The sequence below is a fragment of the Hyperolius riggenbachi genome, chromosome 4 (genome assembly GCF_040937935.1).
Source record: "Hyperolius riggenbachi isolate aHypRig1 chromosome 4, aHypRig1.pri, whole genome shotgun sequence".
Classification (NCBI taxonomy): Eukaryota; Metazoa; Chordata; class Amphibia; order Anura; family Hyperoliidae; genus Hyperolius; species Hyperolius riggenbachi.
Window position 1 is genome coordinate 25270291 of NC_090649.1, and position 288358 is coordinate 25558648.

Here is a 288358-nt window from a genome sequence, read left to right on the forward strand (position 1 = left end):
GGCAGGCAAAGGTCATAACAGATAATCACAATCAAACTAGTACTTTAACTATCAACAGAATCTAGCTAAGTGTAGGATTACAGCTCCAGCTGGTCCCGGCACACTTAAGGATCTGACTACGGATCTGGGTGCTCCCACATATGTGATCGCAACGCCAGACAAAGAGCAAGTGAACAGCCAGCAGTATATATACACAAGGACCTTTCCAGGACCTCCCTAATTGCTGGACCAATGAGAGTTGTGGAAAATGTCAGCTGACCCGCCTGGTCAGCTGACTCACCTCTGGCTGTTATTTAAACTCAGCCTCTGTGCGCGCGCGAGTCACTCTGAATCTTGGTGGACTATCAGTCCCAGCCACACCAGTACTGTCTTGCAATGTATCTTTTGAACCGCGTGCGGGAGCCGCCTCCAATGCGGATTCCGCCGCTCTCAATGCGGATTCCGCCGTTCCCAATGCGGATTCCGCCAATCTGCCTAAGCGGCATGTGGCGGTTTTTCCGCGTTGTGACGTTCTGCTGGACGCGGAAACAGCCGCCTCACCTTGAGAGACGGCGGCTTTTCCGCGTTTCCTCACAGGGCGCTTACAATTTAGAAACCACCCAAAATGCCAGGACAGTAAACACACTCCACAAATGACCCCATTTTGGAAAGTAGACCCTTCAAGGTATTCAGAGAGGAGCATAGTGAGTCCGTGGCAGATTTCATTTTTTTTGGTTGCAAGTTAGAAGAAATGGAAACTTTTTTTTTTGTCACAAAGTGTCATTTTCCGCTAACTTGTGACAAAAAATAAAATCTTCTATGAACTCACCATGCCTCTCAGTGAATACTTTGTGATGTCTTCTTTCCAAAATGGGGTCATTTGGGGGGTATTTATAGTATCCTGGAATTTTAGCACCTCATGAAACATGACAGGTGGTCAGAAAAGTCAGTGATGCTTCAAAATGGGAAAATTCACTTTTGGCACCATAGTTTGTAAACGCTATAACCTTTACCCAATCCAATAAATATACACTGAATATTTTTTTTTATCAAAGACATGTAGCAGAATAACTTTCGCGCTCAAATGTATAGGAAATTTTACTTTATTTGAAAAATGTCAGTTAAAAAAGTCATTTTTTTGACAAAATTCATGTCTTTTTTGATGAATATAATAAAAACTAAAACTCGCAGCAGCAATCAAATAGCACCAAAAGAAAGCTGTATTAGGGACAAGAAAAGGAGGTAAAATTCAGTTAGGTGGTAGGTTGTATGACTGAGCAATAAACCGTGAAAGCTGCACTGGTCTGAATGGAGAAAAAGGCTCTGGTCCTTAACCAGTTCACCCCCAAGGGTTTTTATCCTAACGGACCAGAGCAATTTTCAGTTGTCAGCGCTCCTCCCTTTTATTCCCTAATAACTTTATTACTACTTATCACAAGAAAATGATCTATACCTCGTTTTTTTCGCCACCAATTAGGCTTTCTGTGGATAGTACATTTTGCTAAGAATTTTTTTATTCTAAATGCATTTTAATGAGAAAAACAGAAAAAAAAAGAAAAAAAATCATTATTTCTCAGTGTTCAGCCTTTATAGTTTTAAAATTAAACATTCTCCTGTGGATAAAACAAACACGTTTTATTTGCCCAGTGGTCCCGATAATTAAACCGTTTAGATTATGTCCCTACCACAATGTATGGCGACAGTATATTATTTTGAAATATAAGTGGTTATTTTTCTGTTTGTTCTGGCCATAATTACAAGCCCCTATGTAATAAATTAAAATTAATTTTCCCCCATAAAATATAGAATAAAAAAAGCTGAGTCCCTAAGGCAACTATTTATTTATTTTTTTAAGCTGATTTTTTTTTTTTTACAAGTGTTTTTTTTGGGGGGGGAGGGTTGGAAGTGTAATTTTATTAATGATGTGTATATACTTGAAAATGTGTGTGTTTTGTAGGTGTAATATACTTTTTGGCCACAAGATGGCGCTGGTGAACACTCATAGGACGTGTTCACTTTTTTTTTTTTTTTTTTACACACTTTATTAAACTGTTACATTTCCTGTTTATGTGAATGGACGTAGCCGCTGTTCGCGGTCACGTCCATTCACTCCAGGCACTGCGATTGGGTAGAGGACTGTTCAGTCCTCTTCCCCAATCGCCCAGCACGGGATCCCGACGGTAATGGCGGCGGTAGCGGCGGACACACGGCGGTAGCAGCGGCGGAAATGCGCGACGTATTAAAACGTCATGTTGCTGTTAATAGCGGTAAGCATGACGTTTTAATACGTTAGGATGGCGGTAAATGGTTAAAGGGACTCCGAGCAGTGCAGAAACTATGGAAAGATGCATATCATTTTAAATTTTCTCCTCTTTCCAATGATATATAAACCACCGCCCTACGCCTTTTAGTTTTTGCTATTTTCGCGATTGAAATTGCCGCGGCAGCGATTTCAATCGCGAAAATAGAGAAAACTAAAAGGCGTAGGGCGACGATTTAGGTGTCGCCAGAAAGAGGAGAAAGAGAGCTTTAAAATGATATCCATCTTTCCATAGTTACTTGTATTACACAGGACGACACTTTTCCCAGTGTCAGCAGCTCCATTCAGCAGAAAAAGTCGCCCTGTATAATACAATGTAACTATGGAAAGTTGGATATCATTTTAAAGCTCTCTTTCTCCTCTTTCTGGCGACACCTAAATCGTCGTCCTACGCCTTTTAGCTTTCTCTATTTTCGCGATTGAAATCGCTGCCGCGGCAATTTCAATCACGAAAATAGCGAAAACTAAAAGGCGTAGGGCAGTGGTTTATATATCATTGGAAAGAGGAGAAAGAGAGCTTTAAAATGATATGCATCTTTCCATAGTTTCTGCACTGCTCGGAGTCCCTTTAAGGGGTAGAAAGACTGTGGTCCTCAAGTGGTTAAATACTAGTAGGCAGACAGTACTAGTAGTAGTCTACAGTAGTCGATAACTAACTCGTGTGACCGACAGTGGCAATCAAAGTCTGTCATACACGGACGCAATCAATAGGGTCAGGCAGAGATGACAGGCTGTCACAGATCACAACAGATGCTGGCCTCTGTAAAGTAAATAACACAGTACTGAAGCTAATTGTAATGATCCGCTCAACTGTCTGCACGGGCAGACAGCTGCCTGTCCATTCTTTAGGTCTGACTGCTGCAGGTCTCTGTAGAAGAGACCTGTCTTCATCTTGCAAGTTTCAGAGTTGCTTTGCTGAGGAATTTGCATACACTTGTCATGCAAATTGCCTAGCTGCCTCCTTTGATGGCTGGCAGTATAAAAGCCTTTTGCTCCCAGAATGCCTTGCTGGTCATAGAGGTTTGTTCCTGCTAAACTCACCTGGAGTGTCAGCCATTGCTATCTTAGTGTAGTTAATTCTTGGGGAGTGCTCCTTGCACTCCTATTTAGTGCAGTCAGTTTGATTATAATTTGTACTGCCTATTCTGTCTTGTCTTGTCTGGGCGATTGCACGGTCGTCAGCGGTTGGCGATAGTGAATCGTTCTGTCTTAGATCGCATTTGCCCTATCGTTAGAGGCGGTGGATCTTTCTGGTCCGTATCTGGAAGTATAACCTCGGCTGCGGTTGCTACTGGTTACTTCTTCTGTCTTGTGATTGTCTTGTCGCCAGCGGCGGTCAACAGGAGATCGTTCTGTCTGTTGGGATCGCACTCGCCCTAGCGTTAGAGGCGGTGGTTCCTTCTGTACTCTGTCTGGGAGTGTAGGCCAGAGCTGCGGTTGCTACTGGCTACTCCTTCTGTCTTGTCTGATACGAACGCTTGCTGTAGGCTCAGTGAGGTAACCATTTAGCAAGCTTTCGCTATTCCGTGTAGTGTTACATTGGTTAGTTAGGGTGGCACGCTTATCACTGGGCGCCTAACGCGCGGTGATCATGTCTTAATCGCGTTCGCTGTTGCGAATGAGTGCGGTGCTCTCGTTTAGCTAGCGTTTGTTATTTTCCTTTTCGTTCTAATCATTGTTTATTGCTGTGTCTTTCTTGCTACACTTGTGCTCTGTCTTTATTCGGTCTTGTGTCACTATTGGCAATCGCCACTCTTGCGATTGCGTTCCCACTTCCGTTGTAGTGTGTTCACCATCGCCGGGTGGCGACTAGATTGGTGGACACACATACATTCTGTCTTCGTGCTCACTCTCTCTCTCTGAGGGTTATCTTGCCCTGCATTGTTGCAATTCGTACAATTCCCATCTGGCATCTGTGGCAGCACAGTGGGTTTATTCCTCTGCACTCCACAGCTCCATCTGCCGGTGGAAATTCCCCTCTACTAGTGCTTTGCACCAAAGCCGGGTTCTGTCCTTTATACGCTTGTGGAGGACTTCCGCAGTGTCAGCGCACATCTTGTGCGCTGACCACGGAGATAATTCCGCAATCGTTACACTAATAAACTCAACGACTAACAACAGTAGAAATTAAGTAAAATAGTACGTAGGTAAATAACAACTAACTATAATCCCTAGTAGTAGTAGTAGTAGTGTAGTAGTCGATAAGTAACTCGTGTGACCGAAAATGACAATCAAAGTCTGTCACACATGGACGCAATCAATAGGGTCAGGCAGAGATGACAGGCAGTCACAGATCACAACAGATGCTGGCCTCTGTAAAGTAACCAACACAGTACTGAAGCTAATAAACTCAACGACTAACAACAGTAGAAATTAAGTAAAGTAGTACGTAGGTAAATAACTAACTATAATCCCTAGTAGTAGTAGTGTAGTAGACTAGTAGTCGATAACTAACGCATGTGACCAACAGTGGCAATCAAAGTCTGTCACACACGGACGCAATCAATAGGGTCAGGCAGAGATGTGACAGGCAGTCACAGATCACAACAGATGCTGGCGTGTACAGTAACTAACACAGTACTGAAGCTAATAAACTCACAGACTAACAGTAGAAATTAAGTAAAATAGTACTAACTAACTATAATCCCTAACCTACCTAAGCTAGTAGTAGGCTAAGGCTACCTAGGCTAGCAGGCCTAGCCTGCACACAGACCTAACACTAGCCTAGCACAGTATACATGTAATGATCAGTAAAGGTAGCCATACACTGGTCGATTTGCCATCAGATCGACCAACAGACAGATCCCTCTCTGATCGAATCTGATCAGATAGGGATCGTATGGCTGCCTTTACTGCAAACAGATTGTGAATCGATTTCAGCCTGAAACCGATTCACAATCTGCTGAGCTGCTGCTGCCGCCGCTCCCCCCGCCCGGCATACATTACCTGAGGCTGGCTCCCGGGCGTGATGTCCCCGTCATGTGGCACCTCCGGCTCCGGCATCTGCATAGAACTTACGCTATCACACCAGTGACAGCGGAAGTTCAAATAGAGCGCCCTCTAGTTGTACTTCCGCTGTCACTGGCATGACAGCGGAAGTTATACGAGGATGCCGGAGGTGCCATGACGGGAGCAGTGACGGATGGGATGCCCGGGAGCCAGCCTCAGGTAATGTATACCTGCTTCAAAATGTCCCAAATCGTACACCGCAAGCGACGCGCTCCCTACCCGCGGGCGATCGACGGTAATTTCCCGCACGGCGCGATCGACGGACCGATCCGATTTCGGGAGGAAATCGGATCGGCAGGTGCGTGTTGCGCAAACGATTGGCAGCAGATTCGATCCCAGTGATCGAATCTGCTGTCGAAACGGCCGCAAATCGGGCCAGTGTATGGCCAGCTTAATGAATATTATGATCAGTAGTAGCTCTATCAGCACAATAGTACTTTATTCAAATGAAAAGACACTCGTGATTGGGCGCACAGTAACATTCAGGACACAGGAGAGTGACTGCCCTCAGGGTCAGAGCCTCACTAATAGGAGAGTGGTCATACAGATATGACAGAGGTACAGAATCACTAGGCAGAATCAGAGTGAGTGTTCAGGGGGGGTGGTTTGGAGAGGAAGTCACATGCACAGCAGGTTTTAATAAAGAAAACGTGAAAGGATTTTACACCCCTCATAGTAGCTGGAAGAGCCACTCTATAAGCCACCTCATTAATCTTTTCAGTAATAGGATATGGACCAATATATTTAGATCCCAGCTTCGCTGAAGGTTTGTACTGAATAGCGGAGATGCCGCCGCATGGGCAAGCGGCATGGCGGCTATCTCCGCGTCCCAGCCAGCGGCTGATGCCGCGCAGCAGCGTGATACTGCTTTGCCTGGTCCTTCTAGTGCACACAGATGGAGAGCTACGCGCGCGCACCAGGACCTTTATGCTGCTAGAAGGGGAGTCAGCTGGTCATGCCAATCAGCTGACTCCAGCTATGCTCTGGTTTGGCTGAGTGACTGGGGCGGCGCTGCGGAGCACTGTTAGTACATATAGAGCTTGCCTGTCACTTGCAAGTTGTCTGCTGTTGCGAACAGTTACGTGTGAGCGCTCAGACCTGAGTCAGATCCCACGGTGTGTTAGAACCATCCGGAGCTGGGAATTCACACTGAGTCAGATTCCATCGATAGCTTAAAGTACTACTGCTTGCTACTGTTTATGTGTTAGACTAGTTCCCAGGTGTTGAGACTAAGGTCCTCACACCTAAGTCTAGGACTGTGACACATTATTTGTTACCTGCTATGACCTTTGGCTTTCCTGACTACTCTCCTGTCCTAGGTTTCGGTACTTCCGCCCATCTGATTATCTGTTGCCAACGTTGCCTGTACCTGGATACCGGATCAGTCTTCCGCTTCTGTACTTTGTCTGTTGAGCTGCTGCTGCCGCCGCTCCCCCCGCCCGGCATACATTACCTGAGGCTGGCTCCCGGGCGTGATGTCCCCGTCATGTGGCACCTCCGGCTCCGGCATCTGCATAGAACTTACGCTATCACACCAGTGACAGCGGAAGTTCAAATAGAGCGCCCTCTAGTTGTACTTCCGCTGTCACTGGCATGACAGCGGAAGTTATACGAGGATGCCGGAGGTGCCATGACGGGAGCAGTGACGGATGGGATGCCCGGGAGCCAGCCTCAGGTAATGTATACCTGCTTCGAAATGTCCCAAATCGTACACCGCAAGCGACGCGCTCCCTACCCGCGGGCGATCGACGGTAATTTCCCGCACGGCGCGATCGACGGACCGATCCGATTTCGGGAGGAAATCGGATCGGCAGGTGCGTGTTGCGTGAACGATTGGCAGCAGATTCGATCCCAGTGATCGAATCTGCTGTCGAAACGGCCGCAAATCGGGCCAGTGTATGGCCAGCTTAATGAATATTATGATCAGTAGTAGCTCTATCAGCACAATAGTACTTTATTCAAATGAAAAGACACTCGTGATTGGGCGCACAGTAACATTCAGGACACAGGAGAGTGACTGCCCTCAGGGTCAGAGCCTCACTAATAGGAGAGTGGTCATACAGATATGACAGAGGTACAGAATCACTAGGCAGAATCAGAGTGAGTGTTCAGGGGGGGTGGTTTGGAGAGGAAGTCACATGCACAGCAGGTTTTAATAAAGAAAACGTGAAAGGATTTTACACCCCTCATAGTAGCTGGAAGAGCCACTCTATAAGCCACCTCATTAATCTTTTCAGTAATAGGATATGGACCAATATATTTAGATCCCAGCTTCGCTGAAGGTTTGTACTGAATAGCGGAGATGCCGCCGCATGGGCAAGCGGCATGGTGGCTATCTCCGCGTCCCAGCCAGCGGCTGATGCCGCGCAGCAGCGTGATACTGCTTTGCCTGGTCCTTCTAGTGCACACAGATGGAGAGCTACGCGCGCGCACCAGGACCTTTATGCTGCTAGAAGGGGAGTCAGCTGGTCATGCCAATCAGCTGACTCCAGCTATGCTCTGGTTTGGCTGAGTGACTGGGGCGGCGCTGCGGAGCACTGTTAGTACATATAGAGCTTGCCTGTCACTTGCAAGTTGTCTGCTGTTGCGAACAGTTACGTGTGAGCGCTCAGACCTGAGTCAGATCCCACGGTGTGTTAGAACCATCCGGAGCTGGGAATTCACACTGAGTCAGATTCCATCGATAGCTTAAAGTACTATTGCTTGCTACTGTTTATGTGTTAGACTAGTTCCCAGGTGTTGAGACTAAGGTCCTCACACCTAAGTCTAGGACTGTGACACATTATTTGTTACCTGCTATGACCTTTGGCTTTCCTGACTACTCTCCTGTCCTATGTTTCGGTACTTCCGCCCATCTGATTATCTGTTGCCAACGTTGCCTGTACCTGAATACCGGATCAGTCTTCCGCTTCTGTACTTTGTCTGTCCGTGTGTTGCCGACCTGGCTTGTCTGACCTTTCTGGCTGTCACCTAGCTCTGGGGTGATCAGCCTTACTATACACCTGTGACACCTGCTCTTCAGGTGGTTACTAGCTGCTATTTCTGGCCTATGCTCACCAGCTCCTCTGGAGGCCATCGTGCAGCACAGTCAGTGGGTCTCGACCTCTTTAGGTCCACTGGCTGCAGTACAGTCTGATCCCCTGCCTCTCAGGGAATCCTTGGCTGCAGTACAGTCTGATTCCTTGCTCCTCAAAGAATCTCTAGCTGCAGACCAATCCTCATCATATCCCTCCAATCAGTGGTCCCTGCCCCTCAGGTATCCACTGGCTGCAGTACAGTCCGATTCCCTGTCCCTCAGGGAATCCTTGGCTGCAGTAGTGTCTGTATCTCCCGCCTCTCGGGAGATAACTGTAACGATCGGTGAAGCCCAGAGAGGTCTGATTACCGGTGATCTGCAGTATCACGGGAAATACAGACGTATACCAGATTATATGTGATCTGCAGTATCACCGATAATCCAATATACTAGCTAACCTCTGTTCACCTGAGTAGAGTGTAGTGATTGGTGCAACAGTAACTCAGAGGACAAGCCTCTTGTGCAGCAAGGAGTACTGCACAGGTTCCTTCCGCAGATCTGAGCTCTCCAAGACGGGAGGAGTCAGACTGACAGTAGGAAGGGAAGTCCGAGAGTAACACTCAGGAGGAAGTGTCACTAACAGGACGAGGAACCGCCTCCAATCGTGAGGTCGGTTCTCGAGGTCGGACAAGCCAGGTCGTATACAGACGGACAGATAAAGTACAATATCAGTAGGCAAAGGCGGAGTCCAAGTACAGGCAGGGTTCAGCAACGGGGCATCAGATATATCGGGGTACAAAATCAGGAGGCAGAGGCGGAGTCAAAGTACAGGCAGGGTTCGGCAACGGGGTATCAGAGATATCGGGGTACAGAATCAGGGGGCAGAAGCAGAGTCAAAGAACGAGCCGGGGTTCGGCAGCAGAGTATCAGAACTAACGAGGTACAAGGTCAGAGTTCAGGAGGATAGTCAAGGCAGGCAAAAGTCATAACAGATAATCACAATCAAATTAGTACTTTAGCTATCAAAATCTAGCTAAGTGTAGGATTACAGCTCCAGCTGGTCCCGGCACACTTGCGGATCTGACTACGGATCTGGGTGCTCCCACATATGTGATCGCAACGCCAGACAAGGAGAAAGTGAACAGCCAGCAGTATATATAGCCAGGTGTCCCCCCAGCACCACCCTAAGTGCTGGACCAATGGGAATTGGAGCTAGAGTCAGCTGACCAGCCAGGTCAGCTGACTCCCTCCTGAGTGACATAAAACTTTTGCCTGAGTGCGCGCGCGCGCGTCACTCTACTCTCAGAGGGACTACGAGTCCCAGCCACAGCAGCCCCGCTCTGCGGTGTCTCCGCAGCGGGGGTATGCGGACCAACCTGAAAATGTGAAAATCCTGAGGAAGTATTCTTCAGATTATTATGGGCAAATTCCGCAAAGGGGAGGAATTTTACCCATTCATGTTGTGAATCGGCCACGTACCAGCGGAGAAATTGTTCAAGAGACTGGTTGATCCTTTCTGTTTGACCGTTAGTCTGACGGTGATATCCTGAAGAGAAAGATAAGGTCAAACCCAACTGCTTACAGAAAGCTCGCCAAAATTTAGAAACAAATTGAACTCCCCTATCTGACACTATATTCTCTGGTGTTCCATGTAAGCGGAAAATGTGAGTGACAAAGAGATCTGCCAATTCCTGAGCAGAAGGGAGTTTGTTCAAAGGTACAAAATGAACCATCTTACTAAAACGGTCCACTACCGCCCATATCACAGTGTTCCCTTCAGAACTAGGGAGTTCCCCCACAAAGTCCATGGAAATGTGAGTCCATGGCTCAGTGGGTACAGGCAATGACTGCAGTGTCCCTGCTGGAACCTGCTGAGAAGGCTTGCTTCTGGCACAAACTGTACAGGACATTACAAATTCCTTGCAATTATTCCTAAGGGAAGGCCACCACGCACAACAAGACAACAATTAAAAGGTTCTGGTCATACCAGGATGCCCCATGTTCTTGTGACCGTGAAACAGTTGCATAATTTGGCGGCATAGATGCAGGGGGACAAAGAGAAGACCATCTGGTTTCCCTTCTGGGGTATTGTAACGATTGGTGTCAGCAAGAACAGATATTTCTGATTATTGGTGATCTGCAGTATCACCAATAATACAGATGCTATACCTGATTATGTGGTGATCTGCAGAATCACCAATAATGAGAGTATAGCTAGACACAGGACAACCAGATGTAAAGATAGGTGTTTGGTGCAACAGTAATACAGATAGGAATACCCACTTTCCCAGAGGAGCTGGTAGTGGGAGATATCTCTATTGAACACAGGAATCAGCACTCCAGCACACTGGAGATGCAGACGAGCTAGCAAACAGTTCACCCAAGAAGCGGGTGGTGCACAGTAAGACAAAGGGTACGGATCACCCGTGGAGCGGGTGATTCAGACTGCACTGCAGCAAGTGATCACCTGAGGGGCAGGTGATAGGTGATTAGGAGCTACAGCTCAAACTATGAGGAGCAGGCAATGAGGACAGTACTGTATAACTAGTCACCTGAGAAGCAGGTGATTAAGACTGTACTGCAGCTACTAGTCACCTGAGGAGCAGGTGATTAAGACTGTACTGCAGCTACAGGTCACCTGAGGAGCAGGTGATCAAACTGTACTGAGAATCCCTCACCAGTGATTAGGCTCACTGGCAACAGACGGATAGGTGCGGTACAAAGACAGAAGGCTAAATCAGAGTAGTATTCTGCTGAGTCGGCAACAGGATCAGATAGGCAGAAGTACAGAATCAGTAAGCAGAAGAGTAGTCAGGGCTAGCAGAAGGTCATAACAAATAATACAATGCAATTAGTACTTTAAGCTATCAACAAAGTCTGACTAAGTGCGGATCCCCAGCTCCTGTTGGTTCTAGCACACTTTGGGATCTGACTAAGGTCTGAGTGCTAACACGTAGCATTTGCAACAGCAGACGCCGAGCAACTGACAGGCAGGTCCTATATATACTGAGAGCGCTCCACAGCGCCGCCCCAGTCACTCAGCCAATCAGGAGCACTGCTGGAGTCAGCTGACCGGCCGATCAGCTAACTCCCCTTCTATTCGCATAAAGGTCCTGTCGCCTGGCGCGCGCGCGTAGCCCTCAGTCTATGTGCAACTGAAGGACCAGGCAAAACTCCAACATGTAACTGTGCGGCGGAGGCTGCCGGCTGAGACGCGGAGACAGCCACCATGCTGCTCACCGCTGCGGCGGTATCTCCACTATCTATTACAGGTATCTTGTTGATAAGGGCCCAGAGTGGTTGCCAGATCCTCCATGGGTTCCGTGGCTACCACCACTGTGTTCTGGCAGAATACTGACAGGGGATGAGGGCTGAACTGTCTCTGGTTCAAAGCAATGGGACAGTGCATCTGCTTTAATATTTTTATTACCAGGTTTGTAAGTGTAAGAGAACGCGGAAAAGCCGCCGCGTGTACTGGTGGCAAGGCGGCTGATTCCGCGTCCAGTGCGGCGGTTTGTCCGCAGCAGCATGCGTCCAGCACGGCAGTTTGTCCGCGGCAGCATGCGTCTAGTGTGGCTGGGTCTGTTAGTTCACATAGACTTAGGAATATGCGCGCGCGCGCTGAGAGGCAGAGCCTTTATGACAAACGGAGAGGGGTCAGCTGACCAGGTCGGTCAGCTGACCTCAGGGCAGGTGACTATTGGTTGATCGCATAGGGGTGGCGCCAGAGGGCGCTGCTCTATATATAGTCACTGCCGGTCATTTTCAGGTTGTCTGCCGTTGCGAACACTTACGTGGAAGCACCCAGACCTTAGTCAGATCCAACAGTGTGTTAGAACCAGGAGGACCTGGGAATTCACACTGAGCCAGATTACGTCTGTGTATTATCATTCTGTTATACTCCAGACTAGTTCCAGGGTGTTGAGACCATGGACCTCACACCCAGACTAGGGAACTTGTGTTATCATTCTGTTATACTTCAGACTAGTTCCAGGGTGTTGAGACCAAGGACCTCACACCCAAGACTAGGCAATTGTGATATCTGTTATGACCTGTTTACGTCCTGATCTTCCGTCTGTTTTCTGATTCGGTACCTCGCATATCTGATTACCTGTTGCCAAACCTTGCACGCCTTGGATACCGAATCAGTCTCCTGTCTTTGTACTTTATCTGTCTGTGTGTTGCCGACTTGGCTTGCCCGACCTCGAGAGCTATCTCCTTGTTTATGAGATAGTCTCGAGACCTGGTAGTGACATCCATCTTCAGGTGTCACTCATCCACAGGTCACGCCTACCCTTACCCTGGGACTCCACCCCTTTGGAGTTCACAGGCTACTGGAAGGCCTCTGTACTTTCCTCAGGCCAGTATTGCCCGTACTGCCAAAGACCACCTGCTCCTCAGGTGGTCTTACTCAAAGTGATTACTGTTGCACCAAACACTCACACTTTACAGGTGTCCAGAGGTTAGTTATACTTGGATTATCGGTGATTCTGCAGATCATCAATAATCAGGTATAATCTGTATTCTTGGTGATACTGCAGATCGCCATTAATCAGATTCTCTCTGTGTGCTGACACCGATCGTTACAGTAAGCTATTATAAACTTGAATCTGGAGAAAAAGAGTGCCCAACGAGCTTGTCGTGGATTGAGTCTCTTAGCCCCTTCTATATACTCCAAATTCTTATGATCTGTGTACACCGTGATCACATGTTCAGCCCCCTCCAACCAATGACGCCACTCCTCGAAAGCCATTTTGATGGCCAACAACTCCCTGTTACCTATGTCATAATTCTTTTCTGCTGAGGAGAATTTGCGAGAAAAGAATGCGCATGGATGAAACCATCCCTGAATGTATCGATTGTGGAATTATCTCCGTGGTCAGCGCACAAGATGTGCGCTGACATGGCGGAAGTCCTCCACAAGCGTATAAAAAGGAGAGAACCCAGCTTTGGTGCAAAGCACCAGTAGAGGAATGGAAGCGAAGCCGGCACCATCAGATATGTATTTGCTCTTTTAATCAGATAAAAACATGCAGACAGCAAATATGCGACGTTTCGAGGACACAACCTCTTTTTCAAGCTGAGCTGTGCATGACAAAAACATAAGTAACCAAACAATCCTATATATACACAACACGGACATATGGCAGCCTATCAGCATTAAGCTACATCATTAACCAATGAAATCAGGTCCTACCTAGTGGACCTGATAGAAAACCACAGAGCTGCCTGTCTGATCGGATCTTTTGAAGTGGAGACGTCCCACCCTCCCATCCACGTCAGTCCCAGGTGGGGGCAAACGGCTACTCGTTGCTGGGCAGAATCATGCGGACATCCGTCTCCATCCGGCCACACCCATCGGCGGACCTGAGAGGGGACACTCCGCACTACGTAGGGGAGAGGGCGGCAACCAGCCGTCCACTCCCCTTCTGCCCAGCAACGCGTGACGTATGCGGAAGAAAATCCGCTTATACGCCATGCAGATGTAAACAGAGAGCCTAAGTGCCCGCCCCCACTCGGGAAAGAGAGCGTGTGTCTGTTGCCAAGCAACGCATGCAGTGTGTCATATGAACACAATGCTATGTCTCTAAATGCTACTAATAGTCGTTCCTAAAAGGCAGCAGCCAATTAGATGTTAGTATATAAAACTATAACGGGGGAGGAGCGGAGACAAAGGAGCAAGGGGACGGGTAAGAGAGGTAAAGGGGGGGGGGGGTTGGGGGGGGGAGGGGGGGAGGGGGGGGAAAGGGGGCATGGAAGGAGGAGGGAACAAGGAGGTAATAGGGGTTGGGGAATTGGAGGGGAGGCAGCCACTTGGGGACCCACTGGAAAGAAAAAACTGAACAATATTAGGCAAATCAAAAGAACAGACAAAGAACATCTCAGTGAGGCTGCACAACATGGAGCAGCGAGTAATCAAACAAACGGCGTAAGATCAAGCTCTCTATTTAGACCTCTCGGCTCCATGGTGTCCAGCCTCTTGATCCAGTGGGCCTCCCTCCACAGCAACCTCCTCTCCCTGTCCCCACCCCTTCTTAAGGGGCGCACCTGCTCTATAATTTGAAACCTGAGTTGGCTAACATGGTGATTAGCTGCCACAAAGTGATATGGGACAGCCTGGTCTACTAATTTCTCCCTGATAGCATGTTTATGTGAGGATAATCTTTTTTTAAATTTCTGTGTGGTCTGTCCCACATATAACAGCCCACATGGGCATTTTAGCACATATACTACGTAGGCTGTATCACATGTGTAGTGGCCATAAATTCTGAATTTTTTTCCAGTATGTGGATGACTGATGTATTCACCCTTAGTCACAGAGGCACAGTGTACACAGTTGAGGCATGGAAAAGTGCCCTTATGTTTAGTATCTACTATACCCATGTCACTGCCACCCATATCTGCATGTACCAACCGGTCTCTCAGATTAGGCGCTCTTTTATAAGACACCAATGGGTAGCGTTGAAAATGGGGTATCTCTGGAAAGCTATCTGCCAATAGGTACCAGTGCTTCCTGATGATCTTGCTGATCTCCTCACTCTGTGTACTGTATCTCGTGACAAAGGGAACACGATCTGCTGTATTTGTCCTGGTGCGTCTCTGTCTTCCCTCCAGTCCCCTTTGTAATCTGTCATGTGCTGATTCTAACACTCCAGTTGGGTAGCCTCGTTGGAAGAATTTATGTGTCATCTGTGTCATCCTCCGCTGCCTAGTCGCCCCGTCATCAACTATCGTCTGTACCCTACGTAACTGTCCAATAGGTATAGCTCTCCTAGTCATTTCGGAGTGGAAACTCCCGTAATGTAGGAGTGAATTGACATCAGTCGGTTTAACGAAAATGTCTGTCATTAGCTTGTCACCCTGTCTCTGGACAAGTGTGTCAAGGAAATTAATTTGTTGCTCAGAATGATGGATAGTTAGGCGTATATCAGTACACCTCGTCATGAGCTCAGAGACAAAGGCCTCTAGGGTCGAGTGCGGCCCCGCCCACACGCAGAAAACATCATCAATATAGCGATACCATACTTTGGCATGTTTCTGAAAAAGATCATTAGTGTATACATACATATCCTCATAGACTTCCATGAAGATGTTAGCGTAGGGCGGAGCCACATTCGACCCCATCGCCGTGCCTTTCCTCTGTAAGTAGAACCTATTGTCAAAACGAAAATAATTAAATGTTAACACAATTTCAAGTAGTTTACAAACAAAATCGACCTGCTGTCGAGAAAAATCAGATGAGGTCTCCAACACAAAACGGACAGCCTCTATACCACCATCATGAGGGATGGAGGTATAGAGGCTCTCCACATCAAGCGTAACGAGCAGACATGATCCCTCTAGAGGGGGAAAATTGCGTATAATATTGAGAAACATCTGAGTATCTCTCAAATAGGACTTAAGAGCCACGACAAAGGGACTCAATATTCTCTCCAAATATTTTGCTATCGGTGAAAAGACAGAGCCTATGCCAGCCACTATGGGTCTCCCAGGGGGATTGATTAAACTTTTATGTATTTTGGGGCATACGTAAAGAACGGGAGTAATGGGAAAGTCCTGTATCAGGTATCTGCCCAGCAACGAGTAGCCGTTTGCCCCCACCTGGGACTGACGTGGATGGGAGGGTGGGACGTCTCCACTTCAAAAGATCCGATCAGACAGGCAGCTCTGTGGTTTTCTATCAGGTCCACTAGGTAGGACCTGATTTCATTGGTTAATGATGTAGCTTAATGCTGATAGGCTGCCATATGTCCGTGTTGTGTATATATAGGATTGTTTGGTTACTTATGTTTTTGTCATGCACAGCTCAGCTTGAAAAAGAGGTTGTGTCCTCGAAACGTCGCATATTTGCTGTCTGCATGTTTTTATCTGATTAAAAGAGCAAATACATATCTGATGGTGCCGGCTTCGCTTCCATTTGCTGTAAAGATTCTGGAGTGTTGCCAGAATAGCCGAGGCACATCGCTGTTTGAACTGAGGGGAGTGCTCCACTACGCTTTCTACAAGCACCAGTAGAGGGAAATTCCCACCGTCAGATGGAGCTGTGGAGTGCAGAGGAATAAACCCTCTGCACTGCCACAGATGCCAGATGGGAATTGTCCAAATTGCAACAATACAGGGCAAGATAGCCCTCAGAGAGAGAGAGTGAGCAGAGAGACAGAATGTATGTGTGTCCACCAATCTAGTCGCCACCCGGCGACGGTGAGCACACTACAATGGAAACGAAGTGGGACCGCAATCGCAAGAGTGGCGATTGCCAATAGTGACACAAGACCGGATTAAGACAGAGCATAAGTGAAGCAAGAAAGACACAGCAATAAACAATGATCAGAACAATAAGGAAAATAACAAACGCTAACTAAATGCGAACACCGAACTCATTCGCAACAGCGAACGCGTTTTAGACACGATCTCCGCGCGTTAGGCGCCCAGAGATAAGCGTCCCACCCTAACTAACCAATGTAACACAAACACGAAGTAGAGAACGCGAACGCTTGCTAAACGGTTACCTCACCGAGCCTACAGCAAGCGTTCGTACCAGACAAGACAGACAGAAGGAGTAGCCAGTAGCAACTGCAGCTCTGGCCTACACTCTCAGACGGAGTACAGAAAGAACCACCGCTACTAACGCTAGAGCGGATGCGATCCAGACAGACAGAACGATTTCTTGTCGACCGCCGCTGGCGACAAGACAATCGCAAGACAGAAGGAGTGACCAGTAGCAACCCCTGCTCTGGCCTACACTCCCAGACAGAGTACAGAAGGAATCCACCGCCACTACCGCAAGGGCGAGTGCGATCCCAACAGACAGAACGATTTCCTGTTGACCGCCGCTGGCGACAAGACAATCGTAAGACAGATAGACAAGACAGAATAGGTAGTACAAATATACACTAGCTGACTGCGCTACATAGGAATGCAAGGAGCACTCCTCACGAATTAACTATACTAAGATAGCAATGGCTGACACTCCAGGAGAGTTTAGCAGGAACAAACCTCTATGACCAGCAAGGCATTCTGGGAGCAAAAGGCTTTTATACTGCCAGCCATCAAAGGAGGCAGCTAGGCAATTTGCATGACAAGTGTATGCAAATTACTCAAAGCAACTCTGAAACTTGCAAGATGAAGACAGGTCTCTTTTCCAGAGACCTGCAGCAGTCAGACCTAAAGAATGGACAGGCAGCTGTCTGCCCGTGCAGACAGCTGAGCGGATCATTACACTGAAGGCCTGAATGTTGAGACAGAACAGCCCCCACCCCAATCTCTCAGGCATCCACCTCTACGATAAAAGGCAAAGTCACATCCACATGTCGGAGAATGGGAGCAGAGCAAAAAAGTGTTTTCAATTGAGAAAACGCAGCACGGGCTTCTTCAGACCAATTGCAGGTATCTGCCCCTTTTTTGGTCAGATTAGTGAGGGGGGCAACCACTGAGGAGAAACCCTTAATAAATGTCCTATAATAGTTTGCTAACCCAAGGAATCTTTGGAGTGCCTTCAAACCGGAGGGTTGAGGCCATTCCAATACAGCTGAGACTTTCTTAGGGTCCATAGATAGACCAGTGGTAGAGATGATGTACCCTAAAAAGGAAAACTTCAAATAAACATATTTTAAGTTTTGCATATAAACAATTCTGTTGTAATTGTTTCAACACAAACTGTACATGTTCCCTGTGTTCCCTTAGGTTCTTGGAAAAAAATCAATATATCGTCCAAATAGAAGACAACGAATTGACCCAGTACTTCCCTAAAAATCTCATTAACCAACTCCTGGAACACAGCAGGAGCATTGCATAACCCGAAAGGCATGACCAAATATTCATAATGGCCGTCAGGTGTATTGAATGTCGTTTTCCACTCGTCCCCTTGTCTAATACGTATCAAATTGTATGCCCCTCTGAGGTCTAGTTTAGAGAAAATTCGGGCACCAGACACTTGGGAAAACAAGACATCAATTAACAGCAACGGGTAACGATTTTGAATGGTAATTTTGTTCAGAGCTCTGTAGTCAATACAGGGACAGAGTCCACTGTTTTTTCTGAACAAAAAAAATCCTGCCCCTGCCGGCGATTTCGAGGGACGAATAAAGCCTTTCTCAAGGTTTTCTTTAAAGAGGAGCTGTTAGGTATAAGGTCTCAGAGACAAAAAACACATATATCAGTAGCTAAATACTGGCTGTACTTACATTACATATGCATTTCACTGTCCACATTTGGATTTCACAGAATTTTTATATAGTATATGCAGAGATTGATGCTCCTGACATTTCATGGCAACTTCCATCTTTGACTGTCTTGTCTGAAGCCAATTGTGATGTAATATCCTCACTTACCCTGCTTCCTGATTAATTATTCATTAGCCCTCCCAAGTCCCAGCCCTCAGACACTTCTACCAGTCTCTGGTCTTATGCTTGGTACACAAGATGCGTTTTCCCGCTCAATCCGCGGGTCGATCGGGATCGATTCGATTATTTCCAACATGCCCGATTCAGATTTCGATCGTTCCTGCCATCGATTTGCATGTTAATTATGCCAAATCGACGGCAGAAATGATCGAAATCCGAATCGAGCATGTTGGAAATAATCTAATCAATCCCGATTGACCCGCGGATCGAGCGGGAAAGCGCATCGTGTGTATTAGGCATAACGGGGGCATATTGTCTGTCACTCAGCGGGGAGCGACCATGTCTGGGGGGGGATTGCGCGCGATCTCGCTGTCAGTTGGGGTGGGGGAGCCGTGCGAGCGATTGCGTTGTCAGTCGGGGGGTGCGTTTGATTGCGATGTCATTCAATTTGCGGGCGGTTGCGATGTCGGTCGTTTTGCGATGATTGCAAAGTCAGTCGTTTTGCGGCCGAGATTGCGATGTCGGTCATTTTGCTTGCGATTGCGATGTCGGTCGTTTTGCGGCCTATTGCGATGTCGGTTGTTTTGCGGCCGATTGCGAAGTCAGTCGTTTTGCTTGCGATTGCGATGTCGGTCTTTTTGTGGGCGATTGCGATGTCGGTCTTTTTGTGGGCGATTGAGATGTCAGTCGTTTTGCTTGCGATTGCGATGTCGGTCGTTTTGCTTGCGATGCCGGTCGTTTTGCGGCCGATTGCGAAGTCAGTCGTTTTGCTTGCGATTGCGATGTCGGTCGTTTTGCTTGCGATTGTGATGTTGGTCGTTTTGCGGCCGATTGTGATGTCAGTCTGTCAGTCGTTTTGCTTGCGATTGCGATGTCGGTCGTTTTGCTTGCGATGCCGGTCATTTTGCGGCCGATTGCGAAGTCAGTTGTTTTGCTTGCGATTGCGATGTCTGTCGTTTTGCGGGTAATTGCGATCAGAATCAACTTTATTCGCCAAGTACGGCAGGCGCCGCACCCGGAATTATTTGTGGACACATGGCAATGGCAATGTACAATAGTGCAATAGTGACAAACATGAAAAACAATAATAGCAATGCAACAATAACAACTCTAGTGCGGTTAGGCAAGACCATTTATCAAGACAGACATGGTACGGTAGCATGTGGAGCAGTGCAACCAGCCGCAGACAGCTCGGGGGCTGCATACTCTCGTCCGCTGAGGCAGCTTAGGGAAATTAGCGGGTGTCAGTTTAGAGAGAGCTTGAGTTGAGTAGGAGGACCGCTTGGGGGAAGAACGTGTTTCAATGCCTGGTTGTTTTGGTGAGAATGGACCTGAAGCGGCGGCCTAAGGGAAGGGGGTCGAAGAAACGACTGCCAGGATGGGAGGGGTCTCGCATAATCCTGTTGGCCCTGGAGGTCATTCTGGATGTATGGAGGAGGTCCAGGGAGGGCAGGAGAGGCCCGATGATCCTCTCGGCTGCACTGATTACTCTCTGGAGTTTGTGCTTGTCTTTTTCATTTGCCCCGGAATACCAGACAATGATGGAGGAGCAGAGGACAGACTCAACGGTGGCGGTGTAGAAGTTAGTCATTAGTTCCCGCGGCATTCCGAACTTCCTCAGCTGCCTGAGGAAGAACAACCTCTGCTGCGCTTTCTTTTGCGTTACGGAGGTGTTCACGTCCCACTTTAAGTTGTCAGTGATGGTAGTACCAAGGAACCGAGCGCTGTGTACCCTGGAGACCTCAGAGCCATCAATGAAGACCGGGCTGTGAGGCAGAGCATTCCTTCTAAAGTCCACAATCAGTTCCACAGTTTTTGCCGTATTTAGTATGAGTTTGTTTTCCTTGCACCACCTGTGGATCTGCTCAATCACCGTACGGTATTCATTCTCCCCTTTTTCGTCAATGAGCCCTAGTATGGTGGTGTCATCCGCAAACTTGATGACTTTGACAGAGTTGGCAGTTGAGGTACAGCTGTTTGTGTACAGGGAAAATAGAATCGGTGAGAGCACACACCCTTGTGGGGCACCTGTGTTGTGATTCTGCCACTGGAGGAGCATCCGCCCATCCTCACTCGCTGAGATCTGTTGGTTAAGAAGTCCTTGATCCAGTTGCACAGAGTGAGGTCAACACCGAGTCGTACCAGGTTGTCATGCAGCATGGTCGGACAGATGGTGTTGAAGGCGGAACTGAAGTCCAGGAGCAGGATCCTGGCGTAGGTGTTGGATTTATCCAGGTGTTCTGTGATATGCGCTAGGCTGATATTAATAGCGTCCTCTACGGACCGGTTGGCCCTGTACGCAAATTGCAGGGGATCCATTGAAGTGGTGGTGTGCCCCTTCATATACAAGAGGACCAGTTTTTCAAAAGTTTTCATGATGATTGGGGTTAAGGCGACAGGTCTGTAGTTGTTTAGGTCTGTGACTCCTGGCTTCTTGGGGACTGGGATTATGTTGGCTTTTTTGAAGCTTGAGGGAACTTTGCCCAGCGTCAGGGATTAGCTGAAGATGGAGGTGAGGATCGGGGCTAGCTGGCTAGCACAGTTTTTTAGGCAGGATGGGGATATGCCATCTGGGCCTGGAGCCTTCCTGGTGTTGAGTTTCCAGAGGTGCCGTAGTATGTCAGCTTCCCGCACTATTTCCATTGCAAGGGGGGCAGTGACAGCGTGGGGAGAAGCTCCCTGGGTGAGGTCGTGGGTGCTGGGTCTGCAGAGTGGGTGGATTGGTGCTCAAACCTGCAATAGAATTTGTTGAGTTCTTCTGCTAGTGCGATGTTAGGAACTGTGTATTGAGGAGGGGGCTTGAAACTGGTGACTGCCCTGAGGCTTTTCCAGACCTCCCGCATGTTCTTGGACTGGAGGTTCAGACTCACTTTGTTTGAGTAGTCTCTCTTTGCAACCTTCAGCTCTCGGTTCAAGGTGTTCCTGGCCTCTCTGAACTCCTCTGGAGTGCCGGATTTGTGAGCTTTCTCCTTGATCCTCCGTAGTCGGCGTAGCCTTCCATTGAACCAGGGTTTGTTGTTTGGGAAGACTTTAACGGTTTTCGTTGGAATGCATGTCTCTTCGCAAAAATGGATGTAGGAGGTGACATTCTCCGTCCATTCGTCCAGGCAGGGAGCCTCCAGGGCTGACCAGTCAGTGCTATCGAAGCAGGCTTGTAGTTGACCTTTAGCCTCCTCTGTCCACTTTTCCACGGTCATTACAGTCGGCTTGGAGGTTTCTAGGTGCCTTCTGTAGGTGGGGATCAGGTGGATTAGGCAGTGGTCAGAGTTGCCTAGAGCAGCCCGACGAGTAGCCTTGTACGCGTTTTTAGGACAGTGTAGCAATGATCCAGGGTGTTTTGACTCCTGGTGGGGCAGGTGATGGGTTGTTTATATCGAGGCAGTTCCTGGCGGAGGTTTGCCCTATTGAAATCACCTACGATTATGAAGAGGGAGTCTGGAAGGGATGTCTCCCACAGAGATATGGTGTTGCCGAGTGTACGCAGGGCATTCTTGATGTCCGCATCCGGGGGGATGTAGACACCTGCGAGGACATAGGATGTGAACTCCCTAGGCGAGTACTGAGGCCTGCAGTTGATAAGTAGTAGCTCGGCGTCTAGAGAGCAGTATTTGTGCAGGATGGTTGTGTTGGAGCACCAGGTGGTGTTGATATAGAAGCATATTCCGCCCCCTTTGCTTTTCCCTGAGAGGGATTGGTCACGGTCTGCGCGGAAAAGATTGAAGCCCGGTAGGTTGAGAGAATTATCCGGGATGTTATCGCTTAGCCAGGTCTCAGTGAAGCAGATTACTGAGGAGTTGCCTTCGAGCGAGGGTTTGCTCCCAAGTAGTAGATGCAGCTCATCTAGCTTATTCGGGAGGGAGCGCACATTCGCTAGTAGAATGGCTGGAATGGGTGACCGCAGACTCTTCCTTTTAAGTCTAACTTGAGCGTCAGCCCTCCTTCCCCTAGGCCAGAATCTACTGGTGCAGGTCCATTTGTCAATGTGGGTCCATACTGTGTCCCAGAGTGACAGAACCTGGGCCTGGGACTCCCATTTCAGGAGCTCTGCCCTGGTGTAGGAGATGGTGCTTCGGGAGGGTGGGGGTTTAGAGCAGGGCATCAGGAATAGTGGGCACGATGGAGCAGGGCAAAGCAGGTTCAATTATTTACACAGTGCATAATAACATATCACAGTAGTGAAGGGGGAGCACCTGTAGCACGCATAAAACAGGCATATAACTAGTGTGGAACAGTCCCTGTTAGAAGCAGAAGCAGCAGCAGCAGTTCATAGTGTCTAAGTTTACAAGTAGGGAGCATCAGCATTGCTCACCCAGCAACAGCAGTTACTCATACAGATCATGAGAAGCACACAGCATCAGTATTACTCATACAGTTCATGAGAAAAAGCACACAGATCTGGGGGAAGCATCAGCATTACTCACGTTGATTCTGGCTTCTAGCAGGATTGCGGAGAGGCAGGACAGATGGGTGTCAGTTGCTGGTCTATGCTAAGCGGCAGCGTTGATGGAGGTCCTTACTGCTCTGCACCTATGGGCCCGGCTGCTTGGGTGAGTGTGGGGGGCTGGGGCTTAGGCCGCAGCGAGCCACGTGGGAGGATGTGCCAGAGAGACTCGGGCAGCCACGCTGGGATAGGTGGAGTTGTCAGGGGAACAAGAAGGCTGGGGAAGCTGGGCAGGTTCCCAGGAGGCCCAAGTTCCTGTCCTCGGGCAGCAGCTGGTCACTGCGGGCAGTGGAGAACCGAGAGCAGACTGTGGGTGGTCCTTTGGCAACGGCTGGATCCGCTCCGCATGGCTCTAGTGTTGGCAGCAGGCGGCAGCTCCAGGTGGTGTTTGCAGCTGGGACATTCCTTCGCTGGAGCGAGACGGCCCCTGTGTCGGTGGAGCTGAAGCTTGCGGGTGCGGAGGACACAAAGCGGGAGGGCTGGCAGCGGGTGTTAATGCAGTAGATGCAGCTCATCCAGGGCTCATGCTGTTCCCGTACTCCAGGGCTCGGGCTGTTCCCGAACGTCTTCATTGCTGGCGGGATGCTGCAGAAGTGGGCTGATCAGAGCAGGCAGCGGGAGTCAGCTGAGGATGAGATCGTTCTGGGCCCGTGGTCTCGATTTCTGCTGGAGGTCCTGTGGTCCTCTAGGGTAACCGGAGCGTGGTTGGCGGGCTAGGAGCCAGAAATCTAGGCTAAACTAGGACAAAAGACTAAAAACTAAAACAAAAAAAACTAAAAAACTAAAACAAGGAACTAAACTAAGACCTAGAACTGAAAGTTGCCGGGAGCCGATGTGTCCGTGGCTGCCTCTCACGGCGCCATCTTATGCCTCCTTTAAGTTGCAGCATAGAGCCATGTCGGTCGTTTTGCTTGAGATTGCAAAGTCAGTCGTTTTGCGGGCGATTGTGATGTTGGTCGTTTTGTGGGCGATTGCAAAGTCAGTCGTTTTGCTTGCGATTGCAAAGTCAGTCGTTTTGCTTGCGATTGCAAAGTCAGTCGTTTTGCTTGCGATTGCGAAGTCAGTCGTTTTGCTTGCGATTGCGAAGTCAGTCGTTTTGCTTGCGATTGCGAAGTCAGTCATTTTGCTTGCGATTGCGACAGCCTCGATCGGCAGCAGAAAGCACCCCCCCGCGATTGACAGCGGGGGGGGGGGGATTGACCTGTTTCTTGCTAAGGGGGCGGAGCCACGCCTGGATTGCTTCCACTTTATTTACTTAGGGTTTTACCAACCCTCTTCCGACAATGTACCCTAAGTACTTCGCCTCCTCCATACCCAGGGCACATTTCTCAGGGTTCACCGTGAAACCCTCTTTTTTCAACGAATCCAGGACTGCTTGCACCTTTGGGAGATGGGATTCCCAGTCTGAGCTAAAAATTACAATGTCGTCTAAATAGACCGATGCAAAGCTCTGGTGTGGACGAAGTAACTTGTCCATAACCCTTTGAAAAGTGGCAGGGGCAGTTTGCAAACCAAACGGCATCCACTTGTATTGAAAGTGCCCCTCGGGCATGGAAAATGCTGTCTTTTCCCGGGCTTCCTTGGCCAAGGGTATTTGCCAATACCCCTTGGTCACGTCTAAAGTGGTGATGTATCGGGCGGGGCCTAATCTTTCAATCAACTCGTCTACCCGGGGCATCGGGTAGCCGTCGAATTTGGAAATTTCGTTCAATTTCCGGAAGTCATTGCAGAATCGCAAAGTTCCATTGGGCTTTGGTACCAACACAATCGGACTTGAACATTCACTTTGCAATTCTTCAATGACATCCAACTCCAACATCCGTTTTACCTCTTTTGATACGGCCTTCCTGCGGGCCTCCGGAATGTGATAGGGTTTGATGAACACTTTCGCTCTGGGTTCAGTAATTACATTATGTTCAATCATATTTGTGAGACCAGGCAGATCAGAAAAAATCCCCTTGTTTCTTTGGAGAAACTCCTTTACTTGTTGGACCTGTGACTTGGAAAGAGAAGGCCCTATTTTCACATACTCTTCACACTGACCTGGGGAACCACACTCACACCCACCATAACCGGAACGGTCTCTCTCTCTTTCCAGGGTTTCAACAAATTCACATGATATAGTTGATAAGGTTTCCGTTTCCCAGGCTGATGAACCTTGTAGTTCACATCCCCTACTTTCTCGACAACCTCAAATGGCCCTTGCCACCTGGCCAAAAATTTACTCCCTACTGTAGGTATTAACACTGCTACTCTGTCACCTATCTGAAACTGTCTGACCCTTGCTGAGCGGTTGTACACCCGACTCTGCGCTTCTTGGGCGGCCAGTAGGTGTTCCTTGACCAGGGGCATTACCTTGGCAATGCATTCTTGTAACTGGGAAACGTGTTCCACCACGCTTTTATGGGGACTGGACGCACTTTCCCAGGTTTCTTTGACCAAGTCAAACAATCCTCTAGGCCTGCGCCCATATACCAATTCGAATGGGGAGAAACCTGTGGAGGCCTGAGGTACTTTCCGAACCGCAAATATTACAGCAGGTAATAAACAGTCCCAATCTTTTCCATCCTTTTGTACCACTTTTTTCAGCGTCTTGTTGAACCGCTCAACCAACCCATCTGTCTGGGAATAATATACAGAGGTTCTCATCTGCTCAATTTGGAAAAGTTTGCATACATCAGCCATAGCCTTTGACATAAACAGAGTCCCCTGATCCATGAGGATTTCCCTGGGAAACCCCGTCCGAGTGAACATGTTTAACAATTCACGGGCGATCGCTTTGGACGTTGGTTTCCTCAAAGGAAAGGCTTCAGGACAACGAGTGGTGTAATCAAGTATTACCAGGATATATTGATGTCCCCTGGCAGACTTTACCAGGGGCCCCACTATATCCATGGCAATACGCTCAAACGGCACTTCTATAATTGGTAAGGGCACCAGAGGACTTCAAAAATGGGACACTGGGGCGGATAAATGACAGGTTGGGCAGGAAGCGCAAAAAATCTTTACTTCGGCCTTTAAACCAGGCCAATAAAACCTGTCAGCTATCCGCGCCTCCGTTTTCTCGGCCACCAGGTGACCTCCCAATGCCTCGTTGTGCGCTAAATCTAGCACCATTCTCCGGAAAGGTTGATGTACCAACAACTGTTCTACGACTTCATCTCGTACCTTTGTAACTCGATACAAAAGATCACCATTGACTGCAAAATGGGGGAATCTCTCCTCAGCCCCAGGTTCCTGGGCCACTCCGTTCACCACAGTTACCTGTTCTCTAGCGTGGGATAGCGGTGTATCCCGCATCTGCGCAGTAATGAAAGAACCTTTTGACACATCCAGGTCAGGGAGCATAGATTGGGGGGGGGGGGGGGATTCCTCATCATCCTTGCCCAACATAACCTGTAATGGGGAATCATCCCCCCCCCCCCCTCAGTAACCTGCTCAGGGTCCCGACAAGGATGGTCAGTCACATTTTCATCCATTCGCAACAATACATCATCATTTTGCAATAATACATCATCATTTTGCAATACATTTTCTGCGACATCTTTTTTGTTCAGACTTGGTGCATCAAGTTCTCTTGTAGAGGGAGTAGGGGCTAAGCTATTATCAGTAACCTTAAATAACTTCCCTTTTACATCCTCCCATAGTTCCCAAAACAGTGGAAAGTCTCGACCCAATATTACTTGACACATTAGGTTTCTTACCACTCCGACGGCGTGAGTAATTGTCCCACAGTCAGTTGTAATCGACGCTGGCACCACAGGATAAGTCTTTGTGTCTCCATGAATACACACCACCATAAGCGGCTTTAGCACAGTGTCAATTGTTCCTATCAGATCAGCGTGCACCATGGTTACCATACTGCCTGAGTCCAGCAAGGCTTTAGCAGGTACCTGGTTCACACTAACAGTGCACACAAAGCTTTCCTGGCACTCTGCCAGGCATACCTCCTGGGCAAAAAAGGAAACCCTTTGTAGGACATCACATTGCATGGGTTCCTCCTGCAACGGACAATGGGCCCTGGTGTGGCCCCAGGCAGAACATCTCCAACACTGGATCGCACCTCCCTTCCGAGGTGTAGCAAAAACAAGTGGTCCGTACGGGGATACATCCCCCTCTCTGGTGGTGCTGGTTCCGGGGTTCCGTGAAGCACTCTTTCCAGAGTAAGGGAACCTCGCAACACGGGATGAGGTGGGGCCCGTCTGACCCTTTGGAGAGAGTAGCTCCTCCACTGCGGTGTATCTCTCCACCATCTCCACCAGCTGCTCCGCTGTTTTGGGGTCGGCATGACTGACCCACCGCTGTAGTTCCACTGGCAGGGCACGCAGATAACGGTCCAGCACGAATCGCTCCACCATCTCAGGTCCAGTGAGTACCTCGGGTTGCAGTCACTTTGTCACCAGCTGGATGAGGTCATGCATCTGCGATCTGGCCAGACGATCAGTCAGGTATTGCCAGCTGTATACCCTTTGTGCCCGAACCGCTGTGGTCACACCTAGCCGGGCCAGGATCTCCGCCTTTAGCCGATCATAATTGAGGGCATCTGCAGGGGGAAGGTCGTAGTAAGCTTTCTGGGGTTCTCCAGTCAGGAATGGTGCAAGTAGACCAGCCCAATTGTCTTTTAAACATCCTTCCCGCTCTGCAGTCCTTTCAAATGTTTTCAGAAAGGCTTCCACATCATCTGTGGGCGTCAGCTTTTGCAAAAAATGACTAGCTCTCACCATCGCTTGGTTGCTAGGGGCGCTCCTACTGTCTCTCTCCCCTGGGCCAGCTTCTGCACCGCCTCTAGCAGCATTTTGGCTTGCGCTTCTGAGGCCTCTCACAGGGCTTCTGTGGCTTGATGTTGCGTCACCATGCTCGCCTGCTGAGTTACCATGCTCTGCTGCAACTGCACAGTTGCTACAGCCAACTGCTTCACCAATTCCAAACATCATGCAGACAAGGAGACTGGCCCTTTAAATGTCACTTTTTTAAAGGACTTACGAGGCCAAAACCTGTAAAAAAGTAAAGTACCTGCATGTTCTTTAAATGCACGGAGGACGCCATCCGCACTCTCTGTGCTGTTCCGCCGGGTCCCCTTAGTGACATCGCCCCCCCGTGCGCTCGCGACCCCACAGGCCGGGTCGGGCTCTCCAGCCACTCCTAATATGGCCGCCGGAGCTGGCCGCGGCTGCGCAGTCCATATTGCCGCGAGTGCGGCTGCGCAGCTCTAGAGCTAACCCCTCCGAACCATGCACTATCGCGTGGATCGGGGGGTTGGCCCTAGAGCTGCGCAGCCGCAGTTGCGGCAGTGCGGACTGCGCAGCCGCGCCCAGCTCCGGCGGCCATATTAGGAGTGGCTGGAGAGCCCGACGTGGCCTGTGAAGGTCGCGAGCACACGGGGGGGGTGCAGCCGCCACGGTGACATCAGACGTGGAAGCGGCGGGCGCGCTGCTTTCCGCCGCTGAGGTAATTCCGCTATACCTAACAATACACTACACTAGCTGACTGAACTATAACAATCAAATCACTAGCTATTGTGAAGTTTAGAGGGGTCGCAGCCAGCACGCAGTACACAGAAGTATAGAACAAAGGCCGTTTATTTGGCAGCAGAACATAAACAGCTTTACTTCAGCAGAAATGAAGAAAACAAACAGTAGCTTACGTCAGCTTTGGTAATGAAAAGTCCAGTTTGTTCAAAGTAAGGATAATTTCCCATAGGCCAAAGCCCCACTCACAGCAGTCCACAGTGTGGTTTGGCTTCCAGTAAGTCCAATTATTCCTCCTTCACAGGATATCCAGTAGCCAGCATGCTACCACATCAACACTCTCCTCACAGACTGCCTGTGAGGCTGCTCATATACATCATTAACATAACATTTGCATATTATTCATGAGGCTCTCAGCCCTACTGACAAACCAGGTGTGTGCCTAGGTGGGATGGGAAGGCCCGCCCTTCCTTCCCTCCCATCCCAGGAGTCCGGCCCTGACAAGGAAAAAAAAACAGACAAACAGTAATTGCTTGCTGCTTCAAAATCCGGACTCCCTTCCTAGGACCACACAGGGTTTTAAAGGGACCACAACCCAAATATCGGGGAAGCATACCTCCCATCCAGCACCCATCCCCGATGACCTCTACACTATCTATAAAACAATATAATCAATGTGTAGAGAATGTGTATAGGAGGTAAAACGCTCTGTTTTCACAGATGCAAAGCACTTGCTAGACACGCAGCAGCACTGGAGATACTCTCAGTACCGCTCAGTCACATGCAAGGACAGGCTCCGCAACATGGTCGCCGCCTTATATAGAGGAGGGCCAGGCTCCCCTCCTCTGATGGTTGCTAGTGCCTCGGCTGGGAGCCTTCTGATTGGCCCAATGACGTCATCACCTGGATACCAAAGCCGAATTCGTGATCACGGATTAAAACCCATGATCACGGCTGAATTAGAAAGACACTATTCGGATAAATCCGACTTCGAATTTGGGAGCAGGATCGGTATTCGAATTTGAATTCAGCAAGCATAAAAATCTACCCGTGATCATGGGGTGAATTTGAATTCGCAAATTTGGAGAGCAACCCTGCTTTTTACAGATTGTATCACACCTTTCTAAAATTCCTACTTGTTGTTGACCCCTTGCTCAACACTCTGTGAAGACAAAAGAAATGTTGTAAAATACACAGTCTTCCATTCCAATGAAACTATGTGACGTTCATCGTTAACTCTGACATCGCAGTCCCGCTCATCTGCCCGCATCTCTTGAGCAGTGGTGTGTAGATGGGGGATTAGCTCAAATGGTAGAACGCTCGCTTAGCATGTGAGAGGTAGCGGGATCGATGCCTGCATCCTCCACACACATGCTTTTCCATCTTGAACCCCAGAGACAAACACTCATTTTCGGCTTGAAGGAACTTTTACGTCACGTTGATAACACACCGTCTTTCTCGCTGACCCTTTCCCGCTTGCACCCCATGATACAACAGCGTCTTCCTTACTCCACCGCTTTAGTGGAAAACGGCCCACATCTCTGGCAAACAATTTTTCAGCTTCTATCTACCAGACTTGCATGCAGGAAGGCAACAGGTGATAATTGATGCAAGTATAACACAGTTCCTTTGAGTCTGCATGCAACATTATGAGAACAGATAATAGAAGTGCCAGATGATATATGACAAGTTATGTGAGACTATAAAGCACTATGGCACTTAGAGATCGGATCTCCGCAGTGGATGGAGGTATGTGTTCCTGCCCGCCGCCTGCTGCCAGTAATTGATGCTGGAGGGGAGTGCTAAGGGAAGAGACCGAGGTGAGGGAGGGGGGGACTGTCCCCCCTCCCTGCCGATGTGTGGTCATGCCCTCTCCTCATGCTGCGACCCCTCCTGTCCCCAAAACGGCCCTGAGTGGACCGGGAAAGGGGGGCATCCAAATTTTTGCAGGTGGGGGCCCGGTGGTTTCTAGTTATGCCCCTGCACTACAGTATCATCCAGGCTGCACAGAAATGTGGACAGAGGAGCACACTACCAGCATTGTACCTGCATTTACTGGTAATATCTATGCTTCCTGTGCAAACTGATGCATGATTATTGCAAGTAAAGTCCTGCATATAGAGCACTGTGCATTTTTGATCTAGCCTAGACACCGAGGGCCCGATCCAATTCAAGTTTTCTCCTAGGTGAATTTTCACATCTTCTCAATAAAATGCCTTTTAAAGAGACACTGAAGCGAAAAAAAATTATGATATAATGAATTGGTTGTGTAGTACGGATAATTACTAGAACATTAGTAGCAAAGAAAATATTCTCATATTTTTATTTTCAGTCATTTAGTGTTTTTTATAACATTGCATCATTCTCTAATATTTGCAGTCTACACAATACTCATCATTCTAAGTGATTTTACAGAGCTGTCTGTGAACTTTTGAACCCCTCTGCCCAGAAAAAGAAAATTCTTTGACAGACACTTCAGATAACAAGCTTCAGAAGACAGAGCTCTCTGGGACTTTGAAAGTCGTGGAGCTCAATGGCAATTTGCATAGATAACAACTGGAGTTTCTTAACTCTTCCTGTACTGGAAACAATATTAGACTCATGTCTCTGCTCCTAATGTTTTATTTCTTAGCTGTACAACACATACAAATCATATCATTTTTTTTTTTCACTTCAGTGTCTCTTTAAGCGACCAGCCAGCAAGAATATACTGAAAAATGAGCTGCTAGGAGAAAGCTTTGGAGAAATGGTGAATTTGGATAGGGCCCATCTGTGCTTGTTTGCTAAAGCATTGAAAAGAAAACATGACTTCCAACTATTGACTCCATTAACCTCCTTAGCGTTACGCCGCTCAGGAGGTTTTGCACTATTAGTCCCACCCACCCGCGCTAATTTATTAGTTTAATTGTAACTATTAGATGCTAGCTAGCACTAGGCTAGCTAGTATTGTCTGCCAACACCTCCGGACCCCCCCCCCCCCCCCAATTGCCTGCTGGATACATTACCCTGCCTGGATCCCGCGATAGGTGCAGCTTCCCCCCTCAGCTCCAGTCTTCACTATGGGGAGGATCGCACATGACGTCATGGGCAGTCCCGATCCTCCCCATAGTGAGGACCATAGCTGAGCTGGAGGCTGCTCATCGCTGGATCCCGGCGTGGTAATGTATCCAGAAGGCAATCGGGGGGGATTGCGGGCAATCAGGGGGTGATGGCAGACAATACTAACTAGCGTAGTGCTAGCTCGCATCTAAAGGTTACAATTAAAGACCGCCTAACGCCGATAGGCGGCGGCTGGTCGTTAGTGGTTTTACATGGAAGCGGCCTTTCCATGTCAGTTCATGGAGGGTGTCTCCGTGAACAGCCTGCGAGCCTCCGATCACGGCTCGTAGGCTAAATGTAAACACGCGGGGTAGAAATCACTGCTGCTTACATCATACGGCGCTGCTGCGCAGCAGCGCCGTAAAGGAGATCGGCGATCCCCTGCCTCTGATTGGCCAGGGATCGCCGGCATCTGATAGGCTGAAGCCTATCAGAGGCGGCGCAGGACGCATTGCCATCCTGTGCTGCCCAGGGGAAAGAGGGAAAGAGAGCGAGGCCCGATATCGCTGCGGAGGGGGGCTTTAATGAGCCCTCCCCCCGCGCAACACAAAGATAGCCGGCGGCGATCAGACCCCCCCAGCAGGATATCCCCCTAGTGGGGAAAAAAGGGGGGAAGTCTGGTCGCCCTGGCTCAAACATGATCTGTGCTGTGGGCTGGAGAGCCCATTCAGCACAGATCGCAGCAAATGAGCCCGGTCCTTAAGTGGACAAAAAAATGAATTCCGGTGAGTCCCGATCGGCCAGAAAACCTCTGCAGCGGCATGTCCGACACAGTGTCGGGCACACCTCTAAAGAGGTTAAAGAGGTCTGTAGAATTAAAAACATCACCTGGGGGTAATTACCTCGGGAGGGGGAAGCCTCTGGATCCTAACGAGGCTTCCCCGTCCTCTGTGCCTTGGTTCCAGCATTGGCACCCTCCAGCATTGGCACCTATCACGATTCAGCGCAGGCGCAGTAGTGGCTTTCCAACAGTTTTACAGTTATTCTCTTCTGTGCATTCATTTCATACTTTTGAAGTTGTTAAAGGAAACCTGAGATGGGGAAAACAATTGTACATTTCTGGGGCTTCCTCCAGCTCCCTCGCCGTCTCCCTGGGTCACGCCAATCTCCCGGTGGACGGCCCAGTACATCGTTGAAGTCAACCTATGGTGCGCATGTGCAGTCCGGCCGCGCTGTGTGTGCGCCGACCGGCAAATTTACTGGGCCGCCCAGTGGAGGATCAAGGTGGCCCAGCAGGACGGCCAGGGAGATATCAGCCTGAAGGGGGCTGGAGTAAACCCCAGGTATGTATAATTTTTTTTCTTCCCCATCTCAAGCACACTGGATTGACAAAAACAGTCCCTGCGGAGTACTTACCTTGCGAGGGGGAAGTCTCTTGATCCTAACGAGGCTTCCCTGTCCCCTTCCTTCCCTCCGCTGCAACACTTGAAGCCCCCAAACACCAGGGAGGTTAATATTTACCTACCATGTTCCAGCGCAGGCGCGGCTTTTCATTAGCACAGACTCGATCGGACTCTGCTATTTCCTCCGGAGCGAATCGGAAAGCCTCTACTGTGCCTGCACTGGATCCCTGAAGGTAAGTATTACCACCTCTGCGCATTTTTTGGGGAAACCAGCGCTGGATCCCGGAGGTTTCAGACGGGAGCAGCCTCATTAGGATCCTGAGGCTTTCCCCTTGAGATACACAAGTGACACGAATGGCGTATGTATGTATGTTTAGTGTTCATTCATATGTCTTTGCTTCTGGTTACTGGAGTTTAGTACCTGGGTATTACCTGAGTTCAATTCCAGATGTCCTGGATGCTATTTGGGTTCAGTGAAGAATGTTGATGCATTCCTGAATCCTGCTACAGCCAGTTTGAGCGGGTAGTCGTGGGATAATGGTGCATGAGATATGCAGGCGTACAATGTAAGTGTGAGGAAACGCGGAAAAGCTGCAGCGTGTGCCAAGAGACAGGTGGCTGACTCCGCGTCCTACGCGTCTGGTTGTATGGTGGAACGCGGGAAAGCCGCCGCATGTCCTGACAGCAAAGCGGCTGTTTGCATGCAGCAGCATGTGCTTGGTGTGGCTGGGTCTGTTAGTGCATCTAGGCAGATGGAGAGCTATGCTCGCGCGGGCCTGAATTCAGGACCTTTATACCTGCAGAGGAAGTGTCAGCTGATCAGGAAGGTCAGCTGATTCCTGCAGGACTCATGATTGGCTGAGTGGTTCGGGCGGGGCGGAAGAGTCCAGCAACTATATATTCTGCTGCTTGGTCAGTTGCTGGTTGCCTGTCGTTGCATCACTACGTGGTAGCACGCAGACCCTTAGTCAGATCCGAAAGTGTGCCCGGACCAGCTGGAGCTGTAATCCTACACTTAGCTAGATTCTGTTGATAGTATAAAGTACTAGTTTGATTGTGATTATCTGTTATGACTTTCTGCCTGTCTGACTACACTGCCTCTGTCTTCTGATCCTGGACTTTGTTTGTCTGTGAGTTGCCGACTTGGCCTTCCCAACCCTGAGAACTATCTCTATCGCTAGGAGATAGTTCATGCTATGTATTTGCTGGGCACCTGCTCCTCAGGGCCAGCACTGTATGTGCTGGGCACCTGCTCCACAGGGCCAGCTCTGTATTTACTGGGCACCTGCTCCATAGGGCCAGCTCTGTATCTGCTGGGCACCTGCTCTCAGGGCCAGCTCTGTATTGGCTGGGCACCTGCTCCCCAGGGCCAGCGCTGTATTTGCTGGGCACCTGCTCCACAGGGCCAGCTCTGTATTTACTGGGCACCTGCTCCATAGGGCCAGCTCTGTATTTGCTGGGCACCTGCTCCCCAGGGCCAGCGCTGTATTTGCTGGGCACCTGCTCCTCAGGGCCAGCACTGTATTTACTGGGCACCTGCTCCATAGGGCCAGCGCTGTATTTGCTGGGCACCTGCTCCACAGGGCCAGCTCTGTATTTACTGCCCCAGGGCCCATCCTGTATTCATTGGGAACCTGCTCCTCAGGTTCCCCAAGCTTGTTACTATTCTTCTGTATTCTGATCTTGTCATTCTGATACCCTGTTGCCGAACCTCGGCTTGCTCTTAGACTCTGCATCTGACTCCTGATTCTGTACCCCGATATTTCTGATACCCTATTGCCGAACCCTGCTTGTTTATTAGTCTCCGCCTCTGCGTTCTGTATCTGTACTGTATTTGTCCGTGTGTTACGACCTGGCTTGCCTGATTTCGAGAACTGACCTTACTGTTAGAGGCAGTTCCCAGATCTGTTAGTGACACGCTCTCCTAGGTGTCACTCACGTTCTGTCCTTCCTACGCTCCGCCTGACTCCTCCCCCGGGAGAGTCCAGGCCTTCGTAAGGAATCTGTATTGCTGCAGTACTTCATACTGTACGGCACTTGTTTCTGAGGCTTAGTCCTCAAGGTATTACTGTTGCACCAAGCACTTACACTACTCAGGTGTTCAGAGGTTAGCGTTATATCGGATTATCGGTGATACTGCAGATCATCGATAATCGGGTATATTCTGCATTCTCGGTGATACTGCAGTAATCAGACCCTCTCTGCTACACCGATCGTGACAGTAAGCCATTGTTTTCCCATTCAGTGAGCACGAGGTGTCCACACTCGGCTGTGTTGTATTGCGCAAAAGTGGACATCATAGATTTGTACTGGGATCACGCGCCTACGACAGCGACTGAAATTGGGCTTGCGTGTGTTATAGTTTAGTGAGTATAATTGGGTTGGGAAAATGCCTGGACTCCGGGACTTTGCTGAGACCAACAGACGTCATGGATTGTGTCGTCAGGTGTTTCCCCTACGGAGGATTGACGGAGTCCCCTCTTCCTTGGGTGATGTTGCTACAACACTTGGTAAAGAAATGTTGATGCATGCTTACTAATAACTAACACTTAAACTATGATTCTGCAAACCTAGATAATTATTATAGCAAGATTGTAGCTCAATAAATATTATTATTGAACCTTTCCTCATGTTTTGCTACAATTCATTTTACCCACTACGGTGGTGAGCGACGTTGGAGGGTTTAAAAACCCTTCCCGTGAGGCAAAACACCCCTCCTGAGTTAAGTAGGGGCACTTTTTTTTGTTACAAATGCACTTTAAATTCTGTAAGCACAAGTGTTTAGTGTAAGTAGAAGTACTACTTTTTACAGCTGCGCTTGTCTGAAGCCGTACATTAGCCGATACAAGCCCCCTGCCTGCAATGTTTGAGCTCCTGGTTAGTATGTGAGGCCTTGAAATCCCACTTCCTTGAAGCATCAACACAGTGACTGACCCAAGTTCCTGCCCATCTCTTGTTCATAAAACTAAATATGAGTGAGGTGGGGGGTGAAATGGACAAATGAAGCAGGAAATTATGGCACATGGCCTGTTTGAGAAGACTCGGTACCCACAAAGTCCACCATGTAAATTGCAGCTATGGCAGGGCCTACTCAGTAATTTTGGAGTTGGGAATCAGCAATTATAAACCTAAACTCTGGCTTAGTGGGCAGGAGCAGTGGCAGGGGTGATATGAGCCATGGGGATCAGCTAATATCCAAATTCTGGACAGGAGTAGGAAGGAGGAAATTAGTGTTAAGTGTGGGTACTGTTCGTTGTAGGTAGATGGGAGATTAGTGTTAGGCGTAGGCAGTGTTAGGTGTAGGTAGGCAGAAATTGGTGTTAGTCATAGATAAACACTTTCTACATGTAGGTAGGGGGAAGGTTAGAGTCAGGTGTAGTTAGTATAAGGTGTAGCTAGGGGAGATTAGTGTTAGGCATATGAAATGTTAGGTGTAGGTAGAGGGAGGTTAGTGTTAGGTGTAGGTAGTGTTAGGTGAAGGGAGAGATTAGTGTTAGTCGTAGGTAGTGTTAGGTGTAGGCAGAGGCAGGTTAGTGTTAGGCATAGATAGTTTTAGGTGTAGGCAGAGGGGAGGTTAGAGTTAGGTGTAGGTAGTGTTAGGTGTAGGTAGAGGGAGATTAGTGTTAGGAATATGTAGTGTTAAGAGAGGTTGGGGGATATTAGTGCTAGGCATAGGTGGGGTAGTTAGTGTTAGGTGTAGGGAGATTAGTGTAAGGATACAATACAATACAATAACATTTCTATAGTGCTTTTCTCCCATAGGACTCAAAGCGCTTAGGCTCTCTCAGATTCAATAATTGGTAGTAGGATGAAGTATTCACACAACAAAAGTTATATTTCTGCAAATGCCAAACTGAACAGGTGGGTTTTCAGTCTGGATTTAAACACGTCCAGGGATGGAGCTGTCCTGATTTGTTGAGGTAAGGAGTTCCAAAACGTAGGGGCAGCATGACAGAAGGCTCTGGGATCAAAAGTTTCCAAGTGGACTCTGGGTATGCCTAGATTATTAGAACCTGTGGATCTGAGAATGCGGGTATTGCTACGCAGCTGCAACATTTCTTTCATGTATCCAGGGCCCAGATTATTCAGTGATTTAAATGTCAGTAGGCCGATCTTGAATAGGACCCTCCATTCTATAGGTAGCCAGTGAAGGGAGTGCAGGACTGGCGTTATGTGGCAGTGACAGGGTTGGTTGGTTAGCAGTCTGGCAGCAGTATTCTGTATCAGCTGTAGGCAGTACAAGTCCTTTTTTGCAAGGCCAGTTTAGAGAGCATTGCAGTAGTCCAGTCGGCCAGTTTAGAGAGCATTGCAGTAGTCCAGTCGGGAGTTAATAAAGGCATGAACTAAAGTTGGTAGATCTTCTGGGGGGATAAAGTGCTTGATTTTTGCGATGTTCTTAAGGTGAAAATAGGATGATTTCACCACAGCAGAGATGTGAGTTCTGAAGTTTAAATCCCCATCAATTAGAACTCCCAGGCTACGCACATGATCAGAGCTGTGTAGATCTGTTCCTCCTATTCCCAGCAGGTGAAGTTCTTTTGTTGTCATGCGCTGCCCTCCGATCAGAAGGACTTCAGTTTTATCTGCGTTTAGTCTCAACCAGTTGTCATTCATCCATTGCTGTAGTTCACGTAATCAGGCGTTTATAGTTAGAGTTGGGTCTGTAACACCAGGCTTGAAGGAAAGATATAGTTGGGTGTCGCCTGCATAGCAGTGGTATGTCAGGCCATGTTTTTGGATTAGTTTTCCAAGCGGTAACATGTAAATTGTGAAAAGCAGGGGAGAGAGGATTGAGCCCTGGGGCACCCCATACTTAAAGCGGAATATAACCCTGCATTTCAACTTTGCTCTAAAACATTATTTACAGCATATTATATGCAACCAGCATTTTTTTTTACTAGACCAGCATTGGAAGGGTTAAACACAGACGTTTCAAGTTCCGTGGAGAGAACTGCAGAAGTTCAGATTGTTACATTGTATTTAGTTAGATGTATCTATTGATAAACAGTTACACACTCTTTGGCGGTCCTCCAAGCTCCTTCTCAGTGAGAGAGATGAGTCACATTCAACACTTAGATACATGTATGTAAACAAAATGTATCTATTTCAGCCTCGGATGCGTATGCAGAAATCTCAAGGAACTTTAAAGCCCTGTGTAACCCTTCCAATGCTGGTCTAGTAAAAAAAAAATGCTGGTTGCATATAATATACTGTAAATACTGTTTTAGAGCAAAGTTGAAATGCAGGGTTATATTCCGCTTTAAGTGGTACAGGGGTGGACAGGAAGGGCCCCATAGACACTTTTTGGGTTCTGCCACTCAAGAAGGATTGGAACCACTGAAGAACTATGCCATCAATGCCGCAGTATTCCTGTAGCCTGTTTATCAAGATGTCATGGTCAACTGTATCAAAGGCTGCAGAAAGGTCTAGCAGTATGAGCATGGACCACTCTCCTCTGTCTCTTGCCATGAGCAGCTGGTTGCATATTTGGATGAGGGCAGTTTCAGTGCTGTGATGTTTTCTGGAGCCAGACTGGAATGGGTCATAACGGTTTTGTAGGATTTTGGCTTCTAGCTGGAGGTATACAGCTTTTTCAATTAGCTTACCCAGAAAGGGATTCCTCCTGTAGCGTATTCAGTCCATTGCAGTGGAGCTGCAAACGGACAGTTCTGGCTGATCCACTTGCATTTGGTTGTGCATTTGCATTGGGTCTCATTGTCATTTGCAATCGCTCTGCAGTTCTGGGCAGCTCATGATGCTGTCATCATTCCACCAATGGCTTACTACAGCTGAGCTGCAGCCAGATAGCCCTGGATTTCCTGCAGGCATGTTGTTGCATAGTACTGCATGCATTTGTCATGATAGTCTTTCAGCTAGAAAATGGTAATCAAGCCAGCTCAGGATTGAATGATTACCATTCAGCTGTGTGGAGATTTGCATGCTTGTATCCATTGGCTGATGCCAGCATAAGTCTGCCTCCCCTTTCAGACCTCGCCTGTTATAGTTTCAGCTCTGTCTAAGCTGTTACTGGGTCCTTTGATACTATGAATAATATTTACTTGTCTTGCTACCTTCTAGCACAGTTATCTTGTGGAGCTACGATTATATATTTCCCACGGGGACATATATACGCACTCCTTTCTAGTGCAGAGATTTTGTAGTGTTTGTATTGCCTAGCTTAGTTCGCTGTATTGCTCCAGATCTAGCTAGTCTCCCTTGCATATGTTATATATTGGTTCATCGCCAATATATATGCATATTCTAGTCAGCGTTTGTTATTTTCCTTGTATTCGTGCTACGGTGATATATCAGTGCCGCTGATATATACCTACTCAAACTTATATCTTGTGTTTAGCTAGTCAGTGTTTTAGCACGTTTCGGTAGGTTGCGCTTATCGTGATCACCCGTGCTTAGCTAACATAGTTGTGTTGCTATTACGTTCTTTCCTGTAGTCTTGCCTGTGTGGATGCTTGCTGGTGACTTTTGTTAGCCTGCTTGCTCTACTTCTGTGGATGTGACTGTGAGCTGCGGTTGCTACTAGTTACGCTCCAATCTATAGTCCTGTCTTGTACCTGTCTGAATGCTTGCTATCGCAAGAGCAGCGCAACATCGCACTGCACTGCCATTGCGTCTTATTTGTAGCGATATCGTAAGCCCAGAGCTGCAGTTGCTCTGGGCAGCCTGTGTAGCCTCTTCCATTATCCAGCTCTTAGCTTTGTTACGCTGGGTGGTCAGAAAGTATGACCCCCCAGCATCACAATTAGTGTTAGGAGTAGGTATTGTTAGGTCTAGGTAGGGGGAGATTAGTGTTAGGTGTAGGTAGGTTAGTTTTAGGCATAGATAGTTTTAGGTGTAGGCAGAGGGGAGGTTAGAGTTAGGTGTAGGTAGAGGGAGATTAGTGGTAGACATAGGTGGAGGAGTTAGTGTTAGGTATAGGTAGTGTTAGGTGTAGATAGAGGGAGATTAGTGTTAGGAGTAGGTAGTGTTAAGGGTAGGTAGGGGGAGATTAGTGTAAGGAGTAGGTAGTGTTAGGTCTAGGTAGGGGGAGATTAGTGTTAGGTGTAGTTGGGTGGGTTAGGCGCAGGTGGGGTCAGGTTAGTGTAAGGCATGGGTACGGGAGGGTGAGAGATGTTAGTAAAGCCATTAGTTGAATCTCGGTAAGATTACTGATATTCAAAGTATCAGCAATACTTAAATGTTTAATCTGGCGTCATAATCACCTGGGCTCCATTATGTCATTGTGAGGAATCGTGGGGAAGCAGCCGCCTCTTCTCAGCGTGAGGCGGCTGCTTCCGTGAAGGGCATGGCAGAGCGCGGAAGAGCAGCCGCCTCTACTCAGCGTGAGGCGGCTGCTTCCGTGAAGGGCATGGCGGAGCACGGAGAAACCGCCGCGTCTGACGTGGCGGTTAGCGCGCATGGCCCTGTTGCGGATACACCGCAGAGCGGTGCTAGCATGGCTGGGACTCATAGTCCTCCTAGGTTCAGAATGACGCGCGTCCGCGCGGAGAGGCAGAACCTATATGGCAGCCAGAAAAGGGTCAGATGACCAAGGTGGTCAGCTGACAATTCTGCCTCTTTTCATTGGTCCAGCACTTAGGGAGGTGCTGGAGAGTGTATCTGTATATATACTGCTGGTAGTTCAGTTGTTCCTTGTCTGGCGTTGCGATCACAACATGGTAGCACTCAGACCTGAGTCAGATCCGAAAGTGTGCCGGGACCAGCTGGAGCTGTAATCCTACACTTAGTTAGATTCTATTGATAGTCTAAAGTACTAGTTTGATTGTGATTATCTGTTATGACCTTTTGCTTGCCTCTGATCCTGTACCTTGCCATTCTGATACTCTGCTGCCGAACCCCGGCTCATCTTTGGACTCTGCATTTGCCTCCTGATTTTGTACCTCGATATATCTGATACCCTGTTGCCGAACCCTGCCTGTACTTTAGACTCTGTCTCTGCCTTCTGAATCTGTACTTTATCTGTCCGTGTGTTTACGACCTGGCTTGTCCGACCTTGAGAACCGACCTTACTGTTAGAGGCGGTTCCCAGTCCTGGTAGTGACACTCCCTCTTGAGTGTCACTCTCGTTCTGTCGTTCCTTCTCTCAGCCTGACTCCTCCTCCCGGGAGAGTCCAGAAGGAATGGTGCAATACTCCTTACTGCTCTGAGGCCCAGTCCTCTGAATATTACTGTTTGCACCAACCACTCTTACTATACTCAGGTGTCCAGAGGTTAGCTTATGTATCTGATTATCGGTGATACTGCAGATCATCTATAATCTGGTATATATCTGTATTCCCTGTGATACTGCAGATCACCGGTAATCAGATCCTCTCTCTGTGTTACACCGATCGTTACAGAACGCCAGACCAAAAACGTGATGGACGCACACACTGATCCTCTGTGTGTACTTGCCACTTCGGTGGACAATATCAATAAAGTACTTGGCACCCACAGAACTCTTATTAATGCTCTATCGGGGTCCGTGCAAACCCTCCAGACATCAGTGGATCATGTGCGAGCCCCTTCTAGTTCTGACATATGTATGCCGGTACCTGAAAGGTTTTCTGGCCACAGATCTGGCTTCCAAAATTTTAGAAGTAGAGTGTTGTCCTATTTTGAATTGAGACCCCAGTCTTCAGGAACTGAGACCCAGAGGGTCACATTTATCAAGACCCTATTGTCAGACGATTCTAAAGACATGGGCGTACAGTTTGCCCACTGAGGACACAGCCCTTACCTCCGTAGAGGAATTTTTTAAAGCCATGGCAGTAATTTACGACGACCCGGACCTTGCCGCGACCTCTGAGCGGAAGCTCAAGCTTTTGCGGCAAGGCAAAAGTTCGGTCGAAGATTATGCGGCTGAATTTAGAAGGTGGTCAGTTACGGCCAGGTGGGACACCTATGCCCTGGTGGATTGCTTTCTGTCTGGTTTGTCGGATGAGGTCTCCGACTTGATGTTGAGTCAGCCCGAGCCCAAAACAGTCGATGAGGCCATCTCATCGGCCATTCGAATCGACCGCAGGCTACGCCATCAGAGACAGACTAGGGGCAGTCATCGTGTCAGGTTGACATCTTACGCGGCACCTCCCGCTACACCCCTAGTAACTCCATCTCCTTCTGTCTCATTTTCTCCGGTCTTGCCTCCACCCGAGCCGATGCAGTTCGGTCGGTCAAAACTGACCCAGGTGGAGCGAAGACGGAGAATGACGGAACAATTATGTCTGTATTGCGCTGAAGGGGGGCATAGGGTGCGAAACTGCCCTAATCAGCCGGGAAACGCTACCGCCTAGGAGTTGTAGGGGGTAACACCCTAGGCGCCCAACTCATATCCCTAGAAGAAAAACGGTTGCTTTTTCCCTGTACTGTTACATGGGAAGATAAGACCGAGGCCACGGAAGCCTTTATTGATTCAGGCTCCGCGGCTAATTTTATGAACATTGAGTTTGCTAAAAAATTGGGTATTCCGCTCACTGCGGTGGAACCACCCATTCAGGTTATGGCAGTGGATGATTCTCTCTGCAGAGGAATCATCCGCAGTCTCAGACACCAGAGGTAGGAATCACTGTGGGGGTTTTGCTTTGGGAAACATTACAGTTTTTTGTGCTACATATGTCTACGTCCACCATTATACTTGGTATGCCATGGCTACGCCTTCATTCTCTGCATATTGATTGGGCCACCGGCCAATTAATTTCCTGGTCAGATCATTGTTTCCAACAATGTTTAGGGAAGGTGACTTTGGGCCAAACCAGGATTCAGGGGTTCCTGAGCAGTATTCAGAGTATTCTGACGTATTTTGTCCCAAGGCAGCAGACAAGCTACCCCCACATCGCCCTTTCGACTGTCCCATCGATCTCCGTTCAAGGTTGTATGCCCCCCCGGGGCCATTTGTACAATTTATCTGGGCCTGAAAAAATGGCCATGCAGGAATACATCTGTGAAAATTTGGCCAAGGGTTTCATTCGCCCGTCCCGGTCGCCTGCTGGGGCAGGTTTCTTTTTTGTTAAGAAAAAAGACGGAGGCCTACGGCCCTGCATTGATTACCGGGGCCTAAATAAGATTACGGTGAAGAATCGCTATCCGCTGCCCCTGATAGACGACTTATTCACACAGGTCACCAACGCTAAGGTCTTTTCGAAATTAGACTTACGGGGTGCGTACAACCTGATACGGATAAGAAAGGGCGATGAGTGGAAAACGGCTTTTAATACACCGGACGGGCATTACGAATATTTGGTGATGCCCTTCGGGTTATGTAATGTACCAGCCGTTTTCCAAGAACTCATCAATGAGGTCTTCAGGGAGGTGTTGGGGAAGTTCGTTCTAGTATATCTAGATGATATACTTATTTTTTCCAACAACCTCTCTGAGCATAGGTGTCATGTAAAATTTGTATTGGGAAAACTGAGGCGGAACTCACTGTACGCCAAACTGGAGAAATGTATCTTCGAAGTAACCTCTGTCACCTTTCTGGGATACATTATCTCCACCACAGGCCTGTCCATGGACCCTGCCAAGGTTTCCGCGGTTCTGGAATGGCCTCAGCCGGTCGGGTTGAAGTCGCTTCTGCGATTTTTAGGCTTCGCAAATTACTACAGAAGGTTCATTAAAGGGTACTCCACTGTCATTGCACCCCTCACCAGCCTCACCAAAAAAGGGGCAGATACCACTCATTGGTCTCCAGAAGCTTTTCAGGCATTCTCCACACTGAAGGATCTCTTTTGTTCTGCACCGATCCTTAGACATGTGGACACCTCATTCCCTTTCATTGTTGAGGTAGACGCCTCAGAGGTCGGGGTGGGGGCTGTGCTGTCTCAGCGGTCAGGTTTGCAGGGTCGAATGCACCCATGTGCCTACTTCTCTCGTAGGTTCTCCCCAGCAGAGAGAAACTACGATATTGGCAACAGGGAGCTCCTGGCCATTAAGTTGGCTTTTGAAGAATGGCGACATTGGTTAGAGGGAGCAGAACAAATGATCACGGTTTACACTGATCACAAGAACCTGGAATACATCGAGGGGGCTAAGAGGTTGAGCCCCCGTCAGGCTCGATGGTCTTTATTTTTTTCTCGATTCAGGTTTATTATTACGTATACTCCAGGGAGCAAGAATGTTAAGGCAGATGCTTTGTCCCGATGCTTTGAGCCAGAGACAGCACAGCCCTCCGTCCCTGAGACTATTGTTCCGCAGAAATTGATGCTGGCGGCAACTGATACTTGGGAAGACTGGAAAGAGACTTTAAGTCCCTTTCAGCAGGACATCCCGGAAGGGAAGCCTGAAGGGGTTATGTTCATTCCTCTGCCCTTCCGTCTCTTAGAGATGTTCCATGCGCACAAGAACGCTGGACATCCCGGAGCAGCCAGAACACAAGATCTTGTGGCCAGGTGTGCCTGGTGGCCTTCCCTGTCAGCAGATTGCAAGGAGTTTGTTAGGGAGTGTGCAATTTGTGCAAAAAGTAAACCCTCCCGGCTGGCACCTGTCGGTACCTTGCAGCCTTTGCCCGCCCCGAGTGAGCCATGGACCCACTTGTCCATGGATTTTGTGGGTGAGCTCCCCAGGTCTGAAGGCATGTCGGTCATTTGGGTGGTAGTCGACCGCTTCAGCAAGATGGCCCATTTCGTGCCCTTGAAAGGACTCTCCTCGGCCCAGGAATTGGCAGACCTATTCTCCGGCTACATGGCATTCCGGAAAACATAGTGTCATATCGGGGAGTCCAATTCGTCTCTAGATTCTGGAGGGCATTTTGCCACCAAATGGGCATGAAGCTGTCTTTCTCGTCAGGTTACCACCCACAGACCAATGGGCAGACTGAACGTATTAATCAGTCATTGGAGCAGTTCTTAAGATGTTACGTTGCGGAGGCACAGAATGACTGGGTAAAATTTCTGCCCTTCACAGAATTCGCACAAAATAATTTGAAGAGTTCTTCTTCTGGTTATTCTCCGTTCCAGATTGTGACAGGGAGATCGCCCAAATTCTCCCCTTTGCCAGTAGCCTCTACTCCGTTTCCTACTCTGGAGGCTTGGCAGAGGGCATTTAAAGATATTTGGTGGACGGTGAAGAGTAATTTGGAAAGGGCATTTCAGAGTCAAAAGGCTCAAGCTGACAAGAGACGTTCGTTAGAGTGGAGGTTCCAGCCAGGAGACTTGGTTTGGGTGTCCACATGTCACTTGACCCTGAGACAACCCTCAGACAAGCTTGGTCCCAGGTTTGTGGGTTCATTCCTGGTAACCAAAAAGATCAATAACGTTACTTATGCCATTGATCTTCCCGCCAGCATGCGTGGGGTAAGGTCTTTCCACGTGTCCCTACTCAAACCTGCAGTCCATGTGGGTCCTTCTCCTCCTCCTCCTGTGATGGTGGATAGTCAACCGGAGTATGAAGTAGAGAAAATTTTGGACTCACGTATAGTGCAGAACTCAGTACAATATCTAGTGCACTGGAAGGGGTTTGGTATTGAGGAAAGAATGTGGGTACCTGAGGGCCGCATGCATGCTGATGATTTGAAGAGGGAGTTTCACACGTTACATCCGGAAAAACATAAAAGGAGCTGTCCGGAGTCCACTCCTCGGGGGGGGGGGGGAGGGGGGGGTACTGTGAGGAATCGTGGGGAAGCAGCCGCCTCTTCTCAGCGTGAGGCGGCTGCTTCCGTGAAGGGCATGGCAGAGCGCGGAAGAGCAGCCGCCACTACTCAGCGTGAGGCGGCTGCTTCCGTGAAGGGCATGGCGGAGCGCGGAGAAACCGCCGCGTCTGACGCGGCGGTTAGCGTGCATGGCCCTGTTGCGGATACACCGCAGAGCGGTGCTGGCATGGCTGGGACTCATAGTCCTCCTAGGTTCAGAATGACGCGCGTCCGTGCGGAGAGGCAGAACCTATTTGGCAGCCAGAAAAGGGTCAGCTGACCAAGGTGGTCAGCTGACAATTCTGCCTCTTTTCATTGGTCCAGCACTTAGGGAGGTGCTGGAGAGTGTATCTGTATATATACTGCTGGTTGTTCAGTTGTTCCTTGTCTGGCGTTGCGATCACAACGTGGTAGCACTCAGACCTGAGTCAGATCCAAAAGTGTGCCGGGACCAGCTGGAGCTGTAATCCTACACTTAGTTAGATTCTATTGATAGTCTAAAGTACTAGTTTGATTGTGATTATCTGTTATGACCTTTTGCTTGCCTGACTATTCTTCTGAGCTCTGATCCTGTACCTTGCCATTCTGATACTCTGCTGCCGAACCCCGGCTCGTCTTTGGACTCTGCATTTGCCTCCTGATTTTGTACCTCGATATATCTGATACCCTGTTGCCGAACCCTGCCTGTACTTTAGACTCCGTCTCTGCCTTCTGAATCTGTACTTTATCTGTCCGTGTGTTTACGACCTGGCTTGTCCGACCTTGAGAACCGACCTTACTGTTAGAGGCGGTTCCCAGTCCTGGTAGTGACACTCCCTCTTGAGTGTCACTCTCGTTCTGTCGTTCCTTCTCTCAGCCTGACTCCTCCTCCCGGGAGAGTCCAGAAGGAATGGTGCAATACTCCTTACTGCTCTGAGGCCCAGTCCTCTGAATATTACTGTTTGCACCAACCACTCTTACTATACTCAGGTGTCCAGAGGTTAGCTTATATATCTGATTATCGGTGATACTGCAGATCATCTATAATCTGGTATATATCTGTATTCCCTGTGATACTGCAGATCACCGGTAATCAGATCCTCTCTCTGTGTTACACCGATCGTTACAGTCATGTACACAGAAAAACATTTTACATGTAACTTCATGCATATAGTAACAGTCTGCATTATTCTTAATTGCTTTTTGTAACACAGATTTATTCATAACTTATACATAAATGGAATGGCCACTCCAAATTAAGGCTGGGGGAAAAAATATATTTTTCTTGCAAGCCTCCCTCGTTCTCTTCTTGTCGATAACCAGAAAGAGAAACAGAAGAATGAACTAGACTTACTGAGACATGGCAGATCTCCATGCAAGAAGAAAACCAATCACAGGGGCTATCAGAGTTATGCCAGAGACATAACACACTAACTAGCCATTAGTGGTGGTCACGTCTAGGAGAACTCATGGAGGAGCATGTGATTTTTTTTAGATCAGCTGACAGATTTGCAAAGCTCTGATTGGCCGTGATCATACCCTGCTTTAGCGCATGATCATGAATAGCCAATCAGAGGCTTACTTATCCATCCCCTGACCACATGCTTCTCCATGAGTTCTCTTAGACATGACCATCACTAACAGCCATCACTGAATGGCTCCTGTAAGGAAGGTAGGGGTCTAAGTCTACTCCATGGAGATTGAAATCTCATTGTTAGCACAAGTCTCCCAAATGAAGCCAACGTAGTAATGTAGGAACAACGCAAAGCCCTACGGCAAAACATTTTGGATTTTTTTTTGTTTTTTCATGTACTGAAATCGGCAAATGTAAACCATGTATTACAATAATAAATCCAGTGTGGTCTTCCAGGAAATAAAGGACATCTGGCACGTCAGTCTGAGCCTGGAAGCTCTTCAAGCACATCCAGTTTTATTTCTTTCCATCAGAACCATCCTTAGTCGCAATCCACACTGGCAACACAAATGGCTAATTTACAACAAATAAAATCAAAAAAATAAATAAGCCTTTTCCCATCTCTTTTCTGACACAGAGAAATTGGACATCTGAAGATGAGGTGGAATCTTTAAAGAAAAAGTAAAAGTTAGATACATATCTCAGTAGAAGATTATCCAGAGGCTTCCTGCTACATCCTAAAATCTATTTTTTTTAATTACTGGTTTGTTTTAAAGAACCCATGAGAAAAGGTGCCTAACAGTATACAATGCTATTATTGCATGCTTAAAACTAATATATCCCTTCAGTTCGTTTATGAACGTTAAATTGGTCATCTCTGAGTGGATAACAAACTCCGTCACTTCCTGCATGGTCAATGTGATCCAATTTCACCTTCCAACTGATGGTTTTGGTTGTGTGGCAGTAGACAAAACGAGCCAGTGTAGACCATGTACTCCTAAAAGATCAAGATATTATCAAAAACTACATTGGAGATATTATTCCTCCACTGTGGTCTGAGGCTTTTTCTGCTTGGATAAGTAAAGGATACCCAATGAAAGTCTAAACTTGTGGTCCTCTACTATGAGACATTTCACTATATGATTGCTGGACTCATATTTTTATTAAACATTGAATGGTTAAATTAGTCCTAGCCTAATAGATTACCTTTGTAGCCCATAGACGTTGCTATAAGCAGCCTAGTGGGCTTGGTGTTCCTCTCTGTTCACGATGTCCTGCTAGGAGCAAAAAAGAGATTATCACAGCTTCCCTGGTAGTATGTTGATGTTATTATTAAAATAATTAAAATACTACAGAGATGGAAGTATCTACTGCTGGAGGTGCAGTCTTGGCCTGTTTCCCTACCCTACAGCCTTAAGGCCCTACACACGCTAATTCATAGCTGGCTGAGGCGGTTGATAACGTCCACCTCGGCCGATAATGTATATAGCAGCTGTCAGTCCTTGGCCCCCCACCCACATTGCAATAGGACATATAGTGGGCCTACAGGTTAACTACGCATCTGTACAGCCTCAGCACAGCAATGTTGCCCGAGGAATCTGGTTGGCAAATTCTGTGTATTTCCATTTTCTGATGAAGAGGAGAGAATCCCTGCGAAACGTGTTCCCATTTAATAAACAATAGATTAAGACCTAGTCAATTGTCACTGTGTGTCTGCATGCACATACGCAAGCCTTGCATATCCATGAACGCGAGTGCAGTGGGAGCGCTATTCGGGACAACCAACCTCGGCATGCAAAGGACATGTCTGCCTGCTGCTGGACTGCCAGAACCTGTTCCCCGGCGACTAAGAGGGACACATACGTATAACGGCTGTTCCGAGCCCACCAATCCATGTGAGACCTGTCCACTCGGGCAGCCCCTTTAAACTGCCACAAAATGTGAGCACTTTTCTTTTATTGTTGGGGTAGTTTCAAGACACTTATGCCAAAATGCAGAAGAACCGAGCAGGTCTTCACTGCCCAAAACTGCCAAAAAGTTTCACATATTTCATTTGAGGTTTGTTGAAGATTTTTGCTGTTTTTTGACAAATTCACATTTAGCTCAGGAGAAACCACCAGAACCCCTATAAAATACATGAAAATAAATAACCTTCTTTGTCAGTCATCCATTATCCAGCTATCAGAAAGCGAAAGAACAGATATACATATCGCATCAAAATGGGCAACCCCTAACCTCATCTTCACAGTTCATTTCATTTGTGTTGAGAAAATATGTTGGGGAAAAAAAGTGCATGAAAAACTCTATTAAAAATATACATATCTGAACTCCTAAAGTGGACCACCCCACTGCCACAGCTGTTACCAGCCAAGAAGCAGCAACTGAATATAATACAACAGAACCTGTGGAACCTCCGAAGAGGAGATAAAACAGTGGACAGCACAAGACAATCTGGGATGTAGACTAACGAGAAGAGCATGAAAGAACAGAAATAGCGCATTTATAGTGGATTTCACGAGCTTGCAGAAAGTTTTGAGCAATGAAATTTCACAGCACGCTGATCTAAAGGATCTCCATGCAACTAGAAAATAACTGTTTTTGGATATCCACTCAACACGGAAGAGCTTATTGTTGCCCAAGATGAAAAGGAAACAGCTGTGTGAGGTCTGAAACCCACAACATAACCAGCTGAGCTACTCCAAGAACTTAAAGTGCCTCTGAATCATAGAAGATCTGGATAAAGTCCATGCATCCCCCCACCTCACTAGAGTGGATCTAGCACTGGGACCCCCCGAAGATCCAGTAGCAGCTTCCTGATGGGCTCTGGCAGAAACAGAAGAGCCCAACCAGGTCTGCTCTACTGCGCAGACATGAGCCGTGTGCGCAGTAGAGCAGACTCGACTGGGCAGAGTTATTTCCACTGAAGCCCGATCAGTAAACCACAACTGTGCCTCCATGCCGGCCTCCGGAGTTGTTTTTGTTTATCTTTTTTTTGGGGGGGGGGGGGGTAAGTCAGAACTAAATCGGGGATGCTGAGGAGGACACAGAAGCCTAATTAGGATCTAGAGGCTTCCCCCTCCCGAAGTACGTTTCTGATTTTTTTGTTTTTTCATTTAAAGTCACAGGTGTACTTTACTTTAAGGTATGTTCAGCTGAAAAGACTATGGTGAGTGACCCAACTTATGTTGTTATTCTGGATAAAAGCAGAAGAAAGAGTGGGAAGTTCAATATTAAGAAGGCAGGCAAGCAAGCTGGTGACGAATAAGGTAATTTGAGCGCTGCGCCTTGTAATATGGGCACTGCCACAGACCGCAGTGTTAATCGTGGCTATAGCGGCACCCAGTGTGTTATTTGGGCAGACCCTGCCGGCAAAAGCCACAGTTTGAATTGTGTGCAGTATGAAGAAACGTAGACACTGGCATCAGTGTCTGACTGACAGTGGAGGAGCTTGGGTGCTAGGTGCTGTGCCGCCAGCCTGTAGAGGTTCAATTGTATTCCAAAAAGCAGAGCAAAGAAAACTGGGCACCAGCTCACATTCAGTCACCTTGTTATTGCTCCTCCAGCCCAGGCTTTTCTTTTCTTGTACTGTATGTATGTGGAAGGTTGGAGGAGCAATAAAAAGGTGACTGTTTGAATGCAAGCTGGTGCCCGGATTTCTTCGCTTTGCTTTTTGGAATACAAAAGTCTGAATTACTGCAAGAAGGGATGGGTTGTATTAGCGTAGAGTTTACAGTAGGGGCTAGATTCGGAATTGGCTTTGGGTAGAATAAGTATAGGTAAAAGTCTTAGTAGAATATCGTCAGTATTGTCAATGTTCTGCTAGTGGCCTCACCCGGCACCCAATTTACCAAGTGCCTTTATCCTACGTACACAGCTGGTGGGCGCTTTTCAAACGTAAAGGAAAAAGAGGCTTTTAAATTTCACACATGCTGGATTTACAAACAAAGCCATTGTAGCTCCGTTTAGAGTGGTGGAAGATTCTAACCCTATCTTGCCTTTATTATTGTTTGAGCAGCCATCCCGGAGAGGTCTTCCAACTTCCAGAAAATCTGACTATCCCAGGCCGAGGCAGCTTAGAGACAAACTTTTATGGAGAATTAGAAAGTCAGGGGGTTGTTTCTGTTCTTTTCCCTATAAGAGATTAACCCACAGCAGCTCGAGCAGGAGATTTGGGTGCACACTGAGTAACTTCAGTGCCGTCAGAGGACAGAGCAGAATTTACATTTTAAAACACTATAACTCGGCCGCCAGCAATAGCTGTAAGCCGAATTATATCATTCCCCACTATCCACGTGGACCTAGAGGGGGAATAGAAATTTACGCCGCCGGGACTTGTGCAGCAGCAGGATAAGCCATACATGTGTACGCCAGCAGCTAGCTCTGGAAGTCACCCCCAGGAAAGGAGTGGAATATTGCCAAACAGGGACACAAACAACAAAAACAGCAGGAAAAACATTTTAACGATTTCCCCACTGCATCCAAAGCCCAAACCATTTGCTTAGTCATCTTGGGTGTTTATAGACTTTAAGCCCGTTATAATAAAGTCGTGTTAGTAAAAGCATCCCAGTCGTGCAGCCCATTGTAAATACACTATTTCACAATAAAAACAAGGGATGGAAATAAAATAAAAGGAGATGAAATGATCATATAACAGGAAGACAGGTCTAGAAGTATAAAAACACAACAAGCAAAAGCCCATAAGGGCCATCCAACCAGAGCTCGAGTTAAAAAGGGAAGTACAAGGGAACAAAGACGAATGGCATCAGCTATAAGTCCCCCGCTGTGGGGTCCGATAATGATCTCCCAATAAATTAATGAAGCGCAATGTTCAGCAAAAGCAAAAAAGTCCATGCCCTAGGAGACGTCACTTCCACACCGCCACTGCAAAGTTCACGCTTTGTGGGTCTGTGGCCCGCACGGAGGACGAGGGAGGGGAGATGCCCAGAAGATCACGGTGACGGATGACAGAGTAGGAGCTGATGTGCTGATCCCAACCTAAGATGTTCATACTGCAAAATGGCTGATGCGTGACGGGCAACAAGGAACATCGCTGGATGATGCAGCAGGGCACCGGTGACCAGGAGGTGGAAGAGCAAAGGATTATGGTTAGTATTCATCCTGATCCTCTGGCTGAAGCTCTTCGTTTTCCTCATCTTCCGGGGGAGCGAATCCTTCCTGCAGGGAAACAGATGGAGTGAATTACAAGTGGTACAAGGTAACTGGCCAGGCCGAGGGGAACCAGACCCATTATGATATTTTCTAGTGAGCCTACCTAAATAATTTTCATTTTCAGAGTGCCTCTGGTTCACTTTAATTACTTCAGCCCGCAGGTGCTTTCACCTTCAGGACGTAAGCAATTTTCCCCCGTCAGCGCTCCTCCCATTCATTCGCCAATATCTTTATTACTACTCATCACATGTAAAAAAATCTATATCTTGGGGGGTTTGCCACAAATTACATTTTTTGTGAGCGATACTTGTTTTCAGTACTTTATTTTCTATGCATTTTTTAAGCAAATACACAAAAAACAAACAAAAATGTTTCTCAATTCCACCCTCTATAGTTTTAAAATAAGCAATGCTACTATAAATAAAACCCAACCTGTAAAGGATAGCGGAATAGCCACCGCGTGCTCTGACGACGTGGCGGCTGTTTGCGCGTCTAGTCCGGCAGGTTACGCGCGGCGACATGTGTCTGATGTGGTACAGCCTTCTTGTGCACATAGGCTGAGGAATACACGCGCGCGTGCGGAAAGGCAAAAGCTTTATGGGAAGCAGAGACGGATTAGCTGACTCCCTTGGTCAGCTGATCCTAGGATGTATGCGGATTGGCTGGAAGGGACTGGGCGGCGCTGATCAGCGCAGCACTATATAATCACTCGTCCCTCAGTCTCACGTTGTCTGCCGTTGCAAATGCTTAATGTGTTAGCACACAGACCTCAGTCAGATCCTACAGTGTGTTAAAACCGGGAGGACCTGGGAATTCACACTGAGCTAGATTTCTCTCGCTTGTCATGCTATGTTATGCTATAGACTAGTTCCAGGGTGTTGTGACTACGGACCTCACACCCAAGCTTAGGAAACTGTCTCAATGCTATGTTATGCTATTGTCATGATCGCTGCTGCAGCAGGTATTGCTGGAAGTAGTAGTGCTGCAGCTCAGGTAGTTCTGATCTCTTTCCATGCAAGCTGCATAGCTTTGTCTGCCTTTCCCTGCTGTCAGCTTGTGACTGATTATCATTCACCTGTGTGGGAATCTGCATGTCTGCTCCCATTGGATGACCTCAGTATAAAGATCTGCTTCCTGCAGGGTTTCCTTGAGCTATCATAGTTTCAGTGTAAGCTAGTCTTGCTGTCGCTTCAGCCCCCAATCGTGTTTCTTGTTCTAAAAGATACTTTGCTGGTCTTTGCATCATATATTGGTTCATTGCCAATATATATGCATACCAGCACGTTTATTATTTTCCTTGTATTCGTGTTACGTTGATACATCAGTGTCGCTGATGTATACGTACACGAACTGTTTATATCCTGTGTGCAGTTAGTCTGCTTTCCAGCACGATTTGGTAGGTTGCGCGTACCGTGATCACCCGTGCTGAGGTAGTTACCCTGCTCCTGGTTCTGTTTGTGGATTGCGTTCATCTCTGCGAAGAGATAACGAATCCTTCTGAATCCTGTTCTGTTACCATTTGTGGATTGCGTTCATCTCTGCAAAGAGATAACGAATCCTTCTGAATCCTGTTCTGTTACCATTTGTGGATTGCGTTCATCTCTGCGAAGAGATAGCGAATCCTTCTGAGTCCTGTTCCCTGTATTACTCCTGTCCTAGTCAGAGTTCCTGCTTATGTCATATATCGGTTCATTGCCGATATATACATATGTTAGTCAGACGTTACAAATAGTTTCATTGATAGCTGTAATTGTAATACGCTAGGAAAACATACTTATTGTATATTTATCTGTGTTACGTTCATCTATCTCGATCCTGCTATTTCCTGACTATCCTGTCCTGTCTTTGTGAGGCACACCATCGCTGCAACGCATTGGCTGCCTCATTCCAGTCTGTCTTGTTGTGGACGCTTGCTGTCACTAAGTAGCGGCTAGCTAGCAAGCGTTCATTCTGTCTACCTGTCCTGATCTCCTCAGTTCTGGTTTATGCGTTCAGCGCTACCTTGCGCTGAGACGTTATCGCAAAAGTATTGTTTGTGGCTGTCGGATCTGCACCGGCTCTGTGCGCCACAATCTCCTTTTGGAGTCAGTCCTCCCCTCCACTATACTAGGGATAGCCTGTTTCCTTGTGCTAGTGTGTGTACCTCCTCCACGTCAGCTCATGCGTTGCATGCTGACTGTGGAGAATACACCACCAAGCCTCACAGCTATAGACTAGTTCCAAGGTGTTGTGACTACGGACCTCACACCCAAGCTTAGGAAACTGTCTCAATGCTATGTTATGCTATAGACTAGTTCCAGGGTGTTGTGACTACGGACCTCACACCCAAGCTTAGGACACTGTCTCAATGCTATGTTATGCTTTAGACTACTTCCAGGGTGTTGTGACTACGGACCTCACACCCAAGCTTAGGAAACTGTCTCTATGTTATGTCATGTATGCTAGTTCTAGGGTGCTGTAACTACTTTCATCACACCCAAGACTAGCACTGTGTTTCTTTATTACTTTAGCCCGCCACTAGGGTGTAGAGAGCCAGGATCTCTCATCCAGTAGGGCAAGTTGGTTCATTTAGCAGCAGGGCTTCCTGCAACCTAGCCCAGGCCCCTTTCCTAGGGAGCCTTGGCCTATAGGGATTCACCCACAGTCCGGGGTGAATTCCCTTCATCTTCCTACCTCCAGTTCCTCTGGTGGTTCTCACTCAAAGTGTTACTGTTACACCAAACACTCACATATCTATAGGTGTCCAGATGTTAGCAATATCTGATTGTCGGTGATACTGCAGATCATCAATAATCGGGTATATATCTGCCATCTTGGTGATACTGCAGATCACCAATAATCAGATTCTCTCTGCGTGCCGACACCGTTCATTACACAACCATTTTATTTGCCTGCTAGTCCCAGCTATCACATTTAAATTATGTTCCTAATACAATGTATGGCAACAATATATTATTTGGAAATAAAGGTGTATTTTTTATGTGTTTTTTTGTTGTTGTTGTATCCCATCAGTTGTAATCCCTTATATACCAAAGGTACCAAACTGATGCTTGCAAAATGGACAAGGATACTCATCCAGTTTGCCTTTAGCTGCGCTTATCTGGACGAGAATACTCATCCACATAGGCATAAGTGATTAAAGGAAACTTTGAAGGACACCTAAAGAGAGAAAGATATGGAGGCTGTCTTATTTATTTCCTGTTAAACAATACCAGTTGCCTGGAAACCTCCATATCCCTTTCATGTCAGGTGCCCTTTAAAGTAGAACTTAATTTGTTTACTTAATTTCCTATGAGAGCAAAATTTAATGACTTACACGAAAATCAGTAATGTTTAGGTGTAAAAATGTATTTTTATCTTTAACAAAAACAACCCCCCCAATTTACAGCTTTGGCCACCAAAGAAGCCTGTTATATTCTGTTGCAATGATAAGAGATATGGTGAGAACAAACAAACACTAAAACTTGTGAGCAACCAGCGCCACCTTATGGAAAGCTGGAAACAGAACATATGCTAACACAGATGTAACTGAAGAATGATTTTGTTGCTATAATAAATGTGGGTTCAAAGCCACTTTAAAGTGAACTAGAGACGAAGCACCCTCATGTATTTCACCATATATATATATATATCAGTGGGAACATTAAAGAAAACACCTACCCTGCTATCTGTTTCATTCTTCACTGCTCAGCCTGCTTGTTATCAGCCTTGATAAAATCCCCGACTGAGCATTCAGTCTGGCTTTGCTCAGGAATCATTATAGCTGAGTCTGTCTTCTCTGATGTCTTTTCAAGCCCAAGCCTGGCCCCTTCTGGCTCTGCTATAATAACTCAGCTATAATGATTACTGAGCAAAGCCAGATTGAATGCTCAGTGGGGGATTTTATCAGGGCTGCTAACAAGCAGGCTGAGCAGTGAAGAATGAAACAGAGAGCAGGGTAGGTGTTTTCTCTAATGTTCCCACTGATATATATGGTAAAATACATGAGGGTGCTTCGTCTTTGGTTCCCTTTAAGCATTGTGTTGCTGTTTTTAGGCTGACTTTGATTACACCCAGGCCTTAATGCACAAGGTATAGCGTAAGGCGGTGGCACCACCAGTTCCCACAAAGCAATGATACAGGCAGTAACCGTAGTTAAACAGTTCCAAGTCATACACAGATATCAGATGGCTGTCAATCACAATCACAATCGTAAGCAATCTCAGAGTCAGCTAGCTAAAGGTCCTACACATAAGATCAGATGGACACAGGGATGAGACGAGAGAGTGGTCAGGCAGGCAAGTCGGTTTAGGAAGCCGAAAACAGAATGGTCAATACAGACAAAGGTTCAGACAAGCAACTAGAAAGCTCAGCAAGGAATGCCCAGCACATACGGTAGCTCTAGCATCTGTACGCTATCACAGGCTAAGAGCTAGCAGCCTTAAATCCTCCAGGCCTCCAATCAAAAGGCCTCAGTGCAGTAGCCGGCCAATGAACACCAGACTCGCCTGCAGTGCCTGACCCAGGATAGTCAGTCCCTTCCTGGTTTGTGCATGGTACCGGGGAGCGAACGCCGATCATCCCTGTTGCCAGGCAACAACTGCGGAGATCTGAGCCTGTGGGAGAGATGCCGCTCACACGCCGTGAGACGCTCATCTGTCTGCAATGCCTGACTCGCCACTGGAACCAGGGTGAGGTGAGATTGTGACAGGCAAGATGTATAACTGCTGACTTCATCCCCACCCCCAACACTGAGCAGAGAAATCAGTTGATCTCCCAAAGTGCTCTGGGGAAGAAGGGCAAGTTGCATCATTGCCATGGCAGAACATCACTAAGGGGGCGTGGCTACATATTCAGAGGGACGCCTGGTGAAAGACATATGGAGGCTGCCATATTTATTTCCTTTTAAACAATACCAATTGACTGGCTGTCCTGCTGATCTATTTGGCTGCAGCAGTGTCTTAATGACACATCTGAAACAAGCATGCAGCTAATCTTGTCAGATTTTTTTTTTTTTAGAAACACCTGATCTGCTGCATGCTTCTTCAGGGGCTATGGCTAAAAGTATTACAAGCAGGTCAGCCAGGCAATGTGCATTGTTTAAAAGAAAATAAATGTGTCAGTCTCTGTGTGTTTCTCACCTTGGGTTCCCTTTAATATCCTGCTATATGTAGATATAAGAAGCGTTTCTGCCGCTGAGGCCAGGATAACCCAGGTAAAAATGATTGATTTAGTGCAATTTGCAATGAGTCATCAGCGTTCCTTCAGGCTGGGGTCACATGACATAGCGTGAAAAGATTACGTTTTATGTCAAGTTTTATGTTAATGTTGTGTGCGTTTTACTGCGTTTTTGGTGCGTTTGCATTTTTCATGCGTTTGCGTGCATTTTAATGCGTTTGCGGTTCGCATATACAAAACGCATATGCGTTTTGTATGCGTTTTCCATGCGTTTTCATATTTCCATTTATGCAAATGCATAAATGCCAACATGAAGAGAAAATACTGCAAAAAAAATCTTTTTGGGAAAAAACGCATGGAAAACGCATGAAAACGCTATTCATCTGCATAAAAAAAAACTGTTTTTTTTAAAAACGCAGGTTTGAAAATGCATAGAAAATGCATATGCGTTTTTATATGCGTTTTTTCCTGCGGCCCATACACTTCCATTAGCGGCAAAAATGCAGCATTTTCCACAACGCTAGCGTTTCTGCTATGTGTGCACCCAGCCTTAAAGGATACCCGAACTGACATGTGACATGATGAGATAGACATGGGTATGTACAGTGCCTAGCACACAAATAACTATGTGTGTTCCTTTTTTTCCTTCTCTGCCTGAAAGAGTTAAATATCAGGTAGGCAAATGGCTGACTCAGTCCTGACTCAGACAGGAAGTGACTACAATGTGACCCTCACTGATAAGAAATTCCCGTTTTTATCTCTTTCTTGCTCTCAGAAGCCATTTTCTGCTAGGAAAGTGTTTTATAGTTGGAATTTCTTATCAGGGAGGGTCACACTGTAGTCACTTCCTGTCTGAGTCAGGACTGAGTCAGCCACCTACATACCTGATATTTAACTCTTTCAGGCAGAGAAAGAAAAAAAGGGACACAGCATAGTTATTGGTGTGCTAGGCACTATACATACACGTCTATCTCATCATGTCACGTCACTTCCGGTATCCTTTAAAGGGAACATAAAGTGAGAGGGCCATGGAGGCTGCCATACTTATTTTCTGGTAAACAATACCAGTTGCCTGGCTGTCCTGCTAATCTCTTTGGCTGCAGTAGTGTCTGAATCACACACCATAAACAAGCATGCTAATCTAGTCGGACTTAAGTCAGAAACATCTGCTGCATGCTTGTTCAGAGTCTATGGCTAAATGCATAGGAGGCAGAGGATCAGCAGGAAAGCCAGGTAACTGGTAATTTTTTTTTAAATAAAACAAATATCTTAGCTTCCATGTCCCTCTCAGTTCAGGTTCTCTTTAATGCTAGTGAGAGTTCCAAAATTAACCATTAGTATGTTGCCATGGAGGCACCAGGGAAATGTCTGTTCACTGGGAAGAGGAAGCCCAATTATGCAGTTATGATGAATGCACAATGACACAGAACAGCACTCTCTTGACATATATGTTACGGCCAGAACCCAAAGTCTGGCCACTTCGAGATCTTGCCGGCCAATTTGCGAAGTAGCTGGCTGCTACGGCCAATACTCCCAGAACTTCTAAGTAACTGACATCATCGGACATGCAGCTCCTGTGTTGCCAGTATCCACTACCGTACTCAAATGTTTTCATATGGCAGCGAATAACGAATTTATGACAAAGCCAAAGAGGCCACACACAGGCGTGCTGATGGGAGGGCTGCCCTGCTTCTTTCCCTCCCGTCAGGGTGAGAGGATACGGAGGATGGACAGAGGTGCAGCAAGGAGAGGATTCTGGGGCAAAATGGGGCAGGCTGAGGAGCCTGGGAGTTACAGATACCACTCCCGTTAAACTATGCTGTTTTTCCCTTTCTTCAGGGCTTGCTGGTCAGAACTCGTTCTGGCCAGCCAAAGTCCAAAAGCAGCAAGTTCTTTGCCTATTGGCCACATCAATCACCCACTTCGCGTTCTGGACCGGCCACCTCCCAAAATGCCCAACTTCAGGATCTGGCCATAACATTTACACTGCTGCTGGATCTGCACAGACCGGATGTTTGACCTGGTAAGTCCCCCTCTCGTGTCGGTGATGAGGATGGAGCACCCACCTCTGTGGCATACAGGATATCGATGATTTTGGACAGGACGCCGTTGCTCTCGCTCTCATGCTCCTGGCATATCAGCTCAATGTCTCGCAGCTTGCTGAAGTAGAAATCTCGCTCTTTCTCCAGACCGTCCACAGTCAGTTTGAGTTCCATTAACTAAAAATAAAAGAGAGCAGGAGAATGTTAGCTATGGTAAAAAGGACAGGACAATCTATCCTATTGTGTCTCTGAGTGCTCAGCTCTCAGACTGGTGTAGTTCAGCAGTTTGGACACTAGATGGAGCGCGAGTGAGAGGCGCTCAGTGCTACACCAGCAGTCTAAGGCCCGGTTCACACTTGCGGTGGCCCTCCGGAATCGCCGTGCTGGAGCCGCACCGCCTGCAGAACGGACGGAACGGACGCACGGCATAGCAATTAAAGCCTATGCGTCCGTTCACATGGGTCCGTTCTGCAGAACCGGAGCCGGACCGGATCCGGGCCGGATCCGGCCTCCGGCCTCCGTTCCAACATGCGCTATTTTTTCATCCGGCCCCTCCGGCAGCCGTATCCGGGGCGGAGCCGGACTGCACCATCCGGCCAATACAAACAAATGGGAACCGGAGGCCGCACAACACACTGGCTGAGAAATCCGGATGTTCTACCCCACTTCCTATGCGGATTTTTGCGGCGATATTGGCTGGGGACACCTGGGCAAGCATTTTGGAGTGGAGCAGCACGAGCTGGAGGTGTTGGCAGGATGTTGGCAGCATGTCGGAGGTGGAGGTGAGTGCTAAACAGCAGAGGGCCTGATTCCACAGGTCCCCCTTCTGCTGACCTCCCAGACCCCAGCATTTTTTTTTTTTTTTACGTTAACTTTGCCAAACGGATCCGGATCGCATCCTGATTACCACCTGATGCAACCTGACCGGATCCGGATGGGATCCGGATCAGAACCGTACGGTTCCGATCCGGATCCGGTCCGGATCCGGTCAGGTCATCCGGTCCGTTTGGCAAACAACCGCTAATGTGAACCGGGCCTAATAAAACAGCCAGGAAATAGGATAAAAGCACCACAAACAATGTGTTTTGTGGACCAACCATGCTTCATCAGGTATCCCAGGTAATGAGCCTTAGAATAATGAGCATCACAAATGGGGGGTGGCTATGTGAATGTGACCAGTTGTTTAATTTCTCCCTGTCACCTGGCTACCCCTAACCACTCCCCTTTAGGAAAAAATCACTTCCCTGATGCCTAACCCTGGCGTCCTCACTTAATGTTACCCCCTTCCTGATGCCCTCTCCGCCAAACCTTAAAGTGAACCTTAAGTCAGAAAAAAAATGAGTTTTACTCACCTGGGGCTTCTACCAGCCCCCTGCAGCAGTCCTGTGCCCTCGCAGCCACTCACTAATCTTCTGCTCCCCCGCTGCCAGCTAGTTTTGTTTTTGCAGACAGGCCTGTCAGGACTGGCCACGCGTAGCTTTTTCCGCATTCCCGACTGTAATTAGCGGTATTGCGGGCCACAACGCATACAAAAATACGTGTTGCTGCATATCTATGCTTTCGTAATGTGGCAACGCATATTTTTGTATGCGTTGCGGCCCGCAATAGCGCTAATTACAGTCGGGAATGCGGAGAAAGCTACGTGTGGCCAGTCCTGATGGGCCTGTCTGCAAAAATGAAACTAGCTGGCAGCGGGGGACCAGAGGATTAGTGAGTGGCTGCGAGGGCACAGGACTGCTGCAGGGGGCTGGTAGAAGCAGAACTAGCTGGCAGCGGGGGACCAGAGGATTAGTGAGTGGCTGCGAGGGCACAGGACTGCTGCAGGGGGCTGGTAGAAGCAGAACTAGCTGGCAGCGGGGGACCAGAGGATTAGTGAGTGGCTGCGAGGGCACAGGACTGCTGCAGGGGGCTGGTAGAAGCAGAACTAGCTGGCAGCGGGGACCAGAGGATTAGTGAGAGGCTGCGAGGGCACAGGACTGCTGCAGGGGGCTGGTAGAAGCCCCAGGTGAGTAAAACTCATTTTTTTTTCTGGCTTAAGTGTCTCTTTAAAGAGAGCCTGAGGTGGGCTCAAAGATTAAAAAAAAAAAAAAAAGTAGGCTACTTGATCCGGGAGGGGGGCACTTGATCCGAGGGGCTGAGCAGATCAGGTAGCCGCAAAAAACGCCGCTCCCCGCCGCTCCTGTGGGCCACGCTGGCCCACTTACACTTTCGTGACCTCTGGGTCATGACATTGCAAGGAGAGATTGATTCTCTCATCCAGCGTGTAGGGAGGCAGGGATAGACAGTGGGCGCGGCCAGGGAGAGAGAACTGCCCAATGGCAGCACTAGAAACCCTGCTGGAATGCCCCTGGTGGGCATTTTAAGAAGGGAATCCCTTTCCCCTTTGTTTACCTCCAAAATAGCTACAAATATTGTTGCTAATTTCAGGGGCCTATAGCGTTGCAGTGGTGGGTGGGGGAGGGGGCGGCAGAGAGCGGCCGTGTGGGGACACAGAGGCATGTCATGAGGCAGAGAACATGCCTTCTCTGTGTCCCATCCGCCCCCCACGAACCGCCTCGGGTTCTCTTTAACCGATAGATCAAACTTTCCCTAACTCTATCTCTAAATCTTCCTTATCAACATCTAACCACAGATGTTACTAAAGGCTGGTTCACCCCATGCAATTTTCTGTCAGATCTGACTGGTCCGATCAGCTCCCCGATCGATAACCGGATCAGTTTTGGGAACTAGTGACCAGAAAATTGATCCCATTATCGATCAGGAGCTGATTGGGCTGGTTGGAAATGATAAATTCAGCCTGTCGATCTGACAGGAAATTGCATGGTGGGTACCATACTTCAGTCTCCACCCCAAGTGCTGAATCTAACCAGACGGTCAAACTCTTCATCCGCGGCATTTCTGCTGTGTATTAGTCAATGCACACGCATGGGACCCAGAGAAGCGCGCACACTGCAGGCAGAATAACAGGACGCATAGAAACATCCTATCTGCAGGCAAGAGACAAATAGCACATTTATAGGGAGAGGGATGTGGAGGCTGCCATATTTATTTCCTTTTAAACTATACCAGTTGCCTGGCAGTCCTGCTGATCTCTTTGGCTGCAGAAGTGTCTGAATCACACACCTGAAACAAGCATGCAGCTAATCCAATCAGACTTCAGTCAGAAACACCTGATCTGCTGCATGCTTGTTCAGGGGCTATGGCTAAAATTATTACAGGCAGAGGATCAGCAGGGCTGCCAGGCAACTGGTATTGTTTAAAGAGAACCCGAGGCAGGGTTCTCACAATGCAATCCACATACAGAGCCTGGGTCTGCCTATACAGCCCAGCCTCTGTTGCTATTTCAATCCCCCCTAACTTCCCCCTGCTCTCTGTAATCAGCCATTAATCACAGCCGCGCTGTGCGGGCTGTGTTTACATCTGTCCTGTCAGTCTGCCGCTCCCCCCGCCTCCTGCAGAGCTCTGGTCCCCGCCCGCGTCCCTTCCCTCCAATCAGCGGCGAGGGAAGGAACGCGGGCAGGGACCGGAGTTCTGCAGGAGGCGGGGGGAGCGGCAGACTGACAGGACAGATGTAAACACAGCCCGCTCTGACACGCTGTGTGTCAGCAGCGCGGCTGTTATTTATGGCTGATTACAGAGTGCAGGGGGAAGTTAGGGGGGATTGAAATAGCAACAGAGGCTGGGCTGTATAGGCAGACCCAGCCTCTGTATGTGGATTGCATTGTTAGAAGCCCGCCTCGGGTTCTCTTTAAATGGAAATAAATATGGCAGCCTCCACATTCCTCTCACTTGAGGCGTCCTTTAAATGCCCTCATTCCACGTAAGCAGCCTGTAGTGAAGCTATACGGTTAGATAATTCTTTTTTCCCGTCCCGTTTTTAGTCCTCTACATCCCGCCACTGTTGGATCTTCTCCTGTGTGAGGAGGTGGATCTTGGCTTCAGTACTGTAATATTGCTCCCTTCCTCACCTGCTGGTTGAGTTCCATTATCTGTGAGTCCAGCTCGCTGCCCCCGTTTCGGGTGATGGGTGGGTTTTTTCGTATGGGGTGGGTGGTGGTCTGCACCCGTGCCGGGGGTTGCATCATCTTGGGGCCTGTAGGGGACGTTCTCTGGGGAACTGTGGGACAAATGGAGAGAGACCTTGTTACAGAACAGACGATCAATAGCCCCAATCACATGACCTACGCACAATACAATACAATACAATACAATAACATTTCTATAGCGCTTTTCTCCCATAGGACTCAAAGCACTTAGGCTCTCTCAGATTCAGTAATTAGTAGGATGAAGTATTCACACAACAAAAGTTATATTTCTGCAAATGCCAAACTGAACGGGTGGGTTTTCAGTCTAGATTTAAACACATCCAGGGATGGGGCTGTCCTGATCTGTTGAGGTAAGGAGTTCCAAAACATAGGGGCAGCATGACAGAAGGCTCTGGGACCAAAAGTTTCCAAGTGGACTCTGGGTATGACTAGATTATTAGAACCTGTGGATCTGAGAATGCGGGGATTGCTACGCAGCTGTAACATATCTTTCAAGTATCCAGGGCCTAGATTATTCAGGGATTTAAATGTCAGTAGGCCGATCTTGAATAGGACCCTCCATTCTATAGGTAGCCAGTGAAGGGAGTGCAGGACTGGCGTTATGTGGCAGTGACGGGGTTGGTTGGTTAGCAGTCTGGCAGCAGTATTCTGTATCAGCTGTAGTCGGTACAAGTCCCTTTTTGGAAGGCCAGTGTAGAGAGCATTGCAGTAGTCCAGTCGGGATGTGATGAAGGCGTGGACTAAGGTTGGCAGATCTTCTGGGGGTATGAGGTGCTTGATTTTTGCAATGTTCTTCAGGTGAAAATAGGATGATTTCACCACCGCAGAGATTTGAGTTCTGAAGTTTAAATCCCCATCAATTAGAACTCCCAGGCTAAGCACATAATCAGAGCTGCGTAGATCCGTGCCTCCTATTCCCAGTGGTGAAGACTGCAAGTTAAGTTGTTTTGTTATCATGCTCTGCCCTCCAATCAGAAGGACTTCAGTTTTGTCTGCATTTAGTTTCAGCCAATGCTGAACGTTGCTGCCGTGAAGCTGGGGGAGTCCTCCAACGTTTTGTGGCCAATGCAGGTCCCCTTGGCAAGGTATTGGTAACCATTCTGTTGAATACCTTGGCAAAGGAGACCCGCTGTGGCCCCGAAACGTTCATTGTTTGATAGAATGGACATTTGGCACGTTATGTGAATAAAGAACAACTGTTCATCCCAGGGGCGGACTGACCATTGGGGCACTCGGGCACGGGCCAAGGGCCCGTGGTCAGGGGGGGGGGGGAGCCCGCCAGAGAACTCTGAGCAGGAGGGGAGGCAGCCAGTGAAAGAGGGCGATGGGCATATCAGCGGAGAAGGGGGGTAAGTCTCCACCCCTTCCCTCACCTTGGGGTCCCCCTTCCTGGCTCTCCCCTCCGGAATGTGTAAGTGTCGTACAGCAGCTGGCTGCGGGCGGAGACTTACCGCTGTTACAGCCACTAGAGGAGGCACTGATCTGTGTGCAGCTAGTCTGGTCTTAAGTAGACCAGACTAGCGGCACACAGATCAGTGCCTCCTCTAGTGGCTGTAACAGCGGTAAGTCCCCGCCCGCTGTCAGCCACTGTGCGACACTTACACATTCCGGAGGAGAGAGCCAGGAAGGGGGACCCCAAGGTGAGGGAAGGGGGGGAGACTTCCCCCCCTTCTCCGCCACTGCCCATCGCCCTCTTTCACTGGCTGCCTCCCCTCCTGGGGACACCTATAGACCTAGCTACATATACTGGGGGCACTTATAGACCTAGCTACATATACTGGGGGCACTTATCGACCTAGCTACATATACTGGGGGCACTTATAGACCTAGCTACATATACTGGGGGCACTTATAGACCTAGCTACATATACTGAGGGCATCTATAGACCTGGCTATACTGGGGACACCTATACACCTGGCTGCATATACTGGGAACACCTATACAGCTGGATACATATACTGAGGACACCTATAGACCTGGCTACATATATTGGAGATACCTATCCACCTGGCTACATATACTGGGGACACCTATAGACCTGGCTACATATACTGGGAACACCTATACAGCTGGATACATATACTGAGGACACCTATAGACCTGGCTACATATATTGGGGACACCTATCCACCTGGCTATATATACTGTGGACACCTATAGACCTGGCTATACTGGGAACACCTATACACCTGGCTACATATACTGGGGACACCTAAAGACCCGGCTATCTATACAGGAGACACCTATAGACCTGGCTATCTGTACTGGGGACACCTGTAGGCCTGGCTACCTATTCTGGAGACACCTGGAGACCTGGCTACCTATACTGGGGACACCCATAGACCTGGCTACCTATTCTGGGGACACCTATAGACCTGGCTATCTTAACTGGGGACATCTATAGACCTGGCTATCTGTACTGGGGACACCTATAGACCTGGCTATTTATACTGGGGACACCTATAGACCTGGATACCTGCACTGGGAAAACCTATAGACCTGGTAACTTCCAATGGGGATACCTTTTGACCTGGTTACCTAAATTGGGGGAACCCATTTTGGGGGAACTGCTGCCAGATTAACTATTTTTTCGGGAACTGCTGCTGCCAGATTAAGTGTATTTTGTGAAACAGCTGCCAGATTATGTGTATTTTTGGGGAACCAAAAGGTCTAAAAGCTTGTAAAAAAAATTGCACAGCAATCATAACGCCAGGATGGTAAAAACATCATGGGCCCCAGCAAAGACAATAGAACTGCTGTATGCTTTCTTCACCTTCACAACATGATGCTTGAAGAAGACTACTGTCAGCCACTAGATGGCAGCAGATCACAAGATGTCAGTATCATATGGCATGGAAATGGTTCTACAACTTCATCATGTAGCTTCTCCTACTAGAACCATATATAATATTGTTAACAATACACTGAGTGAGGAAACTCAGCTTAGATACTTACCTAAGCAGAGGGACGGCTCTGGACACCATAGAGTCTTCCATGTCTTCTCTCCGTCCCATCGTTCTTGCGACACCCCCGGTTGTACCGATATGTGCCGTGACAGCTGCGTCATCTCCAGCCCCACCCATCAATCTGTCAATGTGATCCACCACATGCCAAACCCGAGCTCCCCGGAGACAAGCTACTGTACAGCATGTGCAGTCCCTGCAACAGATTACCCAGTCTGCCCGCCTGAGAATAGAGTCCCCTACCACCAGCAAGTCAGTGACATGACTATGTACTCTGTACAGTGCTGCAGGAGATGTCAGTACTATATAAATACATAATAATAATATGGTAGGACATTAGACTATGACTATGGTAGGATTAGAGTGTGAGCTCCTCTGAGGACAGTCAGTGACATGACTATGTACTCTGTAATGTGCTGCAGAAGATGTCAGTGCTATATAAATACATAATAATAATATGGTAGGACATTAGACTATGACTGTGGTAGGATTAGATTGTGAGCTCCTGTGAGGACAGTCAGTGACATGACTATGTACTCTGTAATGTGCTGCAGAAGATGTCAGTGCTATATAAATACATAATAATAATATGGTAGGACATTACACTATGACTATGGTAGGATTAGAGTGTGAGCTCCTCTGAGGACAGTCAGTGACATGACTATGTACTTTGTAAAGTGCTGCAGAAGATGTCAGTGCTATATAAATACATAATAATAATATGGTAGGACATTAGCCTATGACTATGGTAGGATTAGAGTGTAAGCTCCTCTGAGGACAGTCAGTGACATGACTATGTACTCTGTAATGTGCTGCAGAAGATGTCAGTGCTATATAAATACATAATAATAATATGGTAGGACATTAGACTATGACTGTGGTAGGATTAGATTGTGAGCTCCTGTGAGGACAGTCATTGACATGACTATGTACTCTGTAATGTGCTGCAGAAGATGTCAGTGCTATATAAATACATAATAATAATATGGTAGGACATTACACTATGACTATGGTAGGATTAGAGTGTGAGCTCCTCTGAGGACAGTCAGTGACATGACTATGTACTTTGTAAAGTGCTGCAGAAGATGTCAGTGCTATATAAATACATAATAATAATATGGTAGGACATTAGCCTATGACTATGGTAGGATTAGAGTGTAAGCTCCTCTGAGGACAGTCAGTGACATGACTATGTACTCTGTAATGTGCTGCAGAAGATGTCAGTGCTATATAAATACATAATAATAATATGGTAGGACATTAGACTATGTCTATGGTAGGATTAGATTGTGAGCTCCTCTGAGGACAGTCAGTGACATGACTATGTACTCTGTAATGTGCTGCAGAAGATGTCAGTGCTATATAAATACATAATAATAATATGGTAGGACATTATGCATAAAGGCAACACATATTAGTCTACCTGCTGTGCCAATGGGTTTCTTGGGTGGCTTATTGAAGACTTGGTCTCCAGGGTTGGGTGGTGGCGCCATGTCTTGCCCTTGCCTGGCCAGCATGGGGTCGTACTCCTTGCCATCGTAGTTTGCATCAAAGAATTTCTTGAACCACTGAACAAATTCAAAGTTGTCTTGAAACTTTCCTTTCACCAGTTTCTCTACTGGAATAATCTGCAGAGAAATTATTATTATATATAATTTACTTACAAATAAGGCTGTTAATATCCAGTGAGCCACTTCCTGGTCACTGGGGAACGGTGGAAGATGATGTCAGAGGGGTGTGATTATGGCGGCTGCTATTTATCGGGCACCATAATTACTGTTCATTAGGGCAAATCGCTGCTTTTACTATTGAAGCCTACGGCGGCACCATTTTTAACGACGCTTGCACTGCGCAATTTTTACCTGTTCCGTTATAGGGGGCCACAGACACTCACACTCCCTGTACATACGTACACACCCCTGCCACACCCACAAGATGCACACACCCTGCACATACGTACACCCCCCCCCCCCCTGCCACACACACAAGACGCGCACACCACCTGTACATGTGCCGCGTACGTTAAAAAAGGGCGCCGGGAAAAAAGGGCGCAGGGTTTTAAAAGATAATCATGAATAACGTTTAAAAAAAATTTGTGTTATATTTCGTTTAAAAATAATGTTTTATAAAGTTATAAATCATTAAATAATGTGTATAAAATCGGCAATTCTAAAAACGTTAATCTTCCCTGTTTAAAAATTGAAATTTATAATAACGTTTTATAAAACATTAATACGAATTTTCCTAAAGCTATACCTAACCCTACTCTCACACAGAACCCTCCCTGTACCTATCCCTAACCCCTAGACCCCCCTGTTGGTGCCTAAACCTAAGACCCCCCTGGTGGTGCCTAACCCTAAGACCCCCCTGTTGGTGCCTAAACCTAAGACCCCCCTGGTGGTGCCTAACCCTAAGACCCCCCTGTTGGTGCCTAAACCTAAGACCCCCCTGTTGGTGCCTAAACCTAAGACCCCCCTGGTGGTGCCTAAACCTAAGACCCCCCTGTGATAAGCATTAATAACGTTTTAAAAAAATATGGTGCGGTTTTTCGTTTAAAAATGTAAAAAAAAAAAAATTGTACGGTTTTTCGTTTAAAAGTAATGTTTTAAAAAAATATTGTACTGTTTTTCGTTTAAAAATAATGTTTAAAAAATTATAAATCATTAAATAATGTGTAATCATGAGAAACAGTTATAAAACATTAAAAGTCTCCGGGCGCCGCTTTTAAAACGTTATTTTTCTCCAGCGCCCTTTTTTCCTGTTGTGCGCCGATTAAACGATATTTATTATGGGAGTGAATGGCGGCGCCCTTTTTGTCCACCTGCCTCATGCGCCCAAATTTCCTGCTTCCCCTGTACATACCCCTGCCACACACACACACACAAGATGCGCACACCCAATGTACACACATACACACCCCTGCCACACCCACAAGATGCACACACCCTGCACATACATACACCCCCCTGCCACACACACAAGACGCGCACACCCCCTGTACATACCCCTGCCACACACACACACAAGACGCGCACACCCAATGTACACACATACACTCCCCTGCCACACCCACAAGATGCACACCCCCTGTACATACGTACACACTCCTGCCACACACACAAGACGCGCACACCCCCTGTACACACCACTGCCACACACAAGACGCGCACACCCAATGTACACACATACACACCCCTGCCACACTTACAAGATGCACACAACCCTGTACACATCCCTACCATACCCACAAGATGTGCACACTCCCTGTACATACGTACACACCCCTGCCACACCCACAAGATGCACACACCCTGCACATACGTACACCCCCCTGCCACACACACAAGACGCGCACACCCCCTGTACACACCCCTGCCACACACAAGACGCGCACACCCAATGTACACACACACACCCAATGTACACACATACACACCCCTGCCACACCCACAAGATGCACACAACCCTGTACACATCCCTACCACACCCACAAGACGCGCACACCCCCTGTACATACGTACACTCCCCTGCCACACCCACAAGACGCGCACACCCCCTGTACATACGTAGACACCTCTGCCACACCCACAAGACACGCACGCCCCCTGTACATACATACACACCCCTGCCACACCCACAAGACATGCACACCCCCTATGCACACATACACACCCCTGCCACACCCACAAGATGCACACAACCCTGTACATACGTACACTCCCCTGCCACACTCATAAGATGCACACACACCCTGTACACACCCCTGCCACACCCACAAGATGCGCACACCTCCTGTACACACGTACACTCCCCTGCCACACTCACAAGACATGCACACCCCCTATGCACACATACACACCCCTCTCACACACACAAGACGCGCACACCCCCTGTACACACCCCTGCCACACCCACAAGACACACACAACCCCCAAGCACACATACACATCTCTGCCACACCCAGATGTGAAAACCCCCAGTACATAAGTACACACCCCTGCCACACCCACACGATGCACACACACCCTGTACACACCCCTGTCACACTCACAAGACATGCACACCCCCTATGCACACATACACACCCCTCTCACACACACACAAGACGCGCACACCCCCTGTACACACCCCTGCCACACCCACAAGACACACACAACCCCCAAGCACACATACACATCTCTGCCACACCCAGAAGATGTGAAAACCCCCAGTACATAAGTACACACCCCTGCCACACCCACACGATACACACACCCCCTGTACACACCCCTGCCACACCCACAAGACATGCACACCCCCTATGCACACATACACACCCCTCTCACACACACAAGACGCGCACACCCCCTGTACACACCCCTGCCACACCCACAAGACACACACAACCCCCAAGCACACATACACATCTCTGCCACACCCAGATGATGTGAAAACCCCCAGTACATAAGTACACACCCCTGCCACACCCACACGATGCACACACACCCTGTACACACCCCTGTCACACTCACAAGACATGCACACCCCCTATGCACACATACACACCCCTCTCACACACACACAAGACGCGCACACCCCCTGTACACACCCCTGCCACACCCACAAGACACACACAACCCCCAAGCACACATACACATCTCTGCCACACCCAGAAGATGTGAAAAACCCCAGTACATAAGTACACACCCCTGCCACACCCACACGATACACACACCCCCTGTACACACCCCTGCCACACCCACAAGACATGCACACCCCCTATGCACACATACACACCCCTCTCACACACACAAGACGCGCACACCCCCTGTACACACCCCTGCCACACCCACAAGACACACACAACCCCCAAGCACACATACACATCTCTGCCACACCCAGATGATGTGAAAACCCCCAGTACATAAGTACACACCCCTGCCACACCCACACGATGCACACACACCCTGTACACACCCCTGTCACACTCACAAGACGCTCACACCCCCTGTACACACATACACCCCTAAGTGCAGAGGCATTAGATTGTAATGGCTGTCTTGTAGGGTATTTTATCCATTACACAAGGCTATTACACACAGCACACACAGGCACGGCGCACTTACTTTGTCCACGCCCATCTTCTTGAAGGCCGCCTGTAAGACTTTGAAGTTGTGGATGTATTCATGCTCCAGTTTGGCCTGAAATTTCACCTTCTTCAGTAAGATACATCCGGGGAAAAGCATGTCCATAAACTGACAGTATGCCGCACCTGGAGGGGAGAGACAACAGCTGCTGCAGAACCTCTACAATGCTCTTATGTACGGGAATCTTTTATACTTATAACATTATACTTGTGGTCAACAGGAACCTGAATGAAACATGTATATTCTCAAATGTAAACCAAAGTATACATATATATATTGACCTGAAGTTACATTAAAGCACGCCTACATTGGGAGTTAAATACTCGCCTCAGTAGTAGGAGGCCTCTGGGCAGTCCTGAGGCTGTATTGGGAGTTAAATACTCGCCTCAGTAGTAGGAGGCCTCTGGGCAGTCCTGAGGCTGTATTGGGAGTTAAATACTCGCCTCAGTAGTAGGAGGCCTCTGGGCAGTCCTGAGGCTGTATTGGGAGTTAAATACTCGCCGCAGTAGTAGGAGGCCTCTGGGCAGTCCTGAGGCTGTATTGGGAGTTAAATACTCACCTCAGTAGTAGGAGGCCTCTGGGCAGTCCTGAGGCTGTAGTTGGAGTTAAATACTCGCCTCAGTAGTAGGAGGCCTCTGGGCAGTCCTGAGGCTGTATTGGGAGTTAAATACTCGCCTCAGTAGTAGGAGGCCTCTGGGCAGTCCTGAGGCTGTAGTTGGAGTTAAATACTCGCCTCAGTAGTAGGAGGCCTCTGGGCAGTCCTGAGGCTGTATTGGGAGTTAAATACTCGCCTCAGTAGTAGGAGGCCTCTGGGCAGTCCTGAGGCTGTATTGGGAGTTAAATACTCGCCTCAGTAGTAGGAGGCCTCTGGGCAGTCCTGAGGCTGTATTGGGAGTTAAATACTCACCTCAGTAGTAGGAGGCCTCTGGGCAGTCCTGAGGCTGTATTGGGAGTTAAATACTCACCTCAGTAGTAGGAGGCCTCTGGGCAGTCCTGAGGCTGTATTGGGAGTTAAATACTCACCTCAGTAGTAGGAGGCCTCTGGGCAGTCCTGAGGCTGTATTGGGAGTTAAATACTCACCTCAGTAGTAGGAGGCCTCTGGGCAGTCCTGAGGCTGTATTGGGAGTTAAATACTCGCCGCAGTAGTAGGAGGCCTCTGGGCAGTCCTGAGGCTGTATTGGGAGTTAAATACTCGCCTCAGTAGTAGGAGGCCTCTGGGCAGTCCTGAGGCTGTATTGGGAGTTAAATACTCGCCTCAGTAGTAGGAGGCCTCTGGGCAGTCCTGAGGCTGTATTGGGAGTTAAATACTCGCCGCAGTAGTAGGAGGCCTCTGGGCAGTCCTGAGGCTGTATTGGGAGTTAAATACTCGCCTCAGTAGTAGGAGGCCTCTGGGCAGTCCTGAGGCTGTATTGGGAGTTAAATACTCGCCGCAGTAGTAGGAGGCCTCTGGGCAGTCCTGAGGCTGTATTGGGAGTTAAATACTCGCCTCAGTAGTAGGAGGCCTCTGGGCAGTCCTGAGGCTGTATTGGGAGTTAAATACTCGCCTCAGTAGTAGGAGGCCTCTGGGCAGTCCTGAGGCTGTATTGGGAGTTAAATACTCGCCTCAGTAGTAGGAGGCCTCTGGGCAGTCCTGAGGCTGTATTGGGAGTTAAATACTCGCCGCAGTAGTAGGAGGCCTCTGGGCAGTCCTGAGGCTGTATTGGGAGTTAAATACTCACCTCAGTAGTAGGAGGCCTCTGGGCAGTCCTGAGGCTGTAGTTGGAGTTAAATACTCGCCTCAGTAGTAGGAGGCCTCTGGGCAGTCCTGAGGCTGTATTGGGAGTTAAATACTCGCCTCAGTAGTAGGAGGCCTCTGGGCAGTCCTGAGGCTGTATTGGGAGTTAAATACTCACCTCAGTAGTAGGAGGCCTCTGGGCAGTCCTGAGGCTGTAGTTGGAGTTAAATACTCGCCTCAGTAGTAGGAGGCCTCTGGGCAGTCCTGAGGCTGTAGTTGGAGTTAAATACTCACCTCAGTAGTAGGAGGCCTCTGGGCAGTCCTGAGGCTGTATTGGGAGTTAAATACTCGCCGCAGTAGTAGGAGGCCTCTGGGCAGTCCTGAGGCTGTATTGGGAGTTAAATACTCGCCTCAGTAGTAGGAGGCCTCTGGGCAGTCCTGAGGCTGTATTGGGAGTTAAATACTCGCCTCAGTAGTAGGAGGCCTCTGGGCAGTCCTGAGGCTGTATTGGGAGTTAAATACTCGCCTCAGTAGTAGGAGGCCTCTGGGCAGTCCTGAGGCTGTATTGGGAGTTAAATACTCGCCTCAGTAGTAGGAGGCCTCTGGGCAGTCCTGAGGCTGTATTGGGAGTTAAATACTCGCCTCAGTAGTAGGAGGCCTCTGGGCAGTCCTGAGGCTGTATTGGGAGTTAAATACTCGCCTCAGTAGTAGGAGGCCTCTGGGCAGTCCTGAGGCTGTATTGGGAGTTAAATACTCGCCTCAGTAGTAGGAGGCCTCTGGGCAGTCCTGAGGCTGTATTGAGAGTTAAATACTCACCTCAGTAGTAGGAGGCCTCTGGGCAGTCCTGAGGCTGTATTGGGAGTTAAATACTCGCCTCAGTAGTAGGAGGCCTCTGGGCAGTCCTGAGGCTGTAGTTGGAGTTAAATACTCGCCTCAGTAGTAGGAGGCCTCTGGGCAGTCCTGAGGCTGTATTGGGAGTTAAATACTCGCCTCAGTAGTAGGAGGCCTCTGGGCAGTCCTGAGGCTGTAGTTGGAGTTAAATACTCGCCGCAGTAGTAGGAGGCCTCTGGGCAGTCCTGAGGCTGTATTGGGAGTTAAATACTCGCCTCAGTAGTAGGAGGCCTCTGGGCAGTCCTGAGGCTGTATTGGGAGTTAAATACTCGCCTCAGTAGTAGGAGGCCTCTGGGCAGTCCTGAGGCTGTATTGGGAGTTAAATACTCGCCGCAGTAGTAGGAGGCCTCTGGGCAGTCCTGAGGCTGTAGTTGGAGTTAAATACTCGCCGCAGTAGTAGGAGGCCTCTGGGCAGTCCTGAGGCTGTAGTTGGAGTTAAATACTCGCCGCAGTAGTAGGAGGCCTCTGGGCAGTCCTGAGGCTCCTCTGTTATGAAGCAGGGTTTCTATTCATCTGCCATACTCATGGGTGTGGACAGGGGCATGAAGATGGCACCGCAAGGGCTGCACAGGCCCAATAGAGAGAAGCCGCTCATGCAGAGCTTCTTCCCTCACTCTGGTGGGCATGCATGGACCTTACTTATGCATGCCCACTCTGGATGCATCCCCCCCAACCTGGGACAGTCCTGCAGAATTCGGGACGGTTGGGGGGACTGCTATTCCACTCACAAGTATAGACTCCCTAACAGTGCTACTGCCTATAGAGCAGCCCCTAGTGGCTGCAGCTCTGGTGCTTTGAGTCCGCCAGGAGAAAAGCACAATATAAATATTATGTTTAGCTGAAGCTGGATTTCTGCTGAAACTTTCAAAATTAAGCTTTCCGTAATAGGAGTTGATTACTATCCAATCAAATTCTAATGGAATAGCAATTGATCAGCTAGGCACGTGTCGCCTTAATTGACCAGTGTATGGCTAATTGTGGTGATTGAGCGTAATTGACAAGCTGGGGCCTCCCTATACTGGGGTGGGGTGGGGGGGGATGTCGATACACCTTTGGTTATGCTGAGTGCTACTTACTGTATACTGGGAGACAACTATGGGGGGCTACCTCTTGCTATTTAATACTGGGGGCACCTCTAGCTACACAGTACTGGGGGCACATCTTTTAATATTGATGGGCACATTCACACCTGTCTTCCCATTACTTTTGGGGGTATATCTAACTACCCTAACAACCTAATTATTATTATTTTATTTATTTTTTGGGGGGCAAGCTGCGTGATAGTGATTACAGTAGAGTCCCCATTATCTGGAACTCAGGTATCTGGCAGTCTCAAGCAAGCGGCATGCCTGGATGAGAGAATGGAGGAGTTCCTTTTCCGTGTTGCAGAGCGGTGCTCAGCGGAAGCAACTCACGAATTCCCCGGGTGCCGTTCCTCTCCACTCCTGTATCTCCCAGCTGCTCTGCTGCATCCTCATACAGATCCCAGCATGTCACCTGACCCACATCAGGTCACAGGAGCCATGCAGAGCAGATGCAGCAGAGCAGCTGGAAGCCGCAGGAGTGGAGAGCAGCAGCACCCGGAGGATTTGTGAGTTGCTTCCGCTGCACACCGCTCTGCATTTCACCAAGCAACCAACAAACACACATACCTGGCATCAGGCTGGAAATGGGGATTAGGGGAAAATGATTCAGCCCAGTTATGTTTGCGGGGGATAGGCTGTGCTAATCTAATAAACACAGTGCACATTTAATTTTTTGCATAATTTTACCGGTTCCAGGCTACTTCTTGATGCCGCCTGGCTGGAAAACGTTTCTGAGGAGAACACTGAGCTATATTATTGCCCTCAGAGGCAAATCAGATTCCAGATCTCATTGTCAACACTCAGCTTTGGAAGTGAAGCGAGGAAACTGATTGGTTGACATGAAAAGGGAGCACATTACACAGAGAGCTCCGCCCACTCCAGCTTGTCCGCCACCTACCTGAGCACAGCTGCTCGATCTTGGTGTAGTTGAGCTGTATGGAGTCGTTGACCCATGCCAGCATGTCATGTCGACTCAGATTATCGCTGGTCACAGAGGTGGAATAAACATTGACCGCCATCCCCCAGCTGCAAGACACAAGAGGAATCATCACTGATGAGATCTGCCAAGCTGTCCATATTTTTGAGTGCATAGAAAAATGCAAAAACATTACGTGGATGAACACAAAAAATCCTGGTTCTTAAAGAGGAAATCCAGTGAAAATAATGTAATAAAAAAAGTGCTTAATTACAATAATGATGTATAAATGATTTAGTCAGCATTTGCCCAGTGTAAAATCTTTCCTCTCCCTGATTGACATTCTGACATTTATCACATGGTGACATTTTTACTCCTGGCAGGTGATGTTACTGGAAGGAGATGATGCTTGCTGTTTTGGCAGTTGGAAACCGCTGTTATTTCCCACAATGCAACAAGGCTCCCACAGTGTGATGTCAGAGCTGTGAGGTGCTCAGCACAAAGTCAGCTATACAAAGCCCCTTGATGATCTGTTTGAGAAAAGGAATAGATTTCTCATGGGAAAGGGGGTATCAGCTACTGATTGGCATGAAGTTCAATTCAAGGTTACGGTTTCTTTTTCAACGGCCTACTGATGCGGAAAAATGCATGCAATAGGGGCAAGTGCGTTCCCTGTCTGTGGACACAGAGTAACAGCTCATACTGAAACTGCTACAAAGGCTGAGCCAAAATGCTACATACAGCATCAGCACCATGATAAGTGCCGTTATGGATGTAGTGACATACTGCAATCATATGATAGAAAGTCATCCATGTCGGACCTCAATCATGATGCAAAATTATGTCAACGTCATTGGGGAAAAGATGCTTAAAGACAATGAAAAACCTATAAGGACACCCTGAACCCCCATCTTTTCCCCAATAAAGTTTACACAATTCTGCATCATAGTTTGGTATCAGGCTTTGTTTGTAGATGACTGTGGTCTGACATGGATGCCTTTCTCTTATATGATTGTAACAGCTCATACTGTACATCGGGGGTTCCAAAGCCAGTGAAAATAATGTCTGGTCTCCCAGAATTCTCTGAGAAAGAATTCAGCATTTCTAAACAGTCTAGGCTGTGACATCACTAGGAGGGCGGGGATACATACCAATATACAACAATAAGTATAGATATAGGAAGTGTTTCTGATGCTGAAGCCAGGAAAATTACAGTAAAAGTGGCTATCCTGAATAATTCTTTGCATTCTGCTCTCTGTCACTGCAGGGCCTCTGTAAGCCTGTAGTGTGCTAACATGTCCCCAGCAGCAGCAGCACGGGAGCTCCTGTAAATGAGATCTGGGAACCGGCGCTCACACCATCTGCTGCCTTATAAAATATGTTTATACAATCTTCCTCCTCCCAGACAGGCTGGCAGAGACGGGCGCACATACCAGCAGATGCTTCCTGCCAGGAATGCCAACCACAGCGGCTGTCCAGCATTCCTCGCGGTGATGCTCCCAACACATACCTCCCAACTTTTTGAGATGAGTAAGAGGGAAACTTAAGCCATGCCCCTGCCACACCCCTGATCATGCCCTCGCCACACCCCTAGTCAGCATACCATAAAGATTTCATAAGAAAAATATGTTGTTTTATAATTCAAACCACACTGGTCCTTTCTATCCTGGTTCATTTTCCTTCATGTTAACATTTTAATATTAGTAATATATCAATTTTAAGGATGGGAATGAAGTTTAGAGTCAAACACATTTTCAGTAGAGAAATATATACAGTATATTTACATAGAAAGATGGACAAATGAAAGAGGGACAAAGTGACAGGGCTCCCAAAGAGGGACAGTTGGGAGCTATAGTGTACATCACTCTGCCAACTACACAGCCTGGCTCTACCCAGATCCACAGGACATCACCAGCCCAGCACCAGAGGCGGGCATACCTGTGCTATCTCACAGCCTGGCTCTACCCAGATCCACAGGACATCACCAGCCCAGCACCAGAGGCGGGCATACCTGTGCCACCTACACAGCCTGGCTCTACCCAGATCTACAGAACATCACTAGCCCAGCACCAGAGGCGGGCATACCTGTGCCACCTACACAGCCTGGCTCTACCCAGATCCACAGGACGTCACCAGCTCAGCACCAGAGACGGGCATACCTGTGCTACCTACACAGCCTGGCTATACCCAGATCCACAGAATATCACCATCCCAGCACCAGAGGCGGGCAATACCTGTGCCACGTACACAGCCTGGCTCTACCCAGATCCACAGGACATCACCAACCCAGCACCAGAGGCGGGCATACCTGTGCCACCTACACAGCCTGGCTCTACCCAGATCCACAGAACATCACCATCCCAGCACCAGAGGCGGGCATACCTGTGCCAACTACACAGCCTGGCTCTACCCAGATCCACAGGACGTCACCAGCCCAGCACCAGAGGCGGGCATACCTGTGCCACCTACACAGCCTGGCTCTACCCAGATCCACAGAACATCACCATCCCAGCACCAGAGGCGGGCATACCTGTGCCACCTACACAGCCTGGCTCTACCCAGATCTACAGAACATCACTAGCCCAGCACCAGAGATGGGCATACCTGTGCCACCTACACAGCCTGGCTCTACCCAGATCCACAGAACATCACCATCCCAGCACCAGAGGCGGGCATACCTGTGCCACCTACACAGCCTGGCTCTACCCAGATCTACAGAACATCACTAGCCCAGCACCAGAGGCGGGCATACCTGTGCCACCTACACAGCCTGGCTCTACCCAGATCTACAGAACATCACTAGCCCAGCACCAGAGGCGGGCATACCTGTGCCACCTACACAGCCTGGCTCTACCCAGATCCACAGAACATCACCATCCCAGCACCAGAGGCGGGCATACCTGTGCCACGTACACAGCCTGGCTATACCCAGATCCACAGAATGTCACCAGCCCAGCACCAGAGGCGGGCATACCTGTGACACCTACACAGCCTGGCTCTACCCAGATCCACAGGACATCACCAGCCCAGCACCAGAGGAGGGCATACCTGTGCCACCTACACAGCCTGGCTCTACCCAGATCCACAGAACATCACCAGCCCAGCACCAGAGGCGGGCATACCTGTGCCACCTACACAGCCTGGCTCTACCCAGATCCACAGAACATCACTAGCCCAGCACCAGAGACGGGCATACCTGTGCTATCTCACAGCCTGGCTCTACCCAGATCCACAGGACATCACCAGCCCAGCACCAGAGGCGGGCATACCTGTGCCACCTACACAGCCTGGCTCTACCCAGATCTACAGAACATCACTAGCCCAGCACCAGAGGCGGGCATACCTGTGCCACCTACACAGCCTGGCTCTACCCAGATCCACAGGACGTCACCAGCTCAGCACCAGAGACGGGCATACCTGTGCTACCTACACAGCCTGGCTATACCCAGATCCACAGAATATCACCATCCCAGCACCAGAGGCGGGCAATACCTGTGCCACGTACACAGCCTGGCTCTACCCAGATCCACAGGACATCACCAACCCAGCACCAGAGGCGGGCATACCTGTGCCACCTACACAGCCTGGCTCTACCCAGATCCACAGAACATCACCATCCCAGCACCAGAGGCGGGCATACCTGTGCCAACTACACAGCCTGGCTCTACCCAGATCCACAGGACGTCACCAGCCCAGCACCAGAGGCGGGCATACCTGTGCCACCTACACAGCCTGGCTCTACCCAGATCCACAGAACATCACCATCCCAGCACCAGAGGCGGGCATACCTGTGCCACCTACACAGCCTGGCTCTACCCAGATCTACAGAACATCACTAGCCCAGCACCAGAGATGGGCATACCTGTGCCACCTACACAGCCTGGCTCTACCCAGATCCACAGAACATCACCATCCCAGCACCAGAGGCGGGCATACCTGTGCCACCTACACAGCCTGGCTCTACCCAGATCTACAGAACATCACTAGCCCAGCACCAGAGGCGGGCATACCTGTGCCACCTACACAGCCTGGCTCTACCCAGATCTACAGAACATCACTAGCCCAGCACCAGAGGCGGGCATACCTGTGCCACCTACACAGCCTGGCTCTACCCAGATCCACAGAACATCACCATCCCAGCACCAGAGGCGGGCATACCTGTGCCACGTACACAGCCTGGCTATACCCAGATCCACAGAATGTCACCAGCCCAGCACCAGAGGCGGGCATACCTGTGACACCTACACAGCCTGGCTCTACCCAGATCCACAGGACATCACCAGCCCAGCACCAGAGGAGGGCATACCTGTGCCACCTACACAGCCTGGCTCTACCCAGATCCACAGAACATCACCAGCCCAGCACCAGAGGCGGGCATACCTGTGCCACCTACACAGCCTGGCTCTACCCAGATCCACAGAACATCACTAGCCCAGCACCAGAGACGGGCATACCTGTGCTATCTCACAGCCTGGCTCTACCCAGATCCACAGAACATCACTAGCCCAGCACCAGAGGCGGGCATACCTGTGCCACCTACACAGCCTGGCTCTACCCAGATCCACAGAACATCACTAGCCCAGCACCAGAGACGGGCATACCTGTGCCACCTACACAGCCTGGCTCTACCCAGATCCACAGAACGTCACCAGCCCAGCACCAGAGACGGGCATACCTGTGCCACCTACACAGCCTGGCTCTACCCAGATCCACAGAACATCACTAGCCCAGCACCAGAGGCGGGCATACCTGTGCCACCTACACAGCCTGGCTCTACCCAGATCCACAGAACATCACTAGCCCAGCACCAGAGACGGGCATACCTGTGCTATCTCACAGCCTGGCTCTACCCAGATCCACAGAATATCACTAGCCCAGCACCAGAGGCGGGCATACCTGTGCCACCTACACAGCCTGGCTCTGCCCAGATCCACAGAACGTCACCAGCCCAGCACCAGAGACAGGCATACTTGTGCCACCTACACAGCTGGGCTCTACCCAGATCCACAGGACGTCACCAGCCCAGCACCAGAGACGGACGGGCATACCTGTGCCACCTACACAGCCTGGCTCTACCCAGATCCACAGAACATCACCAGCCCAGCACCAGAGGCGGGCATACCTGTGCCACCTACACAGCCTGGTTCTGCCCAGATCCACAGGACGTCACCAGCCCAGCACCAGAGACGGGCATACCTGTGCCACCTACACAGCCTGGTTCTGCCCAGATCCACAGGACGTCACCAGCCCAGCACCAGAGACGGGCATACCTGTGACACCTACACAGCCTGGCTCTACCCAGATCTACAGAATATCACCAGCCCAGCACCAGAGACAGGCATACTTGTGCCACCTACACAGCCGGGCTCTACCCAGATCCACAGGACATCACTAGCCCAGCACTCGAGGCGGGCATACCTGTGCCAACTACACAGCCTGGCTCTACCCAGATACACAGAACGTCACCAGCCCAGCACCAGAGGCGGGCATACCTGTGCCACCTACACAGCCTGGCTCTACCCAGATCCACAGGATGTCACCAGCCCAGCACCAGAGACGGGCATACCTGTGCCACCTACACAGCCTGGCTCTACCCAGACCCACAGGGCCTAACCAGCCCAGCACCAGAGACGGGCATACCTGTGACACCTACACAGCCTGGCTCTACCCAGATCTACAGAATATCACCAGCCCAGCACCAGAGGCGGGCATAACTGTGCCACCTACACAGCCTGGCTCTACCCAGATCTACAGAATATCACCAGCCCAGCACCAGAGACAGGCATACTTGTGCCACCTACACAGCCGGGCTCTACCCAGATCCACAGGACATCACTAGCCCAGCACTAGAGGCGGGCATACCTGTGCCACCTACACAGCCTGGCTATACCCAGATCCACAGAACATCACCAGCATGGCTAGAGGTGGGCAGGGCAGTGACTAGGGGTGTGTGGGGATGTGACTAGAGGTGGGCAGGGCAGTGACTAGGGGTGTGTGGGGATGTGACTAGAGGTGGGCAGGGCAGTGACTAGGGGTGTGGTGTGAATGACTAGAGGTGGGCAGGGCAGTGACTAGGGGTGTGTGGGGATGTGACTAGAGGTGGGCAGGGCAGTGACTAGGGGTGTGGTGTGCATGGCTAGAGGTGGGCAGGGCAGTGACTAGGGGTGTGTCGGGATGTGACTAGATGTGGGCAGGGCAGTGACTAGGGGTGTGGTGTGCATGACTAGAGGTGGGCAGGGCAGTGACTAGGGGTGTGTGGGGTGTGACTAAAGGTGGGCAGGGCAGTGACTAGGGGTGTGGTGTGCATGACTAGAGGTGGGAAGGGCAGTGACTAGGGGTGTTTGGGGTGTGACTAAAGGTGGGCAGGGCAGTGACTAGGGATGTGGAGTGCATGGCTAGAGGTGGGCAGGCCAGTGACTAGGGATTTGGGGGTGTGACTAGAGGTGGGCAGGCCAGTGACTAGGGGTGTGGTGTGCATGACTGGAGGTGAGCAAGGTGGTGACTAGAGGTGTAGTGGGGGTGTGACGAGAGGTGGGCAGGGCGGTGACCAGGAGTGTGGTGGGGGTGTGACAAGAGGTGGGCAGGACGGTGACTAGGAGTGTGGTTGGGGCGTCACTAGAGTTGGTTTGGCCGGTGAGTAGGGTATGATGGGGCGTGACTGGAGGTGTGGCAGGGGATGTCTTAAAGGTGTCCCTCTCTTTTATGCCAAAAAGTTGGGAGCTATAAGCATGCTCCACATAATACAACTTTGTGGGACCGCAGAGTAGCGTGATCCGTGGGACGTATGGCTGCTAACTAAAATATGCAAAGACATTGCTATTTCCATTCATTGTAGTGAATGTAATCACTACTGCATTGCCGAAAATCGCATCGGAATGGAAGTGCTGTGCGTTGCGTCAACATTTTCCTTCAGGTCAGGAAAAGGCCTAATAAAATGTAATAGAATGCACGAAACAGACATATGTACAAAATATACATTTACTGGTTATTATTACATAATTTTACATCACTGTATAAACTGTAATAAGTAGTTTAAAACCAAAAATCATAGTTTATATATGTCCAAATCCATTCCAGAATAGTCTGAAAGTAAATTATTTACCTATGTCTCACCATGTTTGACATAGGACTCAACTTACAAACAAATTCAGCTTAAAGGACAGGTCCGAATAAAAAAACAAACAAAAAAAACATTCTCCTGGTGAGGTCGGCCTCTGCACCAGAGGGGCCACCGGCGGAGAGCGGAGGCCCGGCGAGGGCACAGGACAGCTGCCGTGGGTTGGAGGAAGCCCCGGGTAAGAAGATGTTTTTGTTTTTTTAAGAGCTTGGACATTCCCTTTAAGGTGTCCATACACTTCTAGATGGCCACCAGATCTACCATTAAATAGATCCCTCTCTGATTAAATCTGATAACAAAGGAATCTATCGGCTGCCTGCCAACAAATTATAGATTTTAATTCAATTCAGCATGAAATAGATTCAAAATCGGTGAAGCTTACACCCCCGGCCTTGCTGCCCTCAGACCTCCCCCATCTGTGCTCCCTTGGCCGGCAGCAGAGCTCTCACCTGTCCTGCTGGCACTTGTCCTACCGAATGCGGTGGTTTAACTTCACATGGCCAGTCTCCTCCTCCTGTCCCTCCTCTCTTCCTGGTCATGTGACACAAGTTGAAGTTCAAACACTAGAGCTCCGGCGTGTATGCTGCCAGACCTCTAGTGCTTGAACTTCAGCTTGTGTCACATGACGAGGAAGAGAAGAGGGACACAGGAAGGAGGAGACCCGCCACATGAAATTAAACCGCCAGACCCCTAAGGACACGTGCCAGCAGGACAGGTGAGAGCACTGCCACTATTTTGTGTTGGCTGTCACTGAATTGAACGCTGACAGTATCGTGCTCCTGATCAAGCAAAATGTTCTGTCCTTCCAAATCCATCGATTTCAGAGGGAAATTATTTGAGTTACTGATTTCAAGCACATTCAATCACTAGTGTATGGCCAGTTTAGCTAAAAATCTCCCAGAGTGGAACCTGTTTGCAAGTACGGGACAACCTGTACAAACAATAACGTAATACATGAAAATTATTAAAGTGGACCCAAGGTGAGAGTTTTATGGAGGCTGCCACATATATTTCCTTTTAAGCAATACCAGTTGCCAGGCAATCCTGCTGATCCTCTGCCTCTAATACTTTCAGTCATAGCCCTTGAACAAGCATGCAGCAGATCAGGTGTTTCTGACATTATTGTCAGATCTGACAAGATTAGCTGCATGCTTGTTTCTGGTGTAATTCAGACACTACTGCAGCCAAATAGATCAGCAGGGCTGCCAGGCAACTGGTGTTGTTTAAAAGGAAACTTATATGGCAGCCTCCATATCACTTTCACCTCGGGTCCACTTTAAGTTACATACAGCAAAACAACAAAGTGATTTAGGGTACAACACATATGTATAGTTTTAGTTTTTGTACCAATTAGCAAAACGAGCAATTTTATATTTGCTTGGATTGGCAATTTATAAAGAATCTCACGTATTTCATCTTGTGGGATCTGTGAAGGCCGTAACATCGATTTCTCTGAAAATGCTGTGATGGGCATTTGTGCAGATTTGGAGGAGTGTATGAAAGCACTTACATCTTCTAAATCTATAAATCCAGGTTTAAATAAAAAACAGTAATATATGGGCTCGAGGGGAGGATGGGTTTGGGGGAGGATCCTGTTATGTGTGTAGTTTTTGCCTTATTCACCCCAATGAGGAGAGACGTAGATGATTGGCATTGAAGGGGTTATTATGGCGCATTAGTGCGGCCATTAGGGGGCGTAGATGGTGGGCAGTGAAGGGGTTATTATGACGCATGAGTTAGGCCATTAGGGGGCGTAGATGGTGGGCAGTGAAGGGGTTATTATGGTGCATTAGTTAGGCCATTAGAGGCGGAGGTCGTTGGCAGTGAAGGGGTTATTATGGTGCATTAGTGCGGCCATTAGGGGGCGTAGATGGTGGGCAGTGAAGGGGTTATTATGACGCATGAGTTAGGCCATTAGGGGGCGTAGATGGTGGGCAGTGAAGGGGTTATTATGGTGCATTAGTTAGGCCATTAGTGGCGGAGGTCGTTGGCAGCGAAGGGGTTATTATGGCGCAATAGTGCGGCCATTAGGGGGCGTAGATGGTGGGCAGTAAAGGGGTTATTATGGCGCATTAGCGAGGCCATTAGTGAAATCCTTGGGGCTGGTGTCCGGGTGATGTAGTGACAATCAGGGGGGATTCTCATCCACGTAGCACTGAACATCTGTCCATTCACATAAGTAATCCTGATCACAATTTCATGTTTTCATTTTCTGCTGGATAAATCCCTCGACAGCTGCGCCAACCTGAGCTTTTCCTGACCCACATCCCTGCGGGCAGCAGAAATACCTCCTAACGTGTCACAGCTCCTAAATGCCCCCTATAAGGGTGACAGTCATTACATGGAATCTCCCTGTCTGTTGTTAAATGTTCCCGACCTCATTCTTCTAAACAAAAATAATGAGTAAATTCCGCTCACAAAGACAATTCCACACACACCTCGTGCTGATTCCCTGCCAGCCTCGGCACATCAGTAAGCCTTAGTTGCTGGGATTCTGTCACAGGTTCACTGGTTGTCCTTCCTTGGACCACGTTTGGAAGGTACTGCTGTATACTGAGAACATCCCCCCAGGACCTGACATGTCGGAGATCTGGGACACAATCGTCTAGCCATTACCAAAGTCACTTAGATCAGATCCTTTAGGTGACTCTATATCAGTGGTGTCAAACTCAAATACAAAGTGGGCCAAAATTGTACACTGGGACCTACTCGCGGGCCATCATCAATATCTACTGGCCGCCTTCCTCCCTTATAAAGTTCTCTAGTGTCTAGAGGTCCTCCCTCCCCTATACAGTTCCCTGGTGTCTAGAGTCCCCCAGCCTCTCCTATACAGTTCCCTAGTTTTTAGTGTTTTCTCCCTACCTCCCCATATGGCCTCCCTGGTGTTCTAGAACTTCACCTCCTATATAGCTTCCCTGGTGGTCTAGAGTGGGCCAAACATAATGCTAAGTGGGGAAACCACTTGAGGGCCAAATTTATTGGCTCTGAGGGCCAAATTTGGCCCGCAGGCCGGAGTTTGACATGTATGCTCTATATGTATCTATTGTTAAATGTATTGGAGGCAGATGATCAGCAGGACAGCCAGGCAATCTGCATTGATTAAAAGGAAATAAATATGGCAGCCTCCATATCTCTCTCACTTGCCTGTCCCACTGATGTGTTGGCTCTGGTAGTGTCAGAATACAAGGCCAGGAACATGTATGTGGCCACTGCATGTGACACTTTGGTCTGGGCACCTGATCTGCATACTGGTTCTGTACTGATGGCAGAGATTCAACAGAAGGGCATTGTTTTAAAGGAAATAAATATGGTAGCGTCCGTATCCCTCTCACTGCAGGCTCACTTTAAGATTTTCCTGCTTTCAGCAGTTCCTAGAGTTGGCTGTGCTTGTTGCCTAGGCTACTTACAGTTGTGAATAACATTTATTTCAAAGAAGGTTTTAACTCACAGCAGCAGTATACAAACGTCTGGGCAGTGGCTTCTTAGCTGCAGCATCCAGCATTTAAACCAACACAGCTGCTGCCCAGTCAATGCAAATATGTGTGCTCTTAATAAGAGCTCAGGCACACAGGCAATAGAATGTCACATATGGTCCCTCTGCCCCTCCATAGCTACAGACACATCGCTAGTTTTCAGACTAGTAACGTGTCTGTTCAGCCTCAGCCCTGTACCGATCCTTGCTGGGCCACAGGCCTTGAAGGTGTGTACAAGGCTTAAAGTGTACACATAGAGGCTTCCCATCACCTCCTCCGCTGCCATGCATGGACTCTCTGATCATAGCCTGCAAGCTTGGCGGATATGTACCTGTGGCCACACTCTATGCCATGTACAAGCGTTGCCATACTGCTCCTGCGTGAGTACAGCTGCACCTGCGCAGTAAGCCATAGACTTGCGCAGAAGCCCAACGGTACACCACAGGCACAGCTGCACTCGTGCAGGCGCAGTACGGTCACGCTCATGCAGGAAAAAGAGCGTGGCCTCAAACTTTCAGAAGGTCCCAGGATCGTGGTGGTCTGGAGGAGAATGTGGGAAGCCTCGCAGGATGTCCAACTCCAGTCCTCCAGCCTCCAGGGCCGAGGTCCTCACACACAGCTCAAATTAATTACTGGAACTCAGTGTTCTCCCCAGAATTTTTTTTACAGCCGGGTGGCATGAAAAAGTAGCTGGGTGGGGCGCAACAAGGGGAATGCAGCATAGGAGTAATATGAGGAGGGTGGAGCACCCGGCTAAAAGAGCCTGGGGAGAACAGTGGAACTGAATTAGAAAGGTGTGGTTCATCAAGTAAAACACATTTCTCCATTTCTCTGTCCATCCTAAACACTGGCTGGATCGGTCCTCCAGGCCTGGAGATCCACACCTGTGCATGGGATCCAGAAGCTCCCTTTTTCTTAAAGGACACCTGAAGGGAGAGGGATATGGAGGCTGCCATATTTATTTCCTGTTAAAAAATACCAGTTGCCTGGCTCTCCTGCTGATCTATTTGGCTGCAGTAGTGTCTGAATCACACCAGAAACAAGCATGCAGCTAATCTTGTCAGATCTGACAATAATGGCAGAAACGCCTGATCTGCTGCATGCTTGTTCAGGGTCTATGGCTAAAAGTATTAGCGGCTGAGGATCAGCAGGACAGCCAGGCAACTGGTATTGCTTAAATATGGCAGCCTCCGTAACCCTCTCACTACAGTTGTCCTTTAAGTACCTAACTTTTCTTTTTTGTTCGTGCCTCAGGCTTGCTTTAGGGCCCGTGGCGCGCACGCTGGCACTGGCTCTAAATGAGAAGGCATACAAATCCCTCAGCTGTGCCATGCTTGGCAAATTGGGAGGCAGCCTATTCATTTCTATAGGCTACACGTCCCAGTCCAAATTGCGGGGAAATGCTGCAAATCACCCCTAGTGGAAATCAGCTGTAAGGAACTTGGACCAAGGATTGCACTTCATCCCAATAAGTAGCTGATACCCCCTTTCCTATGAGAAATCTTTACCTTTAATTGAATAGATAATTCAGAACTTTTGCTGATATTGTGGTGACACCCCTCCCACAGAGTGATGTCATGACCATGCTCCTGAAACCTCATTGCATTGTGGGAAATAACGGCTTTTTCCAATGGCCAAGCAATCAGTATCTCCCTCTGTGCATAGAGCTCTCAGTAACGAACATTCCGTACAGATCACCTGGCAGATCTAAAGATGTCCAGTTTCGTATATAGTTGGGAGTATAATCTTTTTACACAAAAGGGAAAAAGAGAAAACCTTTAATCCTTTTTAGGGTGATCCACTCTACCCTATCAATACTTCACATATGTAGAAAGGACCATAAAGAATTCTTTATGGTCCTTTCTACATATGTGAAAGATCTAAAGATGTCACCACCAGTCATACATTTCACGATGTAAATCCGAGAGAGGAATGATTTTATAATTGACAAACACCGAGTAATCTTTAAATGGATATTGTAAACAATAAGCCATTTTATTCATGATGTTATTTTCACTACAGTTCCCTTTAAGTGCACTGAACACACAGTGCTGCCTATACACCTATGTTCTGTACATACTGAGCTGTATAGCTGAAATCCGCCCAGCTGCCCACCAGTGTGCCCAGGCCCAGAGAAAGCTGGCATCCAGGGCTGGTTCTAGACTTTGTGCTGCCTGAGGCAAACTTGTCAGGTTGTCGTCCGCCCGCCCCCCCCTCTCAGCTGACTTGTAATGATCACACAGCACCCAATAATTTACTCTGCTTCAGTTAATATATTAACATGACATTCTGCAACTCAACACAATATTACACTGGCAGGCTGTGCATCTGTGACAAACAGCCTGCTCACCCTCAGCCACTCCATTCCTCCTCAGTCAGGACAGCAGTGCCACCTCCTCCCTTCTCCTGTGCAAGTCAAACACTGCTGCTCTCCTTCCTCCCCCTCCTGACTGTCAGACTCTTCACACAGCACAACAAGCTGCTTTTCCCCAATGATGACCTCTTCACCTCGCTCTCCTCTCGCTTCTCTTCCTACTCTGACTGCATGCTGTTAGTGTAAACACAGTTCAAACATGCTGCCCCTGTAATCTCTGAGCCTGATGCAAATGTTTCACCTTGCTTCATGAGAGAACCGGCCCTGCTGGCATCCATCCGATGAAAGGAGATATTGCTGATGTTTTAGTGGAGCGGAGTTCACCTTTAAATGCTGATACTGCAGAGAACAGCTGCTATAAAAAGCATTCCAGTCTCACTTTATCTCACGATACGGGTTACATAAGAGATGCTCATTACATAACTGCACTCTGGCAGCCGCGGCTCTCCGGGGACTGCCGTTCCTGATAAATCCGCTGAATTACTCTCGCCTAGATGCAGAGATTTCCTGCCTGTAAATGGCGGCACCATCGCCTCTCTTAGAAGTGTTCCCAAACTCGGGAAATCTACAGGTACATTTCTCTCACAAGGACAATTCCACACATCTCTGGCAATTCCAATTTGTGGCAAAGGATGGAAATTTGGGTGCACAGCGGCACCCAAATTTACTTTTTTTTCGCCACAAGTTCTGACTTTTATAATGTCTGCGATATGTGGCACGAAAGGTACATTTTGGCCGCTATGCAAAATGCAATGCTGCAAAATTTACTTTCACTGCCGAAAGTCTGGAAACTCGGGTGCCGAAATTAACCTTACTTGCCGCATATTGCGGCAAGTAAGGGGATTATAGGGTTAGGCATCACCAGGGGGTCTTAGGGTTAGGCATTGGGAGAGGGAGGGCTCTGTGTGAGAGTAGGGTTAGGCTTACCCTTAGTAAAATATTGATAAGCATTACTGATATTTTACTATCAGATTCCATGTGAGAAAACGCGAAAGAGCCGCCGCCATGAGCCAGCGGCAGGCGGCTCCTTCCGCGCATACGGGCCCCACACACGGAGAGGCAGCCGCCTCCTCTCAGTATGAGGCGGCTGTCTCCATGCAGGGATCTACGGAGCGCGGAGAAACAGCCGCGTCAGATGCGGCGGTTAGCACGCATGCCCCCGCCGCGGAGGTACCACAGAGCGGGGCTGGTGTGGCTGGGACACGTAGTCCCTCTAGAGTTCGAGTGACGCGCGCGCGCGCGCACTCAGGCAAGGTTTTTTGGGCTAGCCAGGGGTAGTCAGCTGACCAGGCTGGTCAGCTGACTCTGGCTCCTCTCCTCATTGGTCCAGCACTTAGGGAGGCTGACTCTGGCTCCTCTCCTCATTGGTCCAGCACTTAGGGAGGTGCTGGAGAGGCAAGTGTGTATATATACTGCTGGTTGTTCACTTGCTCTTTGTCTGGCGTGCGATCACATATGTGGGAGCACCCAGATCCGTAGTCAGATCCGCAAGTGTGCCGGGACCAGCTGGAGCTGTAATCCTACACTTAGCTAGATTCTGTTGATAGCTAAAGTACTAGTTTGATTGTGATTATCTGTTATGACCCTTTTGCCTGCCTGACTCTCCTCTTGAACTTTGATCTTGTACCTCGATATTTCTGCTACTCTGTTACCGAACCCCAGCTTGTTCTTAGACTCTGTTCCTGCCTCCTGACTCTGTACCTCGATATATCTGATACCCTGTTGCCGACCCCTGCCTGTACTTAGACTCCGCCTTTGCCTCCTGTTCCTGTACTTTATCTGTCCGTGTGTGTACGACCTGGCTTGTCCGACCTTGAGAACCGACCTTATTGTTAGAGGCGGTTCCCCGTCCTGTTAGTGACACTTCCTCCAGAGTGTCACTTTTAGACAAACCTTTTCAGCCTGACTCCTCCCGCCTTGGAGAGCTCAGGTTTGCGGAAGGAATCTGTGCAGTACTCCTTGCTGCACTGAGGCCTAGTCCTCTAAGTGTTACTGTTACACCTAACACTACACTCTACTCAGGTGAACAGAGGTTAGTTTGTATATCGGATTATCGGTGATACTGCAGATCGCTTATAATCTGGTATATTTCTGTATTCCCAGTGATACTGCAGATCACCGGTAATCAGATCCTCTCTGTGCTTCACCGATCGTTATATTCCAGCAGTAGAATGTTGCTAATTGAAGCGATATTCTGCTAGTGGCAATCCCTGCGCCCTTTTTTCCAGCAGCCTTTTTTCATGTATGCCCGTGGAGGGAAGGGGAGTGGGGCTGGCAAGCAGTAGCTGTAATAGAAAATAACAATGGAGGCCAGACATGTTTTTTCAGAATGGTGACATGTCTGTGGACATCGGGAGACACCTATGCACTCTTTGGATAGAAACCCAAAACAATCGTGAATCAACGTTTTAGACAACTGAAGTCTAAAGGTGCCCATGAATGATACAATGTTGCTCTTACAATCTTGCCAAATCCATGTAGTAGAGGGAGAAACCGAGTAAATATTCAATGAATAGAGACTTTAGGTAGTCCCAGAAGCAGCTAATTTGTACAATCGAGAGTGTATCATTAGTAGGCACCATTAAGGTGAGTAGGAGCCCTACATAAGTACCTGTTACTGTACATACAGAAAGCAGCAGTGCATGAGGCTGAGAAAATCAGCTCATTTGCATCCTTTATTTCTTTTACAGATTGTACCAGAATTGACTAATGTGTGAGATGGAAAAGATTGAGGCTTGCAGAGTGATAAAGTTCCTGCATTTGAAGGGTAATGGTGCCCGATGAAAAAATCCTCTTCATCCTGTTCCAACTGTCTAGAAAGATCACGCCATGTTTGTTTCTGGGAAGGGGTTAGCAAACGTGGCACCCTTAGACATGTGCGGTTCATCATGAATCATTTTCCACACACTACCGTAACTGAGGCCAGCCTCATTCATGGTCATTTAGACTAGTTGTAATGCTGGGCATACACGGCTCGATTCTCCCGCTCGATTCTCCTGCTCGATTGATTCCCCGCTCGGTTCCGCAGGCGAATCTCTTATCTTCTGCTCATTTTTCTTATCTTTTTCCATTGTGTTCAATGAGGAATCGGGCGGGAAATCGGACATGTCGGACATTATCTATCGAGCCATCTAAATGGCTCAGAATCGAGCCGTGTATTCCCAGCATTAGTCTGTCTTCCAGGATTAAACACTCCCCTTTCTTCACTGTGGCTGCATTGTCCCTCAATGATGGTCTTTGGGGTCTTGGCTGGTCTGTGAGGGACATGTGAGCACATTCTTCACTGTGGCTGCATCGTGCCTCAATGATGGTCTTCCAGGTCTTGGATGGTCTGTGAGGCACATGTGACCACATTGTTCACTGTGGCTGCATCCTCCCTCAATGATGGTCTTCGAGGTCTTGAATGGTCTGTGAGGGACATGTGACCACTTTCTTCACTGTGGCTGCATCCTCCCTCAATGATGGTCTTTGAGGTCTTGGCTGGTCTGTGAGGAACATGTGACCACTTTCTTCACTGTGGCTGCATCATCCCTCAATGATGGTCTTCGAGGTCTTGGATGGTCTGTGAGGGACATGTGACCACATTCTTCACTGTGGCTGCATCATCCCTCAATGATGGTCTTCGAGATCTTGGATGGTCTGTGAGGGACATGTGACCACATTCTTCACTGTGGCCACATGGTCCACCAGTAATGGTCTTCCAGGTCTTGGCTCCTCTGTGAGGAACATGTGACCACTTAGTGTCAGAAGATGGGCAATCTTTCCATAAACCGCTATAATCTCACCATGAATACGCCTGGACACTATTACCCTCCAACAAATGCAAGACCTCTTATCACACAGTGAGCCTCAAGCTTTTCCATCTCACACTTTAATCACTTCTGGAACCATCTGTAAAAGAAATAAACTAAACAATGAGCTGATCAATGTTGATACTGAAAAAATGTGATCAATATACCATAATAACTGCCCGGTAATAATTAAAGCTTTATAACCCCCCCCTCATATATAGATATATTGGATGTATGGCAAATATTCAAATATATGACTTCACTGGGACCAACCGTGTAAAATTATTTAAATAAACACATGGTGTAGCTGCAAATAAATTTTACACACTTACCTTGTCATCAGTTCCTCTCAGAAGCTCACCATTTTGTTCTAACAATGATTCCTTTCAGTTCTGACAAGATTGTGGCAGAACTGAAATATATCAGTTGGTGTCAGTTATATATCAGTTGCTGTCAGTTATAACTGAAAAGACAACTGATGATCAAGGTAATGTCCATGTTCCACTATGGCTCAAGTGGGCGATATTACAGTTTAACAGTGTGTTGACCAGGAAGCTGTTATGGGGGTAATGGCAATTTTACAAATGGAGCAATGAGAATTTCATTGATCACAGGGGACAGAAAGGATGCAGGAGAGGCGAGAGAGATTAATGAGTAAACTACACAGGAGGTAAGTATGAAGTGTGTTTGGTTACTTTGATTTTAATTTCTCAGTTCAGGATTGCTTTAAAGAAAACTTGTAACAAAAAACAAAAAAAAAACCCTCTGGGGGGATACTTACCTCGGGAGGGGGAAGCTCTGGATCCTAACAAGGCTTCCCCCGTCCTCCGGTGTCCTGGCAATCCAGCGCTGGGACCCCCTGAACAGAGGTGAGGTACATATTTACCTACCGCGATCCTGCGCAGGTGCACTAGCAGCTCTTCAATCGGGCTAAGGTGGGGTAAGTCAATCCTGATCATATCCGCTCTACTGCGCAGGCGAGAGTCCTTTGCATCTGCGCAGTAGAGAGAATCGGTCAGGCTCTGCTATTTCCACCTAGCCTGAAAAAAGAGCCGCTTATGCGCCTGCGCTGGATCCCGGCAGGTAAATATTGCGGCGCCTGCGTAGTACTTGTCAGGCTTTGTGGAGGAGGTTTTAGGGGAGCCAGCGCCGGATTCTCCCAGGCTACAGAGGACGGGGATGACTTCGCTAGGATCCCAAGGTAAGTGTCTCCCAGGACATTTTTTTGTTACAGGTTCTCTTTAAAGTGATCTTTGCGTAGCTGTATAACAGGCCTTGGAGTGAGAAGGTTTCTCTGTGAGGCTGGAAAGCAATCTTGTGCCGAGAATTAGGTTACTCCTGGTTTATTTATGCCATGGAACGGGTGAGCGAGGAGCCGGGCAGCAATAAGGATTATGTAACACATGATCACTGTAGCGTGTAACACGGATGCTGAGAGCTGCTCCCATCCACACTGCTGTACACACCCCTGATTACAGAACTATCTCCCTACATGATCACTGTAGCGTGTAACACGGATGCTGAGCGCTGCTCCCATCCACACTGCTGTACACACACCTGATTACAGAACTATCTCCCTACATGATCACTGTAGCGTGTAATACGGATGCTGAGAGCTGCTCCCATCCACACTGCTGTACACTCACCTGATTACAGAACTATCTCCCTACATGATCACTGTAGCGTGTAACCCGGATGCTGAGAGCTGCTCCCATCCACACTGCTGTACACACACCTGATTACAGAACTATCTCCCTACATGATCACTGTAGCGTGTAACACGGATGCTGAGAGCTGCTCCCATCCACACTGCTGTACACACACCTGATTACAGAACTATCTCCCTACATGATCACTGTAGCGTGTAACACGGATGCTGAGAGCAGCTCCCATCCACACTGCTGTACACACACCTGATTACAGAACTATCTCCCTACATGATCACTGTAGCGTGTAACACGGATGCTGAGCGCTGCTCCCATCCACACTGCTGTACACACACCTGATTACAGAACTATCTCCCTACATGATCACTGTAGCGTGTAATACGGATGCTGAGAGCTGCTCCCATCCACACTGCTGTACACTCACCTGATTACAGAACTATCTCCCTACATGATCACTGTAGCGTGTAACCCGGATGCTGAGAGCTGCTCCCATCCACACTGCTGTACACACACCTGATTACAGAACTATCTCCCTACATGATCACTGTAGCGTGTAACACGGATGCTGAGAGCTGCTCCCATCCACACTGCTGTACACACACCTGATTACAGAACTATCTCCCTACATGATCACTGTAGCGTGTAACACGGATGCTGAGAGCAGCTCCCATCCACACTGCTGTACACACACCTGATTACAGAACTATCTCCCTACATGATCACTGTAGCGTGTAACACGGATGCTGAGAGCTGCTCCCATCCACACTGCTGTACACACACCTGATTACAGAACTATCTCCCTACATGATCACTGTAGCGTGTAACACGGATGCTGAGAGCTGCTCCCATCCACACTGCTGTACACACACCTGATTACAGAACTATCTCCCTACATGATCACTGTAGCGTGTAACACGGATGCTGAGAGCTGCTCCCATCCACACTGCTGTACACTCACCTGATTACAGAGCTATCTCCCTACATGATCACTGTAGCATGTAACACGGATGCTGAGCGCTGCCCCCATCCACACTGCTGTACACTCACCTGATTACAGAACTATCTCCCTACATGATCACTGTAGCGTGTAACACGGATGCTGAGAGCTGCCCCCATCCACACTGCTGTACACTCACCTGATTACAGAACTATCTCCCTACATGATCACTGTAGCGTGTAACACAGATGCTGAGCGCTGCTCCCATCCACACTGCTGTACACTCACCTGATTACAGAACTATCTCCCTACATGATTACTGCAGCGTGTAACACGGATGCTGAGAGCTGCTCCCATCCACACTGCTGTACACACACCTGATTACAGAACTATCTCCCTACATGATCACTGTAGCGTGTAACACGGATGCTGAGAGCTGCTCCCCTCCACACTGCTGTACACTCACCTGATTACAGAACTATCTCCCTACATGATCACTGTAGCGTGTAACACGGATGCTGAGAGCTGCTCCCATCCACACTGCTGTACACACACCTGATTACAGAACTATCTCCCTACATGATCACTGTAGCGTGTAACACGGATGCTGAGAGCAGCTCCCATCCACACTGCTGTACACTCACCTGATTACAGAACTATCTCCCTACATGATCACTGTAGTGTGTAACACGGATGCTGAGCGCAGCTCCCATCCACACTGCTGTACACTCACCTGATTACAGAGCTATCTCCCTACATGATCACTGTAGCGTGTAACACGGATGCTGAGAGCAGCTCCCATCCACACTGCTGTACACTCACCTGATTACAGAACTATCTCCCTACATGATCACTGTAGTGTGTAACACGGATGCTGAGCGCTGCTCCCATCCACACTGCTGTACACACACCTGATTACAGAACTATCTCCCTACATGATCACTGTAGCGTGTAACACGGATGCTGAGAGCAGCTCCCATCCACACTGCTGTACACTCACCTGATTACAGAACTATCTCCCTACATGATCACTGTAGCGTGTAACACGGATGCTGAGCGCAGCTCCCATCCACACTGCTGTACACTCACCTGATTACAGAGCTATCTCCCTACATGATCACTGTAGCGTGTAACACGGATGCTTAGCGCAGCTCCCATCCACACTGCTGTACACTCACCTGATTACAGAACTATCTCCCTACATGATCACTGTAGCGTGTAACACGGATGCTGAGCGCAGCTCCCATCCACACTGCTGTACACTCACCTGATTACAGAACTATCTCCCTACATGATCACTGTAGCGTGTAACACGGATGCTGAGCGCTGCTCCCATCCACACTGCTGTACACACACCTGATTACAGAACTATCTCCCTACATGATCACTGTAGCGTGTAACACGGATGCTGAGCGCTGCTCCCATCCACACTGCTGTACACTCACCTGATTACAGAACTATCTCCCTACATGATCACTGTAGTGTGTAACACGGATGCTGAGCGCTGCTCCCATCCACACTGCTGTACACACACCTGATTACAGAACTATCTCCCTACATGATCACTGTAGCGTGTAACACGGATGCTGAGCGCTGCTCCCATCCACACTGCTGTACACACACCTGATTACAGAACTATCTCCCTACATGATCACTGTAGCGTGTAACACGGATGCTGAGAGCTGCTCCCATCCACACTGCTGTACACACACCTGATTACAGAACTATCTCCCTACATGATCACTGTAGCGTGTAACACGGATGCTGAGAGCAGCTCCCATCCACACTGCTGTACACTCACCTGATTACAGAACTATCTCCCTACATGATCACTGTAGTGTGTAACACGGATGCTGAGCGCAGCTCCCATCCACACTGCTGTACACTCACCTGATTACAGAGCTATCTCCCTACATGATCACTGCAGCGTGTAACACGGATGCTGAGAGCAGCTCCCATCCACACTGCTGTACACTCACCTGATTACAGAACTATCTCCCTACATGATCACTGTAGTGTGTAACACGGATGCTGAGCGCTGCTCCCATCCACACTGCTGTACACACACCTGATTACAGAACTATCTCCCTACATGATCACTGTAGCGTGTAACACGGATGCTGAGAGCAGCTCCCATCCACACTGCTGTACACTCACCTGATTACAGAACTATCTCCCTACATGATCACTGTAGTGTGTAACACGGATGCTGAGCGCTGCTCCCATCCACACTGCTGTACACACACCTGATTACAGAACTATCTCCCTACATGATCACTGTAGCGTGTAACACGGATGCTGAGCGCTGCTCCCATCCACACTGCTGTACACTCACCTGATTACAGAACTATCTCCCTACATGATCACTGTAGCGTGTAACACAGATGCTGAGAGCTGCTCCCATTCACACTGCTGTACACTCACCTGATTACAGAACTATCTCCCTACATGATCACTGTAGCGTGTAACACGGATGCTGAGAGCTGCTCCCATCCACACTGCTGTACACTCACCTGATTACAGAACTATCTCCCTACATGATCACTGTAGCGTGTAACACGGATGCTGAGAGCTGCTCCCATCCACACTGCTGTACACTCACCTGATTACAGAACTATCTCCCTACATGATCACTGTAGCGTGTAACACGGATGCTGAGAGCTGCTCCCATCCACACTGCTGTACACTCACCTGATTACAGAACTATCTCCCTACATGATCACTGTAGCGTGTAACACGGATGCTAAGCGCTGCTCCCATCCACACTGCTGTACACACACCTGATTACAGAACTATCTCCCTACATGATCACTGTAGCGTGTAACACAGATGCTGAGAGCTGCTCCCATCCACACTGCTGTACACTCACCTGATTACAGAACTATCTCCCTACATGATTACTGTAGCGTGTAACACGGATGCTGAGAACTGCTCCCATCCACACTGCTGTACACTCACCTGATTACAGAACTATCTCCCTACATGATCACTGTAGCGTGTAACACGGATGCTGAGAGCTGCTCCCATCCACACTGCTGTACACATCTGATTACAGAACTATTTTCCTACATGATCACTGTAGCGTGTAACACGGATGCTGAGAGCTGCTCCCATCCACACTGCTGTACACTCACCTGATTACAGAGCTATCTCCCTACATGATCACTGTAGCATGTAACACGGATGCTGAGCACTGCCCCCATCCACACTGCTGTACACTCACCTGATTACAGAACTATCTCCCTACATGATTACTGCAGCGTGTAACACGGATGCTGAGAGCTGCTCCCATTCACACTGCTGTACACAGACCTGATTACAGTAACTATCTCCCTACATGATCACTGTAGCGTGTAACACGGATGCTGAGAGCTGCTCCCCTCCACACTGCTGTACACTCACCTGATTACAGAACTATCTCCCTACATGATCACTGTAGCGTGTAACACGGATGCTGAGAGCTGCTCCCATCCACACTGCTGTACACACACCTGATTACAGAACTATCTCCCTACATGATCACTGTAGCGTGTAACACGGATGCTGAGAGCTGCTCCCATCCACACTGCTGTACACTCACCTGACTACAGAACTATCTCCCTACATGATCACTGTAGCATGTAACACGGATGCTGAGCACTGCCCCCATCCACACTGCTGTACACTCACCTGATTACAGAACTATCTCCCTACATGATTACTGCAGCGTGTAACACGGATGCTGAGAGCTGCTCCCATTCACACTGCTGTACACACACCTGATTACAGAACTATCTCCCTACATGATCACTGTAGCGTGTAACACGGATGCTGAGAGCTGCTCCCATCCACACTGCTGTACACACACCTGATTACAGAACTATCTCCCTACATGATCACTGTAGCGTGTAACACGGGTGCTGAGAGCTGCTCCCATCCACACTGCTGTACACACACCTGATTACAGAACTATCTCCCTACATGATCACTGTAGCGTGTAACACGGGTGCTGAGAGCTGCTCCCATCCACACTGCTGTACACACACCTGATTACAGAACTATCTCCCTACATGATTACTGCAGCGTGTAACACGGATGCTGAGAGCTGCTCCCATCCACACTGCTGTACACACACCTGATTACAGAACTATCTCCCTACATGATCACTGTAGCGTGTAACACGGATGCTGAGAGCAGCTCCCATCCACACTGCTGTACACTCACCTGATTACAGAACTATCTCCCTACATGATCACTGTAGTGTGTAACACGGATGCTGAGCGCTGCTCCCATCCACACTGCTGTACACACACCTGATTACAGAACTATCTCCCTACATGATCACTGTAGCGTGTAACACGGATGCTGAGCGCTGCTCCCATCCACACTGCTGTACACTCACCTGATTACAGAACTATCTCCCTACATGATCACTGTAGCGTGTAACACGGATGCTGAGAGCTGCTCCCATTCACACTGCTGTACACTCACCTGATTACAGAACTATCTCCCTACATGATCACTGTAGCGTGTAACACGGATGCTGAGAGCTGATCCCATCCACACTGCTGTACACTCACCTGATTACAGAACTATCTCCCTACATGATCACTGTAGCGTGTAACACGGATGCTGAGAGCTGCTCCCATCCACACTGCTGTTCACTCACCTGATTACAGAACTATCTCCCTACATGATCACTGTAGCGTGTAACACGGATGCTGAGAGCTGCTCCCATCCACACTGCTGTACACTCACCTGATTACAGAACTATCCCCCTACATGATCACTGTAGTGTGTAACACGGATGCTGAGCGCTGCTCCCATCCACACTGCTGTACACCCACCTGATTACAGAACTATCTCCCTACATGATCACTGTAGCGTGTAACACGGATGCTGAGAGCTGCTCCCATCCACACTGCTGTACACTCACCTGATTACAGAACTATCCCCCTACATGATCACTGTAGTGTGTAACACGGATGCTGAGACTCGAGCGCTGCTCCCATCCACACAGCTGTACACTCACCTGATTACAGAGCTATCTCCCTACATGATCACTGTAGCGTGTAACACGGATGCTAAGAGCTGCTCCCATCCACACTGCTGTACACACACCTGATTACAGAACTATCTCCCTACATGATCACTGTAGCGTGTAACACGGATGCTGAGCGCAGCTCCCATCCACACTGCTGTACACTCACCTGATTACAGAGCTATCTCCCTACATGATCACTGTAGCGTGTAACACGGATGCTAAGAGCTGCTCCCATCCACACTGCTGTACACACACCTGATTACAGAACTATCTCCCTACATGATCACTGTAGCGTGTAACACGGATGCTGAGAGCAGCTCCCATCCACACTGCTGTACACTCACCTGATTACAGAACTATCTCCCTACATGATCACTGTAGTGTGTAACACGGATGCTGAGCGCTGCTCCCATCCACACTGCTGTACACACACCTGATTACAGAACTATCTCCCTACATGATCACTGTAGCGTGTAACACGGATGCTGAGAGCAGCTCCCATCCACACTGCTGTACACTCACCTGATTACAGAACTATCTCCCTACATGATCACTGTAGTGTGTAACACGGATGCTGAGCGCTGCTCCCATCCACACTGCTGTACACACACCTGATTACAGAACTATCTCCCTACATGATCACTGTAGCGTGTAACACGGATGCTGAGCGCTGCTCCCATCCACACTGCTGTACACTCACCTGATTACAGAACTATCTCCCTACATGATCACTGTAGCGTGTAACACGGATGCTGAGAGCTGCTCCCATTCACACTGCTGTACACTCACCTGATTACAGAACTATCTCCCGACATGATCACTGTAGCGTGTAACACGGATGCTGAGAGCTGCTCCCATCCACACTGCTGTACACTCACCTGATTACAGAACTATCTCCCTACATGATCACTGTAGCGTGTAACACGGATGCTGAGAGCTGCTCCCATCCACACTGCTGTACACTCACCTGATTACAGAACTATCTCCCTACATGATCACTGTAGCGTGTAACACGGATGCTGAGAGCTGCTCCCATCCACACTGCTGTACACTCACCTGATTACAGAACTATCTCCCTACATGATCACTGTAGCGTGTAACACGGATGCTGAGAGCTGCTCCCATCCACACTGCTGTACACTCACCTGATTACAGAACTATCTCCCTACATGATCACTGTAGCGTGTAACACGGATGCTGAGAACTGCTCCCATCCACACTGCTGTACACTCACCTGATTACAGAACTATCTCCCTACATGATCACTGTAGCGTGTAACACGGATGCTGAGAGCTGCTCCCATCCACACTGCTGTACACATCTGATTACAGAACTATTTTCCTACATGATCACTGTAGCGTGTAACACGGATGCTGAGAGCTGCTCCCATCCACACTGCTGTACACTCACCTGATTACAGAGCTATCTCCCTACATGATCACTGTAGCATGTAACACGGATGCTGAGCACTGCCCCCATCCACACTGCTGTACACTCACCTGATTACAGAACTATCTCCCTACATGATTACTGCAGCGTGTAACACGGATGCTGAGAGCTGCTCCCATCCACACTGCTGTACACACACCTGATTACAGAACTATCTCCCTACATGATCACTGTAGCGTGTAACACGGGTGCTGAGAGCTGCTCCCATCCACACTGCTGTACACACACCTGATTACAGAACTATCTCCCTACATGATCACTGTAGCGTGTAACACGGGTGCTGAGAGCTGCTCCCATCCACACTGCTGTACACACACCTGATTACAGAACTATCTCCCTACATGATTACTGCAGCGTGTAACACGGATGCTGAGAGCTGCTCCCATCCACACTGCTGTACACACACCTGATTACAGAACTATCTCCCTACATGATCACTGTAGCGTGTAACACGGGTGCTGAGAGCAGCTCCCATCCACACTGCTGTACACTCACCTGATTACAGAACTATCTACCTACATGATCACTGTAGCGTGTAACACGGGTGCTGAGAGCTGCTCCCATCCACACTGCTGTACACACACCTGATTACAGAACTATCTCCCTACATGATTACTGTAGCGTGTAACACGGGTGCTGAGAGCTGCTCCCATCCACACTGCTGTACACACACCTGATTACAGAACTATCTCCCTACATGATCACTGTAGCGTGTAACACGGATGCTGGGAGCTGCCCTCATCCACACTGCTGCACACTCACCTGATTACAGAGCTATCTCCCTACATAATCACTGTAGCGTGTAACACGGATGCTGAGAGCTGCTCCCATCCACACTGCTGTACACTCACCTGACTACAGAACTATCTCCCTACATGATCACTGTAGCGTGTAACACGGATGCTGAGCGCTGCTCCCATCCACACTGCTGTACACTCACCTGATTACAGAACTATCTCCCTACATGATCACTGTAGCGTGTAACATGGATGCTGAGCGCTGCTCCCATCTACACTGCTGTACACTCACTGATTACAGAACTATCTCCCTACATGATCACTGTAGCGTGTAACACGGATGCTGAGACCCGAGCGCTGCTCCCATCGACACTGCTGTACACACACCTGATTACAGAACTATCTCCCTACATGATCACTGTAGCGTGTAACACGGATGCTGAGAGCAGCTCCCATCCACACTGCTGTACACTCACCTGATTACAGAACTATCCCCCTACATGATCACTGTAGCGTGTAACACGGATGCTGAGACTCGAGCGCTGCTCCCATCCACACTGCTGTACACTCACCTGATTACAGAACTATCTCCCTACATGATCACTGTAGCGTGTAACACGGATGCTGAGACTCGAGCGCTGCTCCCATCCACACTGCTGTAAACTCACCTGATTACAGAACTATCTCCCTACATGATCACTGTAGCGTGTAACACGGATGCAGAGAGCTGCCCCCATCCACACTGCTGTACACTCACCTGATTACAGAACTATCTCCCTACATGATCACTGTAGCGTGTAAAACGGATGCTGAGAGCTGCTAGCATCCACACTGCTGTACACTCACCTGATTACAGAACTATCTCCCTACATGATCACTGTAGCGTGTAACACGGATGCTGAGAGCTGCTAGCATCCACACTGCTGTACACTCACCTGATTACAGAACTATCTCCCTACATGATCACTGTAGCGTGTAACACGGATGCTGAGCGCTGCTCCCATCCACACTGCTGTACACACACCTGATTACAGAACTATCTCCCTACATGATCACTGTAGCGTGTAACACGGATGCTGAGACCCGAGCGCTGCTCCCATCCACACTGCTGTACACACACCTGATTACAGAACTATCTCCCTACATGATCACTGTAGCGTGTAACACGGATGCTGAGCGCTGCTCCCATCCACACTGCTGTACACACACCTGATTACAGAACTATCTCCCTACATGATCACTGTAGCGTGTAACACAGATGCTGAGCGCTGCTCCCATCCACACTGCTGTACACTCACCTGATTACAGAACTATCTCCCTACATGATCACTGTAGCGTGTAACACGGATGCTGAGAGCAGCTCCCATCCACACTGCTGTACACTCACCTGATTACAGAACTATCCCCCTACATGATCACTGTGGCGTGTAACACGGATGCTGAGAGCTGCTCCCATCCACACTGCTGTACACTCACTGATTACAGAACTATCTCCCTACATGATCACTGTAGCGTGTAACACGGATGCTGAGCGCTGCTCCCATCCACACTGCTGTACACACACCTGATTACAGAACTATCTCCCTACATGATCACTGTAGCGTGTAACACGGATGCTGAGAGCTGCTCCCATCCACACTGCTGTACACCCACCTGATTACAGAACTATCTCCCTACATGATCACTGTAGCGTGTAACACGGATGCTGAGAGCTGCTCCCATCCACACTGCTGTACACACACCTGATTACAGAACTATCTCCCTACATGATCACTGTAGCGTGTAACACGGATGCTGAGACTCGAGCGCTGCTCCCATCCACACTGCTGTACACTCACCTGATTACAGAACTATCTCCCTACATGATCACTGTAGCGTGTAACACGGATGCTGAGAGCTGCTCCCATCCACACTGCTGTACACACACCTGATTACAGAACTATCTCCCTACATGATCACTGTAGCGTGTAACACGGATGCTGAGAGCTGCTCCCATCTACACTGCTGTACACACACCTGATTACAGAACTATCTCCCTACATGATCACTGTAGCGTGTAACATGGATGCTGAGCGCTGCTCCCATCTACACTGCTGTACACTCACTGATTACAGAACTATCTCCCTACATGATCACTGTAGCGTGTAACACGGAAGCTGAGAGCTGCTCCCATCCACACTGCTGTACACAGACCTGATTACAGAACTATCTCCCTACATGATCACTGTAGCGTGTAACACGGATGCTGAGCGCTGCTCCCATCCACACAGCTGTACACTCACCTGATTACAGAACTATCTCCCTACATGATCACTGTAGCGTGTAACACGGATGCTGAGCGCTGCCCCCATCCACACTGCTGTACACTCACCTGATTACAGAACTATCTCCCTACATGATCACTGTAGCGTGTAACACGGATGCTGAGCGCTGCCCCCATCCACACTGCTGTACACTCACCTGATTACAGAACTATCTCCCTACATGATCACTGTAGCGTGTAACACGGATGCTGAGAGCTGCTCCCATCCACACTGCTGTACACTCACCTGATTACAGAACTATCTCCCTACATGATCACTGTAGCGTGTAACACGGATGCTGAGAGCTGCTCCCATCCACACTGCTGTACACACACCTGATTACAGAACTATCTCCCTACATGATCACTGTAGCGTGTAACACGGATGCTGAGAGCTGCCCCCATCCACACTGCTGTACACTCACCTGATTACAGAACTATCTCCCTACATGATCACTGTAGCGTGTAACACGGATGCTGAGCGCTGCTCCCATCCACACTGCTGTTCACTCACCTGATTACAGAGCTATCTCCCTACATGATCACTGTAGCGTGTAACACGGATGCTGAGAGCTGCTCCCATCCACACTGCTGTACACTCACTGATTACAGAACTATCTCCCTACATGATCACTGTAGCGTGTAACACGGATGCTGAGCGCTGCTCCCATCCACACTGCTGTACACACACCTGATTACAGAACTATCTCCCTACATGATCACTGTAGCGTGTAACACGGATGCTGAGAGCTGCTCCCATCCACACTGCTGTACACCCACCTGATTACAGAACTATCTCCCTACATGATCACTGTAGCGTGTAACACGGATGCTGAGAGCTGCTCCCATCCACACTGCTGTACACACACCTGATTACAGAACTATCTCCCTACATGATCACTGTAGCGTGTAACACGGATGCTGAGACTCGAGCGCTGCTCCCATCCACACTGCTGTACACTCACCTGATTACAGAACTATCTCCCTACATGATCACTGTAGCGTGTAACACGGATGCTGAGAGCTGCTCCCATCCACACTGCTGTACACACACCTGATTACAGAACTATCTCCCTACATGATCACTGTAGCGTGTAACACGGATGCTGAGAGCTGCTCCCATCTACACTGCTGTACACACACCTGATTACAGAACTATCTCCCTACATGATCACTGTAGCGTGTAACATGGATGCTGAGCGCTGCTCCCATCTACACTGCTGTACACTCACTGATTACAGAACTATCTCCCTACATGATCACTGTAGCGTGTAACACGGAAGCTGAGAGCTGCTCCCATCCACACTGCTGTACACAGACCTGATTACAGAACTATCTCCCTACATGATCACTGTAGCGTGTAACACGGATGCTGAGCGCTGCTCCCATCCACACAGCTGTACACTCACCTGATTACAGAACTATCTCCCTACATGATCACTGTAGCGTGTAACACGGATGCTGAGCGCTGCCCCCATCCACACTGCTGTACACTCACCTGATTACAGAACTATCTCCCTACATGATCACTGTAGCGTGTAACACGGATGCTGAGCGCTGCCCCCATCCACACTGCTGTACACTCACCTGATTACAGAACTATCTCCCTACATGATCACTGTAGCGTGTAACACGGATGCTGAGAGCTGCTCCCATCCACACTGCTGTACACTCACCTGATTACAGAACTATCTCCCTACATGATCACTGTAGCGTGTAACACGGATGCTGAGAGCTGCTCCCATCCACACTGCTGTACACACACCTGATTACAGAACTATCTCCCTACATGATCACTGTAGCGTGTAACACGGATGCTGAGCGCTGCTCCCATCCACACTGCTGTACACACACCTGATTACAGAACTATCTCCCTACATGATCACTGTAGCGTGTAACACGGATGCTGAGAGCTGCTCCCATCCACACTGCTGTACACACACCTGATTACAGAACTATCTCCCTACATGATCACTGTAGCGTGTAACACGGATGCTGAGAGCTGCCCCCATCCACACTGCTGTACACTCACCTGATTACAGAACTATCTCCCTACATGATCACTGTAGCGTGTAACACGGATGCTGAGAGCTGCCCCCATCCACACTGCTGTACACTCACCTGATTACAGAACTATCTCCCTACATGATCACTGTAGCGTGTAACACGGATGCTGAGAGCTGCTAGCATCCACACTGCTGTACACTCACCTGATTACAGAACTATCTCCCTACATGATCACTGTAGCGTGTAACACGGATGCTGAGAGCTGCTAGCATCCACACTGCTGTACACTCACCTGATTACAGAACTATCTCCCTACATGATCACTGTAGCGTGTAACACGGATGCTGAGAGCTGCTCCCATCCACACTGCTGTACACACACCTGATTACAGAACTATCTCCCTACATGATCACTGTAGCGTGTAACACGGATGCTGAGAGCTGCCCCCATCCACACTGCTGTACACTCACCTGATTACAGAACTATCTCCCTACATGATCACTGTAGCGTGTAACACGGATGCTGAGAGCTGCTCCCATCCACACTGCTGTACACTCACCTGATTACAGAACTATCTCCCTACATGATCACTGTAGCGTGTAACACGGATGCTGAGAGCTGCTCCCATCCACACTGCTGTACACACACCTGATTACAGAACTATCTCCCTACATGATCACTGTAGCGTGTAACACGGATGCTGAGAGCTGCTCCCATCCACACTGCTGTACACACACCTGATTACAGAACTATCTCCCTACATGATCACTGTAGCGTGTAACACGGATGCTGAGAGCAGCTCCCATCCACACTGCTGTACACACACCTGATTACAGAACTATCTCCCTACATGATCACTGTAGCGTGTAACACGGATGCTGAGCGCTGCTCCCATCCACACTGCTGTACACACACCTGATTACAGAACTATCTCCCTACATGATCACTGTAGCGTGTAACACGGATGCTGAGAGCTGCCCCCATCCACACTGCTGTACACTCACCTGATTACAGAACTATCTCCCTACATGATCACTGTAGCGTGTAACACGGATGCTGAGAGCTGCCCCCATCCACACTGCTGTACACTCACCTGATTACAGAACTATCTCCCTACATGATCACTGTAGCGTGTAACACGGATGCTGAGAGCTGCTAGCATCCACACTGCTGTACACTCACCTGATTACAGAACTATCTCCCTACATGATCACTGTAGCGTGTAACACGGATGCTGAGAGCTGCTAGCATCCACACTGCTGTACACTCACCTGATTACAGAACTATCTCCCTACATGATCACTGTAGCGTGTAACACGGATGCTGAGAGCTGCTCCCATCCACACTGCTGTACACACACCTGATTACAGAACTATCTCCCTACATGATCACTGTAGCGTGTAACACGGATGCTGAGAGCTGCCCCCATCCACACTGCTGTACACTCACCTGATTACAGAACTATCTCCCTACATGATCACTGTAGCGTGTAACACGGATGCTGAGAGCTGCTCCCATCCACACTGCTGTACACTCACCTGATTACAGAACTATCTCCCTACATGATCACTGTAGCGTGTAACACGGATGCTGAGAGCTGCTCCCATCCACACTGCTGTACACACACCTGATTACAGAACTATCTCCCTACATGATCACTGTAGCGTGTAACACGGATGCTGAGAGCTGCTCCCATCCACACTGCTGTACACACACCTGATTACAGAACTATCTCCCTACATGATCACTGTAGCGTGTAACACGGATGCTGAGAGCAGCTCCCATCCACACTGCTGTACACACACCTGATTACAGAACTATCTCCCTACATGATCACTGTAGCGTGTAACACGGATGCTGAGCGCTGCTCCCATCCACACTGCTGTACACTCACCTGATTACAGAACTATCTCCCTACATGATCACTGTAGCGTGTAACACGGATGCTGAGAGCTGCTCCCATCCACACTGCTGTACACACACCTGATTACAGAACTATCTCCCTACATGATCACTGTAGCGTGTAACACGGATGCTGAGAGCAGCTCCCATCCACACTGCTGTACACACACCTGATTACAGAACTATCTCCCTACATGATCACTGTAGCGTGTAACACGGATGCTGAGCGCTGCTCCCATCCACACTGCTGTACACACACCTGATTACAGAACTATCTCCCTACATGATCACTGTAGCGTGTAACACGGATGCTGAGAGCTGCTCCCATCCACACTGCTGTACACTCACCTGATTACAGAACTATCTCCCTACATGATCACTGTAGCGTGTAACACGGATGCTGAGAGCTGCTAGCATCCACACTGCTGTACACTCACCTGATTACAGAGCTATCTCCCTACATGATCACTGTAGCATGTAACACGGATGCTGAGCGCTGCCCCCATCCACACTGCTGTACACTCACCTGATTACAGAACTATCTCCCTACATGATCACTGTAGCGTGTAACACGGATGCTGAGAGCTGCCCCCATCCACACTGCTGTACACAGACCTGATCTCACGTCGCTGGAGGAGAGTGTGTGCTATCCTGCAGAAATGTTTTGCTCTCACCAGAGCTCTGCATACAGTGATGGAATCTGACAAGGAGCGTCTCATAGTGTATGGGAACGGTATGTTGGGGGATAGTAGATTTCCCAACGTGCCTTCCAATTCCAATCGTGATTGTGACCCTTGGCTATCACAAATCACTGACGCTACAGATTGGATAAGAACTTTATTTGCTGGTTGATAGATGGTGTGGTGGTATCTACCATGTTTTCCCAAAAATAAGACTTAAAAAATCTTTGCACAAGAATGTGCTAGGGCTTATTTTCAGGGGATGTCTTATATTTCTATGAACACACAAGTTCTATGCTGTTTGTCCTCCTGCCTTCCCCACTGTGCCGCCTTTTCCTCTGCTGGATCATCCTCTTGTGTCCCCCATGTACCGTTAGTGTCCTTCTAGTGTCCCCCTATCTACCCATGTCCTCCTCCATCACCTGTCCTCCTGTGTCCCGTGTCCCCCTATGTCCTCTGCTGCTCCCAATGTCCTCTGCTGTCCCCCATGTCCTCTGCTGTCCCCCATGTCCTCCTGGTGTCTCTCATGTCCTCCAATGTTCCTCTGCATCCTCCTCTTTCCCCAGCTCCATGCCTCTCTGCCCCAAGCTTCAGCCTATGGGAAGAAGTACAGCAGCTTGTGTTTCAACTAAAGCCAATGGCTCCATTATTGCGCCAATGAATGCATTCGCTGAGTAGCAGCAAGTGCAGTGATTGGCCCAATGACAGAGCCATGGCCCCGCCTGCGAGACTATCGGCTCCTATAATAACACAAGTCGCCATACTTTTTTTCCCCAATTGCAGCTAGGGCTTACTTTTGGGGTAGGGCTCATATTTTGAGCATGCTGGAAATTCCTGCTAGTGCTTACTTTTGGAGGAAGTCTTCAATCCAGGGAAACCGGTTTTGTGTGTGCCATAGAGTCGGTGTTGCTTCCCTGCTGTGAAAGCTTCTCCCTGCATTGCTCCCATGCAGAGTAGTAGCGCAGCGAAGCACTCTGAGCCTCACCTCTCCAGCCGGTGTGCTCCTTCCTCTGTGCTGCCATCATCTACCGGTGGCCGTAGTGACCTGCCGGCAGCATGTATACACTCACGCACGGTTCATGCGGTCCCTACGACAGCAGCACAGAGGAAGAAGCAAAGCCTGCTGGAGAGGTGAGGGTCAGAGTGATTCACTGGGCTAATACTCATTACCAACCCCTCTATAGCTATACATAAAACATGCATCACCTGTCCTGCCTCCTGCCAGCTGGGTACAGTGCGCAACCTACGCCAATCCTCCCAGGGCATCTGTGGAAGAGCCAGCAGCTGGGGCGCAGGGTGATGACATCACTACATACTTCCTGCAGAGCTCCCAACAGTCCCTCTTTGGGAGCCCTGTCCCTCTAGTCCCCCTTTCTTCCTCATGTGTCCCTCTTTCAGGACTGATGTACAGATCTGTATAAATATATGGGGTTTTTGTACTGAAAATGTGTTTAACGGACTCCTTTCATTGAAATTGACATATTTCTTATTTTCAAATGTTAAAATAAAGAAAAACTAGGGATGATAGAGAGGACCGGTGTGGTCTGAATGATAAAACGACACGAGAAGGGGTGTGGTGAGGCATGATTAGGGGAGTGGCAGGGGTGTGTCTTAAAGTGTATCTTTTTTTACTCAAAAAGTCGGGAGGTATGCCACCTGTGCAGATACAGCCCCAGGAAGAGCAGCACATTCCAATGGCCAGCCTCAGGGTAGCCTGGGCACTACATGTTACTAGTGTGTCTGTAGGCTGGTGACATATGCTGTCTTTTACAGATATATTATGGAGGGCTGGTGTCAGGGGCGTAACTAGAAATCACTGGGTTCCCCTGCGAAACTTTGATTGGGGCCCCCCTCAGCTGTTGTTGCTGGAGGGGGGAGCACTGATGGTAGAGCGAGGTGGGGGGGAGGAGTTGGGCCCTCTTTCACACTGCTTTTTGTGCCTGCTGCTTCCTTTTCTTGCACTGCGCCCCCTCCTGCTCCTAAAAATGTCCCTGCAGGGCCCCAGAAGTAGCCCCCCCCCTCCCCCCTCAGGCTTCTCCCCCTAAGGGCCCCCCTGTAGCTGCATCCCTTGCAGTGGCTATTGTTACGCCCCTGGCTGGTGCCCAGTAATTCTCACCAAAGGGTGAAATGTAACGATATGTCAGCGAGAGTTCTGGAATTCCTCATTGACTGTCTGTCACTGATTAATACCAGCTGGGATCGCTCTTGGTGTCACTCGTGGTGTCACCTCTGAGGTGACTTCTCCTTTATGGGGTAACTTCCTGTTACATCTCTATGACAGGAAATTAAGAAAAGAAAAAAAAGACCACCACCGGCAAGTATAGAAATAGCAGTAAAAATGTGGAAGAGAACCTAACCCCTCACTACCCTAGCCACTAACCTAGCCCCTCACTACCCTAGCCACTAAGAACACCAAGTTCCACTTTATAAGGCAAACCTGCACTAAATTTCCCTTCACTTGAAAGGAATCTAAAGTGAGAGTGATATGGAGGCTGCTATATGAATTGCCTTTAACAATACCAGTTGCCTGACAGCCATGTTGATCTTTCAGTCATCAGTAGTGCCTGAAAAGTGCCCAGCCAGGCATCCTAGAGAGATAACAGTGCCAGATATACTAGAGAGATAACAGTGCCAGGTATACTAGAGAGATAGCAGTGCCAGGTATACTAGAGAGATAGCAGTGCCAGGCATCCTAGAGAGATAACAGTGCCAGGTATACTAGAGAGATAACAGTGCACAGGTATACAAGAGCGATAACAGTGCCCAGGTATACTAGAGAGATAACAGTGCACAGGTATACAAGAGAGATAACAGTGCCAGGTATACTAGAGAGATAGCAGTGCCAGGTATACTAGAGAGACAGCAGTGCCAGATATACTAGAGAGATAGCAGTGCCAGGTATACTAGAGAGACAGCAGTGCCAGGTATACTAGAGAGACAGCAGTGCCAGATATACTAGAGAGATAGCAGTGCCAGGTATACTAGAGAGACAGCAGTGCCAGGTATACTAGAGAGATAGCAGTGCCAGATATACTAGAGAGATAGCAGTGCCAGGTATACTAGAGAGACAGCAGTGCCAGGTATACTAGAGAGACAGCAGTGCCAGATATACTAGAGAGATAGCAGTGCCAGGTATACTAGAGAGATAGCAGTGCCAGGTATACTAGAGAGATAACAGTGCCAGGTATACTACAGAGATAACAGTGCCAGGTATACTAGAAAGATAACAGTGCCAGGCATCCTAGAGAGATAGCAGTGTCAGGTATACTAGAGAGATAGCAGTGCCAGGTATACTAGAGAGATAGCAGTGTCAGGTATACTAGAGAGATAACAGTGCCAGGTATACTAGAGAGATAGCAGTGCCAGGTATACTAGAGCGATAACAGTGCCCAGGTATACTAGAGAGATAACAGTGCCAGGTATACAAGAGAGATAACAGTGCCAGGTATACTAGAGAGATAACAGTGCCAGGTATACTAGAGAGATAGCAGTGCCAGGTATACTAGAGAGATAGCAGTGCCAGGTATACTAGAGAGATAACAGTGCCAGGTATACTAGAGGGATAACAGTACCCAGGCATACTAGAGAGACAGCAATGCCAGGTATACTAGAGAGATAGCAGTGCCAGGTATACTAGAGAGATAACAGTGCCAGGTATACTAGAGAGATAGCAGTGCCAGGTATACTAGAGAGATAGCAGTGCCAGGTATACTAGAGAGATAGCAGTGCCAGGTATACTAGAGAGATAACAGTGCCAGGTATACTAGAGGGATAACAGTACCCAGGCATACTAGAGAGACAGCAATGCCAGGTATACTAGAGCGATAACAGTGCCCAGGTATACTAGAGAGATAACACTGCCAGGTATACTAGAGGGATAACAGTACCCAGGCATACTAGAGAGACAGCAATGCCAGGTATACTAGAGAGATAGCAGTGCCAGGTATAGTAGAGAGATAACAGTGCCAGGTATACTAGAGAGATAACAGTGCCAGGCATACTAGAGAGATAACAGTGCCAGGTATACTAAAGGGATAACAGTACCCAGGCATACTAGAGAGACAGCAATGCCAGGTATACTAGAGAGATAGCAGTGCCAGGTATAGTAGAGAGATAACAGAGCCAGGTATACTAGAGAGATAACAGTGCCAGGTATACTAGAGAGATAACAGTGCCAGGTATACTAGAGGGATAACAGTACCCAGGCATACTAGAGAGACAGCAATGCCAGGTATACTAGAGAGATAACAGTGCCAGGTATACTAGAGAGATAGCAGTGCCAGGTATACTGGAGAGATAACAGTGCCAGGTATACTAGAGAGATAACAGTGCCAGGTATACTAGAGAGATAATAGTGCCAGGTATACTAGAGAGATAGCAGTGCCAGGTATACTAGAGAGATAACATTGTCCAGGTATACTAGAGAGATAACATTGTCCAGGTATACTAGAGGGATAACAGTACCCAGGCATACTAGAGAGACAGCAATGCCAGGTATACTAGAGAGATAGCAGTGCCAGGTATAGTAGAGAGATAACAGTGCCAGGTATACTAGAGAGATAACAGTGCCAGGCATACTAGAGAGATAGCAGTGCCAGGTATACTAGAGAGATAGCAGTGTCAGGTATACTAGAGAGATAACAGTGCCAGGTATACTAGAGAGATAGCAGTGCCAGGTATACTAGAGCGATAACAGTGCCCAGGTATACTAGAGAGATAACAGTGCCAGGCATCCTAGAGAGATAGCAGTGCCAGGTATACTAGAGAGATAGCAGTGCCAGGTATACTAGAGAGATAGCAGTGTCAGGTATACTAGAGCGATAACATTGTCCAGGTATACTAGAGATAACATTGTCCAGGTATACTAGAGCGATAACAGTGCCAGGTATACTAGAGAGATAGCAGTGCCAGGTATACTAGAGAGATAACAGTGCCCAGGTATACTAGAGAGATAACAGTGCCAGGCATCCTAGAGAGATAGCAGTGCCAGGTATACTAGAGAGATAGCAGTGCCAGGTATACTAGAGAGATAGCAGTGCCAGGTATACTAGAGAGATAGCAGTGCCAGGTATACTAGAGAGATAGCAGTGCCAGGGATACTAGAGAGATAACAGTGCCCAGGTATACTAGAGAGATAACAGTGCCAGGCATCCTAGAGAGATAGCAGTGCCAGGTATACTAGAGAGATAGCAGTGCCAGGTATACTAGAGAGATAGCAGTGCCAGGTATACTAGAGAGATAGCAGTGTCAGGTATACTAGAGCGATAACATTGTCCAGGTATACTAGAGAGATAACATTGTCCAGGTATACTAGAGGGATAACAGTACCCAGGCATACTAGAGAGACAGCAGTGCCAGATATACTAGAGAGATAGCAGTGCCAGGTATACTAGAGCAGTGTTTCTCAACATTTTATTGGCATGTACCCCTTTTAAAACCCTGTACTCTCCAAGTACCCCCTAGCATCGTAAACATTATCTCAAGTACCCCTTGACAAATATATATTTAATCGTAGTACATGATAATTGGTTTGAAACAATTTCCAAGCACTTACTATTGCTTTTAATTAACTAAAATACTTATTTGGTGTTGTTTAAATAAGATTTATCATTTTCTAAAACTCTAAATTGGTTATTCTTGGTTAAGTATATCAAGCCTGAGTACCCCCTGGAACCTTCAGAAGTACCCCCTGGGGTACGTGTACCACACGTTGAGAACCTCTGCACTAGAGAGATAGCAGTGCCAGGTATACTAGAGAGATAGCAGTGTCAGGTATACTAGAGAGATAGCAGTGCCAGGTATACTAGAGAGATAGCAGTGTCAGGTATACTAGAGAGATAACAGTGCCAGGTATACTAGAGAGATAGCAGTGCCAGGTATACTAGAGCGATAACAGTGCCCAGGTATACTAGAGAGATAACAGTGCCAGGCATCCTAGAGAGATAGCAGTGCCAGGTATACTAGAGAGATAGCAGTGCCAGGTATACTAGAGAGATAGCAGTGTCAGGTATACTAGAGAGATAACAGTGCCAGGTATACTAGAGAGATAGCAGTGCCAGGTATACTAGAGAGATAACAGTGCCCAGGTATACTAGAGCGATAACATTGTCCAGGTATACTAGAGAGACAGCAATGCCAGGTATACTAGAGAGATAGCAGTGCCAGGTATACTAGAGAGATAACATTGTCCAGGTATACTAGAGAGATAACAGTGCCAGGTATACTAGAGGGATAACAGTACCCAGGCATACTAGAGAGACAGCAATGCCAGGTATACTAGAGAGATAGCAGTGCCAGGTATAGTAGAGAGATAACAGTGCCAGGTATACTAGAGAGATAACAGTGCCAGGCATACTAGAGAGATAACAGTGCCAGGTATACTAGAGAGATAACAGTGCCAGGTATACTAGAGAGATAGCAGTACCAGGTATACTAGAGAGATAACAGTGCCAGGTATACTAGAGGGATAACAGTACCCAGGCATACTAGAGAGACAGCAATGCCAGGTATACTAGAGAGATAACAGTGCCAGGTATACTAGAGAGATAGCAGTGCCAGGTATAGTAGAGAGATAACAGAGCCAGGTATACTAGAGAGATAACAGTGCCAGGTATACTAGAGAGATAACATTGCCCAGGTATACTAGAGAGATAACAGTGCCAGGTATACTAGAGAGATAACAGAGCCAGGTATACTAGAGAGATAACAGTGCCAGGCATACTAGAGAGATAACAGTGCCAGGCATACTAGAGAGATAGCAGTGCCAGGTATACTAGAGAGATAACAGTGCCAGGTATACTAGAGAGATGACAGTGCCAGGTATACTAGAGAGATAACAGTGCCAGGTATACTAGAGGGATAACAGTACCCAGGCATACTAGAGAGATAGCAGTGCCAGGTATACTAGAGAGATAACAGTGCCAGGTATACTAGAGAGATAGCAGTGCCAGGTATAGTAGAGAGATAGCAGTGCCAGGTATACTAGAGAGATAACAGTGCCAGGTATACTAGAGGGATAGCAGTGCCAGGTATAGTAGAGAGATAACAGTGCCAGGTATACTAGAGAGATGACAGTGCCAGGTATACTAGAGAGATAACAGTGCCAGGTATACTAGAGATACAGCAATGCCAGGTATACTAGAGAGATAACAGTGCCAGATATACTAGAGAGATAACAGTGCCAGGTATACTAGAGAGATAGCAGTGCCAGGTATACTAGAGAGATAACAGTGCCAGGTATACTAGAGAGATAACAGTGCCAGGTATACTAAAGAGATAGCAGTGCCAGGTATACTAGAGAGATAGCAGTGTCAGATATATCCTAGAGCGATAACAGTGCCAGGTATACTAGAGAGATAACAGTGCCAGGTATACTAGAGAGATAACAGTGCCAGGTATAGTACATACATAGCAGCCCAGATACAGTGTACAGAAAACACAGCCCAGGTACAGCAGAGAATGGAATCCCCCATGCACAGTACAGAGTTCCCAGGCTCCTACCTGTACCATCGCTCCTCTCTGACGGCGTGCTTCCTGAAGGGGATGATGCGGTGGTCGGAGGAGCAGCGGCGTTGGATGGGCAGCAGCAGTGGGGAGGGCATCGGGTGTAGTTAGACGGCTCAGCTGCTGCAGAGTGCAGAGAAGGGAGCTGCACAGAGGTCTGTCTGCCTTCACTGCACACCCAGACTGACAGAGAAGACAGCAGCCTAAGGGAGGAGCCCTGCCACACTGTGCCACACTGCAGGTCCTCCCAGATGTCTGCTGTCACTCTGCACTGTGCCACACTGACAGCTGCACACTGCAGGTCCCCCCATATGTCTCCTATCACTCTGCACTGTGCCACACTGACAGCTGCACACTGCAGGTCCCCCCAGATGTCTGCTGTCACTCTGCACTGTGCCACACTGACAGCTGCACACTGCAGGTCCCCACAGATGTCTCCCATCACTCTGCACTGTGCCACACGGACAGCTGCACACTGCAGGTCCTTCCAGCTGTCTCCCATCACATTGCACTGTGCCACACTGACAGCTGCACACTGCAGGTCCTCCCAGATGTCTCCCATCACTCTGCACTGTGCCACACTGACAGCTGCACACTGCAGGTCCCCACAGATGTCTCCCATCACTCTGCACTGTGCCACACTGACAGCTGCACACTGCAGGTCCCACCAGATTTCTCCCATCACTCTGCACTGTGCCACACTGACAGCTGCACACTGCAGGTCCTCCCAGATGTCTGCCATCACTCTGCACTGTGACACACTGACATTTGCACACTGCAGGTCCCCCCAGATGTCTCCCATCACTCTGCACTGTGCCACACTGACAGCTGCACCCTGCAGGTCCCCCCAGATGTCTGCTGTCACTCTGCACTGTGCCACACTGACAGCTGCACCCTGCAGGTCCCCCCAGATGTCTGCTGTCACTCTGCACTGTGCCACACAGACAGCTGCACACTGCAGGTCCCCCCAGATGTCTCCCATCACTCTGCACTGTGCCACACTGACAGCTGCACCCTGCAGGTCCCCCCAGATGTCTGCTGTCACTCTGCACTGTGCCACACAGACAGCTGCACACTGCAGGTCCCCCCAGATGTCTCCCATCACTCTGCACTGTGCCACACTGACAGCTGCACACTGCAGGTCCTTCCAGCTGTCTCCCATCACATTGCACTGTGCCACACTGACAGCTGCACACTGCAGGTCCTCCCAGATGTCTCCCATCACTCTGCACTGTGCCACACTGACAGCTGCACACTGCAGGTCCTCCCAGATGTCTGCTGTCACTCTGCACTGTGCCACACAGACAGCTGCACACTGCAGGTCCCCCCAGATGTCTCCCATCACTCTGCACTGTGCCACACTGACAGCTGCACACTGCAGGTCCTTCCAGCTGTCTCCCATCACATTGCACTGTGCCACACTGACAGCTGCACACTGCAGGTCCCCCCAGATGTCTCCCATCACTCTGCACTGTGCCACACTGACAGCTGCACACTGCAGGTCCTCCCAGATGTCTGCTGTCACTCTGCACTGTGCCACACAGACAGCTGCACACTGCAGGTCCCCCCAGATGTCTCCCATCACTCTGCACTGTGCCACACTGACAGCTGCACCCTGCAGGTCCCCCCAGATGTCTCCCATCATCCTGCACTGTGCCACACTGACAGCTGCACACTGCGCTGCCTAGACACAGAGGAGTGAATGCACTAAACTAAGCAGATTAATGTGTGTAAAGTCTAACCTACGAGGAGTAGAGCATAATGCAATACATTCCATAGAATTACAGGTGTAAACATAAATGTGACCAGCAGATGGAACTATTGCAGCCACATGATAGCGGATTGTAGTTATCAGGTGCTGCTGTATTTTAGCAGCATGAAATAGAATCTGCAATTGTAAAAGCCACCACTAGAAGGAGCCATTGTCAGTGTCGGTTAGAGATGAGTAAAACAAGGTGCATGATAACCTAGTCCTAGAAAAAGCCAAAACTGAATGATGTCTGCATGGAGCACTTTACAGAGCTGTATTTTGGGAAACATGTTAATGAGTGTCACGGACGGTTGCGGGGCCGCAGGCGCGTCCTGGAACCGCCCGTGAAGAAAAAGCAATCGCACTCGATTCCCTGCATCGATTGCGCTTCAAATCGGTACAATCTGGGTTGAGTGTGTAGGGACAGCTGAAGTCCTTTTCTTAGCAAAGAGAGCACCATCCTAAAGGCTGGATGACTCTTTTGATATGCTAATGAGCATGAGCCTAATCTGCCCCAGAGAGTCCCTGGCTTCAAGCTGTGCTGATGGCCCATCCATCAGGTATAAGGTGACAAGCACCATGGCAGAAGCAATCTAGTTGGGCTAAAAGCCAGACCCACTGGCTCATTCCCAGCAGGGGAGGCGACACCTCGCTGGCTGCTCCAAACTTCAAAGAGCCTTTGCCTGGGAATAACCTGAGTCTCATAGCAAATCCATAACTTCCCAGATCTGTCATATTTCTGGGGTTCCTGAGATGGCAGCTTCGCCAAACGTGGGGGAAGTGTAGCATGAGCCCCGGTGCTGGTTCTGAGGAAGTTTCAGAACATTCTGAGGTAAGGACTGCCAGTTAGGCAGTTTGAAAGTGCCTGATGATACCACAGGGGTCCCACCCCTCATGTCTGGTATCAGGGCGCTGGGTAAATCAAGACAGACCTGAAAATGTTAATAAATCTGCCCTGACCTGTACGGTTCTGTGAGATAGAGCCCATATATGGGTAGATATGATTTCTAGCCCCAGGATAAGGGGAGGGCTCATCTCATCTTCTAAGGGGGTGTATGGCTCCCCGCCCTCACTCCCTCCTATTGAAGCAGGGGCATAAGAATGGCAGAGGACCCAAACTCAGTGTCCTCCACACTGAAACATCTTGCACTCATCAGATGCCAGCTTGAGGATATGCTGGCATCCACCTGGTCTGAACTCTGAACTCAAATTGAAACCCAGAACTCTGTTTTCCCACAAAAAAGGACATCTTTCCAGGAACTAAGTATTTTTCTCCCTTCTTTTATTTTTTATACTGGCTATTACTGTTTTAATAATTGTTGATTTTAATAATTGTCTGTATATATTAATTATTTATATTGCGTGAATAAACGACTTTCTCCAAGTCATTCACTGTCTGCTACCCTGCTTATCAGCACACACAGAACTGATCCCGGGTCTCTGAAGATACGCTACTGTTTGTTTGTTGTTGGCTAGACAGAATACCGTGTGGTTAACCGTTTTATTCGCAGGATTAGTCAGTTAATGGGCTCCACGGTCCCATGGTAACCGCGGTGGTGGCAGTTTACTCTGAACCAGTAGGTGACGTTGTAATTACCCGTGTCTCACAGGCTCTCTTCTGAGTTGTCTGCGGCTAATTCTTAACGGTTCCTGCGCATTGACTGCGACCAGAGTTCGCACGATCTGTGCGCTGGCACCGTTTAGAAGGCTAAGGGCGGTCAGCCACTAGGGCTCCTGTGACAGTGTTAGGCAGCAGTTGGGACCTGTGTTGTGCTGAAAGTATCTGCGATAGCGCTAGCGCTATCGAGAAACGAACTAATTCGTTGATGTAGCTGGAAGGCAATATATTTTTTATATATACAGAGAGACTGTGTAGCCAGTACCCCTCCCCAAAAGTTTTATTTTATTTGGCGTGGAAATGTCCGGGAACTACAAGAAAATGTGCCTGGCGGACCTGCAAAATCTTTGCCAAGAGAGAGGCATTGATGTCGGCCGCAAGAAACAAGGGGACCTGGTAACGGAATTGTTTCAATGGGATACCCAGCAACTGCAGGAGCTGGATGTGTCTGCTGAGGTAGACGCTGACCCATCTGACTCAAGGCAAGGGGAACCAGAGACTGAGACTCCTGACCGTACAGAGGTTGTGCATCCTGAGGGCCCTGCATCAACAGTTACGCAGGAGAATGTCAGTGTGGACCCCAATCCCAGAGTTTCTGAAAGTACTCGCCTGGAACCGGCCAGTACTGGACTGTCCGTTTGTACTGATCCGCTAATGCAGCAGGCATTACAAAAGCTGATGGACACTGACCTGGACAAGTACCTGCAGTACATGCGTGAGGAGCGCCAATCTGCAGAAGCGCGGACAGAGCGGCAAATGCGGGAGGAACGGGAGCGGCAAGCCGCTGCTGCTGCAGCCGCAGAACGCCACGCAGAGAGGGATGCCGCTGAGCGAGAACGGGAGCGCCAATCTGCAGAGGCGTGGGAGAGACGACAGCATGAGCTCAACATGGCAAAGGTTCAACAGGCCAGCCGGAGTTCACCGCCCAGCCTCCCTGCTGAAGGAGCTGCACCACCCGTAAGTGCAAAATTTAAATTTGCTAATATTGAAAAAGACACAGACATTGACTTGTTTTTGCGGTCTTTTGAAAAAGCATGCCGTCAGTATCGTCTGTCCCAAGACCAGTGGGCCAGACATCTGACACCTTTGCTGCGCTACAAAGCGCTTGATGCCTTCGCAGAATTGCCTGCGGAGAAGGATAATGATTATGCTGCTATAAAAGACGCTATCATTACTAAGTACCAGCTGACGCCAGAAGCCTATCGGAAAAAGTTCAGGGCCTGGCAGAAAAAGCCTTCTGATTCGTACCGAGATGTGGCCAGCAGCTTGCTCACCACACTCCGCCAATGGACACTAGGCCTCACCAAAGGGTCTTATGATGTCCTGGAGGACTTGATAGTCCTGGAACAATTTCTGAACATTTGCCCTGCTGATGTACGCCAGTTTGTGCTAGAACGCAGGCCGGCTTCAGCAACTGTCGCTGCAGACCTTGCTGAGACTTTTGCAACTACCCGGGTGGCTGATACCCGCAGAACTGTCCCATCCAGCTGGAGAGGAGGTCAGCCCAATACCTCGGCAGACCCTCCTGCCCCTGTGAGCCGTCCGCCACAGAGGCCACCCAGCGCAGCTGCTGCACCCAGGCCTGCAGCGCCTGGAGAGGTCACCTGTCACTACTGCCGCCAGCCCGGACACATGAAGTTCGACTGCCCGGAGCGGAGACAGACACCACCAGCACCTGGATCATCTGCATCACCTGCACCTCACCCACAGCAGAGGCAACCCGCCAGCGAACCACAGCCTGGATCATCAGATTTTATCCTGTTTGCCCGCGGAAAGGAAATCCGCGACCGAACCGACCAGCAGCAACTTGTTAGAGTGAATGGCAAAGTTGTCACCGGATTCCGAGACACCGGAGCTGACATCACGTTAGTTCACTCACACCTTGTACCAAAGGAGAGCATCAGCTCCAGCCGATCCCTTGCCCTTACTGGAGTAGAGGGCACCCTTTTCCACATAGCCCACGCGAGAGTGAAGCTGGATTGGGTAGGAGGGGTCCACGAAAGGGTTGTTGGGGTTATGAAGGATCTCCCAGTCCCTGTGTTGCTGGGGACTGATTTGGGCAAGCTTGTGTCCTACTATGAACCTGCCACGACCGCCTTGTCGCTCACGGAAGGAGACGGACTCTCCACCCACCACCAGGTACTTTATACACTTGGGGGAGCACCAGGGGGAGGTGGGTTGAATGTGCCCAGTTCAAGGGTACCAGGTTCAATAGTGCCTGCTTCAAAGGCACCTGAGTTTGATGTACAGACTGTCTGTTGTGATGATGCTGTAGCTGTACCTGAGTTTACTGTACAACCTGTCTGTAATGAAAAAATGTCTATACCTGTCAATGTCATTACTGCATGCAATGATGATTTGAGTAATGTCCGTCTGTGCCATTCTGACAGTGTACCTGTGCTAGCAGTACCGCGCAGCTGCACTGCTCAGAACCCGAGCTCAGAACAGGTGGAGGGGGTTCCGGCCTCCTCCCCCTCCTCTGACCACAGGGATGAGACCTTTCAACCGCTGGCCTCGTGTGACATGAGCCAGTTGGCTGAAACTGACAGCGCCGTATTCTCAGCCGCACTACAATGTGACCCAAGCCTGAGGGTGCTCAGGCAGCAAGCCGCTGAGCCCCTCGCAGACGGGGCCGCTTTCAAGGTGTACTGGGAAGGTGGGAGACTGTACAGTGAGTCTGTACAGCCCCCTACAGGTAGATCCCACGCGAATACCAAATGGCTTGTGGTCCCGAGTGCGTTCAGGGGACATGTGCTGAAATCCGCACATGGTAATCCTCTGACAGGGCACTCAGGGGTCCGCAAGACACTTGCCGGTATTCGGAAACAGTTTTATTGGCCCCGGATGAACAGGGATGTAGCAAACTACTGCAGAGCATGTGCCGTCTGTCAGGAGCTGGGAAGGTCCAGGGATCCCCGCGGGGTTTCCTTAGGTCCACAGCCACTTAGCAGGGGAACCCCGCGTGGGCTGGCTGTTGACCTAACCAACCCACTGCCCGTTGTCAGCAGTCCCGGCAGACACCACGTCCGACTGCAGTGGCGCAAACGCCCTGTCCAGAACGGTCCATGTCGGGTCAACCCTGAGGGTAGCAGACCGCGCCCGGTCCAGGGAAACCGAGCCACAGGCTCCAATAGGTTTTCCCGCCGCACCGGCAACCCGAGACCCGTCAGCCAGGTTGGCCGACACGCAGCGGGCAGCCGACCCCAGAACGCCAACGGGGAACTAGATCAGATCTCGCAGGTTAGCGGCAACGACACACATCTTGCTGATGAATGTCTATCTGCCTTCTCCCCAGGGAGGGCTGTCACGGACGGTTGCGGGGCCGCAGGCGCGTCCTGGAACCGCCCGTGAAGAAAAAGCAATCGCACTCGATTCCCTGCATCGATTGCGCTTCAAATCGGTACAATCTGGGTTGAGTGTGTAGGGACAGCTGAAGTCCTTTTCTTAGCAAAGAGAGCACCATCCTAAAGGCTGGATGACTCTTTTGATATGCTAATGAGCATGAGCCTAATCTGCCCCAGAGAGTCCCTGGCTTCAAGCTGTGCTGATGGCCCATCCATCAGGTATAAGGTGACAAGCACCATGGCAGAAGCAATCTAGTTGGGCTAAAAGCCAGACCCACTGGCTCATTCCCAGCAGGGGAGGCGACACCTCGCTGGCTGCTCCAAACTTCAAAGAGCCTTTGCCTGGGAATAACCTGAGTCTCAAAGCAAATCCATAACTTCCCAGATCTGTCATATTTCTGGGGTTCCTGAGATGGCAGCTTCGCCAAACGTGGGGGAAGTGTAGCATGAGCCCCGGTGCTGGTTCTGAGGAAGTTTCAGAACATTCTGAGGTAAGGACTGCCAGTTAGGCAGTTTGAAAGTGCCTGATGATACCACAGGGGTCCCACCCCTCAAGTCTGGTATCAGGGCGCTGGGTAAATCAAGACAGACCTGAAAATGTTAATAAATCTGCCCTGACCTGTACGGTTCTGTGAGATAGAGCCCATATATGGGTAGATATGATTTCTAGCCCCAGGATAAGGGGAGGGCTCATCTCATCTTCTAAGGGGGTGTATGGCTCCCCGCCCTCACTCCCTCCTATTGAAGCAGGGGCATAAGAATGGCAGAGGACCCAAACTCAGTGTCCTCCACACTGAAACATCTTGCACTCATCAGATGCCAGCTTGAGGATATGCTGGCATCCACCTGGTCTGAACTCTGAACTCAAATTGAAACCCAGAACTCTGTTTTCCCACAAAAAAGGACATCTTTCCAGGAACTAAGTATTTTTCTCCCTTCTTTTATTTTTTATACTGGCTATTACTGTTTTAATAATTGTTGATTTTAATAATTGTCTGTATATATTAATTATTTATATTGCGTGAATAAACGACTTTCTCCAAGTCATTCACTGTCTGCTACCCTGCTTATCAGCACACACAGAACTGATCCCGGGTCTCTGAAGATACGCTACTGTTTGTTTGTTGTTGGCTAGACAGAATACCGTGTGGTTAACCGTTTTATTCGCAGGATTAGTCAGTTAATGGGCTCCACGGTCCCATGGTAACCGCGGTGGTGGCAGCTTACTCTGAACCAGTAGGTGACGTTGTAATTACCCGTGTCTCACAGGCTCCCTTCTGAGTTGTCTGCGGCTAATTCTTAACGGTTCCTGCGCATTGACTGCGACCAGAGTTCGCACGATCTGTGCACTGGCACCGTTTAGAAGGCTAAGGGCGGTCAGCCACTAGGGCTCCTGTGACAATGAGTTTGTGCCACTATGATGAAACGCGGAAAAGCAGCCGCCTCTGCTCAGCGTGAGGCGGCTGCTTCTTTGAAGGGCAGGGCAGAACGCGGAAAAACCGCCGCGTCTGACGCGGCGGTTAGCTCGCATGGCTCCATTACTGACACCCTGTCCCTGCGCGGGGAGGCCGCCGCATGTGCTGTGAGCGGTGCGACCAACCCCGCGCATAGGACCACAGAGACATTGCTAGACAGTACTGGTGTGGCTGGGACTGATAGTCCACCAAGATTCAGAATGAAGCGCGTGCGCGCAGAGAGGCAGAGCTTATATGGCAGCCAGAAGAAGGTCAGCTGACCAAGCTGGTCAGCTGACAATTCTGTGTCCTCCCATTGGTCCAGCACTTAGGGAGGTGCTGGAGAGTGTCTGTGAATATATACTGCTGGCTGTTCAGTTGTTGGTTGTCTGGCGTTGCGAACACAACGTGGTAGCACTCAGACCTGTCTGTATCTGTGCTCTAGCATAGTTTCCAAAGGTGTTGACGGCCACGGATCTCACACCTTAGCGTTAGGAAATTATATTGTATTATCTGTTATGACCTTCTGCTTGCCTGACTATTCTGCTGAACTCTTATCCTGTACCTTGCTATTCTGATACTCTGTTGCCGAACCCCGGCTCGCTCTAAGACTCTGCATCTGCCTCCTGATTCTGTACCTCGATGTTTCTGATACCCTGTTGCCGAACCCTGCTTGTTTATTAGACCCCGCCTCTGCCTTCTGAATCTGTACTGTATCTGTCTGTGTGGTTACGACCTGGCTTGTCCGACCTCGAGAACCGACCTTACTGTCAGAGGCGGTTCCCAATCCTGGTAGTGACACTCCCTCCTGAGTGTCACTATAGGTGTTCCTTCCTACTCTCAGCCTGACTCCTCCCCCCGGGAGAGTTCAGGTCTCCGGAAGGAATTTGTGCAGTACTCCTTACTGCCCTGAGGCTTTGTCATCTAAGTATTACTGTTGCACCAAACACTACTACTCTACTCAGGTGTCCAGAGGTTAGCCTATATATCTGATTATCGGTGATACTGCAGATCATCAATAATCTGGTATATATCTGTATTCCCAGTGATACTGCAGATCACCGGTAATCAGATTCTCTCTGTGCTACACCGATCGTTACAGCCACATTCTAAGGCTCTTGAAGGATTATTAATTCACTTCCCAGTTTTGTGAGATAAAAAAGAGAGAGACAGGCTGTGAGCCGACACTGTCAGTTGTAGCTGCACAAGAACGACGTGCATGCACCATGCTTCTCCTACGAACACGCAGGCACGTCTCCAGGCTCCTCACTGCACACCGCTGGAGAACAGACGCCATTCTGCAAACCTGGACTGCTGACAACTGTGTCTTACATGGCAGAAGCTTGAAATTCTTATACTTAATAGTGAAGGATGCTGACATGTTAGTAAATAAGTGGTCATGTGATGGCGGTCATCTGCATGCAGCCACAGCAGCAACCCCACACTATGGTCTGATGTGATCCAAGTGACAGTAGCAAACTTTTGCCCTCCCATATCTCAATGCTCAGTCCAGGTTTTCAGGCTAGCGAGTCCTCTCCAGCCAGTTGAGGTCTTGGCGATTGAGGCCCATTGTCTCGGCACACAGATGATTTTAAGGGATACACACAACGTTGTCATTTTACAGTCAACATACATTAAAATGAAAATGCCACTGCAAGACGGCAGCAAAGCAGCCAACGCATAGCAATCTGCAGCCTGCAATGTAGACATCTGCTCTATGTACAGAGGCGGCTGCAGGACAGTGACGGACAAGCACAGAATAGGACGCAGGACAACTCCATGGATGACATGGGAACAGTACAAAGCACACAGGTGGTCCAAGCAAACAGGTGTGACGGGGCAGGACACACACACACATCAGATTCCAGACGACGAGAGCTACCAGGAGATCTGAGAAGCAAAGGACTCACCAAAGGTATAAGACAACTCTACAGTCCAGTAAAGTTACTCAACCAGCCTGATCTACCTAACCGAACAAGACAATCCAGAAGTTCATAAATAGGAAGACACACATCAAATTCCAGATGAGGAGAGCTACCAGCAGATCGGAGAAGCAAAGGACTCACCAAAGGCTTAAGACAGCCCTACCATCCAGGAGAGTCCATACGTTACTCAACCAGCTTAATCTACCTAACCAAACAAGACATTCCAAGAGTTCCTAAACGGGAAGACACAGGTGAGGTTCCAGATGAGGAGAGCTACCAGAAGATCTGAGAAGCAAAGGCCTCACCAAAGGCTTAAGACAACCCTACTATCCAGTAGAGTACGTACGTACGTTACTCAACCAGCCTGCTCTACCTAACTGAACAAGACAATCCAAGAGTTCCTAAACAGAACCAATACATGTCATAAACAAGTCCATACAGGTGTTTTCTGCTAAAATAATCATCCTGATGACCCAGAACAGACTGAGGGCTCCATCCATGTTTCTAAACAAATACAGTAATATGAAGTTCTAGGTGTGCCAGGACAGGTATCTATGGTACACAACATCCCTTAGATCGGAAGGTGGGATGCACTCTAACACAAATATACTAAGATGCCCCACCAGATCTCCAATCACACCTCCCATCTAACAAACCATGAAAAATGAATCTGTAAAGATAAAATTTCATTTTTCATATCAAGCTGGTTATTTTGACTACAACTTCTCTATTTTCTCAGTAGTATCTTGACATAAGCAAGGCAATGACATAGAAACTGAGCATACAATTTAGCTTAATGTCACCACTTAATCGCAGGTAAGTACATGTATTGATACAGATTTGTATAACAGGGAAAAATGGGACATTAGATGAGGAAAGTAGGACAGGAGGACTTGCTTCTGAGACAAAAGCTGTCCCATATTTGTGGCAGTCCCGGCACTACTGAACAGGGACAATACAACTCCTCAGTCGTCCGTCTGGTCGTTCCTGATGAGGCCAAATCCAGCTTGCTGATCAAGTCAGACTAGCTGTTGCAGGAGAGGAACAGTACATGTATCTGAACAGTCTGGGTGCTTTACAGCAAGTACAACACAGAGTTCCCCCATCAAAGGAATCTACAGAGACTCACAGAACGCACAATGCAGCTATATGGGGAAAATAGTCCAGGTGTTCCTCTACAGGCATGAAGCACCCTGAATATTTCAAAATTACAAAACTGGACTGACTTAGTAATCGGGTACAACACAACTCTTTGCCAAGCTCGTCTAAACACTCAGATAATAACTAGGTTCCCGCCCCTTTCACACTTGGCGTTGTGGTAAGCAATTTTACCGCAAGATGCTGCTTCAGCTCTCCTGAGACCAGGGCAATCCATGTTCTCCTCAACACAAAGACAATACAAGGGACTTGAACGAGCTACAGTATGCTCTCCTGAACTCACTGATAATACAAGAGACCAGTACAACCGATGTTCTCCTGAACACAGATAATACAATAGACCATAGGTTCTCAACGTGTGGTACGCGTACCCCAGGGGGTACTTCTGAGGGTTCTAGGGGGTACTCGGGCTTGATATACTTAACCAAAAATAACAAATTTAGAGTTTTAGAAAAATGATAAATCTTATTTAAACAGCACCAAATTAGTATTTTAGCTAATTAAAAGCAATAGTAAATGATTGGAAATGGTTTAGAACCAATTATAATGTACTACGATTAAATATATATTTGTCAAGGGGTACGTGTGATAATGTTTACTATGCTAGGGGGTACTTGGTGAGTACAGGGTTTTAAAAGGGGTACATACCAATAAAATGTTGAGAAACACTGCAATAGACCAATAACAACTAAGCTTTTCTAATACACAGGTGATACAAGAGAGCAGTACAACTTGTGTTCTCCTGACACACGGGTAATACAGGAATCTGACACAAATCGGCCAGCTGTAGCTAAACATGACTATGTAGCACAGGGTCATGCAGGGCAGCTGGTAGCAGACACAGTGCACCTGGCTGGCGGTCCCGGAGAATTCCTCCACTTTTGGAAGGTATGGCCAGGGGAAGATGATGAATGGGTGCTCATGATGACACCTGACCGGAGAAGTAGAGTTCTGGCGCCACCCAGGGGACTCTAAGGAGGTAAAAAGACAACGATGACCTACAGAACTCAATGTTTTCTGCGTATCACCTGAATCCATCTACTGACCTATCATTTGTGACCATTTATGGTCTTTGTATGACCCCTCCAGAGATTCTGTGATTATATTTTGGAACTACAGCATGCAATTTCTTTCATACAACTTCTGCAGGAACCATGGCTATCCAGGAACCAACAGGACAGAGCTGGTTCCTGCATGACTTGTTAGAAAGAGTTTTATGAGAATGCATGCGAGTGTGCAGAGGGTTGATTGACTTTGCTGTATTATTTGCTATTCCCCCTCCAGCGCCTATTTAAATATTTAAATGTCCTAGCTAGAGATGAGAAGCCTGGCTCCTGTGTATTTTCTTGTACATTATTTGATCCTTGTGGCAGGGATTTTATCCAGTTCCCTCTCTCTTTCCCCTGTCAGTGACCATAGACACAGCCTACACTGGTGTGTGTATGGTACATATGGATGTATTCTGGTAGCTCTCTTGGCGGATTAGTCTGATGCACTATCTGTCCCAGGAGAGGACGTCAGGATATGGGCTCCTAATCCCTAGATAGGCTTGATGCACTGAATGCTTGCATGTTTGTACTATGCATGTTACAGGGCCAGAGAACACTTAGTAGCACAGGGGAGCTCTATGTGGTGTATGTGACCGTGCAAGAGACTTTACTCTGGTAACGAAGACTATAGCGCTGGTTACTGCATGAGTTCTGTGAAAGAATTTGCATTGCGTGTGGAGGGTTAACTGACTTTGCTGTTTTATTTGCCACACCCCCTCCAGCAAATATTTAAATGTCCTAGCTTGAGGCGACTGGATTCTGTTTTTCCCCCCTCCATATAACAAGTGTCACCATTATCCCCTATACATAACAAGTGTCACCACTATCCTCTGCATATAACAAGTGTCACTATTGTCCCCTACATATAACAAATGCTACCATTATCCCCTCTATAAAACAATAAGTGTAACCATTATCCCTTCCATATAACAAGTGTCACCATTATCCCCTCCATATAACAAGTGTCACCATCATCCCCTCCATATAACAAGTGTCACCATTATCCCCTCCATATAACAAGTGTCACCATTATCCCCTCCATATAACAAGTGTCACCATTATCCCCTCCATATAACAAGTGTCACCATTATCCCCTCTATATAACAAGTGTCACCATTATCCCCTCCATATAACAAATGCTACCATTATCCCCTCCATATAACAAGTGTCACCATTATCCCCTCCATATAACAAATGTCACTATTATCCCCTCCATAAAACAAGTGTCACCATTATCCCCTCCATATAACAAGTGTCACCATTATCCCCTCCATATAACAAATGCTACCATTATCCCCTCCATATAACAAGTGTCACCATTATCCCCTCCATATAACAAATGTCACTATTATCCCCTCCATATAACAAGTGTCACCATTATCCCCTCCATATAACAAGTGTCACCACTATCCCCTCCATATAACAAGTGTCACCATTATCCCCTCCATATAACAAGTGTCACCACTATCCCCTCCATAATACAAGTGCTTCTATTCTCCCCTCCATATAACAAGTGTTACCATTATTATCCCCTCCATATAACAAGTGTCACCATTATACCCTCCATATAACAAGTGTCACCACTATCCTCTCCATATAACAAGTGTCACCATTATCCCCTCCATATAACAAGTGTCACCATTATCCCCTATACATAACAAGTGTCACCACTATCCTCTGCATATAACAAGTGTCACCATTATCCCCTCCATATAACAAGTGTCACCATTATCCCCTATACATAACAAGTGTCACCACTATCCTCTGCATATAACAAGTGTCACTATTGTCCCCTACATATAACAATTGTCACTACTGTCCCCTACATATAACACATGCTACCATTATCCCCTCTATAGAACAATAAGTGTAACCATTATCCCTTCCATATAACAAGTGTCACCATTATCCCCTCCATATAACAAGTGTCACCATTATCCCCTCCATATAACAAGTGTTACCATTATCCCCTCCATATAACAAGTGTCACCATTATCCCCTCCATATAACAAGTGTCACCATTATCCCCTCTATATAACAAGTGTCACCATTATCCCCTCTATAGAACAAGTGTCACCATTATCCCCTCCATATAACAAGTGTCACCATTATCCCCTCCATATAACAAGTGTCACCATTATCCCCTCCATAATACAAGTGCTTCTATTCTCCCCTCCATATAACAAGTGTCACCATTATCCCCTCCATATAACAAGTGTCACCATTATCCCCTCCATATAACAAGTGTTACCATTATCCCCTCCATATAACAAGTGTCACCATTATCCCCTCCATATAACAAGTGTCACCATTATCCCCTCCATATAACAAGTGTCACCATTATCCCCTCCATATAACAAGTGTCACCATTATCCCCTCCATATAACAAGTGTCACCATTATCCCCTCCATATAACAAGTGTCACCATTATCCTCTCCATATAACAAGTGTCACCATTATCCCCTCCATATAACAAGTGTCACCATTATCCCCTCCATATAACAAGTGTCACCATTATCCCCTCCGTATAACAAATGTCACTATTGTCCCCTACATATAACAAATGCTACCGTTATCCCCTCTATATAACAATAAGTGCAACCATTATCCCCTCCATATAACAAGTGCAACCATTATCCCCTCCATATAACAAGTGTCACCATTATCCTCTCCGTATAACAAATGTCACTATTGTCCCCTACATATAATAAGTGCTACTATTCTTCCCTCCATATAACAAATGCTACCATTATCCCCTCTATATAACGATAAGTGTCACCATTATCCCCTCCATATAACAAGTGTCACCATTATCCCCTCTATATAACAAGTGTCACCATTATCCCCTCTATAGAACAAGTGTCACCATTATCCCCTCCATATAACAAGTGTCACCATTATCCCCTCCATATAACAAGTGTCACCATTATCCCCTTCATAATACAAGTGCTTCTATTCTCCCCTCCATATAACAAGTGTCACCATTATCCCCTCCATATAACAAGTGTCACCATTATCCCCTCCATATAACAAGTGTCACCATTATCCTCTCCATATAACAAGTGTCACCATTATCCCCTCCATATAACAAGTGTCACCATTATCCCCTCCATATAACAAGTGTCACCATTATCCCCTCCATAATACAAGTGCTTCTATTCTCCCCTCCATATAACAAGTGTCACCATTATCCCCTATAAATAACAAGTGTCACCATTATCCCCTCCGTATAACAAATGTCACTATTGTCCCCTACATATAACAAATGCTACCGTTATCCCCTCTATATAACAATAAGTGCAACCATTATCCCCTCCATATAACAAGTGCAACCATTATTCCCTCCATATAACAAGTGTCACCATTATCCTCTCCGTATAACAAATGTCACTATTGTCCCCTACATATAATAAGTGCTACTATTCTCCCCTCCATATAACAAATGCTACCATTATCCCCTCTATATAACGATAAGTGTCACCATTATCCCCTCCATATAACAAGTGCCATTATCATGCTCTCCTTATGTATTACCATCTAAAGTGCCAACATATCTGTGGTGCTGTACAGAGTAAGACACAAACATCTCATTATGACAGCCGGACGTGCTCAGAGGTGCAGATATACTGTGTGTCTCACCATTGTGTGATTTCTTATGCAGAAACTGGAGGATTCTCAGATCCAAAAATAGAACGAAAACAAAGCAGTTACTTTATATATCAGGAGATAATATCCAACAATCGGTGTCTTTGATGAGTCATCGTATACAGCTATATATGAAGGCGTCATGTGACCTGCGACAGCCAGTGCTGCGTATCCGTGGTAACTCCATAAATGGCTCTGATATCATCACCCTCTACCTGACTGACTACAGATGTCTACAAAACAACGCTGCTACCACAATAACAAAACAAATCATTCTACAGATATTTCCGTCACTGAGATTTCGGCACAATATAGTTCGTGACAGTGTAATAAAATAAAGTGTATTTTTTCCTTCCTGTACTGATCAGTAAACTCCTACCTAACTAATTAACCCCTTGCGTCACCTATACTTGTGCTTAAGATTTGTGGAAACCTGTAGTGGGTGTCACCCATAGCGATCGGATGCAATCACTAGGGTGATGGCTAGGGGACCCAATGCTGTACAGATGCACCGCTGTGCTGTTGCCTAGCAATGTATCTGTACGGCACTGGGGTCTGTAAACTATGCGCCATATTGATCCCATGCAGTCGCTACAGATGCACAGGCTGGCGATAATGGTACTCTACATGCCCAACTACTGATGAAATATTTCTGGCGTCCATACTTGTGAACATATTTTAAAGGCACTTGTATTGACCTGAAAAAGCGGGCTGAGACACGTGAAACGCGTTGTGTGTGTGTGTGTGTGTGTGTACTGTGTGTGTGTGTGTACTGTGTGTGTGGTGTGTGTGTGTGTTTACTGCGTGTGTGTGTGTGTGTGTGTGTGTGTGTGTGTGTATAGTGTGTGTGTGTATAGTGTGTGTGTGTGTGGTGTGTGTGTGTTGTGTGTGTGTGTACTGTGTGTGTGTGTGTGTACTGTGTGTGTGTGTGTACTGTGTGTGTGTGTGTGTGTGTATACTGTGTGTATGTGTATAGTGTGTGTGTGTGTGTATAGTGTGTGTGTGTGTGTATAGTGTGTGTGTGTGTTTTTTGTGTGTGTGTGTGTATATAATGTGTGTGTAGTGTGTGTGTGTGTGTGTGTTTTGTGTGTGTGTATACTCTGTGTGTGGTGTGTGTTTTGTGTGTGTGTGTGGTGTGTGTGTGTGTACTGTGTGTGTGTGGTGTGCGTTGTGTGGTGTGTGTACTGTGTGTGTGTGGTGTGTGTGTTGTGTGGTGTGTGTACTGTGTGTGTGTGTGGTGTGTGTGTGTGTGTACTGTGTGTGTGTGTACTGTGTGTGTGTGTGGTGTGTGTTGTGTGGTGTGTGTACTGTGTGTGTGTGCTGTGTGTGTACTGTGTGTGTGTGTGGTGTTTGTGTGGTGTGTGTGTGTGGTGTGTGTGGAGTGTGTGTGGTGTGTGTGTGTGGTGTGTGTGTGGTGTGCGTGTGTGTTGTGTGTGCGTGTGTGTTTACTGTGTGTGTGTGTGTGTGTGTGTATAGTGTGTGTGTGTAGTGTGTGTGTGGTGTGTGTGTTGTGTGTGCGTGCGTGTGTGTGTACTGTGTGTGTGTGTGTACTGTGTGTGTGTGTGTGTGTGTGTACTGTGTGTGTGTATAGTGTGTGTGTATAGTGTGTGTGTGTGTGTGTGTATAGTGTGTGTGTGTGTGTGTGTGTATAGTGTGTGTGTGTGTGTAGTGTGTATAGTGTGTGTGTGTGTGTATAGTGTGTGTGTGTGTGTATAGTGTGTGTGTGTGTGTGTGTGTGTAGTGTGTGTGTGTGTATAGTGTGTGTGTGTGTGTAGTGTGTGTGTGTGTGTGTGTGTGTGTGTGTGTGTGTGTGTGTGTATATATAGTGTGTGTATAGTGTGTGTGTGTGATATGTCCCACAATGCATCACTGCTGAATACGCAAATGATCCCTTGTTGTTCCTGTCAGCTAGCCACACCTCCAGATCCGCTGGAATGCAATGATGTGTCAGGGTGTTAATTGTACAGAGCCGCAATAATCCAACATGCATACAGACTGTTTTGGATTGTTTGATCCTCATCAGTGCATGGCATGGCGTAATGTGGCTCTATGGAGTAGGACTTGAAACACCCAGAAGTACATATTGCTCAGCAAGCTCGTGGTGACCCAGAACTCCCAGGAGTGTGTGGGGGGCTACGATGGACCGAAAAGCCCTCTCACTAAAACGCTATGGAAAGCAGACTGTTGCCTCCTTAAAGGGAACCCGAGGTGGGTTTGTGAAATCATATTAGGACACAGAGGCATGTTCTGTATACAATCACCAGCCTCTGTGTCCTTGCATTGTGCCCCTCCATTAAAAAAAGCGCCAGGCTAGCGACACACAGATTGTCGCTAGCCTGCTATTTACCTTAGCCTGTCAGTCACCGCCACTCCCCCGCCTCCTGTATAGCGTGGCTCCCCAACTGTGTCCCTTCCCGCCTCCTGTATAGCGTGGCTCCCCGCCTCCTCTATAGCGCAGCTCCCCGCCTGTGTCCCGCCCCTCCCCGCCTCCATAAGCCGATTCCCATTCATTGATCTAGGGGCTAACGATCGGCGGCAGTAACGAGCGGGAACACGCGGCGGGGAGGGGCATAGTAGCTACGCCCCTGCAAGCAATTATGGCATTTTGCAGGGACGTAGTTACTCGTCCTGGGGGAGGGGAAGTGGTACAAAGTTATTGCTGTATCAATAGCAACACATCTGAAATGCCAGAATAGTCAAGGATAAAAAACCCTGGAACCTGGAGAGGTTAATCAACTCATTATAATTGCTTATTCTTTCAAATATGATTTAAAATATTAGTGATCAAACGTGCTTTATCATATGCAGGGGCGTAACAATAGACCCTGCAAGGGATGCAGCTGCAGGGGGGCCCAGAAGCCATAGGGGGCCCCATCTTGAGAGACTGACAACTAGGGGCACGGAGAAAAAAAATGTTCTGCTCTCTGCACAATTGTTCTAATGAGTGCATCTGCTCAGCCACTGATAAGGAATCATACAAAGTTTTGCAGACAAAGATTTGTAGACAGTCCCTATTCACTGTTCAGCAGGGTCTTGTGTACATCATCCTGCACCCTTTGTAGGAGGGGGCCCCATCCAATGTTTCGCAGGGGGGCCCAGTGATTTCTAGTTACACCCCTGAATATGTGTTGTTTTTTTTTTAACTGGTTTAAAAACAATGACATAAAAATAATAAAAATAGCCAAACTGAATTTCCCGATGGTGGCAGCTCCAATATTCCCCCGCATGTAATATGAGTAATATAGGCTGCGTCTTACCTTTCTGCATATAGACGCCTCTAGTCACCGAACAGCTCAGCAAAGCAGGGATACCTGGAGAAGAAACACAACATGTCACTTATCGGCACACAAATAAGCCCACCTTGAATTTCATAGACATTTTCCCCAGATCGCTATACTTCTGTTTCCCTCACCCAGTGCATAAAACACACACAGAATATCCGAGATCTACCTGGCACCCTGAAATCACAATCACAGTCATTAGAAAAATGTCTGTGTGGGAGTGTCCCCTATCTCCGACTCCATCTCTCACATGATTGCAGCTCTTTGTAGCATCAAATGAAACGAGGAAACAAGAGGCAGTGAGACAACAGTGAAACTAGCAGTACATTGCTCTGACCTGGTGTTTTCTAAAGGGTCAAAGGCAAAAACTGGCGTCAGGCAGGAGAGAGGATATATCCATACAGCAATCCCAGGGACATTTCCAGGTTATAATGAAAATAAAGTCTAATGATAACAGTTTATTGTCTTTCACCCTGGCCTTCTAGAAAGAAGTAATATGCTATTTCTGTGGCCGGAGATGCCTAATGTGTATTTACACAGCGGGGTAGGATAAAGGCGCACACAGCTGTTGTCTGATTTAAAATTGCAGAAAAAAAACATGAACTTGAAACATGAACAAATACAAACAATGTGCAATGTCTCTTTAAAGGACCACTGTTGCGAAAAAATGTAAATCTATAATACATTTGTACAGATACATTTAAGAAGTGCATCTCTCCCTGAGAAAAATGAACTATGAGTCATATTTCTGCTTATGTTTCTATCATGTAGAAAAGATAGTAAAAGTCTATCAGAACTGACAGGTTTCGGACTTGTCCATGTCCTCAAACATACATTAGTTATTTGGGTTGAAAAAAGACATACGTCCATCGAGTTCAACCAAAGAACAAAGTACAACACCAGCCTGCTCCCTCACATATCCCTGCTGATCCAGAGGAAGGCACAACACCAGCCTGCTCCCTCACATATCCCTGCTGATCCAGAGGAAGGCACAACACCAGCCTGCTCCCTCACATATCCCTGCTGATCCAGAGGAAGGCACAACACCAGCCTGCTCCCTCACATATCCCTGCTGATCCAGAGGAAGGCACAACACCAGCCTGCACCCTCACATATCCCTGCTGATCCAGAGGAAGGCACACCACCAGCCTGCACCCTCACATATCTCTGCTGATCCAGAGGAAGGCACAGCACCACTCTGCACCCTCACATATCACTGCTGATCCAGAGGAAGGTACAACACCAACCTGCTCCCTCACATATCCCTGCTGATCCAGAGGAAGGCACACCACCAGCCTGCACCCTCACATATCTCTGCTGATCCAGAGGAAGGCACAACACCAGCCTGCTCCCTCACATATCCCTGCTGATCCAGAGGAAGGTACAACACCAACCTGCTCCCTCACATATCCCTGCTGATCCAGAGGAAGGCACAACACCAGCCCGCTCCCTCACATATCCCTGCTGATCCAGAGGAAGGCACAACACCAGCCTGCTCCCTCACATATCCCTGCTGATCCAGAGGAAGGCACAACACCAGCCTTCTCCCTCACATATCCCTGCTGATCCAGAGGAAGGTACAACACCAGCCTGCTCCCTCACATATCCCTGCTGATCCAGAGTAAGGCACAACACCAGCCTGCACCCTCACATATCCCTGCTGATCCAGAGGAAGGCACAACACCAGCCCGCTCCCTCACATATCCCTGCTGATCCAGAGGAAGGCACACCACCAGCCTGCACCCTCACATATCTCTGCTGATCCAGAGGAAGGCACAGCACCACTCTGCACCCTCACATATCCCTGCTGATCCAGAGGAAGGTACAACACCAACCTGCTCCCTCACATATCCGTGCTGATCCAGAGGAAGGCACAACACCAGCCTGCTCCCTCACATATCCCTGCTGATCCAGAGGAAGGCACAACACCAGCCTGCTCCCTCACATATCCCTGCTGATCCAGAGGAAGGCACAACACCAGCCTGCTTCTTCACATATCCCTGCTGATCCAGAGGAAGGTACAACACCAGCCTGCTCCCTCACATATCCCTGCTGATCCAGAGGAAGGCACAACACCAGCCTGCTCCCTCGCATATCCCTGCTGATCCAGGGGAAGGCACAACACCAGCCTGCACCCTCACATATCCCTGCTGATCCAGAGGAAGGCACAACACCAGCCTGCACCCTCACATATCCCTGCTGATCCAGAGGAAGGCACAACACCAGCCTGCTCCCTCACATATCCCTGCTGCTCCAGAGGAAGACACAACGCCAGCCTGCACCCTCACATATCCCTGCTGATCCAGAGGAAGGCACAACACCAGCCTGCACCCACACATATCCCAGCTGATCCAGAGGAAGGTACAACACCAGCCTGCACTCTCACATATCCCTGCTGATCCAGAGGAAGGCACAACACCAGCCTGCTCCCTCACATATCCCTGCTGATCCAGAGGAAAGTACAACACCAGCCTGTTCCCTCACATATCCCTGCTGATCCAGAGGAAGGCACAACACCAGCCTGCTCCCTCACATATCCCTGCTGATCCAGAGGAAGGTACAACACCAGCCTGCTCCCTCACATATCCCTGCTGATCCAGAGGAAGGCACAACACCAGCCTGCACCCTCACATATCCCTGCTGATCCAGAGGAAGGTACAACACCAGCCTGCTCCCTCACATATCCCTGCTGATCCAGAGGAAGGCACAACACCAGCCTGCTCCCTCACATATCCCTGCTGATCCAGAGGAAGGTACAACACCAGCCTGCTCCCTCACATATCCCTGCTGATCCAGAGAAAGGCACAACACCAGCCTGCACCCTCACATATCCCTGCTGATCCAGAGGAAGGCACAACACCAGCATGCACCCTCACATATCCCTGCTGATCCAGAGGAAGGCACAACACCAGCCTGCTCCCTCACATATCCCTGCTGATCCAGAGGAAGGCACAACACCAGCCTGCTCCCTCACATATCCCTGCTGATCCAGAGGAAGGCACAACACCAGCCTGCACCCTCACATATCCCTGCTGATGCAGAGGAAGGCACAACACCAGCCTGCTCCCTCACATATCCCTGCTGATCCAGAGGAAGGCACAACACCAGCCTTCTCCCTCACATATCCCTGCTGATCCAGAGAAAGGTACAACACCATCCTGCTCCCTCACATATCCCTGCTGATCCAGAGGAAGGCACAACACCAGCCTGCACCCTCACATATCCCTGCTGATCCAGAGGAAGGCACAACACCAGCCTGCTCCCTCACATATCCCTGCTGCTCCAGAGGAAGACACAACGCCAGCCTGCACCCTCACATATCCCTGCTGATCCAGAGGAAGGCACAACACCAGCCTGCACCCACACATATCCCTGCTGATCCAGAGGAAGGCACAACACCAGCCTGCTCCCTCACATATCCCAGCTGATCCAGAGGAAGGTACAACACCAGCCTGCACTCTCACATATCCCTGCTGATCCAGAGGAAGGCACAACACCAGCCTGCTCCCTCACATATCCCTGCTGATCCAGAGGAAGGTACAACACCAGCCTGCTCCCTCACATATCCCTGCTGATCCAGAGGAAGGCACAACACCAGCCTGCTCCCTCACATATCCCTGCTGATCCAGAGGAAGGTACAACACCAGCCTGCTCCCTCACATATCCCTGCTGATCCAGAGGAAGGCACAACACCAGCCTGCACCCTCACATATCCCTGCTGATCCAGAGGAAGGTACAACACCAGCCTGCTCCCTCACATATCCCTGCTGATCCAGAGGAAGGCACAACACCAGCCTGCTCCCTCACATATCCCTGCTGATCCAGAGGAAGGTACAACACCAGCCTGCTCCCTCACATATCCCTGCTGATCCAGAGAAAGGCACAACACCAGCCTGCACCCTCACATATCCCTGCTGATCCAGAGGAAGGCACAACACCAGCATGCACCCTCACATATCCCTGCTGATCCAGAGGGAGGCACAACACCAGCCTGCTCCCTCACATATCCCTGCTGATCCAGAGGAAGGCACAACACCAGCCTGCTCCCTCACATATCCCTGCTGATCCAGAGGAAGGCACAACACCAGCCTGCTCCCTCACATATCCCTGCTGATCCAGAGGAAGGCACAACACCAGCCTTCTCCCTCACATATCCCTGCTGATCCAGAGGAAGGTACAACACCAGCCTGCTCCCTCACATATCCCTGCTGATCCAGAGGAAGGCCAAAAAACCCTTACAAGGCACGGTCCAAGGGGTCATATGGGATTCTCAGTATTTCCTTCACTCTTTACTCTCCCTGAATATAATCTATGCAAAGATATCAGCTGGCCTCCCTACCCCCTTGCACATTATTTTGGCAGTTGGACGGAGCACCTGCTACTCATTAAGTGCTCTTGAAAATAAAGAAAATCCAGATAATCCCCCATGAGGAGATGGACTGGTACAAAACCTGTCAGTTATGTCATATTTTTACTATGTACTGTAATTGACAGCAACATAGGAAAACAAGAATGTATAACTCATTTTACTCTTGGAGAAATGTACATTTTATACATATGTATAAATAGGAATGTAAGATTTGACAGTGTTTTGCGACAGTGGTCCTAAGGGTGGCAGAAAGGTCACAAAGCCTCCTGCCTGGTCATGTGCTCCATCCAAACATAATAGGAGACACTTTCAGCACTACTAAACATAAAATGTCATTTTATACAAAGGTATAAAATCTTAAGACTTATATCAGGGTTTGCTGCCTTTACAAAAACACTAAGGCCTCGTTGTCATCATGACGCGCAGATGGCGTGCGATCGGAACGCAACGCGTACGATCGCACGCCATCTGCATTTGCATGCCTTGTGTGGCTGATCCTATTCACTGGAGTGAATGGGCCAGCCGTGCGTTTTGCCCAAAAATGCCTACAGCAGTGCGTTCGTGCGCCGCACTAGTACACAGCGCAGTAATGTGAACATCAGACAGTGCGGTCTATGCTTTCTGATGTAATGCGTTTTATTCCTCCTGCACGCGTTGCCGAAGTACAGCCGGCGTCGCGTCTAATGTGAACAGGGCCTAAATATATTATACAAGGGAGGGAGTGTTTATAATAAAGAGGTGAACATGATTAGACAGAAATCCAGAATAGGAACACAATGGGATAATGTAAATACTGAAACATTAACAAGCTGCCCCCTCTGGGATAACACTGAAACACGACAGTGAATAGTGACAGTGAATACAGCCAATCACAAAGACACACACTTCCAGCAGAGCCCCGGAGGCATTGGACTTGCTGTATGATGACATCAGATGATATCAGAGCTCATAAAACATCTAACACTGCAAGTAATCGTTTCCTGTAAAGCCCCTCCGCATAATGACAGAATACACTGACTATATTATCAGCAGCACCATTTGTAAAGCCTTTTCCTCTCGCGGGACTCAGAACAGAACACAGTGCAAAATCTTTGGCGGGGTGGTGGATCTTGTACCTGTCGCTGCTGCTATCCTTGCTGGTGACTAGAATTGCTGGAGACCACGCGCTCATCAGGTCTGCCTCTGTTCCTTCCCATCTCCTATGCCTGGGGTTGGGACTGGAATTCTTCCAGCAGGGTTACCCCACATCATGTTTATTGATCGTTTTCAGCACCTTGGACAGCCTCCGCTCTGCAATAACTGAGCTGGCGCGTGTACCTACTGGATCAAGGCCTGGTTTACACAATACATATTTTATCAACGCATATTGCGATTGATTCACTAAGACAAATAGCATGCCTTATCAAAGTTAACATGCCTTATCAGAGTAGCATATCGAGCACTACGAACCCACAGGGGCTCAGAGCAGGACAAATGGAGGTCGCTTCATTGAAGTGAGAGGGATCACCAATGCAAGGTACGGCAAAGCAGATGGCGTGTGTTGTGTTCCACAGCTATCTGCGTTAGTTAATGTGAAGGAGGCCTTCGGAGCGGTAACCACTCATACTTTGTGTGCTGTACACAGCGGCCTTACTGAACCTTCCATTGGCACCTATAAAACATAAAATGGATAAATAAAAAATTATAGTTACCCTAACATAGCCTTGCGTCTCCCAAAATCATCCCCATTCTAGTCCCGTTACACTGTCCTAGCAGCAGGGAGATTGAGATGCAAAATTAATGCAAATTGTATGGAGCTTGGTTGTGTTGCAAGGGAATTCAACCTATCTCAAGCAAATGCTCCCGGCAAGATAAGTCACAGATAAAAGCCATCTCATGCACACACAAAAAATAAGCACCTCATTGACCGTCCCTCAATGTTCACTTATCCCTTAGCTCCTTCTGCTCAGAGTGTCCGTGTTCATAAGGGCAGGACAGAAACGATGATGCTACACAGATGATACCACCAACCTTAGCCTATAGAATATGCAAATGGTGCAAGGACAACACGCTTGTCCTCAACAAAAAAACTGTGGAGCTAACAGGGACCTTCAAACTGTAGAGCTAACTGTGACCTTCAAAAGGCGCTCACTTCTGTATCTAGACCCATTGAGTTATACTCCTGTTTGCCTGATGAAGCAGGACCACACCTGCGAAACGCGTTGCACTAAGTGGAGTTCAATAAAATATTTTTTTATTGATATATTGTGACTCAATTGAGTTTTATATTTTCGAGGGAGGTAAGTCCACCTGAACATCCCCCTCTTTTAGACGGTTTTTAAACGTTTTTATTCTACTCTGGCGCCTCTGTACACCAAGCCTTGCTGAAATCTTGAGTCCACCCTCGGTGGAGGGGTGCTACCCCGTTTCCTATCTACAGAGAGCGACATCTTAAAAACCTGAGTGGGGTCAGGTTCTAATACTCCCCACCTGCACTTGAAGTGGTTGCCTATGGGTAACCCATGTTTGTGAGTATATCTAAATATTTTGCTTTTAACCACAACCAACTTAACAATACTACACCATATTGGGCTCTCGATTTCTCTTTGTTCTTCCAAGCAAAGAACAAAATTGTTTATTGTTTACATTACAATATTCATTTATAGATTTAGTCAGTATGTGCCCAGTATATTGTAAATCTTTAGCTCTACACAAGCTATCACCTCCATACATTTCCTCTTTAATCTCCAGATACCTCCCCGCCCGGACCCTCCGTTCCTCACAGGAGACCCTTTTGTCCTCCAGCCTAGTCACCTCCTCTCACTCTCGCATCCAAGACTTCTCACGGGCTGTCCCTCTCCTTTGGAAATCTCTCCCTCAGCCGGTTCGTCATGCCACGAGTCTGGAAACCTTCAAACGTACTCTGAAAACACCACTGTTCAGACAAGCCTATAATCTGCTATAGGCAGCTCTGAAGGCACACTGGCTCACCCACTAATCCTTGTGTTTCCTTCCCTTTTGTTTCCTCCCCACTACCCTCTAGATTGTAAGCCCGCAAGGGCAGGGACCTCCTCCTAGTGTTTCTCATACCGCGGTAATTTTAACATGTACCAACTATACGACGTATGATTCTGATACACATCAACTATGTATGTATTTGTATTTATTCTATTCAATGCCATGACTGTACAGTGTCTTTTACTTCTCATGTATATTTATTCCCCATTATTTGTTTGTACTATGTACAGCGCTACGGAAGTTGGCGTTATATAAATAATAAAAAAAATAATAATAATAATAATGATCTTTCCTCTCCCTGATTTACATACTGAAATTTATCACTGGTGGTGTCATCTTTAGTCCTGCCAGGTGATCTGTCAGGAATGCTGGTTACTATGAGTTCTATGCACATAGGGTGATTGTGGTTGGCAGTTGTTGGAAATAGCCATTATTTCCCACAATGCAATGAGGCTCACAGACAGCAAACTGTTAGGACCACGGCCATGACATCACACTGTGGGAGGGGGCTCACCCCAATATCAGCCATACACTATCCCTTAATGATCTATTCGAGAAAAGGTGAACATTTCTCATGGGAAAGGGGGCATCAGCTGCTGTTTGGGATGACGTTCAATCCTGGGTTAAATTTTCTCTTTAAATTGCAGTACTTTCACCTGCCTGCGTGTACCAAAAACAATTCTGGGTGCAGCCCCCGTCGTACTTGGTGAATACTGCTGATTCTGATGAAGGGGGGTCTGCGGGTCCAGCTGGGATTAGAAGACATTTATTGCTTTCAGCAGGCCCGACTCCCGGCATCTTAACCCTCTGGACTCTGGAGGTTATCAATGGATGTCCAGGCAAGAGCTCTGCACATGGCTAGGGAACCTTGCAGAGGGGGAAGGGTGATAATATCCGGCACAAGCAGACAGCCTCATAATAACACTTTCATGTCAGCAGATATTAGCATAAAGAATCCCATGGGGGACAATTACAGGGAGCGTTCCCAGTCACCGGCTTCTGACACAACAAAGGGAGACAGAGCTGGCTTTCATGAGGAGGTCCAGCTGGGGCCTCCATCTCCATCAGCTCAGAGGTAGGAGGCCACGCCCGGGGGACACAGGATGGTGGACCAGGTGAGGCAATACCAGCAAAGACCTCTCAGGGGCGCCAGTATACAGCTGCCCAACTAAACCTGAGGCTAATTCTCCAGGAAATCATGCTGAGAACTACCGAGAACGACAAACCTACCGAGCGGCTGAGCTCTCCTGCAGCCCCCCCATCTCCATCAGCCCCGAGGTAGGAGGCCACGCCCAGGGGACACAGAATGGGGGACCAGGTGGGGCAATACCAGCGGAGACCTCTCAGGGGCGCCAGTATACAGCCATTCAACTAAACCTGAGGCTAATTCTCCAACAATCATGCTGAGAACTACAAACCTACTGAGCTGATAAACTCTCCTAGAGCCCCCAATCTCCATCAGCTCAGAGGTAGGGGGCCACGCCCAGGGAGACACAGAATAGTGGACCAGGTGAGGCAATACCAGCAAAGACCTCTCAGGGGCGCCAGTATACAGCTGCCCAACTAAACCCAAGACAAATTCTCCAACAATCATGCTGAGAACTATGGAGAACTTCTCTGATTCACAAACCTACTGCGTGGCTGAGCTCTCCTGCAGCTGTACACCTCCCCGTACAGACATAATTTTCTTGACTGATTGCATTGGTTGAAAAAAAATTTGAAAATTAATCAATCAATTTTTCTAGATTGAAAACAAAAAAGCACTCAATTTTGCAATCATTTTTATTGAAAGAAAAAAAAATTGAAAATCAATTCTTTTGGTTGGATGGTGTATGATTACCATGCTTACAGCTGCCCATCATCTCCTTGTGATGCCTTGCCTCTTTATGCAGGCACATGATTTCTAGTGTAATGCAGGGATGCAGGGAAATGTAGTCTGATATCTGAATTGTTTTTCTAACTTGGGCTGTCACATGGTCACACCTGTCTGACCCGCCCAGAGAGGAGAGGAAGCAGGCTGTACTGACACAGATCTTCTGCCCAGCACTTTGCTTCTATGCACACTGTTTATATCTATGTAATGTGTATATCCTCTTATCATTCTAATGTCTGTTACAGTTTACTTTGTTCATTTTGGGGTTTAGCTGAACTGTAAAGTGACCCTGAAATAAACCCTAACAAACCCTAATGGTGATAATCAGATTGCCTTCAGGTAAAAGCATATGGCCAAATTATAGTTTGCTCTAGTGATATGTCATGTAATCTAGAATAGCTGGTATCAAAAGCAACTGGTACCAGGAGCTGGTATCAGCAAGTTCCTCAGTATCAGGAGTGACTCCCCAGTGTCAGGAGAAAGTTCCTCACTGTCAGGAATAAGCCCCCTCAGTGTCAGGAGACAGTTTTGATGTGTGCAGAGTAAGCCATCTCCCAGGAGGATGTTTCCTCAGTGACAGCAGTAGCCCCTCCCCCGTGTCATGGGGAAGTTCCTCATTGTCAGGAGGAGGTTACTCTGTGTCAGGAGTAACCTCCAGCATCAGGAGAAATTTCCCCACCATCAAGAGTAAGCCCCCTTCAACGTCAAGAGAAAGTTTCTCAGTGTCCCCGGGGTAAGCCCCCATCCCACAAGAGGAAGGTCCCCAAAGACAGGCGTAGACCCCCACCCAGTGTCAGAGGTACCCCCTCCCATGCCATAAGTAAGTTCTTCAATGTCAGGAGTTATCTTCCCTGTTGTCAGGAGAAAGTAAATCAGTGCACACAGAGGTGTAAGCAAAGGCTAAACATTCATATGCAGGCATTTGGTATTGCTTAAAATGAAATAAATATTGCAGCCACAATATCCCCCTCACATCAGGTGTCCTTTAAAGGGGCACTATGGCAAAAAATTGTAAAATGTAAAATCTGTGCAAACATAGACAAATAAGAAGTACGTTTTTCCAGAGTAAAATGAGCCATAAATGACTTTTCTCCTATAATGCTGTCACTTACAGTAGGCAGTAGAAATCTGACAGAACCAACAGGTTTTGGACTAGTCCATCTCTTCATAGGGGATTCTCAGCAAGGCTTTTATTCTTTATAAAGATATTCCCTAAAAGGATGTAAACAATGATGCTGGCCAGCTTCCCTGCTTGCTGAACAGTTTTTTGGCAGTTGGTCAGAGCAACTGACATTCACTAGTGCTTTTGAAAATAAATAAATCCCTGAGAATCCCCCATGAAGAGATGGACTATTCCAAAACCAGTCGCTTCTGTCAGCTTTCTACTGCCTACTGTAAGTGACAGCAACATAGGAGAAAAGTAATTTATGGCTCATTTTACTCTGGAAAAAACATACTTCTTATTTGTATATGTTTGCACATATTTTCAATTTTACAATTTTTTTGTCCTAATGCTCCTTTAAAGGGAAGGTTCAGGGACTATCTGAAAAAAATAAAAATCCCCATCCACTTACCTGGGGCTTCCTCCAGCCCGTGGCAGGTAGGAGGTGCCCTCGGCGCCGCTCCGCAGGCTCCCGGTGGTCTCCGGTGGTGCGCCCGACCTGGCCAGGCCGGCGGCCAGGTCGGGCTCTTCTGCGCTCCAAGGCCCGGCACTTCTGCGTCCCACGCCGGCGCTCTGACGTCATCGGACGTCCGCCGGGCTGTACTGCGCAGGCGCAGTAGTTCTGCGCCTGCGCAGTAGAGCCCGGAGGACGTCCGATGACGTCAGAGCGCCGGCGTGGGACGCAGAAGTGCCGGGCCTTGGAGCGCAGAAGAGCCCGACCTGGCCGCCGGCCTGGCCAGGTCGGGCGCACCACCGGAGACCACCGGGAGCCTGCGGAGCGGCGCCGAGGGCACCTCCTGCCTGCCACGGGCTGGAGGAAGCCCCAGGTAAGTGGATGGGGATTTTTATTTTTTTCAGAAAGTCCCTGAACCTTCCCTTTAAGTGTGAAAGGGGCCTTACCCTGTTCTGTCCTTCCCTTCACTCTCTACATGCATGATCAGCTGAGCTTCCCACATACATGCAGACAGAGGGCGGTCTGACAGGCCTCTGCCTCCTCCCAATCTGTCTGCATTCCCTGGCTGTGTGGCAGAGTTACTGACCCCCCTCTCCCTGCAGTGTCCTCCTCTATAGTGTCTTCCTGTGTGACTCTGGTGACAGGTGACACTATAGCAGGCCTGGCACTGTGCCCTGAATATAACATAGCACATACCTGGAGCGCCAGCGATCCCAGCCTCACATTCCTCTGTGTAATGAGTAACCTAGGTGAATGTGTCACTGCTCTATAGGACAAGGGGAAGGTGTAACTATGTAACATAGCTCACATTCCAACACAGGGACACGTCTCCAGGAGGCCGACATGCTGCCACTCACTGCTACAATCCACATTATGTCATGTGCAATGCTGCCTTTCTACAACTGAGGAGAGTGACAATCCAGCTTCACAGGAGCAAGAAGTCACTCCCATGATGCATCACTTCCGGACAGCCAGCGGATATGCAAATCATTCCTGTGCACCGCGGAAAAGTAGGCATGAAATCAGTCGCCAGTTCACTGCACACCTATAGCTCAATAATTGCGTACGAAATCCAGAGTACAGACAACAAAAGTGTACGCCTGGGGGGTACTTACCTCAGGAGGAGGAAGCAAGCCTCTGGATCTTACAGAGGCTCCCCCCATCCTCCTCAGCAGAGGCTCTCCCCATCCTCTTCAGCAGAGGCTCCGCCCATCCTCCTCAGCAGAGGCCCCCGCCCATCCTCCTCAGCAGAGACCCCGCCCATCCTCCTCAGCAGAGACTCTGCCCATCCTCCTAAGCAGAGGCCATACCACGCGCTCTCAAGCAAAGCATCAGCAGCCAGCCCAGCCAAGGCCACCAACACAGGCTGACAAAAGCCCAAATAAAACAGACTATAGAAAGCTGCAAGGAACGATACATAGAGGAATGGAGAAGTGACATAAAGAATTCCAAGAAACTCGCTGTCTATCAATCACTACAGAGGGAGTACACAATGGCTCCATATCTGGGGAGGCTACATCACCACAAAGACAGACAGGTCTTGAGTTTGTACCGTCTGAGTGCCCACAGCCTGGAGATAGAGACAGGGCGGCACAGACAGACATGGAAGCCCCGGGAGGAGAGACTGTGCAGACAATGCGACCAGGAGGTCTTGGAGGATGAGGCCCACTTCCTGCTACACTGCAGCAAATACGCACCTGTGAGGACCGCCCACTTCCAGAGACTCTCCGCCCACATCCAGGATTTTACCTCCACAGATGAGGAGCGGAAACTCTACATCCTACTGGGGAAGGAGGAAACAACCGTGCAAATAGCTGCCCGATATGTCACAGCCTGCCACCAACTGAGAGGAACATGATACCACATGGACTGTATTCCCCCCCAATACTCCCCTATGGACTATATATCCCAGTCCCCCATGCTGCCCCTTACATCATCCACACACCTATGGACTATATACCCCAACTCCCTATATCCTTCCCTATTCCCACAACCCCCCCCCCCCCCCCCCCCCATGTTAATGTTTTGTCTTGTTTTGCTTTGGCAATGCTAAATGTATTTGGTCCTGCCAATAAAGCTTTTTTGGATTTGGATTTGGATTTGGCTCTACCCATCCTCCTCAGCAGAGGCTCCCCCCATCCTCCTCAGCAGAGGCTCCCCCCATCCTCCTCAACAGACGCTCCCCCCATCCTCCTCAGCAGAAGCTCCGCCCATCCTCCTCAGCAAAGGCTCCCCCTCATCCTCCTCAGCAGAGGCTCTCCCCATCCTCTTCAGCAGAGGCTCCGCCCATCCTCCTCAGCAGAGGCCCCGCCCATCCTCCTCAGCAGAGACCCCGCCCATCCTCCTCAGCAGAGACTCTGCCCATCCTCCTCAGCAGAGGCTCTACTCATCCTCCTCAGCAGAGGCTCCCCCCATCCTCCTCAGCAGAGGCTCCCCCCATCCTCCTCAACAGACGCTCCCCCCATCCTCCTCAGCAGAAGCTCCGCCCATCCTCCTCAGCAAAGGCTCCCACTCATCCTCTCTGTCGGCACTTGTCGGCATGTGGGCGTGTGCACTAGCGGCTCTCATTCGAGCTCTGGCGGAAATAGCCGTTCCCAATCGGGCCTGCTCTACTGCACAAACAGGCAAAGGTAAATATTACAGTGCCTGCTTGTGCGGGGGCCCAGCGCTGGAACGAGCGGCCTGAGCAGGATGGGCGAAGCTTCGTTAGGATCCAGAGGTATACCCCTTCCAAGGTGAGTATCCCCTAGAGGGACACTTTTTTCCTTACAGGTTTTCTTTAAAGTGAACTTGAGGTGAGAGGGATATGGAGGCAGCCATATTTATTTCCTTTTAAGCAATAACGGTTGCCTGGCTGTCCTGCTGATCCTCTGGGGTATCGCCACAATCCACATGTGAAGCCCTTCTGCAATCATATCAATCACCTATATGTGCACTCCAAGTGCAAAAAAAACAAACAGAAAAAGGATCTTCTCAGTGGCTCTCCAAAACACATCAAACTTTATTCCAGAGAAAACCAAATAAAAAGTGACGTAGGGCTGGTGCACACTAAGGTCTGGTGCACACCAAAAACCGCTAGCAGATCCGCAAAATGCTAGCAGATTTTGAAATGCTTTTTCTTATTTTTCTGCAGCGTTTCAGCTAGCGTTTTGCGGTTTTGTGAAGCGTTTTTGGTGTAGTAGATTTCATGTATTGTTACAGTGAAGCTGTTACTGAACAGCTACTGTAACAAAAAACGCCTGGCAAACCGCTCTGAGGTGCCGTTTTTCAGAGTGGTTTGCGTTTTTCCTATACTTAACATTGAGGCAGAAACGCCTCAGCAATCCAAAATCTGCAGCAGCCCGGGAGTATGCGTTTCTGCAAAACGCCTCCCGCTCTGGTGTGCACCAGCCCATTGAAATACATTACCCAAGCATATCCGCACCCGAAAGCAGATCGCAAACCGCAGCGGAAACGCTCCAGTGTGCACTAGGCCTAAGAGCGCTTCTGAGCACTTTTTAAAATGCTTCGCCTCAAAAAGCGCTTGGCTAGCGTATTCGAATGGGATGGTGCACACCAGAGCGATGTGTTTTTTTTCCCCAAACGCGGGTCCTGCAGCATCTCTGCTGATTTCTGAGGCGATTCAGCTTCAATCTTAATATTGGAAAGTGGAAAATCGCTCTGAAAAGTGCTAGATCAGAGCGATTCTCCAATCGTTTTTGTTACAGAAGCTGTTCAGTTCCAGCTCTACGGTAACAAAAAAAAAACCTTCTACACCAAAATGCCTCAAGAATCGCTAGACATGATTAGAAAATCGCTACGCACCTGCCTAGAATCGCCTAGAAAAATCACTTCAAAAAACACTGAGCGTTTGTGATTACGCTAGTGCTTTTTGGCATGCACTGGCCCTTAATCTTTTAGAGTGCTTTTCCACTTGCTGCGGTCCGCTCAAAAAAGCAGAACGCAGCTATTTTGCTGATTACAAGAGCACCGCAATTATGTGTTAATACATCAAATACATTAACCAAGCGCTTTTCAAAGCGCAAGCGTTTTAAAAAGCACTCAGAAGAGCTCTTGGTGCGCACCAGCCCTATTTCAGCATTGTTCAATGAGATGCTATTTATTCTAAGTGGATGCAAATATCATGCTAATTCTATGCAAATTTAGGCAGCTTGGAATCAGATCTATATTTGTACTATTGATATTATTATTTCAACAAGACAAATGTGATCACAAACAATATAAATGTTCAAAACACAAAGAAAAAAATATGCTGAAAATAAAACTCTATCATCAATTCAATCAACCGATATCTGTCAATAAATGTTTCATCTATAACAACGATAACTAAAAATAAATGGGTAAAATAAATAATAATTTCGAGTTATAATTTTGTCAAATCAAAAAGTAAATCAAATTAAACACACTTCGCACCGATACTGTCCATCCCAATAGTTCTCTACCAAAATCCAGAGTCACTACTGACCACTAGGAAGGCTCACTAATCACTGCTTGCATGTTAACCACTTAACGACCGCCTAACACCCATAGGCGTCGGCGGGTCGTTAGTGGTATAGCATGGAAACCTTTCCATGCTAGTTCACGGAGACTGTCTCCGTGAACAGCGTGCGAGCCGCCGAACGCGGCTCGCACGCATAATGTAAACATGCGAGGAAGAAATCCCCGCTGTTTACATCACACAGCGCTGCTGCAATCAGAGGCCGGGGATCACCGGCATCTGATAGGCAGAAGCCTATCCTATCAGGCGCAGGATGGATATCCGTCCTGCGCCGCTCACAGGGTAAGGGAGAGGGAGGGAAAGCCGGGGAGGGCGGAAAGCGCTGCGGAGGGGGGCTTTGAAGAGCCTCCCCCGGAAAGTGCGGGTAGCCGGCGGCGATCAGACCACCCCCAGCAGGACATCCCCCTAGTGGGGAAAAAAGGGGGGAAGTCTGATCGCCCTGGCTATTTCCTGATCGGTGCTGCGGGCTGGAGAGTCCACGCAGCACCGATCAGCAGAAAATCCCGTGGTCCTTAAGTGGTTAATTAAATGCAAATTGTACACTTCTTGCCAGTCTCGACTGCCCCAATGCCAGCAGCATATAAACTGCTTTCAGTGATTAGCATCCTACTGGCCATCCATGCTGATGATCTGAGTCTTGGAAAATACAGTTCATCTACAAGTCAGGCTTCCCTGCTGCTCCCCCACCCCGAGGGGACTTCTCAAGAGCCGCGCACGGAAGATTGGAGGAAAAGGGAAGCAATCGCCCAGAAGAACCAATCAAGTATCAGCAGGTAAATGAAACAAGGATTTTGATTGGCAGATTTGGGCAACAGCTCCAAGTTTGCTCCAGATGCCCTGATGTTCATCAATCTGCCCCAAGCTGGACCAGGAGGATGGGAAAGATGGAAAAGGGCCCCAGTGACAGGTGCAGCCCTCCTGAGCTCCCCTTGCAGCCCCCCACCCCAGGATCACACACACCTACGCTGGTAGAGGAGGAGGCCGTGGAGAGCAGTGAGTCCCGGTGTGGAGATCAGGCTGACTGCTGAGGGAAGAGACCCCAGTGACAGGTGCAGCCCTCCTGAGCTTCCCCTGCAGCCCCCCCCCCCTTTCCCCAGCATCACACACACCTGCGCTGGTAGAGGAGGCGGCCGTGGAGAGTCTTGGTGTGTTGATCAGGCCGGGTGCTGAGGGAAGAGGCCCGAGTGGCAGGTGCAGCCCCCCAAGCATCACACACACCTGCGCTGGTAGAGGAGGAGGCCGGGGAGAGTCGCGGAGTGGAGATCAGGCTGGCTGCTGAGGGAAGAGGCCCCAGTGACAGGTGCAGCCCTCCCTGCAGCCACCCCCCCCCCCCCAAGCATCACACACACCTGCGCTGGTAGAGGAGGAGGCCGTGGAGAGTGGAGAGTCGCAGTGTGGAGATCAGGCCGGGTGCTGAGGGAAGAGGCCCCAGTGGCAGGTGCAGCCTTCCCTGCAGCCCCCCAAGCATCACACACACCTGCGCTGGTAGAGGAGGAGGCCGGGGAGAGTCGCGGAGTGGAGATCAGGCTGGCTGCTGAGGGAAGAGGCCCCAGTGACAGGTGCAGCCCTCCCTGCAGCCCCCCCCCTCCCCCCCCCAAGCATCACACACACCTGCACTGGTAGAGGAGGAGGCCGTGGAGAGTCGCAGTGTGGAGATCAGGCTAACTGCTGAGGGAAGAGGCCCCAGTGACAGGTGCAGCCCTCCCTGCAGCCCCCCCCCCCCCCCCCCCAGCATCACACACACCTGCGCTGGTAGAGGAGGAGGCCGTGGAGAGTCTTGGTGTGGAGATCAGGCCGGGTGTTGAGGGAAGAGGCCCCAGTGGCAGGTGCAGCCTTCCCTGCAGCCCCTGAAGCATCACACACACCTGCGCTGGTAGAGGAGGAGGCCGGGGAGAGTCGCGGAGTGGAGATCAGGCTGGCTGCTGAGGGAAGAGGCCCCAGTGACAGGTGCAGCCCTCCCTGCAGCCCCCCCTCCCCCCCCAAGCATCACACACACCTGCACTGGTAGAGGAGGAGGCCGTGGAGAGTCGCAGTGTGGAGATCAGGCTAACTGCTGAGGGAAGAGGCCCCAGTGACAGGTGCAGCCCTCCCTGCAGCCCCCCCCCCCCAGCATCACACACACCTGCGCTGGTAGAGGAGGAGGCCGTGGAGAGTCTTGGTGTGGAGATCAGGCCGGGTGTTGAGGGAAGAGGCCCCAGTGGCAGGTGCAGCCTTCCCTGCAGCCCCTGAAGCATCACACACACCTACGCTGGTAGAGGAGGAGGCCATGGAGAGTCTTGGTGTGGAGATCAGGCCGGGTGCTGAGGGAAGAGGCCCCAGTGGCAGGTGCAGCCCCCCAAGCATCACACACACCTGCGCTGGTAGAGGAGGAGGCCGGGGAGAGTCGCGGAGTGGAGATCAGGCTGGCTGCTGAGGGAAGAGGCCCCAGTGACAGGTGCAGCCCTCCCTGCAGCCCCCCCTCCCCCCCCCCCAAGCATCACACACACCTGCGCTGGTAGAGGAGGAGGCCGTGGAGAGTCGCAGTGTGGAGATCAGGTTAACTGCTGAGGGAAGAGGCCCCAGTGACAGGTGCAGCCCTCCCTGCAGCCCCCCCTCCCCCCCCCAAGCATCACACACACCTGCGCTGGTAGAGGAGGAGGCCGTGGAGAGTCTTGGTGTGGAGATCAGGCCGGGTGCTGAGGATAGAGTCTTGTTGTCACTCTTCTGCACTGTAGTATGTCACAGAGGAGCAGGGAGATGCTGGAGGAAATCAGCCTGTTTACACAATGCCATCCCTGGTAACAGTGTGTCTAATCTCTGGAGGACACGGCAGGCAAAGCACAGGCCGCCACATATTTATAGACGCAGGGAAGGAAGGATGCTCTTACTGTAGGTGCTCTATCCTTTTTAAAGGAACACTCCAGCCACAACTAACTAATACTGCTGTTCTGTAGGCAATGGTAAATGTAATTTTGCCTTCTTAAAACAGAAGGTATTTGTGATAATTCAGCTTTAAGTGAGCAACTGTGGTTTCCCATGAAGCATCACTCCCAAATATGCAAATGATCTCTTTGTGCCCTAGAAGCCAGGTTCACATCTAGAACCGCTGGTGTATAGCAAGCCTATAGCTTTATATTTTACAGAGTCACACCAATCCTACATGTAGACAGCCTGTTCCTGACTTCTTGGTACTCATCAGTACATGACATGGATTGATATGGGTCTATGGGATAGGCCTTGGACCAGCTTTAATAAGGTAAAATTACATTTAGCGTTGCTTTTAATAGAGGACATTGGTGTAAGCAAGGAAGGGGACAGCTGCAGTGTCATAGAGGTGTAAGCAGGGGAGGGGACAGCTGCAGTGTCAGAGAGGTGTAAGCAGGGGAGGGGACAGTCACAGTGTCATAGAGGTGTAAGCAGGGGAGGGGACAGCTGCAGTGTCAGAGAGGTGTAAGCAGGGGAGGGGACAGTCACAGTGTCAGAGAGGTGTAAGCAGGGGAGGGGACAGCTGCAGTGTCAGAGAGGTGTAAGCAAGGGAGGGGACAGCTGTAGTGTCAGAGAGATGTAAGCAAGGGAGGGGACCGCCACAGTGTCAGAGAGGTGTAAGCAGGGGAGGGGACAGCTGCAGTGTCAGAAAGATGTAAGCAGGGGTGGGGACAACTGCAGTGTCAGAGAGGTGTAAGCAGGGGAGGAAACAGCTGCAGTGTCAGAGAGGTGTAAGCAGGGGAGGGGGCAGCTGCAGTGTCAGAGAGATGTACGCAGGGGAGGGGACATCTGCAGTGTCAGAGAGGTGTAAGCAGGGGAGGGGGCAGCTGCAGTGTCAGAGAGGTGTAAGCAGGGAAGGGGACAGCCGCAGTGTCAGAGGTGTAAGCAGGGTAGGGGACAGCTGCAGTGTCAGAGAGGTGTAAGCAGGGGAGGGGACAGCTGCAGTGTTAGAGAGGTGTAAGCAGGGGAGGGGACAGCCGCAGTGTCAGAGGTGTAAGCAGGGTAGGGGACAGCTGCTGTGTTAGAGAGGTGTAAGCAGGGGAGGGGACATCTGCAGTGTCAGAGAGGTGTATGCAGGGGAGGGGGCAGCTGCAGTTTCAGAGAGGTGTAAGCAGGGAAGGGGACAGCTGCAGTGTCAGAGAGGTGTAAGCAGGGTAGGGGACAGCTGCAGTGTTAGAGAGGTGTAAGCAGGGGAGGGGACAGCCCCAGTGTCAGGTGTAAGCAGGGGAGGGAACAGCTGCAACTAGGTAATGCAGAGATTTCGGGCTTGATTCACAAAACAGTGATAACTGAGTTATCACGCCTAAAAGCTTTGCACGTGCAAACGTGCTTGCAAGCCATTTTGCGCGCGTGTTGCGCTTGCAAAGTTTTACCGCTCATGTGTTAACTTTTATTGTGCATACAGCGTTACGCCGTACACGCGATAAGTCCGCTTTGCATGTGAAAAGTACGGTGCTTCGCGTGCTAACCTATTAGAGTGTAAGCTTAGCACGCTCGTGCTAAGCTGGTTTGCACGCGATGTAATGCGCGGAAAACTTTTCGCGCACAAACTATTGACTTCACGCGAAGTCATTAGTTTGCACGCGTAAAGCTTTACGCGCATGATATTGTGTGCAAAGCAGCTTAGCACGAAAGTGCTAAGTGATAGCACTCTTTTGTGAATCAAGCCCATATGGAGGTAGAGGAAGCAGCCTATAGGTGGTCATGCAGAGGCCTGTCAGACTCTCTCCCACATGTATGTAGGAAGCTCACCTGATCATGCATGTAGAGAGGGGAGGCAAGTAAAAGACAGGGGAAGGCTTTCTGTCACACTTACAGGGAACCTGAAGTGAGAGGGATATGGAGGCTGACATATTTATTTGCAGTTAAACAATGCCAGTTGCCTGGCATCATGCTGATATTTCATGCATCAGTAGTGTCTGAATCACACACCTGAAACAAGCATGCAGCTAATCCAGGCACACTTCAGTCAGAGCACCTGATTTGCTGCATGCTTGTTCAGGGACTATGGTTAAAAGTATTAGCGCAGAGGATCAGCAGGACAGTTTGTATTGTTGGAAAAGCAATAAATATGGCAGCCTCTGTACCCCTCTAACATCAGGCGTGCTTTACATAATATAATTGCAAAAAGTATTGATGTGCAACATACACAAGGTTGTGCATTGCTAGTCAAGGCACATTTAATATCACATGCATTGAAAACCAGGAGGCCAAGCTAGGCTTTTAAATAACGTGTGCTGCTGACAAGGACTGGGGAGGACACGGCTGACTCTGCAGTCTGAGAATTCTGCCTCTTCCCAGCATCTCTGGGGACCCCCGGCCTGGACACAGAGATCTGTGATTACTATGCACAGAGGACACAGCTCTCCCCATGGCTGCGTCACTACAAACAAGACAAGCTGCGTTACACAATGTTTACACACCCGGGAGCCACCGTACCTAACCACACACAACACACAGTGCGGCATGGCAACTGCCAGGCCTGGCCAACACATCTCCATGCAAGACACAAGAGAGGTCCTTCCTGTCCACACATCCTCTGCCATCTCCAGCTCTTCCTCCCCCCTCAGATTCACTACACACTCGGGAGCCACCGTACCTAACCACACACAACACACAGTGCGGCATGGCAACTGGCAGCAGGCCTGGCCAGCACATCTCCATGCAAGGCACAAGAGAGGACCTTCCTCTCCACACACATCCTCAGACTCTCGGTGTGCTGCCATATCCAGCTCTGCCTCCCCCCTCATATCACTACAACACACAGTGCGGCATGGCAACTGGCAGCAGGCCTGGCCAGCACATATCCATGCAAGACACAAGAGAGGACCTTCCTGTCCATACATCCTCTGCCATGTCCAGCTCTTCCTCCCCCCTCGTATCACTACACACCCGGGAGCCACCGTACCTAACCACACACAACACACAGTGCGGCATGGCAACTGGCAGGCCTGGCCAGCACATCTCCATGCAAGACACAAGAGAGGACCTTCCTGTCCACACATCCTCTGGCATTTCAAGCTCTGCCTCCCCCCTCAGGTACATACACACCCGAGAGCCACCGTACATAACCACACAATCGCCCAGCGTGTCCCACAACACACAGTGCGGCATGACAACTGGCAACAGGCCTCACCAATATATCTCCAGACGCAAGAGAAGACCTTCCTGTCCACACATCCTCTGCCATCTCCAGCTCTTCCTCCCCCCTCAGATTCATACAGACCTGGGAGCTACCGTACCTAACCACACAATCACCCAGCGTGTCGCACAACACACAGTGCTCACCAACTGGCAGCGCTCACCAATACATCTCCAGACACAAGAGAGGACCTTCATCTCCACACACATCCTCAGACTCTCGGTGTGCTGCCATATCCAGCTCTGCCTCCCCCCTCATATCACTACAACACACAGTGCGGCATGGCAACTGGCAGCAGGCCTGGCCAGCACATATCCATGCAAGACACAAGAGAGGACCTTCCTGTCCATACATCCTCTGCCATGTCCAGCTCTTCCTCCCCCCTCGTATCACTACACACCCGGGAGCCACCGTACCTAACCACACACAACACACAGTGCGGCATGGCAACTGGCAGGCCTGGCCAGCACATCTCCATGCAAGACACAAGAGAGGACCTTCCTGTCCACACATCCTCTGGCATTTCAAGCTCTGCCTCCCCCCTCAGGTACATACACACCCGAGAGCCACCGTACATAACCACACAATCGCCCAGCGTGTCCCACAACACACAGTGCGGCATGACAACTGGCAACAGGCCTCACCAATATATCTCCAGACGCAAGAGAAGACCTTCCTGTCCACACATCCTCTGCCATCTCCAGCTCTTCCTCCCCCCTCAGATTCATACAGACCTGGGAGCTACCGTACCTAACCACACAATCACCCAGCGTGTCGCACAACACACAGTGCTCACCAACTGGCAGCGCTCACCAATACATCTCCAGACACAAGAGAGGACCTTCATCTCCACACACATCCTCAGACTCTCGGTGTGCTGCCATGTCCAGCTCTGCTCCCCCCCCCCCCCCTCGTATCACTACACATCTGGGAGCCACCATACCTTACCACACACAACACACCCTGCGGCATGGCAACTGGCAGGCCTGGCCAGCACATCTCCATGCAAGACACAAGAGAGGACCTTCCTGTCCACACATCCTCTGCCTCTCAGTGTGCTGCCATGTCCAGCTCTGCCTCCCCCCTCATATCACTACACACCCGGGAGCCACCGTACCTAACCACACTATCGCCCAGTGTGTCCCACAACACACAGTGTGGCATGGCAACTGGCAGCAGGCCTTAGCTAACACATCTCCAGACACAAGAGAGGACTTTCCTGTCCACACAGCTCTGCCTCCCCCCTCGTATCACTACATAAGAGATCAATCAGGAAAAATACTGGCAAAATAACACCCCCCTTCCTCCAAAACACAGCCTGCCTTTGCTGTTCTTAACAGAAGCTATAAAGTCCATCTAAATGTAAAATCTAAAATGAGGCAGCAGGGCACGTGCAGAGTGTAAACTGCTTTTCTGCCTGTCTCATCTCTCCACTCGATCATTTTCAAGGGCATTAAAGCATGCAGGGCAATGCTGACTGGTCAGTGGGGCATTGAAGACTAACATTATTTAAACCATTAGCAGCTTCAATAGAGTTATCTCATTTGAAATAAGTGCATTGCTGTAAATATCTTGGAATGCTTTGATCTCTCCCTGCTGTCAGAAAATACAGAAACTGAAAGCAGAAGTCCTCTGTTATTGTCTCACACCGCCCCCTAGTGACAAGTGACCATAAAGACACATTACAGCGGTACTAATTAGAAGTAGGGAAATGTAACAAAGAAAAAAAAGAAAAAAATGTGCTGAAATAAATTGGCCTGGAGCACTTGCAAGCCTCTAAATAAATTGGTTGCTAAAGGGTTACATTTGTTTGCTTCCTTCCTATGTGCATACAAAGCACAGCCATTCCGCAGTGTTTCTACCAGAAAACATTCGGTAACTGTCTGCAAACTGAAATGGAGAGGTCAATTTTAATTACCAGGGCTGTGGAGTCGGAGCAATTCTGGGTACCTGGAGTCAGAGTTGGAGTCAGTCCTTTCATAAACTGAGGAGTCGGAGCCATTTTGGGTACCTGGAGTCGGAGTCGGTGGAGTCATAAACTGAGGAGTCGGAGTCAGAGTTGGATGATTTTTGTACCGACTGTACAGCCCTATTAATTACAGAGACAAATGCAGAAGTTGCCGATCTGTGCTCATGGTAATTGTATAGCGAGAGGTGGCATTCTCAGTAATTATCAAAATCAATTTAAAGCTTCTATCCAAAAATAAGATTTACTAAAAAATCCCAGATCCCTTTAAAACTGCATCCTGTGCCACAACTGTGCCTGATCCACGTCAGCTGGGACAGAACTGAGGTGAGGGCATCAGGAGTGTGAACCATGTCATACTGGCCACGTTTTAGGATCAAACGCAATCACACATGGTTTGCCGACTGCATATGCACTGTGTAATTGCGGTTCACTTTTTTTTGACCAATGTACTTACGTTTTTGGCTAAAGGCTAACACGCTGCATCTTTTCTTTGTTTGTGGCTGGCCTAGCATTAGCTTTTTAACCCATGTTGAAAAGCGTGGTAGAAACCATGCTCGGCGTAAATAGTAAAATCGCAATTACGTGCGTATCAAATGCTGATCACAAATTTTGGAGTAAAACTGGGTGTAAAATTCCCCGAAAAAATTGTAACACATCTGTGGACAAAGACAGGCAACCAAATTATAATGAGTGGAAATCACAAAAGCATTGGGGAGAATGGCGCAGGAACGCAGGTGCTGCACTTGCCGTAGTGTGAATGTGCGGAGGAAGTCTCAGTCATGTGGTTAAGAATCCCCCTTTTGGTTACGAAGCTGGGGTTACAGGTCAGAGGGGATTCCTCCCGACACTATCATTTGTATGGATTTCTCCTGGGTGCAGCTTTTGTCATGCAGACTGTAAGTTCCCTCTGTATCCTATCACCATACGTTTCATCCCCCAGTCAGAGCCTCAGTGACCGCAACTTTGTCCTCTAATTCTTAGCACTGGTAACATCCGGCTTCTGGCAAAGTTGTTGCCCCCCCCCATGAGACAATTCTCCTAGTACCTTAACACAAACCTGAACTGAAAATCAAAAGTCAAAATAAACATACACATGACATACTTACCTGCCATGTAGTTTACTCATCAATCTTATTTTCTTCTCCTATGTCCTGTTTGTCCACTAAGCACATATTTTCCTGAAGGCTTTGCGATTTAGAAATTGTATGTGATTTTAAAAACGCAGTGCAAGTGCAGCAGTGTGTACAGGCCCTTAAACTGTAATATCGCCCACCTGAGCCATACAGAAACATAGACATTACCTTGCACATCAGTTGCCCTTTCAGTAATAACTGACAGCAACTGATATATAACTGACAGCAACTGATATATTTCAGTTCTGAAAAAAATTGTTAGAAGGAAATGGTGAGCTTCTGAGAGGAACGGACAGCAAGATAAGTATGTAATATTAATTTGCAGGTGTTTATTTTAAATAATTTTACTTGGTTCAGGTTCCCTTTAAGGGTCAGGGCTTGGCTTCAAGTCGGGAAAGTCCTGCAGCTTAGCCCCGCCTCCTACTAGGCCTCGCTATGGTGCAGAGATGCTACCAGTCACAGATATGGCGCGCTAATGAGTGACCGGAGGGGGTGGAGCCAGGCTCAACTGTGATGGGGACAATCAGGACCCGCTTGCTCGACCATTCTGGGGTTTTGTTTTTCTTTGTTTGTTTTTTTTATTGGGGGGGGGGGGGGGAATGCCCAGACCCCACATACCCCCCTGGTATGGGAAACACTTCTGATATGGAACCACACAGGCCAGTATACTGTATGTAAGCCCCACTCTCACACTCACCAGGAGACAATGCAAGGCCTGTCACAGCTCACCACAGCCTTCTGAGTGGCCATAGTTACATCACCATAGCAACCAGCTGACCCATCAGCATCAGCTACGGCATCTGACACAGGCCAAAACTGGCCACATTCAGGCTTGTGCCACAACAGACTGCCCAGAGCAACAGGAATGTGCAAGCCACTGGTAACCCCTAGCAACCATCCCCTTCATATTTCACAGGGAGGGGGAGTTGGGTGATAGCTGGAGTATGAGGGGTTATGGGGTGGGGGGTATGTTGCGAATTGGATTGCTGGGGAATAGTAGTTTTACATGAAGAAATAGTAATAGTAATTTACATGAAGAAATATCAGGGGGGCCTGGAGACAAGAGACGTAACAGCATATAATATGTGGGAGGGGGGAGGGGGAGAGGATATTGGAAGGGGGGATGGGCAATGGGATACAAATAACTTAGAGTTGATGCAGGAATATGCAGATTCTGTATGCAAATGTGTGCAGCTTGAAAATGTGCCAAAACAGATCCCAACACAGTGCAATTCGATTGGGTCCATTTTCTTTCTTTTCCAAACATTTTTAAGGTACAATGAAACATCTTCTTTATGGAGTACTCAACGACAGCAGCCACAAACTAACAGAGGACTGCTGATAAAGCGGACCTGAACTCAGAACTTCCTCTCTGTTCTAAAAGATAAGCAACAGCATAATAACCTTTACAGAAAAACATTTCTTTGTTACAGCTGATACAAATCCTGCAATAAATCTGCAGTGTGTCTACTTCCTGCTTTCATGGAAGCAGCCATAGGGTTAACATCCTGTGCTTTCAAATGAGCTTGTCTGCCTTAGCTGCTGTGACACAGGGGACATATCAAATTACAACTTGTGATTAGTCATAGATGAGGAGGGATTAGACAGGCTAAACTCTCTAAATACATACAGGGTGCATTTCTCTCTGTTTTCCTTCTGTCCTGTGCAAGAGTTCAGGTCCACTTTAAAGGACACCTGAAGTGAGAAGAATATAGAGGCGGCCATATGTATTTCATGTTAAACAATACCAGATGCCCGGCAGCCCTGTTGGTCTATTTGGCTACAGTAGTGTCTGAATCACACCAGAAACATGCATGCAGCTAGTCTTGTCAGATCTGACAATACTGTCAGAAACCCCTGATCTGCTGCATGCTTGTTCAGGGGCTATGGCTGAAAGTATTAGAGGCAGAGGCTTTATACTAGTAAAAGGATATATATAGCAAAAAACTGAAGAAACTTAAAGAATTTATATGCAAAAATACAACATTTTTTATTGAAGACAACACTTGTGCAAAAATATTTATAAAAAGTATCCGTCAGGAAACATTTTCCATAGCAAAGAATGGCAAAAATGCATCCGTTGTTAACATCAAGATTAGTGCAGTTGTGCACATTGAGGTGACAACGTCAACTTGTTTCGGGATAGACCCTTCATCACTCAGGCCTCCACAAATAGAGACAGATCTGTACAGTTACCACATGTTCTTAATAAACATCTGGACAACATGAAGCCAGGTATAACCACTCATCCAATCTGAGTAGACTGGCTGGATGACATGGGTCTGGGGTGTGTCTTACATTCCTTTTAGTGTACCCCTGGTTATGCTCATTGCTAATTGTGCATCATCTTGGATTTCGTGAGCCACCCCTGGAGATGGGCTCAATTGGCAGAAGTCTGTACTACCCTTGAGCCCCTCCCTTATTTCCCCACCCCCGAGAAAGTTGCACTATGACTGTAATTGCTTATAACTGCTATCATTAGAGGGGCACCACAGCGAAATGTAGGCTACTAGGATTTCCCTAGTAGCATGTTTCTGTTAGAAAGAGCAACACATATTAGATAGGGCTGTTGTTTACAAAGGTCGTCTGGATAGGATTTACAGCTCATACAGATACTGGCCCCGTTCTTTTAATGCTGTGATAGGTGTTAGGTAAATAAACAGGCAGCCTGTATATTTATCTAAGACATTCCACAGCAAGGTGCTTATTGCTGCTGAATAAACTTGCATTAGGAGAATGGGGCTTTGAACTGACAGAGAGGAGAAAGATATTGGCTGTTATCACACAGCCTAGCTTCCTTTGCCTTGGCATGGCAGGATCTGTATTGAGCTATAAATTATCCAGATGTAAACAAAAAACTAAAAAGCACCCTCTAATATGTGTTGCTCTTACTAACTGAAACACGCTACTAGGGAAATCCCAGTAGCCCAACTTTCGCTGTAGTGCCCCTTTAACAGTTCATTTTGTATCCCCTGCTTGGGAATACATCTTTCCACTGATGTGTCTCTTAAAGTGAACCTCCAGACCAAAAATTGACTCAGCAGCACTGGGAAGGCTTGGTGTTTCTTTAACTGTTTCACAGCATCAGAACTTTTTTTCTCTTATACAAGCCTCATTTTTAGCTGCACAGAAAAAAACTGCCCGGGCTTTTTTCCCCTGATGCTGTGCAAAGCATGATGGGATTTCTGATGTTGTTGTTCTCGTTCTGCTGTTTTGGTGCATTTTTTTTTTTTTTTTTTACATTTTGAATTTGACATTTGAAGCCTAGCGTGTGCAGCTTGGAGGGGTTATCAGGACACAGGACAGTTGGAACTGTGTCTCCTGTTCCTTGTCACCTCCTTCCAACCAAAAAGATGGCTGCCCCCATGACAAAGATGGCAGCCCCCATGAATCACAAACATTTGCCTGTTCTTTTAAAATGGGGTGGGTAAGAGATTATATTACCTATCTATTCTAATTAACATAACTAATGTAACTTAATGACAGTATGTTTGTTTAGGCTGAAGTTCCCCTTTAATGCATATCTGTGCAATAAACAAAAACTACCAGTGTGTTAAAGAGACTCTGAAGCGAGAATAAAACTCGCTTCAGAGCTTATATTCAGCAGGGGCATGTGTGCCCCTGCTAAAACGCCGCTATCCCGCAGCTGAACGGGGGTCCCTTACCCCCTAAATCCCCCCTTGCAAAAACTACGACCGACTTGGTCGTAGATTTTGCTGCTGCTGGAGGCAGGGCTAACGGACGCAGCCCTGCCTCTCAGCGCGTCTATCAGCGGCGCATCGTCGCCTCTCCCCCGCCCCTCTCAGCGAAGGAAGACTGAGAGGGGCGGGGGAGAGGCGGAGAAACGCGCTGACAGACGCGTGTGGGGCAGGGCTGCGGCCATTAGCCCTGTCTCACCATGAAGAGATCCCCGCAAAGAACGGAGGGGATTTGGGAGGTAAGGCACACATGCCCCTGCTGAATATAAGAGCTGAAGCAAGTTTTATTCTCGCTTCAGACTCTCTTTAACCGTCGGGCCCGTACACACGCAATCAGTCAGGGAATAACACGAAACACAATTCGTAGTCTTTGGTTTGCCACAAATGCCCTCTGCTGTCCACATGTGTATGGCCCGGGCCACAGAGGTATCTTCTGCCCTAATCTGCGAAGGAGAGGCCATGGGAAGAACTGAACGCCTGGCTAAGATAATTCATAGCCCTGATGCTCTTGCCTTCCAATGGCTGGAGAACCTCTATGTGCAGTTTTGAAAATGTCATCTGGACCCTTGGGAAGCCCTCAGTACACTGTATGGAGCCAAACATAGGGCTTTAACCAACATTTAGGCCTGGTGCACACCAAAACCCGCTAGCAGATCCGCAAAATGCTAGCAGATTTTGAAACGCTTTTTCTTATTTTTGTGTAGCGTTTCAGCTAGCGTTTTGCGCTTTTGTGAAGCGTTTTTGGTGTAGTAGATTTCATATATTGTTACAGTAAAGCTGTTACTGAACAACTTCTGTAACAAAAACGCCTGGCAAACCGCTCTGAAGTGCCGTTTTTCAGAGCGGTTTGCGTTTTTCCTATACTTAACATTGAGGCAGAAACGCATCCGCAATCCAAAATCTGCAGCAGCCCGGGAGTATGCGTTTCTGCAAAACGCCTCCCGCTCTGGTGTGCACCAGCCCATTGAGATACATTGACCAAGCGTATCCGCAGCCGCAAGTGGCTGCAGAAACGCTGAAAAAGCTGCTCGGTGTGCACCAGCCCATAGTCCTCCCACATCACCAGGTATACTGCTGTGGGCCTAAAGGAGCTCAGTAGATAAAACATTTAACATAAGTCAACTTTTAAAGCGTTCCTATCACGCTGGGGCGAGAACAGGTACAGGTATACTAGACACAACAAAATAGAGTACAAAGAGAATACTGACCAAACCTCTAATAATGTCTCTGGACAAAATACACATGATCAAAAACAACAAGAAAAAGCGTCTATGACACTAAGAATCACTGAATAGCCGACTCCATTATGATCATATGAAATACTTCACTAAGGGTTACAAAATAAAATCAAGTAAAATCAACAGGCAGTTAGTCTATGTATGTGGGGTTCTCAAAATAATATCCTGTGCCAAAATAATGAATAAAATCTATCCACAATAATACTTAATGCACAGGAAACTGATCAGCATCACTGGGTAAGTAACCAAATGGCAGCAATATATTATAACTGGAGTACATATATATTGTGCGTCTACACAATATATCAATGTAGCTCAGAGTAGCTAGCTAGGCCAAGAACCAGCAAACTGATTAGTATCAAGGCCAGTGAGCGACTGCAAGCTCTGGCCTTAAAGTGAATGGGAACCGCATTAAAAAAAATGAGACAGATACTTACCCAAGGAGAGGGAAGGCTCTGGGTCCTATAGAGCCTCCCGGCTCCTCTCCTGGTCCCCTCGTTCCAGTGCTGGCTCGCCCGGTAGCAGTATTTGACTAAATTAGTCAAATACTGTTTTACCCAGCCGTAGGAGGCTTAAGAAGTCTTCAGGGAGCCCGAGTGCTCCTGAAGAAGGGCGGCCCTGTTCTGCGACTGCGCAAGCACGCTCTCTTGCACGCTCACACCTGTGCAGTATGGAGCCGCACGTCTTTGGGAGGACACGGCTCCCGGAGACTTCCAAATACCCTTTCGGTGGGGGATTGAAACGGGGGGGGGGGGGGGGGGGGGGAGCACAGCACAGGATAGAGAGCACCGAGAGAGGAGACAGAAGGCTCTATATGACCCAGAGCCTTCCCTCTCCTTAGGTAAGTGTTTGCGTCATTTTTTTTAAAAATGTGGTTCCCATTCACTTTAAATACCATTCCCAATTCCCCAGGAACCACCCCCTAGTGACCTCAGCTAGATCCTCCTCCTAAGCCTATAAGGCTTACCGTCGGCCGCGCGCGTTTGGTCGCACGCACGCCTGAACTCACCGCCGGAGGGATGCTGGGGATGTCACCAGAGGACATGGGCTCGCCCGGACCACGCCGGAGATGCCGCGGGACCTGCCGCTGGAAGGTAAGGATGTTACAGTTCCATTACGTTGCCGGTTCCTAAAAACATACTGATAATTGATTACCTCCAAAACTGGCCTAATATAGTGATAGGGGCATTAGGAAACGACTATAGGAAGCCCAACAACAGGGGTGAGATATGTGTCTCTTGGACGTTTAACACTAACCTCTACTTCTGCCAATGCCTAAATTTAACTTTCCCATCTCCGTCCCCTAACTCCCCCCCCTCCCCCCCCTTCCTGATTACAAGTTTCCTTACTGGTCCGAGCATGCACCAATCGTGAGAGTTTACACTGCGCAGGCGCCAATCATTATACATTACACTGCACATACGTGGCAGCACATATTAATGAACAGCACTGGTTGCCATTGCACCAGCAGTGTGGATCTCTCAATGTCGGGGAGGGTTGAGGGCCACTGGCTCTCGCCCGAGACACATCTACCCTGGGAACATGGCTTTTGTCTGTGGTCATTAGTTTCCCTTCTTAGGAGCCTTCGTTGTATCACAAACCATGGGCAATGGGGCCTCCAGCCTCAGCCACTAACAGCCAGTTTGACAGGTCCCCTTTAATGACTGTGTTTTGTGAAGATCACCTGCTGCCTGATCAATAGAAATCCATTCAAATCAGCAGTGTGGCAGGGGTGGGCGATGCTACACTGGAAAGAGCCGCTGAGTGCAGCTTACAGGAATTAATTACTGTCTCCTCATCAATAATGCAGGTAACAGGCAAATAACAAATCACATCACTGCTACTCCCAAGTCCTCTGCAGCTCCCCTCACAGCGTGTCTCTGCTGCACACGTCCAGGACTTTCCTCCTGTAACTCCCCCTACAGAACCTGGAACTACCGATGGTCGTGTCTAGGAGAACTCATGGAGAAGCATGTGATTTGGTTGATCAGCTGATCGATTTGAAAAGCCCTGATTTGCTGTGATCACTTCCTGTTTTAGCACATGGTCAGGACTAGCCAATCAGAGACTTACACATCTATCACCTGACTGAATTGATCACATGCTTCTCCATGTGTTTTCCTAGACATGACCATGCGGAGGACCAAAATGGATGGCGGCTGAGGACCCGAACGGACAGCGGCAGCAGCAGAGGAAGGCCCGAATGGACGGCGGCAGCAGCAGAGGAGGGCCCGAATGGACGGCGGCGGCAGCAGAGGACCTGAATGGACGGCGGCAGCAGCAGAGGAGGGCCCGAATGGACGGCGGCAGCAGCAGAGGAAGGCCCGAATGGACGGCGGCAGCAGCAGAGGAGGGCCCGAATGGACGGCGGCAGCAGCAGAGGACCCGAATGGACGGCGGCAGCAGCAGAGGAGGGCCCGAATGGACGGCGGCAGCAGCAGAGGAGGACCCGAATGGACGGCGGCAGCAGCAGAGGACCCGAATGGACGGCGGCAGCAGCAGAGGAGGACCCGAATGGACGGCGGCAGCAGCAGAGGACCCGAATGGACGGCGGCAGCAGCAGAGGAGGGCCCGAATGGACGGCGGCAGCAGCAGAGGAGGGGCCCGAATGGACGGCGGCAGCAGCAGAGGAAGGCCCGAATGGACGGCGGCAGCAGCAGAGGAAGGCCCGAATGGACGGCGGCAGCAGCAGAGGAGGGCCCGAATGGACGGCGGCAGCAGCAGAGGACGCGAATGGACGGCGGCAGCAGCAGAGGACCCGAACGGACGGCGGCAGCAGCAGAGGAGGGCCCGAATGGACGGCGGCAGCAGCAGAGGACCCGAATGGACGGCGGCAGCAGCAGAGGACCCGAACGGACGGCGGCAGCAGCAGAGGAGGGCCCGAATGGACGGCGGCAGCAGCAGAGGAGGGCCCGAGTGGTGGTACATGAGCATTTTGTGAATCAAAATCAGCAGTGAGCAGCCTAGTGGGAGTGGACCTTGTCTGTTCTTATAGGCTAGCATTGATTCCATCTCCCTCTGTCGCCATCCGGTTTGTCCGGCCCATACAGAATAATCATGCAGGACCCAAACTTGCATTCCACTTGTCCGAATAGACCAAACGGATCTGTTATTATTATTATTATTGATTTATAAAGCGCCAACATATTCCGTGGCGCTGTACAAAGTAAGAAACAAACATGGGGTACATAATAATACAGACAATGGTGTACACTGATATACAAGATACATAATTAGTGACAAAATACAAAGAATGATACAAAATACAAATTATAGAATTGGTAATGACAGTGATAAAATTAACATGATGAATGAAATGTATAATGATTTCCAAGACACAAAAGGGGGAGAGAGCCCTGCCCTTGCAAGCTTACAATCTAAAGGGAATGGGGGGGGGGGGTACAGGAAGAGGGGTAGTATGCAGCAAATATATAGAAGCTATGGCTATCATTCATGAACAGACTGTCGGTAAGGGGAACCCGTGCGGGAGAATACCGCCGTCGGTAGTTTATCCTTCTGGGTGGTCATTCATAAACTTTGTGCCTGGGGCGGTAGCAGTGCGGAGGTTTTCTGGAGAATGGTGTCGTTAGGCAGGCGGTAGGCATGCGGAAACAGAAAAGCTGGCCGAGTCCCTCCATGCGGTGCTCTCTCTGTGCTGATGTGTGGGAGGTCCGTCCCATTCACTTACATGTACTCCGCAAGCTTCCCGCTACATCCAGGGGATCGGTAATCCCCTTCCGCATACCGCTACGCGGAAATGTTTATGAATGAACATTTTGATACTTTTTCTGGATAACTGCGTATCCACACCGCACAAGGCGGTACGTTGTCACTCTGCACGGGAATGTCAGCTCCGCATACGGAAAGAGGCTTTATGAATACAACACTTGATCAGTGCTCGGTAAAGTCAGCGGTATTACGCATTTCCGCATGCGGGAATGCTTTATGAATGATAGCCTTTGTGTTTTAGGATACCTAGTAGGAGTGCAGTTTGGTCTTAGTACAAAGGGAAGTGGCCTAAGGTAGCGCATATGCTTGTCGGAACAAATGTGTTTTTAGAGAGCGTTTAAAGGTAACAAAGGTTGGCGAGTGACGGATGTGTTGTGGGAGGGCATTCCAGAGGAGCGGTGAAGCGTGTGCGAAGTCTTGTAAACGTGAATGTGAGGAGTTGATTCTAGAGGAGGACAACAGAAGATCATGTGCCGATCTGAGATTGCGATTGGGTTTGTATCTGGAGATTAGTGAGGATATGTACAAGGGAGAGGGATTGTGGAGAGCTTTGTAGGTTAGGGTTAGGAGTTTGAACTGAATCCTCTGGTTAATTTGCAGCCAGTGAAGAGCTTGACAGAGAGGGTCGGCAGAGGAAGATCGAGAAGAAAGATGAATGAGACGAGCAGCTGAGTTCAGTACCGACTGGAGCGGGGCCAGTTTGTTAGAAGGTAGTCCACAAAGTAGTATGTTGCAGTAGTCCAGACGAGAAATTATGAGAGCATGTATAAACATTTTAGTTGTGTCTTGAGTGAGAAAGGGACGGATGCGAGATATGTTTTTGAGTTGGAGATGGCAGGAGCTGGTTATGGAGTGAACATGAGGAATAAAAGAGAGAGATGAGTCGAATATTACCCCCAAGCACTGAGCTTTGGGAACTGAAGTTATGGGAGTGTTATTAACATTTATTGTTACTTCAGGCAGGGAGGTGGACAGAGCAGGTGAACACTCAGCACAGTGGCGTGTGTGGTTAGCGCTCTTGCCTTGTAATGCTGGGTCTCCAGTTTGAATCCCAGCCAGGTCATCAGGTCATGTTCTCCCCGTGTCTGCGTGGGTTTCCTCTGGGTACTCTGGTTTCCTCCCACATTCCAAAAACATACAGATAAGTTAATTGGCTTCCCCTAAAATTGGCCCTAGACTATGACATAGGCATATGGCAGGGATTAGATTGTGAGCCCCTCAGAGGGACAGTTAAGTGACAAGACAGTATAGTTTGTACAGCGCTGTGGAAGATGTCAGTGCTGTATAAATACTAAATAATAATAACACTCTGATGTGAACTAATCCTATGGCTTTACATAGCATCCATTTGATTCCGTTCCGATAAACTGGCAGAGTAAAGGGAGTAAATGCGTTTATTGTGTGCGTAAGGAAACTGATGGCGCATTGCTTTTCGCAGGCACATAGGAGAGTGTGCACACGGAAACATGTGACCTCTACCCTATATTACCTGTGTAACCAATCAGCGTTTAGTCGTGTGACCCCTGATAAAGCTGATATCCGTGCATTATCTGTGAATATAGTTTTACAGACTGAGGTTTAAAAAAAAATTTTTTTTTCTTCTGACGTCTTTGAATTTGTGCATTGTTTATGTCTTCTATACTGCCCCCCCCCCCCCCCCCCCCCGCCAGTCACAGCACAACAAAAATGCAGCAACACAGGCAGAGAGGACCTCCGTACTGTCCCCCCATCTGCCACTGCCAGTCAAGCACAGAGGAGCTCAGTGCCCGGTTGTCACATTCCTGCCATGCACGAACCGTGACAGGAAACCTGCAATCATTAATTACGCCAAAAATAATGAGGCCCACAGATAACCCTCGGCGGACAGACCAGCCTGACCCCGTTCCCATCAGCACAGGATGCCCCCGCTTCCTTCCGTGTGACCTCTCTGAATACATAATGCAGGGACCGGAGCCAAGAGCTCGCTGTGTGCGACGTCTCACCAAATATTCAACGTAATGCAGCAGAGAAGTGAAGGCCGATGCTGGGCACAGATGTCAATGCAACGGATCTGATAGCTCACTGAGCAGAGCCCAAAAGTGGGGCCTTCACGTGTCCAGCGAGGCTCCTGTACAAAACAGTGGTCATTTCTGGCAGCTGAAGGAGATCAGTACGGAGTAACAGCTTATACTTCATAGCCAAAGTCCACCTGTATACCTTTGGTCACAGAGCCTTCTGTCATGCTGCTCCTACATTATGGAATTCCTTACCTCAGCAGACCAGGACAGCTCCATCCCTGGATGTGTTTAAATCCAAACTGAAAATTCACCTTTTGCAGAAATATAATTTTTGTTGTGTTAATACTTCATCCTACCAGGGCTTTGGAGTCGGTACAAAAATCATCCGACTTCGACTCCTCAGTTTATAAAAACCACCGACTCAGACTCCAGGTATCCAAAACTGCTCTGACTCTGACTCCCCAGCCCTGCATCCTACTACGGTACCAAGTACTGAATTTGGGAGAGCCTAAGCGCGAGTACTATGGGAGAAAAGCGCAATCAAAATGTTATTGTTACTGATACTGGTGGTAGCAGGGATCAGCACCCACTGCAGCTAGTTTACTATCAGTACAGGCACAGGGAACATACTGAAGGTAGCAGGGATCAGCACCCTCTGCAGCTAATTTACTATCAGTACAGGCACAGAGTAACAGCGTATACTGTACATACTGGTGGTAGCAGGGATCAGCACCCACTGCAGCTAGTTTACTATCAGTACAGGCACAGGGAACATACTGAAGGTAGCAGGGATCAGCACCCACTGCAGCTAGTTTACTATCAGTACAGGCACAGGGAACATACTGAAGGTAGCAGTGATCAGCACCCTCTGCAGCTAATTTACTATCAGTACAGGCACAGAGTAACAGCTTATACTGTACATGCTGGAAGTAACAGAGATCAGCACACACTGCAGCTAGTTTACTCTCAGTACAGGCACAGAGTAACAGCTTATACTGTACATACTGGAAGTAGCAGAGGTTAGCACACACTACAGCTAGTTTACTATCAGTACAGGCACAGAGTACAGCTTATACTGTACATACTGGAGGCAGCAGAGATCAGCACACACTGAAGCTAATTTACTATCAGTACAGGCACAGAGTAACAGCTTATGCTGTACATACTGGAGGTAGCAGAGATCAGCACACGCTGCAGCTAGTTTACTATGAGTACAGGCACAGAGTAACAGCTTATACTGTACATACTGGAGGTAGCAGGGATCAGCACACAATGCATCTAGTTTACTATCAGTACATGCACAGAGTAACAGCTTATACTGTACATACTGGGGGCAGCAGAGATCAGCACCGGCTGCAGCTAGTTTACTATTAGTACAGGCACGGAGTAAAAACTTATACTGTACATACTGGGGGCAGCAGAGATCAGCACACACTGAAGCTAGTTTACTATCAGTACAGGCACAGAGTAACAGTTTATACTGTACATACTGGAGGTAGCAGAGATCAGCACCCAATGCATCTAGTTTACTATCAGTACAGGCACAGAGTAACCGCTCATACTGTACATACTGGGGGCAGCAGAGATCAGCATGCGCTGCAGCTAGTTTACTATCAGTACAGGCACAGAGTAACATGCTTATACTGTACATACTGGAGGTAGCAGAGATCAGCACACACTACATCTAGTTTACTATCAGTACAGGCACAGAGTAACAGCTTAAACTGTACATATTGGGGGTAGCAGAGATTAGTACACACTGCATCTAGTTTACTATCAGTACAGGCACAGAGTAACAGCTTATACTGTACATACTGGGGCAGCAGATATCAGCACGCGCTGCAGCTAGTTTACTATCAGTACAGGCACAGAGTAACACCTTATACTGTACATACTGGAGGCAGCAGAGATCAGTACACTATGCAGCCAGTTTACTACCATTACAGGCACAGAGTAACGGCTTATACTGTACATGATGAAGGTAGCAGAGATCAGCACACACTGAAGCTAGCTTACTATCAGTATAGGCGCAAAGTAACAGCTTATACTGTACATACTGGGGGCAGCAGAGGTCAGCATAGACTGCAGCTAGTTTACTATCAATACTGGCCCAGTGTAACAGCTTATACTGTATATGCTGGAGGTAACAGATATCAGCACATGCTGCAGCTAGTTTACTATCAGTACAGTTAGTTTAGCCCTAGGGCCCCCTGCAAGGAGTGAGTGAGATTGCATTTGAAGTTTGTGTAGCTTTTTTGCAGGGTTCTCTGGTTTGATTCAGGTGATACAAATAAGCTTGTTAAAGGGGAACTGAAGAGAGAGGTATATGGAGGCTGTCATGTTTATTTCCTTTTAATCAATACCAGTTGCCTGGCAGCCCTGCTGGTCTATTTCTCTGCAGTAGTATCTGATTAAACCCAGAAACAAGCATGCAGCTAGTCTTGTCAGATCAGACTTATAAGTCTGAACCACTGAAATACCTGATCTGCTGCATGCTTGTTCAGGGGCTATGGCTAATAGTATTAGAGGCAGAGGATCAGCAGGGCTGCCAGGCAACTGGTATTGCTTAAAAGGAAATAAACATGACAGCCTCCATATACCTCTCTCTTCAGTTCCCCTTTAAGGTAATTAGCAGTGCTTTGTATGGTGATCCTTGTTAGCTGCTTAGTGTTTATTCTTTTTCTTGTACAACGATTGTGATTTTGCGGCAATCTATACTTTGTATTGAAGTGCAAATAATAAAAATGCTGCAGGACCTGTGATTGCAGCCCCTCCTGTGGGGTCCCCTCCATTAACTGTAATTAGCCTAACGCTGGCAGTTCTGAAATAGCTCCTGTGGGCTTCCTGGTCCGGCCGCACTACGGCACATTCAGCTCATCCGCAGCTTTTTATATCTTCTCTAAATAATTCCTCACTTACTGAAGCTTATCAAACACTTCCAGTTGTGTCAGTAGCAACATCACATCCGGCCTACAGGAAATAGCAAATAACACCCCCATTGCCTCAATTGCTATCAGGGACTCCTGCTTGTCACAGATAGGATGTTTCTGCTGCTGAGGGTATGTGAGGAAACATTACACACAGTCACTTATATCTGGAATAGGAGACAGAGGCTGGACTAGGATCAGTAGGAGCAGAACACTGGACTAGGAGTAGAGAGTAGTAGATTGGTGGCAGAGCACTGGACTAGGAGTAGAGAGTAGTAGATTGGTGGCAGAGCACTGGACTAGGAGTAGAGAGTAGTAGATTGGGGACGGGGTACTGGACTAGGAGTAGAGAGTACTAGATTAGAAACAGAGTACTGGACCAGAAGTAGAGAGTACTATATTGGGGACAGAGTACTGGGCTAGGTGTAGAGAGTACTAGGTTGGGGACAGAGCACTGGACTAGGAGTAGAGAGTAGTAGATTGGGGACAGAGCACTGGACTAGGAGTAGAGAGTAGTAGATTGGGGACAGAGTACTGGACTAGGAGTAGAGAGTACTAGATTGGGGACAGAGCACTGGACTAGGAGTAGAGAGTACTAGATCAGGGACAGAGTGCTGGACTAGTAGTAGAGAGTAGTAGATTGGGGACAGAGTGCTGGACTAGGAGTAGAGAGTAGTAGATTGGGAACAGAGCAGTGGACTAGGAGTAGAGATTACTAGATGTGAGATACAGTACTGAACTATGAGTGGAGAGTACTATATTGGGGACAGAGTACTGGACTAGGAGTAGAGAGTACTAGATTGGGGACAGAGTACTGGACTTGGAGTAGAGAATACTAGATTAGGGACAGAGCACTGGACTAGGAGTAGAGAGTACTAGATTGGGGACAGAGTACTGGACTAGGAGTAGAGAGTAGTAGATTGGGGGCAGAGTACTGGACTAGGAGGAGAGAGTACTAGATTGAGGACAGAGCAGTGGACTAAGAGTAGAGAGTACTAGATTGAGGACAGAGCAGTGGACTAAGAGTAGAGAGTACTAGATCGGGGACAGAGCAGTGGACTAAGAGTAGAGAGTAGTAGATTGGGGACAGAGCACTGGACTAGGAGTAGAGAGTAGTAGATTGGGGACAGGGTACTGGACTAGGTGTAGAGAGTAGTATGAATGAAGAATAGTGGAATTGGAACAGAGTACTGGAACATGGGTAGGTTGTACTAGGAGTGGAGAGTACTGGAATTGGAGCAAAGTCAGCATACTAGAATAGAGGTAGAGAGTACTAGGAGTGGAGAGTACTGGAATTGGAGCAGAGTCAGGGTACTGGAATAGGGGTAGAGAGTACTAGTACAATCCACAGCATTAATATGACTGCAGCTCGCAGTGGAGCAGAATTCAAATCCAAGCTTTATTGTCCCCTCCCAGTAAAAGGCTCCCAGGCACCGGGCAGCAGGTCTCCATGTGTTGATGGACTACACGTTCCATCATGCACTGCCATGAGCAGGTTTGTGTTGTGTGTCAGTCACCTGCCTGCATTGTCCCTGCGGTATCTGCTCTGTCATCAGCACCAGTGATCTCTGTATAATCCCCGCACAGCGCGCCCCGGGAGGACACAATGCCGGGATTTGGTGTCTATAGAGCCGGAATCCTCACAGAAGCTGCTGGAAATGTACTCTCGCACTGTCACCCTGCCGCTAGTGTAATCTATGACACCAATCGACTGTCAGCTCTTGGGACAAGCATAAAATGCACCCAGAAGTAGCATTTCTCTGCAAGCCTGTGCTAACTTTACATCTCACCCCTACTCTGTAATCACCACAGCTCAGCGCCATCGCCTCTCGCCGGCCAGAGCTGCAAGATGTGCGATCTCCGATTACAGCTGTAATAACTAGCAAAGACAGAAGTACAATCATCCTAGCACTTTCCAAACGTCTTCTTAAAGGACACCTGAAGAGAGAGGTATATGAAGGCTGCCATATTTATTTCCTTTTAAGCAATACTAGTTGCCTGGCATCCCTTCTGATCCTCTGCCTCTAATACTCTTATCCACAGCCCCTGAACAAGCATGCAGCAGATCAGGTGTTTCTGCCATTCTTGTCAGATCTGACAAGATTAGCTGCATGCTTGTTTCTGGTGTTATTCAGACACTACTGCAGCCAAATAGATCAGCAGGACTCCCAGGCAACCGGTATTGTTTACAAGGAAATAAATATGGCAGCCTCCATATACCTCTTACTACAGTTGTTTTTTTAAAGCAGAACATACAGTTAATAACACTGCCTCCAAAGTCCTTGCTGTCCATAGTTATGGTACATGCCTTTGGCCCAAAGTGATTACATTTTTGTATAAATCTTACTTCCCCCACCCCCACCCAACACGGTACCCGTTATGTCACGCAATGAAAATCCAGCATCTGTATGTAGCTATGACTCTTTACATACTACTCACTTTTGAAAAGGAAGGAAGGCAAGTAAATAAAATATATATCATTTATTGTAAATCACCATATAAAAAATATAAATTTTAAATTTCGTTAAAAACCAGAGCCCTATCTCCTAGCAACCAAGGGGGTAGAAACCTGACCAATGCAAACTATATGGCTACACTATATGGCTACACTGGGATATGTAGGCAGGTGTATATGTCCCCAGTATATGTAGGCAGGGGTATATGTCCCCAGTATATGTAGTAAGGTGTATATGTAGCCAGTATATGTAGGCAGGGGTATATGTCCCAGTATAGGTAGGCAGGTGTATATGTCCCCAGTATATGTAGGCAGGTGTATATGTCCCCAGTATATGTAGGCAGGTGCATATGTCCCAGTATATGTAGGCAGGTGTATATGTCCCAGTATATGTAGGCAGGTGTATATGTCCCAGTATATGTAGCCAGGGGTATATGTCCCCAGTATATGTAGTAAGGTGTATATGTCCCCAGTATATGTAGGCAGGGGTATATGTCCCAGTATAGGTAGGCAGGTGTATATGTCTCCAGTATATGTAGGCAGGTGTATATGTCCCCAGTATATGTAGACAGGTGCATATGTCCCAGTATATGTAGGCAGGTGTATATGTCCCAGTATATGTAGCCAGGGGTATATGTCCCCAGTATAAGTAGCCAGGGGTATATGTCCCCAGTATATGTAGCCAGGGGTATATGTCCCCAGTATATGTAGGCAGGGGTATATGTTCCAGTATATGTAGGCAGGTGTATATGTCCCAGTATATGTAGCCAGGGGTATATGTCCCAGTATATGTAGCCAGGGGTATATGTCCCCAGTATATGTAGCCAGGGGTATATGTCCCAGTATATGTAGCCAGGGGTATATGTCCCCAGTATATGTAGCCAGGGGGTATACGTCCCCAGTATATGTAGCCAGGGGGTATATTTCCCCAGTATATGTAGCCAGGGGGTATATGTCCCCAGTATATGTAGCCAGGGGGTATATGTCCCCAGTATATGTAGCCAGGGGGTATATGTCCCCAGTATATGTAGCCAGGGGGTATATGTCCCCAGTATATGTAGGCAGGGGTATATGTCCCAGTATATGTAGGCAGGTGTATATGTCCCCAGTATATGTAGCCAGGGGGTATATGTCCCCAGTATATGTAGCCAGGGGGTATATGTCCCCAGTACATGTAGCCAGGGGGTATATGTCCCCAGTATATGTAGGCAGGTGCATATGTCCCAGTATATGTAGCCAGGGGTATATGTCCCCAGTATAAGTAGCCAGGGGTATATGTCCCCAGTATATGTAGCCAGGGGTATATGTCCCCAGTATATGTAGGCAGGGGTATATGTTCCAGTATATGTAGGCAGGTGTATATGTCCCAGTATATGTAGCCAGGGGTATATGTCCCAGTATATGTAGCCAGGGGTATATGTCCCCAGTATATGTAGCCAGGGGTATATGTCCCAGTATATGTAGCCAGGGGTATATGTCCCCAGTATATGTAGCCAGGGGGTATATGTCCCCAGTATATGTAGCCAGGGGGTATATGTCCCCAGTATATGTAGCCAGGGGGTATATGTCCCCAGTATATGTAGGCAGGGGTATATGTCCCAGTATATGTAGGCAGGTGTATATGTCTCCAGTATATGTAGGCAGGTGTATATGTCCCCAGTATATGTAGACAGGTGCATATGTCCCAGTATATGTAGGCAGGTGTATATGTCCCAGTATATGTAGCCAGGGGTATATGTCCCCAGTATAAGTAGCCAGGGGTATATGTCCCCAGTATATGTAGCCAGGGGTATATGTCCCCAGTATATGTAGGCAGGGGTATATGTTCCAGTATATGTAGGCAGGTGTATATGTCCCAGTATATGTAGCCAGGGGTATATGTCCCAGTATATGTAGCCAGGGGTATATGTCCCCAGTATATGTAGCCAGGGGTATATGTCCCAGTATATGTAGCCAGGGGTATATGTCCCCAGTATATGTAGCCAGGGGGTATACGTCCCCAGTATATGTAGCCAGGGGGTATATTTCCCCAGTATATGTAGCCAGGGGGTATATGTCCCCAGTATATGTAGCCAGGGGGTATATGTCCCCAGTATATGTAGCCAGGGGGTATATGTCCCCAGTATATGTAGCCAGGGGGTATATGTCCCCAGTATATGTAGGCAGGGGTATATGTCCCAGTATATGTAGGCAGGTGTATATGTCCCCAGTATATGTAGCCAGGGGGTATATGTCCCCAGTATATGTAGCCAGGGGGTATATGTCCCCAGTACATGTAGCCAGGGGGTATATGTCCCCAGTATATGTAGGCAGGTGCATATGTCCCAGTATATGTAGCCAGGGGTATATGTCCCCAGTATAAGTAGCCAGGGGTATATGTCCCCAGTATATGTAGCCAGGGGTATATGTCCCCAGTATATGTAGGCAGGGGTATATGTTCCAGTATATGTAGGCAGGTGTATATGTCCCAGTATATGTAGCCAGGGGTATATGTCCCAGTATATGTAGCCAGGGGTATATGTCCCCAGTATATGTAGCCAGGGGTATATGTCCCAGTATATGTAGCCAGGGGTATATGTCCCCAGTATATGTAGCCAGGGGGTATATGTCCCCAGTATATGTAGCCAGGGGGTATATGTCCCCAGTATATGTAGCCAGGGGGTATATGTCCCCAGTATATGTAGGCAGGGGTATATGTCCCAGTATATGTAGGCAGGTGTATATGTCCCCAGTATATGTAGCCAGGGGGTATATGTCCCCAGTATATGTAACCAGGGGGTATATGTCCCCAGTATATGTAGCCAGGGGGTATATGTCCCCAGTATATGTAGCCAGGGGGTATATGTCCCCAGTATATGTAGCCGGGGGGTATATGTCCAAAGTATATGTTGCCAGGGGTATATGTCCCAGTATATGTAGGCAGGGGTATTTGTGCCAGTATATGTAGGCAGGGGTATATGTCCCAGTATATGTAGGCAGGGGTATATGTCCCAGTATAAGTAGGCAGGTGTATATGTCCCCAGTATATGTAGGCAGGTGTATATGTGCCCAGTATATGTAGCCAGGGGTATATGTCCCCAGTATATGTAGCCAGAGGTATATGTCCCCAGTATATGTAGCCAGGGGTATATGTCCCCAGTATATGTAGCCAGGGGTATATGTCCCCAGTATATGTAGCCAGGGGTATATGTCCCAGTATATGTAGGCAGGGGTATATGTCCCAGTATATGTAGGCAGGGGTATATGTCCCAGTATAGGTAGGCAGGTGTATATGTCCCCAGTATATGTAGGCAGGGGTATATGTCCCAGTATATGTAGGCACGCAGGTGTATATGTCCCAGTATATGTAGGCAGGTGTATATGTCTTGTCCCAGTATATGTAGGCACTAGGCAGGTGTATATGTCCCAAGAATAGGTAGCCAGGTGTGCCCCAGCAGGAGGGGAGCAGCGCAGAGAAGAGAGAGAGCTATGGGCATAGTGGGGAAGGGCGGACGTCTCCCCTCCCTTCCCTCACCTTAGGGGGCTCTACCTCCCTCGCTCGCTCTCCCTTCCGGAGTCCGGAACGAAGTGTGCAGCGGCTGGGCAGCGGGCAGAACTTGCCTCCTCTCGTCGCAGGCGCCGGATGGATTAGCCGCTACTCTGGTCTGGTCCAGATCAGAGTGCGGCACCAGAACTTCCGGCGCAGGAGCGAGACGAGGTAAATTCCGCCCGCTGCCCAGCCGCTGCACACTTCGTTCCGGACTCCGGAAGGGAGAGCGAGCGAGGGAGGTAGAGTCCCCTAAGGTGAGGGAAGGGGGGGGGAGACGTCCGCCCTTCCCCACTATGCCCATAGCTCTCCCTCTTCTCTGCGCTGCTCCCCTCCTGCTAGCCGCATGGGCACGCGGCCAGGGGGGGGGGCAGCGGGTGTCCAGGGTCGGGCAGATGCCCCAATTTGCCATACGTGCGGACGCCCATGTTAATCATGCATGTGCAGCCTGGCCAGGTGAGCTCCCCTGCTGGGTTCCGTCCCTGGGAGCATTCTGCGTCTACGCAGTAATACTACACAAGCGGGAGATGGGGGAGTGCACCTGGCCGGACATGCGCAATGAAGCGTGACTCAGGCTTTTGGGCTGAATTGCGCGGCACAGGAGCCACCCGGGGAGATGGCGACAGACAAGCGGTTTCAGGGGGGCTTAAAGAGAAACCATGACTAAGAATTGAACTTCATCCCAATAAGTAGCTGATACCCCCTTTTACATGAGAAATCTATTCCTTTTCTCAAACAGACCATCAGGGGGCGCTGTATGGCTGATATTGTGGTGAAACCCCTCCCACAATGTGATGTCAGGACCATGGACCTGACAGTTTCCTGTCTCTGAACCCCATTGTATTGTAAATAACAGCTGTTTACAGCTGGGTCTAACTGCCAAAAAAGCAAGCAGCATGTCCTTCCACTGACATCACCTACTAGCAGTAAAAATGTCACCATGTGATAAATGTCAGAATGTAAATCAGGGAGAGGATAGATTTTACAATGGGCAAACACTCACTGACTAAATCATTTATACATCATTATTGTAAAAATGAAGCACTTTTTTATTACATGATTTTCAGTGGAGTTCCTCTTTAAGGAAGCCCCAGGTAAGTATGGAGCCTGAGACGCTTTGCATCTCAGGTACACTTTAAGAGAGTCGGTGGAGCACTCCTCTGTAGTATAGGTGGGACAAGGCAAGGTGGAGCACTCCTCTGTAGTATAGGTGGGACAAGGCAAGGTGGAGCACTCCTCTGTAGTATAGGTGGGACGTGGCAAGGTGGAGCACTCCTCTGTAGTATAGGTGGGACGTGGCAAGGTGGAGCACTCCTTTGTAGTATAGGTGGGACGTGGCAAGGTGGAGCACTCCTCTGTAGTATAGGTGGGACGTGCCAAGGTGGATCTGGCAGCACACCACATCAATGCCAAGACCGGCGCCACCCAGGTGAGTATAATGCTCTTTTATTTCAGATGAACATTACAGCTCAATTACAAAAGCGACGCTACAAAGCAAACGTTTCTTTATCAAGCTCTGCCGTGTATAACGTTCATCTGAAACAAAAGAGCATTATACTCACCTAGATGGTGCCGTCAACTCTTTTTCATGCCGTGATGTACTGAAACCTAATGAGGCCCTGTAGTGACATAGAGTACAATGCAGTAAATGATTCAGGGTACAGATTCAGGGTACAGAAACACTTCCTGTATCTATATATTGCTGTATATGGGTATGAAGCCCCGCCCTCCCAGTGATGTCACAGCCTAGGCCGTTTAGCTATGCGGAATTCTCCTCCCAGAGAATTCTGGGAAACTGATGGGACGAAAGGTGGCCATTAACGATTCAATATCTAGCGAAAAATTGTTGAGCGATCAGAAATTCTGATCGGATTGGTTGTAAACAATCTCCGTTGATGGGCACAATCCATTACGGATGATTCTAAAAACAATTATTGGACTTTCAATGAACCAAAATTTGGATTTTCTAGATGATTGAGATAGATATTAAAAATCAATTAACCCTTCACACACTCACATGCAAATGTTCAAACAAATGCATTCACAGATTCACTCATCCAGGCACAACTGTTATCCCTACAGCTAAATTAAAAGCCGGGGTCTTAGTTCACAGAAGAATGCATTCTTATGCTTAGTCACCTATACTGCGCAGAAGTACCCAGGTAAACATAGGTGTCCTAACTCTGGCCCTGTAACATGCATAGTGCAGACATGCAAACACATTCATTGCATCAAACCTATCAATGGATTAGGAGCACACATCCTGACGTCCTCTCCTGGGACAGACAGTGCATCTTACCAATCGCACAAGGGAGCTAACGTTATGTGTCCATGTGCACCATGCGCATACACCAGCATAAGCTGTCTGCATGCTGACAAACATACAGGGGAAGGGGGGAGTGCACCGAATTGGACCCTAGCCACAGGGGTCAATGATAAGAATAAACATACATGTATCCAGGCACATCACCTCTAGTTAGGACATTAAATAAATTTTTAGGGAAAGGGAGGTGCTGAAGGGGGTGTGGCTAGAAACAGCAAAAATCAATTAACCCTTCGCACACTCACATGCAAATGTTCAAACAAATACATTCACAGATTTACTCATCCAGGCACAACTGTTATCCCTACAGCTAAATTAAAAGCCAGGGTTTTAGTTCACAGAAGAATGCATTCTTATGCTTAGTCACCTATACTGCGCAGAAGTACCCAGGTAAACATAGATGTCCTAACTCTGGCCCTGTAACATGCATAGTGCAGACATGCAAACACATTCATTGCATCAAACCTATCAATGGATTAGGAGCACACATCCTAACTTCCTCTCCTGGGAAAGACAGTGCATCTTACCAATCGCACAAGGGAGCTAACTTTATGTGTCCATGTGCACCATGCGCATACACCAGCATAAGCTGTCTGCATGCTGACAAACATACAGGGGAAGGGGGGAGTGCACCGAATTGGACCCTAGCCACAGGGGTCAATGATAAGAATAAACATACATGTATCCAGGCACATCACCTCTAGTTAGGACATTCAATAAATTATTAGGGAAAGGGAGGTGCTGAAGGGGGTGTGGCTAGAAACAGCAAAAATCAATTAACCCTTTGCACACTCACATGCAAATGTCCAAACAAATGCATTCACAGATTTACTCATCCAGGCACAACTGTTATCCCTACAGCTAAATTAAAAGCAAGGGTTTTAGTTCACAGAAGAAGAGATAGATATTAGATAAGAAGCAAAGATTGGTTTGTTGATGGTGTAGTGAACGATTTCACTTCCGCTCAGAATTATCTGATTGCTCAAATGATTTTTCGCTAGAAATTGGTTTGTTAGTGGCCACCTTAACCACATTGCGACCGCCTAATGCAATTGGCGGCCCCAGAGTTGCTCCCTCAGGACTGCCTAACGCCAATTGGCGTCAAGTCCTGGGGGCGGAGATTAGCGGGGAATGCGCGCGCGGACGCTCCACTCCGATAGCAGCCTTCTAGCCAGCGATTGCGGCTGGCAGGCTGTTAGAGTTTTAAAAAAAGTTTGCCTTGGTTGTACAGCACTGCAATCTAGCGCAGCACTGTACAGGGGACAGCTTAGTGACAAAGCTGTCCACTCGAGTGTGACCCCCCTCTTTTATAGGCTGGAGGAGGGAGGTAAATACAATAAAAATAACTAAATTAATTTTTTTTTAAAAAATCATTTTTAATTAACAAAATAAAAAAAAAATGACAATGCAGCCGCAATCAGATGCCACCAACAGAAAGCTCTGTTGGTGGCAAGATTCATTTGTGTGCTAAGTTGATTGGCAGATGCCGCAGAGCACTAAATTGTAAAAAATTGCCTGGTCACTAGGGGGGTGTAAGCCTGCGGTCCTCAAGCGATTAAAGATAAGCTACCTGTGATAAATGTCAGAATGTAAATCAGGGAGAGGAAAGATCTTACAGCAGCACTGACTGAATCATTTATAAATGAATAGTATTAAAAAGGCAATTTTATTAAGTTATGTTCACCACAATGCGACTTTAACATTGATGCCACACAGCCACACTGACACATAATAACAGCTCACAAGGGCCCGGCCCTGGCAACAAGGGCATCTGCCAGGGGCTTACATACTGTAGTTGCCGAGTTTCTCCAGCCTTGAGGGAAGCTTCCTGATGTCTGTCCCCGAAAAGTGTCCGTTTATTTATACTTCATGGCCGGCTACCCTTCACTCCCTCCTTCCCTGTCAAGCACTACAGAGCTAAAGCGGGCCTCTCCATCTTCTGACCCTTGACGTTCCAGCAATGACATCACAGCTGGAAGGAACTGACCTCCAGGTCCCAGTGATGCAGCCTGCCCTTCCGAGAGCTGTCTCCAATCTCCGGCTTCAACTTCTGGACAGCGGACGGGTCTCTTAGCAACCATGTGGCACCCCTGTGTACGCACACCCCCGGTTACCTTGGACAGGCGCGTCCCTCCATGTGCCCTTCCTATTCCCTCCTGCTTCTGCATTAGCAGCAGGAGGGTAACTGATTAGCGTGGAATAACCAATGGGTAGCTCTTTAGCTGTAACAGCCTATGGGCTGCCGGGGCTGTTGTCCCACCCGCTTTGTACCGGGCAATAAAGTCTTGTCCCTGTCAGTGTGCTCCCGCCTGTGATAGTGTACTGGCTGAGTGCTCCGCCTTTGACATGGGAGACCAGGGTTTGAATCCTGGCTAGGGTCAGTACCTATTCAGTAAGAAGTCCTTGGGCAAGACTCCCTAACACTGCAGGGTGGCCTCTTGAGTGCTTCCCAGTGGCTGCAGTTTTTGAGCCGTTTGAGTCCAACAGGAGAAAAGTGCTATACAAATGTGAGGATTATTACTTGCGCTATACCGTTGGGTGTGTTTTTGACTGCTATTTGTTACGACCCTTTGCTTGACCTCTGACCTATGTTTTGGATTGCCGCCTGTCTTGACCTCTGCTATTACGTCCCTGCCTGACCCCTGGATTATCCGTCTGGCAGTTGGATTTACCGTATATCAAGCAAACGTAAAGAGACTCAGAGACGAAGTAAAGTAAAGCTGTGGTACTTACCAGGGGCCCCATAAACGCGTATAAGTCCCACGCCGTCCTCCCACGGTCTGCCGTTCAGCCGCAGCGAGCCCCGGTAACAGGCTCAGTGACGTCAGTCCGGGTCTTCTGAGCATGTGCGGACCTCCCATGCATGTGCAGTAGACCCTGACTGGCATCGACTGAGCCTGTTAACGGGGAGGGACTCGCACATGTTTATGGGGCGGGAGGAAGCCCTGGGTAGGTATCAGAGCTTTCGTTTACTTTGTCTCTTTAAGTTTGCTTGACCCCTGAACTGACAGTCATCTGGTCGTAATCGGCCGCCTCAGCCGACTTTAGTCAAGCATGTGTACAAGCCAGGGGTGTCAAACTCAATCATGTGAGGGCCAAAATCTACAACATAGTCAAAGTCGCGGGCCAAATTGTTTATTAAGACTTACCATTAATTGAACAATCTCAAACAAAGCAAGCCACGGTCACTTCCCCACCCTCCCCATCTCACACCATCTCCGCACATAGCAGAGTAGCACAGAAGAGCAGTGTAACGTTTGCTTGCTCCAGTGATATGTTGCTACATCTGTTCTTCCTGGGAGTCGCATGCTCTGTGCTTACATATCTCCTCCTCCCGATCACATGACATACCTCAGGAGAAAGAGGTATGCTGCATAGAGCGTGTGGCTGTTTGAAAGACCAGAGGAGACTCGAAGCAGCGCTGGGGCAGGTAAATATTACACTGCTCCACTGCGCTACTCTGCAGAAAGGGGAGGGGCAAGCAAGCCACGGTCACTATAGTCAATAGTGACCGTGGCTTGCTTGCCCCTCCCCTTTCTGCAGAGTAGCGCAGTGGAGCAGTGTAATATTTACCTGCCCCAGCGCTGCTTCGAGTCTCCTCTGGTCTTTCAAACAGCCACACGCTCTATGCAGCATACCTCTTTCTCCTGAGGTATGTCATGTGATCGGGAGGAGGAGATATGTAAGCACAGAGCATGCGACTCCCAGGAAGAACAGATGTAGCAACATATCACTGGAGCAAGCAAACGTTACACTGCTCTTCTGTGCTACTCTGCTATGTGCGGAGATGGTGTGAGGTGGGGAGGGTGGGGAAGTCTCCAATGTCCCACTGACCAGTTCAGCATTGCCCTGCATGCATTACCACCCTTGAAAAAGATCGATTGCAGAATACCAGTTTACACTCTGCACGTGCCCTGCTGTCTCATTTTAGATTTTACATGGGCTTTATTATTATGTATTTATATAGCACTGACATCTTCTGCAGCACATTACAGAGTACATAGTCATGCCACTGACTGTCCTCAGAGGAGCTCACACTCTAATCCTACCATAGTCATAGTCTAATGTCCTACCATATTATTATTATGTATTTATATAGCACTGACATCTCCTGCAGCACATTACAGAGTACATAGTCATGTCACTGACTGTCCTCAGAGGAGCTCACAATCTAATCCTACCATAGTCATAGTCTAATGTCCTACCATATTATTATTATTATTATATATTTATATAGCACTGACATCTTCTGCAGCACATTACAGAGTACGTAGCCATGTCACTGACTGTCCTCAGAGACCACAATCTAATCATACCATAGTTACAGTCTAATGTCCTACCATATTATTATATTATTATTATGCATTTATATAGCACTGGCATCTTCTGCAGCATATTACAGAGTACATAGTCATGTCACTGACTGTCCTCAGAGGAGCTCACAATCTAATCCTACCATAGTCATAGTCTAATGTCCTACCATATTATTAATATGTATTTATATAGCACTGACATCTCCTGCAGCACATTACAGAGTACATAGTCATGTCTCTGACTGTCCTCAGAGGAGATCACTATATAATCCTACCATAGTCATAGTCTAATGTCCTACCATATTATTATTGTTATGCATTTATATAGCACTGACACCTTCTGCAGCAGTGTACAGAGTACATAATCATGTCACTGATTGTCCTCAGAGACCACAATCTAATCATACCATAGTTACAGTCTAATGTCCTACCATATTATTATTATGATTATGCATTTATATAGCACTGACATCTTCTGCAGCACATTACAGAGTACATGGTCATGTCACTGACTGTCCTCAGAGGAGCTCACAATCTAATCCTACCATAGTCATAGTCTAATGTCCTACCATATTATTATTATGTATTTATATAGCACTGACACCTTCTGCAGCACATTACAGAGTACATAGTCATGTCACTGACTGTCCTCAGAGGAGCTCACAATCTAATCCTACCATAGTCATAGTCTAATGTCCTACCATATTATTATTATGTATTTATATAGCACTGACATCTTCTGCAGCACATTACAGAGTACATAGTCATGTCACTGACTGTCCTCAGAGGAGCTCACAATCTAATCCTACCATAGTCACAGTGTAATGTCCTACCATATTATTATTATGTATTTATATAGCACTGACATCTTCTGCAGCACATTACAGAGTACATAGTCATGTCACTGACTGTCCTCAGAGGAGCTCACAGTCTAATCCTACCATAGTCACAGTATAATGTCTTACCATAATATTATTATGTATTTATATAGCACTGACATCTTCTGCAGCACATTACAGAGTACATAGTCATGTCACTGACTGTCCTCAGAGGAGCTCACAATCTAATCCTACCATAGTCACAGTATAATGTCCTACCATATTATTATTATGTATTTATATAGCACTGACATCTTCTGCAGCACATTACAGAGTACATAGTCATGTCACTGACTGTCCTCAGAGGAGCTCACAATCTAATCCTACCATAGTCACAGTGTAATGTCCTACCATATTATTATTATGTATTTATATAGCACTGACATCTTCTGCAGCACATTACAGAGTACATAGTCATGTCACTGACTGTCCTCAGAGGAGCTCACAATCTAATCCTACCATAGTCACAGTGTAATGTCCTACCATATTATTATTATGTATTTATATAGCACTGACATCTTCTGCAGCACATTACAGAGTACATAGTCATGTCACTGACTGTCCTCAGAGGAGCTCACAGTCTAATCCTACCATAGTCACAGTATAATGTCCTACCATATTATTATTATGTATTTATATAGCACTGACATCTTCTGCAGCACATTACAGAGTACATAGTCATGTCACTGACTGTCCTCAGAGGAGCTCACAATCTAATCCTACCATAGTCACAGTATAATGTCCTACCATATTATTATTATGTATTTATATAGCACTGACATCTTCTGCAGCACATTACAGAGTACATAGTCATGTCACTGACTGTCCTCAGAGGAGCTCACAATCTAATCCTACCATAGTCACAGTATAATGTCCTACCATATTATTATTATGTATTTATATAGCACTGACATCTTCTGCAGCACATTACAGAGTACATAGTCATGTCACTGACTGTCCTCAGAGGAGCTCACAATCTAATCCTACCATAGTCACAGTGTAATGTCCTACCATATTATTATTATGTATTTATATAGCACTGACATCTTCTGCAGCACATTACAGAGTACATAGTCATGTCACTGACTGTCCTCAGAGGAGCTCACAGTCTAATCCTACCATAGTCACAGTATAATGTCCTACCATATTATTATTATGTATTTATATAGCACTGACATCTTCTGCAGCACATTACAGAGTACATAGTCATGTCACTGACTGTCCTCAGAGGAGCTCACAATCTAATCCTACCATAGTCACAGTATAATGTCCTACCATATTATTATTATGTATTTATATAGCACTGACATCTTCTGCAGCACATTACAGAGTACATAGTCATGTCACTGACTGTCCTCAGAGGAGCTCACAATCTAATCCTACCATAGTCACAGTGTAATGTCCTACCATATTATTATTGTGTATTTATATAGCACTGACATCTTCTGCAGCACATTACAGAGTACATAGTCATGTCATTCACTGTCCTCAGAGGAGCTCACACTCTCATCCTACCATAGTCATATGTCCTACCATATTATTATTATTATTATTATTATTATTATTATTATGTATTTATATAGCACTGACATCTCCTGCAGCACATTACAGAGTACATAGTCATGTCACTGACTGTCCTCAGAGGAGCTCACAATCTAATCCTACCATAGTCATAGTCTAATGTCCTACCATATTATTATTATGTATTTATATAGCACTGACATCTTCTGCAGCACATTACAGAGTACATAGTCATGTCACTGACTGTCCTCAGAGGAGCTCACACTCTAATCCTACCATAGTCATAATCTAATGTCCTACCATATTATTATTATGTATTTATATAGCACTGACATCTTCTGCAGCCCATTACAGAGTACATAGCCATGTCACTGACTGTCCTCAGAGGAGCTCACAATCTAATCCTACCATAGTCATAGTCTAATGTCCTACCATATTATTAATATGTATTTATATAGAACTGACATCTTCTGCAGCATGTTACAGAGTACATAGTCATGTCACTGACTCCTCACAGGAGCTCACAATCTAATCCTGCCATAGTCATAGTCTAATGTCCTACCATATTATTATTATGTATTTATATAGCACTGACATCTCCTGCAGCACATTACAGAGTACATAGTCATGTCACTGATCGTCTTTAGAGGAGCTCACAATCCAAACCCTACCATACACACAGCACAAAATACCCAACAATCCCATCCACCATATACACGGAGGGCTGATTTACTTGCAGGAGTTTAGAAGTCAAATGGAAACTGGAGATTTTTAAAGTTTCTACTATTAGTTGGCAAAAGGTTGCAAACTTCACCTGGATCATATCAGAGATTCAGAATATAGCGAGGTTTATCATCATGTGCTGTTACATGGTCAGGTGTTGTATGGTGACAGTACTTATACTGAATTAGTATAAGATACTGAGGAATAAACACAAAGACAACAGAAGCCCAAATAGTGCAGTACGGCACAGGTAAATGAATATGTGAGAGGGTGTTTGACAAATGAATACTCACAAAGGTGGGTTGCACAAAGGGGCAACCGAGCACTTCAGGCAGGTGGAGTGTCTTAAACCTGATTCCACTCAGGTGTACCAGCGGCCATGGAGGCGGTCTCTCTAGAAAAAACTCAAGCACTCCAACCTTTGTGAGGTAGTGGAATTCCACCTCAGGTTTGGTGTATGAGACTCCCCTCTCTATAGAGCGGGGGGAGTATAGGCAGCAAGAAGGGTGAAGAGGCGCCCAGTGGATATATATACAACACTCTAAAAACACTACAAATGAAAAGGATGAGGTGGCTAACCTCACAGACGACAACTCGCTACGATAAAATAATTTATTAGAGATAATAAGCACAGGCAACGCGTTTCGTGGGATCTAGACCACTTCCTTAGGCCAAATAATGTGCCGCTGTATATGAAAAGCCGCCTCTTTATCTCTAATAAATTATTTTATCATAAGCGAGTTGTCGTCTGTGAGGTAAGCCACCTCATCCTTTTCATTTTTAGTGTTTTTACAGTGTTTTATATATCCACTGGACGCCTCTTTACCCTTCTTACTTACACTGAATGGTCATGGCACAGAGAGATCCCCTATGCTTGCTAGTTTTGCTCTCTGACCAGGAAATGACCAGTCTATAATTGTAATGGTGGGTTTATTGCAGCTGCGAGAGAAAGAATAACAACAACCCTCACAACCCAGCGCCCCAAAGTCAGAGCTTGATGTGCATTGTAATGATGGAAATAAGTATTTGTTGCCCCATCAAAAGATGAAGAATTCAGGCTCCCAGGTGTCTTCACTTTATGCAGGTAACGGGCTGAGATTTGGAGTCTATGGAAGGGAAAAGTCTGAATCCCAGCTTACGGCAGGACCTCTCTAAAAGATCCGCAAACAAATTCCAAACTAGCCAGCATGGCCAAGACAGAAAAGCAATCCAAGGTTGTCAAGACTGTGGGCTGCACAAGGCTGGACTGGCTACAAGACTATCGCCAAGCAGCTTAGTGAGAAGGTGACAACATCTGGCATTTTTAAGTTGCAAATACAAGAAACACATAATAACTGTGAACCTCCTTCAGGCCCGGTTCACACTTGCGGCAGAGCAGCAAACGGATCCATGAAAACTGATCTGATCGACGGTCGATCCATTTTTTACTCCACTTTCGTTCCGCTGCTTCCGTTCCGTTTTCCCCCATCCCCCCACGCCCAAAGTGGATTTTTCTATTTAGAACGCTCTGTCTCTTCACTAGTGTGAAGAAACGTTCTGTTTTCTCATTGCCCCCAATGCAGCATTCAGCTTCCGTTTCCGTACCGCTGGGCTTAGCGGTCCAGAAAAATTGCTGCAGGAGGAAACTTGCGGTCTGATCATCGGATCGTGCGGAACGGATCCTTTTGAATAGACGGATGTGAACGGATCCATGGGTTAACATTGGATTCATTTGCATCCGTTCTGATCTGTTCCCTTCCGATCCGGGAACGGACCGTTTTTTACCGATAATGTGAACCAGACCTCAGTCTGGGGCTCCATGCAAGGTCTCACCTCGTAGACTTCCAATGATCACGAGAACAGTGATGAAGCAGCCCAGAGATACACAGGGGAACTTGTCAATGATCTCAAGGCAGCTGGGACCATAGTCACCAAAAAACCTATTGGCAGCACATTGTAATGTGAAGGACTCAAATCCTGCAAAGCCAGCAAGGTCCCCCTGCTCAAGACTGCACATATAATGGCCCGTCTGCTGCCAATACACATCTGAATGATCCAGAGCAGAACTGGGCGAAAGTGTTGAGGTCAGATGAGACCAAAATTGAGCTCTTTAGCATCAACTCCCCATGTTTGGAGGAGGAAGAAGGCTGCCTGAAGTATTATGCTATCGGGGTGTTTTTCTGCTAAGGGGACCGGACACCTTCACTGCATCGAAGAGACAATGGATGCGACCATGTGCCATCAAATCTTGGGTAAGCACCTCATTCCCTCAGCCAGGGCATTAAAAATGGGCCATTAACGGTTATTCCAGCATAACAATCACCCCAAACACTTCAGCCAAAGCAACAAAGAAGCCCACAAAGGTAATGGAATGGCCTAGCCAGCCTCCAGACTTAAATACAATAGAAAATCTGAGGAGGGAGCTGAACGTTCACGTCGCCAAACATCAGCATTGAAACCTTAAAGAGACTCTGTAACAAAAATGTCATGCTTTGTTCTACCATCCTACAAGTTCCTAAACCTATTCTAATGTGCTCTGGCTTACTGCAGGACTTTCTACTAGCACTGTCTCTGTAATAAATCAATGTATCTTTCCCCTGTCTGAGTTGTCGTCCTGTGTCTGGAAGGCTGCCAACTCTTCCCTGCTGATCTGTTATGCACAACCCTCTCCAGGCCCCTCTATGCACACTCCAGTGTGTGTGTTATTTACATAAGCCAGCAGTGTCTCTGCTTATCAGTGAAAGAGAGCTGGATAAAAATCCTCCTCTGTTAGGGCTCGTTCACACTATGAGAGCTTTTCTGAGCTCTTGTGATTTTAAAAGCTCTTGCTAATGTTATCTTACGTGAGTGTTCACACTGGAGCAATGTGATTTTGTAAAAATCCCCCATAGCATAGCATTAGCAAGAGTTTTTAAAATCTCTAGCGTTTAAAAAGCTCTTGTAGTGTGAATGGGTCCTTAGGCTGTGAAAGGAGCTGGCTGACACATACTGAGGAATTACAAACACAGGCACAGGCAGAGCTGTCTGCAGGAAGCCTGTCACTATTCAGTGGATGAGAGCTGCAGGGGGACAGAAGGTAAACACACAAATGATCTCTTGAGATTCAAAAGGAAGGCTGTATACAGCCTGCTTGTGTATGGTTGTATTTTCTATGTGTGGACATACTGTACATCAACCTACTTCCTGTTTTGGTGGCCATTTTGTTTATAAACAAACTTTTGAAAACTGTTTTTGACTACTTTTAATGCGGCGGGGAGCTGCGAAATTGTGTCAGAGGGGAATAGGAGATGTCCCCAACGCACTGGTATGTTTACTTTTGTGCGATTTTAACAATACAGATTCTCTTTAATGACTTGGAGAGCATCTGCAAAGAGGAGTGGCTAAAATCCCTCCTGAGATGTCTGCAAACATGGTGACCAACTACAAGAAACGTCAGACCTCTGTGATTGCCAACAAGAGTTATGTCATCAAGTACTAAGTCATCTTTTGCTAGGGGAACAAATACTACATGGTCATGTAGTGTCACACAGCCAGGTGATGCAGATAACTTGTGGAAAGGTGGGGACATCATCACGCCCCGGCCAAAAACCATACCTCCCAACTTTTTGAGATAAGGAAGACACTTAAGCCTTGCCCCTGCTACACCCCTGATCACGCCCCCTAGTCATGCATACCATAAAGATTTCATAAGAAAAGTATGCTGTTTTATAATTCAAACCACACTTTCTATCCTGGTTCATTTTCCTTCATAGTAACATTTTAAAATTAGTAATATATCAATATAAAGGATGGGAATAAAGTTTAGAGACAATCAAACACATTTTTAGTAGAGAAACATATATATTTACATAGAAAGAGTAACAAAGTTCCGAAACAGGGACAAATGTGGAGGAAAGAGGGACAGAGGGACAGGGCCCCCAAACATCAGTGGGTATACTACATCATCATACCCAGGTGGCAGAACTGGGGGTGACAGTCACATGGAATTATGATGTAGTGTCACACAGGCAGGTGACAGGATTAGAGGTGACAGTTGTATTGTGATGTAGTGTCACACAGGCAGGTGACAGAATTGGGGGTGACTGTTGTATTGTGATGTAGTGTGACACAGCCAGGTGACAGAATTGGAAGTGACAGTGTGATGTAGTGTCACACAGGCAGGTGACAGAATTGGGAGTGACAGTAACAGTGTGATGTAGTGTCACACAGGCAGGTGACAGAATTGGAAGTGACAGTGTGATGTAGTGTCACACAGGCAGGTGACAGAATTGGGAGTGACAGTAACAGTGTGATGTAGTGTCACACAGGCAGGTGACAGAATTGGAAGTGACAGTGTGATGTAGTGTCACACAGGTAGGTGACAGAATTGGGGAAGACAGTTGTAGTGTGATGTAGTGTCACACAGGCAGGTGACAGAATTGGGAGTGACAGTGACAGTGTGATGTAGTGTCACACAGGCAGGTGACAGAATTGGAGGAGTGACAGTGTGATGTAGTGTCACACAGGCAGGTGACAGAATCGGGGGTTACAGTTGTATTGTGATGTAGTGTGACACGGGCAGGTGACAGAATCGGGGGTGACAGTTGTATTGTGATGTAGTGTGACACGGGCAGGTGACAGAATCGGGGGTGACAGTTGTATTGTGATGTAGTGTCACACAGGCAGGTGACAGAATTAGGGTGACAGTTGTATTGTGATATAGTTTCACACAGGCAGGCGACAGAATTGGGGGTGACTGTTGTATTGTGATGTAGTGTCACACAGGCAGGTGACAGAATTGGGGCAGACAGTTGTAGTGTGATGTAGTGTCACACGGGCAGGTGACAGAATCGGGGGTGACAGTTGTATTGTGATGTAGTGTCACACAGGAAGGTGACAGAATTGGGGCAGACAGTTGTAGTGTGATGTAGTGTCACACGGGCAGGTGACAGAATCGGGGGTGACTGTTGTATTGTGATGTAGTGTCACACAGGAAGGTGACAAAATTGGGGGTGACTGTTGTATTGTGATGTAGTGTCACACAGGCAGGTGACAGAATGAGGGTGACAGTTGTATTGTGATATAGTTTCACACAGGCAGGCGACAGAATTGGAGGTGACAGTTGTATTGTGATGTAATGTCACACAGGCAGGTGACAGAATTGGAGGAGTGATAGTTGTATTGTGATGTAGTGTCACACAGGTAGGTGACAGAATTGGAGGAGTGACAGTTGTATTGTGATGAAATGTCACACAGGCAGGTGACAGAATTGGGGGTGACAGTTGTATTGTGATGTAGTGTCACACAGGCAGGTGACAGAATTGGGGGTGACTGTTGTATTGTGATGTAGTGTCACACAGCAGGCAGGTGACAGAATTGGGGGTGACTGTTGTAGTGTAATGTAGTGTCACACAGGCAGGTGACAGAATTTGGGTGACAGTTATATTGTGATGTAGTGTCACACAGGCAGGTGACAGAATTGGGGGTGACTGTTGTATTGTGATGTAGTGTCACACAAGCAGGTGACAGAATTGGAGGAGTGACAGTGACAGTGTGATGTAGTGTCACATGGGCAGGTGACAGAATTGGGGGTGACAGTTGTATTGTGATGTAGTGTCGCACAAGCAGGTGACAGAATTGGAGGAGTGACAGTTGTATTGTGATGTAGTGTCACACAGGTAGGTGACAGAATTGGAGGAGTGACAGTGACAGTGTGATGTAGTGTCACATGGGCAGGTGACAGAATTGGGGGTGACAGTTGTATTGTGATGTAGTGTTACTGTTACACAGGCAGGTGACAGAATTGGAGGAGTGACAGTGACAGTGTGATGTAGTGTCACACGGGCAGGTGACAGAATTGGAGTGACAGTGTGATGCAGGTGACAGAGGGTGAAAGTCACATTGTGATGCAGGTGACAGCTGCATTGTGGTGCAGGTGACAGTAGGTGACAGTGACAGTGTGACAGGGGGTGTCTGCACAGGCACACGGGAGGGCCGCTGGTGGGCACGGTGCTCCTTGCTGTGTCATGCTGCTGGGTACAGCGGGCATTGCTGGGTGTTGCAGTGCAGCGGGGGGCGGGCAGGCAGTGCGGGGCTCCGGTACTCACCGTGCAGAGTGTGGCAGCGTCCTCCATACACCGATCTCCTCCGTACACCCGATCACCCCACAGATCAGGCCGCCGCACCAAGCGGCTCCAGCAGCAGCACTGACCCCGCACTGCGCATGCGCCGCTCTTTCCCCACCACTGACAGGCAGAGAGGAGGGGAGACGCTGGGGAGATCTGTACAGAGTGACATGGGGGGGATAGAGGGATGACATGGGGAGGATAGAGGGATGGAGGACAGGGGGTGACATGGGGGGATAGAGGGATGGAGGACTGTGGGTGACATGGGGGGGATAGAGGGATGGAGGATAGAGGTTGACATGGGAGGGATGGAGGATAGGGGGGTGGAGGATAGGGGGGGGAGATAGAGGGATAGGGGGGTGACTTGGGGGGGATGGAGGATAGGGGGGGGGGAGGATAGGTGGTGATATGGGGGGTATAGAGGGATGGAGGATAGGGGCTGATGTGGGGGGGGGGGGGTAGAGGCAGGAGAATGGAGGAAAGGTGAGATACAGGAGGCTGGGGATGGTGGAGAGAGAATCAGAGGGATGGGGGGGGGGGGGGGGTGATAGTGGAGAGAGAATAATGGATGTGAGCAGGAGAATTGGGGAAAGGTGGGATACGGGAGGCTGGTGATGGGCAGAGAGAGAATCAGAGGTAAGGGGGGGTGATGGTGGAGATAGAATCAGATGGTTGGAGGATAGGTGGGTGATGGAGGAGAGAGAATGGAGGATGGAGGAAAGGGGAAGTACAGGAGGCTGGAGATGGTGGAGAGAGAATCAGAGGGATGGAGGATGGGGGGGGGGGGTGATAGTGGAGAGAGAATAGGGGATGGAGGCAGGAGAATTAAATTGGGGAAAGGTGAGATACAGGAGGCTGGTGATGGGCAGAGAGAGAATCAGAGGGAAGGGGGGGGGGGGGGGTGATGGTGGAAAGAGAATCAGATGGTTGGAGAATAGGTGGGTGATGGAGGAGAGATAATAGGTGATGGAGGCAGGAGGATGGAGGAAAGGTGAGATACAGGAGGCTGGTGAGGGGTGGAGAGAGAATCGGAGAGATGGAGGATGATGGTGGAGGAGGGAGAATAGGGGATGAAGGCAGGAGAATGTATGAAAGGTGAGTGACAGGAGGCTGGTGAGGGGCAGAGGGAGAATCAGAGGGATGGAGGGAGGGATTGGAGGAGAGAGAGAGACTAGGGGATAGAGGCACTGACAGTAATAGGCTATGCAGTTAAAAGGCGTTTGGGGTTTATTCTGTGCAGAGAACAGCTGCAATGCTGTGCAGTGCTTTTACATACTTTATTATTATCTTCACTGGCTGCCAGTGGTGCTCATCAGGATTCCGGATATCCGGGTAACCCGGATATCCAAACTTTTTTCCGCTATCGGATTCCCGATTTTTTTAAAAATCCGGATAGCTATCTACGGATATTTGGGCGCATAACGCGGATATCCGGATCCGAAATACTGTAACTAAGGAGATGACGTCCTGGAGCCAATCAGAGGGCTCCCAGCAGAAGCCCTAGCAACCAATCACAGAGGGGAACCCTGGCCAGCCCCACCTGACCTCATTGAGCCAATCAGAGGCCTCCCAGCCTAAGCCCTGGCACCCAATCACAGAAAGGAACACCGGCCAGCCCCCCCTGTATAATAAGGAGGGCTGCCATGATGAGACATATCGTATTAGCTTGCTGAATGCTCACTGAGAGACATGCTCCAGTGCTGGTGCCCTACAAAGGTCTGTACACAGTTATAAACCTAAAGCTGTTCAGTGATTAACCCCTTCACTACTATCACTACACTGTTGTTAAATCGTTAATTAGCTTGATTGATGTCATTGTATGACAGTCAGAGTGTGTGCTTGTAACGATCGGTGTCAGCAACCAGAGAGAGAATCTGATCCTTGGCGATCCGCAGTATCCCCAAGAATACAGATATACCCGATTATTGAGGATCTGCGGAATCGTCAATAATCAGATATGTCTAACCTCTAGACACCTGAGAGAGTGTAAGTGTTTGGTGCAACAGTAACAACTCTGAGTTAAGACCACCAGGAGAGCTGGCGGCCTCACTCCTGAGGAATTCACCCCTGACTGTGGGTGATGTTCCTGTAGCCTGTGGACCCCTGGGCGAGGGACCGAGGCTGGGGTTGCAGGAAGGCCTGCTGCTAATATAAGGTCTTGCCCTGAACTGGGCGAACGTAATACAGCACAATCCTAGTCTTGGGTGTGAGGTCCGTATTCACAACCCCCCCTGAACTAGTCTGGAGCATAACATAAATGATAATACAATTCCCTAGTCTTGGGTGTGAGGGCCTTGATCTCAACACCCTGGAACTAGTATAACAAATAATACAATTCAATAGTACTTTAAGCTATCAACAGAATCTGGCTAAGTGTGGATCCCCGACTCCGGCCGGTTCTAGCACACTTTGGGATCTGACTATGGTCTGAGTGCCTTCACGTAAGTGTTAGCAATGGCAGACAACCAGCAACTGACAAGCAGCAGAATATATAGTTGCTGGACTCTGCCGCCCCGCCCGAGCCATTCAGCCAATCATGAGTCCTGCAGGAATCAGCTGATCTTCCTGATCAGCTGACACTTCCCCTGCTGGTATAAAGGTCCTGAGTTCAGGCCCGCGCGCGCGTAGCTCTCCATCTGCCTATGTGCACTAACAGACCCAGCCACACCAAGCGCACGCTGCTGCATGCAAACCGCTGCGTTGGACGCGGAAACAGCCGCTTCGCTGTCAGGACATGCAGCGGCTTTTCCGCATTCCACCATACTACCAGACGCGTGTCTATGCGTGCAAACCGCCGCGTTGGACGCGGAGTCAGCCACCTTGCTCTTGCCACATGCGGCGACTTTTCCGCGTTTTCTCACAGTGCTCCAGTGCTACTGGCCTAGCAAGGGCTGTACACATTGATAAACCAAAAGCTGTTCAGTGACTAACTCCTTTACTATCACTACACTATTGTTAAATCATTAATTAGCTTGATGTCATTTGTGTGACAGTCAGAGTGTGTGCTGCAGGCAGCTGCTATGTGTGTGTGTGCTGTGCACAGACCACGCCAGCTGCTGCCTGCTGGCCAGCTATTGGCCTTAGGTATAGGTTAGGGATTAGGGGATAGGATTACTGTGTTATTGTGTATTTAGTACTGTAGTACTGCAGTCAGCGCTAGTAGTTGTTAGAGTAGTAGTACTACTGTGTTAGCTTTCTACAGAACTGCTGTGCTGTGAGCAGTGCCAGTGTGACAGTTAGTGTGCACTAGTGTCTTGTCCTCTGCTGTCTGACTGTCACTTGGCACTTGCCACAGTTCACGTGGCAAGTGACATGTGGCAAGTGCCACGTGACGTGACACGTGCTAAGTGCCAATTGCCACGTCCGGCAGGCTCCTGGCATACGTTACACCTGCTGCTGCTGCATTGCCCTGCTCCTGCTGCCTGTACAGCTCCCACCGCCAGGGTGCCACAGGCCACTGATACCACCTATATTTAACCCAAAACACAATTGCTGCATCATTTTTTGGAGGTGTCTTGACTGAAAACCGTCATGTCCCCGTTGTGCGGTTGGACTTTGGACACAATGTGGGCTGCACGACCGCTGTCTGGAACCTAGGCCTAATGTTAATTAACAGCCATTTTTTTTTTGTGATTTTAAGTCCCCACATCATCAATTAGTGTTCCCCTTTACAAAATAATGATGCTACATGCCTCCTATACCGTAAAAAACGTTTTTAAAGCAATTTAAAGGCCACTTCCGGTTTTTCTATCCGGATATCCAATTTGGATCGGAAAATTTTGAAATCGGATAACCGACCCAGATCGGTTATCTGGGTATCCGAATCGGATCCGGATTATGAAAAGGGGTATCCGAGCACGCCTGCTGGCTGCCAATTAGCCAGAGGATCCAGTTCAAACTCTTGACCCTAATCTATAAAGTCTCTCTCCCCTGTGCATCTCTTCACTGGTTTCCAGATACCAACCCAATCGCTGTCTCTGATCTGCACATGATCTTCTGTTGTCCTCCTCTAGAATGACCTCTTCACATTCACGTTTGCAAGATTTTGCACGCGCTTCACCCCTCCACTGGAATGCCCTCCCCCAACACATCCATCACTCGCCAAGGGGCTCTCTCCCTTTTTGTGTCCCGGAAATCATTATACATTTTATTTATCATGTTACCTTTATCACTGTCATTACCAATTCTGTATCTTGTATTCTGAATTTTGTATTGTTTTTGTATTTTGTCACCAATTATGTATCTTGTATATTGGTTTATACCATTGTCAGTATTATTATGTACCCCATGTGCGTTTCTTACTTTGTACAGCGCCACGGAATATGTTGGCGCTTTATAAATCAATAATAATAATAATTATCTGTTACAAGCCTTGAATGTTATTGAAAGCAGAACACAATGCAGTTAAGTAGTCAGGGCTGTTTGACACTTCGACATCCCTGATCAATGGCTGCTTCTTAAAATGCTGAATTTGTAATTAATAATCTGGTACAAACCCCATTTACTGATGCCAGAAATCAATGATGAGGATTGCTTATGAACGCAGGTCTTCACTAAAGTACTTGTCTGTATTAAATTCTGATATCCTACACATGCTATACTATGCCAGCCAGAAATCATTTTATCAGAGTTAGTTTGTAGAAATTGTGTTCTGAGAATTAAAACAAACCTGGAATAAATCGGACTATGCTTTGCACAGTAAAGTAACATTACTTTTTAAAATTAAATATATTTTTTATTATCATTATTATAAACATTTATTTAAAGGGACCCTTCACACAAAAAATACATGGAATCTGGACTTACCTGGGGCTTCCTCCAGCCCCCCTCCCCCCCCCCCCCGGTATCCCGCAATGTCCGTCGGCGTCCTCTGGGTCCCGCAATTAACACGGCGACTTCAGTAGAAGTCGCACATACGCGGCCCCTCCGCACACCCGACTCGATCACGCCCCCGTCGGCGTAAGGGTCCTGTATAAGTGCGGTCCCTGAAAGACTTGTATATGTGCGGTCCCTGAAAGACTGACTCCACATGCGTAGGACCCTTAGGGCGTTGGGCACGTATATTAATAAATTGACAATCTAACACACACCATACAATCTTTAGAAAGATTGAAGAAAAATATCTGGCATTCCGGACCGATAAAAATCGAAGAAAACGGGAAATCCAATCAGATTTTTCAGTCGAATGAAAAAAAAGCTTTCCTTTTTTCGGGCGATACAATCATTTTTATCGAATTGCTGTAAAATCGGAATCATTTTATTGTATCGTGTGTGGCCACCTTTAGTGTTGCGTATAATGCAGTGGTAACTGTTGCTCGTTGCAGGCTGCAGCAATAATCATTGTCACTTTAGACATTTCAGGTGGCCATACATCTGGCGACTTGACAGCCGATCGACCATCCAATTTGATTATTATAATCCAACTGGATGAAAATCGGTGCCGCCAAGTGCATGCTCCAACAACAATGTGACCAATTCCGGTATGAAAATTGGTCGCATTCTCGATCGCGCATGCTGCAAGATGTAGCTCGATCGGGTACATGGCGGTAACGGCGTGCAAATTCCTGACGATCGACGAGCATGACGAAACCCCCGACGCTGTCCTCCGGGTAAAGGTATACATTACCTCTCCGCAGCCTCCGCTTATCCCCCACTGGCTTCCGAGATTCCATCTCTGCATAGACGCACACCCCACGTGGTTTCCTAGTAATAGTGCGCATGTGACACGCGCGCCCTTACTAGGAAACCACGTGGGACGTGCGTATATGCAGAGGAGGAATCCCAGAAGCCAGCGGGGGACAAGCAGAGGCTGCGGAGAGGTAATGTATATATTTGCGGGCACGGGGACAGTTACATTAGGGAGGCACAAGGCCGATTCTGGATTGATTTCAGCATGAAACTGATTGGAAATCGACCTGTGGTGTATGGGCAGCTGACAGATCTGTCTCTTTTTAGATTCAATAAGAGAGAGATTGGTCTCACTAGATGTATGGGCACCTTTAGATTGGCTTTGGAGACATATGTTCCCATTCATTAATCCGTGCACTACCGCGGGAGCGCGCATGTGCGCCAGGCATAAACAGTGAGTGACGAGTATCTACGCCCCTGGGAGCTCAAGTGAGTTTTTCAGGGATGTAGATACTGATCCCACAGGAGGGCAAGTGGTTTAAGGGTAACTATTGCTAACAACTGTGAAATTTAAAATAGATTCATGTAAAATGTACATTTCTCCCAGAGTAAAATGCCCTATAAACTACCTTTTCTCATGTTGCTGTCACAGTAGGTAGTAAAAGCTGACAGATTTTGGAGTAGGCCATCTCCTAATGAGGGATTCTCTGTATTACCTTTATTCTTTACAAAACCACTCTCTGAAAGATCTATACAAAACTGCAGCCCAACCTTTCAACTTGCTTGCAAGCTATTTTGGCAGTTGGACTGAGCTACTGCAGTTCAGTAAGGGCCCGTTTCCACTAGAGCGAATCCGCATGCGTTGTCTGCATGCGGATTCGCATAACCAATACAAGTGGATGAGACTGTTTCCACTTGTCAGTTTTTTTGTGCGTTTTTCTGTGCAGGATTTTTCTGCACGGTAGGGCCTGCAGAATTCGCCTGCGTGTGGAATGCAGGCGATTCGCAGGCAATGTATTTAATAGGGGAAATCGCACATGCGTTTTTTGCCGCGATTTCGCGTGCGAATTCGCACTAAAACTAATGTACATTGAGCCAGGCAGTGACATGGTTAAAATCGCTGATAGCCTGCCTATGCGAAATCGCATGCGAAATCGCGGCAAAAATCGCATGTGGAATCGCATCCGCATGCGATTTTGTCAGCGGTGGAATCCCAGCGATTCGCACCCCACTAGTGGAAACGGGCCCCCTCAGTGCTTTTGTAAATAAATTAAAAAATACCCGAGAATCCCCCATGAGTAGAGGTGTACCGAACGGTTTGCCGGCGAACGGTTCCAGGTGAACATTGGGGGTTTGCGTTCGCCTGCGCCAGGCGAACTTTTCCGGAAGTTCGATTCGCCCCATAATGCACTATGAGGGTCAACTTTGACCCTCTGCATCACAGTCAGCAGGCACATTGTAGCCATTCAGGCTACAGTAAGCCCTGGAGCCCCACCCCCCCTTATATAAGGCAGCCTCCGGCGGCCATTACAGTCACTCGTGTGCCTGCTAGAGAGAGGAAAGGGACAGCTGCTGCAGACTTTTTCTCTTAGGGACAGATTAGTTAGGTTCTAGGCTGCTTTGCTTGTTCCTGACTGATTAATATTGCTTTTAAAGCACCCAGCAACAGCTCTTTTCAGAGCTCAACCTGTACATTTTTTTTTTCTGACACTTTTGTTGCATGCACAGCCTTGCTAATTGATAGTGTGTGTGCCACTGCCAGCAGCCCAGCACATTCAGTGACTGACTGCCTGTGTGTGTGACAGGGAGCTGCACATTGTACTACCCAGTACTGCATATACCCCAGTACCTGTTGTGTTTACTTAACCCACCTCATCACTGCATATACCTAGCTTTGTGTTGAGTGAACCCAGCTCACTGCATCTAACTACCCAGTACCTGTTGTGTTTACTTAACCCACCTCATCACTGCATATACCTAGCGTTGTGTTGAGTGAACCCAGCTCACTGCATCTAACTACCTGTTGTGTTGAGTGTGAACCCACCTGGCCACCTCACTGCATCTAACTACCTGTTGTGTTGAGTGAGAACCCACCTCACTGCATCTTAAGTACCTTTACTGTATACTGTTCAGTGAACCCAGCTCACTGCATCTAACTACCCAGTACCTGTTGTGTTTACTTAACCCACATCATCACTGCATATACCTAGCGTTGTGTTGAGTGAACCCAGCTCACTGCATCTAACTACCTGTTGTGTTGAGTGTGAACCCACCTGGCCACCTCACTGCATCTAACTACCTGTTGTGTTGAGTGAGAACCCACCTCACTGCATCTTAAGTACCTTTACTGTTGAGTGAACCCAGCTCACTGCATCTAACTACCTGTTGTGTTGAGTGTGAACCCACCTGGCCACCTCACTGCATCTAACCCGGGGTCACAAATGACAGACTTGCCCGCTTCCATATGATTCTCGTGAAAGGAATGTGGTGTCATCTTTGCCCGCCATAACTGGTTCTCGTTAAAGGATTTAAAGTACATTCATTTCAAATACACAGCAGGGCCTCGAAAGTCTTCCTCCTGTATTGTTATTTTTGGTCACTACCTCGGGGCGGGCGGGCGTGCATGCCTGCCCGCTGCCCTCCTTGGATGTGTAGTGGTAGCCGTTGTTTAGGCTCCACACCGGATTCAAACCCTCATTCCCCGGCCATTACCCGGGGTCACAATGGCAGACTTGCCCGCCTCCACAGGATTCTCATTGTAGCGGTACTGAACAAGTACACAGCAAGTAGAAAATGTAATTTGAAAACAAAACGTAAGCTTTTTAACAATGCCATGGAAAGTTGAGAAGGAAGTCACACATTACCTGACATCACTGAGTGAGGAAGAGCAATCACGCCATGTTGCACAGTAGTCCAGCATGGCCGTCACTACACAAACAGGTGTTTGCGGTGCGTTACACAGTGAGTTTGGTGTGTCAGTGTGAAGCAGTACTCTAATTACACTACCTGATTGATGTATACACATGCAAGATGTTTGAAAGCACGTTAGGCCTGCAATTTAGCATTCAATGTGATTTCTGCCCTTAAAACGCTGCTTTGCGTCACATCCAGATTTTTCACCGGGACTTTTGGCATGTATCCCACTCCGCCATGCCCCCCTCCAGGTGTTAGACCCCTTGAAACATCTTTTCCATCACTTTTGTGGCCAGCATAATTTTTTCTATTTTTCAAAGTTCGCCTCCCCATTGAAGTGTATTGCGGTTCGCGAATTTTTCCGTGAACCGAACCTTCTGCGGAAGTTCGCGAACCCGGTTCGCGAACCGAAAATCGGAGGTTCGCGACATCTCTACCCATGAGGACATAGACTAGTCCAAAATACGTTAGATTTTCACTACCTAATGTAAGTGACAGCGACGTGAAAAAAAAAATTATAGTTCATTTATAATTCATTTTACTCTGGGAAAATGGACATTTATATGTATTTTACAATTTTAGAATTTTTCACAATAGTTGCCTTGTAAGTTTAGCTTCTTGATCTCTCGCGTCGCACCATCTTCCGTTTTTTCTTTGCAGTTAATAGTTATGTTGTTGCTGTGGGTGGTTGAGTTGAGCTGTGGAACTGTTGATCCTTTGTTTGCACCGCACCGCACTGACATTCCTCAGGTTCCTCTGGCAGGCATCTTCATATACTACCAGTACCTGCCAGCTCTTGTTGCTTCAGTGTGGTCCAATCACTGTCTCTTCCAAGAGAAAACAATTCTGTTATTTACATGCTGATTATCAGCTCTGTATGTTCAGACAGCTTCTCTCTGTACAGCCAGAGTCAGTGCGCACCAGCACAAGTCAGCTTCTCTCTGTACAGCCAGAGTCAGTGCGCACCAGCACAAATCAGCTTCTCTCTGTATAGCCAGAGTCAGTGCGCACCGACACAAATCAGCTTCTCTCTGTACAGCCAGAGTCAGTGCGCACCAGCACAAATCAGCTTCTCTCTGTACAGCCAGAGTCAGTGCGCACCGACACAAATCAGCTTCTCTCTGTATAGCCAGAGTCAGTGCGCACCAGCACAAATCAGCTTCTCTCTGTATAGCCAGAGTCAGTGCGCACCGACACAAATCAGCTTCTCTCTGTACAGCCAGAGTCAGTGCGCACCAGCACAAATCAGCTTCTCTCTGTACAGCCAGAGTCAGTGCGCACCGACACAAATCAGCTTCTCTCTGTACAGCCAGAGTCAGTGCGCACCAGCACAAATCAGCTTCTCTCTGTACAGCCAGAGTCAGTGCGCACCAGCACAAATCAGCTTCTCTCTGTATAGCCAGAGTCAGTGCGCACCGACACAAATCAGCTTCTCTATGTATGGCGAGAGTCAGTGCGCACCAGCACAAATCAGCTTCTCTCTGTACAGCCAGAGTCAGTGCGCACCAGCACAAATCAGCTTCTCTCTGTACAGCCAGAGTCAGTGCGCACCAGCACAAATCAGCTTCTCTCTGTACAGCGAGAGTCAGTGCGCACCAGCACAAATCAGCTTCTCTCTGTACAGCCAGAGTCAGTGCGCAACGACACATATCAGCTTCTTTCTGTACAGCCAGAGTCAGTGCGCACCAGCACAAATCAGCTTCTCTATGTATGGCCAGAGTCAGTGCGCACAAGCACAAATCAGCTTCTCTCTGTACAGCGAGAGTCAGTGCGCACCAGCACAAATCAGCTTCTCTCTGTAAAAGCCAGAGTCAGTGCGCACCGGCATAAATCAGCTTCTCTCTGTACAGTCAGAGTCAGTGCGCACCAGCACAAATCAGCTTCTCTCTGTACAGCCAGTGTCAGTGCGCACCAGCACAAATCAGCTTCTCTATGTATGGCGAGAGTCAGTGCGCACCGGCACAAATCAGCTTCTCTCTGTATAGCCAGAGTCAGTGCACACCGGCACAAATCAGCTTCTCTCTGTACAGCCAGAGTCAGTGCGCACTAGCACATATCAGCTTCTCTCTGTACAGCCAGAGTCAGTGCGCACCAGCACAAATCAGCTTCTCTCTGTACAGCCAGAGTCAGTGCGCACCAGCACAAATCAGCTTCTCTCTGTATAGCCAGAGTCAGTGCGCACTAGCACATATCAGCTTCTCTCTGTACAGCCAGAGTCAGTGCGCACCAGCACAAATCAGCTTCTCTCTGTACAGCGAGAGTCAGTGCGCACCAGCACAAATCAGCTTCTCTCTGTACAGCCAGAGTCAGTGCGCAACGACACATATCAGCTTCTTTCTGTACAGCCAGAGTCAGTGCGCACCAGCACAAATCAGCTTCTCTATGTATGGCCAGAGTCAGTGCGCACCAGCACAAATCAGCTTCTCTCTGTATGGTGAGAGTCAGTGCGCACCAGCACAAATCAGCTTCTCTCTGTACAGCCAGTGTCAGTGCGCACCAGCACAAATCAGCTTCTCTCTGTACAGCGAGAGTCAGTGCGCACCAGCACAAATCAGCTTCTCTCTGTACAGCCAGAGTCAGTGCGCACCGGCATAAATCAGCTTCTCTCTGTACAGCCAGAGTCAGTGCGCACCAGCACAAATCAGCTTCTCTCTGTACAGCCAGTGTCAGTGCGCACCAGCACAAATCAGCTTCTCTATGTATGGCGAGAGTCAGTGCGCACCGGCACAAATCAGCTTCTCTCTGTATAGCCAGAGTCAGTGCACACCGGCACAAATCAGCTTCTCTCTGTACAGCCAGAGTCAGTGCGCACTAGCACATATCAGCTTCTCTCTGTACAGCCAGAGTCAGTGCGCACCGGCACAAATCAGCTTCTCTCTGTACAGCCAGAGTCAGTGCGCACCAGCACAAATCAGCTTCTCTCTGTACAGCCAGAGTCAGTGCGCACCAGCACAAATCAGCTTCTCTCTGTACAGGAAGAGTCAATGGGCACCGGCACAAATCAGCTTCTCTCTGGACAGCCAGAGTCAGTGCGCACCGGCACAAATCAGCTTCTCTCTGTATAGCCAGAGTCAGTGCACACCGGCACAAATCAGCTTCTCTCTGTACAGCCAGAGTCAGTGCGCACCAGCAGAAATCAGCTTCTCTCTGTACAGCCAGAGTAAGTGCGCACCAGCACAAATCAGCTTCTCTATGTATGGCGAGAGTCAGTGCGCACCAGCACAAATCAGCTTCTCTCTGTACAGCCAGAGTCAGTGCGCACCAGCACAAATCAGCTTCCCTCAGTACAGCCAGAGTCAGTGCGCACCAGCACAAATCAGCTTCTCTCTGCACAGCCAGAGTCAGTGCGCACCAGCACAAATCAGCTTCTCTCTGTACAGCCAGAGTCAGTGCGCACCGACACATATCAGCTTCTTTCTGTACAGCCAGAGTCAGTGCGCACCAGCACAAATCAGCTTCTCTATGTATGGCCAGAGTCAGTGCGCACCAGCACAAATCAGCTTCTCTCTGTATGGTGAGAGTCAGTGCGCACCAGCACAAATCAGCTTCTCTCTGTACAGCCAGTGTCAGTGCGCACCAGCACAAATCACCTTCTCTCTGTACAGCCAGAGTCAGTGCGCACCAGCACAAATCAGCTTCTCTCTGTATGGTGAGAGTCAGTGCGCACCAGCACAAATCAGCTTCTCTCTGTACAGCGAGAGTCAGTGCGCACCAGCACAAATCACCTTCTCTCTGTACAGCCAGAGTCAGTGCGCACCGGCATAAATCAGCTTCTCTCTGTACAGCCAGAGTCAGTGCGCACCAGCACAAATCAGCTTCTCTCTGTACAGCCAGTGTCAGTGCGCACCAGCACAAATCAGCTTCTCTATGTATGGCGAGAGTCAGTGCGCACCGGCACAAATCAGCTTCTCTCTGTACAGCCAGAGTCAGTGCGCACTAGCACATATCAGCTTCTCTCTGTACAGTCAGAGTCAGTGCGCACCAGCACAAATCAGCTTCTCTCTGTACAGCCAGAGTCAGTGCGCACCAGCACAAATCAGCTTCTCTCTGTACAGCCAGAGTCAGTGCGCACCAGCACAAATCAGCTTCTCTCTGTACAGGAAGAGTCAATGGGCACCGGCACAAATCAGCTTCTCTCTGGACAGCCAGAGTCAGTGCACACCGGCACAAATCAGCTTCTCTCTGTATAGCCAGAGTCAGTGCACACCGGCACAAATCAGCTTCTCTCTGTACAGCCAGAGTCAGTGCGCACCAGCAGAAATCAGCTTCTCTCTGTACAGCCAGAGTCAGTGCGCACCAGCACAAATCAGCTTCCCTCAGTACAGCCAGAGTCAGTGCGCACCAGCACAAATCAGCTTCTCTCTGCACAGCCAGAGTCAGTGCGCACCAGCACAAATCAGCTTCTCTCTGTACAGCCAGAGTCAGTGCGCACCGACACATATCAGCTTCTTTCTGTACAGCCAGAGTCAGTGCGCACCAGCACAAATCAGCTTCTCTATGTATGGCCAGAGTCAGTGCGCACCAGCACAAATCAGCTTCTCTCTGTATGGTGAGAGTCAGTGCGCACCAGCACAAATCAGCTTCTCTCTGTACAGCCAGTGTCAGTGCGCACCAGCACAAATCACCTTCTCTCTGTACAGCCAGAGTCAGTGCGCACCAGCACAAATCAGCTTCTCTCTGTATGGTGAGAGTCAGTGCGCACCAGCACAAATCAGCTTCTCTCTGTACAGCGAGAGTCAGTGCGCACCAGCACAAATCACCTTCTCTCTGGACAGCCAGAGTCAGTGCGCACCGGCATAAATCAGCTTCTCTCTGTACAGCCAGAGTCAGTGCGCACCAGCACAAATCAGCTTCTCTCTGTACAGCCAGTGTCAGTGCGCACCAGCACAAATCAGCTTCTCTATGTATGGCGAGAGTCAGTGCGCACCGGCACAAATCAGCTTCTCTCTGTACAGCCAGAGTCAGTGCGCACTAGCACATATCAGCTTCTCTCTGTACAGCCAGAGTCAGTGCGCACCAGCACAAATCAGCTTCTCTCTGTACAGCCAGAGTCAGTGCGCACCAGCACAAATCAGCTTCTCTCTGTACAGCCAGAGTCAGTGCGCACCAGCACAAATCAGCTTCTCTCTGTACAGCCAGAGTCAGTGCGCACCAGCACAAATCAGCTTCTCTCTGTACAGCCAGAGTAAGTGCGCACCAGCACAAATCAGCTTCTCTATGTATGGCGAGAGTCAGTGCGTACCAGCACAAATCAGCTTCTCTCTGTACAGCCAGAGTCAGTGCGCACCAGCACAAATCAGCTTCTCTCTGTACAGCCAGTCAGTGCGCACCAGCACATATCAGCTTCTCTCTGTACAGCCAGAGTCAGTGCGCACCGGCACAAATCAGCTTCTCTCTGTACAGCCAGAGTCAGTGCACACCAGCACAAATCAGCTTCTCTCTGTACAGCCAGAGTCAGTGCGCACCAGCACAAATCAGCTTCTCTCTGTACAGCCAGAGTCAGTGCACACCAGCACAAATCAGCTTCTCTCTGTACAGGAAGAGTCAGTGCGCAGAAGCACAAATCAGCTTCTCTCTGTACAGCCACAGTCAGTGCGCACCAGCACAAATCAGCTTCTCTCTGTATAGCCAGAGTCAGTGCGCACCAGCACAAGTCAGCTTCTCTATGTATGGCCAGAGTCAGTGCGCACCAGCACAAATCAGCTTCTCTCTGTACAGCCAGAGTCAGTGCGCACCAGCACAAATCAGCTTCTCTCTGTACAGCCAGAGTCAGTGCGCACCAGCACAAGTCAGCTTCTCTATGTATGGCCAGAGTCAGTGCGCACCAGCACAAATCAGCTTCTCTCTGTATAGCCAGAGTTAGTGCGCACCAGCAAAAATCAGCTTCTCTCTGAATGGTGAGAGTCAGTGCGCACCAACACAAATCAGCTTCTCTCTGTACAGCCAGAGTCAGTGCGCACCAGCAAAAATCAGCTTCTCTCTGTACAGCGAGAGTCAGTGCGCACCAGCACAAATCAGCTTCTCTCTGTACAGCCAGAGTCAGTGCGCACCAGCACAAATCAGCTTCTCTCTGTACAGCGAGAGTCAGTGCGCACCAGCACAAATCAGCTTCTCTCTGTACAGCCAGAGTCAGTGCGCACCAGCACAAATCAGCTTCTCTCTGTACAGGAAGAGTCAGTGGGCACCGGCACAAATCAGCTTCTCTCTGGACAGCCAGAGTCAGTGCGCACCGGCACAAATCAGCTTCTCTCTGTACAGGAAGAGTCAGTGCGCAGCAGCACAAATCAGCTTCTCTCTGTACAGCCAGAGTCAGTGCGCACCAGCACAAATCAGCTTCTCTCTGTACAGCCAGTGTCAGTGCGCACCAGCAAAAATCAGCTTCTCTCTGTACAGCGAGAGTCAGTGCGCACCAGCACAAATCAGCTTCTCTCTGTACAGCCAAAGTCAGTGCGCACCAGCACAAATCAGCTTCTCTCTGTACAGCGAGAGTCAGTGCGCACCAGCACAAATCAGCTTCTCTCTGTACAGCCAGAGTCAGTGCGCACCAGCACAAATCAGCTTCTCTCTGTACAGGAAGAGTCAGTGGGCACCGGCACAAATCAGCTTCTCTCTGGACAGCCAGAGTCAGTGCGCACCGGCACAAATCAGCTTCTCTCTGTACAGGAAGAGTCAGTGCGCAGCAGCACAAATCAGCTTCTCTCTGTACAGCCAGAGTCAGTGCGCACCAGCACAAATCAGCTTCTCTCTGTACAGCCAGAGTCAGTGCGCACCGGCACAAATCAGCTTCTCTCTGTACCGCCAGAGTCAGTGCGCACCAGCTCAAATCAGCTTCTCTCTGTACAGCCAGTGTCAGTGCGCACCAGCACAAATCAGCTTCTCTCTGTACAGCCAGAGTCAGTGCGCACCAGCTCAAATCAGCTTCTCTCTGTACAGCCAGAGTCAGTGCGCACCAGCACAAGTCAGCTTCTCTCTGTACAGCCAGAGTCAGTGCGCACCAGCACAAATCAGCTTCTCTCTGTACAGCCAGAGTCAGTGCGCACCGGCACAAATCAGCTTCTCTCTGTACAGCCAGAGTCAGTGCGCACCAGCTCAAATCAGCTTCTCTCTGTACAGCCAGTGTCAGTGCGCACCAGCACAAATCAGCTTCTCTCTGTACAGCCAGAGTCAGTGCGCACCAGCTCAAATCAGCTTCTCTCTGTACAGCCAGAGTCAGTGCGCACCAGCACAAGTCAGCTTCTCTCTGTACAGCCAGAGTCAGTGCGCACCAGCACAAATCAGCTTCTCTCTGTACAGCCAGTGTCAGTGCGCACCAGCACAAATCAGCTTCTCTCTGTACAGCCAGTGTCAGTGCGCACCAGCACAAATCAGCTTCTCTCTGTACAGCCAGAGTCAGTGCGCACCAGCACAAATCAGCTTCTCTCTGTACAGCCAGTGTCAGTGCGCACCAGCACAAATCAGCTTCTCTCTATATGGTGAGAGTCAGTGCGCACCAGCACAAATGTTCCAATGACTGTTCACAGTTCAACAAACTCTTTCAGTTGTTATCTACCTGGATTGTGTGGCTATAAAAAGGAGATCTATTATCTATTACTAGGAATCCCCGGTTCTCAAAAGAATTGCGCACGCAGTGTGCGAACCACAACAATGGTCCACAACTGCACCACCTGTACTAAGCTGCTGCCCACACTAAAGCCTCCACCCACAACTAAGCCACACACACTAAGCCTCCACCCACAATTGTGCCACACACACCAAGCCTCCACCCACAGGCCATGCGCTAATACGTAAGCATGCATGGATGCAGCTGCACGCACACAACACAACCACGTCACTAAGCAGCCAGACACACATGGTCGCCGCCTATAAGTGCCTCCATGCATAAAGTGAACCTGAACTAAATAAAAATATTTAACATAAGCACATGATGTACATGCTAATGAATATTTCATACTTACCTCGCCGTCAAGATCTTGTCAGGCTTGTCTCTCTCGAAGTTGTAAGCCTTGGGTCCCTTTTTCATTATATCAGTTGCTGCCAATTATAACTGAAAAGACAACTGATGTGCAAGGTGATGTTCATGTTTCCCTATGGCTCAAGTGGTGATGGTGCAGGTTAACAGAGTTTTGACCCGGAAGCTGTTCCGGGGTCATCGCCATTTTTAAAAATGGAGGACAGGACACTGGAGAGGAGAATGAGATTGATGAGTAGAGTACACGGGAGGTAAGTATGACGTATGTATATTTATTTTGACTTTTATTTGTCAGCAATTGTGTTCACGTTTTTAAAAATAAATACATTGTATATGGAAAAGAGAGAACCGAGAGCCCAATATAGTGTAGTACGCTAAGGCAAATGTAAAATGAAAAGAGTATAGAGGTAATACTCACAAACCAGGGTTACCTCCAGGCAACCACTGTATAAGCAGGTGAGGAGATTGTCCTGTCCCCACTCAGGAGTAAGAAGTCGCTCTCTGTAGATGTGAAGAAAGAAAGGGGTATCACTTTCCACCAAGGGTGGATATTAAACGTATTGAAAAAACGGAACAGAGGCGCCAAAAGAATAAAATCAATATTTAAAAGATTAAAAATTGCTTAGGAGGCAGTGGTGGACTTACCTCCTGTAAGCAGACACATCAAACTATGTAATCAAGACAAGATATATTTATTGGAACACTCCAGGGGTTAATCGCAATGCGTTTTGTAGGCCTCAGCCCGCTTCATCAGGCAGTAAAAGATAGGAGTACACGACTGCGGACAAAAGGCACATATTGGTGTATACCCAGACAAAATGTCTGGATATACACCAATATGTCCCTTTTGTCCCCAGTCATGTACTCCTATCTTTTACTGCCTGATGAAGTGGGCTGAGGCCTACGAAACGCGTGATTACACAGTTTGATGTGTCTGCTTACAGGAGGTAAGTCCACCACTGCCTCCTAAGCAATTTTTAATCTTTTAAATATTGATTTTATTCTTTTGGCGCCTCTGTTCCGTTTTTTCAATATTTTCAGGGAGTGTCTTTATAAAGAATAAAGGCCATGCTGAGAATCCCCCATGAGGAGATAGGCTAGTCTAAAACCTGTCAGCAATGTCAGATTTCTACTACTTACTGTAAGTGACAGCAGCATGGGAGAAAGGTAATTTATGGCTCATTTTACTCTGGAAGAAATGCACTTCTTATTTGTATGTGTTTACATGTATTTTACATTTTACACTTTTCGCGATAGTCCTTTAAGCATAGGTAGAGGGAGGGGTTCTGTGTTAGAGAAGGGTTAGGTTAAGTCATAGTAAAATATTGGATAAAGTGGACCTGAACTCTTGCACAGGACAGAAGGAAAACAGAGAGAAATGCACCCTGTATGTATTTAGAGAGTTTAGCCTGTCCAATAACCCCTCATCTGTGACTAATCACAAGTGTAATTTGATCTCTCAGCTGTGTCAGCTCAGGAATCTGGCTGCCTCCACTGAACAGCTAATTTGTAAACACAGAATGTTATCCCTATGTCTGCATCCATGAAAGCAGGAAGTAGACACTGCAGATTTTCTGCAGGATTTGCTGTAACAAAGATTTTTTTCCCTTTAAAGGTTATTATGCTGTTGCTTATCTTTTAGGCTTCTTTCCCACTAAGACGTTGCGTTAGATGCTACGTTAATGTGTCCTGTGATGCCGTGATGCGTACTCTTGGACGCATGCGGCATCACGTGGTCCCGCCGGCCAATCGCCGCACAGAGCGTCCGCTCCAGGAAGTAAACACTGCACGTCACTGAGTGCAGTGAATATTAATTAGCCATGTGGCTGGCCATGGAGGAGGAGGGGAGACCTCCTCCTCCAATACTACTGAGCATGTGCAAACAGTCTAATAGAACACACAGCATGCAGCACTTTGAAATAACGTGAAGTGTTACACTGTAACGCAACGTGGGCACTGTGAACAGCCCATTGATTTTTCATTACTGTGCTGCACTAACGTGCGCCTGTAACGTCTCACTGTGAAAGAAGGCCTTAAAGCAGAGAGGAGTTTTTGAGTTCAGGTCCTCTTTAAGATTATATTTTAACGGAATTAAGAAGTCGAATATCGGTAATTTTACCAATATCCTACTAGCAGCAATATTCTGCTCCTTTATTACATGAATGCCTTCTGGGTCCTTGCTGCTTGATTACTGTGCAGTTTACTGTGAGCTGGCTGCAGTGTGTCCGTGCAGAATTACAGCCATAGTTTAGTATATCGGGTCTGCTTAGTCCTTTCTGTCTTGCTGGAAGCTGCATGTCGTTTGTTGGGTTGAGATAGTAAGCTCTGTACACACACTAGATCAGGGACATTAGAAAACGAGCAATCTCAGACGGTTAGCGATGAGCAAATGATATTGGCGTAATGGCGAATTCAGCAATGGCACAACAATGGTCTCTCGAACCGATTGTTACCGAAAGCGTGAAAGTGAGGACTCAGGAGTGCGAGAAATCGCAGCATGTGAGTATTTTGATTGGAACAATCGTTTGCCTTTGTGCTGTACCAACGATTAAAGCGGAATATAACCCTGCATTTCAACTTTGCTCTAAAACATTATTTACAGCATATTATATGCAACCAGCTTTTTTTTTTTTACTAGACCAGCATTGGAAGAGTTATACACAGAGCTTTAAAGTTCCTGTAGAGAACTGCTCCCCGCAGCCGAAGTTTAGATGGATACATTTAACTAAACAGAATGTAACATGTGAGGAATGTTACAAACTCTTTGGCTGTCCTCCAGCTCCTGCACAGTCAGAGAGAGTGAGTCACATTCCACAATTGTTACATTCTGTTTAGTTAAATGTATCTATCTAAACTTCCGATGCGGCAGCAGTTCTCTGCAGGAACTTTAAAGCTTTGTGTGTAACCCTTACAATGCTGGTCTAGTAAAAATAAAAGACTGGTTGCATATATGTTGTAAATAATGTTTTAGAGCAAAGTTGAAATTAACACCAGTTATCGTCTGACCCGATTCGCCAGGAGGGATCAGTGTACATGGACAATAATTGCTGCCTTTTACAATCATTCTGACACTCTTTGAGGCCTGGAATCCACTACAAAACACTATCACTTATCGCAATCTCGTGTTTTGTAAGAGATTTCATGAGCGTTTTTGGTAGCAATTTTAAAAAGTGTAAGGTTTTTGCCAGTGATTGTGTAGCAATTAGCAATTTTAATTCTGATTGGTCCTTTCAATTAATTTTTATTTGTTTACAGTCTGCAGTAATTTCAAAACGCCAGCAAAATCGCTCTGTGTAGGTTTTGATGAGTGATTACTCCAGCATTTATATACTTTACATTGCAGAAACGTTTACGCGAAAAATGCTGCATGTCCTGCGTTTGTGATTTGGTAATCGCAATCACCCCAGTGGAATTTGGCCCATCCATGAACATTAGCTGAGCGTTTAGGGAAATTGCTAGTGGTTTGAATCACTCCCTAAACGCTCAGAAAATCGCTGTAGTGGGTTCCAGCCCTTACACCATTCTTAGCCATTGTTTATTGTTTGACCCCGATGATTGCGGTCTGTCGTGTGTATGGAGCTTTTCTGTAGAACATAGACTAGGGTCAGGAAGATGTACTCCATGCCAGTCAATGTTATTTAATTGTCAGCAGACCGATTTCTGAGGTGACATAAACTGACCTGAGTTTTCGTTGGATTTGACTTTCATTGGTTTTCTCTTTATCGTAGTCGGTAGAGATGAGCTTGAATTTTGCACGGTAGTAAATTCAAAGCAAAAAACGTAATTGTGATACAAAATCGTAATGAAAATGTTTAAACTATGGCAAAATACATATTTTCATATAATTGTAATTAGAATGCGTAATTTTGTAATGACTCATAATTTAAGGCCTGTACACACATCAGATTTTTTTAAACGACCGGTCGTTTGGACGTCAAATCGGGCGTGTGTACGGGCGGTCATTCACCTGACACTGAATATGAACGATCCGCTTGATGTTTCAATCAATCAATGAATCGTCTTGGCATATGGGCCGTTACCGAGCGCCTATTCCCTTGAGACGGGAGGGACCGTGCCTAACAATACTTTACTTATTTTTGGACCAACATTGGTTATCCCAGTAGCTGGCGATAAGACATCAATAGAAAGGAGAGAAGGCTCCAGCTGTAATCACAGACGCTTATGCAACATATCATCGATAAACATCCAGACATGGCTACTGCTTTCCTAGCTGGAGAGAATTTGAGAGAACTGATCCTGCCAGGGCAGCAGGATGGTAAAGCTGGGTCTCTGGCAGCCCTCATGGTTCAGCCTAAAGGGGAACTGAAGAGAGAGGTATATGGAGGCTGTCATGTTTATTTCCTTTTAGACAATACCAGTTGCCTGGCAGCCCTGCTGATCCTCTGTCTCTAATACTATTAGCCATAGCCCCTGAACAAGCATGCAGCAGATCAGGTGTTTCAGACTTATAAGTCTGATCTGACAAGACTACCTGCATGCTTGTTTCTGGTTTTATTCAGATACTACTGCAGAGAAATAGACCAGCAGGGCCGCCAGGCAACTGGTATTGATTAAAAGGAAATAAACATGACAGCCTCCATATACCTCTCTCTTCAGTTCCCCTTTAAGCTGGAGCTTCCATTTGACAGAGTGGTAACTATTGGCACAGTCCTCATCCCAATACAACTCGTCACATTGGTCTTCACAAAGAACTTTGCTGGCGGATTGTTCATATCTAGTCTTATCAGGTGAGGCCTTTAGTGAAACATTTATCTTTGTAAAAATGTGTTTTGTCATGCCCATTGACTTCAATGCATTGGTGAAAATGTGTTTTCTCATGTCCATTGACTTCAATGCATTGGTGAAAATGTGTTTTCTCATGTCCATTGACTTCAACGCATTGGTGAAAATGTGTTTTCTCATGTCCATTGACTTCAATGCATTGGTGAAAATGTGTTTTCTCGCCTCCATTGACTTCAGTGCATTGGTGAAAATGTGTTTTCTCGTGCCTATTGACTACAATGCATTGGTGAAAATGTGTTTTTGTAACAGTTGGGTGTCGCTACTCAGATGTCTGATTATTTGGTGATCTGCAGAACCACCAACAATGCAGACGCTATACCTGATTATGTGTGATCTGCAGAATCACCAATAATACTAGTATAGCAGCACAAGGAGCTGAGTGTGACGTGCTTGGTGCAACCGTAACTTTAATAGTTTTGCGAGACCTTACCAGAGGAGCTGGTAAGGTACTATCAGTACCCTGACTGTATAGTTTTGCCCAAACCTTTCCAGAGGGACTGGAAAGGTACCAACAGTGAGAGTACAGAAAATAGTATTGCAGGTCTCTGCCAGGGGAGCTGGCAAGAGACCAGTAGCAATCAGACAGATAATAACACAGACCTTTTCCAAAGGGCCTGGAAGGTCTACTAGGAGAAATACAGAAATAGACAAACTAGTCCTTACCAGAGGAGCTGGCAAGGAACTAGTTAAACAGGTAGCGAGAGTAGCTAAGCAACAGCTCACCAGTGGAGCTGGTGGGAATAATGCGTAAATAACGAGTGCTCATCAGTGGAGCTGATGAGCCTCAGAAACCAATAAGGCTAGGCCTCACCAGAGGTGCTGGTGGGCACTAGCTGCAAGAGCTCTGATAAGTACGGTCAGACCTTTCAGAGGGAGTGGCTACGTACTAACAGGTATGGTAACTGTATAGTTTGGCGAGACCTCACCAGAGGGGCTGGTGAGGTACAACCAGTACACTGACTGTACAATAGCGTACAAACCCCAGCAAGCTGGAGATACTGATACTGAGGAAATAGAATCTCCCGAGGAGCGGGTGATTCAGACTGTACTGCAGTCTAGAGATCGCCTGAGGAGCAGGTGATTAAGACGGTACTGCAGCCTAGAGGACACCTGAAGAGCAGGTGATACAAACAATACTGCAACTAATGATCACCTGAGGAGCAGGTGATTAAGACTTTACTGCAGCCTAGTGGACACCTGAGGAGCAGGTGTTACTACACTAAGAATCCCTCACCAGAGGCTATGCCCCCTGGTGAGGACAGAGTGGTCAGGCAGGCAAAGATTGGCAACAGAGAGGACAGTATCAGTACAGAATCGTGAGGCAGGAGGATAACGGGTAATCAGGCAGAGGTTCAGCAACTTGTCAGATAGGCAGAAGTACAGAATCAGTGAGCCAATGCAAGATCAGAGTATAGCCAGAATCATACACAGATATCAATAACAATATAACAGATTCCTAGTCTAGGTGTGAAGTCCTTGGTTTCAACACCTGGGATCTAGTCTAAGGTCTGAGCGCTAACACGTAATGTATTCACGACAGCAGACAGCGCCAGACTGAAGCCCGGAGGCTTAAGAAGCAGAGGAGACCTCACAGGCACGCCCCCTGCAATCAGCCAATCCGGGGCGCCGTGAGTCTCCTCTGAGGTCAGCTGACCAGGCGGTCAGCTGACGAGCCTCCTCCTAGCATAAAGGTCCTGTATGGGCAAAAGACAGTCCCGTCCTTTGCATCCTAGACGCCAGGGGGAAGGTCAGGGGCACGGAGGCAGCTGCGGCGGCGGTGCTGTTCGCCGCAGCTGCCTCTGCGAACGTTACAGTTTTCTTGTGTCCATTGACTTCAATGCATTGGTGAAAATGTGTTTTTTCATGCCCATTGACTACAATGCATTGGTGAAAATGTGTTTTCTCATGCCCATTGACTTAAATGCATTGGTGAAAATGTGTTCTCATGCCCATTGACTTCAATGCATTGGTGAAAATGTGTTTTCTCAGGCCCATTGACTTCAATGTATTTAAAAAATGCATTCAAAATACTTAAGTGAATTCTGTAAATGTAATGTTGTGTAACTATGCAAAATCAAGATTACATGTAAAATCAGGCTACATGTAAAAAAAAATTGGCATTACATGTAAAAAAAACTATGGGGTAGAGGCATGGGGATGAGGGAGATTTTCCACACGCTTTCCTCTACTGAGGTAAGTATCAATTAGTGATGGTCATGTAGATGCAAATAAGTTCAAGTTTATGCAAGGTTATGCAAATTTTTATGCAAATTTATGTAGCTTGAAAATGAACCAATGGGATTTTTCCTCAGCAGGATTTGATTGGTTCATTTTCAAGCTGCATGAGCGTTTTTGGTAGTGATTTAAAAAGTGTAAGGTTTTTGGCACGTGACTCAGAACTGCGCAGGCGCAAATTCCAAACCACATGATCACAATGTGAGCAAACACTCATCCACAAGCGTCTGTGCAGTTCTGAATAGCTGTGCAACACTACGAGGAACTTCCGGAAAGCACAGGAGCTACCAGAGCTGGGGACACCCCAAAGACCATGACCAGGACACTTCGATGAGGTGGCTTACCTCCAATGAAGACACAATCTTACAATTAAAGACTTTTAGGGCTCGATTCAGTAAACCGTGCTGAGTGTTAGCACGCCTGTGAAAAGCCCTATATCATGCCTAAAGTTAGTTTAGGCATGATAAATTCACATTTAAAGACTTTAGGCGTGATAACTAGGGTGCTAACTGGGTTAGCACCCTTTACTAAATTCACATCGCGCGCACAGTCCCGCACGCAAAGCTTTGCGCGCGCACCACGAAAACAGCGCACCTGATGCGCCTATAAGGTCACATTGGGTGCGACCTTAATGTCGCACCATGTGACATTAAAGTCGTACGCAATGCGACCTTATAGGAGCATCAACGCACTATTTTTGTCGCACCGCGATGCGACACTTCGCGCACACTGCGCTGTGGGCACGCAGTTTTCAGTGTGGGACTTTGCGCGCGATGTAAATTTAGTAAACGGCGCTGACCCAGTTAGCACCCTAGTTATCACGCCCAAAGTCTTTAGGCGTGCTAACTGGGTTAGCACCGTTTACTGAATCAAGCCCTTAATGTGCACTGGCAATGCGTTTCGTGGGACTGCGCCCACTTCCTCAGACCAAATAAATTAGGTGTCTAAATTTGGCTCTCACCACTTTCTAGGCATTTTTAATTTGCCTAACGAAGTGGGCACAGTTCCAAGAAATAAATTGCCAGTGCACATTAAAAATCATTAATCCTATGGTTGTGTCGTCATTTGAGGTAAGACACCTCATCCTTTTCTTTTTAACTGGTTTTACCTCAGTTTGACCCCATCCTGGGCGCCTCTTTCCACTTGTGCCGTACACCGCTGGGCCTTACGTGGCTTAGCCACCTCGAAGCCCATCTGGTTGTTTTTACACCGGAGTGGAGTCGGGTTTATAGATCTCCTCCCGTCTACAGCGGTTGGTTGTCCTTCTGCAACCTTCCTTTGTGAGTACACATACTGTTTTCTGCCTACCTTTTCTTGTCGTGACTTGCTGCACCATTGGGGCTCCCGTTGTTTCTGTGTTTACTTTCCTCCAGGGCAGTGGTCCTCAAACCACGGCCCGCGGGCCGAATACGGCCCTACAAGGCTTTTTCACTGGCCCCCCCAAACTCAAAATGTAAATTTTATAGATGTGGCCCCCTATACCTTTAAATATCGGAATAGCAGTGCTACATTCTGTAGAAGCCAATGAGCAGCAATTTCCTGGCATCCAATCCAATTCTGCATCAGGTGACACTGCTGTCCAAATGGAGGGCAGGTTGTCACCTGGGTATGCTTCACTGTCTGGTGCACAAAGACGTTCTTCGTGTGACTGAATGGCTGCTGCTGGGAGTTCTCCTCCAGGCATGATTGGGGGGAATCAATACCTAGACTCACTGTAATGTTTTTCAACATCATTGTATCTATGTTCCGGCCCCCCAGCAGTCTGAGGTATGTTGACCTGGTCCTTGATTGAAAGAGTTTGGGGGCCCCTGCTCCAGGGGGTTGTTTGACCACCCCCATGCCTGCAACCTAGAGAAATGCACCCTGTATGTATTTACAGAGTTTAGTCTAATTCCCCCTCATCTGTGACTAATCACAAGTTGTAATTTGATCCCTCAGCTGTGTCAGCTGATTGCCATGGCAGAAAGATAATTGGTAAACACAGGATGTTAACAATATGTCTGCTTCCATGAAAGCAGGAAGTATAAACACTGCAGATGTATTGCAGGATTTGTATCAGCTGTAACAAAGAAATGTTTTCCTGTTAAAGGGGGTCCCTCGCAGGCTCCCCAGTTAGCAGTGTACGACCGGTCATAGACTGATCTCTTCCGGGTTGGGCTGGATTCGGGAGTACTCGGGCTTCTGAAGTCGGGCCACTCCGTACTGCGCATGCACCAGCGCCCTATCTCACACACCCGCGCATGTGCAGTAAAGAGCCGCTGTTCTTTGGGAGCCCAAGTGTTTCTGAAGTATCTGCGGGGAAACAAGGACACCGGGAGTAAAACAGGAAGGCTCTATAGGGGACCCAGCGCCTTCCCTCTCCTTAGGGGAGTATCTGTTTTTTACTTTTAAAATCGGCTCAAACTTGCTTTAAAGGATACCCGAAGTAACATGTGACATGATGAGATAGACATGTGTATGTACAGTGCCTAGCACACAAATAACTCTGCTGTGATCCTTTTTTTCTTTCTCTGTCTGAAAGAGTTAAACATCAGGTATGTAAGTGGCTGACTCAGTCCTGACTCAGACAGGAAGTGACTACAGTGTGACCCTCACTGATAAGAAGTTCCAACTATAAAACGCTTTCCTAGCAGAAAATGGCTTCTGAGATCAGGAAAGAGATTAAAAGGGTCAATAGTTCATAGATTTTAGCTCTGGCGTACTTCAATGAATGTGTCATTGAGCAAAAACATTAAAAGTTAAAACTTAAAAAGTATAAACATAAAATAAAACTGGAATATCTTAAAAAGTAATTTTTAGGAGAAGGAAGATAGATACAATTGTTCATTTCATTCGTTTATTTTCGCCTCGGGTGTCCTTTAAGGTTATTATGCTGTTGTACAGCTTATAGACCAGGGAGGAAGTTCTGTGATCAGGTCCGCTTTAGAAGGTTTTCCCCGCCTCAGAGGTACTTTCAGCCTGTTTACATTCCCACATGATATTTGTTCTCTTACATAATTGTGTCATTTTATTTTGTAGAAAATATTTCCTTGCACCAGCACAGAGTTCAAAGTGTGTGAAAACTGCCTTTATTTTATCCAGAAAATCAACTTCTAAATACTTAGAAATGTTTTACTTGACGCATAATTCATAACCAAGAAGTTCACTGATAAATGTGGCCACATTGTAAGCGAATGGGTGGCCGGTAACATAACACAAGTGGTCCAGTGCTAGAGCTGAGACAATAGCCTGTGTGGGGGTCCTGCCTCATGGGAAAACCAATATGAAGAAGTTTGGTGGAAAAGCAAGCAAAAAATGGCAGTACTTACGTATTATCTAGGTACTAGTCTACCTAAGCCCGCTTAAAAACGTGCTCTAGGTAGTGATAGCGCACCACCGCTGCCAGTCATTGCGTGCACACCCGCCGCACGTGCGCACACAGCCGCCCTGCTCCCTGACCCGTCCTCCTGGTTGACTGTACATGCGCAGTACAAAAAAACCACGGACGGACAGACAGGGAAAGATGATGACGCAGGGACAGTTAGGTTTTATTATAGAGGATGAGCTCTCGGAATCGGAGCAGTTACGACTTTCGCATAGGAATTCGGCCGCTCCGAGTAAAATCACGAAGATTGGAAATTACACGGTTTCAAGTACCGCTAATGCCAAGATTGGCTTTGGAAACAAGAATTTTCAGCAAACACAGAATGTACACAATGGCTAGGAAAGTGAAAATTGGCTTCTAAAACAAGAATTTTGGGCCCGTAGTAATGTCAACAAAATGGCTGCCAGGATTCCCAAGTCCCCGGAGGCCACACTAAGGTGGCAGAGCGAGCGTTTTTTCACATGGAGGGGGAGGCAGGAGACCAGGGCGTCCCGTGCCCTGGTCCTCAATCCATGTGGAAAACGCTTGTTCTGCCACTTTAGTGTGCCCTCCAGGAACCAGGGAATCTCCAGCGGCCATTTTGTTGACCTGAAAAAAAAAAAAAAACGCGCTGCCACTCTAACATGGCCACTCTAATATTGTTTCAGAAGCCAATTTTCACTTTCCTAGCCATTGTGTTAAAGCCATGTTTGCTGAAAATTCTTGTATCCGAATCCAATTTTCAACGTGTTAACGATGTTTGTTTCCGAAGCCAATTTTCGTATCTACAGAACTATTGACAGCATTGACTTCAATAGAAAATGCCGTAACCCCCCCACAAAAATCGGAACACGAAATTCGGTATTTGCCTGCGGAATTCGTTTGATACAATCAACCCTATTATGATCCTATCTAGCCATTTTGACTGCCGCTTGTTTAAAAGATATTTACTTCCCTTTGGAAATCTATATAGTTGGAAAGCTGAAAATCTTGTATTTTTTGGTAGCACTATGCCCTTCCTGCGTTAGTTGGCATTTAACGAGGGGTGTCCACTGTGCTTGGCTGCCAGCAGCCCTAACCTGGCAACTCAAGTTTCCAGGCGAAGCCCAGCTAGCAAAGCGAGTGGTTGAGGATCCTGGTGTGCAATGTCCAAGAGGACATAGAGTTAGAATAAAAACTTGTCTGAGCAAAGCAAGGACCGAACCCACAGCTCAGCAAGCGGACAATGATTCCACTAAAGCGGGTAATATCACTTTAAAAAGAGTGGAAACCTTAGGGAATCCCTAATTTGTGATATGAGTACCTGAATCACCCCCTTGCACAGTTCTGCCTTCCAGTATCTCTAACTAACAATAACCGTAGTAAGAATCAATATCCCCCTCCCCATAATTTAATCAGTATAACCCTGCCTACTTACCAGCATCATTTTTGAAGGTGCTTAACAGCTCATGTGTTACTTTTTTAATGTCAATGTCTTGTTTAACTAATTCTGTTTTTATTACGTAGCAACAAAACTCTGCTGAAAACGAATAATGTTATGTGTTATCGGTGTTTATACTTGCCATCCTTGTACTATCACAGTTGTATTACTGTCAAAGCTTTTGGCAATAAAAAAAAGGAAATGTTTAAAAAAAAAAAAAAAGAGTGGAAACCCGCTCAAAAACCCTCTAAGGGCCCATTCACACTACAGTGTTTTGCCGTGATTTTAGCAAAACGTTCAAACGCTAGAGCTTTTTAAAAGCGCTAGTGTAATGAAACCCTATGGGCCCGTTCTTACTTGGGCGAAACATGAAAAAAACGCGAAACACAAACGCGTCGCCTGCACCATTTTCAGGCGATTTCCCCGCGATGGCGTTTCAGTGCTATAGAAGCGCTAAAAGCGATCGCGGCAAAATCGCCACAGTGTTCAATGATTTTGCCACGTGAAAAACTCCTGCAAAACGCCGGCAAAAATCGCCAGCGTTTTGCTAAGTGTGAATGTGCCCTAACTCAGGAATGGTGCATTCCACCAACAAGAGGCATGGTGCAAATGAAAGCCAACGACATAGATTTGAAAAAGGGAAGTAAATATTTAAGTAGCAGGCAGTCAAATTCGGTAGACGGGATAATACGTAATTAGCAAATTTTGGGTTGAGAAGTCCTGATGTACAAGTGACAGTGATGGCAAGTATATCTCTGACCTGAGATGGTGAGGATATCAGAATGTGTACGTGGAGCCCACCAACAGCCTGGCCATGTGGTAAAAAAAGAAGCAACCGGGTCTCCACTTGGCTTTGGGCTAGTGTAAGCCAATTTATTCAAAAAGTGCTACAGTACCAAAGCACCATGTTTCAGTCCCTTGGACCTATCTCAAGTACACACTTGATAAAGATTTAACTACCTCTCAAGCCTGCTGTTTGGGTGTCACCCTGGACTCCACACTCTCCTTCACCCCCCACATCCAAAACCTCACAAAGTCCTGCAACTTCCACCTTCATAACATCTGCAAGATTCGCCCTTTCCTGACCTCTGCCACCACCAAACTCCTCATCCATGTCCTCATAATTTCCCGCCTTGACAACTTCAACGCCCTTCTCTCTGGTCTTCCTATGGCCCGAATTGCTCCGCTGCAGTCCATCATGAAGGCAGTAGCCAGAATTATCTACTCCTCCCATCGCTCCACCACGGCGGCTGCCCTTTGTGAATACCTCCACTGGCTTCCTATACTATACAGTCCAGAATCAAATTCAAGATACTGTCTGACCTACAAATCTGTCCACAAAACTTGCCTAACCTACATTTCCGATCTTACTCAGAGGTACACACCTAGCCGCTCACTCCACTCCTCCTATGAACTTCGCCTGACTGTACCCCGCATCACCCAATCCCATGCACGCCTCCAGGACTTCTCAAGAGCTGCTCCAACACTATGGAACTCCCTACCTCCACCCATTAGGGTTTCCACCCGCCTCCATATCTTCAAGAAGGCCGTAAACTCACCTTTTCACTCTGGCCTACCACCCCTCACAAGTGCTCTAAACCCACAGCTGAACTCGGGTCCCCTACCTTTCGTGTAATTACCTCTCCCTCTAGATTGTAAGCCTTTGGGCAGGGTCCTCCTCCTTGTGTCTCCTACCTGATCACGCACCTCCATCACCGTACACTCATCCTATGGATCTGAGTGAAGTCGACTTGTCTAATCCCCATGTACCCATCCAGTGACTAAGCATTACCTTGTACTCATACTGTGCTGCGTGATCTGTTTTTTCTTGTATTCCAGTATTGTCATATTGCTGTATGTCACCCCTAAATATTGTCTGTAACCTAAACTAATGTTCAGCACTGCGTAATATGTTGGCGTTTTATAAATACAATAAATAAATGAATAAATAAATGACTGAAACGTTGTGCTTTGCACTGAGACACTCTTAGGCCCCGTTCAGACTGCACGCGTTTCCAGCCGCGTTTTGGAAACGCGTGCAGGTGGCCGTGTCGCACGACATCAGACAGTGCATAGAGTGCACTGTCTGATGTTCAGACTGCATGCATTCCGGACCTGTGCGGTCCGGGAACGCATGCTGCACGCATTTTTTGTAACAACGCGTTGCTGTCCCATTCACTTTTCAGTGATGGGATCAGCCACGCAACGCACATAAACACGGATGGCGTGCGTTCCCATGCGTTGCGTTGCGCACGCATGGCCATCCATGTTTGTGATGTGAACAGGGCCTTAATAAACTGGCTCAAATTCAGATGGAGACCCGGGCTCGCTTCTTTTGTTTGACTAATGCTGGGAATTCACGGCTCGATTCTGAGCCATTTAGATGGCTCGATAGACAATTTCCAACACGCCCGATCGTTTCCACATTCGATTCCGCATTGAGGAGAATGGAAAAAGATATGAAAAACGAGCGCAAGAGAATCGCCCCCGGAATTGAGCGGGGAACTGATAGAGCGGGAAAAATCGAGTCTCAAAAACGTACCGTGTATTCCTAGCATTACAATACACCTTTGGTAGATGCGGATGTTGGCTGGTCGACTCCCTGGAACTACATAACTGAGGGTTGCAGCACCGAGAATCTCTCGTTATCCATGTGGTGGGTGGGACACATCAGTAAACGGGTCCTTCTCCTGCTGCTGTGAAGGTTAGCAGAGGTGCTGAAGAAGGCCGAGGGGTGCAGAACCAAGGACGTTGTAGACATAGCATGAGGCTTCCTCACAAGTAAACTTTGGTAGACTCTGAATCCCCCGCTCTGAAACCACTATCACAGTGATGCTCTCTCACGCTAGGCTGGTTATGTCATAATATTGCTTTATATCCCTGCAGAATGTTCTTACCCGCTGCCTGCCTTCAAACTGGGAACCTGTTTATGAAGGTGGCTCGTCAGGAAAACATATTCAGATAGAAACCACCAGTTATCAGGTGATCGTTATCAGCAGGAGAGGAGACACAAAGGCCACAATACACAATGGCTTCAGAAGGACCTTCTCATCACACACAGATGACGAAAGTGTAAGTGAGTGGCAAGGGAGGGTAAAACTGGCACAGCAATTCTGGAGTGGGCATTCAGTTTATTACAAACATCATATGCTTCCCTTTAAGATGTGAAAGCTCAGCCCATGACATGGAACACCCCCCAAAGTCAAAGGCAGGTCCTGTAGGCTGGGAAGGGGGGCCGGTGAGAATTATTCAAAAATAAGCTCATAGCAAAACAATGCAAGGGAGGCTAAAGTCTTATAGTGACTGACAAGAGGGAGAGATGAAGGAAAAGGGAGGGGAAGAGATGGAGAGATGGAGGAAAAGGGGAGGAGGCAGGGAGGGGAAGAGATGGAGAAATGGAGGAAAAGGGGAGGAGGCAAGGAGGGGGAAGAGATGGAGAAATGGAGGAAAAGGGGAGGTGGCAGGGAGGGGAAGAGATGGAGAAATGGAGGAAAAGGGGAGGAGGCAGGGAGGGGAAGAGATGGAGAAATGGAGGAAAAGGGGAGGAGGCAGGGAGGGGAAGAGATGAAGAAATGGAGGAAAAGGGGAGGAGGCAGTGAGGGGAAGAGATGGAGAAATGGAGGAAAAGGGGAGGAGGCAGGGAGGGGAAGAGATGGAGAAATGGAGGAAAAGGGGAGGAGGCAGGGAGGGGAAGAGATGAAGAAATGGAGGAAAAGGGGAGGAGGCAGGGAGGGGAAGAGATGAAGAAATGGAGGAAAAGGGGAGGAGGCAGGGAGGGGAAGAGATGAAGAAATGGAGGAAAAGGGGAGGAGGCAGGGAGGGGAAGAGATGGAGAAATGGAGGAAAAGGGGAGGAGGCAGGGAGGGAAGAGATGGAGAAATGGAGGAAAAGAGGAGGAGGCAGGGAGGGGAAAAGATGAAGGAAGGGGGGGGGGGGGGGGAGATGAAGAAATTTAAGAAAAGGGGACGGGAAGAAATTAAGGAAAAGGGAAGGGCAGAGACAGAAAAGTATGTTACAGTAAGAGTGCAGAGATAGAGCAATAGTGACAGTAAGAGAGCAGGGACAGAAGATAAGTGAAAGCGAGAAAGCAGAGAGTGCAGAGAGAGATAGAGCAGGGACAGAGAAATAAGTGACATAGAGAGCGCAGAGACAGAGAGATAAGTGACAGCGAGAGTGCAGACACAGATAGCGGACAGCGAGAGTGCAGAGACAGAGAGATAAGTAACAGTGAGAGTGCAGAGACAGAGAGATAAGTGACAGCGAGAGTGCAGAGACAGAGAGATAAGTGCGGGGACAGAGAAATAAGTGACATAGAGAGTGCAGACACAGATAGCGGACAGCGAAAGTGCAGAGACCGAGAGGTAAGACAGAGCAGGGACAGAAGATAAGTGAAAGCGAGAAAGAAGAGGCAAAGAGATAAGTGAGAGCGAAAGTGCAGAGACAGAGAGATAAGTGAGAGATAAGTGAGAGCAGGAACAGAGAAATAAGTGACAGAGAGTGCAGTGATACAGAGAAAGGTGACAGCAAGCGAACAGAGACAGAGAGATAAGTGACAGCGAGAGGTCAGAGACAGAGAGATAAATGACAGCGAGAGGTCAGAGACAGAGAGGTAAGTGAGAGAGCAGAGACAGAGAGATAAATGACAGCGAGAGGTCAGAGACAGAGAGGTAAGTGACAGTGAAAGACGGAGAGGTAAGTGACAGCAAGAGTGCAGGGACAGCGGGGGGGGGGGGGGGGAAGGAGGAGGAGGGGTCGGTGTTACATGAAAGTGACATCTGATCCCCGGTGCCAGCTCAGCCACAGACTCAGCACGGAAGGCCGGGCATTTATGGTCACATCTACGCTTTTCTGGCACGGCATTCATCGACACGATTGTGAGTCACGCTTCTCACACAGTCACGGCACAGAACATCACACTAGATATCACTACGGTAAACGAGGGATTAAGACATCAGCGGCAGAGGGGATCACTAGCACATTCCGGGCAGATGACGGTGACTTCTTCTGGTTGGTGGGTCCAGTGGTACATCCTGGTCCGCCCCCGCTGCGGCCTGGTGTGGGCGGAGTCACAGTGCAGTCACCTCTATCTTTCCACATAGTACATGTGAGTCCCTGTGAACTGTGGGGGAGGGGGGAGGAAGTAGTGTGGATCTCCTGCAGGAGTGGGGGGTGTGGCGGACCAGGGATCAGGTGAGTATCGGTCACTGTGGATTACCAGATCCCGCTTGATCTGCCTCCGGGAGGGGCGAGGATTCTGGCTGAGGCTCTTTTGGGCACGTGATCATCAATTTGCGCACCTAGGAAGAAAACACAGACTGTTATAGAGATCAGCAGATTATCAACTGGATGCTGCATGACAAGGACACATTTAATGCATACATGCAAATGTATATTTCTCCCAGAGTACAATGCACTATAAATGTCATTTCTTTTATGCTGCTGTCACTTACACTAGGTAGTGAAACTCTGACAGATCTGTCAGGTTTTCAACTAGTTCATCTGCTCCTGGGGGAACTCTGTTGTTTGTTCATTTAAAAAACTACTATGGAACAAAAGTTTGTTTAGTCCAAATGGTGCAAATGAGCAGGAAATCTGGCTGATATCTTTGTATTTAGGGGAGAGCTTTTGGAAAGAATCAAGAAATACTGACAATCCCCATGCGGAGATGGACTAGTCTAAAAACTGTCAGATCTGTTAGCTTTTTACTTCCAACTATAAGTACCAGTAACACAGCAAAAAAGTAATTTATTGTGTAGTTTATTCTGGTAGAAATGTACATTTATATGTATGTACAGTATTTTAATTTTTGTCTTTTTTTGTTTTTGCGATAATAGTCCTTTCACTGTTTCTGGACGTAAAGAGAGATCTGCACTGAAAATAACGTAATGAATACACTTGCTTGGTTTTTTTGTTTTTTTTTTACAATATTAGCGGTTCTTTATTATTTATTGAGTCAGTTTGCCCATTGTAAGATCTTTCCTCTCCCGCATTTCCATTCTGAAATGATTCACTGTGGATGACATCTCTACTCCTGTCAGGTGCAGCTCTGAGGAATGCATGTATTCTCAGTGTTCTGATGCCAGTAAAATAAATAAAACACCTGATCTCCCAGAATGCTCCGAGAGGAAAAGGCTGACATCACTGGGAGGGCGGGGCTACATATCAATATACAGCAATACATAGCTATTGGAAGTGTTTCTGGCGCTCAAACTAGGATATTTAACATAAAAGTCTGTACCCTGAATCATTTACTACATTTTACTATATTGTCACTACAGGGCCTCTTTAAAATACAACTGAAGTGAGAGGTATAGGGAGGCTGCCGTATTTATATGCTTTTAAACAATACAAGTTGGTCATTCAGTTAGTATAGTGGGCACCCTTCTCACACACACAGTGATTGGTTGGTGGTCACATGTACTCCCAATTGTCCCTCTTTTGGAGGGACAGTGCCTGCTTACACCTCTCTGACACTGCAGCTGTCCCCTCCCCTGCTTACACCTCTGACACTGTGGCTGTCCCCTCCCCTGCTTACACCTCTCTGACACTGCAGCTGTCCCCTCCCCTGCTTACACCTCTCTGACACTGCAGCTGTCCCCTCCCCTGCTTACACCTCTCTGACACTGCAGCTGTCCCTTCCCCTGCTTACACCTCTCTGACACTGCAGCTGTCCCCTCCCCTGCTTACACCTCTGACACTGTGGCTGTCCCCTCCCCTGCTTACACCTCTCTGACACTGCAGCTGTCCCCTCCCCTGCTTACACCTCTCTGACACTGCAGCTGTCCCTTCCCCTGCTTACACCTCTCTGACACTGCAGCTGTCCCCTCCCCTGCTTACACCTCTGACACTGTGGCTGTCCCCTCCCCTGCTTACACCTCTCTGACACTGCAGCTGTCCCCTCCCCTGCTTACACCTCTCTGACACTGCAGCTGTCCCTTCCCCTGCTTACACCTCTCTGACACTGCAGCTGTCCCCTCCCCTGCTTACACCTCTGACACTGTGGCTGTCCCCTCCCCTGCTTACACCTCTCTGACACTGCAGCTGTCCCCTCCCCTGCTTACACCTCTCTGACACTGCAGCTGTCCCCTCCCCTGCTTACACCTCTCTGACACTGCAGCTGTCCCCTCCCCTGCTTACACCTCTCTGACACTGCAGCTGTCCCTTCCCCTGCTTACACCTCTCTGACACTGCAGCTGTTTCCTCCCCTGCTTACACCTCTCTGACACTGCAGCTGTCCTCCCCCCTGCTTACACCTCTGACACTGTGGCTGTCCCCTCCCCTGCTTACACCTCTCTGACACTGCAGCTGCCCCCTCCCCTGCTTACACCTCTCTGACACTGCAGCTGCCCCCTCCCCTGCTTACACCTCTCTGACACTGCAGCTGTCCCCTCCCCTGCTTACACCTCTCTGACACTGCAGCTGTTTCCTCCCCTGCTTACACCTCTCTGACACTGCAGATGTCCCCTCCCCTGCTTACACCTTTCTGACACTGCAGCTGTCCCCTCCCCTGCTTACACCTCTCTGACACTGCGGCTGTCCTCTCCCCTGCTTACACCTCTCTGACACTGCAGCTGTTTCCTCCCCTGCTTACACCTCTCTGACACTGCATCTGTCCCCTCCCGTTTACACCTCTCTGACACTGCAGCTGTCCCCTCCCCTGCTTACACCTCTCTGACACTGCAGCTGTCCCCTCCCCTGCTTACACCTTTCTGACACTGCAGCTGTCCCCTCCCTTGCTTACACCTCTCTGACACTGCAGCTGTCCCCTTCCCTGCTTACACCTCTCTGACACTGCAGCTGTTTCCTCCCCTGCTTACACCTCTCTGACACTGCAGCTGTCCTCTCCCCTGCTTACACCTCTGACACTGTGGCTGTCCCCTCCCCTGCTTACACCTCTTTGACACTGCAGCTGTCCCCTTCCCTGCTTACACCTCTCTGACACTGCAGCTGTTTCCTCCCCTGCTTACACCTCTCTGACACTGCAGCTGTTTCCTCCCCTGCTTACACCTCTCTGACACTGCAGATGTCCCCTCCCCTGCTTACACCTTTCTGACACTGCAGCTGTCCCCTCCCCTGCTTACACCTCTCTGACACTGCGGCTGTCCTCTCCCCTGCTTACACCTCTCTGACATTGCAGCTGTCCCCTCCCCTGCTTACACCTCTCTGACACTGCAGCTGTCCCCTCCCCTGCTTACACCTCTCTGACACTGCAGCTGTCCCTTCCCCTGCTTACACCTCTCTGACACTGCAGCTGTTTCCTCCCCTGCTTACACCTCTCTGACACTGCAGCTGTCCTCTCCCCTGCTTACACCTCTGACACTGTGGCTGTCCCCTCCCCTGCTTACACCTCTCTGACACTGCAGCTGTTTCCTCCCCTGCTTACACCTCTCTGACACTGCAGATGTCCCCTCCCCTGCTTACACCTCTCTGACACTGCAGCTGTCCCCATCCCTGCTTACACCTCTCTGACATTGCAGCTGTCCCCTCCCCTGCTTACACCTCTCTGACACTGCAGATGTCCCCTCCCCTGCTTACACCTCTCTGACACTGCGGCTGTCCCCACCCCTGCTTACACCTCTGACACTGCGGCTGTCCCCTCCCCCTGCTTACACCTCTCTGACACTGCAGCTGTCCCCTCCCCTGCTTACACCTCTCTGACACTGCGATGTCCCCTCCCCTGCTTACACCTCTCTGACACTGCGGCTGTCCTCTCCCCTGCTTACACCTCTCTGACACTGCAGCTGTCCCCACCCCTGCTTACACCTCTGACACTGCGGCTGTCCCCTCCCCCTGCTTACACCTCTCTGACACTGCAGCTGTCCCCTCCCCTGCTTACACCTCTCTGACACTGCAGCTGTCCTTGGTAGGTTTTGAGGCTTCATATCAATAGTTATTGTGGCCCCATGTAACACTGGCACTGGGGCCCCAAGCCCCTAAGTTATGCCACTGGACGAGGCACCCCGTGGAAATAAGGCCTCATGAATCAGTAAGACAAACAGAAAGGTCGGAAATCTGGACGTCTGTAAACCCCAACTAAGACTCAACCTTTAGCACACTGAGGTCTTACAATCGCCACTTCCAGAGAAATACAAGCCCCACCTTCCCTAATAGAGAATACGTAGCTTCTATTGTAATGTAGGGATGCTGGATAATGTAGTCTGGCTTTTATCATTATGCCTACTTTTGGAATGACATGGTCACAGCTAATCTGACCCGTCCAGCAGCTGAATCCATTGAGAAGAGGAAGCTAACTGCACTGCAGCTGAATCCATCGAGAAGAGGAAGCAAACTGCACTGCAGCTGCATCCATCGAGAAGAGGAAACAAACTGCTCTGCAGCTGAATCCATCGAGACGAGGAAGCAAACTGCACTGCGGCTGAATCCATAGAGAAGAGGAAGCAAACTGTACTGCAACTGAATCCCATCTGGCTGATAAAACAAGAATTCCGTCCAACACTGGCTCTGCACGTGGTTTCATCTGCTCCAACTGTCATAATTTGCAGGCTGTTTCAGGGCACTGGGCAAATGTCCCCACCTCGTCACAGAGCAGGAGAGTTTGCAGTTAACTGTTTCACTGCCCAAAGCCTCTGCAGAGACCACTACAATACATGATTCACATCACACTGTGCTTGTTCCCTCATCACTGACTTCATCACCCCCCCCCCCCCCCCCCCCAATACTGTAGCTCTCAGTTACTGGATCAGGCAGTGTCACCGATCTTCCCTGCACAAGTATAAGCTCCTCCCCCCATACTATACCTGTCAACCACTGGATCAGACAGCCTGACCGGTCTTCCCTGCACAAGTATAAGCCCCTCCCCCATACTGTAGCTGTCAGTCACTGGATCAGGCAGTGTCACCGATCATTCTTGCACAAGTATAAGCCCTTCCCCTCATACTGTAGCTGTCAGTTACTGGATCAGGCGTGTCACCGATCTACCTTACACAAGTATAAGCCCCTCCCCCATACTGTAGCTGTCAGTCACTGGATCAGGCAGCGTCACCGATCTTCCCTGCACAAGTATAAGCCCCTCCCCTCATACTGTAGCTGTCAGTCACTGGATCAGGCAATGCCACCGATCTTTCCTGCACAAGTATAAGCCCCTCCCCCATACTGTAGCTGTCAGTCACTGGATCAGGCAGCGTCACCGATCCTACCTGCAGAAGTATAAGCCCCTCCCCCATGCTGCAGCTGCCAGTCACTGGATCAGGCAGTGTCACTGATCCTACCTGCACAAGTATAAGCCCCTCCCCTCATACTGTAGCTGTCAGTCACTGGATCAGGCAACGTCACCGATCTTCCCTGCACAAGTATAAGCCACTCCTCCCCCCATACCAGACAGGCTGAAGCCGGACTCGTGTAGATCCCGCATGCCTCCATGACGAGTGGATGGTCGTGTGGGCGTGTCTGCCAGTGGAGTTCCTGCTTCTTTCTTCCCAGTGTGCGCCACAACAGCGACGTCCCCCTGGTAGGGAGTACGGTCCACACATTTTAGGCTAAGCATCTAGAACAATGGAGAGATGGTGTTATACAGGGCCTGTAGGACAGTGTGTCTATACAGAGCATTACAGTTCTGGCTCCGCCCACAAGCTCGGTCTATGAAAGAGGAAGGAGGGGGTGAAGGTATGCCTGGACTGAGCCATTACCCCTTTCCACAACCAAACCCCAGGACTCTCACTTTACTAGCCCAGCCGCCAGTGGAGTACCTAGGGTATTTGACACCCGGAGCTGATTATTCACAGACATCGAACTCCCCGGTCATTATTATTTTTTTATTTGTGGGGTGGTTGGTTTCAGAGGTGGCATGCTAATAGTACCCCATGTGATATACCCGGTGGTCTAGTGGTGCCCTCCCAGTCTGACTTGCCTGGTGGTCTAGTGGTGCCCTCCCAGTTTGACTTGCCTGGTGGTCTGGTGGCACCTCCCAGTTTGACTTGCCCAATGGCTTGTCTGGTGGTCTAGTGGTAACCCACAGGGAGGAGGGCTGACGTAATTTCTCACGTTTCCGTGGGATCCCCTCCTGTGTCCCCCTGCAGAGTAGGTCACAGCAGTGAGTGAATCTCACCTGATCCTAATGCAGGGGTCTCAAACTCAATTTTCCTGGAGGCCGCAGGAGGCAAAGTCAGGATGAGGCTGGGCCGCAAAAGGGATTTCACAATCGGCAGCAATTGCCCAGCCCCCCCCCCCCCCCCCCCCTGTCCCTTGCATTGATTTTTATTTCAAAATCAAATTCACACTGAACTATTTTGCCTATTTTACCTTATAGTTCGCTTCAGTGCTCCCATAACAAGTAATCCGCCGTGTCCTCGACGCAAAACGAGGGCTGCAGAGCCACCAAATCGCCCAAGGGGCAATCAGCCGGCATTTCCTGGAAGGGGCAGAGCTTTCAGCTTCAGCTCTGCCCCTCCTGATGTCAATCGTGGTGCATCGCCGCCTCTGCCCGCCCCTCTCACTCTTCCTTCTCAGAGAGGGGCGGGGAGAGGCGGCAATCCGTGCGGCAATTGACGTCAGGAGGGGCAGAGCTGAAGCTGAAAGCTCTGCCCCTTCCAGGAAAATGCCGGCGGATTGCCCCTTGGGCGATTTGGGGGCTCTACTGCCCTCGTTTAGCGGCGGGGATGTGGCGGATTACTTGGGAACACTGAAGCGAACTACAGGGAGTGCAGAATTATTAGGCAAATGAGTATTTTGACCACATCATCCTCTATATCCATGTTTTCTTACTCCAAGCTGTATAGGCTCGAAAGCCTACTACCAATTAAGCATATTAGGTGATGTGTATCTCTGTAATGAGAAGGGGTGTGGTCTAATGACATCAACACCCTATATCAGGTGTGCATAATTATTAGGCAACTCCCTTTCCTTTGGCAACATGGGTCAAAAGAAGGACTTGACAGGCTCAGAAAAGTCAAAAATAGTGAGATATCTTGCAGAGGGATGCAGCACTCTTAAAATTGCAAAGCTTCTGAAGCGTGATCATCGAACAATCAAGCGTTTCATTCAAAATAGTCAACAGGGTGGCAAGAAGCGTGTGGAAAAACCAAGGCGCAAAATAACTGCCCATGAAATGAGAAAAGTCAAGCGTGCAGCTGCCAAGATGCCACTTGCCACCAGTTTGGCCATATTTCAGAGCTGCAACATCACTGGAGTGCCCAAAAGCACAAGGTGTGCAATACTCAGAGACATGGCCAAGGTAAGAAAGGCTGAAAGACGACCACCACTAAACAAGACACACAAGCTGAAACGTCAAGACTGGGCCAAGAAATATCTCAAGACTGATTTTTCTAAGGTTTTATGGACTGATGAAATTAGAGTGAGTCTTGATGGGCCAGATGGATGGGCCCGTGGCTGAATTGGTAAAGGGCAGAGAGCTCCAGTCCGACTCAGACGCCAGCAAGGTGGAGGTGGAGTACTGGTTTGGGCTGGTATCATCAAAGATGAGCTTGTGGGGCCTTTTCGGGTTGAGGATGGAGTCAAGCTCAACTCCCAGTCCTACTGTCAGTTTCTGGAAGACACCTTCTTCAAGCAGTGGTACAGGAAGAAGTCTGCATCCTTCAAGAAAAACATGATTTTCATGCAGGACAATGCTCCATCACATGCGTCCAAGTACTCCACAGCGTGGCTGGCAAGAAAGGGTATAAAAGAAGAAAAACTAATGACATGGCCTCCTTGTTCACCAGATCTGAACCCCATTGAGAACCTGTGGTCCATCATAAAATGTGAGATTTACAAGGAGGGAAAACAGTACACCTCTCTGAACAGTGTCTGGGAGGCTGTGGTTGCTGCTGCACGCAATGTTGATGGTGAACAGATCAAAACACTGACAGAATCCATGGATGGCAGGCTTTTGAGTGTTCTTGCAAAGAAAGGTGGCTATATTGGTCACTGATTTGTTTTTGTTTTGTTTTTGAATGTCAGAAATGTATATTTGTGAATGTTGAGATGTTATATTGGTTTCACTGGTAAAAATAAATAATTGAAATGGGTATATATTTGTTTTTTGTTAAGTTGCCTAATAATTATGCACAGTAATAGTCACCTGCACACACAGATCTCCCCCTAAAATAGCTAAAACTAAAAACAAACTAAAAACTACTTTCAAAAATATTCAGCTTTGATATTAATGAGTTTTTTGGGTTCATTGAGAAGATGGTTGTTGTTCAATAATAAAATTATTCCTCAAAAATACAACTTGCCTAATAATTCTGCCCTCCCTGTATAAGGAAGCTTTTGCCGGCGCGGGCCACAAAATATTGTATCGAGGGCTGCAAATGGCCCGCGGGCCACGAGTTTGAGACCCCTGTCCTAATGTGTCCAGCTCCTCCGCACCCGGCCAGTCACTCTACTTCCTGTTTCCTGTAAGTTGTATAATTACACGTCACATGCAGGAACCAGGCAGGCAAAGAGTGGTCGTCTGCCGAGGATCATGGACGAATCAGGATCAGGTGAGTTTCACTCACGTCGCACCGCTGTGTCCTAGGGGGACACAGGAGGGGGGCCCAATGATGTCCCCAGACTCCACGATGCTAATTGGTTCCGCCGGCTGGAACCTCGATCTCTTCTGTTACCAAGTGCCTCAATACAAGTTACCAGTGCCTCAATAAGTTACCTGTGAGCAGGCTGTGGTCTTATAATTAATTATCTTCCACTCACAATGAACTGTACAGGATGGGATTTCTACTGTAATGCAGGGATGCGGAGAAATGCAGCCTATCATCTATTGCACTTCCTAGTTAGGATGTCACATGGTTAATTCTGACTAACCCGCCCTGGACAGCTGCATCTAGACAGGACAGGAGGCAATTTGTACTGCAGTGACAAACACATCTGGCACATGAAACAGATATTCTGTCTAGCACTTTGCATTATACGCAGTTTATACTATCTTATCCCCCAAATTGCTATTGGAATTTGCTTTGTTCAGTGCTGAGTTTAGTTGCAGTTTCCAAATTCATTTGCAGGTTATATGACTTCAGTCAGCATCTCCTGTTAGAAGACAGGAGGCGGAGCATGTGCTACGGAACTTGTACGCTATACTTGGGAAACAGGAAGGGGGGCGGTCAGATGTCTTAAGGGTTATGGAGGCTGCCATTAACATTTATCTTAAACAATGAAGATTTCCTGTCTGTCCTGCTGATCATCTGCCTCTAAAGCTACCCATACACTACGTCGATTTTCTATCGATACACAGCAGATTCGATCACTGTGATTTAATCTGCTGTGAAATCGGTAACACAAATGTGGACCGATCGATTACCATCCGAAATGGATCGATTCAGTCGGTCTCTTACGGCGGAAAATTTTGGCTGATCGCGGGCGGGAGCGCGTCGTTAGCAGCGATCGATGATAACCGACGCAGCATAGCAGCAGCAATACATTACCTGTCCGCCGGCGCAAGTCCCCGGTCTGTGCTGACACTTTCTCCGGCTGGCCTGTCTCCTCATTACTTCCTGTCTCCTCCTGTGACAAGCCGAAGTTCAAACAGTAGAGCGCCCTCTGCTACTTGTACTTCCGCTCATCACAGGAGGGGACAGGAAGTGAAGAGGAGACAGGCCAGCCGGAGAAAGTGTCAGCACAGACCAGGGACTTGCGCCGGCGGACAGGTAATGTATTGCTGCTGGCCGGGGTAGCACACAGGGGGCGGAGAGCAGGCGGCAGCTCCATAGGTTGTGAATCGATTTCAAGCTGAAATCAGTTGAAAATCTGTGTGCAGTAATGAGCAGCCAATAGATCCCTCTGTGATCAGGGATCTATCTGTTGGTCGATCTGGTGGCATTCGACCTGTGTATGGCTGCAGTGTAAGACTTTTAGCATGCATATTAGATGTCTGACTGAAGTCTGACTGGATTAGCTGCATGCTTGTTTCAGGTGAGTGGTTCAGACACTACTGACCAGCAGGACAGCCAGGTAACTAGTATTGTATAAAATAAAATAAATGTGTCAGCGTCCATATTATTCTCACTTAACTGTCCTTTAAAGGACAACTGAAGCGAGAAGTATATGGAGGCTTGCATATTTATTTCTGATAATACCAGTTGTCTGGCTGTCCCATTGACCCTCTGCCTCTAATACTTTTAGCCATAGCCCCTGAACAAGCATAGAGCATATTCGGCGATTCTGACATTTTTGTCAGATCTGACAAGATTAGCTGCATCCTTGTTTCTGGTGTGATTCAGACACTACTGCCACCAAATAGATCAGAAGGACTGCCAGGCAGTGGGTATTGTTTAAAAGGTTGTCCAATCTGAATACATATACTTAGGACAAGCATAAAACCTGCACATTCTCGGAATTACTAGTAAACTGGGGGCCAACCTTACCTCAGATGTGAGAGTGTTTTAATGAGCAGAGACTGCCATCTAGAGCACAGACTGTGAAATTACATAAAATACTCAAGGTTTCTACATACCGATTATCAATGGTACGCATTGTCGAAACTGCAAAAAACAGTGCAGGGAAATTTGGGCGCAGTTGGCGCCACCACAGGCTGTAAAGTGAATTACGACTTTAAACTCAAACAAATTACTTTAAAAACACCTCAATTCGGCTACCAATAATAGCTAACAGACAAATTACTTCTTAGCCTTGAGTTCACGGCAGCCTGGAAGAGGAATAATTAACGTGGACGGGACTTGTGCAGGAGCAGGGTGAGGAGTTTTTCAGCTTTACCCTGCGCCCAGATTTCCATGCACTGTTTCCGCATGTATGCGGGCAATGTTTATACAGTTTGGAGTTAGGACGATCATCCCTTAAAAAGAAACAGTAGGGCATTGTACCGTGTTAGCCATCAGTAAAAGCAAGAAGTTTTAAATCAAATGGTATCATCCTGATTTAAAACTTCTTGCTTAAAAAGAAACCTAACAAAGAATTGAACTCCATCCCAATCAGTAGCTGATACCCCCTTTACATGAGAAACATATTCCTTTTCACAAATGGATCATCAGGGGGCCTGTAGGGCTGATATTGTGGTGACACCCCTCCCACAGGAAACTGTGAGGACCATGGTCCTAGCCGTTTCCGGTCTGTGAACCGTGTTGCATTGTGGGAAATAGCTGTTTACAGCTGTTTCCAACTGCCAAAAAAGCAAGCAGCAGCTACTTCCAGTGACATCACCTGCCAGCAGTAAAAATGTCACCATGTGATAAATGTCAAAATGTAAATCAGGGAGAGGAAAGATTTTACAATGGGCAAACACTGACTAAATCATTTATTTATACATAATTATTGTAAAAATGAAGCACTTTTTTATTACATTATTTTCACTGGAGTTCCTCATTAGGTCTACCTGAAGTCACTTTAGAAAAAAAAAAAAGATACTTACCTCAACATGGGGAAAGCCTCTGGATTGTACAGAAGCTTCCCCTTCCCTATCAGCACTTCACCCCTTTTGCAATATTGTACAGTAATGTTGAATATTGCTCGCGGCTGCGCTGTCGTCGGTGTAGGAGAGCGTCCATGCCTACACAGTAGTATGCAGCCACACAGGCCCGCCATCAGGGGGGGACATCCGTGACTCCCGTCACGGGCCCGGGCCTGCAGGGGGGCCCCATCCCCGCCGCGGCCCTAGCGGGTGCCGCCCGACCGCCGCTCAACCTTCCCTGGCCGCTGCTCCCTCCCTCCATCCCTCTAGCCGCCGCCTCCGCCGCCGCGTCAGACCCCGATCAGGCGGCGACAATAGTGCGGGCGCTAGGACCCAGCGCCCGCACTGATATGCGGAAGTGACGTCACTTCCGCATATAGAGCGGGTGCGTCCAGCGCCCGCTCTTACTGGTCGGGTCGCCACTGATCTTGAGGTCTGACGCTGCTGGCAGCCTGACAAGGTAGGGGAAGCAGCGGTGGCGGCTGGGGGGGCCTCCCTGTCACTCACTCACTCACTAGCTAAAAGGGCTCCCTGTCACTCACTCACTAGCTAAAGGGCCTCCCTGTCACTCACTCACTCACTAGCTAAAAGGGCTCCCTGTCACTCACTCACTAGCTAAAGGGCCTCCCTGTCACGCACTCACTAGCTAAAGGGCCTCCCTGTCACTCACTCCCTAGCTAAAGGGCCTCCCTGTCACTCACTCACTGCCTAATGGGGCTCCCTGTCACTCACTCACTAGCTAAAGGGCCTCCCTGTCACTCACTCACTAGCTAAAGGGGCTCCCTGTCACTCACTAGCTAAAGGGCCTCCCTGTCACTCACTCACTAGCTAAAGGGGCTCCCTGTCACTCACTCACTAGCTAAAGGGGCTCCCTGTCACTCACTCACTAGCTAAAGGGCCTCCCTGTCACTCACTCACTAGCTAAAGGGCCTCCCTGTCACTCACTCACTAGCTAAAGGGGCTCCCTGTCACTCACTCACTAGCTAAAGGGCCTCCCTGTCACTCACTCCCTAGCTAAAGGGCCTCCCTGTCACTCACTCACTGCCTAATGGGGCTCCCTGTCACTCACTCACTAGCTAAAGGGCCTCCCTGTCACTCACTCACTAGCTAAAGGGGCTCCCTGTCACTCACTAGCTAAAGGGCCTCCCTGTCACTCACTCACTAGCTAAAGGGGCTCCCTGTCACTCACTCACTAGCTAAAGGGGCTCCCTGTCACTCACTCACTAGCTAAAGGGCCTCCCTGTCACTCACTCACTAGCTAAAGGGCCTCCCTGTCACTCACTCACTAGCTAAAGGGGCTCCCTGTCACTCACTCACTAGCTAAAGGGCCTCCCTGTCACTAACTCACTAGCTAAAGCGGCTCCCTGTCACTCACTAACTAGCTAAAGGGGCTCCCTGTCACTCACTCACTCGCTAAAGGGCCTCCCTGTCACTCACTAGCTAAAGGGCCTCCCTGTCACTCACTCACTAGCTAAAGGGCCTCCCTGTCACTCACTCACTAGCTAAAGGGCCTCCCTGTCACTCACTCACTAGCTAAAGGGGCTCCCTGTCACTCACTTGCTAAAGGGCCTCCCTGTCACTCACTCACTCCCTAAAGGGGCTCCCTGTCACTCACTCACTAGCTAAAGGGGCTCCCTGTCACTCACTCACTAGCTAAAGGGGCTCCCTGTCACTCACTCACTAGCTGAAGGGGCTCCCTGTCACTCACTCACTCCCTAAAGGGGCTCCCTGTCACTCACTCACTCCCTAAAGGGCCTCCCTGTCACTCACTCACTAGCTAAAGGGCCTCCCTGTCACTCACTCACTAGCTAAAGGGGCTCCCTGTCACTCACTCACTAGCTAAAGGGGCTCCCTGTCACTCACTCACTACCTAAAGGGGCTCCCTGTCACTCACTCACTCCCTAAAGGGGCTCCCTTTCACTCACTCACTAGCTAAAGGGGCTCCCTGTCACTCACTCACTCACTAGCTAAAGGGCCTCCCTGTCACTCACTAGCTAAAGGGCCTCCCTGTCACTCACTCACTAGCTAAAGGGCCTCCCTGTCACTCACTCACTAGCTAAAGGGCCTCCCTGTCACTCACTCACTAGCTAAAGGGGCTCCCTGTCACTCACTAGCTAAATGGGCCCCCTGTCACACTCACTCACTCCCTAAAGGGGCTCCCTGTCACTCACTCACTAGCTAAAGGGGCTCCCTGTCACTCACTCACTAGCTAAAGGGGCTCCCTGTCACTCACTCACTAGCTGAAGGGGCTCCCTGTCACTCACTCACTCCCTAAAGGGGCTCCCTGTCACTCACTCACTCACTCCCTAAAGGGCCTCCCTGTCACTCACTCACTAGCTAAAGGGCCTCCCTGTCACTCACTCACTAGCTAAAGGGGCTCCCTGTCACTCACTCACTAGCTAAAGGGGCTCCCTGTCACTCACTCACTACCTAAAGGGGCTCCCTGTCACTCACTCACTCCCTAAAGGGGCTCCCTGTCACTCGCTCACTAGCTAAAGGGGCTCCCTGTCACTCGCTCACTAGCTAAAGGGGCTCCCTGTCACTCACTCACTCCCTAAAGGGGCTCCCTGTCACTCACTCACTACCTAAAAGGGCTCCATGTCACTCACTACCTAACCTGGGGGTCCCTGTCAGAATCCAGGTGAGAGGTGTCTACCATAATAAGGGGGCATTATGCCTATTTATGTGAAATGCTGTCTATTTATGTGCCTCATGTCTGCTGAATTTGTCTTGTTGGGGGCCTAATGATTGAATTTTTACTTGTTGGGGGCCTCATGATTTGTTGGGAGCCTCATTGCCTCAAGATTGCTGAATTTGTCTTGTTGGGGGCCTCATGATTTGTTGGGGACCTCATGATTTGTTGGGGCCTCATGATTGCTGAATTTGTCTTGTTGGGGGTCTCACGATTGCTGAATTTATCTTGTTGGGGGCCTCATGATTGCTGAATTTGTCTTGTTGGGGGTCACATGATTGCTAACTGCGAGACTATGGGAAAAGCTGAATCATTACCATATGAGACAATCGCATTAAACCTACTTTTTTAGTTTTTTTAAACAGAAAATAAAACTGGGAGGTTCTAAAAAAATGATGGAGCACTTCCTCCTTCCGGCTTGAAGGAGGAAGTGCTCGATATCGAGGCTTGCAACGCGTCCATTCGGAAACTTGCACCTCGTTGAAACGCTGGGCGGAGAGCGGCGGTCTGGGTAATTAACCCCGCCGCATCTAGCCGCTCAGCTGTGGCAATTAGAGCTAACTTGAATCACGAGTATCCACCGTGGTTATTCGTGATTAATTTGTGGACAGCAAGCCTCCAACTAGCTCTGCCAACATGTAATGGCTACGCACATTTCTCAGTTTGGGCGGGGGGGGGGGGGCCCGGACTGATGATTTGTGAGGGGCCCCAAAATTTCTGATGGCGGCCCTGCAGCCACATGTGCACCAGTGGCTCTGTGCTACACACCCATCTGTGCACCTGCGCAGTGCAGAAACACTTGTATGCAGAGGGGAGCGTGGCCATAAAGAGGAAGAGGGTTGCGGCCAGCAGCGAAGGGGTCCTGTCGTACATATGAAACTATTTTTCTTTATAAACTTTCATGCTTGTTTTAAATCCTGGCACATACAGTATATGTTATGCAGGTTCTGGGGCTGTAAACACATCGGGCTTGATTCACTAAACTGTGATAACTGCTATCACGGTTCGCGCTATCGTTTTGCACGCGCAATGTTTTTTTTGTGCGCAATCGCGAATTTTCTCGCGCAAACGGACGCGGTTTCGCACGAAAAATTCACGCTTGCGCTAGCGCGACCGTGACAGCAGTTATCACGGTTTGGTGAATCAAGCCCATAGTGTCTAAACTGCACAAGTCACAAGACCTGTATAATTCATATGTGTCAGTAATGAAAGGTATGGGTTGGCAACCTGGGGCTATATACTGATACACATACAACAGCGATGATGGGGGGGGGGGGGGGGGGTGCTGGCAGGAGGGCACAGAATAGCATATACAGGACCAGTCTCCCTCTCATACTGATGGCATAGCCCCTCCCCATACCGCTATCTCTGAATGGGGACACACTCAATAATGCATATGTGCTGAATTATTGATCAGGCCTTCACTGTAAATCATTTTAATGAATGTGTGAGTGCCGATACAATGCAGCGCTGCCATATTAGCACTGGACACTGCCATCTCGTGGCTGGCAAGCAACATTACTCTCCTAACACTCATACCTGTCAAACAAAATGAACAAGGCTTATTGCCATTCTCCTTTTAAAGATAAGTTAGAAAAGTACTTTTTAAAAAAAAAAATCTAAATGATTAAATCATGGAGCACATTTTGCAAAGCATGTTAGGTTTTCTCATCCGGAAAGTCAAGCACTACTTGAAGGCAGGCTCAGCAAGAGATAGGTCACACAGGAGGCTGGGCCGCAGCAACTAGACACTTCCATTCTAGCATCTAAATGGCTAAAATGTATTTAAAGGATAATTGTACTAACAGAGTACAGCTATCCAATCTGCACCCCTTTTCCCCCTACCAGGGTACTATGTGCTGACAAGTTGTATCTTTTCTGTTGACCAGCAGTGCCACTACTCCCTCCAGCCTCTAGGCTGCGCTGCTGTGTACACTGAAGGCTGCTTCTCAGGCTGCAGAGTCGGTGGTGCTGGATGTGAATCAATGAAGTCCCTTAGCAATCTGGATTACTATACTTTGTAACTACAGTTATCTTTTAAGTCTAGTTACTATTCGTTGTGATTCAGTCACCCATCTGTCACAGCCCTAACGGTGCATACACACATCCAATTTTGATTGGCCAATGTTACCAATTTCATGTAGTATGAGAGCTTATCCTAACCATTAGTACATAGTAATTAAAGTTGGTTACCCCTCTACACTGAAGTGGTAAAATTGACCAATCAAAACTGGATGTGTGTACACTCCCTTACACAAATTATACGAGTTTGGAGTTTAGTCTGCCCTAGTTTACTTTGTTAGGTTCAGCTTCTATTAACCTGGCTGAATATCATGTTGTTAAGTAAATAGAGGAAATAATAATAATAACAATAATAACAACATAGAACAGATCAGGTGTTTCTGACATTACTGTCAGATCTGACAAGATTAGCTGCATGCTTGTTTCTGGTGTGATTCAGCCAAATAGATCAGCAGGACTGCCAGGCAACTGGTATTGCTTAAAGAGAGTCTGAAGCGAGAATAAATCTCGCTTCAGACCTCATAGAAACCGCCGCTATCCCGCGGCTTAACGGGGGTCCCTTCACCCCCAAATCCCCTCCGTAAAGCGGGGGAGCACTTCCGCATTGGGGCAGGGCTAACCGCCTCAGCCCTGCCCCACGCGCGTCTGTCAGACGCGTATCTCCGCCTCTCCCCCGCCCCTCTCAGTCTTCCTTCACTGAGAGGGGCGGGGGAGAGGCGGCGATGCGCGTCTGATAGACTTGCTGAGAGGCAAGGCTGCAGCCGTTAGCCCTGCCTCCAGGAAGAGAAAATTTACGACCAAGACTACGACCAAGTCTTGCGAGGGTAGGTTTGGGGGTGAAGGGACCCCCATTTAGCGGCGCGATAGCGGCGGTTTAGCAGGGGCACACATGCCCCTGCTAAGTATGAGCTCTGAAGCAAGATTTATTCTCGCTTCAGTCTCTTTAAAAGGAAATAAATATGACAGCCTCCATATCCCTCTCACCACAGTTGTCCTTTAACCTCCTTAGCGGCTACCCCAAGTCAGGCTTGGGCTGGAAATCCACAGCTCATAGTGGTAACCCCGGGCCTGACTCATGGTAGCCGCCGGGAGTTATGTGCAGAGCATGGTGCGCAGCGGGCATCAGTAACTCACCTCCCCCAGGATCCACACGCTGGCAATTCTTGAGCGATCGCGATTAGCATGTATAAAACCGCTAATCGCGATCACTCCCAAAACGCTATTGTGTCCAGTGATTTTTCTGCATCAATCGCATAAAAAAAAAATCACTCCCGCGGTAATCGCTAGCGTTTTGCGATTTTAGATGTTAGCGGGGCCTAACACTCCAGGACATTTTCCCAAACCTAATCTCATTCATACATGGCAGGGAATCACTGGCTGCATAGCTGTGTACTGCCTGAATGGCTACAAAGTCAGCAATGCCGGCAGCTGAGACCATTTGTGAACAAACTTCTGCTTAAAGAGAGTCTGAAGCCAATAAAAATACCTGTTTTTACTGGTCATTTATGTTTAGCAATAAGATCCTAGCTGAAATGTTGCATTCCTGCAGCAGAACGAGGTCTTAATGCCTCCGAAATCACTGTGGCAACATTCGGGGATCGCTTCCTGGAGGAGACAGAGCTTTGTGTAGTATCTCTGCCTCTTCTCACATCAATACCCACCGATCTCCGCCCCTCTCAGTCTTCTTTCGCTGAGAGGGGCGGGGAGAAGCGGAGATTGACTGGACTGGAGGAAGAGCTACAGCACAAAGCTCTGCCTCCCCGGGCAGCACAATCCACAACCTGGAAAGTTGTGGAATTTTGCCCCAGGGTTTCGGGGGTATATCTCGTTCTGCCGCGGGAATGCAGCATTTCAGCTAGGATCTTATTGCTTAACATAAATAGCCAATAAAAACAGGTATTTTTATTGGCTTCAGACTCTCTTTAAATGTGATGGAACTGAAGCATTGCAAGGCAGCAAAACAACCGCTACCCCCTTATCATAAACGGGACGATATTAAAGAGGTGCTGTAGTGAAAATTATGTAATGAAAAAAATTGCTTATTTTTTTTTACATTATTAATTGATAGATGATTTAGTCAGTGTTTGCCCATTGTAAAATCTTTTCTCACCCTGATTTACATTCTGAAAATCAGCTCTGGTGGTGACATCTATAGTACTGCAGGTGATCTGTATGGAATGTTTGTTTGACAAGAATTCTAAAGTCAGTATAAAAGATTACTAAGTGGGCATCCTGAATCATTTACTGCTTTTTACTATATGTCACTACAGGGCCTCTTTAATGGTCCACCGGATTGAGCCTTGGTGGGATAGTGTATGGCTTCTGGTCTAGCTGGTCACCTTCTCTTTCTGGATCATCTTCTTGTACAGGAAGTCCGGATAGGTCCTCATGGGGAAGAAGGAGCCGGAGCCCTCGGCACACATGAAGGCGCCGTTCTCGTACACAACGCGGCCGCGGCTGATGGTGACCAGCGGCACCCCGTGGCAGCGTATGTTCTCATAGATGTTGATGTCTCCGGCCTGGATCTGGGTGCTGGCGGAGATGGTCCTGCGGGGAAAGAGAGATGTCAGTCTGAGCAGAGTCAGCGCCAGGCAAATTCTACACAAGTGTGGATCTTTTGGCAAGAACTTTACGCTTGGTTCACACAAGGCATCCATCATCATCGCATATTGCCAGGATTGCCCACATTGAGGTGAATGGGACGAGTCATCTCAACGCATTTACCATCGTCTGCAGGCAACTATGCAAACATTGTGGTAAACTGAAATTCCTGGGACACTGCATGCCGCATCCCACATCGGTCGCGTTTGGATTCTGTGCCCCCCCCCCCCCCCCCCCCATGGGGCTCAGAACACAACAGGAACCGATGCCAAACAGTTTTCTGCTCCGTAACGCATTACTAACAGAAGTTTGTGTAATCCTCTCCTCATTTGTATTCTGGATACAGGGCTGTGGAGACGGTACAACAATCATCCAACTTCAACTCCTCAGTTTATGAAACCACCGACTCCGACTATCTCCACACTACATGGTAAACTCAACATAAAATAATGGCCTTCATTGTAAATACAATTTTGCTTCCATACACTGTTTATTTTCACTTATCAACCTAACTGTTATTAGGATTTGCCTCAATTTTGTGTTATAAAGGGAAGTGCAATTTTTTGTTTTTACTGATGAATAAGTCTACAAATTAAAAACATTATTTCAAATCCGCACCTTCATTCTGAGGACACAACCACCCAGCCCCTTCACCATGATCCTAATACAGGCTGTCCGGTTACTATTTGAAGAATTGGGTGTGCTGGTGTGCTCCCCTGGCCTACCCTATATGAACTAATTAGCAGAGAAATGGGCCCGCTGCACTCTTTTTGTGTCCCATAAAATGGCAATCATGAAAGTCCACTCCAATTTTTTTTTTTAATAACACTACTGCTCAGTTTGTCCTGACAAGTTCAGTCAAGAGTACTCCAAACCAGGAAGGTGTATTGGATCTTGCGGATTAGCCACCAGCTGAATGTAACTTCAAAGAAAGAAAATGAGATTGTCCATGGTGTAGGCCACAGTTCCCCAACTCTGTCCTCAGGGCTCACCAACAGTACATGTTTTGCAGAAAACTACAAACATGCACATGTGGGGTAATTAGTATCTCAGCAGAGCTGATTAACTACCTCTGTGGATTTCCACAAAACATGCACTGTTGGTGGGCCTTGAGGACAGGGTTGGGGAACACTACAGTGTAGGCTGTTTGCCACAATCCTGAAACCACCACCTGTGTGGACAAACTCTGTGTCATTTAGAGGTTCACCCCATTAATACACAAATGAGCCTGCCACCAACAGGAAGCATGGTCACCTTTTGTGGTAGCTGCCCTGACCCAAAGACCGCACCCATAGTGCAATTCAGTCCCACTGGCACTCCACTTTCCTCAGCTATCCCTTTGGACGGTCCTGGATGCGTGGCCCTCACAGTATCGGAAGGAAAAGATGGACTATCATTGCGTAGGCTGCTTACAGAAATGGTTGATCCCCAACTCGCCACACACCACTCCGTGCTCAGTACAGGGTCACCACAAACAGCACCCCCTGTGTCCACCACCTACAGGACCATGCTTACCTTGTTTGGTAGCTGCCCCGACCAACAGACTGCACCAATAGCATAAGTAGCTTCCTTCCTAACTGTAAATCTCGTCACTCTATATCCAGCCACCTTCTCAAAATCCTGCTCTGGGAGTCCAAGCAAAATCACTCATTGGCCTCAATTCACTAAGATCATGCTAGAGATAATAAGGCAAGAGAAAACTTACCTCCACACGTGAGAGAGTTATCTTACCTCTTCATTCCTTAAGTTACCTCTCCTGTAGTTAATTTACCTCCTCTGTAGTTAATTTATCTCCTCTGTAGTTAATTTACCTCCTCTGTAGTTATTTTCACATGCAGCTAATTAACAGCCTGTCTTTAACTCTGGAGTTATTTTAAGGATTGGAGAGTTAATTTAAAGACAGAAGAGTTAACTTTAGGTTTGCCTGAGGTAAAATGTTTCCTGAATACTACATGCCTTATCACCATGGTAACAACTCTAGAAGAGTTATTAAAGACAGGAGATAAGTTTAGTGAATTGAGGCCATTGTCTGGAAGCTAAAACCACACTCCCATAGGAGTGTACAGTAACAAAACATTTGTAAAGCGCTTTTCTCCCATAGTGTGCAAAACGTTTATAAAAATAGTAATGGAGTGCAAGTACGCTCTGACCATTCTCCGATTGCTCGTTGTCTTCGGGGTCCCTCCCATTCCTCATCCCCCCACAGTCTCCTGGATGTTGACCCAATCGGTGAATGGACGATTCTGTACTGCGCATGTTTAAGTTCCAAACGGCACATGCCCAGTGAAAGAAAGGGCTCATGCACATGTTCTTACTTTCCTGCACAAGCGCTTCTTTTTACTGGGGATGCGCTAAACCCACATGCACGGCCACTTCCTCTGGATGATTAGACTGGAGGGGCTAGTCAAACATTAAGGAGACAGAAGGATGGGAGGGAGAGTACGTATTGCAGCGGCACCGCTGGGTGGTGCTGCTAATAGTAAAATATTGGCTATTTAGTTTACTGATATTTTACTGCGCACACACCTGATGCCTAACTCTAACCCCCATCTCTACTAACTGCTTAATCAGAACCCCCTACCTGATTCCTAATCCCCCTCCACCTAATGCCTAACCCCCCGTAAGTGCCTAAGCTGACCCCCACATACACAGCTGATGCCTAGCTCTAACCCCCATCTCTAACTGCTTAATCCGAACCCCCTACCTGATTCCTAAATCCCCCGCCCCTTTAGTGTCTAACCCTCCACCTAATGCCTAACCCCCCGTAAGTGCCTAAGCTGACCCCCACACACACAGCCGATGCCTAACCCTAACCCCCACCTCTGGGTGCTTAAACTGAACCCCTACCTAATGCCTAACCCTAACCCTTAACCTACTGTCCAGCCCTAACCCCCACCTCTAAGTGCCTTAACAGAACATCAAAACCCCGGCACCCAAGCGGCTGTTAGTTGTAGCTCATTGTCCACAACCATTCATTCCTATGCAGTAGCCAATCGGCTACTACCCACATCAGACGCCCAACTCGTCACTTGGGGGCCCGGTTAACGATAATTAAAGCCAAAACGACCTGATCTGTGAAGACAGCCAGTAGTCGCAGGCCGGTCAGCTGCAGGTCATCTAGCCAAACATGGGCTTAATCCACATTATTTCCCCCACTTTAAGTAGGATAAAACTGACATAACATTCAATACAAATGTGCTTTCCTACGTTTTATTAACCATACAGTTATCATATTTGCTTTTGTGCACAAGTCATATTGTCCGTTAACAATTTGCATGTTATTGCATAGCTGCTGTATTTATACATTAAAATCTATCTAGTGATCGCTACTCAGCTCTTTCTGCCTCAGCTCAGTACAGCTCAGTTTCGGCAATTTGCTACTGTTTACTGTATCTGACAAAGGAATATAAACAAAAGATAATGTTATCACCTCTTCGGATGCGAGCCAGAAGCTGCCCACTGAAGCAAGGGTCTTTCCACTGAAGAACATAGTGCTGTGTTTAACTGTTTGAATGCTGTCCTGCTACATTTTTTTTTTCTGTGGTAGTAGATTTTATGCTGTACAATATATTTTAGAACAAATGGGAAATGCTGTGTTTCATACTACTTTAAGTGGTGCTTTACAGAGCATCACTGGAGTGATTTAGTGATATGGGGGGCTGCTCAAGTTACATCCGTTCTCCTTTCATAGCGTGTGGATATCATAGCATGCTGCGGAGGTTATGACAAGAGATAGTCAACATAATGCAAAGAATTCAAGGTTGCATGGAAATTTAACGTAAACTCTGTGCCACTTGGGATTTGAGAAAATCGAAATAACCTGAAAGTGCACTTGATAGGCCCAGTTCCAAGACAGTTCCTTCCCAGTTCCTTCATACGATTTGTATTATATTTTCATGCAAGCCGTAATTAGCCTCTTCCTGACTGAGATTAGACCTCACCTTGTAGCTTCTGGATCCCACACCACGATATCGGCGTCGGCACCGGGAATGATGCGTCCTTTACGAGGGTACATGTTGTGAATTTTGGCTGCGTTGGAGCTGGTCACCGCCACAAATCGGTTCTCATCCATCTTTCCGCCCATCTGTCAAACAAACACAGCAGAAGGTCCGCTCTGAGCATCTGCATCTTCCTTCACCCAGCCTCAGTACACTTCCTGCCAAAAGCTGCATCATTATGTTAGCCTAGGGAACCTGTGGGATTCTCACAGCTAAAATTGCTGGTTGGATGTTTCGGCGACAGGCAACCTTCTGTAACGGAAGACACACACTCACCACGCCTTTTTCCCATATGACACTCATGCGGTCCTGGACTCCCCCCACGCCGTGCGGGATCTTGGTGAAGTCCTCCTTGCCCATGGCTTTCTGTTTGGTGGTGAATGTTCTGTGGTCGGAGGACACCACGTTTAGCGTGTCGCTGGGGGGAGGAGACACACAGATCACATGATTAAATAACAAGTATGAGCTTTATTGACCAAAGTGTCCAGAATCTTAAAGAATAGGCTTTGCATTATCCAGAAATGTTGGTTACGAAAAATTACTGCACAACTGTAATGGAATAATAGAAAGAATCTCAGAATGTTTATTAAAATGGAGTTCCTGCACAGAGGAACCTCAGACACGCCCCCTCTGAAGTCACATGACTATAGATTACCCAACGGGATCATTTCTAAGCACACAATGACCCCACTTACTTGGCCAGCAAGCTCATGAGGTAGTTGGGGGTGTTGGGGTCCAGTCGAAGAGGAGGGACTGTGACGTAGGCTGCAGCATGTGACCAGTCCTGGTGGTAGTAGTGGAGGCCATTCAGGGTGGCGTGGGCAGTGGTGGTTTCTGCGTAAACAATTTTCCCTGAAAGTAAGAAGACATTTCCTCATTATCACGCACCAGCCAATCAGGATCTTCCATGCTATATCAGCATTACAAATCTAACCTTCTGCTACTTAAAGCACAGATGAACTGAGGCCAACATACCCAAGGAAAGCCCAGAGGTGTGTCCATGCTGGTTTCACATACCTCTGTGCATTGTTCGTTCCTCTCATCCCCCCCCCCAATTCCTGGTCTCTGTAATCACTCCTTGAAAAAGTCAACTTTTCAGACAGGAAGAGGCGGGCTTGCTGTGATGCTCCTTCTTATCCCCCTTTCCATTGACTCCGCCTAAGGGGCGTGAATAGGGCGTAGGAAGAAGAGGGAATGTGAGGGTGATTGGAGGAAACATTGCAGCAGGCCTGCCTCTTCCTGTCTGGAAATATGATTTGATTTGATCCAAAAATTGTAAAGCATTAATTACAGGGACCGGGGGTGAAATGAGAAGAACGGACAACACACAGGGGTATGTGGCTCCAGCATGAACTTACCTCTGGGCTTACCTTACTTAGGTAGCTTTGCCTCGGGCCAGCTGTGCTTTAAGAGAGCATAACGTCCCATTATATGACACCAGTGATTATCCCCTCAAGATACCTCCAGACTAGACACGATCAAGTTATTTATTCTACATGAATCTCATCAGAGGAGAATTTATAGAGAAACGTGGTCAATTTAACCAGGTGACCAATTTGCCATCATGTCTTCCTCTGGCTTCATGTATGAATGTATGCAAGAAGCAGAAGCGGGACATGATCAGGCATTCAGAGGGAGGGATCACACTTGCATCTGCCATTATCGTAGATGTTTCCGCGCAAGCGTTTTGCCGCACAATAGTGCATTTTGTAAATCGTTTTAACTTGAGGTTTATTTTTTTTGTTATTTTTTTTACAGTAGCCATTGATATCGATGTAAAATCACATGCTCAGTGCAGGAAAGTAGTGCGTCATTTTGTGACGCCATGAGAATTCGTATATATGCCTCCGGAAACAAAGCAGCACCATAGATTACCATTATCTGCCATTCCACATGTATTACTGTATGTGGCAAAACGCTGCAGATTTGCTGAAGTGTGACCCTTGCAAGAGACATATAGATCACCTGATCAAATCCACCGCTTCTCCGCCAATCCTGCTCAAGCAAAATGTATGCAGAATATAGGAAGCCTCTTTAGACTGATATTAAGGGCTTGTTTCCACTGTTGCGGTGCGGAATCGCCTGGATTCCACCGCGGACGAAATCGCATGCGGATGCATTTCCGCATGCTGTTTTCCCCGCGATTTCGCATGGCTAGGAAGCAGGCGAATTTAACCATGTCACTGCCTGTGTAAAGTTCCATAGCCTTACATGCGAAATCATACACGAAATCGCGGGGAAAACCGCATGACAAAGCCGCATGCGATTTCCCTATATAAAGCATTGCGGGCGATTCGCCAGCATTCCTGCCGCACGCGAAATCTGACGGCTCTGCCGTGCAGATTTTCCCCGCACACCAAAACGCACCCGCACGACGCACAAGTGGAAACAATCCCATCCACTTGTATTGCCTATGCGAATCCGCATGCAGTGCCTGCATGCGGATTCGCTATAGTGGAAACGAGCCCTAAAAGGATCCCGAGGTGCGAGACCTATGGAGGCTGCCATATTTATTTTCTTTTAAACAATACCAGTTGCCTGGCTGTCCCGCTGATCTTCCTGGTCACACACCTGAAACAAGCATGCAGCTAATCTGGTCAGATTTGTTATAGACATCTGATCTGCATGCTTGTTCTGGGTCTATGGCTTAGAGGCAGAGGATCAGCAGGACAGACAGGCAATGTGCATTATTTAAAAGTAAATAAACATGTCAGCCTCCTTATCCCTCTCTCCTTGGGTTCCCTTTAGAGTAGCATCATAGAGCTATAGAAGCTGAGCTCTAGTGATGGCCCAGGACATGCTAATAGTTATGGCTCGATGCAGAATTATGAAAAGGTTTCATGCAAATTCATACGGCTTGAAAATGGACCAATCAAGTGAAGCTGAGGTGAGAGCCGATTGGACCATTTTCCAGCTGCATAACTTTGCATAAACAATTCTGCATCTAAATTACTTGTATATCTTCAACCATCCTAGCTAAGCGCATGGCAAAGCTACATAATCAGTGGCTCCCTTCAGAACAACCTGCATGTTGGGAAGATGAGCAGCTTCAGACAGCTGAATTAATATGTGTATCGGGGGAGAGCTGGAGTTCAGGCCACCCCTTTTACCTCTTTAGCTATGGGCAGCTCAACCATGGATGATAATGATCTGCAGTTTTCACTGAAAGTAACTGCTGATCGGACCCCATCTCAAAGGATTAACGGCATCCCTGTAACCCACAGAAGGACCAGAAGATAAAGCAGCCAGTTTCCAGACTTACATATCCAGGATATGGCCTCTAGTACACCAATGCCTGGATGGAGGCTACATAGGCTGCGTGACCTGTGGATTTGGGGAAGGGGAGGGGCAGGCATATGTAAGTATCCGCCAGGCTAGGACAGCTCTGGGGCCGTTAGGTTTGGTGCTGGAGCTGTCAGCGCACTACAGTGCAGAATACCATCAGCAAGAGCTAACAATCAGAGTATCCCCGCCATCCAGCATACCCCCATAAAAAATGAAATACTGCTCCACCCCTCTGCCTTAAAGGACCACTATCATCAAACATTTTAAAATACATGAAAACATATAAATAAAAAGTAAAATTCTCCTAAAGTAAAATAAGACATAAATTACTTGTCTCCTATGTTGCTGTCACTTACAGTAGGTAGTAGAAATCTGACAGAACTGACAGGTTTTGGACTAACCCATCTCCTCATGGGGGATTACCAGGGTTTTTTTTATTTTCAAACGCACTTTGTAAACAGCAGTTGCTCAGCCCAACTGTCAGAATAGTGTAAAAACAGGTAGGGGGGAGGCGGCTTGCATCTTTGTATAGATGTTTTCCAGGGAGTGCATTTGTAGAGAATATATTAAATACTAAAGGTCCCCATGAAGAGATGGACTAGTCAAAAACCTGTCAGTTCTATAAGATTTCTACTAACTACTGTAAGTGACAGCAACATAGGAGAAAAGTAATTTATAGCTCATTATACTCTGGAAGAAACATATTTCGTATTTGTATATGATTACATGTATTTAACATTTTTACAATCCCCCTCATCCCCGCCCCAGTAGAATATTCTTCTTCTACCATGTACTATTCAACTTTCCCCCTTCAGATATAAACAGTGATTCGCTTTCCATCTTCTTCCAATGGCCTCCTCAGCAAAGATCTCCTCCTTCTGGCACACCAAACACCTAAAACTACCCCAACCGAAAAAGAACGGTTTCTGTAACTAAAGGTCTGCATGAACGTTGTCTAGCCACTAATTTCATAAGTAAAGATGGCAGCCCCCATACTCCCCTGGGCTGAAAATAGTAACGGTAGTCGGAACCTGTGTATGGAACCCTTCTGTCCTCGCCACAACTTGTACGACCACTGGTCAGCTGAGCTCTGAGTCGGTGGTCTGAGCCTGTGTATGGAGCCCTTCTGTCCTCGCCACAACCTGTACGGACCCCTGGTCAGCTGAGCTGTGAGTTGGTGGTCTGAGCCTGTGTATGGAACCCTTCTGTCCTCGCCACAACCTGCACAGACCACTGGTCAGCTGAGCTCTGAGTCGGTGGTCTGAGCCTGTGTATGGAGCCCTTCTGTCCTCGCCACAACCTGTATGGACCACTGGTCAGCTGAGCTGTGAGTTGGTGGTCTGAGCCTGTGTATGGAACCCTTCTGTCCTCGCCACAACCTGTACGGACCCCTGGTCAGCTGAGCTCTGAGTTGGTGGTCTGAACCTGTGTATGGAGCCCTTCTGTCCTCTCCACAACCTGTACGGACCCCTGGTCAGCTGAGCTCTGAGTCGGTGGTCTGAGCCTGTGTATGGAGCCCTTCTGTCCTCGCCACAACCTGTACAACCACTGGTCAGCTGAGATCTGAGTCGGTGGTCTGAGCCTGTGTATGGAACCCTTCTGTCCTCGCCACAACCTGTACGGACCACTGGTCAGCTGAGCTGTGAGTTGGTGGTCTGAGCCTGTGTATGGAACCCTTCTGTCCTCGCCACAACCTGTACGGACCCCTGGTCAGCTGAGCTCTGAGTCAGTGGTCTGAACCTGTGTATGGAGCCCTTCTGTCCTTGCCACAACTTGTATGACCACTGGTCAGCTGAGCTCTGAGTTGGTAGTCTGAACCTGTGTATGGAACCCTTCTGTCCTCGCCACAACCTGTACGACCACTGGTCAGCTGAGCTCTGAGTCAGTGGTCTGAACCTGTGTATGGAGCCCTTCTGTCCTCGCCACAACTTGTATGACCACTGGTCAGCTGAGCTCTGAGTTGGTAGTCTGAACCTGTGTATGGAACCCTTCTGTCCTCACCACAACCTGTACGACCCCTGGTCAGCTGAGCTCCGAGTTGGTGGTCAGAACCTGTGTATGGAACCCTTCTGTCCTCGCCACAACCTGTACGGACCACTGGTCAGCTGAGCTCTGATTCGGTGGTCTGAGCCTGTGTATGGAACCCTTCTGTCCTCGTCACAACTTGTATGACCACTGGTCAGCTGAGCTCTGAGTTGGTAGTCTGAACCTGTGTATGGAACCCTTCTGTCCTCGTCACAACTTGTATGACCACTGGTCAGCTGAGTTCTGCGTTGGTAGTCTGAACCTGTGTATGGAACCCTTCTGTCCTCGCCACAACCTGTATGGACCCCTGGTCAGCTGAGCTCTGATTCGGTGGTCTGAGCCTGTGTATGGAACGCTTCTGTCCTCGCCACAACCTGTACGGACCACTGGTCAGCTGAGCTCTGAGTTGGTGGTCTGAACCTGTGTATGGAACCCTTCTGTTGCCACAACTTATACAACCACTGGTCAGCTGAGCTCTGAGTCGGTGGTCTGAGCCTGTGTATGGAACCCTTCTGTCCTCGCCACAACCTGTACAACCACTGGTCAGCTGAGATCTGAGTTGGTGGTCTGAACCTGTGTATGGAACCCTTCTGTTGCCACAACTTATACAACCACTGGTCAGCTGAGCTCTGAGTCGGTGGTCTGAGCCTGTGTATGGAGCCCTTCTGTCCTCGCCACAACCTGTACAACCACTGGTCAGCTGAGATCTGAGTTGGTGGTCTGAGCCTGTGTATGGAACCCTTCTGTCCTCGCCACAACCTGTACAACCACTGGTCAGCTGAGCTGTGAGTTGGTGGTCTGAACCTGTGAATGGAACCCTTCTGTCCTCGCCACAACCTGTACGGACCATTGGTCAGCTGAGCTCTGAGTCGGTGGTCTGAACCTGCGTATGGAACCCTTCTGTCCTCGCCACAACCTGTACGGACCCCTGGTCAGCTGAGCTCTGAGTCGGTGGTCTGAACCTGTGTATGGAACCCTTCTGTCCTCGCCACAATCTGTACGGACCCCTAGTCAGCTGAGCTCTGAGTCAGTGGTCTGAACCTGTGTATGGAACCCTTCTGTCCTCGCCACAACCTGTACGGACCCCTGGTCAGCTGAGCTCTGAGTCGGTGGTCTGAGCCTGTGTATGGAACGCTTCTGTCCTCGCCACAACCTGTACGGACCCCTGGTCAGCTGAGCTCTGAGTCGGTGGTCTGAACCTGTGTACGGAACCCTTCTGTCCTGCCACAACCTGTACGGACCCCTGGTCAGCTGAGCTCTGAGTCGATGGTCTGAACCTGTGTATGGAACCCTTCTGTCCTCGCCACCAGCTGTACGGACCACTGGTCAGCTGAGCTCTGAGTTGGTGGTCTGAGCCTGTGTATGGAACCCTTCTGTCCTCGCCACAACCTGTACGGACCCCTGGTCAGCTGAGCTCTGAGTCGGTAGTCTGAACCTGTGTTTGGAACCCTTCTGTCCTCGCCACAACTTATACGACCACTGGTAAGCTGAGCTCTGAGTCGGTGGTCTGAACCTGTGTATGGAACCCTTCTGTCCTCGCCACAACCTGTACGGACCCCTGGTCAGCTGAGCTCTGAGTCGGTAGTCTGAACCTGTGTTTGGAACCCTTCTGTCCTCGCCACAACTTATACGACCACTGGTAAGCTGAGCTCTGAGTTGGTGGTCTGAACCTGTGTATGGAACCCTTCTGTCCTCGCCACAACCTGTACGGACCCCTGGTCAGCTGAGCTCTGAGTTGGTGGTCTGAACCTGTGTATGGAACGCTTCTGTCCTCGCCACAACCTGTATGACCACTGGTCAGCTGAGTTCTGAGTCGGTGGTCAGAACCTGTGTATGGAACCCTTCTGTCCTCGCCACAACCTGTATGACCACTGGTCAGCTGAGTTCTGAGTCAGTGGTCAGAACCTGTGTATGGAACCCTTCTGTCCTCGCCACAACCTGTATGACCCCTGGTCAGCTGAGCTCTGAGTCGGTGGTCTGAACCTGTGTATGGAACCCTTCTGTCCTCGCCACAACCTGTACGGACCCCTGGTTAGCTGAGCTGAGTCACACGCAATCTACATAGAGCCAATGAGCAGAGTGGGGGAGGGGAGGGTCTCACCTTGCATTTTGGCAGAAGCAATGACATCACCTGCTGACATACTGGAAACGTTCACCAAGTAGACAGGGCAGAAGGTCTGAGAAGCAGAGATAGAGAGGCAGCTACAAGATTAGTACAGCCGGAGACACACAGTGGTTAGACTGAGGAGAAACACAGCAGCCTGACATACACAGAGTGTGGGAGGAGTGGCCAAGATGGAAACCAGAAGAGAGAAGAGGTCACAGCCCAGCATAAGCACCACATGTGGCCAGCAGTGGAGGTCACGCAGTGATATCATGGCCCATGGCATATCTGTCTCAATGGTGCTCATAAAATTCATCCACCGTTAAAATAAGAAAAGAATACTGTCCTAGTGCCGACTAGCTCAACACCAGCCTATATGTCTTCCTGTCCCCCAGCTCACACTTCCTGTACCTGAAGCAAAAAGTTCTTATTGCTATCAACCAACCAAAATCCTCCATTCCCACTTCCACTAGAGCAGTGCTGTCCAACTTCATGGGCCAGGGGGGCGTGGCTAGCACTGAATTCTTCGGATGGAGGAGGCAGAGCATCAATGTCCCAACTTCAGGGGCGGGGCTAAGTGCAAGCAAGAGGTGGGCTTGTCAGAGAAGGGGGTTGGCCTTAAGAATAGTCCAGGCAAGCGAGTGCGGCCTGCAGGCCACATTCGGCCCACGGGATGCTCGTTTAAGAGCACTGCTCTAGAGCAGTGATTCCCAACCGCTGTGCCGCGGCACACTAGTGTGCCGCGGCATGGTGCCAGGTGTGCCGTCCAGTACGCTGGAGGGGGGGAAGCAGCGCTAGAAGGAGGGGCAGTGGAGGCAGCGGTGGGGAGGGGGGAAATATCCCCCCCCTCCCTCACCTGGGACCCCTCCTTCTGCCTCTCTCCCCCTCTATTTAGCAGTGGCAAGTGCAGGGCGGCTCGGCGGCGGGGAGACATGCGCAGACTTACCACTTCTGCGTTCCAAGCGCCGGCAGCGTCATGTCGTCAGATCTCCGCCTTCAATGCCGCCCACTGTGCTTCCTGATTAGCGGAAGAGCAGTGGGCGGCATTGAAGGCGGAGATCTGACGACATGACGCTGCCGGCGCTTGGAACGCAGAAGTGGTAAGTCTGCGCATGTCTCCCCGCCGCCGAGCGCCCTGCACTTGCCACCGCTAAATGGAGGGGGAGAGAGGCAGAAGGAGGGGTCCCAGGTGAGGGAGGGGGGGATATTTCCCCCCTCCCCACCGCTGCCTCCACTGCCCCTCCTTCTAGCGCTGCTTCCCCCCCTCCTGGGCATCTATACTGGGGGGAACTGTACTAGCTTTACTGGGGGCAACTAAACTAGCTTTACTGGGGGCAACTAAACTAGCTTTACTGAGGGCAACTAAACTAGCTTTACTGGGGGCAACTAAACTAGCTTTACTGGGGGCAACTAAACTAGCTATACTGGGGGCAACTAAACTAGCTACACTGGGGGCAACTATACTAGCTATACTGGGCACTACCTACCTATGCTAGCTATGCTGGGCACTATGCTAGGTATGCTGGGCACTATACTAGCTATACTGGGTACCATACTAGCTATCTGGGCACTATACTAGCTATACTGGGCACTTTACTGGCTATACTGGGGCACTACCTACCTATACTGGGGCACTACCTATCCATACTGGGACTATACTAGCTATACTGGGGCACTATACTAGCTATACTGGGGCACTATACTGGGGTAACTATACTAACCATACTGGGGCAACTAAACTCCCTATACTGGGGCAACTATGCTAGCTATGCAGCCGCACCCCAGCCCCCCCCCCCCCCCCCCCCCATAGCCTGCTACACACGGCACTGTCCACTAGGTCGCGCAAACACCCGCGCGCCCCCCGCCGTTCCCCGGAGAAAAATATGGTCAGAAAGTGTTCCCCGGGCCGGAAAAGGTTGGGAATCACTGCTCTAGAGTATGACTAGATAGAAGGAGAATCTGACTAGCTGCTGGAAGATACACAGCCTGCCCACTCCTCAGTGTTGTCAGCGGACATGCCAAGCAGTGACGCACACGCTACATGCCACACACACGCTAACAACACGCAGGGGCCTGTTTATAGAAAGTGGAAGGTGAGGATTCATCTCCCGATACGGGTCGGGAAATTCTGTAATTTCAAACATTTCAAGCACTAAGCAATCTGCACTTAGCGATCTACATCCATTTACATTCAAAGGATGAAAATAATACAGCAAAGTCAGTCTCACTCTTTAAAGAGAACCAGAGATGAAGCACCCTCATGTATTTCCCCATATATATCAGTGGGAACATTAGAGAAACACCTACCCTGCTCTCGGCTTCATTCTTCACTGCTCAGCCTGCTTGTTATCAGCCTTGAGAAAATCCCCCAATTGAGCATTCAGTCTGGCTTTGTTCAGGAATCATTATAGCTGAGTGTCTTATCTGATGTCTTTTCAAGCCCAAGCCTGCCCCCTGCTGGCTCTGCTATAATGACTCAGCTATAATCATTCCCGGCAAAGCCAGACTGAATGCTCAGTGGGGGATTTTATCGGGGCTGATTAGAAGCAGGCTGAGCAGTACAGAATGAAACAGAGAGCAGGGTAGGTGTTTTCTGTAATGTTCCCACTGATATATATGGTAAAATACATGAGGGTGTTTCGTCTCTGGTTCACTTGAAAGTGCACCTGTAGTGAGAGGGATATGGAGGCTGCCATATGGATTTCCTCTTACACAATACTGCCTGTCCTGCTGATCACATGCCTCTAGCTGAAGTGTGACTGGATTTGCCACATGCTTCTTTCAGGTGTGTAACTCAGACAAAACTGATGTTGGAAAAATAAGCAGGACAGCCAGGCAATGTGCATTGTTTAAAAGGAAATACATACGTCAGCCTCCATATCCCGCTCATTCCAAGTGAGCTTTAAAGCAAAAAAAGAAGTCAGATAAAGACAGCAGCCCAGCAGGTGACAAAATCACTGGGCTGGAGGAGGATCATCCAATGGCCTCCCGCTACAGTCAGGTCCATAAATATTGGGACATCGACATAATTCTACATTTTTGGCTCTATACACAACCACAGTGGATTTGAAATGAAACCAACACGATGTGCTTTAACTGCAGGCCGTCAGCTTTAAATTGAGGGTTTTTACATCCAAATTAGATGAACGTAGTAAAGCCAGGCCACTCTGTTCACCTGATGTTCTGATTGGTAGAGAGATACCATGTGACATGCGGCAGTGACTGCAGTACAGCCAGGCCACTCTGTTCACCTGACGTTCTGATTGGTAGAGAGATACCATGTGACATGTGGCAGTGATTGCACTACAGCCAGGCCACTCTGTTCACCTGACGTTCTGATTGGTAGAGAGATACCATGTGACATGTGGCACTGATCGCACTACAGCCAGGCTACTCTGTTCACCTGATGTTCTGATTGGTGGAGAGATACCATGTGGCAGTGACGTGGGCTGCAGTACAGCCAGGCCACTCTGTTTACCTGACGTTATGATTGGTTCAGAGATAACGTGACATGTGGCATTGACTGCAGTACAGCCAGGCCACTCTATTCACCTGATGTTCTGATTGGTTCAGAGATAACACGAGACATGTGGCAGTGATTGCAGTACAGCCAGGTCACTCTATTCGCCTGACGTTCCAATTGGTGGAGAGATATCATGTGATATGTGGTAGTGACGTGGGCTGCAGTACAGCCAGGCCACTCTGTTCACCTGACGTTTCGATTGGTGGAGAGATAACATGTGACACGTGGCAGTGACTGCAGTACAGCCAGGCCACTCTGTTCACCTGACGTTCCGATTGGTGGAGAGATAACATGTGACATGCGGCAGTGACTGCAGTACAGCCAGGCCCCTCTATTCACCTGACGTTCTGATTGGTTCAGAGATAACGTGACAAGTGGCATTGACTGCAGTACAGCCAGGCCACAAGTCATGCTCTGTGTGTCTATGAACAGGCCCTGGGATTATCACAGGAAGGCGGCAGTAGATCGTCTCTCACCCTGTTGGCGATGGTTATTGCCCTGTGTACGGCTTCCGCTTCCAGCTGTTCAGAGAGAGAAAAGAGAGAAGAGTTATAACCAGAGAAATGTTCCACACTTGTGTCAGCTCATCAGTGATCTCAGCAATTATCACTCTGTGATTTTATAGTGGGCTGCTTACAAGGGGTAAAGCTGCAAATGATGCAACCTTATCACCATGGCAGCACTGGCTGCTGTCACTAATGAGGCTCTGCTGAACCCCAGAGAGACCCCGAACTAAGCTAGACTCTGTTGTTCAAGAGACCAGCCAAGCCTTATCCTGTCTCAGACTATGACCCCTCCTACCCCCAGCTCTATCCCATCCATGGTGGCCATGACCCCTCCTACCCCAAGGTATATCTCATCCATGGTGGGCATGCCCCTCCTACGCTCAAGCTCTCATGCCTCCTGGCCCCTCCTACCCCCATCTATATCCTATCTGTGCTGGCCTTAACTCCTCCTACCCCCAGCTATATCCTAACCGTGCTGGCCATGCCCCCTCCTACTCTCAGCTACGCCTTATCAGTGCTGGTCATGCCCCCTGGCCCCTCCTACCCACAATGCCTTATAAGTGTTGGCCATACCTCCTCCTATCCACAACTGTGCCCCATCAATACTGGCCATGCCTCCTCCTATTCCAGCCCTCCTATTTCAGCTACGCCCCACCAGTGTGGGCCATACCCTTCCTACCCGCAATTACACCCTACCAGTGTATGTCATGTCCCTTCCTACCCCCCACTACACCCTATCAGTGTTGTTCCTACCAACTACTACCTCCAGCTATGTCCTCTCAGTGCTGGCCATGCCCCTCACACAATGTAGAAGACACAAGAGGGTGGGGCCAAAGCAGGAAGTGAGCTCTATAGTGGGATAGTCATGTGAAGCCAGCATAGCCCTGTTAGTGACAGAAGAGAATGTAGTATAATATGCAGCCTTGCCACCTATTTACATCAACACTACAGGATTGCTGAAACAGACAGAGCACTGACAAGATACATACTACAAAATGTCCCCACATAGCGCCGTGTCAGCGTGTCATAAACTCCAATGTGTGATAGCAACAGATCACCTGATCCAGGACTCTCTAATAAGCCATATGCAGGGGTAACAGCCAGCCTCATGTATGTGCAGCGGCCAGTAGAGGGCACTGTGCAAATAAGCTGATGTATGACTTCTCATACCTTCTCATAATTTCTCATTGGTGACTTGCAGCCAGAGCCTGCGCTAACAAGTACATAGATACTATTCTCCCACAGAGTCGTAGCAACTTGGAGGAAAAAGTAATTTGGGGCCCAGCGATTTCCAGCACCTGAATTACACTTTAAATCCCGCTGCGCCTATATAAACATATAAAATTACGTTCATGGTGGCGCCTAGGTCAGGCGCAGTGCCACAGTGAGCACACCCCCAAATGACCTGCTTTGTGTGCTGACCGCTACACACAGCAACGCGCCCATATGCTATGCCGTATTTCCCGCAGATTCCACCACTGGGGTCAAATCTGCAGAGGACCAATGCCCCAATCATAATATAAATCGATTTCTGGCCAAAATCGACAAACAATTCTGATCTGAGAGGACTTTTTTTGGTGGTCGAAAGGGGAAAGGTGGGGGTGCGGTGGTGTCTATGCAGCATGTGTCCCCACTGCTAACAATGCTCCTTCTGGGGTCCCTATAGAGTAGTAGTGCAGCAGAGCTGAGTCATACTCACCTATCAGGCCAGCGCGCTCTACCCTGTGATCTCCTGTCATCTCCCGATGCCCATACTCTGTGGTCTGACATGAGCAGCCAGATCAGTACATGCATCGGGAGATGGCAGCAGCACAGAGGAAACAGCACGCCAGCTGGTGAGGTGAGTGAGCATGCTTTGCTGCGCTAATACTCTGCTGCGGTACCAGGGATAGCAGCAGTATCGGGTTGGGAGGACGACACCTGGGGGAGCAGGGGAATTACACTGGGTAAAACCACCGCCTGTCAGGCACCGACATACGTGGTGCTACATGTGCGGCCATATGGCTGCACAATGGCGTTCATGGCCGGGGCAGATGGGATGCTGAACTGAACGACAAGCACGCAGACAAGCCTCCCATCTGAAAGAGGCTTTAGGGCTGGGACCCATTAGTGTTTCTAGCAGCACTCTCAGATTGTGGGCAATCTATGGGGGAACTCTATAGGGTGGTTCCAATACAACAGGTCTGATTTTCCCGGGGCTGACAGTGTGAACGGAGCCTATTAATAATGTGTCAGCTTTCTTGCAATCCATTGCAATGTGGCAAAACATGCTGTTTTGTGCTGCGGTGTCAATGATATATGAGTGCAAATGGCTGTAAGTTGCTATGCCACACAGAAGCCACTAGAGGGAGCGCACATTACATCAGCAGCCCCATGCCAGGGAAAGAGAACCAGGTATGATCACCGCTTCGGCAGGTACACTTACCTCTTCAGGCCGGCTGATCTCGATCCCTTCTGGGCCAGATATTCCCAGATCCAGAGTCTCTTTCGCACCCTGTAAGACAGAGCATCATCATAAATGACTGGTTGTACTGACCCTTCTCAGAGCACATCGAGGAACAGAAAACCTAAGCCATGCAAGAGAGATCCCACCAGCAGAAACTGCCTTACACACCCAGCTCCAACCCGACATTGCCCCAGCTCTGGTCACCGCTAGGGAGCGCCAGTGAGAGCTCCTGCAAATGATATATTATATCTAGAGAGGGCCGGCACTCCCAGTGTAATGATTAATTGTTGCAGATAGAAGCTGATGTTTTGTGACTCATGTCCCTTCATTAGGGCATAACAGGTCTATCCAACAATATCACCCCAGAAATACTGCAGCAGCAGCCTGAGAGTACACATTGCTTGCCAGCGTGTGTATGCATGGGCTTTTTCCTGGGTGATATTGTTGGATAGACCTGTTATGCCCTAATGAAGGCAAATGTGAGTGCCGAAACGTTGTCTTCTATCTGTAACAATTAACAATTACACTGGGAGTACCAGCCTTCTCTGGTTATTTCCTATGGACTTAAGGAGCGAATCAAGCACTCTGGGTATTTGGCCTGAGCACCCCTTGGAAAACTTTTGGCTTATATCAAGGGTGTGCGGGAAGCACCATCTTTCTCTGTCATACTAAACCACCTTGGAGATGGACCAATGGGTAGCTGCTGCCTTGGAATGGTCCGTTTCCGAACTGCAAACACAACAGCAGCATAAAATTTGCATCTCACTGACCATCTCTACTCATGAACTGGTTCATGGCTTCATCACATCATGGCTGGACTACTGCAATGTTCTCTATACAGGCCTTCCAAGCAAAGACCTGCACCACCTGCAGCCAGCACAGAATGCCGACGCAAGGCTGTTAACAAGCCAACCCGGCTATTGCCATATAACGCTGACCCTTTGCTACCCATTAAATGGAGAATCCGCTTCAAGACTGGCTTATTAACATTCAGATCTTTACATTGTGCCCTGGATACCTCAAACATTTGTTGCAACTGCACCACACAATGACTGGATTTGAAGTAACCCCCAAAGAAGAAGGCTTCATCCACCTCCTATAGACTCCCCACCCTTCTCCTCAATAGACATTGTGCTCACATACTTTCAAAATGAAACGGGAAACAGCCAGACTCTCTGGCAGCTTCAGAGACTCAGACATCTCGGTGTGAAATTCTGTGATCGAGCTGACCAAACAGTTTCTGAAACAGATCAACCGCCACTACTAATGACTAGAGAAGGACAATGAGATTCTAATAATTCAGGCTTGCCTGAAAAATGTAATACGAGTTCTTTGCCACGTGAAATGGGTCCAATCAATATTGTTGGGAAACGCATTTGATAAGCCCAGTCCCTCAAAATGGGAAAGACATTGAAGTTTCCTCCTGAACGGCCGTTTCGTTTTTATTGCTGTTGGCGCAGATACAGACTCATGAGCTTCCTGTCTGATGCCACCTGGTGTAAGGTGACAGGTCCTCACCTCGGCCACCAGATCCCCGTTCTCAGCGTGGACTCGGGTCACGGCCCCCAGGTCCTTGCAGTGGTGGAAGACTTGGTAGAGCTCGTTGTCTCGTAGCATGTAGAGGTCCTTGTAGGCCATAAACATCTGGAAGGAGTTCACACCCTTCTCTCGTACTAACGTCTCCATTTCTGCCTTCACCTGTACAAGAGACGCCATTCAATACTCCATTTTATGGATGGGGATGCTGACCACACATGTCATGGATGAGGGGGGAGTCATGTTGGCCACATATGTCATGGATGAGGGGGGAGTCATGTTGGCCACATATGTCATGAATGAGGGGGGAGTCATGTTGGCCACATATGTCATGGATGAGGGGGGAGTCATGTTGGCCACACTTGTCATGGATCTCTCAGGGACTGGGAAATGCTATGTCACATGCTAATCCCGCCCCATCCTGGCTATGGAGGGGATAGTCAGCTGCTATGTCACATGCTAATCCCGCCCCATCCTGGCTGTAGAGGGGATAGTCAGCTGCTATGTCACATGCTAATCCCTCCCCATCCTGGCTATGGAGGGGATAGTCAGCTGCTATGTCACATGCTAATCCCGCCCCATCCTGGCTGTGGAGGGGGTAATCAGATGCTATGTCACATGCTAATCCGGCCCCATCCTGGCTATAGAGGGGATAGTCAGCTGCTATGTCACATGCTAATCCTGCCCCATCCTGGCTGTGGAGGGGATAGTCAGCTGCTATGTCACATGCTAATCCTGCCCCATCCTGGCTATGGAGGGGATAGTCAGCTGCTATGTAACATGCTAATCCCGCCCCATCCTGGCTGTGGAGGGGATAATCAGCTGCTATGTCACATGCTAATCCCGCCCCATCCTGGCTGTGGAGGGGATAATCAGCTATGTCACATGCTAATCCTGCCCCTTCCTGGCTGTGGAGGGGATAGTCAGCTGCTATGTCACATGCTAATCCCGCCCCTTCCTGGCTATGGAGGGGATAGTCAGCTGCTATGTCACATGCTAATCCCGCCCCATCCTGGCTGTGGAGGGGATAATCAGCTGCTATGTCGCATGCTAATCCCTCCCCATCCTGGCTGTGGAGGAGATAATCAGCTGCTATGTCACATGCTAATCCCGCCCCCATCCTAGCTGTGGAGGGGATAATCAGGTGCTATGTCACATGCTAATGCCGCCCAATCCTGGCTGTGGAGGGGATAATCAGGTGCTATGTCACATGCTAATCCCGCCCCATCCTGGCTGTGGAGGGGATAATCAGGTGCTATGTCACATGCTAATCCCGCCCCATCCTGGCTGTGGAGGGGATAATCAGCTGCTATGTCACATGCTAATCCCGCCCCATCCTGGCTGTGGAGGGGATAATCAGCTGCTATGTAACATGCTAATCCCGCCCCATCCTGGCTGTGGAGGGGATAATCAGCTGCTATGTCACATGCTAATCCCGCCCCATCCTGGCTGTGGAGGGGATAATCAGCTGCTATGTCACATGCTAATCCCGCCCCATCCTGGCTGTGGAGGGGATAATCAGCTGCTATGTCACATGCTAATCCTGCCCCATCCTGGCTGTGGAGGGGATAGTCAGCTGCTATGTCACATGCTAATCCTGCCCCATCCTGGCTATGGAGGGGATAGTCAGCTGCTATGTAACATGCTAATCCCGCCCCATCCTGGCTGTGGAGGGGATAATCAGCTGCTATGTCACATGCTAATCCCGCCCCATCCTGGCTGTGGAGGGGATAATCAGCTATGTCACATGCTAATCCTGCCCCTTCCTGGCTGTGGAGGGGATAGTCAGCTGCTATGTCACATGCTAATCCCGCCCCTTCCTGGCTATGGAGGGGATAGTCAGATGCTATGTCACATGCTAATCCCGCCCCATCCTGGCTGTGGAGGGGATAATCAGCTGCTATGTAACATGCTAATCCCGCCCCATCCTGGCTGTGGAGGGGATAATCAGCTGCTATGTCACATGCTAATCCCGCCCCATCCTGGCTGTGGAGGGGATAATCAGCTGCTATGTCACATGCTAATCCCGCCCCATCCTGGCTGTGGAGGGGATAATCAGCTGCTATGTCACATGCTAATCCCGCCCCATCCTGGCTGTGGAGGGGATAATCAGCTGCTATGTCACATGCTAATCCCGCCCCATCCTGGCTGTGGAGGGGATAATCAGCTGCTATGTCACATGCTAATCCCGCCCCATCCTGGCTGTGGAGGGGATAATCAGCTGCTATGTCACATGCTAATCCCGCCCCATCCTGGCTGTGGAGGGGATAATCAGCTGCTATGTAACATGCTAATCCCGCCCCATCCTGGCTGTGGAGGGGATAATCAGCTGCTATGTCACATGCTAATCCCGCCCCATCCTGGCTGTGGAGGGGATAATCAGCTGCTATGTCACATGCTAATCCCGCCCCATCCTGGCTGTGGAGGGGATAATCAGCTGCTATGTCACATGCTAATCCTGCCCCATCCTGGCTGTGGAGGGGATAGTCAGCTGCTATGTCACATGCTAATCCTGCCCCATCCTGGCTATGGAGGGGATAGTCAGCTGCTATGTAACATGCTAATCCCGCCCCATCCTGGCTGTGGAGGGGATAATCAGCTGCTATGTCACATGCTAATCCCGCCCCATCCTGGCTGTGGAGGGGATAATCAGCTATGTCACATGCTAATCCTGCCCCTTCCTGGCTGTGGAGGGGATAGTCAGCTGCTATGTCACATGCTAATCCCGCCCCTTCCTGGCTATGGAGGGGATAGTCAGATGCTATGTCACATGCTAATCCCGCCCCATCCTGGCTGTGGAGGGGATAATCAGCTGCTATGTAACATGCTAATCCCGCCCCATCCTGGCTGTGGAGGGGATAATCAGCTGCTATGTCACATGCTAATCCCGCCCCATCCTGGCTGTGGAGGGGATAATCAGATGCTATGTCACATGCTAATCCCGCCCCATCCTGGCTGTGGAGGGGATAATCAGCTGCTATGTCACATGCTAATCCCGCCCCATCCTGGCTGTGGAGGGGATAATCAGCTGCTATGTCACATGCTAATCCCGCCCCATCCTGGCTGTGGAGGGGATAATCAGCTGCTATGTCACATGCTAATCCTGCCCCATCCTGGCTGTGGAGGGGATAATCAGCTGCTATGTCACATGCTAATCCCGCCCCATCCTGGCTGTGGAGGGGATAATCAGGTGCTATGTCACATGCTAATCCCGCCCAATCCTGGCCATGGAGGAGATAATCAGCTGCTATGTAACATGCTAGTCCCGCCCCATCCTGACTGTGGAGGGACTAATCAGCTACTATGTCACATGATAATCCCGCCCCATCCTGGCTGTGGAGGGGATAATCAGCTGCTATGTCACATGCTAGTCCCGCCCCATCCTGGCTGTGGAGGAGATAATCAGGTGCTATGTCGCATGCTAATCCCGCCCCATCCTGGCTGTGGAGGAGATAATCAGCTGCTATGTCACATGCTAATCCCGCCCCCATCCTAGCTGTGGAGGGGATAATCAGGTGCTATGTCACATGCTAATGCCGCCCAATCCTGGCTGTGGAGGGGATAATCAGGTGCTATGTCACATGCTAATCCCGCCCCATCCTGGCTGTGGAGGGGATAATCAGGTGCTATGTCACATGCTAATCCCGCCCCATCCTGGCTGTGGAGGGGATAATCAGCTGCTATGTCACATGCTAATCCCGCCCCATCCTGGCTGTGGAGGGGATAATCAGCTGCTATGTCACATGCTAATCCCGCCCCATCCTGGCTGTGGAGGGGATAATCAGCTGCTATGTCACATGCTAATCCTGCCCCATCCTGGCTGTGGAGGGGATAATCAGCTGCTATGTCACATGCTAATCCTGCCCCATCCTGGCTGTGGAGGGGATAATCAGCTGCTATGTCACATGCTAATCCCGCCCCATCCTGGCTGTGGAGGGGATAATCAGGTGCTATGTCACATGCTAATCCCGCCCAATCCTGGCCATGGAGGAGATAATCAGCTGCTATGTAACATGCTAGTCCCGCCCCATCCTGACTGTGGAGGGACTAATCAGCTACTATGTCACATGATAATCCCGCCCCATCCTGGCTGTGGAGGGGATAATCAGCTGCTATGTCACATGCTAGTCCCGCCCCATCCTGGCTGTGGAGGAGATAATCAGGTGCTATGTCACATGCTAATCCCGCCCCCATCCTGGCTGTGGAGGGGATAATCAGGTGCTATGTCACATGCTAATGCCGCCCAATCCTGGCTGTGGAGGGGATAATCAGGTGCTATGTCACATGCTAATCCCGCCCCATCCTGGCTGTGGAGGGGATAATCAGGTGCTATGTCACATGCTAATCCCGCCCCATCCTGGCTGTGGAGGGGATAATCAGCTACTATGTCACATGCTAATTCCCGCCCCATCCTGGCTCTGGAAGGGATAATCAGCTGCTATATAACATGCTAGTCCCGCCCCTTCCTGACTGTGGAGGGGATTCCTTCAAGGTTTTCAGTTTTTTAGTAATGTGTGCGGCATTACCTTGGGTCCCCACCAGGTGACGCCCATGTGCAGAGCGTAGTCACAGCAAACTTTAGGGTCCGCGAGGCTCCGGCACTTCTCGTAAGCGTCTAACAAGGAGATGTCTTTATCCGGCAGGACTTGACCAATCACCATGGTGGTTCCGCCCATCAGGGCCGCCTGACGGAGAAAGAAATGGGAGAGTGTTGAAAAGCAATTCCAATATCATTTTTTAAAAATCACTTTGCAGTGTTATCAGGTGTTTGTACTGAAAACCCGAGTCTGAGGTACAGAAGTTCTCGGGATTTTATTGCTGTCAGCGTCCCTGTCTGGGAGAATCTCCTCTGTCCCCTGTAAGATGGTAAATCAGGTAGAGCAGTGAGCATGAGAATATGTTGGTGCTTTATAAATCAACCAGACCAAAAGCTTGCTCTCCCAAGTCCGCCTGTGTGCCTCCCCTCTTGCCCGTTGCTGCCGCTGGTCAGTGCGCATGCGCACACATGGCCGCAACACGCGCACACACGCCCCCCTGGCCCTGTCCTCCTGCTCTCCCAAGTCCGCCTGTGTGCCGCGCATGCGCAGAACACATGGACAAAGCGACAGAAGATGCAGCAACACAGGGATTTTATAGTATAGGATAATAGTAATAATAGATGTCAGCATGAAAACTATTGGAAATTGTGATATCACTGCTGCCTCAACACCCCGCCGCCCGCCCTGTCATGTGAGATGCCCCACCGCACCCGGAGTGAGGAAGCATCTCACCTATCCGCCACACGCCACAGGCAATGGAGAGAGAGAATACACGCCAAATGACCTGCTTATGAAATAATTACCTCCCGACGACTGACGATCCTGTAAGTTTGATCGAACGGTCGCATCTGAGGAAAATATTGTGCCATTAATGGGCAGCTTTACATAAAACGCTATTCTAAATCCTATCAGTTTCCAGCATGCAGCACAGTATCAGGCCAGTCAGGATCTCATCACATCCACCACTCACCCACACTCACCCTTTTTAGGTGCAGCCTAAAAACTCACCTCTTCAGGCAAGCTTACTCTCTCACATAGGACACTCTGGTGAATGGAAAATAGTAAAAAATCAATCGGAAATCAGATCGGAAAATCTCATAATGTGTACCTAGCATTGAAGGGGAACTTAAGTGAGAAGAATATGGAGGCTGCCATATTTATTTCCTTTTAAATACCAGTTGCCTGGAAGCCCTGCTGATCTATTTGGCTGCAGTAGTGTCTGAATCACACCAGAAACAAGCATGCAGCTAATCTTGTCAGATCTGACAATAATGTCAGAAACACCTGATCTGCTGCATGCATGTTTAGGGGCTATGGCTAATAGTATTATGCTACGTACACACATGCGACAACGATCGTTCGTTGTCAACGACGAACGAACTTTTAATTGACGAAAGAACGACCTAAGTAAAGTTAGTTGTAAAAGGTGTGTAACGATCACATCGTTAGAACGAACGTTACACCACGTAAAAGCACCTATTGCGCCTGCGCATAAAAATGAAAAGTTCCAAGCAGAAATAGTGAAATGCGCATGTCAAGCCTAGTACGAACGATCGTTTCCAACGATGTACTACTTTTGCAAACGATCGTCGTTGGGAAAAATCCGCCAAGCTAGATCGTTCGTTTTGAACGATCTAGCTCGTCCGTCGTTCGACTTTATGGTCGTTGGCTGCTTTTTTTCAAACGATCGTCGTTTGAAATGATTGGGGAACGATCGTTTCAAACGACTATAGTCGCATGTGTGTACGCACCTTTAGAGGGAGAGGATCAGCAGGACTGCCAGGCAACTGGTATTACTGCCCATTAAAAGGATATAAATATGGCAGCCCCCATATCCCTCTCACTTCAGTTGTCCTTTAAGCTGGCCATGCACTGCTTAATGTGGCCGTCCAGACAGATCCCTCGCATATTATTATCTGGTCAGAGAGGGATCTAACTGTTTGAATCCCTCCACACACTGTGCACAGATTTACAACAGAATTCAGCATGAAATTGCTTAAGAATCTGTGCACGCTGCCTGCTGGATCCCCCCCCCCCCCCCCCCTTTACGCCATGCAATGTGGGCAACAGATTCGCTCATCTGTCTACCGGCATTTCCTCCTGTGTCTTCTCTCCCAGGCAGCCTGTGTCCCGTGACTAAACACTAGAGGCCAAACACTGCAGACACCACGGCACGTACCTCACGTGTCCACTAGAGACCTGAATTGTTTGGCCTCCGGTGTTTGTGACATGACACAGTTGCCCTGAGAAACAAGACACAGGAAAGAGCGCCTGCCTGCGCTGGAGAGAAGACACAAGAGAAAGCGGATAGGAGTGTAAGCTTGGCTGCGTACACCGCTAGTGACGCAATCCTGACCCGCCGCCGATCAAGTGAAATCTTCCATCCGATGCGATCGATTAATTGATTTCTAGCAGGTTCGGTCACATGATTGAATCGGATGGATACCTCAGTCACGTTGGAGGATATCGTCGAGATAAATCGACAAGTGTTTAACTACCATAATGTTTATCTATGCAAAGTGTAGAAGTGTTGTATAAGCAGCAGGCGCGAGTTAAGCGATGGGCTGATTTTAGAAGCCGTACCAGTGTTTCCCCAGACACACCCCCTCCCTTCCCCCGCCTGCCACACGCCCAGACTATGTTATACTGCTTTCCCCTCTGTACATAGGAGATCTCAGTAACAGTTCCCCGTCATTCAGCATTGCCCTGGTGTGATATCAGCAGGATTCAGTCAGGCCTAGTCGCTCCCTGAAACATATGAGCGTGTTGGCGGTTTTCCACACACGACGCGCCATTTCAGCAGCTGCACAACACAGGTAAAATAACAGAGAGAAACAAAAATGCATTAGAGGTGAACCACACCATTACTTAAAAGAGTAACGGTAACCAAGGATTGATTGTCATCAGGGCTGGCCTTAGGTTTCACAGCGCCCTGAGCGTAACCAGATTTTGGTGCCCCCCCATATAGTCAGATCCCCTTTAGGGCTCGTTCACACTGGAGGCGCTTTTGGACTTTTTAAGCGCTGGCGATTTTTTAAAATCGCCCTGAAATCGCTTGTGCAATGATTCTCTATGAGCAGTTCGTTTCCAATCTGCTCAGAGAAACGCTGCATGGACCATTTTTAAGGTGCTTCCGCCTCAATGGAAGGTATAGGAAAAACGCAAAATGCTCACAAAATTGCTTTATGCGGCGATTGTGTTTTTAAGAATAAATACATTGTATTTATTATTTTCCGGATCAAAGAGAAATCGCCGGTAAGGGGGAAAAAAGCGTAAAAAAAAAACCCCAACGCAAACGCAATTGTAATCACAAATTGTAATTTGATCTCACAGATGAGATAATCTCATTTGAAAACACAGGATATTACCATTATTACTGCTTCCATGAAAGCAGGAAGTAGCCACACTGCAGATTTATTGCAGGATTTGAGTATCAGCTGTAACAAAGAAATGTTTTTCTGTAAAGGTGGTTATGCTTTTAGGCTACTTGCACACTAAGACGTTGCGTTAGGTGCCACGTTAAGGTCGCATAACGTGCACCTAACGCAGGGCCTGGTGCTCTTCGATGTGGACGTCAGAGTGAGTCGCGTTGTGCAGCTCACTCTGACGTCCGTGATGCTGTGATGCGTACTCTTGGACGCATGCGGCATCACGTGGTCCCGCCGGCCAATCGCCGCACAGAGCGGCCGCTCCAGGAAGTAAACACTGCACGTCACTGTGACAAGGTGTGGAAGGGAGCTTCCGGGCAGCGCCATCAGACATTACAAAGGAGGACTTTTGGCTGTCCTCCCTTGCCTTCCGCCGGACGGAGGACCACAGGTCCAAAAACCGGACTGTCCGGCGGAAATCCGGACGGATGGCCACCCTAACGTCACTGAGTGCAGTGAATATTAATTAGCCATGTGCCTGGCCGCTCTCCGCTCCTCTCCAACATGACTGAGCATGTGCAAACAGTCTAACGCGGCTTAAGCCGCTGTAACGCTACAGTATGCTGCACTTTCGGAAGAACGTGCAGCGTTACATGTAACGCAACGTGGGCAGTGTGAACAGCCCACTTGTGTTACATTGCTGTGCGTTGGGGGAGCGTTACAGGCTGCCCTAACGTGCGCCTGTAACATCTTAGTGTGTAAGCAGTCTTAGAGCAGAGAGGAAGTTCTGAGTTCAGGTCCGCTTTTAGTCAGATCTGAAGGCAAAAGCCAGAGAGTGGAGCAGGGAGGAGGAGAGAGCAAGGAAAGAAAGAAAGGAGAGAGGGTGGAAAGGAGAAAGTAAACCATGAGATGAAAGAAGATAGAGACACACAGAGCTATGGAAAGGAGAGGACAGGGAAATAGGAAAGAGAAGGGAGGACAAAAAGAGAGAGAGGATTGGGAGAGAGAGTATTGTGGTGGGGAGGCAGGTGAGAGAAAGTTAGCAACAGCAACATGAATTTAGTTGTAGTCAGCTGTACTGTGCAGGCACAGCAGGGGAAGCAGGGGCAGCAGGGTCATGTCACACACAGCAGGCAGACAGCCTGCACTAGGGAAAAAAACAAGAAGAAGAGGAGGAAGGGAGAGAAGAGAGATAGTTACAGCAATCACATGGGGTGTCCACAGGACAAGGAGAATCTAGCTGGCTGCAACTGTAGGAAATCAACTTATCTAAATAGGCATCAGGACTCCTGCTGTCTCCACTATGGGCAGTCATCATCATTATCCGTGACAGGCTGCAATACAGATAGTATGGCTGCAGCAGTCACTGGACATGATGACATCTGATGCTCTCTGCAGTGTCTGGAGATGACACACTCTGCAGCAGGTCCCGATGCCTATATAGATAAGAACAGTCACCAAGCTGTTAACTCACCTTCTAGCAGCCTGGCCTGGGAAGTCGCAGAATGCTGCTACTTTCAAAAGCAGCCGGGAAGAAAGGGGGCGTGGTGGTGCGTCCAATGTATCTAATGAGTGTCACCAATTCTCTTCCTGGTCTTCGCCCCCATCACCCCCAGCGGCACCAGGGGGTGGAGCTACCATGCGAGAAGGACCCAGCCGGAGCCCGGAGGCTGCAGCCAGCTCCATAACATATACGGCCAGGGCGGCAGGAGAGCCCCCCTGGAAGCCGGCGCCCTGAGCGATCGCTCCGGTCGCTCAGGTCAAAGGCCGGCCCTGAACGTCATCCCAATCAATAGCGGATACCCCCTTTTCCAGGAGAAATCTATTCCTTCTCTCAAACGGATCATCAGGGGGGTCTGTATGACTGATATTGAGGTGTCCCTCCCACAGTGTGATGTCATGGCCATGGCCCTGACAGTTTACTGTGTCACCCTGTTGCATTATGGGAAACAATGGCTTTTTCCAACCTCCAGACAAGCACATCTCCCTCTGTGCATGGAACTCTCAGTAATGAACATTCTGTACAGATCACCTGGCAGAACTAAAATTGTCACCACGTGATAAATGTCAGAATGTAAATCAGGGAGAGGGAAGATTTTGCAATAAGCAAACACTGACTACATAATCTATAAATGAATATTGTACAAAAACAAACAAAAACAAACAATTTTATTCCTTATGTTATTTTCACTGCAGTTCCTCTTTAAAGGAACATTAAAATGTGCTTTATATGGCAAATCACATTCCCTGAGAATATTAAAGAGGAACTCCAGTGAAAAGAATGTAATAAAAAAGTGCTTCATTTTTACAATAATTATGTATACATGATTTAGTCAGTGTTTGCCCAATGTAAAATCTTTCCTCTCCCTGATTTACATTCTGACATTTATTACATGGTGACATTTTTACTGTTGGCAGGTGATGTCACTGGAAGGAGATGCGGTTTGCTTTTCTGGCAGTTGGAAACAGCTGTAAACAGCTGTTATTTCCCACAATGCTACAAGGCTCCCACAGTGTGTTAGAACCATGGTCCTGACATCACACTGTGAGAGGGGTTTCACCACAATATCAGCCATACAGCGCCACCTGATGATCTATTAGAGAAAAGGAATAGATTTCTCACGGGAAAGAGGGTATCAGCTACTGATTGGGATGACGTTAAAGGATACCACAACTGACATGTGGCATAATGAGATAGACAGGGGTATGTACAGTGCCTAGCACACAAATAACTATGCTGTGTTCCTTTTTTTCTTTCTCTGCCTGAAAGAGGTAAATATCAGGTATGTAAGTGGCTGACTCAGTCCTGACTCAGACAGGAAGTGACTACAGTGTGACCCTCACTGATAAGAATTTCCCCATTTTTTATCTCTTTCTTGCTCTCAGAAGCCATTTTCTGCTAGGAAAGTGTTTTATAGTTGGAATTTCTTATCAGTGAGGGTCACGCTGTAGTCACTTCCTGTCGGAGTCAGGACTGAGTCAGCCACTTACATACCTGATATTTACCTCTTTCAGGCAGAGAAAGAAAAAAAGGAACACAGCATAGTTATTTGTGTGCTAGGCACTGTACATACACATGTCTATCTCATTATGCCACATGCCAGTTGTGGTATCCTTTAAATTCTTGGTCATGGTTTCTCTTTAAGTGTCTACACAACAGAACACGTGTCAGAGCCGGCACAGCGGGAACAGGTCCCGGTCCGCTGGGGCACAAATAACGGGAACAGGTCTAGTAAGCTGTGTTGGGGCACATGTCTCAGCAGTTACACCACTGCCTGTAGATCTATAAGAGATGACACTTGTCTCCTACACATGGCTGCAGTGTTCATTTAGATACACTGGGAGCTGTCCACAGCTGGGGTGCTGAAAGGAGTAAGGATTGCATCTGTATGCATTCACTATTGTTAGAGCTGCTACAGACCAAGATCTGGGTGCACAGCATGCCTGGTGATTTGGGTGCCACCATAGCCCACAATGTAATCAGTGACTATGGCATAGCCAAAAAGGTAATTTGGGCACGAGGCACTGGAGGTCACTATTATCCATTTGAGGACCGCAGGCTTACACTCCCCTCGTGACCAGGCTATTTTTTTCAATTCAGCTCTCTGCAGCTTTAGCAGTGAATCTTCCCTCCTTTTCTGATCGCTGCTGCAGACTTTTTTTTTAAATTCATTTAATTGTCTTTTATATTTCAATAAAAACGTCTTTTTTCCCCCTCACCCCGAGGTCCAATCAGGGCGCTCCTCTCTAATAGGCATCAGCCTATGAGAGGAGATCGTGTGGTGAGCCACTCCAGGGTACAGCCAAATGACAGGGCTGTCCGCAGTACAGCGCTGCACTAGATCTCAGCACAGTACAAGTACAAAACAAACAGTGATTTTTTTTTTTTTTACAGTCTGCCAGCAACGGCCGATTCGTCACTCAAGCAGGGATGAGAGAATTTTGCGTGTGCGATCCTCACTAATCTCTTCCCTCAGGACTTGACGCCAATTAAAGAGGAACTGTCGCGAAAATCTTAACATTTAAAACACATACTTTTCTCCTATGTTGCTGTCACTTACAGTAGGTAGTAGATATCTGACATTACCTACAGATTTTGGACTAGCCCATCTTTTCATAGGGGGATTCTCAGGGTTTTCTTTATTTTTAAAAGCACTTAGTGAATGGCAGTTGCTCCGTCCAACTGCCAAAATAGTGTGCAGAGAGCTTTCCAGCATCTTTGTATAAAGATTTTTCAGGGTATGTATTTATAAAGAATAAAGGCCCTGCTGAGAATCCCCTGTCGGTAATCAGATTTCTACTACCTACTGTAAGTGACAGCAACATAGGAGAAAAGTAATGTATAGCTCATTTTACTCTGGAAGAAATGTACTTCTTATCTGTATGTGTTTTAAATGTTAAGATTTTCGCGACTGTTTCTCTTTAAACAGCGGAACTCTGGCAAGCAATGGGGAATGGGGAAGTGATTGAAGACAGAGTTCAGCTTATAGCCAAGCTCTGGCTATGATAGCAGCAGTGTCGGTGATGGTGTCTGGTAACAGGTGCTTGCCAGCTTGGAAGGGCACAGTAATGGTAATGGGCCCTTGGCTATAGTATAGGGCGCCAGTGGTAACTATAGCTATAGCCAAGCACTGGAAATGGAATTTTGGTTTGATGAATTTTGGTTTGATAAAAATCCAATCAGACGTAATCGATTGTGCCCATCAGCTGAGATTATTTACAACCAATCCGATCAGAATTTCTGATCGCTCGAACGATTTTTCACTAGAAATTGGACCGTTAGTGGCCACCGTTAGTTTCTTGGAATTCTTGGATTACTATTGCCATATGGTCCTTCTTGCAATTCTTAGATCTCTATCAAAGTCGGTGAAGAGCCCCTCTTATAGGACGCTGCAGCTGGGAAACCCTATGTCACAATGCATTTCAAGGAACCTCCCCCTTTGTCAGGTCTTCCCAGATGATGAAAGCACTTGGGGTGCTGCCTGCTCAACTCCCAACACCTGGGGTGTAGTTGCGGGTGGTGTTAGCAGGCGGTGAGAGCGGTGGCAGGTGTATGCCCCCATCTCAGGGTCAGTGTATGGTGCTGGTGTATGTCCCCTCTCAGGGTCAGTGTACGGTGCTGGTGTATGTCCCCTCTCAGGGTCAGTGTACGGTGCTGGTGTATGCCCCCATCTCAGGGTCAGTGTACGGTGCTGGTGTATGCCCACTCTCATGGTCAGATTATGGTGCAGGGTGGCTGGTGTATGTCCACTCTCAGGGTCAGTGTGCGGTGCTGGTGTATGTCCCCTCTCAGGGACAGTGTACGGTACTGGTGTATGTCCCCTCTCAGGGTCAGTGTACGGTGCTGGTGTATGTCCCCTCTCAGGGTCGGTGTACAGTGCTGGTGTATGTCCCCTCTCAGGGTCATTGTACCTTGGCTGGTGTATGCCCCTCTCAGGGTCAGTGTACGGTACTGGTGTATGTCCCCTCTCAGGGTCAGTGTTCCTTGGCTGGTGTATGTCCCCTCTCAGGGTCAGTGTGCGGTGCTGGTGTATGTCCCCTCTCAGGGTCAGTGTACGGTGCTGGTGTATGTCCCCTCTCAGGGTCAGTGTACGGTGCTGGTGTATGTCCCCTCTCAGGGTCAGTGTACAGTGCTGGTGTATGTCTCCTCTCAGGGTCAGTGTACAGTGCTGGTGTATGTCCCCTCTCAGGGTCAGTGTACGGTGCTGGTGTATGTCTCCTCTCAGGGTCAGTGTACCTTGGCTGGTGTATGTCCCCTCTCAGGGTCAGTGTACGGTGCTGGTGTATGTCCCCTCTCAGGGTCAGTGTACGGTGCTGGTGTATGTCCCCTCTCAGGGTCAGTGTACGGTGCTGGTGTATGTCCCTCTCAGGGTCAGTGTACCTTGGCTGGTGTATGTCCCCTCTCAGGGTCAGTGTACGGTGCTGGTGTATGTCCCCTCTCAGGGTCAGTGTACGGTGCTGGTGTATGTCCCTCTCAGGGTCAGTGTACCTTGGCTGGTGTATGCCCCTCTCAGGGTCAGTGTAGGGTGCTGGTGTATGTCCCCTCTCAGGGTCAGTGTACGGTGCTGGTGTATGTCCTCTCTCAGGGTCAGTGTGCGGTGCTGGTGTATGTCCCCTCTCAGGGTCAGTGCAGGGTGCTGGTGTATGCCCCTCTCAGGGTCAGTGTACGGTGCTGGTGTATGTCCCCTCTCAGGGTCAGTGTACGGTGCTGGTGTATGTCCTCTCTCAGGGTCAGTGTACGGTGCTGGTGTATGTCCCCTCTCAGGGTCAGTGTAAAGTGCTGGTGTATGTCCCCTCTCAGGGTCAGATTATGGTGCAGGGTGGCTGGTGTATGTCCCCACTCAGGGTCAGTGTACGGTGCTGGTGTATGTCCCCTCTCAGGGTCAGTGTACGGTGCTGGTGTATGTCCTCTCTCAGGGTCAGTGTACGGTGCTGGTGTATGTCCCCTCTCAGGGTCAGTGTACAGTGCTGGTGTATGTCCCCTCTCAGGGTCAGATTATGGTGCAGGGTGGCTGGTGTATGTCCCCACTTAGGGACAGTGTACGGTACTGGTGTATGTCCCCTCTCAGGGTCAGTGTACGGTGCTGGTGTATGTCCTCTCTCAGGGTCAGTGTACGGTGCTGGTGTATGTCCCCTCTCAGGGTCAGTGTACGGTGCTGGTGTATGTCCCCTCTCAGGGTCAGTGTACGGTGCTGGTGTATGTCCCCTCTCAGGGTCAGTGTACCTTGGCTGGTGTATGTCCCCTCTCAGGGTCAGTGTACGGTGCTGGTGTATGTCCCCTCTCAGGGTCAGTGTACGGTGCTGGTGTATGTCTCCTCTCAGGGTCAGTGTACCTTGGCTGGTGTATGTCCCCTCTCAGGGTCAGTGTACCTTGGCTGGTGTATGTCCCCTCTCAGGGTCAGTGTATGGTGCTGGTGTATGTCCCCTCTCAGGGTCAGTGTATGGTGCTGGTGTATGTCCCCTCTCAGGGTCAGTGTACGGTGCTGGAGTATGTCCCCTCTCAGGGTCAGTGTGCAGTGCTGGTGTATGTCCCCACTCAGGGTCAGTGTACGGTGCTGGTGTATGTCCCCTCTCAGGGTCAGTGTACGGTGCTGGTGTATGTCCCCTCTCAGGTTCAGTGTACGGTGCTGGAGTATGTCCCCTCTCAGGGTCAGTGTACAGTGCTGGTGTATGTCCCCACTCAGGGTCAGTGTAAGGTGCTGGTGTATGTCCCCTCTCAGGGTCAGTGTACAGTGCTGGTGTATGTCCCCTCTCAGGGTCAGTGTACAGTGCTGGTGTATGTCTCCTCTCAGGGTCAGTGTACCTTGGCTGGTGTATGTCCCCTCTCAGGGTCAGTGTACGGTGCTGGTGTATGTCCCCTCTCAGGGTCAGTGTACAGTGCTGGTGTATGTCCCCACTCAGGGTCAGTGTACGGTGCTGGTGTATGTCCCCTCTCAGGGTCAGTGTACCTTGGCTGGTGTATGTCCCCTCTCAAGGTCAGTGTACAGTGCTGGTGTATGTCCCTTCTCAGGGTCAGTGTACGGTGCTGGTGTATGTCTCCTCTCAGGGTCAGTGTACCTTGGCTGGTGTATGTCCCCTCTCAGGGTCAGTGTACGGTGCTGGTGTATGTCCCCTCTCAGGGTCAGTGTACGGTGCTGGTGTATGTCCCCTCTCAGGGTCAGTGTACGGTGCTGGTGTATGTCCCTCTCAGGGTCAGTGTACCTTGGCTGGTGTATGTCCCCTCTCAGGGTCAGTGTACGGTGCTGGTGTATGTCCCCTCTCAGGGTCAGTGTACGGTGCTGGTGTATGTCCCTCTCAGGGTCAGTGTACCTTGGCTGGTGTATGTCCCCTCTCAGGGTCAGTGTACCTTGGCTGGTGTATGTCCCCTCTCAGGGTCAGTGTACGGTGCTGGTGTATGTCCCCTCTCAGGGTCAGTGTAGGGTGCTGGTGTATGTCCCCTCTCAGGGTCAGTGTACGGTGCTGGTGTATGTCCTCTCTCAGGGTCAGTGTGCGGTGCTGGTGTATGTCCCCTCTCAGGGTCAGTGTAGGGTGCTGGTGTATGCCCCTCTCAGGGTCAGTGTACGGTGCTGGTGTATGTCCCCTCTCAGGGTCAGTGTACGGTGCTGGTGTATGTCCTCTCTCAGGGTCAGTGTACGGTGCTGGTGTATGTCCCCTCTCAGGGTCAGTGTACAGTGCTGGTGTATGTCCCCTCTCAGGGTCAGATTATGGTGCAGGGTGGCTGGTGTATGTCCCCACTCAGGGTCAGTGTACGGTGCTGGTGTATGTCCCCTCTCAGGGTCAGTGTACGGTGCTGGTGTATGTCCTCTCTCAGGGTCAGTGTACGGTGCTGGTGTATGTCCCCTTTCAAGGTCAGTGTACAGTGCTGGTGTATGTCCCCTCTCAGGGTCAGATTATGGTGCAGGGTGGCTGGTGTAAGTCCCCACTCAGGGACAGTGTACGGTACTGGTGTATGTCCCCTCTCAGGGTCAGTGTACGGTGCTGGTGTATGTCCTCTCTCAGGGTCAGTGTACGGTGCTGGTGTATGTCCCCTCTCAGGGTCAGTGTACGGTGCTGGTGTATGTCCCCTCTCAGGGTCAGTGTACGGTGCTGGTGTATGTCCCCTCTCAGGGTCAGTGTACCTTGGCTGGTGTATGTCCCCTCTCAGGGTCAGTGTACGGTGCTGGTGTATGTCCCCTCTCAGGGTCAGTGTACGGTGCTGGTGTATGTCTCCTCTCAGGGTCAGTGTACCTTGGCTGGTGTATGTCCCCTCTCAGGGTCAGTGTATGGTGCTGGTGTATGTCCCCTCTCAGGGTCAGTGTATGGTGCTGGTGTATGTCCCCTCTCAGGGTCAGTGTACGGTGCTGGAGTATGTCCCCTCTCAGGGTCAGTGTACAGTGCTGGTGTATGTCCCCACTCAGGGTCAGTGTACGGTGCTGGTGTATGTCCCCTCTCAGGGTCAGTGTACGGTGCTGGTGTATGTCCCCTCTCAGGTTCAGTGTACGGTGCTGGTGTATGTCCCCACTCAGGGTCAGTGTAAGGTGCTGGTGTATGTCCCCTCTCAGGGTCAGTGTACAGTGCTGGTGTATGTCCCCTCTCAGGGTCAGTGTACAGTGCTGGTGTATGTCTCCTCTCAGGGTCAGTGTACCTTGGCTGGTGTATGTCCCCTCTCAGGGTCAGTGTACGGTGCTGGTGTATGTCCCCTCTCAGGGTTAGTGTACAGTGCTGGTGTATGTCCCCACTCAGGGTCAGTGTACGGTGCTGGTGTATGTCCCCTCTCAGGGTCAGTGTACCTTGGCTGGTGTATGTCCCCTCTCAGGGTCAGTGTACCTTGGCTGGTGTATGTCCCCACTCAGGGTCATTGTACCTTGGCTGGTGTATGTCCCCACTCAGGGTCATTGTACCTTGGCTGATGTATGTCCCCTCTCAGGGTCAGTGTACCTTGGCTGGTGTATGTCCCCACTCAGGGTCAGTGTACCTTGGCTGGTGTATGTCCCCTCTCAGGGTCAGTGTACCTTGGCTGGTGTATGTCCCCTCTCAGGGTCATTGTACCTTGGCTGGTGTATGTCCCCACTCAGGGTCAGTGTACAGTGCTGGTGTATGTCTCCTCTCAGGGTCAGTGTATGGTGCTGGTGTATGTCCCCTCTCAGGGTCATTGTACCTTGGCTGGTGTATGTCCCCTCTCAGGGTCAGTGTACAGTGCTGATGTATGTCCCCTCTCAGGGTCAGTGTACGGTGCTGGTGTATGTCCCCTCTCAGGGTCAGTGTACGGTGCTGGTGTATGTCCCCTCTCAGGGTCAGTGTATGGTGCTGGTGTATGTCCCCTCTCAGGGTCAGTGTACAGTGCTGGAGTATGTCCCCTCTCAGGGTCAGTGTACAGTGCTGGAGTATGTCCCCTCTCAGGGTCAGTGTACAGTGCTGGAGTATGTCCCCTCTCAGGGTCAGTGTACGGTGCTGGTGTATGTCCCCTCTCAGGGTCAGTGTACGGTGCTGATGTATGTCCCCTCTCAGGGTCAGTGTACGGTGCTGGTGTATGTCCCCTCTCAGGGTCAGTGTACGGTGCTGGTGTATGTCCCCTCTCAAGGTCAGTGTACGGTGCTGGTGTATGTCCCCTCTCAGGGTCAGTGTACGGTGCTGGTGTATGTCCCCTCTCAGGGTCAGTGTACGGTGCTGGTGTATGTCCCCTCTCAGGGTCAGTGTACGGTGCTGGTGTATGTCCCCTCTCAGGGTGAGTGTACGGTGCTGGTGTATGTCCCCTCTCAGGGTCAGTGTACGGTGCTGGTGTATGTCCCCTCTCAGGGTCAGTGTACGGTGCTGGTGTATGTCCCCTCTCAGGGTCAGTGTACGGTGCTGGTGTATGTCTCCTCTCAGGGTCAGTGTACGGTGCTGGTGTATGTCCCCTCTCAGGGTCAGTGTACGGTGCTGGTGTATGTCCCCTCTCAGGGTCAGTGTGCGGTGCTGGTGTCTGCCCCTCTCAGGGTCAGTGTACGGTACTGGTGTATGTCCCCTCTCAGGGTCAGTGTACGGTGCTGGTGTATGTCCCCTCTCAGGGTCAGTGTACGGTGCTGGTGTATGTCCCCTCTCAGGGTCAGTGTACGGTGCTGGTGTATGTCCCCTCTCAGGGTCAGTGTACGGAGCTGGTGTATGTCCCCTCTAAGGGTCAGTGTACGGTGCTGGTGTATGTCTCCTCTCAGGGTCAGTGTACGGTGCTGGTGTATGTCCCCTCTCAGGGTCAGTGTACGGTGCTGGTGTATGTCCCCTCTCAGGGTCGGTGTACAGTGCTGGTGTATGTCCCCTCTCAGGGTCAGTGTACGGTGCTGGTGTATGTCCCCTCTCAGGGTCAGAGTACGGTGCTGGTGTATGTCCCCTCTCAGGGTCAGTGTACGGTGCTGGTGTATGTCCCCTCTCAGGTTCAGTGTACGGTGCTGGTGTAGGTCCCGTGTCAGGGTCATTGTACCTTGGCTGGTGTAGGTCCCCTCTCAGGGTCAGTGTACCTTGGCTGGTGTATGTCCCCTCTCAGGGTCAGTGTACGGTGCTGGTGTATGTCCCCTCTCAGGGTCATTGTACGGTGCTGGTGTATGTCCCCTCTCAGGGTCATTGTACCTTGGCTGGTGTATGTCCCCACTCAGGGTCAGTGTATGGTGCTGGTGTATGTCCCCTCTCAGGGTCAGTGTACGGGGCTGGTGTATGTCCCCTCTCAGGGTCAGTGTACGGTGCTGGTGTATGTCCCCTCTCAGGGTCAGTGTATGGTGCTGGTGTATGTCCCCTCTCAGGGTCAGTGTACGGTGCTGGTGTATGTCCCCTCTCAGGGTCAATGTACCTTGGCTGGTGTATGTCCCCTCTCAGGGTCAATGTACCTTGGCTGGTGTATGTCCCCTCTCAGGGTCATTGTACCTTGGCTGGTGTATGTCCCCTCTCAGGGTCAGTGTATTGTGCTGGTGTATGTCCCCTCTCAGGGTCATTGTACCTTGGCTGGTGTATGTCCCCTCTCAGGGTCAGTGTACGGTGCTGGTGTATGTCCCCTCTCAGGGTCAGTGTACAGTGCTGGTGTATGTCCCCTCTCAGGGTCAGTGTACAGTGCTGGTGTATGTCCCCTCTCAGGGTCAGTGTACGGTGCTGGTGTATGTCTCCTCTCAGGGTCAGTGTACCTTGGCTGGTGTATGTCCCCTCTCAGGGTCAGTGTACGGTGCTGGTGTATGTCCCCTCTCAGGGTCAGTGTACGGTGCTGGTGTATGTCCCCTCTCAGGGTCAGTGTACGGTGCTGGTGTATGTCCCCTCTCAGGGTCAGTGTACGGTGCTGGTGTATGTCCCCTCTCAGGGTCAGTGTACGGTGCTGGTGTATGTCCCCTCTCAGGGTCAGTGTACGGTGCTGGTGTATGTCCCCTCTCAGGGTCAGTGTATGGTGCTGGTGTATGTCCCCTCTCAGGGTCAGTGTACGGTGCTGGTGTATGTCCCCTCTCAGGGTCAGTGTACGGTGCTGGTGTATGTCTCCTCTCAGGGTCAGTGTACCTTGGCTGGTGTATGTCCCCTCTCAGGGTCAGTGTATGGTGCTGGTGTATGTCCCCTCTCAGGGTCAGTGTACCTTGGCTGGTGTATGTCCCCTCTCAGGGTCAGTGTACGGTGCTGGAGTATGTCCCCTCTCAGGGTCAGTGTACAGTGCTGGTGTATGTCCCCTCTCAGGGTCAGTGTACGGTGCTGGTGTATGTCCCCTCTCAGGGTCAGTGTACGGTGCTGGTGTATGTTCCCTCTCAGGGTCAGTGTACCTTGGCTGGTGTATGTCCCCTCTCAGGGTCAGTGTACCTTGGCTGGTGTATGTCTCCTCTCAGGGTCATTGTACCTTGGCTGGTGTATGTCCCCTCTCAGGGTCAGTGTACCTTGGCTGGTGTATGTCCCCTCTCAGGGTCAGTGTACCTTGGCTGGTGTATGTCCCCTCTCAGGGTCAGTGTACAGTGCTGGTGTATGTCCCCTCTCAGGGTCAGTGTACAGTGCTGGTGTATGTCCCCTCTCAGGGTCAGTGTACAGTGCTGGTGTATGTCCCCTCTCAGGGTCATTGTACCTTGGCTGGTGTATGTCCCCTCTCAGGGTCAGTGTACCTTGGCTGGTGTGTGTCCCCTCTCAGGGTCAGTGTACCTTGGCTGGTGTATGTCCCCTCTCAGGGTCAGTGTACCTTGGCTGGTGTATGTCCCTTCTCAGGGTCAGTGTACGGTGCTGGAGTATGTCCCTTCTCAGGGTCATTGTACGGTGCTGGTGTATGTCTCCTCTCAGGGTCAG

The 288358-nt window shown here is 48.6% G+C and overlaps 2 protein-coding genes across 12 annotated transcripts in view; both read right to left on the reverse strand.

The window, feature by feature from the left end:
• Positions 1-47512: 47512 nt before the first annotated feature.
• MAPRE3 (microtubule associated protein RP/EB family member 3) lies at positions 47513-196410 on the reverse strand. 7 transcript variants are annotated; one of them, XM_068279874.1, is made up of 9 exons: positions 196282-196410; positions 136304-136357; positions 129202-129323; positions 76124-76251; positions 71514-71659; positions 67832-68036; positions 63367-63515; positions 59423-59575; positions 47513-52205 (listed from the first exon to the last, which is right to left on the reverse strand). In XM_068279874.1, the coding sequence occupies exons 3-9, from the start codon at positions 129273-129275 to the stop codon at positions 52137-52139; spliced, it is 924 nt and encodes a 307-aa protein (XP_068135975.1). In that variant the 5' UTR covers positions 129276-129323; positions 136304-136357; positions 196282-196410; the 3' UTR covers positions 47513-52136. The 7 variants fall into 7 exon arrangements, with proteins under 7 accessions (XP_068135975.1, XP_068135976.1, XP_068135977.1 ...); XM_068279875.1 differs by lacking the exon at positions 196282-196410 and adding an exon at positions 161586-161702; XM_068279876.1 differs by lacking the exon at positions 196282-196410 and adding an exon at positions 153425-153443.
• Positions 196411-222892: 26482 nt separating this feature from the next.
• Positions 222893-288358, reverse strand: part of DPYSL5 (dihydropyrimidinase like 5) — a 166274-nt gene continuing 100808 nt past the window's right edge. For 3 of the 5 annotated variants that reach the window (XM_068279881.1, XM_068279880.1, XM_068279882.1), the window contains exons 3-13: positions 272232-272390; positions 267688-267867; positions 266149-266217; positions 263694-263738; positions 259692-259767; positions 252976-253132; positions 252557-252698; positions 252224-252366; positions 248021-248228; positions 234946-235114; positions 222893-229907 (exon numbers count right to left, since the gene is read on the reverse strand). In XM_068279881.1, the coding sequence (XP_068135982.1) occupies positions 229822-229907; positions 234946-235114; positions 248021-248228; positions 252224-252366; positions 252557-252698; positions 252976-253132; positions 259692-259767; positions 263694-263738; positions 266149-266217; positions 267688-267867; positions 272232-272390 (1434 nt within the window). In that variant the 3' untranslated portion in view covers positions 222893-229821. Of the gene's footprint in view, positions 229908-234945; positions 235115-248020; positions 248229-252223; positions 252367-252556; positions 252699-252975; positions 253133-259691; positions 259768-263693; positions 263739-266148; positions 266218-267687; positions 267868-272231; positions 272391-279698; positions 279789-288358 lie in introns of those variants that run through there. The other 2 variants (XM_068279884.1, XM_068279883.1) reach the window with 2 other exon arrangements.

What these genes read in the sequence shown, in the direction of transcription:
- MAPRE3 (XM_068279873.1), bottom strand. Translation starts at nt 117,201, where the DNA reads ATGCCCTCCCCACTGCTGCTGCCCATCCAACGCCGCTGCTCCTCCGAC. An exon ending in AGAAGATGGGCGTGGACAAA is followed by an intron (nt 68,037 to 71,513) that starts GTAAGTGCGCCG and finishes ATTTCTCTGCAG; the next exon opens with ATTATTCCAGTAGAGAAACT. An exon ending in GAAACCCATTGGCACAGCAG is followed by an intron (nt 63,516 to 67,831) that starts GTAGACTAATAT and finishes TTTGTCCCACAG; the next exon opens with TTCCCCAGAGAACGTCCCCT.